The 288,358-nt window shown below is 42.4% G+C and overlaps 1 protein-coding gene across 1 annotated transcript; it reads right to left on the bottom strand.

Moving 5' to 3' along the window:
• Positions 1-111,342: 111,342 nt before the first annotated feature.
• On the bottom strand, positions 111,343-262,389 carry SLC36A4 (solute carrier family 36 member 4). Its single transcript, XM_089508259.1, has 11 exons — positions 262,345-262,389; positions 244,191-244,311; positions 243,839-243,929; positions 242,552-242,640; positions 240,416-240,511; positions 238,804-238,888; positions 223,906-224,133; positions 219,737-219,835; positions 206,990-207,159; positions 197,277-197,446; positions 111,343-112,826 (listed from the first exon to the last, which is right to left on the bottom strand). Exons 1-11 carry the CDS (start codon positions 262,370-262,372, stop codon positions 112,522-112,524), a joined length of 1,482 nt encoding a protein of 493 aa, XP_089364385.1. The 5' UTR covers positions 262,373-262,389; the 3' UTR covers positions 111,343-112,521.
• Positions 262,390-288,358: the final 25,969 nt, after the last annotated feature.

The following is a 288,358-nucleotide window of genomic DNA, read 5'->3' as shown; positions in this document are numbered from 1 at the left end:
GGCAGGCACACGCCTCCTCCTCCCCATGGGGCTTTGGCAGCCCTGAGGTGTCTTTCGGAGGACACCTCAGGCCTGGCAAAGCCCCGAGGACAGGAGCTGGGGCCGCGCTCCTGTTGCTCCTGCCTCTCACGGGCCCTTACTGCTTCTCTGAGAGGCAGCTGGGGTCCACGGAAGGGCAGGAGGAGCAGGCGCGCGCCTGTCACCCCCTCTCCCAATCCCCCCTTCTAGCTGTCTCTCAGACAGCGGGAGGTTGGGAAAGGGAGCAGAGAAAGCCCTGCCCCCAGAGGGTGGAAGCTCCGCCCCTGGCATGCAGCCCCACCCCCCAGAGGGTGGAAGCTCCACCCCCAGCACACAGTCCCGCCCCAGAGGGTGGAAGCTCCACCCCCAGCATGCGGTCCCGCCCCTGGAGGGTGGAAGCTCCACCCCCCGGCACGCGGCCCCGCCTCCGGAGGGTGGAAGCTCCCCCCCCCCCCTTTCGGCCCCCCAGTTGTCTCAGGGACAGCAACCCGGCCCCCGGCTCAAAAAGGTTGCCTACCCCTGGACTAGAACATAAACTAATGGATTCAAATTACAACACAAATGATTCCCCCTAAACATTAGAAAAAATTTCTTGACAGTAAGAGCTATTTGGCAATATAACAGACTGCCCTAGAGAATCTTGGGACTCTCCTTCTTTGGACGTCTTAAAACAGAGGTTGGATGGTCATTTCTCAGGAGTGCTTTAGTTATGTATTCCTGCGTGGCTGATGGCTCTTGCAGTTCCTTCCAATTCTATGATTCAACAATTCTATGAAATTTCCCATATAGAGAGCTGTCTGAAGAGAGTAATAAAAGCAGGAAGCTGTCATTGCTCCATCTAGCACATGTCCATCTGTCTATTAGCTGTCCAACACTCCCTCTATTAACTGTCCATCTAGTAAATGTTGAAATTCTGAGAAGAACTAGGAAAGGCTGAAAAGTGGGAGAGCTTTGGCAATGATTTTTGTTTGTGCTGAATGACAAAGGATGTTCAGAATGGGTCTCTGTGTGAGACGCATTGCAAGCACAGGAACCTGCAGCTTTCCAAAGGCAAATTGTGATTGGATTTTTTTTCTGTGTGTGAAAACCTTGTGTAAACTAATATAAAGCCATTAAATTTCTCACCCAAATGTGCAGCTGGATTGGGGTGGTTAGCATGGTAACAATTTTTATAGATGTGCCCTTCATATGGTCTTTTACCTTTGTCAGACTTCTGCAAAAAGAAGACTGCTTCTCTAATAGCTTCTTAATCCTAGATCTCAGCATGCAAAGGGATCTTGTAGCACCTTTGAGACTAACTGTGTGAAATAAACAGTATGTAGAGAGATCTTGTAGCATCTTTGAGACTAACTGAAAGAAAGAAATTGGCAGCATGACCTTTTATACACTTCAGTCTACTTCCTCAGATGCATTTGGACATGCTTCAACTTATTTCACAGTTAGTCTCAAATATTCCAGACTAATATGGCTATGCCTCCTAATCATCAATATGAATTTTAATAGACTATATGCACATAAAAATGAGCAGCAGCAAATGAAGCATAATAACAACAGTTTTGTTAGGGCAATCAAAGAGATAGTTAAAGCCATCTAGCTACATTCCAGATGGCTTCCTCCAGGTGTTAATTTAAATATATGATAATGCATGCCTCCTGAGTTTGGCATGGGCATCTGGCAGTCTCCAGACCTGGGATACTTGTTCACCTGTGTTCTACAAGTAGAACTATACCATGTAAGGAGAGAACAATGTTGTACCCACTTGCCTTAAAGCCACTAAAGATGAGGAATTTGTCAGGAAATAAGAAAAAGAAGTCACAGTTCTAATGTAGTACCTCAGACATCCTTTGACTGCAGAGAGATTCAAAGACGGGTGATTTTAAAAAAGAAAGAAGGAAAAAAGAAAATAATTTCTTTGCTTAGCAAAAAGCAGTTTTGTTTTGCTAGTTTCACTTTCTCACATAACAAACATTGTATACCTTACATTTAATTTTACATTTAGCCACTCGGATAACCTTTAGGGTTGAAGGGCGGGGTATAAATACCATAAATAATAAATAAATAATAAATAACTCTGAACCTCTTAAATAAAATCACCTGCTAGAGGAAAAATCCACTTATTCCATGGAAGTGATAGTTTGTCTACACTAAGGCCCTAAGCAGATGAGCATGATTGTATGGTCCAAGCCCTTCCTATCCTGTCCTCAGGTCCTGACCTGGATCAGTCCCCAGGCTGATGCAATGATGGCCAGGTGTTTACACATCCACCCAACACCATACCATGGACACATTACCACTGTGTACACTGTACCTGCCTCCGCCATTGCATCTGCTGAGAAGACTCCTGTGATGGCCCATAAGGGCAGAAACAGGCTGCCTGGCTACTCCAACATCACTCCCATCTGATGTCACAGGGGTCTTCTCAGCAGAAACGGTGGAAACAAGTATAGGGCACGTAGGGCCATCTGGTCTGCTGGCTGTTGCTATGGAGTTGGTATTTTTAAACTGTGTTGAGGCGCCTTTGGGCTGGGATTGGGCTGGATCCACCAGATCTGGATCTAGTCTGCCTGATCCCAGCCCAAGGCTAATATCCTGCATCATCTGGATAAGATGCCATGAGGCCCAGGAGAGCACATTCCTTTTAACCCATGCATACAGGCCCTAATAGTTCCCACTAGAGCATTTCTCCCAGAAAGGGGCAATGTAGGTAAACTTTAGTATGGTAGCAGCCATCAGAACAGATTTCCCCACCACCAGATGTGATTTAAATGAACCGAAAAGAAAACTGGAGAGGAGAATAATCAAGTCAGAGGGAACAGAATTCACTATTAAATTCAGTAAAGCCCTAGTTCAAACTCACAATGCCAAAAATGTCCAGGCATAATTTTTAGAGTTGACTTCAGGAGATGAAGCATAGATTTTGGACTGAGGCTTTCAACTTGCTCCCCATGACAACAAAAACTGTGTGTTTGTCTTCTGCCTGACATCCTTTTTACTGAAAAGGCCAGGGGTTCAACCCAAGATCTTGTGCAAGCCAGGTATGAGGGTGTAATGATTGGGCCACCAGTCATTTGAGGACTCCTCTCAAACCACAAAGGGTTAAACTGGGGGGAGGTACATGCTGAGAGCTTAAATCACATGCTAATGAGAAGTTACATCATAGCTGACCTAAGGTCCAACTGGCCAATCAGTAGAGCAGGACCGGGAATTTCAAGAACCTTCCACCGGAGGTCTTTAAAGGGCCTCTGAGACCATGCGGTCTTTTGTCTTCGTCTTTCTCTTTCTTGTTTTGGGAGCCTGGCTGTTGAGCTTGTGGCAAAAGGCAGGCGGTTGGAGCTAGGCAATGAGGGCCAGCTCCTTGCATCCAAAAACCCATCAAGGGCTGCAAATCCCATCTCTGTGTGAGTAGCTTAGGAAATGTGTTAGCTAGTGCATCCAGGCTTTTGTTATGTTTATTTTTTGGCTTGCCTGAAATGAACATCTTGTAACTATGCATTCTGTGCCTGCAAGGCAAGGAGGCCATGCATGAATGATACCTTGCTGCTCTATTCTGTCTAGTTAGAATAAATACCTTTCTTTAAAGTATCTGCTGTCTCTGTACTCCTATACATGTGCCTTAGCTCGGTTACTGCTTGCTCAGGTTAGCAAGGGAAGGAATTTAAGTCCTTAGCAAGTCCCAGTGTGTGCTAAGGGGAGTTCATTGGAGATTCACTGGGTGGTGGCAGCTTGACTAGAGGGTCTCAGGGGGTCTCATTCAGCTCAGCAGGGAGTGGGAACAGAGACCCAGGAGACTCTAGGGAAAATTTAAGGGATCCACTGGGGCTAAGGGCCAAGGTGGCTGTTTGGCTGCTTGGACTCCAGGGATCATCACAGAGGGGCAACTATCTGCTATGGAACAATTGCCTCTTACCTTACAGACTCAATGTTCCAAAGTCAAAAGGACAAGAAATATGCTTAGTGTTTCCTCCATCAATGATTTCTTACTTGAAAATATAATCTTCAACTGAATATTGTATAAAAGTTAACATTTGGGGTGGTCTTCAAAGGCATGATTACTGAGCTTGTTGGGAGGTAATGAAATGCTTTGTGCCTTACTGGTCAGTTTTAATTGCTCTGGAGACTGAACTAGTTATTTATGCATAAATTTCAAAATGGTTTGTGCAGAAAGATTTGAGTTACTAAATAAAGGCATTAAAACATGCTTTCTTATAGGCAGTTTTGGTAGAGGAAATAACATGTTCACAGCTGGATGGCACTCCACTCGAATTTCAAGACATGGTGGAACGGTGGCAGAATTTCCAAGGTTTGAAAATGTTGTACTTTCCAGAGCTTGTACAGCTCCTGGAATCACCAAATGACATGGCCGGGGATTTTTTATGTGAAACTTTTGCTGCAACTGAAGCACAATTCTCACTTTAACACGAAGAGTGTATTTCATATAGTGCAAGTCTTTCACAGCAGTTCTTGTACCTAGTGTCCTCTCCTTGCCTAACTCCACACACTGGTTATAGTTCTTCCTCCGCTCTTCTTGTTCCTCTTTCAAACTCCACTTCCCTGTTTTTGCTGGTTTTACTTCTGTGGCCTAGACAAATTGTCACAAAGAAAATAACTACTTTGTGGATGGGTGGCCATGTTAGTCTGTTGTTATTGTAAAAAAAAAAAAAAAACAAATAGCCTCAGCCTCTGGTCCCATGAAAGACTAACCAGCTTTATTTCACATAAGCTTTCATGGACTGCAGTCCACTTCTTCATCAGATGCATGGAGCAAAGCCTCAGTTGGCAGATCTTTGAACACATAAGAATGGGGAAATGCAAGGGAATTTAAATGTGAAAGGTACATGCCAGTGATGATTTTACTGCAATCATTTAACAGTTAATGGATACTTTCCAACTGTCCTAATTTGGTAGGAACAGTCCAAATTAATCCTCTGTCATTCCACTTTTTCAGCTGCTTAGCAGATGTCTCAGGTTCAATTTCTACCACTTTCCCCCTTTGTCTTCAGCTTATTCAATTGGTGCAAACTGAGTTCAAAGTGCCAAAGTAGTTTGCACTCAGTTAATTCAGCAGGGAAGGAGCAGAATCTTGACCTTTCCTTTAGACTCGGGCAAAAGCAAATTGTTACAAACTCTCCTGGTTTGTGTGTTCTTCCTTGCTAATAATTTTTGCCACTCTGACCATACTCTGATATTGCTTGGCCATGTGTATCCTAGTTTATATCTGTGAAATGTTGGTGAGTATGTTAATGAAAGGTGAGGAGACTCTAGCACAGATTCACTGATTAATTCATATATTGTGATGGATCATGGATCACAAGCAGTGAAAATTGCCTATGTAGTAGTCACAAACTAAGCAAAAGCTGGGTGATAGTTCTGGCAAATCTGCATAGATAAAGGCTAAATCTCTCTTAAAAGGTAAATCCTAGAATTTCATAGCATTGAGCCATAGCAGTTAAAGTGGTGTCAAACTGCATTATTTCTGCAGTACAGATGAGGCCAAGTCTTAATTCAGAAGGCAGTAGTATAGATCAGAATTATAAGACATGTCCCCTTGAATAAATCCTTCCATGTCAACCTTCATATTCATGAGAACAGAAATTACAGCTCTGTTCTGGACAGAGCCAGGCTGAAAATGTGGAAATCCAAAATTTGCTCAAAGATGTTGGGAAAATGTATATGCAAAGCCTCTCACCCCTGTTCAGTTTTGTGTTCTATGGGGGAAATGATGATCCTCTGGGTAGATGGTTCTTGGTAGTCATCATTCTCCCACTCCTGCCACCTAAAATGCCACCTTGGATTTTAGCATCTTGCAAAAGGAGCATTGGAGGTGAGGAAGGAACATTTTTCTGGGAAAGGTCCACTCAAAACACAAGAGTACAAAATGCTTCATGTGTTACTCTGCAAGCAAATTGTGATGGCCATTACTTTGATAGAGATGAACCTCTTTGTCTGCATCTGATAGGTATCTGTTCCCACCAGTTGCGGAGATAGACAAGTTGGATGGTGCTGTGCTGCCTTCAGGTCTCATTTGTGAACCTCTTAGTCATTTGGATAGATGGCCATTGTGTGACTAGAAATGCTGGGCTAGGTATGCCTTGTTCTTGTCCATTAACTTTTATGTTCATTTCCAATTTTCTTCATTGACATTTGTATTTTTCAGGTGTAAAATTGGAGGACTGGGAGGTATGCAACTAGCTCAAGGTCAGCCATGGTGTGTGTATATATTTATTTATGTGTGTGTGTGTGTGTGTGTGTGAGAGAGAGAGAGAGAGAGAGAGAGAGAGAGAGTACATGTGACAATATTGAGATCAACAGAGATTCAGACAGAGAGGAAAAATGCTTAATAATGTGGTGGAATCTCCTCTTTTTTTTAGGTTTTTAAACAGAGACTGAATGACTGTCTGTCAGGAGTGTTTTGATTGTGTCTTCCTGAATGACAGAGGGTTGGACTGGATGCCTTTGGAGTCTCTTTCAGCTCTAGGTTTCTATGAAACTATTGGAGGTTTAATTTGAATTCCTTGCCAAAGGAATATGGGTACTTTATAGTACCCATAATGTGGAAACCCAAAGATGGTAATATTTAGGAAATCTGCTAATTTCTTCCAACTATTCTAAAGGTTAATCTGTAAACCACAAATCAGGCTTGTTTGGATTTTGACAAGATCTAAATATGCAATTGTACTTATTTGTACTCATGCACAGAATTCCCTAGTCTCTTTCCCTCTCTCCTTGTCATTCCAATATGCCCTCCATTCCCCTCCAATCAAACTACTGTTCCCTTTTTAGAATTTTTTTTAATAAAAAACACCCTCAGTCACAACGTTTCAAGACATCATTACCTAAACTTGCCCATTAAAGGAATTAGAGCTCATTTTGAATGCCATAAACGCTAGTTTAGGCTTAAACACAGCCAAGGATCCTCCATCTCTAATCCCAATATGGTGGAATCCCTATTGGCAATCCATACTACAGAGGATAAAAGCTTAGTGACTGTGTTTAGTGCAGGCTCCAAAAGAAGAGAATGCTGGGAGGAGTCAAAACACTTGACAGTTTAGTTCAACAAGTTGTCGGCTGCTGCAGAGGAGAGAAAACAACATTGCTTCTGATGCATACACAATATGTACTTCATTGCTGCTTCTCTGGGAGGGCTCTAGAACCTGAAAGAGAATATAAATCCACTGTACTGGATGCTACCATTAGATGGTTGACATGTGTGCTTAAACTCAGATCAGCACATGGGTGGTTGGTACAGCCAATGAAGATTTTAACACCAGCGCTTACCATGGGGTAAGTGCTGGTAAAACGGTAGGGAAGCGCACGTGTGTGAAAGCCTGACGTGCTTCTGAAACATTAGGGAATCATCCCCTTGCCTCTAGAGTCCTCGAATCATTCATGGAGCAGCAATTTCCTAGGAATGCAAAGTTTCTGTTTAAAAGGAAATTGCTGTTCCACAAATGATTCAAGGATACTAGAGGCGAGGGGATGATTCCGTGACATTTCAGAAGTGTGTCAGGTTTTCACACACATGTGCTTCCCTGACATTTTACAAGCATTTTACCAGCACTTACCCCACAATAAGTGCTGGTGTGAAAATCTTCAATGTCAGTGGGACAGTGATTCCATCCCAGATTTTAATCCAAAATTTGAAGGAGCTAATCCAAAGTTCTGAACTTTGTCTCCCAAATTGCATCATGGGAGAACAGTGGGATATAAATTGAAAAAATAAATTGAATAATTGAACGAATGAATGAATGAGTTCATCACCTTGGATGGCTCCTTGAGATTAAAACCTGGACTAGATTTACCAATCCATTGGAACCATCAGCTGCCACTGGATTTGCTGGAATCATTTTCACTGAAGTGGTCAAAGTGTGGCCCATAAAATGCATGGGGCCCCAAGAATATTTATGTGGCTCCCATATATCAGGTCATTCTCACTTCCCTCATATTAGGACAGAAAGAAATTGAGACATCTGTGTGTGTTTTGGGGGGGAAAAACCTTGAGATTCTGCATGAAAAAGAAATAGTGTAAGTTTACACACATGGAGGTATGCATCAGTTGTGCTATGCTGTCTCATGAAAGAATTGCAGCATTGTATAACCAAATTCACATGTAGCTTTGAAGGACAGTGTACAACCATATGCAGCCATGCTATCAGTCGACCTTTCTTATCTACAGATTCTTCTTTATCCATGGAGTCAAGCATCCATAGTTTGAAGTATATATATATATATATATATATATATATATATAAAAATTTCAAATAACAAATCTTGATTTTGCCATTTTATATATGAGACCCAATTTTACTACACCATTGTATTTAATGTGACCTGGGCATCCATGGATTTGGGTATTCAGAAGGGATCCTGGAACCAAACCCCAGAAGATACCAAGGGCACACTGTAAAATGATGCACAATGTGCAGTAATGTGCAATGGCACTTCAACCCAACAGACACATTATGCATCAGGCAAAAACACACAACCACACGTGTCAGGGAATGTACGCATACATAAGGATAAACAAACAATTGATTTTTATGGGAAAAACTAAAATGCAAAGATTATTCATCTAGGCCCAGGACTTTGACTACTTAAAGGTCAGGATGTGAATCCTTCTATATTTGGACACGTTAGTGCTCAATTTGGGTACTTTCTCTTCTCTCTTCTTCATTATTTCCACCTATATGGCAGGCAGGTTCACCATGATGCAAATATGGGAGGATTTTGTTTCAACTGATCTTTGAAGAATTTCCCAGCATTTGAAATTTTCTTCACATTCAGTATGGCAAGATCTTGACAGCTTTTTCTTTGAAAAAGCAAAATGCAGGAATAAATGAAACTAAAGCCCGGTACATACAGCCCCAAAAGGGCAGGCTGGAGGCAGCCGGTTTTCCTGCAGAGAGACATCACAGCTGCCAAACTGCGTGGCATCCCTCCACCCCAGAAAGAACCTGGAAATACCGGGTTCTTTTTGGGACACCATGCGCATGTCACGAGTGCGCCATTGGCGCACTCATTATGTAAGCAATGTGCAGCGACATCTATATGCTGCATGTCACTTACATCACAATGGAAGCCCCCTATAGATGGGACGGGAAACAGTCATTATGCCGCTGCCGGGATGTCCTAGGATTAGGGACCGTTCCGTTGGTGCGCGGTCCCTAACTGTAGAATCGCTGCCTGGACACCGCTTCTTGGCAGTATATACTGGGCCTGAGCTTCCATCCCTAGTTGTAGAGTTCTTAAATATTTACGCTAGACAATTAGACCATTTTGACTCCATTTTGACTTTCATGAATTCATCCTACAAAATCCTGGGATCTGTAGTTTTGTGAGGAACTCTGCATGTTCTGCTCGAGAGGTCTAGCCCTCACCCCTGCAGTTCAACAGAAAATTCCAAGTATTTCACTCAATGGGTTCACTGTTGTAGCAAAGTAGAGGTACCTGGAGGGAGAGTTGGGGGAGGAGAGAGCGATCAGGTGGAGGAAATAAGGAGGAAGAGCCCAGAGGAGGGGCTGGAAGAGGGGGAGGAGGAGCCAAGGAAGAGGATAAGAGGAGAGGCGCGTCGCGGAGGGAGGGAACAGACGCGGAAGAGGAGGACGGGGCGAGGCGGTCGAGTTGGGAAGGGAAAGAGTGACCCATAGCCTTCAGAGGTCCGGACGGCCCGTGTCCCTCCAAAACAAACTTACACCAAGGCCACCGGGGCCCCACGAGGCTTTACAGTTGCGGGACCCCCGCGAAGAGGGCGACTTCCCCTTTCTGGACGAGGAGGTCTGGAAGAAGCAGGAGTCAGGAGGCTTAGCGAGTGAGTGGTGGGACAGCAAGGGGGGTTACTGGGAGCAGGGACCTCCACCACCAGAGAAGGAAAAGGCCGAAAGGGAACCCCTTGAAAAGCACGCGGGTGGCTGAGTCGCCGGGTGTGGGAGGCCGCGCGAAGAGGTCGAGGAGCAACCTCTGTAAAGAGACCAAGAGAGACTGGGACACTGTTACTTTAGGGCTGGGTGTTTTGGATTGTTGCACGGAGTTGGTGTTATAAGTTACCATTAAAGGTCACAGTTCTTGCAAAGCTTGGAGTAGAAAGTTTGTTGCACACGTGTCACCTCGAACTACATTCCCCAGCATGCAGCTGGCCGCACCGACCCCGCCCACAACTGTACAATGATGACAGGCACACTCTTGGTCTTGGTTGCTATTCTTGGAGATGGGCTTCTGGAGCAGATAAATGTTTGGTTAAACCTTGCAAGCCAATTTATTAAGTGCTTTTTTTAAACAACATTCACTGTAATTTCTTTTTTTCACTAGAAGAAAAAGCCCACATGCTGTAAAATGCAAAGCAAAGAAGGCTGAATCATACTAGTTTCAAATTAATTCCCTCCCAACCAATAAAGAGGACTTTCTGGGATCAGCTCACTCTTATCAGTATAGGCAAGCTCTCTCTGTGACTAATCCCAATTTAGCCTTATATAAGAGGTCTCTCTAATCCTTCTGCCTGCTGCAGTGGCAGAGACTCAAAACTACAGACTGCGTTTCAGAAAGGGTCATGACCCCTTCCTCAGTTTAGTGAGCCATTGATCATCCAGGAAACAGTTATCAGTAAATCTCTGGGAACAATGCATCATTTTTCTCAAGACAGCATGCTGTCCATCCCATCAGAAGGAGAAAATAAAGTTACAGCCATTAAAAACCATGAATGGTATTTGCAACTACTGTTCCAGGAAACAACATCATGACTAATGATCTTTCCAAATGCCTGTCAGCATTCAGAGCTTAATTGGACAGCTACAGATATCTCTGAAGACATTGATTACATCTCAAACTCAATCTCTCTCTGACTGCTCAGGGTAAATAGAGATAAAAACGGATCGAATCCGATGGAAATAAATGGGGTTGGGGAACATTTATCACTCTCTAGCCAAGGGGAGGAGAATCTTTGGTTCACAAGCTAATCCAGAATGCCAGAAAGGGTCAGGATTTGATCCAGAAAGGTTCTGGAGGATACCAGTCCCTGATTTGGGAGATTTCCCCTACCCACCCAGCTTTCATCCCCAATGGGCATTTTATCAGCTATTTGTTTAACCTGTATGTGGCCCCCAGGGTAAAATAAAATAAAATAAGCAATTTTTTCTATTGTTTTTCTTCAAAATTACTCCAATTACTCTAGGAAACCTTGCGAGGCATTTCGTCTTTGGAATGGGTCATGGCCAATTTATGCCCAAGAGAGACAATAAGAAGTGATTTCTGCTCACATACTATTATTAAAAAGGCCTCTCTTGGTCCTAAAATGTGCTGGTATGACCCCAAAACAAGGAGAGAATACCCCCATGTCCCCTAGATGGCATTTGGGGGCAATTTCCTTTTTGCCAGAGCAGGTGCATTGGGGGGGGTGCATCTCTCTAAGGTCTACTGGAGGGCTAATGCCTACCACAGTTGCCCACCCATGCTCTAAGAGTATATCCATACTACAAATTACAGCAGTTTGATACCATTGTAACTGTCATGCCTCCATGTCTCCTGTGGTTGAGAGCTTGCTGACTAGTTTATATTTTTATATTGAGAAGTATTACATTATTATGATGGTATAGTGAAGACACAAGTAGCTGTTGGTGACTTTTGTGTCAGTAGGATGATGAATCTACTTCAGGTTTTGGCCAGACTTTAAAGGAGCAATCCAAGGTGCTGAACCTATTTTGGGGATAAGACACAACATCTTGGTTAGCAACTTTAAAGTTCAGGTTAAAACCCAGAATAGATTCACCACCTCATTGCCATGGAATCAACCAATCTCCTCTGGTATATACATTCTTTTTTAAAGTCTGGCTCAGGACATACCTTCTACTAATGTGAAAGATGGGGAGGGGTGTGGGTGCAAGCTCCATTTCTCAGCATCTAGGCAATCAACAGGTGTGGCCTTTTTCAGAAACCTGCTAGCATACCTTAAGATGAGTGGGAGAAAAAACCACAAGACCTGTAAAAGGTGACCTACAATTCCCTTAAAATTCAGAAATCACAGCGAATGTGGTCCTTTGTGTCAAGCCATGCCCCCAAATACTCCCTTAGTCTTGTTCTGCCAAATTAACCCAGTTTAACACCCAATAAATGAGACTGATAGAGGATGAGAAACTTTAGTTTCTTTAGCTTGATTTTTGCTGCTAACTTGTGATAACAAGTTGTAGTTGTAGACTCTAGTCCAAGCTACTACATGTACAGTTGGCAATATGGCTACACCCCCCTGGTACTAAAGTTCCCTTAATCATCTTGAACAGCACCTGGTAGTTTCAATGGCACAACATCTTTCCAAAACTTTGGTCCTCCAGATGTTTTGGAACTTCAGCTCCCAGAATTCCTGATTTCTAGCCCAGTTAGCTAGGGCTTCTAGAAGTTGAAGTCCAAAACATCTGGAGAATCAAATTTTGGGAAACACTGCTAGCTGCTCTCCCCTGCTGCAGATATCTGAGTAATAAACATGAATACAGTGTTCTCAGTCCATGACAATCAATGTAAGTATGACAGCAGGAAAGGGGTAAATCAAAGTAGGAACCTTCTATATACCACTCTGCATTTTCTGGCTTTCAAGGCACATGAATCAATGTGATGGCCATCACCATGGATAGTTTTTCAGTGCAAATTAGAACACTTCATGGAGAATGTATCCAACTATACTTAATGGTCAGACTTATATTGGCTAAATTTTGAACCTGGTAATGTTAATTTTTAGACTAGAACTCACAGAATCCCTCAGCCAACATGACCTTTTGATTTTCAGTGTCTAGGGTCATCAATTAGAATTGAAATTATAACTATTGTATTTGTGCATATTGTATTGTATTTGTGTAAACCACTTTGGATGTAGTGGCTAAGATCCTCTTCTAGTATAATGTAAATCTACATTCATATAGTTGCACATTAGTAGTGCTATGCCACTTTTATGCTGAATTGCAACACTGTGCAACTGATGGTGTATCTGTCAGCCTGCCTGCCTATTATCCTACTGTGCAATAAGGCATGAACAGGGATATCTTGAAGGCACAGATGAATTATTATGCACCGCTCCAGAATGCACAACTGTATTCTTGGAAACCTCTCAGTTAGCCTCAACTATATTGAGATCTATTGAAACCTCAATTCTTGAATAGTGAGTCAGCATGTAAAAACTCACTGGGTAACCCTGACCAAATCACACTGTCTCAGCCTCAGAGGATAGCAATGGCAAACCCCATCTGAAAAAACTTGCCTAGAAAACCCTATGATAGGTTCACCTTAGGGTTGCCATAAGTCAAACGTGACTTGGAGTCACATATCAACAAGAAAAAATGTAGATATATCCAAATGATTCAAGTGATATACTCTAGCTGAGATGTGTGGAGTGCCACTTTGTGAAACATAAACAGAATAAATGAACTGCTGCATAACAGCATAAACATACAACCACATGTGCAAGGGAATTTACACAGGCATATAACACTAATAGGATTGGGGAAAATATGATATGCTCTGTCTGTGTCTCAAGAGGACAAAAAAATGTAAAGTACTGCACTTAGGGCAAAAAAGTGCCCTAAGTGCAGTACCTATAGGTTAGGGGACACCTGGCTTAATGAGACTACATATGAAAGGGGTCTCGGAGTCCTAGTAGATCACAAGTTGAACATGAGTCAACAGTGTGATGCGACAGCTAAAATGGCCAATGTGATTCTAGACTACGTCAATAGAAGTATAGTGTCTAGATCAAGGGAAGTAATAGTGCCACTCTATTCTCCCTTGGTCAGACCCCACCTAGAATACTGTGTCCAGTTCTGAGCACCACAATTCAAAAAGGATATTGAGAAGCTGAAGTGTGTTCAGAAGAGGGCCACCAAAATGGTGAAGGGTCTAGAATGCACGCCTTAAGAGGAGAGACTTAGGGAGTTAGATATGTTTAGCCTGTAGAAGAGAAGGCTAAGAGGTGATATGATAGCCTTGTTTAAATATTTGAAGGGATGTCATATTAAGGATGGAGCAAACTAGTTTTCTGCTGCTCCAGAGTATAGGACCTGGAACAATGGATGCAAGTTACAGGAAAAGAGATTCCACCTTAACTTTAGGAAGAACCTCCTGACAGTAAGGGCTGTTTGACAGAGTGGTACTCTCCTTCTTTGGAGGTCTTTAAGTAGAGGATGGATGGCTATCTGTTGGGGATGCTTTGGTTGAGAGTTCCTGCATGGCAGGGGGTTGGACTGGATGATCCTTGTGGTCTCTTCCAACTCTATGATTCTATGTGTGAGTCAATATTGTGTAGTGGTTTCAGTGTTGGACTAAGACACTGGGAAATCAGGGGTTGAATCCGTACTTGGCCATAGAAACCCACTTGGGCAAGTTACACTCTCACATCTAAAGAAGGCAAAGCCACACACCTTTTAAGCAAATCTTGCCAATAACCCCCTCCCCCCGGTAGAGTCATCTTAGGGTCACTATATATTGGAAATAACTTGAAGGCACACAACAACATAAAAATACTTCCTGTACTTCACCAATGACCTCAAGCCAGTGTGTGTGTGTATCTCTCCCTTCCCTCTCTCTCCTCCCACCCAGGATTTTCATTCACAACAGTTGTGGGCTATATAGACAGGTGAGAGAGTGATGGGCTCCAGGGCACACACAGAATTTCATGGCTTAGTGGATGAGTGGAAGCTGATGGCTCCCATGCCAGGAAATCCTCTCCAGAATTTGGTGTCAAGTGGATTAAGAAGATATCCAAAAATCTGAATTCATTTTGGGGATAGGGTTCATTAATTTATGATTCCATCTAAATATTAGGAAAAACTTCCTGATGGTAAGAACTGTTGACAGTGGAAAATACACTGGCCAGGAGTGTGTGGTGGAGCCTCCTTTGGAGGTTTTTAAACAGAGACTGGATGGCCATCTGTTGGGAGTGTTTTCATTGTATATTCCTTCATAGTAAGTGTTGAACTGGATGGCCTTTGGGGTTTCTTCCAGGTCTGATTCTATGAATTTGGCTAGCTCCTTTCAAGTTCAGACTATACTACCAATTCACTACTCTACTGACCTCACCACGTGGATATCCATTGACAGTGACCACTGCACCAACACGTCAGCCCCCCTTCTGTACACCTATCACAACAGCGAGAGACATTTTAATATTCTTCACTGTCTCCCAGACACCTGGGAAATACCTGTTCTGATGCAACTAATACAGCCAATTAGAATTGATTGCTGAATGTTGTTGCTGGCACATCCTCTGGTGCTTTATTTATCGAAGCATAATGGAGACAGATTAGCTTTGCAGGGCTACAAGTCCCTGGGATTCCTAATTATACCACAAATTGATTTTTTAAATTTAATTTTTATTTATTTTTGCAGGAGTCGTGCTAATTCAGTCCATTTTTGCTCTGTCTCGCACAGATGCCCAGGCTGCCGGAAGTCTAATTTTTACCAGGCTTCCCACACAAAATGCTTCATTATCTCCACAGCATCTTGGGAGGTGGGATTCCCAGTGCAGAGCTCGCAATTCTGTAGCAATGAAGCAAATTAGTGCAAGTCAAGCCTTCAGATGGCAAAGACTTTTTTTTCTTAGTAGGCTTTAGAGATGAGAAAGTTTTTAAGAAGGGGATTTTGAAGAGGTTACTGCGCTGTTTTAAATACACCCCTTTTAAAACTGTTTCAAAATTGTTTTTAATAGTTTATTGCTATTTTAATGCTGAATGTCAGTGTCTTCAAACCATGTGGTTGCTGTTTGGTGCCTTAAAGGCATTTCTGACTTATGGCAGTGTGGGGTACTGGCTATGGTACAAACACACCCTTTCCTCATCCAACTCATTGTCACCTTAACATTTGCAACAAAGCATGAGGCAGCAGCGAGGGATACATCACTAGCCAGCTTTTCAAGCATGAGATGTTCTTCCTCCACGGTTTAATGAAATCACTCCACAAAAAAACTATAAGCATAGCTAAACAATAGCAGTTACAGTTACAGCATGAAAGGAGTGACATTATTCCATGCTGAGTTGTAATTATGGTATAATGTCATTATATAATACTCATCATCATCATCAGATCCCTTCCAGTTGGCTCTGACCTATGGCAATCTTCTTGTAGGATTTTCATGGCAAAATTTCTTCAGATCAGGTTTGCTGTTGCTTTCCTCTGATGGTGAGATAATGATACTTGCACAAGATCATCCAGTGGGTTTCCTTGGCTGGGTGGAGATTCATTCATACTCTGGTGTCCTAAATTCCTAATCCAACACAAAAAAATAAATGCCACGCTGGTTCGTTTGATACCTTTTGTAGGCCAACCCAAATGTGTGTGTGAGAGAGAGAGAGATTACACTAGCTTTTAAAGCTCATTGGCTTCTTTATAAGGCAAAGATGATACAGAGTTCATGCAGGGAAAACTAATGACATTTTTGTAGTCATAGGCAACCCTCCAAGACTCTCACATACCTTAAGACCCACTCAAGAACAAAACCAGAAGTAATGTAACATCACTTCCAGTTGTATCAGGCACACTGGTGCGGTCTTGCAGGGATGAAAGAGGAGTCAATACAACCCCTACCTTCTCTGCAGTTCTCCACCCCTGATTTAATAATAACATGTACAGTAGTTTATACAGTCAAGAGCTAACAAACAATGGCTGGCAGTCAGTGGCACATGCAAGTATACGTTAATGCTACACCTGCATGTGTCTGTTTTTTGTCACTACAGAGAGTGGCATTCCCTTCATCCCTCTCCACCAATCAAAGCCCCTCCAAGTTATCATAGTGCTGCTAAACCACCCCATTTCTGCTTGAGGATCACAGAAGCATTTGGCTATGTCCCCATAGCAAGACCTTAAATGATGACAGCCACCAAGATCTGCAGAGGGCCCTGGAAGAGCTCAGCAGAGAATGTAATCACTTTGTATTTGACAATGTAGAAACAGTTGGCGGCTTCTGCAATCCCCCTGCTCTCTTCCAGGAACAAATGGCTGTGGTAGAGGAATTCAACAGCTCTATGGTAGGTCAGAGCTGGTGGTAAATGGCTCAGCATAATAGTTCTGCATGCAGAGCTACTCCACTGAGCCTTGCAGGACTGGGCTTGATGTGCTTTGTCAATTTAACCTGTTAAAAGGGATAGATGGATCCATCTACTTTCACTCTGTATCCCTGTTGCATGCATTTACTCAGATGTTCATGCTCAGATGTTTCTGCATCAATCTGTGGATGTTTTTAATTTTCACTAAAGTTCTAAATGAAATATATATTTAAATGCATATTTGAAAATGAGGTTTTGTACTGTTTCTGTTGGAAGTAGTAGGGAGCAACTCAGATTGCACAACATACCCATACACAACAGATACACAATATACACAATGTATGTGGAAACGTACACAACATATGTGGAAAGAAGGAAGAAAGGAGAATTGGGGAGGAGGGACAGAATGAGTTATCTCCTTGGCTTTTCTAGATGTCCTCTTTCTGATTTGACCCATGGTACCTTTCTTTCATTTCCAAACAGAGAACCTTAGGGTTGCCAATATCCCTACCTCATTCTTCTTCACATCTCAGCCAGAGATGACTGCTGGCTTTGTTACTTCAGGGCTAAGGATCTGGTTTTTACAAACACTGCTTATTGCTTTACAGGAACTATGCATGGTACAGAATCTATTTTGAAAATCAGATTCAGTTCCTGTGATAACTCCCACAAACCATCTTGGCTCTGTTCTGGAGAAGCTCGGAGCAAGCATGGCTCCAGCTTAGATAGAACTAGGATTCCTCTCATCTTTTTTTTCTCTCAGTGAATTTCTTATAATAAATAATATCTTCCTTGTTTTCTTAAATGAAAAGTCACAGTATGATTGCTTTCCAGTATAAAGTGTGCTCCTCCACACATCCTGATATTTCAGAGTGCTGAATTGCTTAACAGGGCTGAGAGCATATTCTTCTAACATTTTTTTAGCCAGGAACTCTGCCAGAACTACAATTAAGCAAGTTACTTTCCCGAAGAGTGAAGCCATCCATAACTGCACAGTAGTGGAATTATGATCTGTCTTTCATTCTTCTTAAAATTACATTTCCAACATCTGAACGGAGGGTTTAGGGAGTGCAAATACTGATGGATAACTAAGTTCTAATCCACATGGGAGGTCTGGTCTGGATCATATCAGTATATATTGGAATTTACAAAAATCAAATTCCTGAAAATTCACTTGTGAACTGCAATGTGTGATACTGAGCTCCTTAGAGGGAGACCAGGGTAATAAATATGATAATAACAGTTCTGCTTAACTTGGTGCCTCCAGTTGGCAGTTAATATTAAGAACAATATAGTACATTATTAGAGCATTTCCATGGCTAAATTAGAGTTTAATTACCGTAAAGAAAAACAATGAAATAAGGGTATAAGCTCATGATTCAAAATGGCACTTTTAGGCAATTTACATTTAATTTAATTGTCACTTTTATCACAGTTGGTAGGTGCACTTATGCAATTCCAAGAGAACTATGTATGATGTGAGAAACCAGGCATTAATAGAGAAAAAGTTAACTCTGGGATAAACACTGAAAGTGAAAGACTGGTTAATAATATAGTTTGTGTGGGTTTTTTGGACTATGTTGCTATGTTCTAGAAGAATTTATTCCCAATGTTTCACCTGCATCCTTCAGAGAATGGTGGCATGGAAGTGTGTGGGGTATATATACAGTGCACCAGCAGCATCCCATTAAAATGAATGGGGCACGTGCCTATGGTGCATGCACACAAACCCCATTCACTTGAATGGGGCTTGAGCACAGGCGAAATTCACCTTATGCGGGGGGGTCCGAAACGGACCCCCACATAAGGTGAGGTTCCACTGTACTGTGTGACCCTTGGTTGAGAGGAAGTGATTTACATGTTAATCTGTGTGTTGATCTGTTGGTGATTGTCTATTTAATCAGTGATCCATTGTCTGCTGGGAAACCCCCTGATCCTGAGCAATATTCATTTGCATGTGCTGAGCCTTGATTTTGGTGTTTTTCAGGACTGGTAGCCAAACTATGTTTACTTTCAGGGTTTCTTCTTTCCTGTTGAAATTGTCCAGGAGTTTGTGGATTTCAATGGCTACCCTGTGCATTCTGACCTAATTGTTGCTGGCATGGTCCAGAATTTCAATGTTTTCAAATAGCATTTTATGCCCAGGTTGGTTTATAACATGTTCTGCTACTGCTGATTTTTCTGGCCAGCCCAGACTGCAATGTCTCTCGTGTTCCTTGATTCGCATTTGAACATTGTGTTTGGTGGTCCCTATGTAAACATGTGTACAGCTGCACGGTATGCGGTAAACTTCTGAGGCCGTGAGAGGGTCTCTCCTGTCCTTCGCTGAGTGCAGCATTTGCTAGATTTTCTGGGTCGGTCTGTAAATCATTTGGTGGTTGTGTTTCCCTATTTCCCATCAGTTTCCCTATTCTGTCTGTGACTCCTTCGATGTATGGTAAAAATACCTTCCATTTAGGTCTCAAAGGAGTCCCAACATGGTGGGATCAAGACAGAAGATTTAATTGCAGAATTGCTTCTCACATTAACCTTTACCATTGACTCTGCTGACAAGAACTGGTGGGAGTTGTAGTGAAACAACATCTGGCTGACTAGAACAATGGGTTCTGAGAACAACCAGAGGGAGGCAGTGCTGAACTGAGTCTAAAATGGTGCCCAGGACTTCAAGTGAATCATAACTCTTGTTAAATGAGTTGGGAACACTATCAGATTCAATGCATCTGCAAGTGAATGTTTACTGAGAAAGTCATATTTGACAATCATATTTTGCTTCGAAAGAGTATCGATTCCTAAAAATAAGATTTGTGAAAGTAAGTAGAAAGGGAATGACAAGAGTTTCCAGCTTTTCCATTCTGGCTGGGGGATCTTCAAACTCACAAGGACAGCAATGCAGTTGGAAAATACAATAGAGGTTGAAAGGAAGACCAGAATCTTCAAGAAGATATAAACATGGTTAATGGACAGCATCAAGCAAGCTTAACAGAGGAAGAAAGCTTCTTTCAGAAAATGGAAGATAAACAGATCACATGAACAAAAAGAAAACAAACACTGACAAAAAAACCGCATGCAAACAACTAGATAGTCAACATATATTGAACAGCATATTGTTAAAAGCAGTAGATTTTGTAATATGTAGAACAAATTCAACTATAGGTTGACCTCGTATATAAGTCAAGGGCAAGTTTGGGGCCAAGATTATGGATTTTGATATGACCCAAGGATAAGTCAAGGGTAAAACTAAGGGGCATGTAGAAAAGGATCTAAAGGATAAAGCTAAGAAAAACAATGCCAAAAAAACTCAAAAATTCCACCAGGTATAACTGTTTGTGCTCATACGAAAAGCTGGATGGATGAGAGAATAGAGGGGATCATTGCTTCCAGGACAGATTATGCTCTTGCCTTTCACCTGGGGGCAGTGCAGTACTTACACTGACTCATGGATAAGTCAACCCAGGTTTTAGGAGTCCGTTTTTTTACTAAAATGGGTACACTTATGCATGAGCATATACACTACTTGTATTTTATGCCTTTTCCCGGTAAAGAAGGTATAACTGCAGAACATTACAGTTGTAACTTTCCAATTTCCATTTTCCAGTTCCAATTTCCATGGGATGATGAATCTAATCTATTTTTTAGTATGAACTTTAAAGGATTTGTGCAAGGCACTTAAAACTCTGTTCTGACAATAGATTTAGCAGTCTGGATAATTTCGTGGACCCTGGTTTGCACTTTCATGTAGAAAGATTTCTGGCAAGAAATAGATTGTATCTCACAGTAAATGGAAAGAATATATTAGCCAAGAGTCTCACAAATCTGATTAAGAGGGCTTTAAACTGAGCTACACAGGAGAGACAGACAGTATTCTAGAAAGACAGGGAGCACCAGTGATGAGGACAATCATCTCCATGATACCAGAGGAATTGGGCGCAAGAGCTCAACAATGGTCAGAAAAGAAAGTACAAAGAATCAGCTGGAGAGAATAACCCATGGTCTCAGATGTCTCTACACTAATGGAAAATCATGGGAAATAAACAAGATGAACTTGAAGTCCTGAAGTCTTTTTTCTGTGCAAAGCAACTAAGTGTGAGTTTTACACAGACTAAGCCCCATGAATAGGCTTCAAAATCTGTATCACTTTTGAAGACTTTCTTTCAGTAGGAAGAAAATTCCTAAAATTATTCATTGATCCATTTCTGAAGAAACACAGGGCTTCTCTACACTAGCTTGGAGTATTCTCACCACATAGCTGCCCTAAATTCCCCCTACTACCTCAATACTCCATAGTGATCCTGGGCAGCTGTCGACATATATGACTTGTTGTGTCACCTGGTGCCACCACTGCTGGTGCAAGTTTTCTTGTAAAATCTAGAGCAAAGGATGAGTTGTTTTAAACAGTTTTAAGAGGGGGACATGGAGTAGAACTGGTCTTATGTCATGAAGACAGTCTATAGTCAAATCAGGGATTTGGCCCTGCATCATGAAGTCAGGTTGCCAGGAGAAAGGGGGGGGGGGTTGTTTCATTTGGCCTATGTAGACATACCCATAGTGAAGAATTGCATCCCTATTTAAAAATAACTGTACAAATTCTTGTGCAAGAAGATATGATTTAGGACAAAGCAGCTGACAGAGAAAGTCCTAAGCTCTTTCTAAATTCTTTCTCCACTCCAAAGAGCCTTCTTCCTAGAATGTATTTTCATGAAGAATATTGCACAAGTTTGAAGCCTAAATGTTGGTGCATTTAAAACTTACAATGGAAAGTAAACCGCTTCATTTGAGCAATGAGGTCAGCCTCAATATTACCCTACCATGTGTCTGTCCATACTTAATCAACCAACAACACCGAGGGCAGAAACAAGAACCCAGATTAATATGGAGTGTAGAAATGCTAAACTGTTTTGCTAAGGAAAGAGAGCTAACACTGGCAGGAATTTCCACACAAAACTGCCTAAAATGTTTTTGTGTAATTATCCTAATGCACCCAATTATGCACACATAATTTACATTTTATGGACTTTTATTGCATTCCCCTAATCTTGTTCCATAACATTACACCATGGATATTTGGATACAGGAATATCACTGAACACCATGTGGAAGAAAACATGAATTTCTTTAGTTCATAGCAAACAATATGCAGATTTTAAATGTGACCTTCTTAAAAAAAAGTATTGGTCGAAGCTGGAGACTTGAAGGACTACAATCGATGTCAAGAAAAAAATTGTAAGAAACATTTGAGATCCTTCTAGCCTGCATAAATCATGATGGAGATCCTGCTAGTGTCATGTGAACAAAAGTGGTTGCACATTCTTCACTGTTGTCCAGAAGATATATTAAGCTCATGGTTGCATAAGCACAGTTCCACAATTGTAACCATTTCACATTGGTTTAAATCATGTTGTTAGTTCCAACTAGGGTAGAGTCCTTGAATCAATATTTACTCACTTTTGATTTACCTTTCAAAACAGACTGAGTAGATCTTACACTAGTTTGGATTAATTAAGAGGATTCCGGGCACAGAATTGTGCATTCTTGAATGGTATACAACTATCCATCAATGCTTTCAATGTGCCAGGGTTTTTTCTTCCCTCTGAGATAGAAGAGGCAGACACTGTACCTTCTCCATTGCACAATGCATTAATAAACAGGTATATTGGCTGAATATAATTGGTTGCATAATGTTGGTATTCAGACAAAGGGGGATGTAGAGCAACCACCATGTAGCTGCATGAATGTAGATTTATTCTGCACAAGCACTGCACAAGCACTGCACAAGCACTGAAAATTAAGTATATTTATATAAATAGCAATATTTGCATAATATATTTTTCCTTTTCATAGAAAAAGGACAAAGAGATCACAAATTTCTTTAAAACTTCAGATTCCAGAATTCTTGGAACTATCTCCTTGTAGATGCTTTGTACTAACAGCTGTCATCTTGTAACAGGTGTCTGTAGCATTTTCCTTTTGAGGTAAGACACAGCCCCTCACTTCACAGTTTACACAACAATCCAATTTTCTTCCTGGGTTAACAAACATTAATGATGTCCCCCAGTGGCCTATATTTAAATTAACACCTGGAGCAAGCCATCTGGAAAGCAGCCTAGATGCTTTTAATTATCACACTAATGCCCTAACAAGACTGTTGTAAGTATATTTCATTTGGTGCTGTTCATTTTTATGTGTATTAAAGTGCATCTTTCCAATTAAGCAACCATAAGGCATGCGTTCTTCCATTGCAGAAAGCTTTGAAAGTTAAAACTCCATGGCCAGAAAGATCTATTACATAATTTTATATATACTCAGCTACATAACAGAAGCTCTAAGAAGTCCTGTTGGTGAATTCCAAAGATGTGTAACGGGGCACTGGCAAGAGTGTTCCAATGCTCATCAGTACTCCATTGCTGGTGTCCCACTCAAGAACAGATTGAAGATTTAAAGTCCAATTTCCTGGTCTTTGAAAATCTCCCAATTGCCACATGGCCAGAAGGAAAAGGAGCCATCCTGCATAATACCCTCCCCATACCATCTTAACTAAGGACAGAAACAAGAAAATGTAGGCATCTTACTAACATCTCCAATTTTTCTCCTGTTTGGTTTGTAACATCTTGCCTGATGAAGAAGCCAGTGGAGCTTCGAAAGCTTGCAACAAGTATATTTCGGTTGGACAATAAAGGTATCACTGTTGGTGGATTTTTGTTTGAATTTACTAAACGGCTAACACAGCTACCCCTATGTGTTTCCTAATTGCTACCATGTTAAACTTCTAGATGCATCTTTGAGTGAGAAATATGATTTAGACAAGGTTTTCCTGAGAGAGAGAGAGAGAGAGAGAGAGAGAGAGAGAGAGAGAGAGAGAGAGAGAACTCCACATTTGCTGGATACAGGAGCACAGTAGAAAATCCACAAATAAAAAAACTTCATGGTCACCATCAGCTGGAACTTGACCATAGAATCACACCAGAAAACCTAAAATGCCTAGAGAAGTGTTTTCTTAGGAATCTCTAGGTCCTCCAGCATGACTCTATGGCCAACATCCAGCAGAGTCAAACTGGAAGATTCAAACATTCCTGCAGAGAACACATCATCACATTTGTGAATAATCAAATCCTCAAAAGTCAAATCCGCAAATGTGGAGGGCCAGCTGTATATCTCCAATGACCCATTTGCTTGTGGAAAGCTGAAGGCTCCTGAGCTTGCAGTGTAATTCACACAGAGGCCCACAATGCACTGCTTTTACCATTAACTGCAGACATAATTCAGTGCGGAAGCTTTCTCATCTTTCAGTCTTTCACAGTTCTCCTCATAATTTGCACAAAGCTAACTTCATAGTTCCCTTGCCCTCAGGCTTACAATCTAAAAAGACATGACACAAAAGGAGACGGGAAAGGCAGTTGGGAAAGGGACCAAGTCCATGGGAGAGGGGACAGGAGCACAATCGTGCCCACTTATATCCTATGACTATCCGCATTTTGGAAGTGCTTCAGAGGAGCTCATCACATGTGCATCAACTATGGAAAAGCAACAGGATTGGGAGGCACTGATGGGTTTTGATCATCAATGAGAAGAAGCACTTCAACAATGGATGGACTACAGATCATATACTGACAGTAGTGTCCCTAGGATTAGTGTCACTCAGTATGTGTAGGGCCAGTGGTAGGAGTGGACTTCTATGACCTCCAATGTGCCATTTGGGGTCCAGCGTGGCTACTGGCCAAGTGAGAAAGAGACGTGACACCCTTTCTCACTTGCTCAGCAACCATGTCCAGTCCCACCCCACTGGATGTAACTCTCCCTCTAAGGTTTCACCCAGTGCAATCTGTGCCCCCCCCCACTAATGCCACTGCCTACTGGACAAACACAACATCATGTGATGAGGTACAACCACAGACATTACTATACTGCTCTAATTTCACTTTTCCAGCCTTGTGTGATAAAGTCCTATCTGATATGCATGAGGAAGAGAGAGGGGGGAATTATTTATAGTCTGTTTGTTTCTGTTCTCAACTCAGTTATTAAATCAACATTTTAAATCATCCATTACAAGTCACTTAGGCCTGTTACAAACGGGCAGGAAAGTACGCGCAGAGCGTGTACTAGGGTTAGAAAGGGGCGGTGCTTCCGCACCCCCCAACTCTAGTGTGCACTCCGTGCGCACAAAATGGCAGCGCTGTTCCACACGGCTGCCGCCATGAGGATGTCACGACCGCGCTGCCTCTATATGTGGCAGCGCGGATGTGACGTCCTCGCTCCACGCTAGGGCGCTTAGTGCGCCCTTAGCACGGAGCAGGAAGGAGCTCCGTTTCGGAGCTCCTTCCTGGTTTGGTCCGCTGGGCGCAGCCTTCAGACGGCTGCGCCCAGCGGACCAAAGGAGAAAGGGGCCAAGCGGCCCCTTTCTCCTCCTCCCCGCCGCCACGGGGTGTCCTTGGGGCTTGAAGCCCCAAGGACACCCCTTTCCAGGCTGCGGGGAAGGGGCCTTTTGCTGCTTCCCCACAGCCTGGAAAGCGGCAGATTGGGGCTTCAGTGGCTGCCACTCTGGACGCTGAGGCCCCGATACCCCGGGGAAAGGGGCAGGTGCAACTCACCCCAAACAGGCGGTCTGTAACCCGCCTTACTCTTTTTAAAAAGTTGTTCAAAGCTGTTGTCCTCATTTCCTTATCTTCAACAAAAAGTGCTGTTGGGGGGAGACAGACAATTGTGAAGGAAGCTTCGAATTGCATCTTCCAGATTAAGTGGCTGAGTAACCCATACTGCAGAGACAGATAACACTTAATTGTTTCGACTTTTCATCATTATAACTTTACTTAATTAAGTAATTAGAATCTGTGTTTCATGTAACAAGGAGTGATTAAAACATAATTCCCCCAGGGCTATTTTAAGCAGTCTTAAACCAGAAAGGCTGGGAGGACCAAGAGCTCTTCCACTTCAGCACTCACACCCTCCTTTGTTTCCTTATGACTTTCATATCTGTCTCTAAGGAGGAACACAATATGCTGTAAGCAAGGGATGGAAATAACTTATTTAGCAGTAACAAGTGATTTGCTGTTTGTCCCTATTGCTAATTACTAAAACAAAGGTAGGGAAAGGTGTGTCCCTACGTGTTTTCTGTTGTTGTTATTTATTCAGAATTCAGGATCACATTTACAGATGTTGTATATACTCGACTATAAGACGACCTCATATATAAGTCGAAGACAAGTTTTAGGGCCAAATTATGGATTTTGCTATGACCCTTGGATAAGTCAAGGGTAAAACATAGGGGCATATAGCAAAGGATCTAAAGTATGAAGCAAAGCAAAATAGTGTCAAAGAACTTACAAAATTCCAGCAGACATAATTCTTTGTGCTGGATGAATGAGAGGGTAGAGGGGGCCAGTGCTGCCAGGACAGATTATACTCTTGCATTTCACCAGTGGATGTTCCTTCTTTTAAATAAGGGTTAAGATACAGTACTTCCATTGACCCGTGGATAAGTCGACCAAGGTTTTGGGGATCAGTTTTTTTACCTAAATTTCTAGCCTTATACATGACTATATACAGTACATAACCTGGAGTTATGTATCCATAACTGTTTTGTATTCCTGATTTCTACATTGTCACAACCAAGGTTGCTATTCCATTAAATATGAATTTTTAGTGATCACAGACATCATCTGGAGAAGAGCAACACTTGAGCCAAGATAGATTTGCTGATGGGTTTATCAAACATCAAGAACCTTGACAAAGGCTGTCAGCTGAACTGTCAAGGTCTTCTCCCACTGAACAATGCCTGGGAATAAAGTGCTACTCTGTTTCCCTCCCTCCTTCCCGCCTTCCCTTCCCTTTTTCTTAATGCAAGAAGTTGGCTCAAGTATCTTTCTCTCAGAAGGCCTTTGAAATGGCATATGCTTGTTACATAAAATACTGTTTGTATAATACATCATATTGTAGGAGGATATCCTGTACAATAACCTATTGCCATCATTTGGGGCAAATTTTTAAAATAGCAAAGGATATGGTCACTGGTGGTAAGGGCCATGGTCAATGCTTCCTTCTTAAAAATAGCTCTACCATTTAGGTTTTTCTCCAGCTGGTGGCTTCCCTGTCAGTGAGGCAGCAAATCTGTCTGGATTTTAGACTGAACTTTAAACAAACTATCAAACATGGTGAACTTTACCCCCAAACTAGGCTCTGTGCCTTGGATAGCTTAAGATTTTGACTAAAACCTGGAGCAGATTCACTGTCCCACTCATATGGAATCACCATTGTGGTTTCTCCCCCCAAATCTTCCATGAACTGCCAAGGTCTGTTTTCATCTCCACCTAGACCCACTTAGATACTATTAAAAACTCACTCTGGACTTGCTTTAGGCTTCACTTCAAGCCCTACCTAGGCATCAGAATTTTTTATTTCAAAAACTGGGGGCTATAATCAGTGTTTGAATGCTTTGTTGATTAAAGAGATCTATCATGGTCCGTGCACTGGTTTGAATGTTAGACTGAGGCTTCAAGTCATCAATGAGCCATGAAACTCATTGGGTGAACTTAGGGATCAGACACACTTTCTCAGTGTAATGCAGTTAGGGTTGCCATAACTGTCAACCTCCAAGCCGGGACAAATGTAGGACAAAATGTACCCCCCCCCAAAATGTAGGGCATATTTTTTAAATGTAGGACATGCGAAAAAATTTGATAGTTTTTAAAAAGTGTTAATATAAATGCATGTTTTTTAGGCATGATCAAAATGGAGGACATTTTGGCATTATTCCTAGACAGATGGCAGAAATGTACTTCCCTTCTTCTGTTAGCCTGAAAAGCATAAAAAATACACTTTGGATTGGAAAGTCACACTCTCTTGGACTCAGAGCGCACTGTCTCTGAGACCGAGAGAGTGCGCCTTTCCAATCCAAACTGTGTTTCTATGCTTTTCAGACTTCTGTTAGCCTGAAAAGCATAAAAAATACACTTTAGACTGGAAAGGCTGGAAACAGCGCCCGGAAAGAGCCCTTTCTGGGGCCCAGGAAGGCCAAAACGGCTCCCCCCGGCCCAGAATCATACCCTTGGTCCTCCGCTGCTGCCACCACTGCCTTGCCAGCCCACGTGGGGACTAAAGAGGGGAGGAGTAGCTCCTCCTCCTCTTGAGGCTGGCTGGCCAATGGGGGCCAGCAGCAGGGGCGGGCTGTTTAGCCATTGGCCAGCCAGCCTCGGGAGGAGGGAGGAACTCCTCCTGCTTAGCCCTGCGTGCGGCCGTGAAAGAGCGTGCAGGGCAAGCAGAAGCGCCAGCAGGCAGCGCATGCACACAACAGCCACACAGCAGCCGCTTGCAAGGGCCGCTGAATGGCCAGCGTGGCGCATGCGTGCAAGGGATGCAGGAGCAGCCACACGCAAGGGCCGTTGGAGCGGCCGTGTGCCAGGACCGCTGAGCGACCAGCGCAGCACATGCGTGCAACAGGAGCAGCAGCGGGGTGCAACGGCTGCAAGAGCAGCTGCTGGTAGGGCTGCTGGAGCGGCCGTGCACAGCGGCTGCTCCCATGAGCAGCCGCCGCAGTGGCAGCCTATGACCCGGGGCAAATTAAAAAATGGGGCGGGACCTCCCAGACCCGTTATAAAGCATGAATGTCCCACCCCCAGGCGGGACATGGCAAACCTAAATGTATTTCACAGGCCTACTGTTAGGAAAACATGGAGAGAAAAAGAGCAATGTATATTGTCTTGAGCTCACTGGATAAAAGGTTGATATACATTTCTCATTGTCCTTCTATGGTGGGAAACAACTGAGTTATAGTATGAGAAACATTTTTGATGAAAAGGTAGACTACACATTAAACTAATAATTAATAAAAGAGGGGGATGATTTAGGCCAAGTATATTTAGTAACTAGTAACACAGCTAGCATCTTAGTTCCTCAATATGAAACAGGCAAACAGACCACCAAGCAATGGCTAACATGATAATTATCACTGTCCCTTATTATCTGGTGTAGCAATTTCTAGCTTTCAGCCTAAAGGCTGCAAACAACATTGTATTTCTGCAAAACAACATATCTTTATTGACTTTTCTTCCATGCAGAGTCCAATCATCATTGTTCCTGTCAGCATACAAACTCCAGCCCACCCCTTAAAAAAAAAAACAATCAAATAGACACTTTTAAATTGAAAGTGGCCCCAACAGAATTTTGTTTAGATATACACAGTTCTGCTGGCAGGAAAAAATCTCGATAAATTCTTAATCCATCATAAATGTCCAGCCTTTTATATTTTGCTTAACTGCCTTCAAGTTGACTTCGACTCATGGCCATCCTGTGGATGAGACACCACCAAGACCCCCTGTTCTCAACTGCTCTACCTTGAGGGTGTTCCCACTTGCCTATAAAGCGGATCATAAAGCAAATTAAGAGGTGTCGTTCCCACTGATGCCCGAATTAGTTCCTCAATGCCCCAGAATCGTTTCCACTGCGATTCGATTCAAAATTGAATTATATTGTATAATTCAAATTAGACACCTATAAACCGGTTTAAAAAAATAGTAGGTTATAATGAGGGTTATTTTTGATAGCGGGGTACGATTCGCTGTATCCGAATGGGAATGACAAGGATGTCTGATGTGAGAACCTGGAGATGGGAGGAGCAGCGCTCAAGGGGCTGGCCTGGGGGTGTCACCCTCTTTGTTCTCTTTCTGCATCGCCAGCACCATTTTCTTCCATTCGCATAACCTTTACCTCCCCTCTGCTCCTCATTCATAGACCGATGTGTGAGGAGAGCCATTGAACACAATTTTTAACTATTCTTTTTTCTTTTTTTCACCTCTGCCTGAGCACCTGAGCAGCAGATGGGCTTTGCAGGACATCCCTGCTTGATCGCCCCCCAGACAGCCCAGGGAGCAGTGGGGGAGGCAAAGGGATTTTTGGGAAAGGAGGCTCCTTCCAGAGGAACTATGGAATGGGCTTTGCAGGACATCCCTGCTTGATCGCCCCCCAGACAGCAATGGGGGAGACAAAGTGATTTTGGGGAATGGAGAGCCTGGATGCCCAGGGATCTGAGGGGGGGATCGAGCCTTATCTTCTCTCTTCCCCAAAGATTCTCTCCCCAATAAAGCCTGCTGCCTTCTCCTCCTTGATCCGATTTGCCAAGCCTCCTTGTAGTCTGGGGAGACACAACAGAAGAGCCTTGGATGCAGCCAATTTTCATTGGTTGCCCTAAAAATAAATAAAAACCTAGACTTGTGACGTCTGAAGCCTACATGCTTGATTGACAGCTTGTGAACACAAATGGGAATGGGGAGCAAGTTAATCCGCTTTAAAATAAAGCGATTTAAAATAAATGGGAATGAAAACAGGGTCTAAATGAATCGAGGTAATTTGCCCCTTTTGGTAATGGAAACGATGGAAAAAAATTGAATTATTCCCGGAACATAATTCAAATCAGAATCACGCCAATATAATCCGTTTTATCTGCCAAGTGGGAACACGCCCATAGTTCCTTCAGACTCCTAGCTGTAGCCTCCTTGATTGAGTCTATCCATTTGGTATGCAGTCTACCTCTTTTTCTCCTACCCTCTACCTTTCCAAACATTGCTGTAATTTCCAGTGAGTCATACCTTCTAGTGATATGGCCAAAGTATGATAGCCTCAATTTTATCATCCTGGCTTCTAAGAAGAACTCAGGCTTGATCTACTCCAGTACTCATTCAATTTGTCTTCCTGGCCCTCCACAATATACTCTTCTCCAAAACCACATTTCAAATGAATTTATTTTCTTTCTTCAGCTTTCTTCACTCTCACATCTGTACATAGTGATGGGGAATCCTATGGTCTGGGTGATCTCTAGTGTTCAGTGGTATATTTTTGTTTTTTATGATCTTGTCTAGTTCTTTCAAATCTGTCCTTCCCAGTTCTAGCCTTCTGTTTTTTTGACTGCAATCTTCATTCTGACTGATGAGTGATCCAAGGTATGAACAATCTTTAACTATTTCAATTTCACTGTTTTCTAGATTGAATTTATGTAAATGCTCTCTGGTCATTATTTTCATTTTCTTGATGTTCAACATTAAGCCTGCTTTCACACTTTCTTCTTTGACTTTCTTTAGTAACTGTTATGTAGTGAGCCTCATAAAAATGAAAGAAAATTATATAAAGAGGGCAAGAAGCCAGCATGGTGCAGTGGTTTTGACTGCTGGATTAGCCTTCCAGCAGACCAGTAGATCTTCCTCTCAGCTTCAGAAGGAAGGCAGTGGCAAACCCCTTCTGAACAAATCCTGCCAAGAAAACCCTGTGATAGGTTTGATTTAAGGTCACCAGAAGTCTGGAATGATTTGAAGGCACACAACAATAAGAAGGAAGCATTGTGTATATTAGATTGCTAGCATTTAGCTGAAATAGCCAATTTCTGTCTGAAAAAAACAAAGCAGTGCCCAATAAAGAACTGACCTTTTATGTACAAGTTCCCCAGGTTTAAGGACAAAATTCATTCTTTCTATACAGCTGCTAGGTACCTTTGTAATCCCTGTTTGTGCTCAAGACTCTCTGCATGCACTGCAGGCAGTTAATTAACTATATCCTATATAAATCTTGCAGTTGCACCTGCTAGCTGCTTTTAAGACCAAGGATAAATTAACCTTTCATTTGCTGATTTTTCCTTGAGTAGAATCATAGAGTTGGAAGAGAGCACAAGGGCCATCCAGTCCAAGCCCCTGCCATGTAGGAAATCTAAATCAAAGCATCCCCGACAGATGCCATCCAGCCTCTGTTTAAAGACCTCTAAAGAAAGAGACTCCACTACACTCCAAGGGAGTTTGTTCCACTGTCGAACAGCCCTTACTGTCAGGAGGTTTCTCCTAATGTTGAGGTGGAATCTCTTTTCCTGTAACTTGCATCCATTGCTCTGGGTCCTAGTCTCTGAAGCAGCAGAAAAGAAGTTATCTCCCTCCTCAATATGACATCCCTTCAAATATTTAAACAGGGCTATTATATTACCTCTTCACCTTCTCTACTCCAGGCTAAACATTCCTAGATCCCTAAGTCTTTCCTCATAGGGCATAGTTTCCAGACCCTTCATCATTTTAGTCGCCCTCCTTTGGACACGCTCCAATTTCTCAGGCAGGTTACAGACCGACCATTTGGGGCGGGCTGTACCCGCCCCTTTCCCCGGTGTATTGGGGCCTCAGCTGCCAGAACGGCAGCCGATGAGGCCCCGATCCGCCACTTTTCAGGCTGCGGGGAAGAGGCAAAAGGCCGCTTCCCTGTAGCCTGGAAAGGGGTGTCCTTGGGGCTTCAAGCCCCAAGGACACCCCGCAGCGGCGGGGAGGAGGAGAAAGGGGCTGCTTGGCCCCTTTCTCCCTTGCTTTGCTGGGCGCAGCCGTCTGAAGGCTGCGCCCAGCGACGCAAAGCGGCGCTGCAAACCAGGAAGGAGCTCCGAAACGGAGCTCCTTCCTGGTCCGCGCAAAGGGCGCACTAAGCGCCCTGGCGTGGACTGACGCTGTCACATCCACGACGCCCCGTATAGAGGCAGCACGGTCGTGATGTCGTCATGGTGGCCCCCATGTGGAAGGGGAGCCGCCATTTTGTACGGACTCAGTCCGTACTAGGGTTAGGGGCGTGCGGAAGCACCACACCTTCCTAATCCTAGTACAGACTGACTCCGCACTTTCATGGCGGTTTATAACCCGCCTCAGTGTCCTTTTTAAAATGTAGTGCCCAGAACTGGACACAAAAATCCAGGTGGGGCCTGACCAAAACAGAATAGAGTAGCACTATTACTTTTCTTGATCTAGTCACTATACTTCTATTGATGCAGCCTAAAATCACATTGGCTTTGTTAGCTGCTGCATCACACTGTTAACTCGTGTTCAATTTGTGGTCTACTTGGACTCCTAGATCCCTGTCACACGTAGTCTCATTCAGCCACGTGTCACACATTCCTCTGTCCTAAGTGCAGTATCTTGCATTTCTCTGTGTCGAAATTCATTTTGTTAGCTTTGGCCCAGCTTTCTAGTCTGTTCAGGTCATTTTGAATGTTGATCCTGTCCTCTGGGATATTTGCTACTCCTCCTAATTTGGTGTCATCTGCAAATTTGATAAGTATGCCCCCAATTCTGTCATCCAAGTCATTGATAAAGATGTTGAACAGCACTGGACGCAGGACAGAACCCTGTGGGACTACGGTTGCCATATCCTGCTTTTTGGCGGGACAATCCTGGTTTTGGGGCCCTGGGATTGTCCCGCCCTGGTTTTTGCAAGATGTCCCAGGCGGTGGGCCCCCCACTCAAGCTCCCACCTACCTCCGTCACAGCGCCAGCAGCTCCTCCTCCTCTAGGCTTGGCCATAGGACTGCAGCCTCTCCAACTGCCCACAAGGGGCAGTGGCCCAGAGGAGGAGGAGCTGAGCTGTGGGGGAAGGTTGGGGCCACCTGCACTGCCATTTTCTGCACTTTTGCCATGACGGCAGGAGGCCTAGCCAGCTGGCTAGGCCCCCGGAAAAGGCTGCTGCCGCAGCAACAACCTTCTCCAGTGGTTCCAAAGCTGTGAAGGGCCTGGTCGGCCGGCTAAGCCCCCAGACAAGGCCGCTACCACGGCAACAGCCTTCTCCGGTGGTTCCAAAGCCGTGAGGGGCCTGTCTGGCAGGCTAGGCCTCCAGAGAAGGCCATTGTCATGGCCAGCCAAGAGGAGGACAAGGATGAGGAGGAGGCCGTGGCTCCTCAGGTGCAAGAGGAACTTGAGGCCATGCCAAGTCCCAGTTCTGCCCTGCCAGACCCCAGCCCTGTTCTTTCAGCCCCAGTGGTTGAGGCTCAGCCAGACCCTAGCTCTGTGGGGTCCCCTCCAGATGCTCAGCAGCCTAGTGTTGCCCCAGGGAAAGAACAAAGCATGGAGGTTCCTTCCTTTAGGCAGAGAAGAGCTGAGAGTTCTTGCTTACGCAGATCTAAGAGACTTGCAGAGAGGCAATCTGCAGATCAGGAACACCTGCACAAGGGAGTGCATCTGATTTAAGCAGCTGGAGAACTCCGACCCTTGGCCAGAGTTTATTGCAGATCCATCATATTGGTTGCTGTCAGCACTGGCTCCTTGAACTCCATGCTTCTTGAATCTTTGTCTGCCCCTGAACCTATGACCTTGGAACAGATTTGACTACTCCAAACTTTCTGGCTTCCCTGACCTTGGACTGAACTGGCTTCCGTGACTTCTGGTATCCTGACCCTGGCTTTGGTTTGTGGCTTACTCTTCTCGGATTGGAGGAAGGTCTGTAAACTGTCTGTTGGCTGCCTAGTCTGTTTCCTTCGCTGTGCCATCCTTATCAGCGTGTGTCCATGTGTGTGTTGGTAGCATTCCTGGACAGCCACTACTGTGGTCACAGCCTTCGGCAGCTTCCATCCTTCTATAGATCACTAAAATGAGTATCCAGAGTGATGGAGGCAATTAGCTTACACATCGCAAACTGCTTAGGGAGTGGTTAGTTCACTGATAAGTGGTATAGAAATGTATTTGTTATTGCTATGTCCAGGGGAGGGTAAAAGAAAACATACCCTGTGAGAAGCTGCTTAGGGAGCTGAATATGTTTAGCCTGGAAAAGAGAAAGGAGCTTATCAGATCACAGTGTGGTGGAGTCTCCTTCTTTGAAGGTCTTTGAACAGAGGCTGGATGGCCATCTGTCGGGGATACTTTGATTGTGACTTCCTGCATGGCAGTGGATTGGACTGGATGGCCCTTTTGTCTCTTCCAGCTCTATGATTCTAAGCTTAATATAAAATCTTAAATCATAGGTGGAGTGGAAGCCATTACTGCGGTTACTGTGGTCACTGTTGCAGATGCTCTATCATTTGAGGAGTCTCTTCCTGCCCCTTTTCTACATCCCCCTTTTCAAGGTAAGCAACTGGGACAGTAGTAGGGACCTGTTCTTCATCCAGTGTCTTGGACTAGTCTGGAATGGTCCAGTCAGGAAATTAGTGGGATAAAGCTGCCCCTTTCGTCAACAAGTTGTGGCCATGACTTGCTCATCCACATTTCTCTCGTGACACTCCACCACAATGCCTTTCACTAAAGATGATTTGGTGACTCATTCACATGAGAGGATTTCTTGAAGGAGATTTAGAATCCAATGTCTAGTCCAGGCTTGATGCTTCAAGAATTAGTCAGAGGGTTAAAATTCAATGTGGACATTACAATAAAACATATTACAGCTGAATTTAACATTATTTTTCCCATAAATGGCATTTTGAATGTCCTTGAGTTTGAACATGTACGCGTGAATCAAGATTGCAAGTTACTGAAAGGCGAAAAGACATTGAAATAAAATCATTTTTAGGGAACAATTTTACAGCTACATAACCTTAATTCATTCTTGTTACGTCTGTCAAGGAGACTACACCAATTAAGCACAGTCTGTGAATCATGCCATAAGGATTTACTTAAATCAAATTATACCACACAAAGGTAGGCATTTGTAAACCATATGTGTCCTAAATTCACCCATCTGAGATACATAGATCATCATTTGTCTTCTACGATAATGGTAACATCATTGAATCTAACATTTATTATTTCTCTCAGATCAACACAGAGAAAGGGGAGGGGGGTCTTTTTGTAAATTAACCGTTTAAATCACTGGCAATTACAGCCTTTCCTTCAACCAGCAGATGAGAATGGAGTAGGAACAGGAGACGTAAGGAAAAGGGGAAGGAAAGGGGGAAATGACAGTGGACCTCTGCATGCACTCATAACGGAGAGCACCCAATAGAAAATAATTCTTAGGAAAATGGTTCTCCATCCTGGTCTGTAGACCTTGCAATACGTTGCTGAGAATAAATCTCTACTTATTCCCCATTAAACTCTGTTTATTTCTGAAAATAAATCTTCCTTTTAATGTCAAAGACAAAGAAGGAGTGGAAAGGCAATGGGTTCTCAAGGAAGTAAAATGCATTGAGTCCATGACTGAATCTTATTGGTGTGTTATGCATGGCCAAGTTCTCCTAAAGAAGCACTTGGGTATTTTTGGCTAATGGACTACAGAGAACATGTGTATTCAGTTGAAGCTTGAAGATGTGCAAGCATTGTGTGTATGTGTGTAATGTAAGGCAACAGATCCTGTCTGAGTTTGGAAGTTGAGCAGGATCAGCCCTGGTTAGTACTTGGATGGGAGATGATGATGATGATGATGATGATGATGATAAAATTTATTTATATCCCACCTCTCTACAAAATGCAATTGAGGCGGCTTACAAGATTAAAATATACAGTCCAAACCCTCAACCCCCCCCCCTTAAAATATAATTAAACCATGTAGAATTTAAAACATAAACCATACTTAAAAACAATACAATAACTATGGTGAAGTCAGAGGCCAACAGTTAGATTTTCCTTCTGATAGCCGGAGAACTATTCAGGAAAGGCCTGCCGGAGGAGATCCGTCTTTATAGCTCTTATAAAGCTGTTTAGAGTGGTAATAGGACAGATCTCATCTGGCAGGCCATTCCACAATCTGGGCTCAGTAGCTGAGAAGGTCTTCTGGGAGGTCATAGATAGCCTTGTTTTGAAAGGCTGTAACAAATTTTTCCCTAAGGATCTAAGTGTGCAGGGAGGATTATATGGAAGGAGGCAGTCCCGAAGATAGGTTGGACCCAAGCCATTTAGGGCTTTAAAGGTGATAACCAACACTTTGTACTGGGCCCAGAAGCTGATGGGCAGCCAGTGAAGTTATCTTAAGATCGGTGTTATATGGTCTCTTCTGGATGTACCAGAGACCAATCTGGCTGCCATGTTTTGAACTAATTGAAGTTTCCGAACCAAGCACGAGGGTAGCCCCATGTAGAGTGCATTACAGAAATCAAGGTGTGAGGTTACCAGTGCATGTACTACGGTCTCAAGTTCCTTGACTTCCAGGAAAGGGCACAGCTGGCGTATCAGCCGGAGCTGAGAACAGGCACTCCTGACCGTCACATTCACCTGATTTGTCATGTGAAGTGACGAATCTAGGAGCACCCCCAGACTGCAAACACAGTCCTTTGAGGAGAGTGTGACCCCTTCTAGGACTGGAGATTGTGAAGATTATCACACCGGGGTTAAAACGTTCCCCGGTGCGTTCTAACGTGCACACGCGGGGGCGCTCACAGAGCGTGATGGAAACCCAATGGGGCCCAGAACGCTAGTTTACTGCACACAGGAATGCCGCTGCCGCCGCCAAGCATTCCCATCACATTCCCATCGCATTCCCATCGCATTCCCATCGAGTTCCAGGGGACGCCATTTCTGGGAACTGTTTCAAAGCATCCCCAGAAATCGCATCCCCTGGAACTCAATGGGAACGCGATGGAAACGCTCGGCAGTGGCGGCATTCCTGTGTGCAGTAAACTAGCGTTCTGGGCCCCGTCGGGTTCCCATCACGCTCCGTGCGTGCCCCCGCGCATGCACATTAGAATGCACCGGGGAACATTTTAACCCCGGTGCAATAATCTTCTTTATCCCTATTCCTGGGTGTGGAGCCAATACCGTAAGTACCTCTGTTTTGTCTGGATTCAGCTTCAATTTGTTTTCCCTCATCCAATCCATTACTGCCTTAAGACAATCATTGAGAGGTGAGACGCCATCTGAAGTCAAAACTGAAGACCGAGATGTGGAGAAATATATCTGGGTGTCATCAGAGTACTGATAACACCCCACCCCATGCCTCTGGATAATATCTCCTAGCGGCTTCATGTAAATGTTGAAAAGCATCGGGGACAGAATGGCACCTTGTGGGATGCCACAATTAAGCTCCTTCCTTGCCAAGCAACTGTCCCCAAGCACCACCCTCTGGAATCTGCCCAAGAGGAATGAACAGAACCACTGAAGCGCAGTGCCTCCTATTCCTAACCTTCTCAGGCGATTCAAGAGTTTGTCATGATCTATAGTGTCAAATGCTGCTGAGAGGTCCAGAAGCACCAACAGGGTCACACTACCCCTGTCGATGCCCAGACGTAGGTCATCAGCCAGAGCAACCATGGCAGTCTCAACTCCAAATCCCATCCTAAAGCCAGTTTGAAATGGATCTAGATAATCGGTTTCATCCAAGACAGCTTGGAGTTGAAGAGCAACCGCTCTCCTGATCACATTGCTCAGAAATGGCAGTAAAGAGACTGGCCTGTAATTCTTCATATCCAGGGGATCAAGGGAGAGTTTTTTCAGGAGCAGTCTAACTGCCACTTCCTTCAAACAAGATGAAATATGACCCTCCCTAAAGGACGCATTGATGATGTCCCTTAAGAACACCTTCAAGGCATCTCCCCCCTAGACGGCCAGCCACAAAGGGCAAGGGTCAAGAGGGCAAGTTGTTTTCCTCACTCTACCAAGAAGCTTGTCCATGTCATCAGTACTTACAGATTGAAATTGATCCAGTATAACCATATCAGCGGAGTTGCTCGACACCTCATCAGTTTATTCTGTTGTAACTCCAGCGTCCAAGTCAGCTCTTATCTGAGAGGTTTTATCTGCAAAGTAGTTGTTAAATGCATCACAGAATGCCGTTGTTGGGTTAAGTAAAAGGTTCTGCACAGGTGGAACCTGTGTCAGTTCCGTCACCACCTTAAACAGCTCTGCTGGACAGGACTCTGCAGACGCAATACATACAGAGGAGAAGGCTCTCTGTGCTGCACGTATTGCCTCTCTTTAGGAACGAAGGAAATTCCTACGACGAGTCCTATCAGATAAGAGTCGAGTTTTTCACCAGACGCGCTCTAGTCGTTTTCCAACCCGCTTTATCTTTCTAAGTTCTTCTGTATACCATGGTCGGCAGTTTGAAGCGGGCTGGCAAGGACGCTTGGGAGCGATCGTGTAAGACCGTTGTTCCAGGTATTAACCGAAACTTCAACAGAATCACCGTCATTACCAACCAATGACCCCTCCAAGGCTTTCTGGAATCCAATTGGTTCCATTAGCCTTTGAGGGCAGACCATTCTAATGGGTCCTCCACCCCCAACGGGATGGACAGTGGCTCTGAGTTCAGCCTTGATCAGGAAATGATCTATCCATGACAATGGGGAGGTTTTCGTTTCCTCCACCCACGGATATTCCTGTTCCGTACTAAAGACTGCATTGAGTATATGACCCGCACAATGAATAGGCCCGCTGATCAATTGGGATAGGCCCATGTTTGTCATGGATTCCATGAACTCCCGTGCCGCACCTGTGAGATTTAATAGACTGGTCTCAAGTGGAATGTTGAAGTCACCCAGAATCAAAAGTCGGGGTGACTCCAGCAGCAACTCTGAGACCAGCTGTGTCAACTTGGTTAGGGAATCTGTTAGACAACGGGGTGGACAGTATACCAACAGAATCCCCAAACTATCTTTGATCTTCAGGCTCAGGTACATACACTCAAAGTGGACCATTTTCTGGACAGGTATCCAGGTCAAGGTAAGGTTGATTTTGTGAAACAGAGCCACTCCAATCCCTCTCCTATTTCCCCTTACCTGCTCAGTGACCAAGTACCCGGCTGGAAGGGCCTGCGCCCAAGTTATTGCACTGTCCTCTCCCAACCAGGTCTCAGTAAAGCAAGCCAGGTCGACCTCTTCTTCTAAGAGAAGGTCGTAGATAATATGAGTCTTATTTTTGACCAACCTGGCATTACAAAGGAGCAAGGCAAGGTTTTGTGGCATGGCTGGTAGGCTCTCCAATCCATTTTGGGAAACAGAGTGAACTGAAGGCGGGATAGCTTTCAAGTATCTATCCCGCCTTCCGTTGTAACAAACTTTCACTCTGTTACCACCATACCTTCCTTTCCCCTGCACAACTTCAATCCTTGCTCCCAGCTCATGTCCAGCCATAAATGCTCGTCCCTTAATGAAAGAAGCATCCAGATCTCACACAAGGGTTCTTAGACTATCGCCACAGTACAGTTTGAGCCCCAGGCCATGCCCCCTCACTCAGCTGCTGCCTGAGCCCTGTTTAAATCTTTGAAAATATGTCATATTGAGGATGGAGCAAGCTTGTTTTCTGCAGCTCTAGAGAACAGGAGCAATGGATTCAAATTATAGGAAAAGAGATTTCACTTCAACATTAGCAAGAACTTCCTGACAGTGAGAGCCATTCAACAGTGGAGCACACAGTGAAGCTCATCACACACATTTGTCCCTGTTATGGGAATGGGAAGGGGCCACTCGGGGCCACACACAACCAAGAAAAAATGGATTTTATTGCACAGCAAATCATCTTCAAAATGGCCCCATTCCATCCCCTGGCACCAAGCTGTCCCCATTCAGTGCTGAGGCACATCAAATTTTCAGGTCAGAAGACTTCTGGCCAAGCAAAATGACGCACCTCAGCACTGAATGAGGACGGCTTGGTGCCAGGGGATGGAATGAGGCCATTTTTGAGGATGATTTGCTGGCGATAAAATCTGTTTTTTCTCGAGCGTCCCTTTCCCATTCCCATAACAAGGAAAGTAATGTGTGCGATAAGCTTCTTCCTCAGGAGGTGGTGGAGCCTCCTTCTTTGGAGGTCTTTGTTTGAGATGGCCACCTGTTGGGAGTGCTTTGACTGTGTCTTCCTGTATGGCAAGAGGTTGGACTGGATGGCCATTGTGGTCTCTTCCAACTCTGTGATACTATGATTCTGTGACAATGAAGCCATAATATTAACCAACGTGAAGGCCACATCAACATAATAATTGATTCAATGGGTTTGGATAAATTGGATATTGATAATATTCAGGCCAATGTTTGTTAACGAGAATACCCTGAATGAAGCCAAACTCCTGACTCAGGATACTCAGAATGTGAGCTTCACAGCTTCATCTTGTGCATTTATTTTCATTTTTCAAATGGCCTTTCTGATCCAAGTCCAAAACCAAATAGGCTTGTAACAGGGCAATTTGAGGCAATCTCTATTAATGCTGTTAAAATGGGAGAAAGGCTGATGGCTCCCCCCTCCTTGGGCAATACGCCATTTCCATGTGGAGCTCTTTCTCAAACTGAAATCATTATTTCAAGCCATCCTTCCAAGAAAATACAACTGGAAAGATCTTTTGCTGGTGGAAGTGAAATTCAGGATAATTTAATTAATGACAGCCTGATGCAAAAGAGCCTATTTGAAAGAATCGCAAAAGGGGGAGGTGATTAATAAGTATGGAGCATAACAAGAATTTCATGACTGAGCTGAGTCAAAGAGTATTAATATATTGTGTCAGACTGAAATGATTCATTTAGGTAACTTTTCAAAACTGAATAAAGTATGGACTAAGATTAATGTCAGCTGACAGTCCCTCAGCAAGACCAGAGGCTAGCCCAAATCAGTTTTTGTATGCATGTGGGCACTTAGATGATCGGAAATCATGCAGTTCAGCTGCATGTCATAGAGGGAGTACAGAGGAAACTTAATCCATCATCATCCCACATGGTTTGCTGAGAAGCAGATTAATGCAGTTGGCACTTACAGGCCCATGCAGCCCTGGCTGCTGTTGGAGGCTTGGGAATTATATGCAGCTAGGGCCAGCCTTATCATTAAAGTACAACATACAGGGGAAACCCCAGCACTCATCCCTCTGACAGACAGAAAAACTATAACCTCCAGAATGGATAGAGGAATATCCTTATAGTTTGTAAAGTATACCTAAAAACCTGATTGTACAATAATCAAGCCTGTTTATAGAAACTTCAGTAACCAGTTGTTGGGGTCACAAAAAAGACATGCAGTACACAATATGGTATGCAGTTGCAAACATCGGACAATTGATTCCACAATCATTGAATGTACTTACACATAAGAGTCCAGATGTGATATACAAAAAGATCAGAAGACAATAAAACATATATGATATATGCAGATCAGACAAAATGATCACCTGATGTCCGTTCCTGGGATCTCGAACTGAATGTTTCAATCTGATTGGTCTTCTTCAGCTTATTTTCTTTGTTTAATGTTGTGATCATCTTTCTTTTTCACTCACAGGGACTGCATTGATAAATAACCGACATCTAGAAGGTTCAGAACTCCTCCAGAGTAAGCATACTTTCCCATACTTCTAAGTTACTGCACTGATTCAGTGACAGGTATGCTTGGAAAATATACTTATTTCTCCTAATTCTCTTTACCACCATAGAAAAATATTACAGTCACTGGGCAGTAATCTTGCATGTAAGCATTTGAGGTTTCTATAGACAGTTTTGATTATTATAAAGTCACATTTTTGGTATACTTTACAAACAACTTATATAATTGGCCCTTCGTATGCAGGGTTTCTTTATCCATGGGGTCAACCATCTACAGCTTGAATGTATATGTGTGTGTGTGTGTATTCACACACACACACACATATATTACAAAAGGCAAACCTTGATTTTGCTATTTTATATAAGGGATACCATTTTACTATGGCATTGTACTGAATGGAACTTGAACATCCATGGATTTTGGTATCCACGGGAGATTCACATTCTGGAGGTTATAGTATTTTGCCAGATTTATCATTAGGCTAAATGAGGCAGGTATTGTAGGCAGGAAATCCTGGAAGTGGAAAGCAAGATGTTGAAGGAGACAGCACTGCACAGCCCATAAGAACCAGCTCCTTCAAATACAATCAATGATAGCTAGTAGCTTCCCTGTCAAAAGGATGGGGGTGTCTGTGTTTAAGAGAGAGAGGCCCGGTCTGTGTTTTAGTATGGAGTTTAAAGGAGATATTCAAGAAGCTAAGCCCAGTACCCCAGATAGTGTCAGCAGATTGGACAGCTTTTTAAAACTCTGCACTAAAACCTTGCATGGATTCATTGATCTTATGACTTGATAGTCATCAGACACCAATGGATGCAGAAGAGAGGTGCTACTCTGTGGGTCAACGTCAATCCACCACCCATTTGCTGCTGGTCCATGGCAGGTTTACAGTAAAGAAATAAACAGGTAGAGTCAATAGGAACAATCTGTCAGTTTCTGGCATAATGAAGAACAGTCAATCCCCCACATCGGATGGGTTAAGAAACACTGCAGTAGACCCAAAACCAGTGTGGGAGGAAGATTCAACTGTTGATCCAGTTATTTTGTATGTGTAATTTTATTCTTCTCCTCAGGCCCCCAAATGTCTTGGGATAGCCCTGCCTCCAGATGAGTTGAACATTTTCAGAAGACTATTTTGGTTTGAATTTGGCAGGGAGGATTTCACTAAGAGGAGTTCCCAAGAGAAACATTACTGGCCAAGTAAATGGGGATTCTGGAAATTGTAGCTCAAATAAAATTAACTTTTCTGAGCTTTGGTCTGGATCTATTTCCAGTCTCATCCTGCACAGTTCCTCTTTTGTGTTTTAGACTCAAGAATGAGATCCATTTTAACTTAATTTTGCCATGGAGTCCATCAAAGTGCAGGAAGCATATTTAATAAGAAATGTGATCGTGCCAATAAAAGAGCTGGTTAACAATTATGATTTAAAGCAGCCGCTCCCAAACTAGTGCCCCTCAGGTGATTCCAACTATGCCTTCTATTATCCCAGACAGTGATGGTTAAGAATGATGGGAGATGTAGTCCAATACATCTAGTTGGAAAACACTGATTTAGAGAATTTAGAATCACAGAGGTTTGGAAGTACTGAAGGTCCTGAATTTTATTTATAAGCCAAGACATGATAAATAATACATTTCTAAAGGCAAAAAATCAAAATCGAAAGATCATCAGCATGGTGTTTTAATGGCTACTCTGGCAACACAAAAATGTCCCACTTATAAGGCTTCAACTATGAAAACATTTATTTGGATATAGTTCACACTGTAATCAGTGAAACTTACAACTGAGCTAAAATGTATAGGATCTAACCATAAGGATTCTAGCAGTAGTTTGAGGTTTACCATGGGCAGTGTGCAGTGCCAGAAGACAGAAAGAGTGATCACGTTAACACATGCGCCATATAAATTCCAAATAAATGTTTAAAAATCACAACTGAGATCAGGAGATGTAGCTATAACAACAGAGCTCCATCACTGTAGCTGTGTTGCACAATATGACCCACCAAATCCTACCTGAAAAACCAGGCAGCACCACCAACAGTAGGGATTTCTGAGGTGTTGAGGAGCAGAGCAGTGAGCGAAGAAGTATCCATTCATCTTGGCGATGAGGGGCACCGGCGGAGAACCTTGTGAGGTGATGTTTCAACTGCTTGTTGGAATGTATATCTGCTGGGGAAGAGTAGATTCTCCTTCACTCACCATCCCACTCACTGGTGCCTCAGAAATGTTTATGTTGGTGATGCTGCCTGGCTTCTAAGGTAGTCTTTTGTGGGAGGTGGGAAACACTCTCAGTCATTGCACTTCAGCTATTACCATAAACATGAACTCATAATGTTATGATGCCATAAGCCTGGCTTACAACATCATAAATACTGAACAGGAGGCCATTCCATATTTCATGTGCATGTGCAGATTAGTGTGCTGAATGCTAAAAACAGCACTATAAAACTAAATTACTGCCTAAATCCTCTTGTATGCCTGACCAAAATAAACCACCTGGATTTACCTATATGGTGACTCACCATTCAACCATTTTTTTCTAGTTGGGACTGCAACCATTATTAGTTCATTTATTTTTAATGCATAAAAATAACCTCGATGCCCGCTTGCTCTCTTCCTCATTCCCCCTTTATCCTGCCCCCCCCCCCCCGGCCTATGCCCAACCGAGCATGTCTTTCTTTTTTATGGTTTGTATTATTGTATTATAAGCATGACGTAGGATAGTTTTAAGTGGGTTATTCAGGCTATGTGGCCATTTTCTAGAAGAGTTTATTCTCTGAAGATGCCAGCCACAGATGCAGGCAAAACGTCAGGAATAAACTCTTCTAGAACAGGGCCACATAGCCCAAAAAACCCACAAAAAATATGGATGCCAGCTGTGAAAGCCTTCCACTTCACATGATGTAGGATCTTAGTCAATAATCTTAGTCAAAATTTGTGAGATTTTATTTCATTTGTTTATTTTGCCTAACATTTGTATGCTGCCTTTCAGTATAAACTTCGGCCCTCCAAATGTTTTGGACTTCAACTCCCAGAATTCTTTATTGGCTGGGGCTTCTGGGAACTGAAGACCAAAACATCTGGAGGACCTAAGTCTGGGGACCACTGGCTTAGAGAATAAAAAATTAAAAATCATTAGAAAATTCAGCAAAACTATTTTGTACCAAATCTCTTTTGCTCACACACTTTCTCATTCTCTCAGTCTCAGTCTCTCTGTCTCCAGATTCTATGCCTTTTCCCTGATTTTCTTAACCATTAGCACTAAGTCACCACATTGCACACACTTGTAAGTGCAACCCTGTTACCTCATGTTATTAAATTAAATATACTCTGATCTTACTCATCACAGATGGAGACAGAAATGCCATCCATAATGAGTTTATGATCATCATTGTGTCATTACCACCCGGACACACTCTCTTTTCTTTGTAGGCCTTGCTTATCTGCATCCATTAAGTCTGCTTAAGCATCTATCAAAACTAATTAATAAGCTTCCACAATGACTGCATATAGGAAAGCAAATGGATGGATTAATTTCATTGCATTATACTCCCTCCCCCCCCCCCAACCTCACACTATGAATGTGGTATCTCACTTTACTCAATAAAGGCAAAGAAGTTTGCAATGTTTGCCCACATAGACTTCTTGTGACATATAGGTCACTGTTATCAGAGGAATGTGAGGCTGAAAAGAACCACTTGCTCTGAAAACATTTGATATTATCACATCTACATAATCAGTTTTGTGTGGTGAACATTTCTCTGCATCACTTGCAAACCATAAGTCAGCATTATAGTTGCAGTTAATTGTTATAGGACAACTTGATGGTATCAAAAAAGCATTCAAAAATGATGATGGAGGAGGAGAGGGGAGAGGGATGGAAAGAAAGAGGGAGAGAAAGTTGATCTTTGTGAATTATAATTGACATCACCTGGACTATTCAGACTAACAGATTGATTGGAACTCTGTCTGTCTGTATTGCATGCTGTAAAAATAAGAGCTACTCCTCAGAACCTTCTTAGTGACCTATGGAGGTGCAAATTGCACCATGCATGTGGATTAATTTTTTCTCAACATATGCAACAGTTATATCCAACTGATGGAAGTGCAAATGGAATTGCACATGTAGTAGTAGTAGTAGTAACAACAATAACAATAACAACATTTATTCCTAACATCCTTTTCAGCAAAGGGCAGAACATTAGACATATAAAATCAGACATAAATATATGAACAATAAAACACAACACTATAAAATGCTAAAATATTAAAATACTAAAATAATATACTCGTATACTAAAAGCACGTGGGAATCTTATGCATGCAACAGCACTTGTGAATGCACAGTGCCTCTATGAACTGCCTTTGCACATTGTTCAGCTATACAAGTATATTAGCGGAATGTGCTTTACTGTGTTAAACTGTGAGTACAAGGCCAAATGATCGTCTGGTGGTCTACCTCAAAGATCTGGTTATCTGCAAGACTTTCAATTTGGAAAATGTATTTATTCCACACTGAAGAGAAAACCATAAACTGTAACAATATTTTAATAGCTGACCGTAGAAATGTCCATTCTGTGCACCAGTCAAGTCATCAATACCTTAACATCTAACTTTAGTTAAATTACTAACTGTATCACACTTATCAGAAACTTACTAGTTCATTATATGCTGTTGCCTCATCAGCCTTGCACTTAATGATTACACTCACAATTTTGGCACAGCAGGACCTACAGGATCAAATCGTAATACATGTTTCATTAGTGATCCAGGATATTCTGCCATCAGGTTTGTTATTTGCCCTATGAACAAGAGGCCTCCAAGAATCCCGGTCATCAGTAGCCCTGCTCAGGTCTTGCAAACTCAGGGCAGCCATGGCTTCCCTGAGTGAATAAATCCACCTGTAACGTGAACTCCCTCTTTAACTACTTACTGCCTTCCACTTTACCGGCATTATTGTCTTTTCCAGTGAGTCATGTCATCTCATGATATGCCCAATGTACAGTTTATTCATTTTGGCTTCTACTGAGAATTCAGGTGTGATTTGCTCTGGCACCCACTTATTTGTCTTTTTGGCAATCTGTCATATCCATAAAACTCTTCTTCAGCACCACATTTGAAATGAGTTGGTTTTCTTCCTGTCATCTTTCTTCACGGTCCAGTTTCCACAAGCAAACAAAGAAATCAAACTCACTACACAAAGTGGAAGTTTTCTATAGTTTCAATGGAATGTAGAATTCCAGTAACAATTTGAATTCTGGATTTTTTCCCCACACTATTTTTAAGAGTGATATTCATTCAGCACAAAGGAAGACATCTTGTTAGAGCTACATAGCCAGTTTCTAGTTATTATTTATATATGGTTATCAGTATACATGTGTGTTTGTGTGTGTGTCTTCAATATACATAGTGTTTTACAAAATATGAAAGGACTGGTCCCTGGCCCAAGGAACTTGCAGTCATATGGAGGTAAAGCTGAGGATAAAACTGTCAATTTATGAGGTTAGAAGCCATTCTGAACATGTTCCAAACTCTTACAAACACCAAGTGTGACTTGTAATGATGTCATTATTTGCACATAGTGACTATTTCAAACAGATGCTTTCACTGATGAGTTAAACAGTCCAGATGGATGACGCCATTGTAGACAGATATGCATTCATATCTGGGGTGATGAAATTCACACATGCTAATTGTGCTTGCTCCAAAACAAATATATGCATTGGCCTTCTTTAATAAACCAGCCTATTTTTGGAAGCCAAATCATACAGTTTCGTGGCTATACAAAGTTCCATTCAGAAAGCACAATTAAGGACCTTCTGTTAAAAGACTTCAGAACAATTATTTGAATGTACAGAAAAGTAACAGTTTCAGTTCCAGTCAATTTTGTTGACATGGAAACAGATGTATCATTGTGGACCATCTGGTGCATGTTCTTGGCACAACTTCAGTAGACAATGCGCTTCTTGGTCAGTAGACAATTCTGTAATGCAGGAACACCAGCTTGAAGCCAATCCGTTGCCATGGAAAACTCTGGGACTTTTGCACCAGGGAGTCATCATCACACTTTGAAGAGGACCATAGGCAGCTGCCACAGAGACAAAGGAAATTTGCATCAAGGCATGGTTCAAATTGTCAAACTGGCTTAAAGAGATGGTGGCTAAGCTCAGAGACAAACGTCAGGAGCTCATAAAAGGAGAGGAAAACTTTACAATCCCCTGGATTCTTCTCTGGTTTTGACTACAATCTGAGGCTCAAATCCTACATTTCAAGTACAGTGTAAGAGTTCTGTATGTGGAACCATGTTAAGGCTTCTCTATCACAAGGATTCACCATTGCTTTGTGATATTCCATTGATGGCGGAAAGCAGGGGAGATTGGATATCCCCATAGCCAGACACAGGGTGTCTACATTGTAGAAATGGTGCAGTATAATAACACTTGTGCTGTAGCTCCAACCTATGAAATCCTGAGTTTTCTAGTTTTACAAGGTGTTTAGCCTTTTCTTCACAAAACTACAAATCCCAAGATTCTGTAGGATGGAGACGTGGCAGTTAGTGTTGTCACGCTGAATGGTTTCTATAGTGTAGATACACCTACAGACTGAGGATATTTTCTACAGAGATCCATTGGGGGCCTCCAGAGGCCTCAGCAGATGATGCCATAGGTGTGTGTCTGGCTGTATAACCATGGCCAGACACTTCACCAATTCCCTCCCCTCACCACAGCACCATGGTGAGTCCTGGAGAAAGTAAAAGAATACCAACCTCCATAACTTAAAAAATGTGCATAGAGAAGAATTAAGGGGACTTGCACTTGCATATGTCACTAAGCCAGCAAAACACAGCAACCAGATTTTGGCTAATGGTCACATTTGACAAATGGTGGGACATAAGGTGCTACTAATTTGCTCTTACTGAAAATCTGGGAAAATTAAGACTGATCAAAGGATCTTCTTGCATTCCTGGAAAGAATTCAAGGTGATATTTATTACTTACAAAACCCTATACAGATTGGGTCTACCGGTCTTTTCAGGTAAAAGACAATGGCTGAGATCCTCTATCAAACATGTAGCCATGAGGTTGTAGCTACACTTTAGCTACCCTCATCTGACCCCTGAAACTCACCTTAAAAGCCAATCAGCCATCTGTAGTGATGGAGGTCCGTGCTGCTGGTGAGGAGGACTAGCTCCCTCCCTCCAGCAAGTGATGTTGTGATGAAGAATTGCAAGTTCCTGACTGGAGGGGTCTGGTCATGCCATCCTGCAGCATCTCACTTGGTAACAATGTGACCTCCATTGCTCCAGATGGCTGACTGGCTTTTAAGAGGCTTCCAGGATTATTTGCGGTCATGGCAGTAGTGCCACAGTCAAAAATGAAAATACAAAACAGTTAGAATGTCTTAAGTCTAACCTACAACGTCATAACTGACTAACAGTTTGCTTATAGCCTGTAATATAAGCCAGCTCAAGTTTTGGAAGCTTTAGAGTCAAGATTTCTCTTGGTCCCAACACAATCACAGGCACATTTGGTGAGGACACAGGAGAGGGCTTCTTTAGTGGCTGCTCCCAGGCTGCGAAACCCCCATATGAAGTTAGTTTGGCTTCTTCTTTAGTCTCCTTCCACAAGCAGCTTTTTTCTATTAACTGGTCGATAGACCAGTATGCTTTTAAACTATTTTAAACTAATGTTATTTTAATCTGATTGTCATGCCCAGCCTGGAAGATGGCTTGGAGGACTCAGAGGATGAGCTAGAGCCTCTGGGATCTGAACCTATAACGGAGGAGCCAGAGCCCCAGGGGCTTGAACCTGTAATGGAGGAGCCAGAGGCTGGCCCTAGTTCTGCTGGAGCAGAGTCTGTGGCCCCTCCAGAGGTTCAGCAGTCAAGTTTGCCTGGTGCCGAGGCTGTGGACATGGAGGAGGATCTGGGCAGTGTGCCTACCTTCAATGAGCGTCGAGCAGAAAGAGAGGGCCTTCGAAGATCTCGGAGGCTTTATCAGAAGCGTCTTCGCAATCAGGCACAGCTGAAGGCCAGCTCCTTGCCTTTATAAACACCTGGAGCATGTGTGGTTCTTTGCCAGTGGATATCTGACTCTTTTAGAGGAAAGACTCTGTCTCTGGCTCCTTGGCTTCTTGTCTTGAATACCCGGAAACCTTGACCTTGGACTGCTTCATCGACCTGCCTATCTGTTGCCCTGAACCTCGGACTGTCTGACAATTCTCTTGGTAATCCCTTTTGGTAAAGCTACTGCATCTCTCTAGGACTGACTTTGCTGTGCTGGGAGAGGGTTGTTTGTTTGGGAACTAGCTGCCTTATCAGCCTTTGGCTGCTTTCCCGGACAGAATATCCACTGGCCTTGTAATTAGGCTGATAGCAGCATCATGGCAAGCGAACAAGCTCTGGCCGAGATGATGCAGATGAATTTGCAGCTTTCTGCTCAGGTGCAGCAATTGACTGAGACTGTAGCGGCTATGCAGAATCAAGGGAACCCTTCTGCTCCTGAACGCCGACGGAAATGTTTTGCTTCCCTTCCTGATAAATTCCAGGGAGACGCTACGATGCTGGACAGTTTTCTTGCTAATTGCAAGTTACATTTTAAGCTCCGGAGGGAAGATTTTCCTGATGATTCCCATAAGGTGGCTTTTATAATTAGTTTGCTTTCTGGGCCTGCCAGCAAATGGGCTACCCCTTACCTGAACCAGGACAGCCCCCTCCTCAATAGTCTGCAAGACTTTATTGCAGAAATGCAAGCCACCTGGGGGAATCCTATAAAGGCTGAGTCTGCAGAACGTCAGATCCAGGCTCTTCGCCAAGGGACAGGAACTGTAGCTGAGTACTCCACCAACTTCCGCTTGCTTGCTCAGGACTTGACATGGAATGATAGTGCTTTGCAGGCTCAGTTTCGGGCAGGGCTCTCTGAAGCTGTGCTGGATGAATTGGCACGCTCTGAGCCTCCTGATTCTCTGAGCTTGTTGATTGCACAAGCTACCCGATTGGACTGCCGCCTCTCTGCTCGTAGACAAGCTCGTCAGAATGCCCTTCCACCTCTGCCGCGTCCTGCTCGACCAGCTCCTGCAGCATTACCTGTGGCTGTTCCCTCTCAGCCAACTGAGGAACCTATGCAGCTGGGAGGAGCACGACCACGGCTCACCGCTACAGAGAAGGAGCGCAGGAGGAGGGAGGGTCTTTGCCTATACTGCGGCCTCCATGGACATTTTGCTCGGGAATGCCCTGCTAAGGGACGCCGACCCACCCCGCAGGGAAACGGATCCTCCCAGGTGTAGAGAGGGTTCACCACCTGGGATTGTCCCTCGAACCCACTTCATCCACATCAGCTTCCAGGAAGGACCCTTTGCTAGTGGCCGCCAACCTGAGGCTCCCCTCCATGGAGCTCCTTCCTGTGGGAGCCATGATCGACTCCGGAGCTTCCAGCTGTTTTATGGATCTGAGCTTTGCTCAACGTCATCACATCCCACTGGAGGCTCTGGCTGAGCCCAGGCCGGTGGAGACTATTGATGGACGGCTCCTCCGGTCTGGTCCTGTGACGCACCAGACCCCCGTGCTCCACCTCGAGATCCAGGGCCATGTGGAGCAGATCCGGTTCTTGCTGGCCGCAGTCCCGCACTTCCCTTTGGTTTTGGGCATGTCGTGGCTCTCGCAGCACGACCCACACATATCCTGGACTCGGAGGGAACGTCTTTTTGGCTCAGAATATTGTCAGGAGCACTGCTGGCCAGATCGGATCCCGGCTGCAGTGGCTGCGGAGGCTCAGGAGTGTTCGGTGGTGTTGCCAGAGAAATACCGGGACTTTGCCGATGTTTTTGATAAGAAGGAGGCAGACCGGCTCCCTCCACACCGCCCTTATGACTGTGCCATCGACCTGGTGCCGGGGGCCCCTATTCCAGCGGGGCGACTCTACTCTCTCTCGGAGCCTGAGCTGGCAGCTCTGAGGGACTTTCTGGAGAAGAATCTGCAGAGAGGGTTCATCCGCCCCTCCAAGTCCCCTGCTGGGGCCCCTGTACTGTTCGTGCGCAAGAAGTGTGGGGAGTTGCGCCTCTGCAACGATTACCGGGCCCTCAACAAGATCACCATCCGGAACCGGTACCCCCTGCCTTTGATCCCAGAGCTGCTAGAGCGGTTGCGCCACGCCAAGGTGTTTACCAAGCTGGACCTCCGTGGGGCGTACAATTTGGTACGGATCCGGGCAGGGGACGAGTGGAAGACAGCCTTTCAGACCCGGTATGGGCATTACGAGTACACCGTGATGCCCTTTGGACTATGTAATGCTCCGGCTGTTTTTCAACATTTTGTGAACGATGTCTTCCGGGACTATTTGGACCATTTTGTTATAATTTACTTGGATGACTTTTTGATTTACTCTCCAAGCCAGGCCGCCCATGATGCCCACGTCCGTGCTGTTCTCCAGAGGCTCCGGGAGCACAGGCTTTACGCAAAGTTGGAGAAGTGTGCCTTTGACCTCCACGAGGTGGACTTCCTGGGTTACCGTGTCTCTGCTCAAGGTGTGGCCATGGACACATCCAAGGTGGAGTCGGTGCTATCTTGGCAACCTCCTCGCAACAGGAAGGATGTTCAGAGGTTCCTAGGGTTTGCAAACTTCTATCGGAAGTTCATCAAGGACTACGCCACCCTAGTGAGCCCTATCTCTCGACTGTTGCGAGGGAAGACCCGGTTCAAGTGGACAGCTGCTGCACAGAAGTCCTTCGAGGTCCTGAAGGTGAAGTTTACGTCAGCCCCGATCCTGCAACACCCTGACCCGCGCACACCCTTTGTCCTGGAAGCAGATGCCTCTGATGTTGCCATAGGGGCTGTATTGCTTCAGCCAACGGGGCCCAAGGCGCACCTGTTGCCCTGCGCCTTTTACTCCCGACAGCTCACCACCCCAGAGCTTAATTACACCATCTGGGAGAAGGAGCTGTTGGCAATCAAGGCGGCCTTTGAGACCTGGCGGCATTTGCTGGAGGGAGCGGCTCACCCAGTCCGGGTGCACACGGATCACCGGAACTTGGAGCACCTACAGACAGTGAGGAAGCTCTCCCAGAGGCAGCAGCGATGGTCATCGTTCTTTGCCCGCTTCAACTTCCAGCTTCAATATGTGCCTCGAGCCCAGAACCGACAGGCCGACGCTCTCTCCCGGAAGCCAGAGTATGATACAGACCCAGAGGGGGAGATTCTGTCCACGATTCTGCGTCCAGAGAACTTCGCCGCTGCTCTGAGGGAGGCTACACTGCTGGACCAGATCCGGAAACTCCAGGGCCAGGACCCATTTGTGGCACAGCATTCGGCAGAGGGGGACACCTCTCCCTTCGTGATGCGGGATGGCTTGCTTTACCACCGGGATCGCCTTTATGTGCCAGCAGGTCCTTGTAGAGAGACGGTCTTGCAGCTTTGTCATGACTCGAAATCGGCTGGGCATTTTGGCTTTTGTAAAACCCTGCACCTCCTCACCCGGGAGTTTTGGTGGCCTCGAGTCCGGGCAGAGGTGGCTCAGTACGTGGCCACTTGCCCAGTGTGTCACCGGGCTAAAGACCATAGGGGACGACCTGCAGGTTTGTTGCTGCCTTTGCCAACACCAGCAGGGCCTTGGAAGTTAGTATCTATGGACTTTATCACGGACCTGCCCCCCTCTGCTGGTTGCACTACCATTTGGGTGGTGGTGGACCTTTTTTCCAAGATGGCCCACTTCGTACCCTGCGTTGGCCTCCCCACGGCGAAAGAGACGGCCCGGATGTTCATCCAGCATGTCTTCCGGCTTCATGGCCTTCCCGAGGGTGTGATTTCAGACCGCGGTACCCAGTTCACCGCCCGCTTCTGGACCAGCTTGCTCCGCCTCCTGGACATCGCGCCTCACCTGTCCTCGGCACATCACCCTGAGTCAGATGGTCAGACGGAGAGGACCAACGGGACCCTGGAGCAGTATCTCCGCTGCTATGCCAGCTACCGGCAGGACAACTGGGTCGACTTGCTCCCGCTGGCCGAGTTCGCCTACAACAACTCGGTCCATGCCTCGACCCAGCAGACCCCCTTCTTTGCCACTGGGGGCTTCCATCCTCGAGGATTCCCTGCTGTGGCTCCTGTCTCAACGGTCCCAGCGGCAGATCAGTGGCTCCAGGAACTCCGAGCGGCACAGTCCCTGTTGAAAGAACAGCTTGATGTAGCCAAGGAGGCGTATAAACGGGGAGCGGATCGGCGACGTCAAGAAGGTCCACCGTTGCAGGTGGGGGATTCAGTCTGGCTGTCCACAAGACACCTTCCTCTGCAGCGGTCGTGTCGCAAGTTGGATGCCCGGTTCGTGGGGCCATATAAAATTGTGGCCCACATTAATCCTGTGGCTTTTCGGCTCCAGCTTCCCCGGACATGGCGGATCCACCCAGTCTTCCACCGCTCCTTGCTGCTCCCTGCCTCAGGGGTTCGGCCGGATGCGGGTTCAACTCCTCCGCCTGATCCAGTCCTGGTGAATGGGGAAGAGGAATTTGAGGTGGCTGAGATTTTGGACTCCCGTCGACATCGGGGTCGCCTCCAGTATCTAATTGACTGGGTTGGCTATGGGCCAGAGGAGCGCTCCTGGGAGGATGCCTCAGATGTTCATGCCCCTCGTCTGGTTCAGGCCTTCCATCGTCGCTTCCCTGACCGGCCTCGTCCTCCTCAGGGTGAGAGGGAGATTGATGAGAGGGGGAGTAATGTCATGCCCAGCCTGGAAGATGGCTTGGAGGACTCAGAGGATGAGCTAGAGCCTCTGGGATCTGAACCTATAACGGAGGAGCCAGAGCCCCAGGGGCTTGAACCTGTAATGGAGGAGCCAGAGGCTGGCCCTAGTTCTGCTGGAGCAGAGTCTGTGGCCCCTCCAGAGGTTCAGCAGTCAAGTTTGCCTGGTGCCGAGGCTGTGGACATGGAGGAGGATCTGGGCAGTGTGCCTACCTTCAATGAGCGTCGAGCAGAAAGAGAGGGCCTTCGAAGATCTCGGAGGCTTTATCAGAAGCGTCTTCGCAATCAGGCACAGCTGAAGGCCAGCTCCTTGCCTTTATAAACACCTGGAGCATGTGTGGTTCTTTGCCAGTGGATATCTGACTCTTTTAGAGGAAAGACTCTGTCTCTGGCTCCTTGGCTTCTTGTCTTGAATACCCGGAAACCTTGACCTTGGACTGCTTCATCGACCTGCCTATCTGTTGCCCTGAACCTCGGACTGTCTGACAATTCTCTTGGTAATCCCTTTTGGTAAAGCTACTGCATCTCTCTAGGACTGACTTTGCTGTGCTGGGAGAGGGTTGTTTGTTTGGGAACTAGCTGCCTTATCAGCCTTTGGCTGCTTTCCCGGACACTGATAGTTTATTTCATTGCTTTTCCCATTGCAATTTATTTTAGTTGTATCCTGTTTTAATTTGTATGGGAAGCCACCATGAGTGGATGAGATGGGTAAACAAAGATATATCATATCATATTTATTTGTATCCCGCTCTTTTCTCAGAACTGGGACTCAGAGCAGCAAGACAATCCCTGGACTCATGCCTATGACTAATCATTAGCCATTTGGGTCAAGGAACAGGGATGCACTTAGGTGTCATCCAGCTACAATTGTGCCAGTGGGGCAAGAGTATTGTGCAATGGGGTACTGGACACCTCTTGGCACAACATCCAACAAAGTACCAGGGGTTACACCAACATAGATCATCAAGACGTGTTTGGTCAGGAAGGTATGAAACCATTACAGAGATTTAATTCTTCTCTAGGGCTGTATCGTACTGCAAAAAGTAATGCATTTTGACACTTTAAGAGGAGAGCACTGGTTTGGAGGGGAGCTCTTAGATATTAGCTCTCGGCAGGACCTTATAGGCTGAAGGTTTTGAAAATAGACCGTTCACCAAAGTGGTTGCAAGTAAAAATGAGGCAGAAGGAGAAGCTGGTTTTGCAGCAAAAACAATTATTTCTTTATTAAAAAGACAGGAAAAGACAGCTGCCCAAACTAGCAGAACTGTCTACACTCAATGCAAGCTGTTTCTCAAAATAAATGTGGAAGGGATGAATTAGAGATTGGGACATCAGGTCAAAGAGAGAGGTGCAGGTCAAAGAGACAGGACAATCCTCTCTCTCTCTCTCTCTTTTTAAGGTCTTTCTAACTTGAGGGGTGGACTCCTAAGAGTGAAAGGAACACCTTTGGAGCAAACATGTACCACCTCAACATGTGCTTGCAAAAAGGCAAAAAAGGCAGAGGGGAACCTGCCCTTCAGGTCCCAATCATGGCTCCTAAGTGGTCTGAGCAAATAGAGACAGTGGGCTTCATACGCCAATCAATATAGATATTTACCTCACAATAGGGGTGAATGCCAGTCTGAGACAGTTTGTCAGGGTCTCCATTCAGTGGAGGTGGATAAGACAGTTAAGCACTGATAGCTCTCAACCAATGCAACCATTTCCCTGTCAGCAAAGGTGGCAGGTGGAATGAGGGACTTTTGCAGTCTGCAATTTAAAATGAGGCTTAGATTTTCCAAGCTGAACAAAGAGTCCAGGCTGGCATCAGCAACCCTAGTTTGTCCTTTATGAATTCTTTAGACTCTGACAACAGACAGATTTCCTGTCTTAGGCTTTGAAATCTAATATTCATATTTATTGAGCATGTCTTGTTACACTACTTTAATTGCTATGGCTCAATGCTATGAGATTTGTGGTTTTGTGAGATATTTAGCCTTCTCTGTCAGACAGCACTGGGGCCAAAACAAACTACAAATCCCAAGATTCCATAGACTGGAGCCATAACAATTAAACCACCGTCAAACTGCTTTAATTCTGCAGTGTGGCAGCAGAGTAGAACAAAGCAACAAGTAATTTTAGCAATTAACCTCTTCTTGACAGAGAGCCTTCAAAACTATTCACAGTATGAGACTTATACCATGCAAAATTTGCACTTGGTGCCCAGTTTAGAAGGATGAGTTTGCAAATTATTGTTTTTTCGCTTATTCTTTTGTGAGCCATATGGATCCTGATCCAGGAGAAAAGCATGTAAATAAAGGAAATAACTAAATAGATAGATTCATATTAAAAATTATTGCTATTTTCATCAATAGAAAAAGAACAATGTTTTTTTCCTAATGATCTCAAGCAGGAAAATTGACTTGTTTCCAACACCTGTGCACTAGGATAAACTAATATAATATTGTTATAGATTTTTAAGCTTTAGAGGATTGTTTTAGTGTTCTGCTTTTACTTACTTGGGTGGTGATTTTATGAGAGCTCATAATGAAGTTAGAAACAATTGTTGTTTTTCTGTGCTTTTATTATTGAGCTGAGAAGAATGAAAAGCCACCAGGGCTGAGAAACGGGACAATGCCTTTAGAAATAAAGAGTATTTCCCAAGTGATGATTTTGCTGCACATATATCAAAGAAAGTTCTGGTTGCTGTTGCTGAATGGCCCCTGCAATCATGTGGGAACAATGTTCTCCTTGACTCTGATTAAATATATTCAAAACCAACTTTTTCTTAATACAGGGAATTGAGTAACATAGAGTGACTTAGCTCAAAACTTGGGAATATTTGTTATTGTAACATGTGCCAGCAATCTATTCCACTGTCAAACAGTTCTTACGGTAAAGAATTTCTTCCTAATGTTTAGGCAGAATCTTTTCTTGTAATTTGAATTCATTGGTTCATGTTCTAATCTATGGGAACGGGCTGCACAGTTCCCTGTTGCCCACAGTTCATTGTTCCAAATGAGCTGTATGCCCTGAACACATTAAAAATCTGTTTGCATCTAGCGATGGGGAAAGAATGTTGTTTCAGTTCATTTGATAACAATTTACCAAAAGTATTTCCCCCCCTGAAAAAGTGGAAAGTATTTGACTTTTAAAAAACACAAATTCATGACAAATACCAGGGATGATCATTTCATTTACTAAACCCCAGGCCTTGAGTGCTGTACCTTACAAAATCTGGATTTGAAGCCCAGGATATTCAATCACAGAGCCAGCAGGGCATAGTAGTTTGAGTACTGGATTATGAGTCTGGCAATCAGGGTTTGATTCCCCACTCAGCCATGAAACCCACTGGGTGACCTTGGGCAAATCACACTCTCTCAGCCTCAGCAGAAGGCAATGGCAAGCCTCCTCTGAACAAATCTTGCCAAGAAAACCCCATGTAAGTTTACCCTAAGATCACGATAAGTTGGAAACAACTTGAAGACATATACACACAACAACAACAACAACAACATTCGATCGTATTACTGTTGAATTATTTGTGTAACCATGTTAACACTGAAACTGATTGGAGGAGAAAACAAAAGGGGCAGATTTAGCACATCACTATCTGCAGTTATGCCTGGCTGCAGAGGTGTCATAAGGCTGGCATCACCCACTGTGGTAACTCATGGTGCCATCCACCTCATTGACCTCCTCTGTTACCACACCATACAGAATCCTTAGTGATTTGTTTTTGTACTAATGTTACTCATAAATTGTAATTCCCGTATGAAGTCGAAGGCTTTCATGGCTGGCATCATAGTTTTTGTGGGTTTTCAGGCTATGTGGCCATGTTCCAGAAAAGTTTCTTCCTGACGTTTCGCCAGCATCTGTGGCTGGCATCTTCAGAGAATGTTTGCCTGGAAAGGACTTGGCTATATATATTGTGTGACCTGGAAAGGCAGGAGTGATTTGCATGTATATTCTATATTGAGGACTGCCATTAGCAATAAACGTCAGGAAGAAACTCTGCTAGAACATGGCCACATAGCCTGAAAAACCCACAAAAAGCTATGTAATCCCCGTATATCACTAGATGTAATCGTAATAATTGTGACATAAACAACTAGCAAAATTAAAATTATACCTTTAAATTGCAATATCATATGCACAGCCTAAACATATTTGCATGTACATAGTTTCATGTGGTTAAAGTGAAAATTTGGTAAGATATGATGTTTTTAAAGAAAATTATAAAAGCATAAAAATATTATCATGCATCACCCGGTTATGGCTGAATGAAAGATACAGTGCTATATATCTGTTTAAATAAGAGCAAGTGCTTCTAGCATAACATGGAATTTAGCACATGCAGACCTGTGTCCTCTTTTACACAGATGTGTCCTCTTTTTCTTCCTCTTGGATAAATCATAAGCGGATGCTCTATGGTTGTCTCAATAACACACTGTGCCTGAGATCCTTTATTGTGTTTTGTTACAGTTTTGTGCTTTCAAGACATTTATGGGAACCCTGAGGCAAACCTCTAACAGGGTTTTTTTTGACAAGATTTGTTGAGACATGGTTTGTCATTGCCTTCCTCAGAAAACGAGAATATGTGACTTGACCTAAGTCATCCAGTGAGGTTCCATGGCTAGGCGTAGATTTGAAACCTGATCTCTCAGAGTCCTAGTTCAACACTGAAATCTCTACACCTGACTGGCTCTCTCACATTGTGTTAGGTAGGGCAAAGACTAGGGTTCTGGGACACCAGATTTTAAATCCCACTCAGTCACGGAAACCTAGTGGGTGACTTCGGTCAAGTCATGAACTGAATATGCCCATTGTGCAATGGCCAAATATGTGAAACCACATGGGCAAGGGAACTTACACATATGTATGATGCCAACAGGATTCTGGTCATCCTCTCTCTTCTGAGGGATGCATTTTTATCATTTGTGGGCATTTTGTAGATAGACAGCCTACTCAGCATGTTACAGATGACCCACCAGACAGTGGTTACCAAATTTTAATTGGGGACAATTGTCCATCATTATTAGTGAGCTCCATGAGAGACCCCCAAAAGCAAAACACAGTTTGAAAACACTGTATTTATGATGAGCTTTGACAAGTTGTCAAATTTTGCTAAAATCCAGCCTGAAGTATCTATTGTTTGGGACACTGAAAACACACCTTGAAAATAAGAGCAAATAGTTATCAGATACACACCGGATGGCTGAATCACAATAGGAATCCTTTCATTAGTTTGACACAAACAAGGAGGTAAGTCAGAAAGTAAGGGAGGGGAACATCAATTTTGGAAAGACTCCTGTCTGTTATCTCTCTCCAACACTGATGTGCTTGCATGGTCTCTCAGAGCTCAAAACTAAAAAGCCATTGTCACACAATGAAGCAGCAGCAACTAGACACCTCAAGAAGGGAATAATGTGAGGCCAGTTAGGGCTGTTGAAGGATTTGTCAGCTAAAACAGCATTCAGTGCACCAATATTTGCTTGATCTCTGTAATTCTCAAAAGACCTTGTCATGTTTTTCAAGTATATGTGAGGGAGAAAGAACGGTGCTAGGAAAAACAAACACATTGAGCCCTGACAATTAAGAAACAGAAACATTAAGAAAAAAACATAATGTTAAAATGGAATATGGAAAACATAATGTCTACAGATGGAAGATTTTTTAAAAAAAATGGCCTATATGTTATATCACCAAAGTCTCCTGTCCTAAATACACACACACACACACTAGCCAGCAGCCATACTGAGCAAAGGAGGTCTGTTCTGTTGGTGATCAGAGTGCAAGAGGAGAATGTTTCCAGTTCCTTCCTGCCAGTGAGTGAGGCTGCAATAGTCAGAAGCAGGATATCTGTTTCAATTCCTCCTCAAAACTTCACTTGCTGGTAAGAGAGGTCTGGAAACTTCATTCTTCTGTGCTCTGAAAGCCAGCAGAACAGACACCCATTGTTCTTTGGGGCTGCTGGCTAAGTTATGTTGACAGGGGCATATATAATCATAGCAATAGTGTCACAAGTACGCATATGTTTATTGTTGTTAACTGCTTTAAGTCAGCTCCAATTCATGATGACACTGAATGAAACATCTACAAACCCTCCTATCCTCCACTGCTCTGCTTAGATCCTGCACATTCAGACCTGTTATCACCCTAACTGAGTCTAGCTATCTAGTGCGTAGCCTTCCTCTCTTTCTCCTGCCCTCTACCTTTCCTAGCATTGTTGTCTTTTATAATGAGTTATGCCTCCTCATGATGTGGCCAAAGTACAACAGACTCAATTTGATCATCTTGACTTCCAGGGAGATTCAGGCTTGACCTGTTCAATAACCCATTTGTTTGTGTTTTTAGCTGTCCAATACTCTCATCCAGCACCACATCTCAAATGAGTTTATTGTCTTCTTATTCACTTTCTTCATGGGCCAGCTCTTCCATTCATACATGGTGATGGGGAATACAATGGCTTGGACATTTCTAAATTTGGTTTTTAATTGTATATATTTACTGTTTGGGATCTGATGTGGTTCTTTATCAAAAAGGTAAAGGTTCTGAAAACCATGCCCTATGAGGAGACACTTAGGGAGTTGGGTATGTTTAGCTTGGGGAAGAGAAGGTTAAGAGGTGACATGATAGCAATGTTTAAATATTTGAAGTGATTTCATATTGAGGATGGAGCAAGCAAGCTTCTTTTCTGCAAATCCAAGGAAAAGGACTCAGAGCAAGGGGTTCAAACTACAGGAAAATAGATTCCCCCTCAACATTAGGAAGATCTTCCTGACCATAATTGCTGTTCAACAGTGGAACATGTTTCCTCTGAAAGAGAAATCCTCTTTGGGGGGTTTTAAACAGAAGTTGGATGGTCATCTAGTGGGAGTGCGTACATTCTGTTTTTCTGCATGGCAGGGGGTTGGGCTGGATAGTTGTTGTAAACTCTAGCAGCTCTATGATTCTATTATTGTATTGGTCAATGTGTAATGGCCATATTCAGTCGAAGGTCACAAAAGTGGAGTTACCCATGTGGTGTCAGTGTGCACTGTTGTACATTGTGTTTTCACAGTGCTCATTATTGCCCATTGTGAATTGATTATGTGGTTATGCACTGCACACTGTGCATCAATGCACAATCTACATTTGGTTGTGCAATGTTGCAATTCCTGTAATGAAGTATTCTAGTGTAACCAATGCACAGCTCCATGGGCTACATTCCAACAATGTATAAATCATAATAACCTCAGTGTTTCCTCAAAAGTAACAATGTGGAGACAGGTTGCCTTTGTTTTTTATTTTGGTAGAAACCAAGATGGTTTTCAGCAAATACAGGTGGTTGTAGATGATTTTGTTTGTTTGTTATGCTGTGTAAGAAAATAAAAATGAGCCTCAGAAGACTCCTTCAATCTTATTCAGGGGCTAGGAATAAAATGAACATAATGTCCATGGTTATTCTAATCTAAACAGTCTGGAGTCTCACTGGAGATCAAGAAAGCTCTTAGTTGTCAAGAAGATAGAGGCAGGCTGTTTACCCCAGGGTAGTCATCCTTATATATTAAGAAAAATTAACCTAGGAGCTTAGCTGAGTTCTAAACATACAATCATATTATCCTTGGCTTTTTCTGCACAGTCATTGCACAGGAGACCACACTAGAACAAATAGAAACTTAGCAACTAATTCATTGCTTTTAAATTAATGTTATGTACTTACAGAACATTAGGATGGTCTATCTGGCATTCTAGATCCTCAGCCTCACACTCTTCTTTTGGAGCAAGGGCCAGCTTTTTATGCTACTCCTGGATGCTCTCCAGTCCTATTTAATTAAGAAAAGTTTTGACACAATAATAAGTTTGGGAAAGAATTTGAGAAATCAGTTTACAAGAAGAACCCCGTGGAGCTTGAATTAATATATTATGAATGTGACATCTTATTTTTTTAAAAGAAAAAGAAAACTTCATTTTATTGTTATCCACAACGGATGCTGCAAGCAGATGGCAATTAGAATCTGTGTTGCATCAATGTAAGTATCGTACTGTTGGACAGAAATAAGAAACTAAGTTTTATTGTCAATAAAAAGGATCCAGTAGAACAAAATCTACAAAGGAAAACATGCACCAATGCAAACAGCTATGTCATGACAGGAGATGTCTGTTTTAGGAGAGGGATGGGGAACTGATTGGGAGATGGAGAAAATTTGTACCCCTCTTCCTCCTCCCAGTCTAAACCATCATAGAATCATAGAGTTGGAAGAGACCGCACGGGCCATTCAGTCCACATTCAAGGATGTGGCAGATCCCCTATCCAGGCAGCCCTGGGCTCCTGTCACTCATTTTGCCCCCTTTCCTCTCAATATACCTGAGCCTTCAGATGATCCCTATACAGATCAGTGGATGTGTTGTTCAGTGGGTTCACAATGGTAAGGCATTCTATCAAAACTTAGCAGGAACAGCCACACCCAGTTGTAAAAAAGAATAAATGAAGAGAAGTTAATTAGTAGACAATCAGATCACACATTCTCCTTTGAACTATTTAATCCTTCACAGCTTTCCCAAATACTATTCAGCTCTACCTGCTGGCTGATGACCCAATCTCTGACTGCTGCCATACGGTAGAATTAATACATTTTGACACTGCTTTAGCTGCCATGGCTCAATGCTGCAGAATCCTGGGACAGTGCTGTTGTCAAAAGTTAACCTAGCTGGGCTCCTGACCAAGAGCTGAGAATGGAGTAGGGGTCCCACTCACAAGAGCACCTGGACCTATTTCTCCTCTCCTTCCTGACAGCCTGATGGCCCTTCACTCTGGCCTGCACAACAGTGGCTGTGCAAAGAAGGAGCAGCAAACTTTTTTATAGAGAGAGATTTATTTATTATTTAAATATTTATTTACACCTTGTGTCGTGTGCCTTCAGGTCATTTCTAATTTTCCCTGGCAAGATTTGTTCCGAGGAGGGTTGCCTATGCCTTTCTCTGAAGTTGAGAGTGTGTGACCCAGCCAAGGTCACCCAGTGCATTTTCATGGCTGAGTAAAGATTCTAGCCCTAGTTTCTGGTGTCACAATCCAGTGCTCAAACCACTGTACATGCTGTCTCCCACCCTAAATATTTACACCTCATCATATCTCCAAAGATCTCAGGGATTTTAACTCTTTTAACCTTTATTTGTGCAATGAGGAATGTACAGTGGCTGTTTCTGTACTCTTGGGGAAGAGGATGTTACATTGAAGACACTGACAAATAGTTTCATCCAAGAATGTGAAACTGCATGGCTGGAAATCTGGTGAGGAGACCCATTGAATCATAGAATCATAGAGCTGGAAGAGACCGCAAGGGCCATCCAGTCCAACCCCCTACCATGCAGGAAATCCAGATCAAAGCATCCCCGACAGATGGCCATCCAGCCTCCGTTTGAAGACCTCCAAGGAGGGAGACTCCACTACACTCCGAGGAAGTGTGTTCCACTGTCGAACAGCCCTTACTGTCAGGAAGTTCCTCCTAATGTGGAGGTAGAATCAATTAACATGTAGCTACCTCCAACTGATCTGATGGCTCTAGTCTAGCTGAGACTAACTATATAATTTATCCCATGGAAAATGGTTACATTTAAGGAGGTAGATGCACACAATCATGAACTGAATATGTCCATTGGACAGTGGCCTTACAACCATATGTGTAAGGTAACTTAAGTGTATGTGTGGCAACAACAAGATTCTAGTCTTCACCTAACCATGGAAAGACAACAGAGAAGGCTAGTAGGCTCATTTCACTTGGAAGAAATCTTATAGCATCTTTGAGACAAACAGAAAGAGGGAAGTTGGTAGCATGAGCTTTTGCATCTACAGAAGTAGGCTCAAGTCTGTGAAAGCTCATGCTACCAACTTCTCTCTTTCAGTTAGTCTCAAAGGTGCTGCAAGATCCATTTGCATACTGATTTTCCAGACTAACATGGCATGAATTCTCCCTTGGAAGGGAGTTCTAGAGCCTGGGTGCCACCACCAAGTAGGCCTTCTCTTATGGTTTACCAAACATGCCTGTAAGGGCAGTGGGATGGAGAGAAAGGCCAGAGCCAAGACAATCTCTTCCTTCAGTTATTCTGGAATCTAAGCTGTGTAAAGCTTTATAGTTCAAAACTAGCATTTTGAATTGTGGCCAGAAGCAGGTTAAGTTGATAACAATAGGAAACCAGATGCAAAGAATATTGTGTAAACCAATCAATTTTTATGTTTGGCTCTTAAAACGGTCCCCTCCCAATAAGAGATGCAAGTCTCTGAGGGAATGTCAAATTCCTGCTGATGTAGCTGAATGAAACCCAACTTTGTCGGCCCCAACAGAAGGCACTTTATCAGACACACAAATTATGAATAGCTTAATTATGTTCCTCTTTAAGCTTAGGGTGATGGGGCATTGACTGCATTTCAAAAGGATTCAAAAGGAACACTGAACTGCAGGGGGAAAGCAGTCCTTTCTCTTAACAACAGTCTTTCACAAAAATTGCAAAAAAAAAAAAAAAATCATATGTGCCAAGCACAGCCATAATTTTCAGATAGAGCATGCAGCTGTGATCTTTGCTCTCAAAGGAGTATGTTCCCACTGTGGTCTACTTTAAACCCATTGTTCCTTTCTAGTTAAAACGTTGCATTTTAACTTTTCTCCCCTTTTATCATGCAGATCTGGGAGTTAATATTTAAAATGGAACCATCACTACCTTGAGAAGAGAAACATGGATCTTTGTACTAAGGGAACTAAGGACCTACTGGAGTTTATTAGACAAGGGAAATTGGAAGTATAATCCAATGGCAATCTGAACGCAATCATAGGGTTTAACGTTATTGCATGAGAGGTGATCACATGCAATTTCAGGCAATGGCAAGCTATTTTTGGGCAATGGGAAGTTAGTTCTAATGCAATTCGAATTCACGTAAATTCGCTGAACTAGCGAATTCACATGAATGCGTTCTGACCCAACTTTCTTTTCATTCGAAGTTAAGAGAAATCCTTCCCGTGTGATAAACTCCACTGTCATGGATGTTGATGTGATAAGTCTGGAATTTAAGGTAGGAATAGCCAGGTGGAGATCCAGGTGTCCAACCTGGCTCCTTTTGCTAGACCTCAGCCCTAGGGCTATTTATCAAAGGGGTGGAGGACTTATGTATATCAGAACGTAGTTCCATTTGTGCAGTTCCATGTGCATCCCCCACCTGGAAACCAACACAGGGGACACTACTGCTATTTGTTGGTAGGAAAGGAGAGGAAGGTGGAAGCAATTCAGACCCTAAAATAGTAGCTGAATTTAGCTTGGGTGGGAGAGAAACAAGGGTCATTCCCAGATGGAGAACACCTACCTTTCTCTTCTCAGAGGAACCCAAAGCATCTGTAACTTCATAGTCAGAATTACCTCCCACCCACTTCCCAAGAGTAAGAGCTCCTGGAGCTCCCTGGAGATCAGGTTTTGGGACAGAGCTCAAGAGCAAGAGAATAGACCCCTCTGTCCCACCCAAAAGAAGGCGCAAATAAAGGCATCCCCCCCCAACCAATAAGAATTCTCCCTCCAACTTGGAAATGTTCCTTCAGTCCCCAAACTTCTGGACACTGAAGAATCATTTCAAGGAGGAAGGGGCAGAATTGTATCGGGAAGGTTTAAAATCAGTTTCTAAAATGTTACATAAGTCTAGATGTGACAGCTGAGGGGGAGAGGAAGAAAAAGGAACACAAGAGAGAGAAAAGTGAGGGAAACCTAGCTTATTTCATAGAGCGATAAAGTGGGAAGGTCCATCCTTCTGCTGAGTGCAGGATCTCCAGCTAGAGCATCTCCAGCAGGTAGATGTCCAGCCTCTTTCTGAAGACATCCAGAGAAGGAGACCCCACCACTTCTTTAGGCAATCGGGTCCATTGCTGCAGTATGTTCTTCCTCATTAATAACCATTAATGAGCATTTACACTGCAGAATTAAAGCAGCTTGACACTGCTTTAACTGCCATGATTCAATGCTATGGAATTCTGGGAATTTTATGAGTTATTTGGCTTTCTTTGTCAGAAAGCTCTGGCACCACAATAAGCTATAAATCCCAGGCTTCCATGGGATAGAACCATAACAGTTAAAAGGTGTCAAACTACATAGGAGGAAGAGAGGAAGACTGCACTCTAGCTGGACAGACAGATATGGAAGTCATGGCCATGAGCCTGCAAGACTTGAGCTGGGCTGCTGAGGAAAGCATACCTTGGAGGTCTCCTATTCATGGGGATCGCCATGGATCAAAGTCAACTCAAAGTCAGCTAACAACAACTTTGGATAACTCCTTTCGGACAAACTTCAGAACAGATTGATCACCCCCTTGACATGGGAGCTGCAACTGCAACAAATGACTCATTGCTCAAAGTCCTACAAAAATGTGGAGCCAGTCCTGCCTGTAGAATCAGTCTTGGATGATGTCAGGTACCTGGACAACTAATTACTGTCATTTTTATATCAACTAAGTGGAAGATCTAATGTCATTGACACTTGGGCTTGATTAATTTACCAACCCTGTGTAGAGCTTCAGAGCACTTCTTGTTTACCCAGAGACAGATGTAAATGAGTCACCCACAGATTCAGTCATCCTTGTGAAGGTCTTAGCAAGGAAGACAGTCCATTGCCAAGGACAAATGCTAGGGCTAGGAGAGAGAGAATTACTAGCTGAACTCACATCCCTAATTCCATATTTTGAAATCCATAATGAAGGACTGCACCCAACATGAGTAAAAAGTGTCTGAATCTGACCTTTTGTGAGTCATGTCTACCTGTAATTCTATCAACAGCATCTTGCGCTCAAGACCTCCTCTTTATTACAAGGTTCCATGGGAAAGGTCAGAGCCATATCGCCAATTTACTTTCAAGAAAAGCTACCCCAGCCACCTGGAAAATTGAATACTGCTAATCCAGTTAAGAAAGACGAAACAGTGAGACTGGGCTGTTTTTAAAGTGAGCATGAGTGAGATAAAGAGGTTTCAGCTCTGAAGGCCTTACTTATAAAATGTGGTTGTAGACAGGAGCATGAGGTCTGAACCAAAAAAGAGAATATTTTGAATTGGTGAAGAACAGAGATTACCCTCCTATTTACCCCCAACAAGGACAGTGCATATTTGAATGCTTCAATGAAATGGGCAAAAACACTTGTACCTGCTACTTTCCATGTCAGTGGAGTAGGTAATCCATTCTAGGTTTTAGCACCTGCAGTGGGCCCTCAGTATCCACTGCAGTTTGGTTCCACAACCCTCTATGGATACCAAAATCCATGGATGCTCAGGTCCCATTAAAAACAGTGGCATAGTAAAATATTGTCTATTTTTAAAATGACAAAATCAAGGTTTGCTTTTTTGATTATTTTTCTTGTACTTGGTAAATATTTTCCTACCGAGGCTGGTTGAATCCATGGCTGCAGAATCTGTGAACAGGGAGGGTTGACAGTACAGTGTAACTCTCATATCCTCAGGGTGATCTGAAACCGTGTGGACAATAGGGAACCCTATTATGTTCAATGAGAAGAAGAACTTCCAGCCCAAGCGTACCATAGAATCAAACTGGAAGGACCTAGAAATGCCTCCAGGCATTTCCTGCCTGGAACTTCACTATGGTAACACAGTATTGTGGTAATCACAACTGTTAAAGAGAATAAATTAATTTAAACTAAATGTCTTGAGACATTTCAAGGTCCTCCACTGCAATTCTATGGCATATCTAGACCAGATGTTGACCATAAAATCACACACTTAGAAATGCCTATAGAGAACATATTTTTTCAGATATGAATAAATGAGACTGTGGATACCAAATCTGTGAATATGAAGGTTGTACTGAAAGTTTAAACAAAGAACTGTCCACTGAGGGACCACCTAGTACTGTCCTCTGACAGGCACCCAAGCAGAGGACTGTCCTTTGCAAAGGAGAAGGTTATATACAATGGCATGATAAAACAGTCTGCCTTATCTAAAATGGAATAATGGCTTTTTGGAATTGGTGTTTAAATATTTTCAAGCAATGGGTGGTTGAATCTGTGGGTGCAGAATTGATGCATACAGAGGGCTGACAGTAGAATCATAGAATCATAGAGTTGGAAGATGCCACAAGGCCATCCAGTCTGACCCCATTCTGCCATGCAGGAAGACACAATCAAAGCACCCCAACAGATGGCCATCCAGCCTGTTTAAAAACCTTCAAATAAAGAGACTCCACCACTCTCTGATGTAGTGTGTTCCACTGTCGAACAACTCTTACTGTCAGGAAGTTCTTCCTACTGTTGAGATGGAATCTCTTTTCCTGTAGCTTGCATCCATTGTTCCATGTTCTAGTCTCTGGAGCAGCAGAAAACAAGCTTGCTCCACCCTCAATATGACATCCCTTCAAATATTTAAACAGGACTATCATATCACCTCTTAACCTTCTCTTCTCCAGGCTAAACATAGCCATCTCCCAAAGTCACTCAACATAGGGCATGGTTTCCAGACCCTTCACCAATTTGGATGCCCTTCTCTGGAGATGCTCCAGCTTTTCAACGTCCTTTTTTATTTGTGGTGCCCAGAACTGGACACAGTATTCCAGGTGGGGCCTGACCAAAGCAGAATAAAGTGGTATTATTATTTCCCTTGATCTAGACACTATAGACACTCTAGAATACTATACTTCTATTGATGCAGCCTAGAATCGCAATGGCTTTTTTAGCTACCGCATCACATTGTTGACTCATGAACAATTTGTGGTCTACTAGAACTCCTAGATCCTTTTCACACGTAATCTCGTTAAGCCAGGAGTCCCCCATCCTATATCTGTACATTTCATTTTTTTTTCTGCCTAATTAAAGTACCTTACATTTCTCCCTGTTGAAATTCATTTGGTCAGTTTTAGCCCAGCTTTCTAATCTATTCAGGTCACTTGGAATTTTGAACCTCTCCTCTGTGGTATTAACTACTCTTCCTAATTTGGTGTCTTCTGCAAATTTGATAAGTATGCCCTCTATTCTTTCATCTAAGTAATTAATAAAGATGTTGAATAGCACTGGGCCCAGGACACAAACCTGTGGGACCCCACTGGTCACTTCTCTCCAGGATGAAAAGAAGCCATTGTTGAGCAGCTTTTGGGTTCAACCGGTCAACCAGTTACAAATCCATGTAACAGTTACTTTGTCTAGCCCACATTTTACAAGCTTGTTTGCAAGAATATCATGGGGAACCTTGTCAAAGGCCTTACTGAAACCAAGGTATGTTATATCCACAGCATTCCCTTCATCATCAAAAAAAGAAATCAGATTAATCTGGCATGACTTGTTTTTGCAAAACCAAAGTTGACTTTTTGCAATTATGGTATTCCCTTCTAAATGTTCACAGACTCTCTGTTTAATGATCTGAACTAGAATCTTTACTGGTACAGATGTCAGACTAACTAGATGACAACTGTTGGGATCCTGTCCCCCCCCCCCTTTTTTTTTTTTTTTTTAAGATGGGGACGTTTGCCCTCCTCCAGTCTCCTGGGACTTCTCCTGTTCTCCGAGTGTTCTCAAAGATCATTGCCAGTGGCTCTGAGATTTATGTCTGCCAGTTCTTTTAATACCAAAGGTACTGTATTTTAAATGAGCTACCCAAGGAGCTGAACTCTGTCTCCCAAGATAGGTTCAGTACCTTGGATATCTCCTTTAAAATTCCCTGCTCCTTTTATGTTTCCTGCCCTATTGACATGGGAGCCACAAGTCATCACTGTGCAGAAACAACACTGCCCAAATCCCAGGATTCTGTTGGATGGAGTCATGACAGTTAAACTGGTATCAAACTGCATTATTACTACAGTGTAGATGCAGCATATGTTTTGAATTCATTTCATAGAATATATTTTCCTGTTTTCTGTTTGATACTAACTAGTGAGTCTTTGGTTACTATTTGACTTTGAATCCTCCTTACTCAGCTTCTCTGAGTCTCCAGTGTGACTCTATTAGGTGGGACCTTCGCTCTCTTCTCTGACTCTGATTTTGGACTATCTTTGATTAGTCTGCTGCTGTGGGTATCTTCATTCGCATTGACTCTGGTCTATCATACCTTGGTATGATGGCTTGCCTGCTTAGAAGCAGGACAGTCAGCTCTTTCCTACTGCATTTCTGTTGCAATAAAATCTGGCAAAATAATTTGGATGGTTTGATCTGCAATACAGATCAGAACCACTGCGACGAGCATCTTTCATTACATCTTCCAAACTCTCATCCCTCTGCGCTCTCATCCCTCAACTACAAAGTTGCATGTAACCTTTCATAGGGCAGGTACTGCCAGTTCTCAAAGAAGTCCCCTTCTTCTTATCAATAGAGGGGGAAATGCATTGCCTGGTTTTGGCTTTTTGGTCCCAGCTGCCTCATGGCCTCTGCCTGCATCAGCCCACCATCCACCACCATCTTACACAACAGTTTTATCGTGTGAAGAAAGATGCAGCTCTCCATTGTCATGGTTTTTCCCCCTTTAAAAATACTTTGAATATCTGTGCCTGATGAAGATGCCTGTAAGTTTTTTTTAAGGTTTTGGATAATGTATTTTGTGTCTTTATGTTGATCTCATAAAGGTATCATTGCAAAGTGATTTTTAAGACTTTGTTATATTTTGCTGCGTATCCAACATGGTTACCCATAGATATGTATTCCTCACCTTTGATAGAGAACAGGGGAATGTGAAGAAGGTTGAGTAACAGCTCCAACACAATCATGATTTTTGAACCGTAGATCCCATCATTCCTGACTAGGCTTGCTGAGGATGACAGGAGCCAAATTCCAAAATCTTTGGAGACTGAGGAAGGCTAATCTAGACAGGATCAGAGCTTCCTTTTGGGTTATTCCGTGTAGGAGAAAGGCTAAGGAAGACCTGGTGTAAGTTTTTTATATTTACTTTTGAAAGCTGGAAAACCCATGCAATTTCTGGTATGATTTCCCTGTTAGGAGAGCAACAAAAAGGCAGAAACAGTAGCACAGTATTGTGGAAATCACCACTTTTTAAATGAAAGAAGTGAATTTAAAATAAATTGGACATCACTATTTTTTATTTTACTTTTTTTTGATGAGGAGCAAATTACTTCCAAATATTTGCTACAGTTATATGACCACAAAATTGCAATACTGGCCTGAAAACATTGCAAATGTTCAATGCTCCTAAATGAATGTAAGAACTGATATGGCCTGGGACCAAACTGATTTGCTATGAAGGGGAGAGATTACACAAAACTATTGAACCATATTGGATGAAAAGGCAAAACTCTTATTATACAAAACAAAGGACACATTTTCTGATGAAGGAATGGGAACAAAACTTCTAAAATCTATTTTTAATACCTATTCCTTAATTATGCCATTAGCATATTCACACATTGGTGAGTCAGAGTAACTTATCCATTATTTTTCCTTTCATATAATAGCTAAAATTATCACTTGATCAACAGAATGTGCTGGACTACAATCAGTGGTAATAATCTAGGATGTCATCATACATTCTTGGTTTTTAATTATTGGTTATTTGTGTCTTCTTGAAATATTTGCTATCAGCTGACAAACACAACAGTCCCACTCCGCCTTTACCTCATGACTCTTGTTCATCCATGCCTGCAAAAGAAGGAAGAGAGGGAGGTAAGTGGATATAAACTGAACTAGTACCTCTGAAACAAAAGAGGAGGATCAAAGAATAAAGCACAAAGAGAAGAAAATAGACTTAAACGCCAGTCTTATGTATAGTGAATATGCTTTATAGATACAGTGCACCCCATATTAGTCAATAGCAGTGATGTGTGCATAGATGCATCAGCATGTCCACATGCATGCGCCGGCATTGAATAATATGAGGTGTGGTGATTTGTAGATGGTCAAATCTACCAGTCACCATCCCTCCAGTATGAAGGGCCTAATGTACTATAAATATCTCAGATAGGTACAATAAAATATGTGAAATAAATGCTATATTTGTTTTCTTTTTTAACAGTTGTATTGTTTAATCTCTTTTGATTTGGTTTTTATTTGGGGGTTTTATGATGGGGGAGGGTCGGGCTATGCTATTCCTTTTTAATCATGATTGTAATTTTAACTGTTTGATGTTTTAATACCTATTGTAATCCGCCTTGATTCCCTATCGGGAAAAGGCGGAGTAGAAATAATAATAATAATAATAATAATTATTATTATTATTATTATTGGAAGAGAAGAAAATGGGAGCTAAAAAAGGGCAGTTATGAAAGGTCTGGAAGATTTGACAAACAGTGAGAGGAATAAACTGGCAATTCATTCTCTTAAAATAATCTTAGACTAATTCTAAATGAGACAATATGGCTACAAAGATGGCCGTAAGAGTAGGGAGCAAAGAAAAAAGGTCTGTGGTCTTCACTCCTCAAGGGGAGAGACATGACAAGCAAAGTTTGCTTTCTTTCCAGGAGAGGGGCCTTGAGATGCCTTGCCACTGCCCAGTGTCAACCCCTCGGATGGTGTCACTTGGAGCAGTCAAGACACCCCACACCCCATAGTGTGAAAGGGCTTCTGGGTTCGGTCTTTGGGCAATTCTAGCAATGGGTCACTACTGTGAAAATCTGATGACTTCTTTCCTATGGAATGTAGTTGACGTGCAAATTATTTATTCCCTGTTATCAGCTTAAACCTGTATCAGTGCATTGTGTGTTACATGTTGTTAAGTCTTGATTTTTAACTTTTGAAAACTATATAAAGATTTCAGGTGGGGGGACAGAAAAGTGGTTCCGTGAAATGTGGGATGTTCAGGCCCAGCTATCCTTCCAGATTGGACAGATTGGAGAAAGAAGTGTGTTTTGATAAATTAAGCCTCTAGTGATATGGCTGTAATGCTGCCAAGAGAGGATTAGCTCCAGAGTGTGACTACATTCTTTAATTATAACACCCAAAACCGCGCATTTCAGGTACCAGGAGTGGGTGAGGGCTTCTGGGAGCAAGTTAGTTGGCACCCCCAATATTGTCTCCTGCTCATCAGTATTCCATCATCTGGCACAAAAGACACTGAGAAGGCAGGAGAGAAAAGGAAGAAACACTGCCTGTTTCACATGCTCATGTTCTCTTAGCAACTCTGGGCAGGCAATTGCTATGGCTCGCATTCTGTAGAAATATTTTTAATTTTTAAGCTGAGAATTACAGAGCATGGTGTAACTCCTCACTAGCCCTTCCACTTGGTAAGTGGAAACATGGAACAGCCAATACTTTCTTTTGCTTGATCTGAATTTTCCTTTTCTAAAACCTCTTGGGACACAAGGAGCAGAGGGACAGGATTAATCATTCTCAGCCTTGAGGTATAGAAGGGTAACCCCAGCTGTTGACTCTGTTCTGTATCATTAACAGCACTGAAAAGTCAGTCAGTCAGGATGCCCATGCCTAATAAGAGCTTGGAAAAAAGGTATGCATTTGGATTCCAGCCAGCTTCTCCAATGATCATGCTGACTGGAGAAATCTGGTAGTCTAAAAAGGCAACATGTTCCAGGTTCTATTTCCAGCACAGAGTGAGAAACATACCCTCCCTTCTCCTCTTCCTAGTGTAGGCTTAGGAATAATCCAGCCCTCTAAACGTTCATACAATCATAGAATCATAGAGTTGGGAGAGACCACAAGGGACATCAAGTCCCACCTATACAGAAAGACACAATCAAAGCATTCTTGACAGATGGCCATCCAGCATCTGTTTAAAAACCTCCACAGAAGGAGGCCCCACCACATTCCAAGGCAGCGTGTTCCACTGTTGAACAGCTCTTACTGTCAGGAAGGTCTTCCTAGTGTTTAGAGAAAATCTCTATTCTTGTAGTTTGAGTCTATTGCTCTGGGTCCTGTTCTCTGGAGCTGCAGAAAACAAACTTGCTCCATCCTCAGTATGACATCCTTTGAGATACTTAAACTTGGTTATCATGTCATCTCTTAACCTTCTCTTCCCCAGGCTAAACATACCTAGTTCCTAAGCCTCTTGTCATAGGGCATGGTTTCCAGAACTTTCACTTTCATAGAATCATGGAATCATAGAGTTGGAAGAGACCTCAAGGACTATCAAGTACAAATCCCTGCCATGCAGGTAGACACAATCAAAACACCCCTGGCAAAAGGCCATCCAGCCTCTATTTAAAAAAAAACTCCAAACCTCCAGCATCTTTCTTGAATGTTGTTGGACACCCAACAGCCTTGGCCAGCATGCTGTAGACTGTTGGGTCCAATGCAATCCAACAGCATTGCAGGGCATATGATTCCCAACCCTGTGATAGAACATAAATCTATCTGCTGAATACCAACACAGCAGCTGACTGTATATCTGCCTATGTGCCTGCTTATTGTCCCACTGGGCAACAGGGAATACACAGTACTAGTACATCCTGCATAACCGGTGTTATATTTGGGGGTCTCCACATTTTCACAGTGTGTTCTGAAGAGATCACAATGACCTTTGGAATGCCAGGTGGATTCAAAAGGAATGCAGACCTGAAGACATGTGCATGGCCCAGGTTATGATGCAATCAGGTCTTTGTTACATTGCAAGAGGTCATCGATCACCCCCAGAGGCTAGTTATCAAACAGAAATATCAGCCCTAAATCTAGTCCTTCATGTGCACAGAGAAATTTTTCCACTCTCTGTGTCTCCCTCAGACCTTGTCAAAATGCAACATTTAAAGGAGCTATCTATGGTACTGAACTCTGTCCCCAAATCCCATCTGTTTTTTGGTCTTTAGCTGTGAAATTGAACCTATTATCTCTTTCATGGGTGATGTAAATAGTAGCTGAGATCCTGATGGTCCCCTGAGCTAGTGGTTTTCCTTTTCCAGGATCATGCAGCAAAGGCGCATAAATCTTCTAATTCCAAACAGCCTCTTTCTCCAAAGCTTTGCTTCCTTCATAATCATTGTGACCATGGGTTTTTCCCTTCTGCCACCACTTTCTATTCTGGTGAGAAATATCTCTCCTGGGATATTTTAGAATCATAGAATCATAGAGTTGGAAGGCCACCTGGGATCAAAAAAATTAAACCTGCAAAAATTGCCCTCAAATACTCCTCAACACACTCCAGAATGGATGAGGACAATTTACCCTTTTTGCCCAGGGCCATTTTTAACTTTTTAAAAAGGAAGTGAACAGAAAGTGTCTAAAATGGCCCCCAGACATGGCGAGAATGACCCTCACAGTCCCTAGGGAGTGTTTGGGGCAAAAAGTTGATTTTTGGTGAAAGGCATGACCCTTCAAGCTCCCCTGGGGGGTCTACCATGATCTCCCCTTACCTCACACAGCCTTATAGAGACCCTGATAGTAGCAAGTATTAACTGCACAGAGAGCCAGTGTGGTGTAATGATTTGAGTGTTGGACTACAACTCTGGAGACCAGGGTTTGATTCGAATCTCAGCCATGAAACCCACTGGGTGATCTTGGGCAAGTCACATGCTCTTAGCCTTCTCTGAACAAATCTTGCCAAGAAAACCCCATGACAGGTTCACCTTAGTATTGCTATAAGACAGGGGTGCCCAACTTGGAAGGAGGTAGGGGCTGAAATTAAGGTTGGCTAGGTTGTTTGGGCTGCCAATAGGTTTAGGACACTGAAATGTAGGACATTTAGGTGAAATGTAGGACATTCAAGCAAAATGGTGAACATGACCAAATAAAAGCTGGAAGCATATAAATGTAAATCCATACTTCTTAGCCATGCTCAAAATGGAGGACATTGTGGAATTCCTCCTCCTGGACAGGAAGGCCGAGATGGGGGACATGTTTGGGAAAAGGAGGGAAAGTCTGGTCACCCTACCAACGGGCAGGCATCAAGTCCCTTTGCCAGGTGGGCAGCCTTGTGAGGGCGAGGATCCCGAATCCCAGGCCACCCGCCAAAAGCACGGTGGCCTCCTGCTCCTGCCCCCACTCACCCAAACCAAGGGCCCAAGGCCCACTCCTAGGCCACCTACCAAAAGCTCAGTGGCCTCCTCCTCCACTCCCATCCACACGCTGAAGACCCTGGGCCCCTTACCTTAATGGGACAAGCCCCTGCCCTCTCTCGCTCTTTTGCTCTCTCTCTCCCTGCTCTCTCTCTGCCCTCCCGGCTCTACTCTGCCGCTTGCCCTGCAAAAAGCTGCTCCCTCTGGGCCTTCCTGGCCTAAAGGGTGAGAGGAGCTGTAAGCCTGCCTCCAGCAAAAGCTCTCCTGGGGAGGAGAAGCAAAGTCTGGGGGAAGAGTCCATTGCTCCCATCCTCCAAAGCCCCATGCAATGGGGGAGGACTCTGGGAGCTGAGACATCCTCCTTCTCCTGACAATTTAGCCTCCAGAAATCCTTTGGCAGGCCGCATGCGGCCCCTGGGCCACATGTTGGGCATCCCTGAAATAAGACAAAAAAGACATGAAGGCAAACAACAACAACAACAAAGTTGTATTGTATATATCTTCTGATTGCACCTCTCTAAAGAAGATATAAAATGCCCTTTTAAATAGTCTGACCCTTTATATATCTAGTCCATCTAATGTTCTCTAAATTGGCTAAGATGTTACACTGAGAAGGTGTAACATGATGCTCCACCCATGATGTTCTGTGTCCTTTTCCACTCCACTCCAGCTGCCAAATCTTAGGGTGCTGCTCACTAGTAAGGAGGGGAGGCCATTCAGATAAGGAAAAAGCATCTGGCTCAGATAGAAGAAGGGCAAAAATGAGAGTGTTCTCACAGATGAAATTGGAGGTGAAAATGGCTTTCTTTGCCTCCTTCCTACTTTCACGATACAAAAACCTGGTCATCAGATACAATTCATCAGTGGCTGACAAAATGAAATGTCAGAGTTCAAATCCCCACTTGGCCATGGAAATCTGCTGGGCAACCTTGGGCAAATCTCAGCCTCAGAAGAAGACAAAGGAAAACTCATCTGAACAAATCTTGCCAAGAAAACCCCATGATAGGCTCACCTTAAGGTCAACATAAATCGGAAATGTCTTGAAGGCACACAACCACAACCACAGCAACAATAAGAAAAGAGGGAAAGGAGATTATTTTCTCTGTATCTCTCTCAAAGTCCTTGGGCCCAGTGTCATCCATTGAACCTGAATAGCAAGATATTTGAGACAGATACAAGGAAGTACTCAGTGGCTAATTAAAACCTTGGCATTCACTGCCACAAGATGTAGCGATAGGTACCAGTTTGGAGGGCTTTAAAAGAGGATTAGATAAATTCAAGGAGATTAGGAGTGTCAGTGATTTTAATCAGAATGGCAATGCATCACCTCTACCATCAAAGCAATATGCCTCTTGATATCTGTGGCTGGGGAAATATGAGATCAAGATTGCACTTACACACATGAGCTGCTGGTGTCCTTTCCTTTGGCAACTAATTGGCCAGTGTAAAAGGAATGCTGGACTAGAGGTGCATCTACACTATAGAAATAACACAGTTTGACATCACTTTAAGAAGTGCTGTGGCTCCATTCTATGGAATCCTGGGATTTGTCATTTTACAAGGTCTTTAGCCTTCTCTGCCAAAGAGTGCTGGTGCCTCACAAAACTACGACTCCTAGGATTTTGTAGGATGGAGCTGTGGCACTTAAAGTGTTGTCAAACTGCATTATTTCTACAGTACAGATTTACCCTAGGGTTGGTCCAGCATGATTATTCTTGTGTATCAGTCTTCAAACATCTTAACACACAGGACTGGGACATGAGACAAGAGCCACATATGAGGAACTATGAGAGCAGCCAGTAACACAGGCCACCAAAACTGAGAGCCATAAAAACCTTTTTAAAAATGCATGCTGGTTTTATAGAAATTTGGCATTCTAAATCCAAAATGACCTCACATCTGCTCCCATCATGTACAGTTTTTTCTTTTTTCACAACTTGCCTTTGTTTTTATTTTGTAATAAGGTAATGATCCTGCAAAGAGTAGGAAAGAGGTCAAAGTCTGCTAACAGACTTTCAAAACCCTTTAATTTGCTGATATGAAACACAAAAAACCCATTCAAAAGCACTTAATCAGCATTGGTGTCTGCACTTAAAGCTGAGTAACAACTGAATTGATAAGATTGATAAAAAACATTGAATTTGTGAAAGAACTGTGTGTGGTATGACATTTGTACTGCGTTTTTTGAATTCATCACCCAAAAATACATTGAAAACAACTACAATTATTGAAAAAAGTTTTTTTTTCCATCACAGGGCTGTGTAATTAGAACCAAAGAACAAGTCCAGAACCAAATCGTAATAATGAGAACCAAAGAGCCAATTGGCATAAAGGACAAAGCAGTTGGATTTGGACCCTGTGCCCTTAGCTCAACTTACAATTGGACTGTTATTCTGGAAACTCTTTCCAGGTGGGAATTTGGCCTCTGGACTGAAAAAGATTGTTCCTGTTCTGAGATCAGACAGGATTATCCAAGTTCAGAATTGCCCTGCAGGTTGCATGTGGCCCACAAGCCACACTTTAATATAAATGGCTCATAGTCACAGGACATTTATAACTAGGTCTGTTATGGAGCTGAAAGGGACCTGATAGCCAGAAAGTCACTTGGGATGCTGAATTCTTCACACAGCATCACAGAGACAATGTTCTCCATCCCCTCATTCTGATACCATAAGAGAAGGAGGAGGCCTCACCCTCATTCAGCAATGGCTCAAAAGCCCCAGTCCTTTACATGAACATTGTTCCTGGCTGTGTGATCACTGCAAAGGATGTATTTTTTTTAAACTCGTGATAACAGGAGAACAAGTGGTAGCCAGTGGATTCTGTGTTTGGGCCTTTCACTCAGGGTTTTAGACAGGCCTTTAAAGCATCCGTCTAAGGTCCTAGACCTATGAGTGGCTCCTGGAAACTAGATATCTCATTTTAAGATAAGAGTAAAACCAAGAGTGGCTTCAGTATCTGGCTGACATGGAATCTACCAGGCAAAACAGCAGAAAGGAGCCACACTTTGGTATCATTAAGGAGACCATGTACAGCCTCCAGAATGCATTCACCTGGGAACTTTCTTTGATGGTTGCTTTCTCTGTGTCTGCATCTATCTTTCTGCATTTGTGTCTGTAACTCAATAAAAATCTGAGTCCTGTGCAAGGAGAAAGGTAAGATATAAATTTCATACATACATACATACATACATACATACATACATTGTTATTGTTGTGTGCCTTCAAGTTGATGTATGATAACCCTAAGGTGAACCTATCACAGGGTTTTCTGGGGCAGAAAGCATGTGACTCACCCAATGTCACCCAGTGGGTTTCCATGGCTGAGTGGGGAACTGAACCCTGATTTCCAGGGTTGTACTCCAACACCCAAATCACTATGCCATGATGGTTCTCATACATACATACATTGTTGTTGTTGTGTGTCTTCAAGTCATTTCCAACTTATGGCAACCCTAAGGCAAACCTATCACAGGGTTTTCTTGGCATGATTTTTCAGAGCAGGTTTTCCATTGCCATCCTCTGGTTGAGAGAGTGAGATTTGCCCAAGGTCAGCCAGTGGGTTTTCATGCTCAAGCCAAGTTTTGAATACTGGTCTCCATAGTCATAATTCAACACCGAAACCACTGCACCATGCTAGCTCTCATACATACATACAAGTCTTATTACACCACTGGCTAATGATAGTCTGACCTATGTGCTCATCTCTTGGTGAAGCTCAGAGTGGAACTACAACAGAGTAATATATACCATTTAATGCTTTATTTACCATTATTCAATGCTTACCAATGAGACTGCTGAATGTCAGGGCCCACAAGGCACAACATGTCTCAACATCAATCAGGACTCTGTTGTTCTAAAGAAATTTAGAAAAATCTGAGTTGGAATGCCAGTGGTATTCCTACCGGGGAATTTGTTATGGAGGTCAAACAGTTCACCTATGTACTCCCCATGGCAAAAAATCATCTCAGAATCTATGAATGTAGTCGCAAGGAGTGACGTGTATTATTTATGTAAGTATGTTTCAAACACTGTGTTCAGTGGCATTATTTTCCACTACTGTGATCTCGGCTCTGCAGGAGGCAACTCTGTGCATTCTTTAGACTGCTACAGAGTTTGCAAGATGACTTTGCTTAGCTTTCCAAATCATGTTGTCAGCTCCATCTTTCTGCACTTCCTCTGAAGTAATAGCAACAATAATTCACAAATGTACAACATATAAATATTGCCCCCAATTCTGTTGGTGAGTCTCAACCAAAGTAGACCCACTGAATCAACTGTTGTATAGTGAGTAACATGTAGTAAAGTCAAATGACTCAATGGTTCTGAATACAACAAGCAATCCTTTTAGACCAGCATTTAAGATTAAGGTCCATCTACTACCAAGAGTGATACTTTTTCCAGGAGATGGGTGAGATTTTTTTTCCCAGATTGGTTTCAATCAAAAAGTATCAAAATCTAAAAAGACTGGGAGAAGTGAATCTAACATTGTTGATCCATCCCAAAGGAATAAGTGGGAATTTCAGTTCAGTTCAGTTTAGTTTTTTTTTTAATTTGAAAAACTGGAAAATTCAATGTAGAAAAAAAAACCCTAATACATTTACCCATCCCTTTCCATCATTCTACCATCAGAAAAACAATGGCTCTACAAAACAGAAGACTTTGGTAAGCTCTTAATTAAACCGACTTGTGGTTTGGAGAAAAGCTTTATTTTTAGATAATTTTTAGATCTTACTCAATATGGATGTTACAGAATGGTGTCCAATTCTAATTCCCAAAGGCAAAAGTTCCCAACAGGATTCTGGCCTTCATTTTAGAAAGTGATCTGGAGAACTTATTGTGGAGTAGAAAAAATATTTGATTGTTAGGTTATCAGTGAAGCTGGTAAATTTATATCTGGTGGCTATCATCATGCTGTGATAACAGTGAGGTATGGACACTTCCATATCACAGAAATCTCACACTCCACTGCCTCTAAATCTATAAATCTATACTGGGATACCTATGGATCAGAAATAAAGCCTGGAATCCTTTTGACATTATGGTTGTTGTTATTGTTGCTGTTATGTACCTTCAGGTCATTTTCAATTTAGGATAACACTAAAGCAAACCTATCATGAGGTTTTCTTGGCAAGAGTTGTTCAGAGCAGGTTTACCATTGCTTTCTCCTGAGGCTGAGAGCATGTGACTTGCTGCTTTTTGGGGTGTGGGGAGACCTGGCCCAGCCAAGCCTCCATAAATATTTTTAATGTTGAGACAATACCCCTCTGCATCTGCAGATGAGGTCTTCCACCTTTCATACCAAATGATCCCAATTTTATTGTTTTATGGAGTCAAACATTTCATAATAATTACTAGGAAGGAGAATGCAGGGACATAGCCAGGATTTTAGGAAGGGGGGGGTCCAGACTAAGTGCCACCATTATAATGGGGCTTGGGTGCGGTGGTGCAGCAGCACGCACCATTCATTTTTCTAATGGAAGGGTGGTCCGGACCCCAAGACCCCCCCCCCTTGGCTACGTCCCTGGAGAATGTTTTCCACTTTTTACTTTTTCCTCTCTGTGTGTGTGTGTGTGTGTGTGTGTGTGTGTGTGTGTGTGTGCCATCAGATTGTAATAACCTTGAAGGTCTCAGATTTCAGGACATGTGGCTGTTTAATTGGCCAGCTGTATGAATCATATCTGGGGAGCCTTTTCCCTGTAACCTTCAACATGGAACTTCTAAAAAGATTTGCCAGTCTACTGTCAAGTGAAAACAGACATATTACAGCTTTTCAGATTGTCTCAAGTGGCCTTATTCAAGCATCTGTTTAAAAATCTGCAGTATAGCTCTGTTAATAAGATTGCTCTCTTTCAGGCTGCAACAGGCTCATTCCAGTCACCTATTCTTCAGTTGGAGAAGGGACTCCCAAATTCTATCAGCTGCCATCACCCACTAATTCATCCCATGACTCAGTGACATAGTGGGAATTCACAGAGGGATTTACTTGTCCCTTTTCCCACCTCTTATTCCACAGAGACGTTCCCTTCCCTTCCTGTGGGAAATGAGACTGTTATATACACACACACTGAATAAAGGCACATGATGAGAGGAAAAGGGAAGATCTTTAAAGGAATTATTTTATTCTAAGTAAGCAATCTTAGATTAGCAGAAGAATATCTTATGTCTGTGAGCTACCTTGGGTCCCTTTCTGGGAGAAAAGCAACACAGAAATAAAATAAAATAAAATAAAATAAAATAAAATAAAATAAAATAAAATAAAATAAATGAAGGCACATTCCTTCAGGTGTTACCTAGGAGCAGTTACAAGTTATGAAAACAGTCTAAGGTCTTGTCTGCAGGCCCAAAAGCCCATTTTCTCCATGTTCTGGCAGCATTCTGTTCAGATGGTGCATGGCCCAAACCCTTGGTTTATTTTATTTATTTATAGTATTTATGCCCTGCTCTTCAGCCAAAAGGCTATCAGAGCGGCTTACATTGTTTTAAATTAGACATTCCCTTGCCCTCAGGCTTACAATCTAAAAAGACAAGACACAAAAGGAGAAGGGAATGGAAGTGGGGAAGGGGAAAAGTCCAGCAAACCTTCTCTCCCTCTGAGGCCTGGACCAGGGCAGATGGACTGGAGGCAGGGTCCTTCTTCTTTTGTTTTGGTGTGAATAGTTCAAATGACATCCAGCATGTTCAACATCAGAATGCTATAACATGCTTAACATGCATTTTTTAAAACCTACCTCTTACTCTGGATCTTGCCGGAAAGTCCAGAGCCCTCCATTGTAGCACTGGAGCAGCTGTCTGCATAGGCATCCTGTTGAGCCACCTGGAGCATCCACTGTCGTAACCAGTTGCTCACTTTGAGGTCCAAATGAGGTGACCAGCCATATACTCATTGATGGGCGCCTCATTCTGGCCTCATGGTGGCCAATACACTAGGTGGATCATTGGGATGTCTATGAAGTCAGCAACCCCAGTATGAGGATGTAGGACCAGGTAACAGGAAGAAGTCAGGGCAGCTCTGGGATCAAGATACTCCAGGCTGCCCCCAGAGTATTCTGGCCAGTATAGACAAGAACTGATTGTATTCAGCCAAGATTAAAAAGAAAACATAAACTCTCATTTGACTCACAAAATATTCCTATTCTACTCATGATTCAGATAGTGTTCTGGCTCTTTGGATGTTCAAGAAAGCTGGGAGTCTGGATCTCTTTGTCTAGCCTACATTCAAGCTTTCCTAGGGATGGTGAGGCAGGAGTCATCTCCTCCACCTCTCTATTAGTCCTAAAAGCTTCTCTTATGTTTTGTTGTCACCCTGTTTTGTAACCTTTTATCTTAGAAGCATCCAAAAGGTCACCTTTACTGTACAGTTGTCTCTGGGGATCCCTGTTAATCCTTCATGGTTGTTGTTGTTGTTGTTGTTCTGTGCCTTCAAGTCATTTCCAATTTATGGCAACCCTAAAGTGAACCTATCATGGGGCTTTCTTGGCAAGTTGCTTCAGAGGAGAATGGTAATGTCTATCTTCTGAGGCAGAGCGAGTGTGACTTGCCCACTATCATCCATTTCCTTGGTTGAGCAGGACAGTTCAATAGTCATAGTCTAATGCTCAAGCCACTACACCATGCTGACTTTCTGCTCCTTCATGATCCTGAGCCTAACAAATGTAACCTGACCTATCATAGGATTAACCTTTTGTTTAGATGGAGGAGAGAAAGAGAGAGCATGCCCCTCAGCTGTGCTTCCCAGATACTAGGGGAGCCCATTATCATACAAGTATATATACATATCTGCTATCTATCATTAGAATTGGTTAAATGAACAGTGTCACACAGAAGACACCAAGCTATCAAAGTTCCCTGATGGATCATTCTGTATCCCTTCTGGGAATGCCAACTTCCCTTAATTCAGTTAGCTCAGGGATGACATTGTATTCTGCCAAAAGTTGAGCAACAAATTGATTGGGCTGTCAAGTCCTGTAAAATAATTGAGATGGTTTCAAAGGGCTTCTCATCACACTCTGCTGGATTTTTTTTTTTAAAAAATGGGAAAATGCTGTTAGGCTTTTTATAGCACTCATGATTGTCAGGGAACAGTTGCAATGTAGATACTACCTCCATGAGTCACCCATCAAATCATAATCTCTGGATTAGATTGCTAATGCCTCCACAATCTGGAATTCTTGCTAATGCTTTGAAGAAAAATGGTAGGCAATGATACTAAGAAGTAAGATCATAAGTAAAGGAACTTCAGGGACACAGATCCACAGAGTGGGCAGATTAGCAGTTCAATTATGTTGGCCATATCATGAGAAGACATGACTCACTGGAAAAGATAATAATGCTTAGTAAAGTTGAAGGCAGTAGAAAAAGAGGACAACCAGAGCTGCATCTGTACTGCAGAAATAACACAGTTTGACACAGCTTTAACTGCCATGGCTTTCTCCTATTGAATCCTGTGATTTGCAGTTTGTTGTGGCCCCAGAGCGCTCTAACAATGAAGGCTAAATATCTCACAAAACTACAAATCCCAGAATTCCATAGCATGGAGCCATGGCAGTTAAAATGGTGTCAAACCATTTTTTAAAATTATTTTTATTGAGTTTTTGCAATAAAACATACAGAGTCTGTGCAGATGTGGCCCATATTACAGGTGGATAGACCTTATCAAGGAAGCCAGAGCCCTGAATCTGCAAGACCTGAGCAGGACAGTTGATGGCAAGGACACTTGGAAGCCTCTCATTCATAGGGTTGCCATAAAACAAAGCTGACTTGACAGCACATAAGAACATCATCTTTTGTTGCACAGCTTATTGTGCACAACTAATAGTACTAGTAATGGGAAAACTCCATTCAGTTTGACTTGGAATTGGCTTGAACTCAGAGAGATTGTCTGAAAAATTTTTCAAAGACTGCTTGTTCACATAATAATAATAATAATAATAATAATAATAATAATAAATTTTATTTATATACCGCTTTTCCAAAAAGATCAAAGCAGTTTACATAGAGTTTAAAACCAATTACAAAAACATCATAAAATAGATAAAACCAAGAGCACTAAATACAATATACAATCTAAAAACAATCAATCAATCAATAGGGTAAGGTAGAGAGTCAATGGGATCAGAGTACACGACTTCATTTTCCAGGGGGGAAGGCTTGACAGAAGAGGAAGGTTTTAAGCCTCTTTTTAAATGTTTCCAGGGGGTTATAAGACGGAGCTCGTCGGGGAGACTATTCCAGATTTGTGGGGCCGCTACTGAGAAGGCCATCTGGGAAGTAATAACATATTTAGAAGGTGGAATTTCCAGCAAGTTCTTCCCGGTTGTTCTGAGTGTGCGGGGCGGATTATATGGGGAGATGCGGTCCCTCAAGTAACTCGGGCCCAAGCCATGTAGAGCTTTATAGGTAATAACCAACACCTTATATTGCGCTCGGAAGCGAATAGGCAGCCAGTGCAGATCTTTCAGAATAGGTGTTATATGGTCAAACCTGGACATACCAGTAACCAATCTGGCCACCATATTTTGTACTAACTGAAGCTTCCGGGCTTGGTACAAGGGTTGCCCCATGTAGGGTGCATTACAGAAATCCAAGCGAGAGGTTACCAGAGCATGCACCACCGTTTCAAGGTCCCTTTGGCCCAGATAGGGTCGCAGTTGGCGTATCAACCGAAGTTGATAGCAAGCCAATTATAGGCCAATGTCCCTAAATAATTTCAGTTACTTCCAAATAAGGCAGCCAGATTCTTAGCTGGGACTTGTCAAAATGATCATTATCAAGTCATTATGTATACATTTGTTTCTTATCACTCTCCCATCTTAACAAATATTAAAAGTTTGGTCCAAGTCAGGGCCTTCTCCACTGTTGTAGCCCACTTTTGGAATGCTAGCTTGGGTCCCACTTTGGGAGAAAGGCAGCATATAAATGAAGTAAATAATAGGCAGACAGACAGACAGACAGACAGATGCCCTCCCATTTGGAGGTCCTGTTTGTGCCAATGCACGTTTGATTCTGACATCAGCTTAAAACAGGGTTTTATTAAAGGGCTCAGGGTCTCACAATCTTGCCCAAATATGTACAAGCCTATAGCTGTTGTTTTTAACTGCTCTAATTGGTTTTAATTGTTAAATCATTTAATGTGCTCTTAGATTGTTCAAATTATATTTTACTGTTACAATTTTAAATTGTTCTAAATGGTTTTGAATTGATATGATCTCTATACCACTCTAAGATTTTATTTAAAAATGCAGGATATAAATAGTTAAATAAATAAAATCAGTAAATAAGTCAGAGCTGGTTAAACATTCAAGAATTATAAACCTACTAGGATGGAGCAAGCTTGTTTTCTCCTGCTCCAGAGATTAGAACATGGGACAATGAATGCAAACTATAGGAAAAGAGATTTCACTTCAACATTAGGAGGAACTTCTTGACAGTAAGAGCTCTTTGACAGTGGAGCACACTCCCTCAGACCTTCTTTGGAGGTCTTTAAACAGAGGCTGGATGGCAATCTGTCAGGGATGCTTTGATGATGAGCTCCTGCATGGCAGGGGTTGGATTGGATCACCCTTGTGGTCTCTTCCAACTCTATGATTCTATGATTTTACTAAACCCACCAACTCTCCTGATTTGTCAGCAACAGTCCCAACTAATCCTCTGCTCTCCCACTTTTCAGATGCTTATTTAATGTCCCAGTTTCTCTTTATTTCTCCCACTTAATCCATTTTGTTGTTGTTGTTGTTGTATGCCTTCACATCTTTCCAACCTATGGTGACCCTAAGGTAAAACTATCAAGAGGCTTTTTTTGGAAAGTTTCTTCAGAGGGAATTTGCCATTGCCATCCTTTAAGGCTTAGAGAAGATGGGTTTCTATGGCCAAGCAGGGATTTAAACCCTGGTCTCCAGAGTCATAGTTCAACACTCAAACTACTACAGCACACTGGCTCTCTAATGCCTTCTACCCCAGCTTATTTTTATTGGTACAAACTGAATGCAAGTGCAAAGTAGTTTGCACTCAGTTAACTCAGCCGAGTGAAGAATCACACAATCATAGAGAAGTGGAGGGTTCAACATTTTGCTCTTCCAGTAGGCCCAAGCAAAAGCAAACTCTGCAGTCTCTTCTAGCTTGTGAGTTCTTCCTCATTAACAGTTTTTGCCATCTTGACCATACTCTAATATTCCTTGGTCACTCATGTCCTGGTTTTCATCTGTGTAGTATTGAATGGTATTACCTATTGGCTGAGATCCTAAGGGCCCAAACCCCTGGTTTGGTGTGAACAGTTCAGATGACGTCCAGCATGTTCAACATCAGAATGTTATAACATGCTTAACATGCATTTTTAAAACCTATCTCTTACTATGGATCTTGCCTGAAAATCCAGAGCCCTCCATCGTAGAACTGGAGCAGCTGTCTGCATCGGCATCCTGTTGAGCAACCTGGAGCATTCACTGCTCTAACCAGTCATTCACTGAAGTCCAAATGAGATGACCAGCCATATGATCATTGCTGGGTGCCTCATTCTGCCCTCAAGAGGTAAGCAACCCTCAATGGTGGGTCAAGGTTGAGTAGCATTATCCTCCACCTGACGAGTTAAGCTTTTGTTGTGCTAAACAATCATTGTTGTGTTGCACAACTGAATATACACCTGGATATGCAACCAAATGAACATCTGAATGAACAATAGTACAGTACTGCACACTCAATTTGACTTTTGTAACTTTGAACTGAATGCAGATGTTGAGCATCAAACAAAAATGTCCAATCACTTCCATAGGGGGACTTATGCATAACTCAGACATCTACACTCAAAGAACCAGTATAGTAGTTAACTCTTGAGTTTAACTAAATGATTAAGTAAATGATTCTAAGGTTCCAATTCTCTCTCCACAAGCAAAACCACTGAGTGGCGTCAAGCAAGTCATGCTCTCTCAGTCTCAAAGGAAGGCCATAGCAAACCTCCTCTGAATGATTCTTGTCAAGAAAACCTCATGATAGGTTTGTCCATAGGTTGGAAAAAACCTGAAAGCACACACCACCACCACCACCACCAACAACAACAACAACAAGACACCTACATGATTCTGCCCAGTGCTTTGACTTAGAAATAAACTAGACAAGACTTTTGGCACACAGCAGTAACCAATTTTTATGTCTCCCACAGTCAATGAACAGGTGGGGCTTTTTGAAGTGTAACTATTTCTGTCATCTCAAGTAAAATTCAACTTACAGTGAGCTCAAGTGGGCTCTAGCTTTTCATGTTTCAAGACAACCTGATTTTTAAATGATGTGCATTTCAAAGCTGGTTGCTGTTTGAAAAATGTGTGCAAAGAAAGAACATTGAACACATCTCTGGACCAAGGCAAGCCTTTTTCACAAGCTGGAACAGCTTTCTGGATTTCATCCAATGGTGGAAACACTGAGTTGGATGCTAAAATAACTTCATCCCTCCTGCATCTATGTGTAATTCTCTAAAACCAGAATATGGAAAAAATTACTTTCTGGACTAAAAGTCCCAGAATACCTCAGCCAACATGGCTGGTAGATATACTGTCTGGGAAATTCTGGGGATTTTTTCAAGCCCTGTGAAATCTCTCCAGAGACCAAGGGGCCTTTCAAAACAAGGAGTACACAGGTTGCATGTGACCTCTAAACCCCACATTGGCCACTGAATTGGCCACCAAAGCCCAACACACTTGCTCATTCTTACTGTAAGGTGTAGTGGGTCTGCCGGTAACAGGGGGATCGGAAGCCCTCCTTCTTGAAACACCCATAGATTAACTTATTTTAGGACTCAAGTCATCACTTGTATTCTCAAACAAGTCTTGCTCTACTTCTGACAAAGCCCAAGTTGCCTCAAGTCATTTCGGATCACACAATGAGAAATTTAGGACAACAGAACTGTCAGTCAATGCCGAACCTATTAATGGTAACGGGAGCACAAGAGAAGCAAGTTCAGCATTTAGCAAGCACGACTTTCAGGTGATGCCAAAATTATTCCTAAGACAAACGTGGGTCAGGGAACTATGTAGGAGGGTGAATTATAATGGGAGGATGGCAGGTGGGCAGGATAGAAAATGAGGATAGGTTTTTGAGAATATAATGCACTGCCAGAAGAATTATTCCATTTTGTTATGTATGTTCTTCATCATTAACTCCTGCTGGTATAAAAGGAAATTTTTCTAGTAAATGTGAATGAGGACGAAACCATCCCACATGAATATTAGTCCAAAGTTTGGACAAGTTTCTTTTTTGGACCACTGTTCTCATAGAAAGTCAAGCACATAGACTTTGGAAAAGGTACCTTTGTTACATCAATATTTTTGAATATTTTTGTCATTTTATTTCCGTCTCCTATCATTTTTAACACTTTTGCCTGATGAAGAAGCAAATAGAGCTTTGAAAGCTTGCAACATGTATTTTGTGCATTTCGGTTTTTCCAATAAAGATATCACTGTTTTGTGGATTTTGGATGATGCTGTACTTTATTACATCAGTTATTGTAACAGCAGTACCTCAGAGAGCCCTCTTCCATTTTCCTGCTTTTCCCCCTAAATCTTAAGCTGAATCTACATGAAGACTGTATCCCAGCTCCACTGCGTAGTATCCATGCCTCAGTTAGACCATTTTATGGGCACATAACTGTTTTAATCCAAACTAAAATCTGTTTGAAAAGCCACATGGACAATCATTACACAGCTACAATGATGCAATGGGGTTTTTCTACTATATGTGCATGATCACTGTATCAGTTTATGTCTGGTCACATCACAGCAGTTGTGGGTTATAGGGGGTTTCTTATTCCCACAATGAATGAGAATATTCACACATTTATTTAATCAAATAGCCATTTTTTCCTTTCATTCTGCTTGTCCACTTTTGCATCTATAAAGTGAAACTGGTAGAGAAGGAGGAGGTGAAATGTCGACTCGCGAATCTGTGCATACAAACATCAAATCCCTCCTCCCAAAAGGCAACACTGTCTTTTCCGGATGCCGATACAAACAAAGTAGCTCCCCTTCCATGGCCTAAGACCAGAGTGGGTGGATAACTGTATGAATGCCAAAGAGGCCATTCTCTGTGCCAGAGGATAAATGGACATAAATTAGACATTATTTTGTGGAAATACACAAAAACCTGTTGCAGAACACTTTAGTCTTCCAGAGCATTTCATCTCTGATCTCAGGACAGTGGTCCTTGAACTAAAAACTACAAAGAGAAGACTGGGAAGAGAAATAGCAGAATTTGAATGTGTCCACAAACTCCAATCCATCAACAGTGAGTTGAACAGAGACAATGGCCTCCTGGTGTAGTACACATGCTATCATACTGGTGAACACCTCAGCCTCACAAGGACACTCTTGGCTAGTTCATCACTTCTCCTTTCTGGTTCCCAACCTACACACACCACACTCCAAAATTCCCTCCACCATTCATCCACCCACCCTGGCCTTAGGTAACATTTTTCCTCCTCCTTAATGACCATCATTAAAACAACTTGTCACCTCATCACCATACCCATAAGTTTTGCATTAATATGGTTATTCATTCAGTCTGCTTATAAAGGTCCTTCCTCAGTACCAGTTCACTCCAGGCATCTGAGGATTTAGACCAATGTGAAGTTGAAGGCTTTCATGGCCGGCATCCATAGTTTTTTGTTGGTTTTTCAGGCTATGTATCCATGTTCCCAGCAGACAATGGATCTCTAATTAAACAGACACAAATCATCTTTGCATATCCTCCCACCCTGAGGTCTTGCCATTCAGTAACAGAACAATACACAGTAACATGGAAATTACTCCTCCCAACCCAGGGTCACACAGTATATATATACCCCACTCACTTCCATACCAGTATTCTCTGAAGCCACAGATGCTGGCGAAACGTCAGGAATAAGCTCTTCTAGAACATGGCCATGTAACCCGAAAAATCCACAAAAAACTACGAAGTAGACCAAGTTTATGAAAGCTTATGCTACAACATCTTTCGCTCAGTTAGTCTCAAAGGTGCTATTAGATCCTTTGCATTTGTATGTGGATATTTTGATATTTTTATCTTGTATTTTGTAACTGTATTTTGTATTCCATTGATATGGTCAGCTGACTAAACAATAAACTTGTTGTTGTTGTTGCATACAAATAAAGTGAGTAAAACCTTTCCCAAAAAAACCCTAGCCAAGCTCCTACATCATAGTTTACATTTTGTAGCTTTACAAAGATGTAACTATATTGCACAAATGCAACAAAAACCTATTAATAAATTGCAAACATGCACATCTGGGCACTAGCAAGACTATTCCAATTACCCCAGGTGTATTTCTGATGTGCATCAGGCAGACCAGATACATACTGAGCATTTCTGATGTACATTGGGTACTCCTGATGTGCTCTGGCATTTCCTAGCTGGTGTGCATCAAAGGATGCCTCAATGAGCAATGATGCCTGTGTGTTGCAACTACATGGCAGCCCTAGGTGAATATGGATGTTGTGAAACTACTCAGTTCAATGTAGCACACATGTAAGGCCATATATGGAGAGATAAGTCCCAAGCAGAATGCCAGCTTCTAATTGTAAACAATTTACAATTGCAGTGACATTGATTGTACCTTGTTATTTATTGTTCAGTTTTGTACTTGTATTTTTTTCCCTTGTTTATTTAAAAAGAAATGCAAGTACGCAAGTGAGCGATAAATAACAAAGTACAATCAATGTCACTGCAAGAACACCATATCACAAAACATATATATATATATATATATATATATATATATATATATACACACACACACACATATATATATATAAAACAAGTATCATCTGAAATTTCCATTTACTCTATTCAGATGCATTGTTCAAAATGTTTCCATCGGTTGCAGGAGCTCACTTCTACATTCACCTATGATATTTAATACAGCAAATAAAAGGAAAGCAAATTTCTGTGAAACTGTCCATTGTCCCCATTCGGGTTTTTTAAAAATTATATTAGTTTTTTCCAGTACAGCAAGATCCCAGACCATAGTATATCATTTGTTATTATTTAGAATATCAGCAGTTTTCCAACTTTTAATTTCCAAGGTGATTGTGAGCCTTTAAGGCGTCCTGATAAAGTTTGCTTTTGCTGCAGTATTGCTGCTGCTGTTGTTGTTTTCCTTCAAGTCATTTCTGACTTATGGCAACTCCTATCATGGGTTTTTCTTGGCAAGGTTTGTTCCCAGGAGGTTTGCCATTGCCATTCTCTGAGGCCGACAGAGTGCAGCTTGTCCAAAGTCATCCAGTGGGTTTACGTAGCCAAGCCGGGATTTGAGCCCTGGTCTCTAGAGTCATAGTTAAGTGTTGAATGTTAGACTATGACTCTGGAGACCAGGATTTGAATCCCAGCTTGGCCATGTAAACCCACTGAGTGACTTTGTGCTTCAGTATTGCTATACTTCTGGAAATGATTACAAAGTAAAAGTCATATATGCTTGCAGAATGAAAGAGTCTCAGACAGAAGAGGTTACAGCCACAAATCCTGGCTCAAGTATGATTTCCTCCCCATCACATCTGGATCTCCACAACTTTCTTTGTTCTCCAAGCATATTGGGCATTCCATAAAACCAGGCATTTTAGGAAAGTCAACAATTTCTACTTCATGCAGTCAGCATAAGAATAAGTATGTGTTTTTCACTTACTGTTTTTCCCTTTCATCAAAGCCACTGGATCATTTTTCCCTGAAAGAAAAGGCTTTCATTTCAGCAACCTTCAGCAAAGCATTAAAGTCTTTGGTTCCTCTTCTCTCACATAAGTACAGTACATCCTTCTTGAAGCTTTTGGGTGGAATGAGCCAAGACTGTGAAAGTGAAGTCTGATTGCATGGTAAAGCAATCTAGAAAAAACACTGCTTTCTGCTCAAGAAATAGTGTGCATTTCTTCATTTGGGTTTCTATAGTCATTGGGAGTTTGTAACCAAATGTGTTTTGGAAGCAAAAAAAGACTGCAATGGTAGTTTCCATGTCCATGGTCCAGTGAAAGCACTAAAACTTATAGTCCAACCTTGAAAGTAGCTATGGAAAGTGCTTCAGGGCTTCAGGGTGTCTATTTAATTAATGATCCATTGTCTGCTAGGGAACCCCTTACCCTAGATGGTTTTCATTTGCATTTTCTGGGTCTTGGCTTTGGTGCTTTTCAGGACTGATAGCCAAACATAGGTGCGTTCCGGACGGGCCCTACTGGATGCCGTCATTACGTGCAAGGGGCAGCGCTTCCTGATGCGCCTTGCCCCTCGCACGTAATGAGGCCGTCAAAATGGCGGCGCCCTATACAAAATGGCGGCGCCCTAGTGTCCGCACATCTCGTCGCCCTTGTGAAATCACAAGGGCGCCATTGGCGCCTTGCGACATCACAACGGCGCCACAAGAAGAACCCGCTTTTTGCGGGTTCTTCTTGCTGTGCTGGGGAACTGCGCGGTTTGTCCACTGCGGTTCCCTCGTGCAGCAAACACGGGCACTGGCAGACTTTCCTTTTGGGCAGTCTGTAAAGCACCATAGTTTTTGGTGGTCACTATGTAGACTTGTTCACAGCTAAACAGTAAGCGGTAAACTCCTGTGTCTGCAAGAGAGTCTCTTCTGTCCTTCACTGAGCAAAGTATTTTCTGGATTTTCTTGGTAATGTTGTAGAGCATTGGGAGGTTGTATTTCCCTATTCTGTCTGTGGCTCCTTTGATGTATGGTAAAATATCTTCCCTTTAGGTGGTTGTTCTCTTAATTCTTATGGGTTTTTCTGTCTGGCAGCCCAATTAAATAGACACCCTGTGGCCTTGCCATTCAGCAATGAACCAACACACAGATTAACATGTAAATTACTTCACCCCCAACAAAGGGTCACACAGTATCTATACCCAACTCACCTCCATGCCAGCATTCTTTGAAGATGCCAGCCACAGATGCTAGTGAAACGGCAGGAATAAACTCTTCCAGAACATGGCCACATAGTCCCCAAACTCCACAAATACAATGAATTTATTGTCACTACATTGGACTTTTGAAAGCAGTATTGGTCTCAGAAAACTGCTGCCTTCAGTTTCAGCCAGAGATTTTGTTTGTTTGTTTGTTTGTTTGTTGTTGTTGTTGTTGTTGTTGTGTGCCTTCAAGTCATTTCCATCTTATGGTGAACCAATCACAGGTTTTTCTTGGAAAGAATTGTTCAGAGGAGGATTGCCATTGCCATCCTCTGAGGCTGAGAGTGTGTGACTTGACCCAAGGTCACCCAGTGTGTTTCATGGTTAAGGTGGTAATTGAACCCTGGTCTCCAGAGTCATTGTTAAACATTCAAACCATTACACCTCACTGGTTCTCAGCTAGAGATAGAAGAAAAGATTCATCATTGCCTATATAGGCCTCATTCCCACTACTTTTTAAATCAGATTGTGAATCAGTTTGAACCTGTTCAAACGGCCCTGGTTCCCACTTAATCTGAATTACTGAAGTGATTCCAGGATGGGGGCCATGTGCTAGACCTATTTAGCCTGTGTCTTTTTGACGCTGATTTTTTCCACTTCTTTTTCAATACATCGAATCTGCGCAAGTGTGAACCACATGCAGTTTGGAATCGATTCAAATTTCTCCTTCAGTCGGCTGGAACTAAATCATTTTGAATCGATTCATTTATGAATGGGAACCACAAGTGGATTATTTTGGAGAGAAAAATGCGAGCGAGGCAATTGTAGTGGGGAAAAATGCAATTGGAGCAAATGTAGTGGGAACCACACTCCACTGTCGAATCAATCCATCGATTCGGATTGCACACCGATTTATCTGTGAGAATGGGGCCATAGATTCTTATAGGGATCTATATAGGGTTTTGAACCTTGGATTATGACTCTGGAGGTCAGGATTCAATTCCTAGCTCAGCTATAAAACCCACTGGGTGACTTTGGGTGAGTCACACTCTCGCAGCCTCACAGGATGGGAATGACACCTGCCCCCAAAGAAACTTACCAATACAATACAATATCTCACCGAAGTGTTATAAGAGTCAAGTGCAAAGGAGGGGAAACAAGAAAATATGGAGTTACAGTCCAAAAACATATAGAGAAATCCATTATTCCCTCCCCTGTCCAAATTGTTCAGATCATAACACTTAGGCAGTTACTACATGTGACTTTTAAACTGCGATTATAGTAATAAAATAGCACTTTCAGTAAAACTTATGACACAACGTCACCTCCAGCCTGTAGCTGCCAGGTCTGCCAAGTGTGGCTAAGGCATCCTTTTTCATTGATGGGGTCAATAACTCCCAATCGCACAGCAGTATCAGGACCCCTCAGGTGCAAATACTGCTGCCATGGAAGTTGCAAGATGGACAGTCACACAGTGTCACAGACTTTTCCTCTCCCTGGTTCCACCTCCCCTTTGCTATTTCCAAGCAGCCTGATTCACTTTTTAAGAATTTCTTTTTCTGTTTTTTTAACTTAAAAACTTAAATCTTATACCAGAAATGCAGAACTGCATTTTAAAAAGTAAACAGTAACATGAAAAGCATGATGGATACAGCATAGGGCAGGGAGGCAGGATTTAGGGGGAATGTGAAGAAGAGTGTGTTAGTGGCAGCAGCTCCTATCACGCATTTGCAAGGACATGCGATAATGGTTGCTCAGAAATGAATATGTTTGCATTTTTATTGATTTGCATGATTACAGCAATAATGAGGCTCATATGATAAAGTTCTTAGTCCATAAAGTCCTATTCTGGCTTTACACTTCTCATTCTTAGAGATATTAGAACAATATGTCCCCTGCTCTTCTTCTTTTAAATATTTTAAGACTTACAATGCAAGTGCATTTGTGAAGTGGCACTTTTGCTTATAACATCATAACTCTAAAAAGAAAATTCAGAGAGGGAAATTTGCCATAGAACGACCTCAGAAAACCAGCAAACTGCCCTCAAGTCAGCTTCTACTCATTGTGACCCTATAAATGAGGGGGCTCCACATCGTTACCCAAAAGGTGGGGGGACTTGGGGTCCCCACCAACAGTGACAGTGTCTCTTTGATAGTTATTATTAGCTCAACAGGAGGCCTGTGAGAGGTTGGATAACTTTAAGAGATCTTTTACAACTATGTATACCAGTACTAATTGCAAAGAGATTCCAGTGTCAATGAATAAAAGTGTTTTATTTAGAAATGTGTAAAGATGTGTGCAGAAAGAAAGGTATGAAAAGTTGGATAGTGAGAAATTGGGAGTTAGGTGGGGTGATAGTCCTGAAGAGGGAATTCCAAGGAAGACAGAAAGTGGCTCAGAGTCTGATGGAGATACAGTGAGTGAGTGAGATCCCCTGTTCACATATGAGGTAAAGCTGGAGATGATATTTATATCTGATTTCATAGCCTTGTGGAAAACTTGGCACTATCCTGCAGTATAACAAAGACCTGATGGTCTTCCCAGGGAATCAACAATAGGATTCCAGAATGACTGATGGCTTTAACTTTGGAGTAACAAACCATTTATTGGATTTGACACAACTCCTGAATGGCTGGATAGGAAAGATGAATAGGCCAGGTTGAGAAGGAGATATGGTCTTTAACTGCTTTGTGATGGGATTTACTCAGTCTCTATAGTGAGAGGATATACAGAAAGTCTGGGAATGGTTGGAGTGATCAGAAAACACAATTAACCATTATTTTGGTATTACCTAGATCCTCCATATATCTTCAGGTCAATGTGCCTTTCCCCTGTGTCCCTTCCTAGTGTCCAAATATCATTGAGATCTCTTAAAACAGTGATTCCCAAAATTTGGCCTCTAAGTGTTTTAGACTTCAACTCCCAAAAGCCCCAGCCAGCTTGACCAACAGTCAGGAATTATGGGAGCTAAAGTCCAAAACATCTGGAGGACTAAAGTTTGGGAACCACTAACTTAAAACATGCCTGACTCTAGATATCAAAATAGGAAACCTATACTCCAGGGAGAGGAGTGTAGGGTATGCTAACAAGGTCAGCCTGTCATCAACAGTCCTGCTCAGGCCTTGCAAACTCAGGGCTGTGGCTTCCTTGGTTGAGCCCATCCGCCTGCAGTGTGGTCTTCTTCTTTTCAGTAAAACCATATCCTTATTTAAATAAACCTTGAATAAGCCTTACTGCTGATCCAAGAACTCTTTAGAAATAGTTTCACAAAAGAACAGAATGACGAAGTATGAGAGTGACAACAACTAGTAAAACCCGGCAAAGCCCAAGGGGCAATACCATAAGAACTAGTGCTTCTTAAAACCAATTTGGAAGAGCCCTTACTCTGAATACAGCTCTGTGCATTTTCAAGTCTTCACCAGTGTAAATGTGTGGAAGAGTTTCATCTCTTATTAAGCAGCAGGCTTTCAGACAAAGTTTGGATTTACTTTTTGCATTTACCTGGACCGGGAAAAAAAATAGCAAAATGAAATATCTCTTCCAACACAGTGAAAGACGCAGGTTAAGTGTGCTGATGCCATCTTTTGTGGACATAGTTGACGATCAGACTTCACCTTGAATTCTGTGTCCAATTCTGGGCACTGTAATTCAAAAAGGATAAGGACAAGCTGAAATGGGCCCAGAGAAGGGGTGACCAAAACTGTGAAAGATCTGGAAACTATTCCCTATGAGGTGACATGATAGTAGATTAAGATAGTAGATTAAGAAGTGACATGATAGTAGTGTTTAAATATTTGAAAGGATGTCATACTGAGGATGGAGCAAGCTTGTTTTCTCCTGCTCCAGAGACTAGGACATGGAGCAATGGATTCAAACTAAATGAAAAGAGATTCCACCTAAACATTAAGAAGAATTGCCTGCTGGTGAGAGCTGTTTGACAGTGGAATATACTGCCTGGGAACGCAGTGGAATCTCCTTCTTTGGAGGGTTTTAAGCAGAGGCTGAATGGCCACCTGTCAGGAGTGCTTTCATTGCATCCCTGCATGGAAGGGGGTAGGACTGGATGACCCTTGTGGTCTCTTCCAACTCTATGATTCTATGATTTTAAATGCAGCCATCTCTGAAAATGCATTCCCAGCCTTGTGCTCTTAGAATGACCTGCCAAAGAATGCATAGGCATTGCCATCTCAGATCTAGATCAATTTTGACCCAGTGGTAGTATTGTACAGCTTTTCCACATTATCAGCTCTGTTTGGAGTAGCTTATATTCAGCCCTAGCTCTTGCTGTCCTGAGATGGGTATAGTCAGAGCCTGGGGCTTTTGGATCTGTGATGTAGATATTTTTCCCCTCCTCTGGAGTGGAATTTTATGAGCTTTACCTGCCAGCTGTTCTCATTAAGCCAACCCTCCTTGGCCAAATTCCTCTTTGGGTGGTTTTACAAATGTTACTTTTCATTAAGCAGAAAAATTGTGGTTAACTACAACTGTGACACCACAGAATAATAGTATTTCTTTTAATGAGAGTGATTAATCACTCCCTCCTCACCTTTTCTAGCCTTGTGCCTTTATCCGAATCAGAAAACACTCACTTCTTCCAGAATGCTAATTAGGACATTGGGGCTTTAGAGAAAATAAACCTACTGGATTCAACTCCTGAAGGGTCAAGACCCCCTTTCTCTCCTGCAACCCTACCAGCTATGCCTGTGTGCGATTGGGAACTGTATTGTGCTCTTAACGGCCAATGGTCTGAAAGTTATTGTCAGTCCTTAACCAGAGTAGCATACCCTCCAACTATCCTGATTTGCAAGGACAATCCCAATTAGTCATATGTTGTCACACTTTTCCAGCTGCTTTCAAAATGTCCCAGTTTCTCTCTCCTGTCACGTCCCCCCTTTGTCTCACTGTACTTCAGTAGGTAAGTTCAAAATGCAAAAGTAATTTGCATTCAGTTGACTCAGCAGGAGGAGAGGGATTTTCCCCCCCTTCCCAATAGGTTTAGCAAAAGCAAACTGAATCTCACCACTCTAATTTAACTCTTAATGATCAGTGAAAATGCACTTATGACCTTTTGATGTAGTTGTGCTCTCTGAAGGCATCAAAAAACAATTTCTTGTTATCTTCTATGTAGCTTTCCTCCAGACATTTAAAGAGTAAACTTGCTCAGGTTTTTTCTCCATGAACTATAAAATATTCTCAGTTCCAAGTCATGTTACTCTGTTTTAGTATAAAAGGTATCTAGTAGTACCTTTGAGACTAATTTTTTTTCACATAAGCTTTTACAGACTACAAATTACTCCATCAGCTGCATATCTACCTGTCCAAGTTGTTGTTGTGTGCTTTCAAGTCATTTATGACTTATGGTTACCCTAACATGAACTCATCATAGGGTTTACTTGGCAGGTTTCTTCAAAGGGGGTTTGCCATTGTCTTCTGCTGAGGCTGAGAGTGTATGACTTTTAGAGTTATAGTCCAACACTCAGAACTCTGCACACTCTGTCTCTCTTGACACACAGGTAAGTTACCTTATGCATGAAGTTATACTTTTCTGGTCATTGCATGACATCCATATTCATAGTTACACAAGTATAACCATTGCACATTAAGTTGTCTCCTGCTTTTCTCTCAGACTGGAACTAAAGGTGACTTGCAAAAGCAAATGACTGCAATAAAATCAGATAGAGTGAAAAACATACAAAAGCTAAGATTAAAATGTTATTAAACTAAAAACAGAATTGAAGCCGTTTAAAATATTATTTTAAAACAGATATTAAAAACAATACAGTGTGCGCACACAAAAAGTCTGTCTCTTGTTAATAATCAAATCCCAAAGGACTGCTGAAAGAGAAAGGTCTTAACCTACTGCCAAAAAGACAGCAAAGAGGAGGCCAACCTAAATCCTCTAGGGAAGGAGTTCCCCTACTTTCCCACCAAATGTATTTGTCATGGTGAATAGACAGAAGTGCTTCTTTTGAACATCTTAATGTTCAAGCAGGCTCATATGGGAAACCTGGCCTTGAGCCATAAGTATATGATGAACTGGACTGAGTCCATGATAGGTTATGCTAGAAATTTCTATTTCCTTATTGGTCTCAAAGATGCTACTGGATGCCTTTAAAAGAGCTACTGTATCAACAGTACTAGATGAATTTGCCGGGCAGACTAACTCCTTTAAAGTTCCAGCTAAACCCTGGAGTAAATCCATTGCTCCACTGACATGGAAATCATTAGCCAGCACTGAACAAAAGTGTGTAGATTGTTGATTTTCCCTTGCCACTGCCAGACTGTTTTTTCTATTCCACTGAGAGTTGCAGTTTTCAATATTGTAGTGATGACCACATGATGCAATATAATTTTCTGTCATTAACTTTCTTCCAATTAGAAATAGCTGAATAATTTATCAGAGATATAGTTTGTATTACTGACCAACTCAGCTTTTCTCTGCCCAATCCACTCTTTTAATTCAAAATATCTTCAGCTGGGGAGAAGATTGAAATTGCAGAATGTTGTAAAGTGGAATTTCCAGCTCGGCTAAGATAAACAGGATTAGGATGTTGTAATAGCCCTCCTAATAAATTAACTTTATCAGCTTCTTTTTGCACTCAATCACATTATGTGACATTCACCAATCTAAAAGATTTCATTTTAAACTTTCTGATTAATGCAGCTTAGATTAAATATTTCAGACCGTAGGGAGACCAACAAAAATGTGTTTGGTAACCAAGATTGCAGCTTTGCATGCCAGCATGGATTCTTTTAAGAAGCTTCTAGACAATAGAGGACTGCGGAGACGAAGAGAAGACCTGCTTTGGAATGGATTCAGGAAAATACTGTGTAAACATGCAGAAAATATTTCATGGCTTACGCAGTTTCAGATTGTACCTTCAGGAGCTGAAAAGACATCAGCAGGAAGATATGGAAATGCTGAGCCTAGGTACCTATGAAGCAGGATTAAGAGTCTCTTTTTTATTTATTAGGAAGCATTATTGAAACTGTTTGGGCAGAAATGGGTTTATATAAATAAAACATGGCTTGCTCATAGATAAAGCTAGGCAGAAACTTTTCCATATTTTTTCGAAAACTGACAGGAGGACAAGAGAGTTTTAGTAATGAGTTTAAGGTGTAGGGGGTATAAAAGTCAAGCTTAAAGTGAATATATTTGTTGTTATTGTTGCTGTGTGCCTTCAAGTCATTTCTGACTTACTACGACTCTAAAGCTGCAGAACATCATGGGATTTTCTTGGGAAGATTTGTTCAGAAAAGGTTTGCCATTGCCTTCCCCTGAGGCTCAGACCATGAGCGGAAAGGATACCAGGGATTGCCAGGAGTTTGAAAATTGTGTCTCTGGAGTTTATCACACGTGAGGAATTTCTCTTAATTTCGAATGAAAAGAAAGTGGGGCCAGAACGCATTCATGTAAAGTCGCTAGTTTAGCGAAATTATGTGAAAGCTCATTGCATTCGAACTGGCTCCCCATTGCCCAAAAATAGCATGCCATTGCCTGAATGTGCGTGTGGCAGTCTATCATGCAATAACGTGAAACCCCTTGATTGCACTCGGACTGACTTCCCATTGCCTGAATTTACATGTGGCGGTCTATCACTCAATAACGTTAAACCCCATGATTGCATTCAGATTGCCATTGGATTATACTTCCAATTTCCCTTGTCTGATAAACTCCTCTGGCTGCAGCTGGACTGCAGAAATAACCTGGTTTGACATCACTTTAATTGCCATGGCTCAATGCTGTGGACTTCTGGGGTTTGTAGTTTGTTTTTTGCACCAGAGCTCCACATCTTAGCTTCCATGACATGATCTTACAGAATCCTGGGGTTTGTAGTTTGGTGAGGTAGTTATAATTCAGGAAATGTTGAACTGCTGTACTACAGACTTCTAGCCTTCTAACTACAATTGACTTCTAATTAGCTAACAGTGGTTTCTAATTCATCAAACTACCAAACCCAGGATACTCTAGGATGGAGCCATGTCCGTTAAAATGGTATCAAACTGCTATAACTGTGAACTGTGGGTATACTCGTTGAGTCCAGAAAAGTCCCTTTTCTATGCTCTGCATTTGGCAGAGTTTAAAGTTTGGGTACCGTATAACTAAATACTGCAGTTAATCAAAAATGGAAGAAAAGATTTTCGATCTCTTCCTTGTAGCTGTGACAAAAAGAAAAAAGGGAGTGCGTGAGTCTAAAGTTTGTCACCTGTGTCTTAAGTTGCCAGTTAACCTTGCTCTCCATAGTAATTGTCCTTTATGAAAACCTAGGAGCTTTCAGGGTAACTTAGGCTAGGATGAAAACAAAAGGAAAGCAAGCCTGCAACAAGCCCATGGAATGCCTCTTTCTGAAAAATCAGGTGTTGAAAAGGAATTGATTCCTTTTTTCCACACAACACAAGAGTTTGCTTTGCCTACAATAAGAACTTCTACCTTAGAAGAAATAAAAAAGACTGGGAAGACTCTAAGAATAACATTAAACCCTTCTTTCCCTGAAAGGAGTCAAAACTGTGTTTGCATGTTTTCAAGCTCCAAAAGTGATGATTAACCTGAGGCTGTCATTCTTTGGTCACATCATGAGAAAACATGACATGGTGGAAAAGACAATGGCTGCATCCACACTGCAGAAATAATTTAGCTCGACACCACTTTAACTGCCATGTGTTAGGAAGGATCAAATTAGGGGAATTTACGAGAGGTGTGTCCTAACAACGCACGCAGCGGAATCAGGTCCCTATGTGTATAGTCCAACCCCAAGAGAGAAAGAGACTCAAAATGTCAATGAGTTGCAATAAAAATATGAAACATTTATTAAAGTCACACAACAAAGGGGATCACACACACACACACACACACACACACACACACACACACATTCAATGCTAAAGCAAGGCAGGGGTGAGTTCAGGAGTAAAGAAGAAAAGATAGAGGCACCATTGGGATATTTACCTTAGGAGTCTTCTCCAAAGTGACGGATGTGCGGGATGGTGAATGGTGAGACACGGCCAAGGGAACGGGGAAAGAAAGCGGCAGCCATGATGGCTAGGAGCTGAGTTCCAGCGGGAAAGCTAACCAGAGGCCCGAAAGACAGTGAGCTTGGCTTCGCTCAAGTGATTTCAGCAGAGCCCAAGGCTCAGGGATCGCAAGCTTGGAGCAGGCTGCTCGACAAGCAAGGTATCAGGTTTGGAACTCAAAGCTCAACAAGGCCAGCTTGGAATCACACTCAGAACTTCTGCTCTACAAGCCCACTGGAGGGTTGGAAGTGGGGTCCTTTTATACCCCTAAACATAACCTCAGGCTATGGCAGCCTGGCGAACAAAGGCTTGAGGACTTTATCTTTGTCTAAGCTGAAACTTACACAATGGATACACAAAGAGGAGGTCTGGCACTTTTCAGGGGGAGACAAATATCTCGATGGTGGAGCAGTTAACTTAATCACTGGCTCTCAAAAGGAGGAAGCTCTGCTATTGTCTTCCTGCTTTGGGCAGCCTGCGAAACTAGTATGGCAACTCCCAAAACTGCTTGCTGAAAGGTTCAAACTCTACCTTTTTCCTTTGACCAAGCCTAGCAAGACAGCTGGCTACGTGGTCAGCTCGCTCTTAGGGTAATGGCGGCTAGCGATGGGGTCAGTCAGGGGAAATAGATTTAGATTGCATGGCACCCAAAATTTATATAAAACCAAACTTGGTAACACATGGCTCAGTGCTATGGAATTCTGGGAATTGAAGTTTGTTGTGGCACCAGAGCTTTGCTCTGAAGCTTTGCTCTGATGCCACAACAAACTACAAATTCTTTGCTGCAGCACCACATTGCTGGTTTATGTTCAGCTTATGATCAACAATAATTTCAATAATTCCTTTTGACATGTAGTTCTGAGCTGTTTTTTGTAGATAAAAGTAGAATTTTGCATTCATCTCTGTTGAATGACATTTTATTCATTACCACCCAGTTTTCTAGCAATCAAGGTCCTTTTGAATTCTGTTCCTATCTTCCAATGTGTTCACTATCTCTCACAGTGTTGTATTCTCCACAAATCTGATGTGGATTCTCTACACTCATCATCTAAATCATTGATAAAAATATTGAAGACCATTGGCCCCAGGTCAGAACCCAGGAGCACTTCACTTGAAATCTCCTTCCATTTGGAGGCACTGATGACAACTCTTTGGGCATGGTTTTTCAACCAATTTTGGATCCATCTGATGGTGTTTCCATCTCTTCCATGAAGCCTTCTCTAGTACATGGAAGGCTAAATTGTTCTCCATACCCCTTATCATCCTCATTGCCCTTCCCTGAGGCTAGTACAATTATTGTTGATTACTACAGCACGCCCGCGCTATAGCGGGCGTGCCATACGTGGTCTTGAGCGTACGCGCTCAAGCCGTGGGGAGCGCGCAGGGTGGAAGGGGCAGAACGTCCCATTCAATTGAATGGGGGCACGCGCCCATGGCGCCCCACCACACTGCCGTGCATGAGCCCCATTGTTTCCAATGGGGCTTGAGCATAGGCGGAATTCGCCTTACGCAGCGGGATCCGGAACAGATCCCCCGCGTAAGGAGAGGGCCGACTGTACAAGTCCCAGCATCCCTAGCCAACAATCGCTCATGAAAATGATTGCTGGGAGCTGCAATCCAACAACATCTGGAGAGTCCACAATTCCTGCCGCTGTTCCAATGGTTCATCATAGAGGGAAATATTGTTTTTGTACTCTCCATGTAGCCTTGGCCTAAAAGTAAATCAGGGCGGAAAGCATGTCACTGGACTGCAACTCCCAACAGGCCTAGCCAGAATAGCTAATAGTGAAAATTTCTGGGATTTGTCATCTAACAACATTTGGAGAGCTGCCTGATTCCCAGTTTTGCTGGAGACCTGTAACCCCAATATAAGCTGTCTTCTTTGACCCAGAAATCTCATCTCACATTACTTACATATTCGTGACCCAAGTTCTGTTGACCATTTCCCAAGAATTCTGATTGCAATTTGTTTTGAAAATGAAGTGCCTGCCTCTGGTGCACCTTGGTTTAAAGGGGAAATCACACTGAAGGGTGAGGAATCTGCTGCTGCAGCAAATTCAGGTGGTGGAAGAGATAGACAAGGGCTTAAAATCTGGATGAGAGAGTCCAACTGCAGCTCGCAGGTTGCCCATCTCTGGGTTTAAACTTCACCCATTCTGAGTAGTTTAAAGACTATCTTTCCTCATTGCTTGCCCACATCTTTTCTCCTGCTGCTGTCAACCTCTTCCACCACTTGTTCAAAGATTAATAGGAAAGGGCTGCATCTCTCTGTGTGGGGAAAATTACAAATTTTGTGATCAGAAAAAAAAAGAAGGAAACGGAACATGCAGCTGTGAGATGTTAGATAACACTATCTTAGGAAATACTGGGAGATTTTCTTTCGGGATCTGCTTTGAGAAAGTTAAAGGACTATTATGGCTGCTGCCACACTGCAGAATTAATACAGTTTGACACAGCTTTAACTGTTAAGGCTCCATGCTATGGAATCCTGAGATTTGTCTTCTGTTTTGGCACCAGAGCTCTCTGACAGAGGAGAATTATCTCACAAAACTACAAATCCCAGAATTCCATGGCATGGAGCCATGGCAGTTAGTGTCAAACCGCATTATCTCTGCAGTGTGGATGCAGCCTACATCACTTACTTTGACCTACGGTTTACCTGAACCAAGTATTACCTGAACAATGTAAGTCGCCAGTGATTTTCCTTGAAAATTAAACCAGGGCTGTGCTCACTGGGAATTTCTCATCTATCAATCTTATTTACATACTGATCATCTAAAAGAAGCTTGCCTATTTTAAACCTTCTTGTTATATATGAATTCTTTGTCAGATTAAAAAAAAAACACGTTTGGATGGATGGGGAGGAAAAGGAGATAAGGATGCCACTTGGAGATCAAAAGTATGTTGCTGGAAGAATAGAAAGCTAAGCAACAATGCAGTGTATTCCAGTGGCATGTTTTTTCTGCTGCACACTCAGTGTCACTTCTGCAAAACAGCAAATAATGGAGTACAGATGCAGGGTAGCCAGCCAACACAAATCTCTGTGGATTTTTTCCGCTCATCTGTATGTGATTCCCAGAGTAGGCCAACTTTTAACTTTAATTTATGTTAATTCAGTTATTATGGAAGACACTGTAGTTGTTGCTTAGACTCAATTCAGCAATATTTACCATATGCGTAATCACAACAGGTGATTATGGACAAATTGCAGGAAAGGAGATTCTGAGTAAACACTAAAAAGAACATCCTGATGGCAAAAGTGGTCCAATTACTTTAGAAGAATGTGATTTTCCCTTTGTTGGAGCTTTGTACAGGATGGCCACTTCTTAGAGATACTTCAGCTGTGGATTCCTGAACTAGTTGAAGGGACAACATAGTCATTATAGTGTTGTGTGTGCCTTCAAGTTCAGATTTACAGTGACCTGAACATATCATAGGTTTTTCTTGGCAAGACTCATTTCAGAGGAGTTTTCTCTTGTGAGGATGAGTGTGACTTATCCAGGATAACCCAGTAAGTTTCCATGGCAGAGCAAGAATCTGAAACCTGGTTTCCAGCATCCTAGTCCAACACTCAACTGCGATGTTATGCCAGCGTACGCTTCAATATTTCACAGAAGAAAACTGGGGCACTTGTGACCAAGCAAGTATGGTTGTATGGTTAAATATGGTTAAGATGGTACAAGTTATTAATGAAGAACTGAAAAACCAGGAAAGGCTGCAGAAGTTTGCTTTTGCCTGAGTCTACAAGGAAGAGAAAGACTTCACACCTCTTCTTCTTCCCTTTATTATTCTTATTATTAAATCATTCTGAGACCATAAAATATAAGTTGCTGCATTATGGCAGTTGTCCTAAGCCAGTGAAAAGCCACCCAAAGTTATACATTGAAGAATATTGTGAAGAAAACAAGAGATTGAGAGTTTTACAAAGTTTATTGCGATAAAGACCATACAGGGTACAGATCTCATGTAATGGACCCACAAGGCCTCTTCCCTTCTTTTTTAATGCAGCCATTGAATAAGCTACATTAAAAGTGCCCAAAATATAACCTACTTAAATACATTTGCATACTGCATATAAACATAATTCCATTCTATTCTATGCTTTTGAAAAATAAGAACACCCACCAGTATAGTTTATCTTACTTACAAACGATCATTTCTGTTGCCCCTTTAAATACATATCATTGTTTTCATCTCTGAGTCATACATTAGTTCCAGCTGTCATCATCTAAGCATATCATCTCATTTATACACATTTTTAAAACCACCGGCATCATTAGTTTAGTTTTTAAGTTAACAGTCTTTGGCAAGCATTCCCTGGAACTCTGTTTCACATGTGCCAACTGCTCAAAGTTTATTTTACATGTTAGCCTAGACATGCTAGCCTTCTGAAGAACTTTCCTCTTTGTGTTTTTAGATCTACTGAATACCAAGCATAGAATACCAGAATACTATCAAGAATATTAAAGTAGTGCCACTGACATACAGGCATTGCACCTGTGCATGACTGCTTTGAATCAGCCATCAAGAAGTAATAAGATCCTACACAGTAGGAAAACATGAAATACAGTGTAGAAATTGTGCACATAAACACACTGAATACTCCAAGACACCATATTGTGTCAGGTTAAGCCCCATCTGTTAGCATTTTTAATGTTCCAAAGAGAAATTTTTAAAAGTGCTATATATGCAGGTGAAGCACAAGAAAAAAGGTTAAAAGATAGCTAAGTGTTGGGATGATTAGATGAGAGATTATTCAACCTCAGTGGCATGGCATGACTGTTTGATGTCTTACCACCAAGATTTTTCAAAGTGGAAATCTTCCAAAGGATCAGAACACAAGAGTTGCCAATGACATCAATTCTGGATGTGATCGTCTGCCTCCATTTTAGAGGGGAGGGAGATGCTGGACATTCAGCTTCTCAAGGAGAATTCTTCCTCCTCCCCCCTCCTCTTTGCTTACAAAAGGCACCTGTGGGCTTAACAAGCATGACTTTGGACAGCAGAGCAAAGCCCCGGTCTTCCCATCAGTTTTGTATGGCCAAAGACTAGTGTCAGCCAAGCATCAGTCCAAGACAGATCCTTCAGTGTATTGGCACACATTCTGCACTGAGGACTCCAAGTGTGATTCACAGGACAGAGAACATATGATCCGAACAAAGTTGGCAGTAGCATATCTTCTGCACACATGGACAGAAAACTGCCAAAACTCCCCAAAGGAAGCAAAATTAAAATTGGTTTTGCCTGTACCAGGTATTTTTTGGGCAGGTAAATTATGTACAGAATATTCAGCATCACAACTAAACTAGATAGAACAGCAGCAGAATTATGCATTTGAACATTAACCTGCTACACAGTCAAGTGAAAAAGAGAAGGAGACCACATTTAAGGTTCAAAACAAGCACACAGGAGAGGAACATGGATCTTTCCCACACACATTGTTTTTACCTCCTTGTAACAAGTGCTCATTCTGAGGTATGAGAAGGGAGTGTGCCTGAAGGAAAACACTCCCTACCCCAAACTTTACATGACTGCAGCAGATCCAGTTTTAAAACATACAGATTTACTACCGTGGTTTGGTTCTTAACTAAACAGAAAGCCATGACAGTAGCATATTATTGCTATATGGAAAAGCACCTTTGAGACTAACTGAAAGAAAGAAGTTCGTAGTGTGAGCTTCCATAGACTTGAGCCTATTTCCTCAGATGTATACATGAGAAAGTATGTTCAAGTCTACAAAACCTCATGCTACCAACTTTTTTCTTTCAGTTAGGCGGGTTACAAACAGCCCTCAAGGGGCTGTTTTCCCGCCGCCGCCATTTGCTGTGTAGGGAAGCCCCAGTGGCCAGACCGCGAGGCTTCCCCGCACAGCAAAAAAGGAGCGCCGAAATGGCGCTCCGTTTCGAAACGCGGAAGTGGCACCGTGAGGGGCGGAGCGCACCCTCACGGCGTCACTTCCGCCACAACACGTCTGGACGCACAGCGTCCAAGATGTCAAAATGGCGGCACCCATGTGGATGGGCGCCGCCATTTACGACGCGCTCCGCGCGTACTGGGAGAAAAGGCCGTGAGGAAGGTAAGAACCTTCCTAACCCTAATACGGCCCTTCCTAACCCTAGTACGCGCAGAGCGCGTACTTTATGGCGGTTTGTAACCCGCCTTAGTCTCAAAGGCGCTACAAGATCTCTTTGCATACTGATTTACCAGACTAACATGGCTATGTCTTTGAATATTATTGCTGTGTTGTTGTTCCTTTCCCAATATGAATTTTAGTATCATCGTGCATAACAAGGAGTGGCCTTATTCTACTATTTACAGTCTGATCAGGAAATGGGTATGGTGGACCACAGAAGGAAACTGCAAAGCCAAAAGGGAAGGTTTCAGTTTTCATCATGCAGTTCTCATACATACTATAAAATTAGTACAGTATATTTATATACATTAGTGCCAATGTCATGGTTGCATAGACGCCTTACATAAAACAGTATGGTGCAAGCATGACTGAGGTTTTATATACAATTAAGATCTGATGTATTTACCACTTATCAGGGAGAAGTAGAATATGAACAGAAGCCATTCTGCCCCTGCAGGAAGTATGAGCAGCATAGTGATATACAGCCAGACACACATCATCCTGATTCACAGACCTCTCTCCACCTGCTCACTGTAACATATATTTCTATAAAAACTACAGATAAACTGGGCAAGGAGTCATGGATCTCAAGAAGGGGGAACAGAACCAAATGGATTTGGGTACAAACTTGCCCTTAGTGTCATAAGATAATGATAAAATTTGATAATAAAGACATACAAGCAAGGCCATATGAACTGTGTTGTTTCAGCCTTTAAATGGATAATAAAGGGGGAAATTTTCTAAATATCTAAAACTCTCACTTCATCCTTGTTTGAAGAGTACAAAAATGATGTGTGCTTAGATCTGTGTCAGTTTTGCTTGATTTTGCCCATAATCCCTGGAAACACATTCTATGCAAAACACATTGGAAAAATGTGAACTGTACAATGGCTACACTGGAATTTCTGTTGAGGTTGAATTCCTATGGATTAGATGCAGCAGAATAGCAGATAAAACTCTGAGCACACAAGGCTCCTAATCTTAACAAAATACAAAAAAATTCAAATGAATCAGACTCACATGCACAGCCTGCTAACACATAGAGCTGAATTCTACTGCATAATCCTACCTAGACCAATTGAATAAATGTGTGAATGATGAGTCAATACATAAATGCAAAACATAGTAAATGCCACTGATGTAAAGAGTCTGCTTTGATGTTCTTGTGTGCCATCAAGTTATTTCTAACTTATGGTGACCCTAAGGCAATCATGGTGGGTAGTTTTTGTTTTTGTTTTGGCAAGATCTGTTCAGAGGGGGGTTGGCATTGCCCTTCTCTGATGCTTAAAGAGTGTGACTTGCCCAGCGTCACCCAGTCAGTTTCCATGGCCAAGTGGCGATTTGAACTCTGGTCACCAGAGTCATAGTTCAATGTTCAAACCACTACACCACACAGGCTTCTCTATGTAGGATTACCAACAGGATTTAAGATTTAAAAACCAATTCATTTCCAGTCAGCTAAAAACACTGGGTTCGACCCAGACTTTGCAATACTTAGGGTAGTCTTGTTGAAATCCATGAACCTTAGGTTGCTCATGATTAAATTAGATCTTACTTATTTCAGTGAATTAGATCTAAGTTTGGATTTAACCCATGAAATCTTCCAATCCATTGCATCAACAAAATACCAAAATGCTGTTTCCTTGAAAATTGGATGAAAAAACTGTAACTTGTTTGTTATTTCCATTTAAAGTGAAACTCTGCAGAAATATCTCCATTGTAATAAATAGCTCTAAAGTACAAATATAGAATTGCTCTGTAAAGTTATGAATAAATAGAAAAATTTGTGCAGATCTGTAGTGCTGCAATTAATTGAGATGGAGGAAAATTCGTTTAAAAAGCAGATGTGACCATTAATGAATATGGCTTTGTTTTTACTAAAATGAACGAAAGCAAAAATGGTAAAATCTCATCACAGCAGAGGTTATTTTTGTAGTTTTGTGTCATGTAAAGACACCACTGTGATAAAGAGTTACATCCTAAGACATACTCCTTTTCAGACATTAGAAGAACTTGCAGGCACATTCAATTTCACTCATTGCCTCCTGGTATGAAGGCTGTTAATTCTGTTACACTTCATGTTAGAGTCATCTGCCTTCAAGGGAAAAGAAAATGTTGGGAGAGAGGATAGCTAAATGTATGGGAATTTGAGCCACATAACCCACTGGAAGCTCCTAAGTACCATGACTATAAAAAGTGCATTTGTATTTTTTGTCATACTAACCTCTGTGCGGTTAACAATACCAACAGAAGCGACACAAAAGATTAAGAAATCTGATAGGAAAGACCATCATAATCGGTGCTGGCCATATATGGTACTGAATAGTGTTTTGCTGTCTGGTCCCATCTGCAAAAACACACACTAAAGGTTATTATGACCTTTAGTGTGTTCTTCATTGGAGAATATGGTGAGAAGATCAGGAGGGGAAGCAGATAAAAGAGAGGGTGAAGCAGATATTGAGGGAGGAGGTAGAAGTCCGGTGATGAGGTTATGGAAAGGGAAAGAAGGGAAGGATCATCCTTAGGATGGGAAGGCTGGACTGCTGCTCTACGAGTAAGAGGCATCCTCGGAGTTCCAGGTCTGGTTGGGAGAGTATTAGAGAACTCTGCAGACTGGGAGGTGGTGCAGTCCGGTAGTTGTCAGTGAGGGAGAGGTGGGATACTCAGGGCCTTTGTTGGCATCAAGGCTGGGGACCAACTCACGTAGAGAAGGCTAAGTGGGAGGTGTCAGAGAAAACAGGGGTTGGACTGGATGAGCCTTGAGGTCTCTTTCAACTCTATGATTCTAAGATAAAAGAAAATAAAGGAATTGAGAGAATTTTATCTTGGACACTGGGCTGGAGTAGGTTTAGGTTCTCAGGAATCCATTGAACTAACTGTCATCTCCAGCCTTCACATTTGAAATCAGTCATCTTTGGTTCTCAAATATATCCAAATATATTATATAACAAACTTGGGAGAGTCTTTGTCATCCAAATATTAATTGGCACCCACGGTCAACCGCGTAGTATTGAAACATCCAGATGTGTTTGAAGCATTGACAGAAGCTATGGAAGAAGGACAAATAATCTCTTCAACAGTCACGTAAGTGCCAGTTAAGAAACCAATCACTCCAAGGAGGGCTATAGATATGTCTTTCAGTGTTAGCCAGACACTTGGTTTCTCCTTGTAGAAAGTGAAGATTTCAACTAATGGTGGCAAGATCAAAGCCAGAGTGCTGCTGCTTACAGCTCCAACGAATGAAATAACTATATCCAGACGCGGGATCAAAACTGCTATAGCACCTGGAACGAGAGAAGAAGAGGATTATTATTATTATTATTATTATTATTATTATATTTGTACCCTGCTTTCACCCCAAAATTGGGACACAAAGCAGCTTATAGTCTAAAAACACAGTACAAACATAGAGAAGGCTTGTTGTTGTTGTTTTAAAAATGTGGTTATCTACTTGAAGGGAAGTAAACAAAATGGAATGAATCACACCACTAAGAGTTGGATATATATGCTAACCTGAGAAATCACAGTTAATTCATTTCATCTCAATTCATTCTCTTCATGACTTCTACCATGAAATTCCAGTTCACACTGTCAAATGTTTTTTCAGCATCTAAAAATATTAGTGCTGATTTTTCCCCTGAATTTTTTCCCACAGTATTGTATTAGAGTAATCATCGTTCTTATATTCTGCTTCATTTGTCATTGTGGTAAAAAGCCGCATTGATCTTCTTGTATTACATACAAGGAGGAGAAAAATCTGGAGTGGTTTCTACTGGGTATTTTAATACAAGGTATCATATTAGTATATTATTCTTTGGGGTGGACTGCAATTAATTCCTTTTGGTGTAGTGGTTTGAGCGTTGGACTACAACTCTGGAGACCAGGGTTCAAATCCCCATTCGAGCATAAAAATCCACCAGGTGACCTTGGGCAAGTCTCCCCATCTCAGAGGATGGCAATGGCAAAACTCCTCTGAAGAAATGTGCCAAGAAAATAGATAAGGCACCTAATGATCATACCCTTTGATAGGTTTGTTTTAAGGATTCCATAAGTAAAAAAGTGACTTAGGCACACCACCACCACCACAACAATCTTGCTCAAACAGTGCTGTGCTTGGAAAATTAGAGTCTGGATGGCCATTTGTCAGGAGTGTTTTGAGTCTGTATTCCTGCATGGCAAGGGGTTGGACTGCATGACCCTTGGGGTCTCTTCCAACTCTATGATTCTAAGTGAAAGGTTTTCCTCAATAAAATCCCCATTTCTTTTTTCTTGGGTGCTCCCCTCCATCTTTCCCTTCTGCAGATAAGATGGGTGTAGAAAAGAGCCAACCTGTTAGATATCTGATCATTAAAACTAAAGATAAAAAGGTAAAGGTATGAATGTCTAGTTGTAACCAACTATAGGGGTTGATGCTGATCTCCATTACTAAGCCAAAGAGACAGTGTTGTCCGACGACTACTCTGGTGGTCATGTGGCCAGTATGACTGCACCAAACACTGTTATTTTCCCACTGAAGTGGTATCTACTTGCATCTGCATGCTCTCAAACTGCTATGTTGGCAGAAGCTAGGACTAGTGACAGGAGCTCACCCCATCATGCAGCACTCAGGCCTCAAACTGTCGATCTTTCGATCCTCGAAATTGGCATCTTAACCACATAGACTTAAAGTCTATGAAAGCTCATGCTGCCAACTTCTTTCTCTCCGTTAGGGGTGAAACAGACAGGTGGAAGGGGTAGCTTGAAGCTGCCCCTTCCAAAGATGGATTGGGTCAATGGTGAACACCGCTGCTGCTCCTGTCTGCCTTGAAGCCAGCTGAAAAAGGAATGGCTGAGTCTCAAAGGTGCTACTAGATCTCTCTGCATATTTTGGAGGAAGACAACTTTAAAGGACAAAAAGAGCCCTTTGAAGGAGCTAGTAATAAAATATGTTCCCCTAAGGTCAACAGTGACAATCTGTGTCTGGATCCAAACATGCTCTAAATGGCACATGGATAGACAATAATGGAACAAATTAAAACTAATTCAATTAGGACTGTTTGTGACATGGAATTGGTTAACTAATTTCCAGTGCTTAACATTATCAAATTAATTTTCAGACCTAAGGTTCCAAGCTCTGAATCAGACGTAAGGAATTTTTGGGGAGGGGGGATCAAAAAGGGTTTCAGTCTAACAAGCAAAATTCCTCAGTGGTGTTCTGTACATACAAGGACAGTGACAAACCTTCTGATGAAATAAAGAATGTTGGAAAAGCAAACACTAAACAAAATACTAGCAATTTTGTGCAGGAAAGTGTTTAATCTTCTCTATTTATGAAGGCCATCTCTCTTTCCAGAACCCTACCACTTGAGATTCCTAGATTCATTTGCCATATGGGGAGGGGAGAGATTACTCTCACACTTGTTCAACCTGGACTTGTGACAGGTGGATGGATGATGGGGAGAATATTTGGATGTTTGGAGACTGTTACTTTTAATTTTCAGACATGCTAGCCCCAGTCCCAGATATTAATCACAAGCCAGAGAATGATTAGAGTCTGCAAAGAAAGCTATAAAGAGAAAGTGGTAAACATGCTAATATATTGCCTTTTAAAAAGCATTCCACCTTACCCTTTGCATTCAGTGAGAGATTTATACACTAGCAGTAGGGTAAAGGTGGAAGTAGAAGGAAACCAATCTAGAATCCCACCAATAATGTCTGATCTAATGCACACCATATATCCCAAACCCACAAAATTTAAATCCTATCAATATCATCCTCATGTCTGGGCATCCAGTTTGAGAAGTAATTGTTGATAAACATAGCCCACAATTCCCTGTTCTCACCAAAAAGAGGGGGGACCCTACACTCCAATATTTTTTACTCTTATTCTGCAGATGGCAGGAAGATTATACAATTAACCCAGTAGGAGAACAGCAGTTATGAAGTTAACTCATCCTGTTTTAATTGGACATGACAACATAAAAATCATTGTTTCATTTCAATCTCACTCTTCCTGCAAACAGCATAGGATACTGTGTAGGAATCCCTCCAACATTTTCTCTCATAACAACCATCTGAGGTAGCAACTGATCCAAGTCACTTAGTAATCTTCATAGCCAAGTAGGTATTTGAAGCCCAGGTCCTCCTAGCTCCAGTCAAACACTGGTCTAAATCCAATTGGTAATCCCAATTAGTGTAGATCCACTTACTCAGTTTCTGGACAGTAAGCCAAGATGGCTTAAACATCCTAGACCTAAAGGCACCAGATCCTATGTGGTCTTGGAAGTTAAGCAGTGTCAGCCCTGGCTAATACTTGGATGGGAGACTGCCAATGAATACCAGGTGCTGGAGGCTGTATTTCAGAGGAAAGAACTGGCCAACCCCCTCCCAATCTTTGACTAAGAAAAAGTTATGAAATTCAACTGTCATCATATGCCCACAGCCGACTTGTAAGCACATGCACACAAACACATTAAAGCCAAGGCATGGACATCTTATTGATTAAATCAATTTACTCTCACTAGTAATAGCAACTGGATTCAGGCCATTATATGCTATGCAGCACTAGTTCTCATTTTATGTAAACTTTCTAACTAAAATAGTTTCTTTATAGCCAGTTTAGATGCCTAAACAGTGGATGTCATATTTTGGGCATATCATGAAAAGACATAACTCACATAGAAAAGACAATCATGTTTGGTAAGATAGGAGGCAGTAAGAAAAGAGGAAGGTTGTACTACACTTGATAAAAAAAAAAAGTGACAGCCTGAGCTTGCAGGATCTGAGCAGGGCAGCTTGTGACTGGAGATCTTGGAGGTCTCTCTCTTATAGAGTCACCATACGTCAAAGTTGCCTAACCACCAATAGCCAAATAAGTACACTAGTTTGTACTAGGTGTATATTCCACACCACCATCACAGCTTATGATATGTATTACAGATCAGGACATACAGAAGACAAAATAATTTTAAATACTCCTATGCAGGAGTACAGAAATGTGTAAGTGTCCCTTTCTCTAAATGCAAACTTTTTAAAGCCTCAGGTTCTTTCCATCCTGAATATGAACAGATGTGAGCATGCCTCAAAAAGAAAGAAAGAAAGAAAGAAAGAAAGAAAGAAAGAAAGAAAGTCTCTCCCATTTGCACCAGACAAATTCAGTAAATACAACCACATGAAAAGGATTATAATGTACCTATCTGCCCTACAGATGTTAAAATGAGGAGCTTCTCAGGAAAAACAACAACAGATGGCAACCTTAATTCAGCACTTCAGATAAGTTTGAATACACAAAGGAAAAAAATAATCCAAACTTTTTGGAGTTAAACAATCAAAGCTCTGGGCTGGGCATGTCTATCAGTCTCAGGAAGTCTCCATGGAAGAATGATAGAAGAATGACTGCTAGACCAAAATAAAGATTTTTTAGGAGAAGGAAGTCAGCTGAAGAATCCTAGGCTTTATCCACAGTGCAGAAATGATCCAGTTTGACATCAATTTAACTGCAATGGCTCACTGCTATGGAATTCTGGGAACTGTAGTTTTGTGAGGCATTTAGCCTTCTCTGTCAGAGAGCTCTGGTGTCACAACAAACTATAAAACCCAGGATTCCACAGCATTTAGCCATAGCAGTTAATGTGGTATCAAACTGCATTATTTCTTCAGTGCAGATGCAGCCCTAGACATCATCAAAGATTGTGGTACGCATCTTCATGGTAACCATATACCGTACAGACACCCAGGGTCTGGTGCAGGAATTCAATACAGTAGGAAATGGAACTTTCAACTGCATAGGTGGCAATGAAACAACAATCATAGAAAGTATTAATATTTTTTTAGTATAGCAGAAGATAGGTAACATCAGATATACCTAATGTATTAATACTTTTAAAAATGAAATGTATTTTTGTTTTAAAATAGATGGTCTGTCCAAGACACACATAAGTAAGCCAGGTTGAAAGGTATAGTAGTAGGATAGTGAAGAGTGCACCGTAAAGGGAGACCATCAATATGTATGGATCTTATAACACCTTTGAGACTGACTGAAAGAAAGAAGTTGGTAGCATGAGCTTTCATAGACTTCAGACTACTTCCTCAGAAGAATGTGATGTAGCCCTAAGTCTACAAAAACTCATTCTACCAACTTCTTTCCTTCAGTTAGTCTCAACAGTGCTACAAGATCCCTTTGCATACTGATTTTCCATACTAACATGGCTGTCTTTGAATTCAACCAATATATGTGGGTTGTCTATAAGATTTTACGGGCAGGATCCAATAAGAACACTTCATCACAGCCCCCAAAGTATCTTATACATAAAACTGAAAACTAGTCAATTAATGCAGATAGTTCTAGGAGTATAAATCTTTTTTTTAAATGCCCAAACCATACCAAATACCACCCAAGAACAGAAAGAACACCATGAAATGGAGAGAATCTACAGGAAGAATTCTAAAAGTATTCAAGGAGAACATGTTTGGAACTCCCTTCAGATTTGTCCATTCAACATGGGGCAATCAGGTATGGAGCTGGCATGCATGAGGATGTTAAGGATAGGATTGGACCTCACACACCACAACCTTCCCATAAGTACAATTTAATATCATCTGATGAGGCTTGATAAGACTCCTATTACAAGTGGCACCACAGAAACAAGTGAGTTGCCCACCCTATATATGAACTTTATGCATAGACTGTCAGACACTGATGGGGACAAACTAGTTCCTCACTGTCCCAGTATCAATCTCTAGGTACAATCTGATCCTACACACCTATCAATGACCTTGCAATCGCCACCTTCAGACTAGGGTTGTAAGCCCTTGAGTGTTCTGTCCCTGCATGCCAGGACAAAGAGCTTTCAGTTTTCTTCCTACTGTGGGAGAAAATTAATATTACTGTGCAGTTTTTGGTGACTATTCATAAACCCACAAGTGTTTGAGAAAATTATCCTGTACAAAAATACATGAGTTTTTGTGTGAAAATGAACCTCATCCCATATGCAGTTGCCCACCCTTGGCACATACACAAAAATTGTAGACATGAGTGATATCCTCCATCATCGCTAATCTTCTCACTGTAGAGTTTCTCATGGATGTAAGGAAGAGTTCTATAACCTGTTCTGTACTCTGCCACCATCACCATCATCAAAATCTCCTCCTCCTTCTCTTCTTGTTTTAAATTATAATTTTCTCTGTATACACTGAGCATATTTTGTGCTATTGTTGTTTCTTGCTGCATGTCTTCAAGTCATTTCTGACGTATGGGAATCCTAAAGTGAACCAATCCTGGCTTTTCTGTGGCTGAGAGTGCATGTCTCACCCAAGATCATCCAGTGGGCTTCCATGGCCAAGCAAGAATCAAAGCCTGATCTCCAGAGTCGTAGTCCAACACTCAAACCACTGCACCACACTGGTTCTCTACACTTTGTGGCCATAATATCAGTGGCTGGAGGACTACAAAATGGACCATATCTTAAATTCCCTTCCACAACTACTGGATCTAGAGCTGTTGCCTGGTCAAGACGATCCAAGGCCCTTAGGTTTAGGGGCCAGACATTAAGAGATGGCCCCTTTTGATGTCTCAGGAGGCAAGTGCTGATGATGTTGACAATGGTGATCTTACAAGAGGGAACTAATAGTGGTGTTACTAAGTGGTGTTACATGAAGCATTAAGCACAATTCCTGTACAAATAAAGAACATTCTCTCATTTTAAAAAAAAATGTATGTATACACACACACTTTACATGGCAGCATTCTCACCCTGAGATTCCTTCTCCCCACCCTTAGGACTGGGGAATTGGAATCAGACCCTGAGACTCAACACCTGGTCCTCAGACCAAGAAGCTCTCCTGGAAACATATCCCTCTACTACTCTACATGTGAGAGAGTTTGTGATTGTGGATTGCTGGAGACTTGGGTTGTGAGCACACAATTAATTCAGTGTCATCTGCAAGGTAATCCTGTTTTGCTGTTTTGTTTCCCTTTCCAAATAAACATATTTTTTTCCAATCAATACATTTCAGAAAGAACTCATTTTAACATCTGTAGGGCAGATAAGTACATTATAATGGTATCCATGAATTCGCGAGCCGCACCGGGTGGAACATAGCTGGCCGTGAGAGAGATGCTGAAGTCGCCCAGGACAAGTAGCCTGGGCGTCTCCAGCATCAGTTCAGCGACCAGCTGTGTCAGCTCGTTAAGGGAGTCCGTTAGCGCACGGGTGGCCGATACACCAACAGAATCCCTAGACTGTCCCTCGCCTTTAGGGTCAGGTAAATACACTCGATGTAGGACGTCTGTCGGATGTGGTTCCTGGTGAGGGACACGGTGTTCCTATGTATCAAGGCCACACACACACCCCACCCACCTAACCTGGGCTGGTCCTTCACCGAGAACCCGGCAGGCAGGGCCTGAGCCCACACAGCGTCCCCTTCAGGCCCAAGCCAGGTCTCGGTAATGCAAGCCAGATCGCAACTTCGGTCCTCCAACAGGTCGTGGAGGATGTGGGTCTTGTTGTTAATCGATCTGGCATTGCACAGGAGCAGCGAAAGGGTTTGTGGCACGGTTGGAGTGACCCTCAGGTCCCTTGGGTTGGGAGAGGGACAGGAAGGGGAGATAGATATGAAGCATCGATCTCGCCTTCCCCTGGAACGCAAGTCCCTTCTCCCACCGCCATACCTCCCCCTGCCCCACACAACCTCAATAGGAGCTCCGCTCAAAATGATGTTATCCCCTTCCTCCCCAGCCCATGCATCCCCTGCGTCCATGCCCTCCCCCCCCCCCTTTTCCGGGCGCAATATAAGGTGTTGGTGATGACCTATAAAGCCCTAAATGGCCTGGGCCCAGGATACCTGAAGGACCGCCTCTCCCCATACATTCCGCCCCGCACCCTCAGAACATCTGGGCAGCAATTACTTAGGGTTCCCAGGGCGAGATTCGTCTCCACTTCTAGGAGAACTTTTTCCATCGCCGCCCCGGCCCTTTGGAACACGCTGCCCATAGAGCTCCGCTCAGCTACCTCCCTGGCCCAATTTAGACGGGACTTGAAGACCTACCTGTTTAGGATAGCATTCCCTGAATAAGGTCCCATATGCCCCCCCTGCCGCACTGGCAATGGGTTTGGCTAACCTGGGGCTTTTTGTTTTTTGCTTTTATGGTTTAAGTAATTCTTGTATGATTTTAATGTCTACTGTTTATGTATTTTAATTGTTGTAAACCGCCCTGATCTGATGGAAGGGCGGTATATAAATAAAAATTTTATTATTATTATTATTATTATTATTATTATTATTAACTTGACCTTGGTAAATAATTTCCCCATTTTCATAAACATCGTGAATTTCACAAACATCAATTTAACATAACTAATGAATAATCTTCCTTAATTGTAGTTGCTTGTCTAGAATCAAAGGTCTATGATAGCTAGGAATTTGTGGTTAAGGATTCCACCCACCACATCCATTTAACTAGTATTGTAATAAATGGGCAGCTATCTCTGTTGTTTGAGCCTTTTATTCATTGCTTGCATTTGTGCCATTCAGCACAAGCATATTTCAACTTCAGATTTTTAAAATCCTTCAATGTCATGCCATAAAATGGCCTATGTTTTAAAATCATAATAGTCAAATCTCATAACCTTGAGGTAGCTCATCCTATGTTGGTCTTTCTATTAACAGTTTTTTGCTGTAATGGAAAGAATGTTCTACATGGCTAGATTAGAGCATCCAAAAACATTTGTGTGACCTAGTGCTTTTTGTCCCAGCATCCTAGGACTGTAAGAGACCTCCCTTCTTCCACCATCTTGGGGGGGAGAGAGGCAGGCTGGCTCCAACTGCCTGCCTGAAGAAGAAAAGCCCTCCCTTGTATTGTTTTTAAATGGTATGGGTGGGTGTTTGCATTGTTGGGCTATGTATTGGTTTTGATGGTGTTTTTGTAAACCGCTGTGATCTGCAAGGAATAGCGGTCTAGAAATGAAATTTCATTCATTCATTCATTGTTTGACCATGGAAACCTACTTGGTGACTTTATGCAAGCCACATTCTCTCAGCCTCAAAGGAAGGTAATGGTAAACCTCAATTGAACAACTGTTCTCCAGAAAAACCTCATAAGGGGTTCATGTAAGGGTTGCTCTAAGTCACAAACGACTTGAAAGCGGCTCTGGTCAAGATAGCCAACTGTTAGTAGCACAATTTGCATTCTGCTTGTAGCTTTTCAGGATTATTATTATCTTCCAACTCTATGATTCTAAATATGGAAGGATTCCACAAAGGCAAAAATGCAGTCTTTCAGATAACCCCCATGCTCAGCAGTCAGGTGGGGATTTGTATGGCAGAGATGTGCATCCTGGAAACTACAACATGATTCACTCCACAGCTGAAAATCTCAAGCATTCATTAAGGTTGGCTAAACAGAAATTTGTCCAAACAAAGATTTAACAACATTATTGAAGGAGCTTGGATGGTCCATACTGAACAGGGATGGAAACACACACAAACACACCTCAGTTGGTGATTTATTGTGCTCAAGTGAGTATAAACAATTTTCAGCTTAAGTATTCAAAGTGTAGTCTCAGTTGAGAAAGTATTTGAAAGTGAAACCAAGTGAAATTAGGAGCTAAGAGAGACTGATAGCATAAATTGAAGATCAAACTAAGTGGCAATTTGGACTGGAAATAAGAAATAGAATTGGTGTCTCCATGGTTTTAAACCATTAAAGGGGCTACATTGAAGCCATGTTTTAGAAACGGGAAAATAAATATTGCCTCTGATGCCAGAATTTAAACAGAGAATGATTTACACAAAATCATAAATGTGGTTGCCAGAAAAATGTCCAGAGCTGGTCTAGACAAAACTGATTCTGTACTCATTAAAATTCAAGCCTTAATATCTGAGATGTCTAACCAGATTTTAGAGTTTCATAATTGTGCAGCAGAAAGTAATAGGAATTTAAAGAAGAAACTTGTTATGAAATTACATAACAAGTAAACCATTTTACCTTTATTATGGCCAACCTAAAATTATGCAACATGTGCAGGTTTTTGATTGCTCCAGAACTCTTCATCTGGTTCTGGGGGAGGGGGAAGCATGGCACCCCAAAACTTTGTTGTTTTAGCCACTACATCTGGACTTAAATTCAGACCTAAGTAGGGATGGAAGGACTACGTGCCACTCTTTTTTATCCTGGCCAAAAAAATTGATTTTGGGAAACCCAACTGGGAAAAATAACACAGTGGACAGAATTCTGTGCAGCTTTCACCCAGTAATCACACTTCTTCCTTTTTGCCCCCAAAACACTAATTCTTCCACCACAGGCCACACAAGTGACAACACATCACTTCAGGGTCAAGGCTATCTGAAGGCCCATATCCTCCCATGTGATCCTGATCAAACTCTAAGATCTTCAAAGGAGGCATTTTCTCTCTATCCCATCACCTTCACAAGAACATTTGGTGAGAATGCAGAGGAGGGTCTTCTCTGTGGTTCCTCCCAGACCTTGGAACACCTTCCCTAGAAAGGTTAATATGCTTCCTTCTTTTCTGTCTTTCCAGCAGCAAGTGAAAGATTTTCTATTCCAGCAAGCCTTTAGTAATTGGTCATTAACAAAAGAAAGCTTTTTAATGGCGCTGTACTGTTTTTAATCTTTGTTTTAAAGTAATACAGCTGGCCCTCCTATCTGCATACATGGATTCTGCATCGACAGATTCGACTATCCATGGCTTGGAAAGTATTTTTTTTAAAATCCAAAAAGGAAACCTTGATTTTGCCAAATTTATATAAGGGACACCGTTTTACTGTACCACTCTATGTAATGGGACCTGAACTTCCACAGTTTTTGGTGTGCACAGGGGTCCAGGACCTCAACCCCAGTGGATACCAAGGGCTCACTGTATTTTAAATGATTTTAATTTTGCTGTGAGTGTAATACTCTTTTAATCTCAACTTTTGTATGTTCATGACTATGTCTGTTTTTATTGTTATTTTCTGTCTTTTGTAAGCCATCTTGAGTCCCAGTCTGTGAAAAAGGCAGATTATAATTATTATTATTATTAGCTTTATTTATAAAGCGCCGTAAATCTACACGGCGCTGTACAAAACCAAGTAAAATCAAGAATATAAAAACCTGCCTATGGCGTACAATCTAAGAGTTAAAGCAACAAATTAAAAACATCATATAAAACAAGTTAAAGCAGCAATATCCACTATTAAGTCAAGCATCTGAACAACCAGGACACAATCACAGACTTCCTGGGAACGCTTCCCTAAACAATATGGTCTTTAACTCGGCTTTGAAGCTGGTTAGAGACGTGTTGAGTCGTGCTTGTAAGGGGAGGAGGTTCCAGGAGTGAATAAATAAATAAAGAGATGGATCAAATTGTCCCTATTTCCATTTTGAACTTTTTCTTAGGTTTGGGAGATTGTGGGGGAATACTTGGGGAACAAAAAAATCTCAAATTGTCATGTTTTGGGGATCTCTGGTGGTGCAGAGTCGGTAAGTGTTTTTTACTAAATTTTCACCAGGTATTTTAAAAATATAGTGGCTCCATGGGCTATAAATTGTGGTCCCAGGGGCATAATGTGACCTACAGGACAGTACCCTTCACTGACTCTAGACAGATAGGCAGAACAGAGGCTGCACAATGATTCTTACCTCCAAAGAAAATCATAAGGAACTTGCAAGTTAGCTGTTGCTGAACCAGCATTATTAAAGGTCATTTTAAAAAAAAGGAAGCACTTAATTAGGTAGAAAAGTAATGATAGAAACTAGATTGATATAATTAATTACAGAAGGGACTTCCTGATTCCAGTGGGATTACAAAATAAGGTTAGAGAGGATTGTCCTCTGCCACAACTCAGCTAATTAGAACAGATGCACCTGATTTGCCATTTAAAAATTCAAAGACCACACTTTACTGAGATTGAATCAACACTTGACAAAGAGGAGTCCATTCACTTTAGGGTGATCTGAACAGGGAAAAACAAAACCTCAACTCCTCTTTCCTCCTCCACTAGACAAAGAGCCTGATTCAGAAACTAACCTCTTTTGAGAAGAGCCATGGGTGTTTCTCCTGGGCAGAGTTTGGAGAAATTACAGTACCCTTTTTGTAATAAGACTCATAGAACCCCCTATGAGGCTCCTACTCCTCATCCCACCATTTGTAAAGTTCTGTCTAAATCGCCACTGCCACCATATGCGAAGACTTCCACCAATGTCACTGTCATCCCCAAGAGTGGAGATCCCCACCACTGACACCCAGTGGGTTCACTAAGAGGGGTGCGCTGGTGCAGCCCACACCCCAGAAGAGGAGTGACATCCAATTGGGCTGTCCTCCCGCCGAGGAAAGGGGTGAGCACGCCTGGCCCTACTTCTTAATGGTGGCAGTGGACAAATGAATAAGTCCAAGGAGGCCACTGCTGCCATGAGACCAAGCACGCCCAGCCCCACTTCCCCACAGCAATGGCGGTTTCCCCACAAGGGTGCTGTCACTGCAAGATGGAAGACGGTCAAGTGCCCCTGGCACCACTTCCCCGTGGCAACAGCAGTTCCCTCAAGAGATGCAGGCCCAGCTCCATCAGGCCTGGCCTGGACTACGAAGAAGAGCCCTCCCTCCAGTCCATCTGCCTTGGTCCAGGCCTCAGAGGGAGAGAAAAACTGCTGAACCTGATCGCCTTCCCTTCTCCTTTTGTGTCATGTCTTTTTAGATTGTAAGCCTGAAGGCAGGGAACCATCTTATTAAAAAGTTTGTATGTACAGCGCTGTGTAAATTTACAGCGCTATATAAATAAAGCTTAATAATAATAATAATAATAATAATAAGTCACTGCCACCATGACAAAGGAGAAGGCTGAGTGCACCTGGCCCAACTTCTCAGTGGTGACATCGCCATTGCGGCAACCAAGGAGAGGACCAAGTCTGCCCGGATCTGCTTCCCCACAGTGGTGGCAGTCTCCTCGTGAGGAGTCCACTGCCACTGTGAATTATTATTATTATGTTTATGTTTATTTATATCCCGCCTTCCTCCCAGTACAGAGACTCAAGGCGGCTTATAAATCTAAAACAGTCCCAGTTAAAACACTATAAAACATGCAAAATACATGTTTAAAAAACAATTAAAAATTAAACCAATTAAAAAACATTACATTATTAAAATTTAAAGTTTAAAACTCTTTAAAACAAAAACAGAACAGCATCACGGTCATGCAAAAGCCTGGTGGCATAGAAATATCTTTACCTGCCACCGTAAGATCAGCAGGAATGGATTGAAGGAGAAAGGGTGAGCACGGCCTTTTAGCCATGTCCCCGATGACATGGGGGGGATGGATGACACGGAGTGGGAAAAGCCACAGCTGACAGCCATGTAAGAATCTTTTCCTGTCCCACAGCTGTGCCTACCACTGTAGGAATCTACTAAATGCTCTCAAGTTTCCTGTGCAATTTTTATTACACAGGAATCTTGGACCCACTGGACATCAACTCTCTTTATCCTCTGTCATCACCACAGACATTATGTCTGAACCTAATTATTTTATCTTCTCTCTGTCTCTCTAGCTGTCTGTCTGTCTGTCTGTCTATCTATCTATCTATCTATCTATCTATCTATCTATCTATCTCCTTCCCAGGATATATAAAAGCAATACTTTATTAACAGAAGTTCAACATAACAAAACAGATCAATAATTTAAATACACCTAAAACAAATATTTCACTTTCACTCACACTCTTCTCTACAAACTAACTCTTAAACATCACTCATTAGTTCCTAAACCTGACTTGACACAACCCTAACCCATATTCACCCCACACACTACAGATCCATCTGTACCAACCAATCTCTTTAACTGTTCAATGTGCAAAAGGATCTTGTAGCACCTTTGAGATTACCTGAACGAAAGAAGTCGCATAAGCTTGTGCAGACTTTGTCTACTTCTTCAGCACCAGTTCACTCCATGCATCTGAGGAAGTAGACCAAGTCTATAAAAAGCTAATGAAAACTTTCTTTGGTTGGCCTACCATTCTCATGGCTTTTGCTCAGGTAGCCTCAAAGGTACCACAGGATCCCTATGCATACTGATATTCCAGACGAACAAGGCTATGTCTCTGAACTTAATAGCCCTGACCATGATCCTTAATCAAATCATAGAATCATATAATTATAGAGCTGGAAGAGACCTAAAGGGCCATATAGGTCCAACCCCCCGCTGCAGGAATACACCATCAAAGCACCCCTGGCAGATGGCCATCCAACCTAATAATAATAATAAAATTTATTTATATCCCGCCTCTCTACAAAATGCAATCGAGGCGGCTTACAAGATTAAAATATATAGTCCAAACCCTCAACCCACCCCCCAAAGAAGGAGACTCCACCACTCTCCAAGGGAGTGTGTTCTACTGTTGAACAGTTCTTACCATCAGGAAGTTCTTCCTCAGGTTGAAGTGGAATCTATTCCCTTTAAACATTGCACCAATCACCTTTTAATCTCAGCATTTCATTCACTCACCAATCCTGCCAGTTCCTTACACATTACCCCTATTGTTCAATACTTACAAAACCAAATTACCTTAATACGTAAAATAACATTTTACAAAAAGTCCATATCACGCGCGCGCCCACTCCAATTACTGATATTCCAAAGTATCTTTGGAAGGAGCCAGGGTTATGCTGAGAGGTAGCTGAAAGATCACCACTGAATTTCTTATACAAACACATACCTGAACTTGGTTATGTGCTTTCCACATCCCAAGTCAAACACCATTTTGGTGCTTCAATGTATTATAACAGATAGAAAATATATAATTTAAAAGCAAATCCATACCAGAAGAATAATAACCGCAGGCAATACTTGTTTTTACATACTCTTCAGATTGCAAGAAGAAAGGTTTTAAAAATGAACTAGGGACTCAATGTTACAGTAAAAGTGCGGCTCAGTTTGCTAATTGCTCCCCTGTTGTCGATATTCCCACTCTGTGCTTTATGCCCTCTGTTGCAGACATCTCTTTACTGCAGAGGAGTTCCATGTGTCTTGAAGTGCAATGAAAAAAGAAGAGAAATGTTGTCTGAAGCTCATTTGTTCCAGACATGAATAAAATATGAATAAAAGAAGAGCATAAGGAAGAAGAAATTTAACTGTTTAAGTTTTAATTAGTCATCTAGGTAAAAGAGTTGAAGGTTTCAGATCATACCATCCCCAACTTGGTTAGAAACTGGCCAATTTTCATAATAGGATGTAACTTCTGGTTGCGACTTCTGAATATGTCAGACTTGGCTAAGTTTAGGATAATAATAATAATAATAATATGTTTTATTTATAGACCGCTATTCCGCGATGATCATAGCGGTGTACAGTAAAATCGTAAAAAAACAAAAACAAAATAGAGTTAAAGGAGGGAGAAGTCTCATCCTTCAGGCAGTCCAAGATGTTGCTGGTCTGCCTGATGGCTCCCTCTGAGGCCGAGATGACAGTTGAGGAGGGAGGGGCCTCTTCCTTCAGACAGTCCCTGATGTTGCTGGGTCTGCCTGATGGCTCCCTCTGAGGCCGAGATGACAGTTGAGGAGGGAGGGGCCTCTTCCTTCAGGCAGTCCCTGATGTTGCTGGGTCTGCCTGATGGCTCCCTCTGAGGCCGAGATGACAGTTGAGGAGGGAGGGGCCTCTTCCTTCAGACAGTCCCTGATGTTGCTGGGTCTGCCTGATGGCTCCCTCTGAGGCCGAGATGACAGTTGAGGAGGGAGGGGCCTCTTCCTTCAGGCAGTCCAAGATGTTGCCTGAAGGATGATTGGGGAAAGTCTTTTTACTTTCAATGATCAGAAGCCTCCTGAAGAAGCAATTGAGATTGTGGATTGCCTTGTTGATTTATTAGCATTATCTTCCCCAAAAAATTACTGGTGACATGGTATGACTATTATTTCATGGGTGAGATTCCACAATATAACCTTTTTGTTTAATCTCTTTTTAAGGGGGGATACTTTGTATATATGATTGTGTTATTTTAATATTGTAAGCCGCTTTGATTGTTTTAACAAAAAGCAAAATATAAATAAAAGTTTTTAATTATTTTTTTAAAAAGAAAGAAACAGATGGTCAATTGCAGCAACCCATTAAAACCAGTGGAAAATTTTATTGGGGTTTGGAAAACTTTCTTTCTGTGGTTGGTCTACCACTCTCATGTTTTGTTAAAAGTAGTACTTGGGAAAGTCTTTAAAAACACTACTGGGAAAATTGATCTTTTTTATTCACCTATAGACACTTTTTCACATTTGTTAGACTCCGTGCTTCTTATTTGAACACCATGCTCTTCACAACTGTGGTTCAAGCTTAATGTATCATACTTAATGATATCAGCAGTGCCTGCTTGCAATGATATTACCAGAGCCACCCACATAACATCACCAAGGATCCCCAGATCTCTGGTTTTGACTCTGAAATCTCAGGGGCTATGACCTGGTGAGCCTAGCCTCATGAATGAGATCTAATGGGTATAGAAAACCTAGGTTGAGATCCAAGGGTCTCAGAAAACCTTGACTGGTGGCCAAAAGAATTCAGGACCTAAGCCTACCTAAAACAACCACGACAGGATATCTATCCTGGTTCAGCCAAACAAGCCTAGACTTTCAGAAAAGAATGGATAATTGTTTAACTGTGCCAATGAAATCAGCATAGTTGATTGTTTACACTATATGCTATATGCACTGCAATTATTAATGAATGAAATGGTAAAATGAAATGGTAATGTTGTTTCTATTGTTGTAATCCCGCCTCGATCTGCAGGGAGAGGCGGAAAATATAAATAAAAATTACTATTATTATTATTAAAAAAATATAGCCTCCGGGTGATCCAACTACATTGTTAGACAGGATACTGCCACCACCACTTCAGGCTTTCAGTGTGCCACAGATGACAGGCACAGGTAACTTTGGGCTAGAAGCTTTGATATATTTGCAAAGCTAATTTGCTTCTGTTCTCTTGAGAAGCAGAAGAGAAGAAAATGAAGAAAGGAGTTTGAGGGACACGCTATGCAAGATAAACTGCTTTGCTTTTATATTCAAGCAAAAAACAAAATAAATAGAAAGTATCTAGGACAGCAGTGATCCTCTCTTAGGGTTGCTACTCCCAGAGAAAGACAACCTCTTTCATCATTATCACTGAGCAACACACAGCATCACAGGAGGAACAGAAATATTCCTAGAAGCACCCCTAAGACTTGTCCTTCTCCACTGTATATGACTGCATTGTTTCACATTACCAACACAAGGTCAACCAAAGATGGATTAAATTTGCACTCTTTATCTTTCTGTTAGGCAGAGGTAATTGCTAAAGATATCAAAGAGCCAAAAAAACAATTTTTCAAACCGAACAACTGACTGAAGTAGATATACTGCTCTCCCTACACACCATCAAAATGTTATTTTTTGTTTTTAGGTCATTTACATCTCAGTGCCTTCCTGACATGTAGGTACACAGTGGGCAAAAGATTTTCGGAACAGACATACCAAGACTGGCATAGGATTTGGCAGATGAAGGGGAATATCTTTTAACACTTTTAAGTCCTAAATAACCTAAAGGTGAGAACCAGAGCTGTGAAGTGATTTGACCAGGATTTAAATCGCTGCTCAGCTATGGAGACCAGGATTCAATTTCCTACTCAGCCACAGAAACTTACTGGGTGTCCTTGGACAAGTTACATTCTCTTAGTCTCAATGAAAAACAAAGGCAACCCCCTCTTAACAAACCTGGACAAGAAAACCCCCAATAGATTCACCTTAGGGTCATCATAAATTGGAAAGAACTTGAAAGGCACACAACAATGACAACAACAACCCTAAAGGCACCAGATCGCATCTGATCATGGAAGCTAAGCAGGATCAGCCCTGGTTAGCACTTGGATGAGAGACTGACAATGAACACCAGGTACCGTATGCTATATTTCAGAGGAAGGAACTGGCAAATCTATCTCTGAATTGTCCTTACCTAAGAAAAGCCTGTGAAATTCTTGGGGCACCATAATAATGATAATAATAATATTATAATAATATAGTTTATTTATACCTCTTGCCTCTCCCACAGATCGAGGCGGGCTTACAACCTTAAAAGACACTTAGTACAATTTACAATCAATACAACAATAAAATACTAACATTGAATTTACCAAGAATTTCTATTAGTTCTCTAAAAATTACAATTTCTCCATTAGCCAACAATCAGAGTCAAGGAAGAGCAGTCGTCATAGCCCTTTTATATGGAATTCAGTGGATAAGCCCGCCGGAAGAGATCCGTTTTGAGTGGCTTCTTAAAGGCCTCTAAGGTAGTAATGAGATGGATCTCTTCCAGTAAGTCATTCCATAATCTTGGGGCCGCAGCTGTGAATGCCTTATGTGAAGTTGTTATTAACCTGGTATTATAATATTCTAGTAAGAACTTCCCAGATGTTCTGAGAGTGCAGGGCGGATTATGTAGGGAGAAGCACTCCCGCAAGGAACTTGGGCCCGAGCCATGTAGGGCTTTAAAGGTAATAACCAACACCTTGTATTGCACCCAGAAGCTAATTGGCAGCCAGTGAAGAGATTTCAGCCATCAAGTGACATGAAGGTTCATGAATGTGGTCTGACAGCAGATTGAACTCAGCAGTTTATTTAATGACAGAATGCCATGTGGACTCTGGCTTGGAAGTCAAGGGTTCCACTCTGAACAAACAATTTCTGCATTTGGCCAAAACATGCGGCAATCAAGCAACAAAAGGCTATAAATAATACAAATTCAATACAAGCATTCTTCCCAAAATATGTACACCTCACTTGTCTATTGTACCTTATTCTAGTGCTCTAGCTCTTAGCATATCAGGAGAACATGTCAACCCTATTTAGACCTTGTGTTTATTTTCTGAGTTTTCTTCTTCACAGATAAACAAATAATGGCATAAAAATAATTGTTCAGTTGTTGCTGTTTTTGTTGTTGTGTGCTTTCAAGTTGTTCCTGGTTTATGGTGAGTCTAAGGATCACAGGATTTTCTTAGCAAGATTTCTTAAGAGGGCATTCCACCTTTGCTTTCCTCTGCAGCTGAAAAACTTGCCCAAGGTCACCCAGTGGATTTCCATGGCCAAGTCAAAATTCAAACCCTGATCTCCAGAGTCATAGTCAAACAATCAAACTACTACACTACACTGGCTAAGAATGATATATACCATGCACACTTGAATTACGGATTTTTATATGACCTGTCGATAAGTCGAAGGTAAAACTTAGAGGCATATAACAAAAGATCTAAAGAATGAAGCAAAGGAAAGCAATGCCAAAGAACTTATAGAATTCCAGCAGGCCTAGCAGTGCTTGCACTAAAGGCTGGATGGATGAGAAAATAGAAGAGGGATCAGTGCTTCCAGGACAGATTATACTCTTGCCTTTCAATAGGGAATGGTTCCATTTTAATACAGTCATACCTTCACATCTGTTCCAAACCCCCCACTCTGTGGATGCAAAACAAAAAATGCAGTACCTCAAGTCCCGTTGCCCCAATGACGGTGCGGCCATGTGCATGTGCTACCATTGGAGACAACAGGTCTTGCCATTCATACATGGGCAAGCTTGTGGATAACAAGGCCACACTGTAGGAGTTAAAGTACAGTACAGTGCGGCTTCCATCTGAGGATGGCAAGCCTTCATCGTCCCCAGTGACAACATGTGCAAGCAGCCATGCTAGCAGGCACATGCACGTCACTCTGCCATTAGGGAGAATGGGATTTGAGATCCCACACTTTTTGATATCTGGGAGGGGAGTACAGAATGGATTCCCCACTGATACCAAGGTCCGAAAGTTAATCCATGGTTAACCCGTGATTAAGGTGACTCAGGATTTGGGGGGCAATTTTTAAATTAAAATTTCTAATTTTATATACATGAATAATCTGTAGTCTGGGAAGTTGATCTCAAATGGTGGGGAAGGCATATGTAGAACTTCCTCAAAACATTTTTTCCCATGAGTCAGGGAACAAGATGGCATTCTATGCACATCACCAAAGCTTTCTGGTGTCTGAAGGTCACTGGAATGGCAGATGAACCATACTTCAGCACTGACATATGGTATATGGCTCTCTACCACACCTGAAACCAGCTTAGGAATCCCAGGACAGGCTGTATCCCACATGGAGGGAAGCCAGGGATGAATAGCTGCAGCCCAACATCTGCCACCTATGGCTGGCACCCCATGAGGCTGGCACCACATGCTGTGGAATGATAGGGCTGGTCCTGGAAGGGAGGGAAGAGTAAAGAAAAAAAGAAAAAAATGGGGCTCTGTACAGATGCAGTTCTTTACATTGCAAGAGAAAGGCATTGCACATTCTTTGAAACCATTGTACTATCACTGAAAATAGGTTTGGGAGCTAAATTAAACCCTATCTTCAGAAAACCATGCAACATCTGAGACTAATCCAAAGTGCCAAAGTCATACCACAGGCAGAAAGATGCAGGTGTTAAATGCAGATATCTATTTAAAAAAATCCCCATCCAAAATTGAAACTATGCTTTATTTTAAGATTATAGCATTTTTGTTAAATGTCCTTCAAAGAGAGTAAATTAATTCAATGCACTCCACTTTAAATATTAACTACTACACTTTTATTCTGTAAGTAATGTACATGTGGGGGCAGAAAAGACTGCAGAAGGAGAAAAAGCCCACCTCCATCAGGATTTATAATTATGATCATTTATCCCTTAGGTTGCTTAACATTATTATTTTGTAACAAAAAAACTTTACATCTCTTTCTATTAAGGGTAATTAAAAAGGAGAAAATGACAAGAGATTTAAATAAAATAAAAGTGTTTTCTCTACAGCGCTCTCTTGCAAGCAATGTAATGGATAATTTATTTTCTTTAATGACCACCTTAGGTGTAAAGCATATTTAGTAAGAGATTTATAAATTTAAAAAACCCAAACAGACAAATTATGCAATATCAAGGCTTGTTCTCTGGGATGCGCCTACAAAACTTTCCCATTTTCCCATTAAAAGTTTTTAACCTTCAAACTCTCCTCACTGTCAGTCTGTGGCTGCTATTAAATGGAGGGCCATAAAGCTATGCTACCAAATTGTCTCTTGGGGCATTCAATTGAGAAAATGGCACAACTTGAGCAGTGGCAAAGGAAAGCACTTACCGTATATACTCAACGCTAAGTTGAAAAATTTATGCCCCAAAATGGACTCCAAAATCGTGGGTCAACTTATATACATGGCAGTAAGTTAATACTGCTTATAAAGTTCCTAGAAGAAATGCCAACCCTTCCTTTATAGCCAGGGATCTTTAAACAGCTCCCCATTTGAGTCCCTTCATGCTCTCCTCTCTCTGTGTGTGAGTGATAGCCCTTCCTTCTTAGCCAGAGCTAACAAACAGCTGCTGAGACAAGAGAGAGAGAGAGAGAGAGAGAGTATGCCCAAGCTTGTACCCAGTTTTGCAAGCCATGAGCCTGGGAAATGCTGGTGGTGAAGAGAAGCAAAGCAAAGCAAAACGAAGCAAAGTGAAGAAAAGAAAAGAGAGAGAGAGGTTTCTACCCTGTTTTGCAAGCCATGAGCTTTGGAAATGCTGATGGTAAAGGGAGGGGGAGAGAGAAATTAGGACATTTAACAAAAACGCTATGATCTTGATTTTCTTGCCCTTATCTTGTTTCTTCATAGCTGCCCTTTCACGTCTTACTCTTTTTCTGATTTCTGATAATCTCCATTTTGATTCCAGGCCCCACCTGGAATACTGTGTCCAGTTGTGGACACCACAATTCAAAAAGGACATTGAGAAACTGGAGCGTGGAGGGTGACTAAAATGGTGAAGGGTCTGGAAACCATGCCCTATGAGGAATGATTTAGGGAGCTGGGGATGTTTATCATGGAGAAGAGAAGGTTAAGAGGTGATATGATAGCCCTGTTTAAATATTTGAAGGGATGTCATACTGAAGAGGGAGCCAGCTTGTTTTCTGCTGCTCCAGAGAACAGGACCTGGAACAATGGATGCAAGCTACAGGAAAAGATATTCCACCTCAACATTAGGAGGAACCTCCTGACAGTAAGGGCTGTTCGACAGTGGAACAAGCTCCCTCGGAGAGTGGTGTTTCCCTCTTTGGAGGTCTTTAAACAAAGGCTGGATGGCCACCTGCCAGGGATGCTTTGAATGAGAGTTCCTGCATGACAGAATGGGGTTGGACTGGGTGGCCCTTATGGTCTCTTCCAACTCTACGATTCTATGACTGATGACTGTGCCAAAGCCCAGAAAATGGTTAAAAAGTGATTCATTATCCACTTTAAAATTGTGTAAACCCTCTGTGATAATTATTTTTGCTTTTTTGCTATTCAGCTGCAACTCTGCTTTTACACTTTCCTCTTTAACTTTCATAAAAAGTTGTTCCAAGGTGTTTTTTATTTTTCCTAGTAATATGATGTCTCCTGCATATCTTAAGCTGTTGATATTCCTCCATCCAGTTTACAACCCTCATATTTCTGAGTCTAAACTTGCTTTCTGTATGATATGTTCTGATAAGTTCGATAGATGTTGGGAGGGGAAATGCAGACTTGTCTGACTCTCTTCCCAACTGGAGACCATTTTGTTTCTCCATATTCAGTCCCAACTATGGCTTCCTGTTCAGGTTACACATCAGGATAATCAAATGCTCTGTTTCTGCCAATTTTTACTTTTGTTCTCACCTGTTCTTTCCTATCTGAAAAGGTTTCATCCATCTTCCAATGAGGTTTTTCTTCTTTTCAGCTACAGACAATGTCTTTTTGCATTCTTCCCTGATAATGTCCCTGGCTTCAGTCCACTGTTCTTCTTTCTTCCCTGTCAATTAGGCTTAGTAGTGCAAATCTGTTCTTTACATGGTCTTTAAATTCTACAGGGATGTTCCTTAGATTGTATTTTGGCACTATTTTGCATCTTTAAAAAATCCATGTCAAAGTGGGAATTGTTAAAGTTACCATTATTGCAACATTATCTCTTTTAGAACCTTCCTAATTTCATTCTCTATTCAAATCCTCCTGCGCACTTTTAGAATGGCTGAAAAAACTTACTTCGTTCTGGTTTTTAGAACTGCTGAAAAAGCATACCGTTTCACTTCAGCTGAGATCTATCTTTAAACTTTCATTTCCGAGCAGCAGTTTAAGCCCTAAGGAACGCCTCTGTACTGTGAAGTAAACGTGCATCTGGCTTTTATTGGCCAGAATTTCTGCTGCGCAGCCCATAAGGTAAGCCCAAATTTATCTCTCCAAGTCTGAGTTTAGTCATCCACACACTGCTCAATTACAACAATCTGATTCCGCTTTATCATGGCTCCTTCATATGATATCCAGGGATTTGTATTTTGCTGAGCTACTTTGAATCCTCTGCTAAAGAGTTCTATTGCTGTTGTATGGGGGAGAGCACTAGAGCTCTCTAACAGAAAATACTGAGTGCCTCAATGAATTACAAATCCTTGAATTCCTTATCAGACTGTGATAATCATGTAGTGTGACTGCACCATTAGCTGGAATATCTGAGTTATTCTGCACTGTCCCATCTCTCTCAGAGCACGTTACAACACCTATATGATCATGCAAGACTTGATCTCACCTCTGGGATTTAGCTACAGAACTGTCATTTTTGAGGGAATTACTTCTCTTAAGTGAGTCTTGCTTTGCTTGAACTGCTTTATAGATTTAGTGATTACCAATATGAATTAAGCAGTAATTTGCAACTAAGTACTAAGTAATAAAATGAATGTACAGTGTATATCTTCTTTCTTGTGTGGGTGCTTAACTCATACTGATACTTACCTCCACTTCACCTGACACTTTGTCACTAGTTCTGGGATAGCTTTTCACTGAAGCACCACCACCTTTTCTATAGACTTAACCAGTCTTAAGTTCTATAACAGGGCTTTTCGTATGTTCATCCCAATGTTGTTGGACTGCAATTTCCAACTCAGCTTTGCATTATCTGTGCTGACCATGTGTGCATTTCAGTTCAACAGCATCTAGAATGCCAAATGATTTCCACCTCAAGTTAGAAGGAAAGAATGACAAGGTGGTCAGAGAGAGCCATAATGATTCCCTGTTTATTTGACAACTGCCTTGCTCCTGCCCATCTGGCTAGACGACCAATGTTTTTGCTCCTCAGGTCCAAAACACACTGCAAAAATAATCCAGTTTGAGACCACTTTAACTGTTCTGGCTCAATGCTATGGATTTTTGGGACCTGTAGTTTTGTAAGACATTTAGCCTTCTCTGTCAGAGAGCTCTGTGTGCCATAATAAACTACAAATCTCAGCTGGAGAAGGCGGGGTTCTTAGGCAGTCTATCAACAGACAATGGCCAAACCAAGACTTATATCTTGTATAAGACTGCTCTTTCATGTACTCCTGTCCTGAATTTCAAAGAGCTTATTTTCATGTAGCCAACTATTTACAGTTGGGAGTATGACCATTCAAGGAAACTGCCAACGAAAGGAAAAAGCTTCCAAGAAAAGATGTAAGCATGTTATTGATGTACTACTACTAGTCTCTAAATATAAAGTTCATTTCTGATAAGGCATCAGGCCAAAGGGAGAGACAGAGCACAGAACCTCCTTTGTGTATAACTAACAAATGTCTATAATTAATAATAAAAAGTAAGCCTTGAAAAGTATTTCTAACATCTACAGTGAGTCTTTAAAAACCTTTAAACTTTAAATCCCTTCTTTAAAGTGAATTTTTAAAGGGAAAAAATATCCTACACATCAGAAGACCCCAAAGAGGCAGGTTTTCAGATAAAAATCTTTAATTAAAGTTTAATTTAAATCTAGTATTATATATTTACTTTCCTGAATAATTAATCAATGAGCAGACAACTAAAGGTAATAGGATTTTTGCCGTTTTCGCTGATATAAGCCACTCTTCTACTTAGAAATTCAATGTCAACATAAAAGGACATGTTAAAAGGAGACAATTACATCAATCTTTGGCTTTGGTATGGCTGTTTATATACTGGGGAAGTATTGGCTAGAAGGTCTCAAGAGTGGCCAAAGATTATTAGCTCTGGAAATCCTGCTGTTACAAAAAAGATAACAATAGGGAATTGAGGTGACTCACCAAGCTAAGAATTTATCATCCATGCACTTTGGCTTGATAATGCTCCCGATTTTGCCTAGCAAGCAGCAAAAAAAGCAGGAGGTTTATGAAATTCCTAAGGAATCACATTCACAGCTGGAAAGTAATGTTCACCTGGGTGGGTCACAAAGCTGTGGAGGCCTACAATAATTGGACCAGATGTCCCAGGAAGTCTATCCAAAGGCACTCTACTGCCTGAGGTGGAGCAGGAAGCTATGCCCCCTCCTCAAAGTCAACAATGTTGTTTGTACTCAGATGAATCCATGTGTACCCACCTCTCCCTGCTCCAGGTGTCACAAGCTGAGCCCACACTTTTACTCTCTCTGTTTGTCTCTGCCACATTCAATTACTACTGCTGTATTATCATTGAACCTTAATTCTCTCAGGATCATGTATAGTTCAAGGATAATGCAGTGTGCCCTTGCCATTTACTAGGGTTTGATTTCAGGACCACAAGCACCCCTGTGGACATAAAAATCCATGGATACTCCAGCCCCTTTATATACAATGGTGTAATTAAATGATGTCCCTTGTAGAAAAAGGCAAAATCAAGATTTGCTTTTTATGTTTTCAAGCCATGGATGGCTGAATTCTTGGATGCAGAATCTGTGGATATGGAGTGCTTATTGTTATTATTGTTATTATTATTAAAAGGCGGCAGAGGAAAAGGAAAAGAAAGTGAGAAGGGGGGAGAGAGAGAGAGAGAGAGAGAGATACTACAACACATACAAAAATTTGGACTACAGTTCTAACACCAATAGGGGGTGGAGGATGCTTCATTGGAACTTAGCATGTACCATGCTAACAGTCAGTAAGCATCGCCTTCACAGGACTGCACATCACATCATTGTTTCTTAATTTACCTTCCAACAGGCTTTAAACAAACTACTAACAGATTGAATCCAAACTCTTATATTTTAGACTGGTACTGATTTATGAGCCACTGGCTGACGGTTCCTGGTGGGATCCCTGTCAAAAGAAAGAAATAATTGTAACCAGTGGGCACAAATGTGGTGCTAGTCCCTGGCACACTGGTGGAGGGGGGAACAAATGCTTGTCCCCCACTTCAGATATTCCAAGAAATATTCCTTTAAAACAGGAACCAATCAGTCTGCCAGCCAGTTAAACCTACAGTGAGGAATGATGGAAGTAGACTGAAGATTAGAAGGAAGCTCTTGAAAGTAAGAGTGGTTCAGCAATGGAACCAATTGCTTAGAGGGGTGGTGGGGTCTCCTTCTCTGGACATCTTCAAAAAGAGGCTGGACAACCACCTGATGGGGATGTTCTAGTTGGGGATCCTGCCCTGAGGCCCCTTCCAACCATTATACCTTTTTGGCTCTCATATTCAGATAACCTATTGCACATTTTCAGTACAAAGAATTTATTCACAGGGTTGTTGTTTTTTAACACATGGCAGCATTATTTGTGTACCCGTGTTAATAAGATCTGCGTCCAAATTCCTGTTCTTACTTGTACCTCATTTGGGAAGTACATCATCAGAAATCTTTCACATTCACTACTAAAGTGATGAACATGTTTTGAAGTTTCTGCTCTCTGGACTAGAAAGTTTTGCATAGTCTTGAATTTCAACAGAGAACAAATCCTGAAATCCATCTAACAATTTACACTAGAACAGAGATCTAGGACATCAATTTTCAGATTACAGCATGGCAATTCCCTTTGAATAGGTTGCTATCACCTATATTTTTAATTAGAGACTGTGCAAGCGCAGGCAGTGCACAGATCTCTGTCCTTGTCTAATCTTGTAATGCTTTGCAAAATAAAATAAAAAATCTAGTCAAAGTGGAGTTTGCATTTCACCCATATGTTTTTACATGTGGGCCAAAAGGAAAACTCAACAAAATTCTATGCATAAATTTGTACTGTGCTGACCAGGCTGTGAAACTGCAGGGTATGAAGCTAAGCCACACAAGATTCAACACAAATTGAGCTGGCAAAACAAGGTTCTCAGTAGCCAGTCTAGATAGTAAAGCTACCTTCCTCAGTTATGTGGTCTCCAGATGTATTTGGCTACAACCCCAATTCTTAGCCAGCAAAACCAGACATCATGCTATATGAATTGTGTTGGTTGCCATTAAGGTTGAAATGGCAACTTCAGTTCCATAGCTTCTATTGTATCTATCCCACTGAATTTGAGACCTTGTTCACCACGCTACCACTGACAACCATTCATATCCAAGACATATGACAATGACACCAACAGGACTGTAGCCTATTTTAAACCCAATTCATTATTACTTAAGTGAAATAGTTTGAATCTGACATGGATTCACATTTTATAGATTATTTAACAAACTTCTCTTATCTTAAAAACTCACAAGTTTTTTCTCAAAGCCTTAGAGGCATTTAATAAAATTAGGATTTATTCTCATTGCAGTGTCATACATTTATTTGCTGTTGTAAATTATCACTTAATCTCAACTCTTGAATGTGAGCAGAATGGAAATGTATTATTATAAGAAAAACAATTCTAGAGTGTGTTTTATTACCTTCTATGATAGAGGCAGAGGCACTTTCAATTCCCCTTTGACAAACTACTAAATATTTAATTTTTCTAAATATTTAAATATTAAAATACACAGGTTGCCAATATTACTCATAAACAGCAAGACCCCAAACTAAACATTGGTACATCAAAAGCCACAGATCTTTGAAAGGTGAGCAAGTTGTACAGCTATTTACCAGACATTGTTAACATAATCTTCAACCAGAGTGGGGAACTTCAGCCTCAGGGCCAAATCTAGCCCTTCCCCATTACAACATTATTTGGTGGTTTTCATAACCTCCAGATGACAACTGAAACACACATGGCCAAGTAACATCAGCGTGTGACAAAAATGATCAAAAAGAAGAACACACTATCTAGGAATGGCTGCAGTCTCAGTCTACTGGAAAGGACAGGATTTCATTCTCTTCTCCTTTCCACCATGCTGAGTTGAGTTCAAACTAAGGGGTGATACACACGGGCCACGAAACACCGACACCGCTCCTCTTTGCTGCACCACATTGCTACAGCAACCAAACACAGTGGCAACACTGCGCAGCAAAAAGCCGCCTAGAGCAGCTCCTTTTTGCAGCGCGATATGGGCTGCGTCACAGCCCTTATGACGCCAATTCCGCCCAGACGCGTGTGAGCGCACTAGCGCACTTACATCATGAGGCTGCACCCCATGTGGACAAGGTTGCAGCGTTGTGATGTAATGGTGCCGATATTAGGGCTTGGAACATACTGTATCATAGCGAGCCCTAATTTTGGCATTAGGGTGTCACCAAGTGCCCATGTGTACTGCCCCCAGTTTTGCATTTTGAAGTCATCTTGCAACAACTGAAAAAGTTTGAGGAGAAAGGGACAAAGTGGATGAAGGAAAAAGAAAGTGGGACATTTTAAAAGCAACTCAAAAAGTGGGAGGGCAAAAGATTAATTGGCACTGTCCCTGCCAAACCAGGACACAATTGGAAAGTATGGGTTTCCCAGTTGTAGTACAGATTTTTCTCCAATCTAAAATGCTGGCATGCCTCTCCTAAGGCTTAATTACTAGAAGTATAAGCTCAAAGTGAAAATAAAACTCCATTTTTGTGTCACTCTTTTGCCCTTGGCCCTGCCATCACTGAATGAAGGCCCCAGTAGAAAAAAGACTACACTTTTTTCCTACACATATGAAAGAGGAATATTCAATCATACATTTCCTAATCACCGGCAAAAGGAGCACAGTGCAAGAAAATTTTTTATCATGTCATCTCCTGTTTGGGTAGGCTGGACCATTAATGCAGAAGAAAGTTTATGTAACTTCCTTGCCTTGCTTGAAATTCTTTGTGGCAGTTCAGCTGAGGTTTCGAATGCAAGCGTAGCATAGAGCAAAATTCAAGACAAGGTTTAATTTCTTTCTGCAGAAATATGCAATTAAAAGAAGCAGCAAGGAGGGGAGTATGCTTGAGGGGGAGTTGCAGAGGCAGCAATATAAGGCTTCCCGACAGCTTGTCAAAGAGTCCACAATTCCACAATCAACTCCTCTGGCTCTATAGGAAGGTTTAAGTTTTTCCTCTACTCAACATTATTCTTAAAAAGTAACTCCCTCACCTCAGATGGAATTCTCTCTGAGACATCTTGGCCACATGTAGATGTCGCAGTAAACCAAGGGATGGCAAACTTTCTTCAGCCCAAAGGTTGACTTCAGTTTTGTGGTTCTCGGCAGCCGCATTTCAGTGACAGATGGGCCCAAAGGTAAAAGGGGGCGGGGAGCCAGGATTAGTTCAGCTTAAAATTACATTTAGCTTAATGCTCGTACAGTGAGCCCTTGATATCCACTGGAGTTGGGTCCCAGGACCCCTATGGATAACAAAATCCATGGATGTTTAAGTCCCATTAAATACAGTAGCATATTAAAATGTGTTCCTTATGTAAAATGGCAAAATCAAGCTTTGCTTTTTGCAAGTTTTACACACACACACACACACAGACACACAGAAAATGCTTATGTGAACTGATAAGCGGCATAGATATGTACTTGCTATTGCTAGTTTCAAGCAGTGGATGGTTGGATAAAGAAGCCATGGATAAGGAGGGCCAATTGTACTGTCAGTAATTGTGTCCTAGGAGAAGCATAGCTGCATTTTAGAACAGGAGGAAAACTACAAAATCTTGTAAATTACCAGATAAAGATTTTACAAGGAGGGGGCATTGCCCTCTGGGGAGTCCAAGATAAGTAGATTGGGACTCTGGGCAGACTTGATTCACTCCCCAAGTCTGAGTTTCTTTGCCCATTCAATACACCAGATTTATCATTGTGGTAATAGTATGTTTCAGGCTGACGTTCCCATTTTCCTCCTACAGTGTACCCACAAGAATACTGGAAAGCTTTGCTCCCATCCCCCCCCCCCCCTGAACCACAGTTTAGCATTTCAATCTGACCTCTAAAGTATGCTTAATTTTATTTAAGGTTTGTTGAAATAAGCCAACTTTGTTAATGCCTGAGGGCAGGGAACCGTCCAATTAAAAAGACTGTATGTACAGTGCTGTGTAAATTTACAGCGCTTTATAAATAAAGGTTAATAATAATAATAATGAAGTTGATGTTAATGAAGTTGATACATTCCCAGGCATTACTTCTTTAACAGAGAATTTGTACTAGAAGCAGAAATAACATGGAAAGAACAGGGATGGATTCCTACATCACAAGAAAGGAGAGCAGTTCAGTATGTTTCAGCAAATTCAAAACTAACAATACGTGCATGTGAAATGAAGCAATCAGATAAGCTTTGCACATAAACAAAATCATTTGGAATCTTCTCATGATCACATGAAGGCTTCTTCCAAAGCAAATTCAGGGGTTGCTTTTTCTTTCATCAGCCATTACTTTTCTTAATACTTCCATTTCAATGGACAAACATACAAATTTACCGTATGCTTTTGTAATATGCCGGGAGTAACCGGTGAAGCAGACTTATCGACTCTCTCCTTTGTGGAGGAAGCTTCTGTTTAACCTGCCTGTTGTAAGCAGGCACAAACATAGCTATATAGAAGGATCAGCTAGAACAGAATTCTTTCCCAGCTCAAAATTTATTGCACTGTTTATAGCAGACATGCTGCTGCAACCTGATTTTGAAAGCCTCTTCTTCTCCAGCCCTCCTTCATCATCCTCCAAATGCCAATGCTGCTAAAAAATCCTTCCAGCTAGATGGAAGAGGAGGACAAAAGCGGGAATGGACTGGTATAAAATGTTTTGTAAAAAGGAGCTTTGCTGTGAAGAGGCTTTGTTAACAGATGTATGCCCATACTTTGGATCTGGTTTATTTCAGGGAGGTTGTCTGGGGTGTAGTGGTTACAGATTGTTCAGATGGGATATGGGAAATGGATGATTCAGTCCCTAATGAGCCATGAATCTCACTGGGTGACTTGAACCAGTCTTGACCTACCTCATAGGGTTGTGATGAAGATAAAAATAGAGAGAAGGAAATCCACATACCCTGGTCTTGAATTCATTGGAGGAAAGGTGGGATATAAATGTACTCAATAAGACAGCATGGCATAATGGTTTGAGAGTTTGACTACAACTCTGGAGATCAGGGTTTGATTCCCAGCTCAGCCAGCTGGGTGACCTTGTGCAAGTCATTCTCTCAGCCTCAGGATAAGGCAATAGCAAATCTCCTCTGAACAAATCTTTCCAAGAAAACTCCATGAGTTTAGGGTCACCATAGGTTAAAAAGGACTTGAAGGCACACAAAAACCACAACAACAAGAAGAAGACAAATAAAACAAGTGTGGCTACAGCTTCTAAGGTTCAAATGAAAAGCTGCAATTCCCAGTAGTTTTTTCAGTAGCTTTGTGGCTCCTCCACTCAGTTATCAGAGGAAGAAAGACCATGTACAAGACTATGGCTCAGTTTGGATTGTTTCCATCATGATAAGCCATAGGTTATTGTTACATCTAAATGCAGCCTTTAAGAGAGGAGAACATCCCTTGTTCCAATCTATTTGCACAGTGTATGAAAGTTTGATGTTGCATACATGCCAAAGAAGACAAAAGGAGCAGTACATCAATTTGAGAACGTAAGCATGACCCTGTTCCCTTCCTCTCCTCTGTCACAGGAAGCTCTAAAGAACTGAATAAAAGACATGAAAAGAATGAAACAAAGGCAAGAGGAATACCACTCCTCTCTAATACAGAAGAAAGTCTGAGCTGATTGCCTCTCAAAAGACTGCCTTGTTGGGAATTGCCTATTATGCCACTACATTCAAAAGTAGAAAATTTAGAAGCATTTGTTTTTCTCTCTCTCTTCCTTCTCCCATATTCTTAAGGAGTTTTAGCTAGGCAACAAGAGGATTTTCTTCAGAGAACTGTATCCAGACAACTCAACTGAAACTAAACATTTAATCAAATGGGAGCTGATTGTTGATTTAGAATTTCAACTAACGTCAGCTAACAAAAGCAAGGCTGTCAGAGCCATTTGTGTGGTACTGCAAAACTGCAAATAAGAACCAAACCAATGGGACCTGCAAGAAAATGTTGTTGTATGGTTTGCTCCCAGGGATGTAAAACTTCATGTTCCTTAACCTCACAGACAAGAATGAGAAATTTCTGCAGCATTCCCTCTGCTGGATGAAAACACTCCCAAAATCTCCATTCATATTTTGGGAAGAATTTGTACAAGCAGAAATACACTTTTTCTGTGCAAATAACCCACACTTAATAAGCAGTAATTCATGTGTTGTTTTTTTCTGCACAGAAAACATATTTTCTATGCAGAAGACATGTTTTTGTGCAGAAATGTATGGGGAGTTACATTTAAAAAAACTGTGCACAGAAGTATACTTAGGCCTGTAACAGACTGCCAATATAAAGCTGCTTCGAGTCTCTTTGGAGGTATGCTGTTTAAAAGATGCATGGGTCCTAAAGTCTGGAGGTCGCGCCAAAGCCACTCTCCATTCCTAAGCACTGGAGTGCAGCTTTGGTGCGGCTTCCGAACTCTTAGGACCCATGCATTATTTAAATAGCATACTTCCAAAGAGACTTGAAGCAGCTTTATTTTGGCAGTCTGTAACAGACCTTAGAGTATTTTTTTCTGTGCAGAAAACACATTTCTGTAAAACACACACACATACAATTCTGTACAGCCAAAGGCTTGCTGAGGTGTGCTGATTCTCTCTGTAGACTCACACAGCTGCCTGTATTCTTCCTGACAGCGTTTCCCAATTGCCAGGAAAATGAATAGCTAACCAATATTTCTTCCATCCCTATCTACTACTGCTCCACAGGCATTAGCAGCCCCCAAAGTATCTTCATTCGTCATTCTGCTCCTCCTCCCTGGCAGTTTGTTGTTGTTGTGTGCCTTCAAGCCATTTCTGATTTATGGCAACTCTAAGGGGAACCTATCATGGGGTTTTCTTAGCCAGAATTGTTCAGAGGTTTGCTATTGCCCCTACCTGAGGCTGAGAACATATGACTTGCCACCAATTCAGCCAATGGGTTTCATGGCTGAGCTGGGAATCGAACCCTGGTCTCCAGGATCAAACACTCTAACCACTATACCATGCTACTCAGACACTACTTCATGGCCGCTGACCATGCATACTCATTTTGCCTCCATCTCCCATCCTCTTGTGCATGCATGGTGCTGCCTTAGCCTCATATGGATCAACGCTCAGACAATGAGTTTGTGATGAATGTACGGGAAGAAAGTGGGTTATTCTTCTGACAAACCCTTCACAGGTTTTTCATTTAAAGAGAAAAGGAGGTAACTTATGGCCTCTGTCTGATAGTGCTTCACAAATTCCCACAACATTACACCTGAAGGAACAAAGCACTCTTGACATACTTTCAAGAGGATCAGAAGTGGCAAGGAGAAGATTTTCTTAATGTTCTCAGTGCTAGTTCAAGACTCAGAGCTGCTGGAAAACTGGCAGCAACATGTAAGGTTTGCTGGTCTACACTCAACGTTGGACAAGCAGGACAGTCTCCATACAAGAATGGACATGTGCTTGACATTGGAAATACCTATATAGCATTTTACAGCCTCTTTAGTTGGAATACAAAATAAGGCTTTGCCATCCCCTGCTGTCCAAACAAAAGTGCTGAACCTGAATTTCGGATGCATATCCTGTCGGCTGAATGTAGTGAAGGCTTTTCATACTGAATTTTGTCGGGTGTGTATTTCCTCTGAGGTGTGCTGACGGATTTTTTTTTCCCCCGAGGGGAGGTGTTTATATGCTGATAGGAGAAATATGATTTCTTCAGTTTGCAGTAACTGATGGGCTGTTGACAGAAGGCTGTGTCTGGATGGAATATTTCTTTTGCTTACAAACAGAAAACTTTGGTTGGATTCTTCTTTTAGGCTGACCATGTTGTAGTTAGCGCTCTCTCTCTCTCTCTCTCTCTCTCTCTCTCTCTGTGTGTGTGTGTGTTCTCATTTTGTCCTCCTCCCCCCTTTTTGTTTTGCTTCGGAGACCAAACTGTAAAATGTCCAAATCATATCAATCTGCCAGTTTGCGAATAACCTCATAACACAGCCTCACTTATGACTGAATTGAGACATTATCCCAGCTCTCAGAAACATAGTCCAAAAACAAAGAAAGGGACTACAACCCATCCTCCCTTTCCAGAAGCTTAATTGATGCTACTGGGCATCTCTATATTTGGAACCCATTCCATATACTTAACTAAAGTATAGAGGACCAGCCTCAAATGCTCAACAAGCCATAATCAGCATGTTAAAGGAGTTTCTGGTTGTGCCTGGACCTTTTATTTTATTTTATTTTCCTATTTCTTTTTTAGTACTACATTTTGATGCAACAGCTGTGAGGGGGCAGACCACATAAAACTGTGAATAAATATAATTTTAAATAGAAGCTGTTTCAAGTGTTGGCAAAGCATATCTGCTGTAAAGTTTGCTTTTGGCGAAACAAATGTACTACACAAGTAGAATGGCTCATTACAATACAGCCAAAGCTACATTATCTCTCACAAACTAGAAGGCCTTCTAAGGAGCAATGCAGAGAGATAATAGCTCTGAACACATATTTTGCATGCAGAAGGATCCAGGTTCTACCCCAGGTATTGTGAGTTAAATGTTCAGGCAGCAGAAGATAGGAAAGACACCTGCTTAAGATCCCAGAGATCTTTGTAGGACAGACAATACTAAACTTACCATCATCAGGAAACGTTTTATATCAATGTAAAGATCTGAGATTCAATCACTATTATACGTTCCTTTTATGTGGTTTACTAAACAGTAACTTACACCCAGTTTGGATTGATTTCAACCCAGGGTATTGGTACAAGAGAGGAAAACTGAGGGCATTTGCACACACACCCATCAGAACTCTGCTCCTCAAAATAAATATTTCTTAAGTCCCAAATTTCTAGCATTTACAAGAGTGAGAGACTTTTAAAATCATTCACAGCTAGAACTCTTCCTATATTTGCTATATTTGCATTCTCTTGGTCACTCTGCTTGCCCCTTTTCTTTGAAAGCCTAAATTGCATTTCTAAATGTTACTGTAATACTAAAAAATTGGGGAATGAAGGAAAATTTCATTGGGAGGGGCAGAATTCCTATTGGAAGGCAAATGCTCTCACTTAGCCCCCTCTATAGCTACACCCCATTTAATAATAAATAAAATAAAATCAGCATTACAACAAGAACAAATTATCTAAAATTACATCAATTAATGAACAAGACAAATTCATAAAATTAATACAGTCCATACCTATATAAAATTAGTGGAAGATAGATTATTACCGAGGTTCCATTATGGTGGATCAAATGGATAAGCCTGCCAGAAGAGATCCGCCTTAAATGCTTTCTTAAAAGCATCTAGGGTGTTGATGCGATGGATCTCCTCCTGCAGGTTGTTCCAAAGTCTGGGGGCAGCAACAGTAAATGTCCTGTCATAGGTCGATTTCAGTCTGATTTTTGGGTACTCTAGTAATATCTTTCCAGATGTTCTGAGTGTGCGGGGCGGATTGTGTAGGGAGAGGCGTTCCTTCAAGTAACTTGGGCCTGAGCCATGTAGAGCTTTAAAGGTAATAACCAACACTTTGTATTGGGCCCAGAAGCTGATCAGTAGCCAGTGTAAAGATTTTAATATCAGTGTGATATATTCTGATCTAGATGTTTTAGTGATCAATCTGGCTGCAGCATTTTGAATCAACTGAAGCTTCCAGGTATGGTACTGAGGTAGCCCCATGTAGAGCGCATTACAGAAATCTAAACGAGAAGTTAATAGCACATGTACCACTGTTTCAAGGTCCTCCTGGGCCAGGTAGGGACGCAGCTGGCGTATCAATTGAAGTTGGTGCCAAGCACTCCTGGATATCGCCTCCACCTGAGATGACAACTGTAAAAACGAATCCAGAAGCACACCTAAACTGCGAACCTCGTCCTTCAGGGGAAGCGTGACCCCATCCAGGACTGGATGGCAGATCTCCTTCCCTGGGTGAGGGGTACCTATCACTAGTACCTCCATTTTCTCTGGATTCAACTTGAGTTTGTTTTCCCTCATCCAGCCCATTACTGACCCAAGGCAGGCATTCAGAGGCAAAATGCCATCCTTGGTCACTGCTTCAGTCGGAGACATGGAGAGATAGATTTGGGTGTCATCATCAGCGTACTGATAACACCAAGCCACATGTCTCCAGATGACCTCGCCCAGCGGCTTTGTGTAAATGTTGAAAAGCATGGGGGACAGGATGGTGCCTTGAGGGACGCCGGATGTCAGTTGTCTCTTACGAGAGCAACTGTCCCCCAGCATCACCATCTGGAACCTGCCCGAGAGGTAGGAACGGAACCACTGAAGTACAGTGCCTCCAATAGTGGCTTTCCACTAGCCTAGCTATCTCAATCCTAGGCTCACAGATATTGTTGGAACCCATCCTTCACAGCCAGCATTCTGAGACTGTGGGAGCCAGAATCCAAGAACACCTGAAATCTAAAGTAGAGAATACATGCACTAGTTAAAACACTCATGCAAACTGGAACACCTGGTTTTGCTGAGCCTCTCTAACCTATGCTGACCAACCCAGCCCTCAGTACCTCCTGAGAAGCTGCTTGGGAAGAATAACAGAATAGTAAGACTTTTATGCAGTTTCTCCCTTGTATGTGAACATCTTGTTCTAGGGATTTATTCTGCAAAGAAACACATGTGGTTTTTCTACACACAAAAAATGTTTCCAGCACAAAATAATCCCCAAGAATACTTGGATGTTTGACTACGAAGTGCATACTACACAGAATGAATTAATTTCTCCCCACAGTTGGGAGAATGTTACAAAACTTTTTCAACCTTGTATGCAAGAATAAAACATCCTTGGATTTTCCTCTGAACAAATCTTGCCAAGAAAACCCGATGATACATTCGCCTTAGGCTTGCTATAAGTTGGAAGTGACTATGCACACAAGAAGAAGTGTATGCAGAAGTATTTTGTACTCCCACAAAGGTACCACTGGATAAATTCACAGTATTGTCGAGTACACTCCAAAGACCCTCATCTAAGAAAGCATAGGGAGTGGGAAGCAACATTTGATTATGGCATGTAGGTGCTCATCCCTCATTCTCAGGACAGTGATGAAATAAATGACCTGGACCATTTCACACCCCACATTTATAGTACTGTACTATGATATCACTTTAACTGCCATGGTTCCATTCAGTGGAAACCTGAGATCTGCAGTTTAAGGGAAAGTATTTAGAATTGTCAGTGCCTCCTCTAATTATATATCCAAGGATTCCATTAGATATTTTTAGATATCTAAAAATATTAGATATTTTTCTTCTCAGATCCACTGATACACTGAAACCAATTCTATTTAACACCCAGATTGATTTTTGAGGAGTACTCCAAAGCTCCAAATGTGCCGAAGCTCTGGACTGTAATGCCATCAAGGATTTTCCCTGAAGTCTCAGTCTGTATTTCATCATCTGTGCCAAATAATAAATTAGCTTGGAAAGTTGCTGTATGGTGAGGTGGCTACATCCCTCTTCTTCAAATCGTCAGCTGACAAAATTAAAATTTCAGCTGAAGAGCAATTATACACTTCGTGCCCTGGCAGAAGAGTCAGCCAAACCATGACTGGTAAGGCACAAACAACAGTTTTAATGTACATACAATGAAGATTCAGCTTCCGGACAGTAATATTAAAGCATTCATGCATGATGATGTACTGCAATGTTTCACTCATTCTCTCTCACACAGACAGAGGGAGGGAGGAGGCAGACAGAGAGAGATTAGTTCGAAAAGACCCATTTATTTTCAACCTGAGTTTGGAAAATACACATTTGTTTTCAAACTCATGTACATCAGGATTTAATTCTATATGATCAAGAAAACTCTGGCAAGCAGAAAGAAAGAAGCTGAAAGCAGAAAAGAGCCAAAGGCAAAATACAAAACTTCTTGGTACAAGAAATTTATTAACAGTAGTAAAATATCCAGTTTAGATGGCTTTCTAAAGCAATAGGGAACTTCATTTGTGTATGTGTCTGTATTTAAATATACAACATGAGTTATAAAGCTCTTAGGGACTCTTATGGGGGACAAAAGGAATATTTATATAAATATTAGCTACAGAAACGAAATGTGCCATCCACATTCAGAAGCAGTAAAATACACTGCATAGGTGCCAAGAGCAGACAGCTGGAAACGGCCACCACTGTCTTTTATTGCCACATGCTGGCACCTTGTTGACTGTTAATGACAATAAAATGCTGAATATGAGAACCATTTCATCTGATCCTACCTACCTACCTGATATATATATATTCTGCCCATAATCCTGGGTTCTCTACATGGGGCTACCCTCGTACCAAGTTCGGAAACTTTAATTGGTACAATATAGTAGCCAGGCTGGTCAAGGGAACATCCAGAACTGTCCATATTACACCGGTACTAAAATCTCTCCACTGGCTGCCTATCAGTTTCCGGGCAAGGTACCAAGTGTTGTTTTTAACCTTTAAAGCTCTACATGGCTTGGGTCCTGACTACTTGCGGGAGCACCTACTTCCATACAATCCTCCCCACACAATTCAGACCTCTGGGAAGAATCTGCTACAACCTAAGAAGACCAGGCTCTGAAACGACCTGCCAGACGAGATCCACCATGTTACCTCCTTGAAAGCCTTTAAAAAGGCTATTAAGACGGATCTCTTCCAGCAGGCCTTTCCAGACGAGGTTACATCCATTAGACTTGCCTCCCCCTCTATTGATACCAATATCAAAATTGATTGATACCATCTCCCCCGTCCCCCCTCTCCTCTAGAGGAAGAATCATTTCTAGCACTAATATGTCTGAAATTTTAGTGTATTCATATTGGACAGTTTTAATTTTTTTATGTTTAATCTTTTTTTAGGAGTTGATCACTGTTTTTATGATTGGAGGAGGGGTTGGGTTTGGGGTTTTTTTTAATTGTAATTTTTAATTGTTTGATGTTTTATTTATACTGTTGGAATCCACTTTGATTCCTTTGTGAAAAAGCGCAATACAAATAATAATTATTATTATTATTATTATTATTATTATTATAAAATAAATGCAATTTAGTTCGATTTTAGGCTGCATCAATAGATGTATAGTCTCTAGATCAAGGGAAGTAATAGTGGAACTCTATTCTGTTTTGGTCAGGCCCCACCTGGAATACTGTGGCCAGTTCTGGGCACCAGAATTCAAAAAGGATGTTGAGAAACTGGAGCATGTCCAAAGGAGGGTGACTAAAATGGTGAAGGGTCTTGAAAACAATCCCTACGAGGAACGACTAAGGGAGCTGGGGATGTTTAGTCTGGAGAAAAGAAAGTTAAGAGGTGATATGATAGCCCTGTTTAAATATTTGAAGGGATGTCATATTGAGGAGAGAGTAAGCTTGTTTTCTGTTGTTCCAGAGAACAGGACCCAGAACAATGGATGCAAGCTACAGGAAAAGAGATTCCACCTCAACATTAGGAGGAACTTCCTAACAGTAAGGGCTGTTAGACAGTGGAACAAACTCCTTCGGAGAGCAGTGGAGTCTCCCTCCTTGGAGGTCTGTAAACAGAGGCTTGATGGCCACCTATTGGTGATATTTGATTGAGAGTTCCTGTATGGCAGGGGGGTTGAACTGGATGGCCATTGTGGTCTCTTCCAACTCTAGGATTCTATTCTAGTCAACATTGTTGTTTGTTGTTGTGCGCCTTCAAGTTGTTTCCCACTTATGGAAACTACTGGGTGGACTGATCGTAGGGTTTCTTGGCTAATGTTGTTCAGCGGTTTGTCTTTATCTTCCCCTGAGACTGAGAGCATATGGCTTGCTGAAGATCACCCAGCATAAAACAGTTTTTAAAAAAATAAAAACTGAACAGATTAAAAGCATATTAGTCAATTTGATGTTTAAACAGTGATTCCCAAAGTGAGTAGCACTGCCCCCCTGGGGGCGCTGAAAAGATCCATGGGAACAATGATGTAAAGGGGGTCTGTGAGGGAAAGAGGGGCAGCACGGCAGGCTTCAGCCAAAGTATTGGTGTGCAAGAAAGACAGGTGGAATCAGCAGCTTTTAGTACCATGGTGGAGATGAAGGTTGCATGAAACTTCTCTTTTCAAGGCCCCTTAAAGCCACTGTGCAGCCTTGGTGTTTACAAAGGCCAGCACAGGTGAGAGGCTTCTCAGTCATTGCTCCCAGGGTGATCAGGTGCAAAGGGAGCAGTGACCAAGACTGGTTGTTTTGCATTTGCAGTAGAACAGTAGACCTAATGTCAAGAATAGGAATGGGGTATGTGTGCTAGAAATGCCACCTAAGAGAAAAGGGGTGGTATACAAAAAACATTTGAGGGTCACTGAGTTAAAACATGGCAGTTTAAATGCAATTAAAATAATTTAAACTGAAGACCAGGTGCCTGAGCAGACTTGGATAATAATAATAATAATAAATAAATAATAATAAAAGTTTTATTTTTATACCGCCCTTCTTCAAATCAGGGCGGTGCACAACAAGATTATACAGTACAGTATACACCAAACAGTTAAAATATACAAAAACTATATCGCAGTAAAAAGCCTAGAGATATTAAAAACATTACAAAACTCATGCCAGTCTATTGTGCTGGCAGAGGAAGGGGGGGAGGTGAATAAACAATCTGGGGGGGATATTCAGGGGTAGGCCTGCTCAAATAAATAGGTTTTCAACCCCTTCTTGAATTGGGGTAGGGAGGTGGCTGTGCGGAGCTCTATGGGCAGCGAGTTCCAGAGGCTGGGGGCCGAGATCGTAAAGGCCCTCCTAGAGGTAGAAGCTAGCCTGGCCGCCGGAACTCTTAAAAGTTGCTGCTCAGATGATCTGAGAGTGCGGGGCGGATTATATGGGGAGAGGCGGTCCATCAGATACCCTGGGCCCAAGCCATTTAGGGCTTTATAGGTAACGACCAACACCTTGTATTGCGCCCGGAAGCAAATAGGCAGCCAGTGCAACTCTTTAAGCACTGGTGTTATGTGACTGGCCCTAGATGTATTAGTGACCAGTCGGGCTGCCATATTCTGCACTAATTGCAGCTTCCGGGTATGGTACAAGGGTTGCCCCATGTAGAGCGCATTGCAGAAATCCAACCGAGAGGTTACCAGAGCGTGTACAACAGTTTCAAGGTCCCCCTGGCCCAGGTAGGGACGCAGCTGGCGTATTCGCCGAAGCTGATAACAGGTGCTCCTGACTGTCACGTCCACTTGAGATGTAAGGTGGAGCGACGAGTCAAGGAGCACCCCCAAGCTGCGTACAGAGTCCTTCACGGGGAGCGTGACCCCGTTCAGGACAGGTGGAATTACCGCCCTCCCTGGACCAGGAGAACCTATCACAAGTACTTCCGTTTTCTCTGGATTCAGACTGAGTCTGTTTTCCCTCATCCAGCCCATTACCAACTCCAGACAGGCCACGAGAGGAGAGATGCCATCCCCGGTCACTGCATCAGTCGGAGGCATAGAGAGGATAAACGCAATTAACTCCCAAATACTTTTGTAAAAGCCATGTTTATACTTGGTGCTGGAATGACTCTACTGTGGGTGCCAATCAGTCTCTAGGTCCACAACTGGGGTGCCAAGAGAAGAACCACTTTCATGTCCTCCCCTTCATCCTATATTACAATTGATACAGGGAGTTGTCATCAATGTTACTATTTTAGAAAGCACCTTAATAATACAGCACTGAGCCTAAGTTTAAATCACAGGCCTTGCCCTCAAGATTACAATCTAGGTCAGTGGTACTCAGACTTTTTACCCTTGGGATCCCCATGCCTGCTTTACATCTACATGTGGTGTCGCGCTCCCCCACTTGACATAGCATATGAATAAAAATATTTTGTTTATTTAGTATGCATATTTCTCCATTCATGTCTATTCATATTTTAACATTTTAGAGTATAAGGAAATCACATAGTTCAAATTGGAAACGTTTTTTGTGGGATTTTCAGGCTATGTGGCCATATTCTAGACGAGTTTGTTACTGATTTTTTGCCAGTATCTGTGGGTGGCATCTTTGTTCTCTGAAGATGCCAGCCACAGATGCTGGCGAAACGTCAGAAACAAACTCTTCTATAACATGGCCACATAACCCAAAAAACCCACAAAAAACTATGGATGCTGGCCTTGAAAGCCTTTGACTTCACAAATTTGAAAAGCTTAATTTAAGTAAATTCAATATTTGTCTCCATGGATGTGTACGTTTTACACATAAAAAGGTTTGGGAAGAGGAGGAGGCAGCGGAGGATCCGGGTCTTCAAACCTCACACCATCCCTTGGATGAGAATTTTCTGGAGTAAGTCTGAATAAAAAATTTCACTGAATTTCAGAAGCTATGATTTTATTTGAGCAAGACTTCTACAAAACATACACGACACAACAAATGTTGTTACCCTTTAAAGATGCCTGTATACACTTTGTTGGTTTAACCTTTAAAACAAAATATCAAGAGATTGAAAGGGAAAAGATGTAGTGGGACATCACAAGGATGTGACATTATTTAGCGTAATATATGGTGAGTTTTTATCAGGTGAGCAATTATGTGGTGGGAAGGGCATAAAGGGAAAGATACATTTATCTTTGATACTCAATTTCCTCCTTAAGTAATCTTATTGGTGTATTTTCCTCCATTTATTTTCAATGGCTTCTTCTTTCTTAAAATGGACTTCGACACAAAGTGACCATCTCCCCCCACCATATTATTTTGTCTTTTGAAAAGGTAAATCGTTCATCCATGGGGAAGGGAAAAGAAAACAAATGAGGAAAGGCGAGAAGGTAAAATGTATGGATATTTGAAATAATTTTTTGAATTTTAAAAGGTCCAAATTTAGCAACAGATCAGGATGAAGAACAACAGTATGAAAGGATTTCAGCCAAGTTCCTGCACTGCATCTGTATGGCATAAATTTGCACACACATAATTAAGTGGTGGGTGTCAATGCACCAATATTGTGCTATCAACTGTGTATCTGCCAAAGTTCCATTATTGTTCCATTGTGCAGTGGTGAATGCAGAGTGGTTATTTCCACAGTGCCAATTAATACACTGGTATACTGAAGGCATTGACAAATACTTGTGTACCACCCAAGTAAATAGTTACACTGGCAATACACACACAACCATGAGCTGAATACATTGTTCTGTGCTGGAAATGGCTGCAATTCCAGGCTTTCCGAAGACTTCATTAGAGACCAAAACTTGGCATACACAATTGCTATAAGATAAGCATTATTAATGGGAAATGATGTAGCAGAAGGTGCACAGCAGAGGAAACATCACCACACTTTAGACGACGCGTTCCAGCATCTCCGTGTAGAACTGGGCCCCTAAGCAAATAATTTTACCCAGACTATCACAAAACACCAATACCCTGTGGCTGGATGATGGGGTCTCTGGGCTGGATAGCACCCCACTCCCAGGTGAGACTGAAGTAGATGGACTCCCAAGGCTATAAAGTGCAGAAGTGGAAAAAAGAAACTGAAATGCAAAGGCCTAAGCCATCTCCTATCCCAACAGCTATGGGAACTGCACAAACTTCAAGAAAGTTTATTCCACCAGCCTATTCCAAGCTGCCAGTTTATCCTCAGCTTTGAGCTGTCAGGTTAAAGTGAAACTATCTAGCAAGCCCTATTAAATAGAAAACAAACCTTTCAATACCATTGGGCAGCTCTTAACGTTTGGTCATGATCCTGCTAAAAACTCTAGAACCTTCTAGCCTGCTAGCAATCATACTCATTACATAAATCTGTGCATAGATGTAATATCCATTGTGCAATGGTAGAGAAAGTATAACTACTAGGAAAGGGAACTTGTACATGTGTATGACACCAACAGGATTGTTACCATAGCCTCAATACCAGTTTGATTCTTGAAGGTTCTTCCCTCAGTCACTTAATTACTAATTTTTATCATCTGTTTAATACCTATTAATGTAATCCTTCTGTCTCAAATCTGAGAGGTGAAATAATTAACTTGTAGAGGAGGAAATGAGAAGTAAAAAGTGGAAAGCAGAAGCAGTTTCAGCAAATTCATTTTTTTAAAAAAAGGAAAAATAAATAAATCATCCAGAAGGAAATGAGGAGAAAGCATTAGAAATCTTACCTTCAGAAGAAGAAGATTCAGTGAAGAATTGGAAAGCAAAAGGTTGCCTGCACAATAATGGTTGTTGTTGTGTGTCTTCAACTTGCTTATGACTTATGATGACCTTAAGGCAATACTATCATGGGGATTTCTTGGCAAGATTTGTTCAGACGGGGCTTGCCTTTGCTTTCCTCTAAGGGTTAGAGAGTATGATTTGCCCAAGTTCATGCTGTGGTTTTCCATGACCAAGCAGGGATTTGAACTCTGATCTCCAGAGTCATAGTCCAACATTCAAACTACTACACCACACTGTCTTTCACAATAATAGGATTAGAGATCAAAATAACCAATATAACTACGAAGCTGAATACACAAAGTTAAAAAGACAGGAATCAGAGACAGTAACGTGAGGAATACCAGGAAACTGTAGGGAAAAGAGAGAATGAACAGATAGGAGGAAAAAAGAAACAACAGCGTTGTCCCCTTGTACAGCAACCTCGAGGCAGTGAGAATTCCAGGAGGATTGTTTATGATTTCTTCCTCTGATTAAGGTAACTGGAAAATTACTGGTGTTTTGTAACATCTAGTTTATTGACAAATATAAAGGTTGAGCAGAGTTGGAGGCTAGCTATTTAACACCCTAATAAGACTTTCTGAATAAGATTTCTAAAGGGGCTGCCACCCTATGGATGCTTCCTGAGCTTTATTGAGCATCTGAAGCCAGATCCCACCTGGAAACTCCTAGATGCTAACATTGTATATTGTACATACAAACTCCATTATGATCAAACGCCTGGTTAAATTAAAAGGTTGTACCTGTCAGTGTTAGGAGGGCAGACAATAAGCCTAGAATCCCATAGGAAGGAATTCCAGCCACCAAAAAGGCCCTCTTACACAGCCTCACCAGACAAGCCACCTCTGGTAGGGGTATAAGAAAGGAATTTAACACTTGAGTGGGTTTGTACATGGAGATAAAGAGAGGTGAAAGATATGGCATGATGATCTAACAAGCAATTCTTAGGGTACATCCCTCTAACTATATATGTATTAGATGTTGGAACGTACAGCAGGCTAGCCTATGGTCACAGTGTGTCCAAAGAAGGGCAATCAAAATGATGACTGGTCTGGAAACTTTTCCTATGAGGAGCAGCTTATGGAGCTGGGTATGTTTAGCCTGGGGAACAGAAGGGTAAGAGGTGCCTTGATAGTAATGTTTAAATATTTAAAAGGATATCATACTGAGGATGCAGCAAGCTTGTTTTCTGCTGCTCCAGAGACTAGGACACAGAACAATGGATTCAAATTACAGGAAAAGAGATTCCACCTACATATTAGGAAGAACTTCCTGATGGTAAGAGCTGTTTGACAGTGGAATATGCTGCCTCAGAGTGTGGTGGAGTTTCCATCTCTGGAGGTTTTTAAGCAGAGGCTGGATGGCCATCTTTTCAGGGGTGCTTTGACTATGTATTCCAGTATGGCAGAGGGTTGAACTGGATGGCCCTTGTGGTCTTTTCCAGCTCTGTCATTCTATGACCTCCATTCATGTGGGTTTCTACAGGTTCTGAAACCCCAGATGCATTATGTTCTGGATCATGAGGGAGCCAAGTGCACAGACGTCTCTACTGGAAGGCTTTCCTATTGGAAGAGTTCACTGTGCAGCATTTACTGAGCCGGGCCAGTGGTACAACCATGCTACCCTTTCAATTGTGTGTAACACGGTAAGATTCAAATTTAGTATTAAAAGTTAAGATTGGGCCTAGAGAACAGGAGGCTGTCACACAGGACTTAAAGTGACTGTGGAAAGGTTCACAGAGCATTGGATTTTCTTTCTGGTTGAAGGCACAGATGGAAGAAAAACAACTTAGCCCTTACTCTAAAGTTTACATTGCACACAATATTTGTTTTCCTCCCAATGAAGCACCAGATTATTTTTAAAATCCAGACTTTAAAAGTTTTTTCCAGACACATCTTTGGTGTGTCTTGCAGTCCAATTTAGATTCAGGGTCTCCTCCTGGGAACAAGGCATAAAATAATCCAATTGGAAGAGATGTAGCACGCATACACATATGCACAAATGCTGTGCACAGGGACAAAGAAGCAAACAAAAGATTCAGGGCTGCCTCTGATCATGCTCTGGGATCATCATGCACATTAATGTTAAATAACACCCCCCAGGGGAGGGGAAGGGGAGGTTCCCTGGGTTGAATTCACCTCCAAAATACAAGATGTGTGGTTCATGGTCCCAAAGTCACCCCAGATTAAAAATGAGCTCATGTAGTTCCAGTGACAAGTGAACTGGTTGAGAAATATTCCACATTCGATGAAGCTGTGATGGACAATGGTCCCTGGCCTGTGCCACTCCAAGGCACAATATAACCTCCAAACAATTTCTCTTTCCCTTCCCTTGGAACCCAAAGAAGAGAAGAAGGATCTTTAAAAAGTTTTTTTAAAATTAAGCTAACTGCCATTAAGAGGACATTTAAAAACCCGTAGCTGCAGTCTAACTGAACCGTACTGCAGGTCTCTCTGGTAAGACATATAATGCCCTGCACAGAGTTGCCCTCTTTAAAAATATTACTTGTGTTAAATTTGCACCTTAACGTGTTCTCATAGAACTATGAAGTGTGTCCCTAACACAACTCCACAAGCTACGAGAGTTAAACCATAAGCTACCCGTATTTTCAAATCAAAATATGTTATTAGAGGCCATCAAAAACATTTTAAAAGAGATGAAATGTGGCAGGCATGAATTGCCAAGAGAATAGGTACAACCTCAAGGTATCTTCAAGCTTTTGCCTAATGCATTATCTTCTCTAAACAGCTTCTCTACAGGCCAGTTCGTTCTCCTGCAAGGCTAAAATAAATAGACAAAACAGAATTCAAATCCAAATTAAGTCCTAGGATAAGCCGCCAAAGCAATGTGCCAGCAACCTGTAATATTTCCCAAAGACACAAGCATTATTCTCACATATGCTCCTGTTGCATGAAATGTTAAAGTGAGCATATCATTAAGTTAAGCTAGCTAACTTTTTCATAATGGCTTGCACTACAAAAGAAGGAGGATGCATTCATAACAAGACAAATCAAAGAGAAATGCCAAGGCAAGTGTGGAAGCACCCAGAATTTTTTTTAACTTTTTTCCCCTCTAAATAATGGGCCCTCAACTTTTGTACGAGTTTGAATGCAAGTTTGAATTCCTCCCTCTTCATCCTGGAGAGAAGTGACTAGTCCTGTCCTAGGCCCAGTTCTATTCATCATCTTTATCAATGACTTGGATGAAATAACAGAGGGCATGCTTATTGAATTTACAAATTACACCATTAGGAGGGATAGCTAATACCTTAGAGGAGAGGATCACAAATCAAAATGACCTTAATAGATCAGAAAGATGGGCCAAAACCAACAAAATGAATTTCAACTGGAAGAAATGTAAGGTACTGCACTTAGGCAGTAAAAAATGAAATGCACAAATATAGGATGGGGACACCTGGCTTGACAATAATACATGTAAAAGGAATCTTGAAGTCCTAGTAGACCACAAGTTGAACATGAGTCAACAGTGTTGTGATGAAGCAGCTAAAAAAGCTGCACCAATGGAAGTACAGTGTCCAGACTGAGAGAACTAATAGTGCCACTCCATTCTGCTGTGGTCAGACCTCACTTAGAATACTGCCTTGTTCTGGACACCAAAATTCAAAAAGTATGTTGAGAAGCTGAAGCATATCCAGAGTAGGCTGATCAAAATGGTAAAAGGTCTAGAAACCATGCCCTATGAAGAGCAATTCATAGAATCAGAGTTGGAAGAGACCACAAGGGCCATCCAGTTCAACCCCTGCCATGCAGGCACTCACAATCAAAGCATCCCCGACAGATGGCCATCCAGCCTCTGCTTAAAGACCTCCAAAAGAGATTCCACCACAATCTGAGGGAGTGTGTTCCACTGTCAAACAACTCTCATTGTCAGGAAGTTCCTCTTAATGTTGAGGTGGAATCTCCTTTCCTGTAGCTTGCATCCATTGTTCCATGTTCTAGTCTCTGGAGCAGCAGAAAACAAACTTGCCCCATCTTCAATGTGACAGCCCTTCAAATACTTAAACAGGGCTATCATATCACCCCTTAACCGGCTCTTTTCCAGGCTAAACATACCCAGCTCCCTAAATCTTTCTTCATAAGGCATGGTTTCCACCATTTTGGTTGCCATCCTCTGGGATGTTTATCAACATCTCCAGTTTATCAACATATTTTTAAAATTGTGGTGCCCAGAACTGGAGACCATATTCCAGGTGAGGCCTGACCAAGGCAGAATAGAGTGGCACTATTACTTCCCTTTATCTAGACACTATACTTCTATTGATACAGCCTAAAATTGCATTGACCTTGTTAGCTGCCGCATGGCACTGTTGACTCATGTTCAACTTGTGGTCTACTAGATCCCTTTCACATGTAGTCTCGCTCAGCCAGTGTCACCCATCCTATATGTGTGCATTTCATTTTTCCGCCCTAAGTGCAATGCCTTACATTTCTCCATGTTGAAATTCATTTTGTTAGTTTTGGCCCAGCTTTCTAATCTATTCAGATTATTTTGAATTTTGATCCTGTCCTCTGGGGTATTAGCTACTCCTCCTAATTAGGTGTCATCTGTACATTTGATAAGCATGCCCTCTATAATTTCATCCAAGTCAATTGATAAAGATGTTGAATAGCATTGGGCCCAGGTCAGAACCCCGTGGGAGCCCACCGGTCACTTCTCTCCAGGATGAAAAAGAGCCATTGATGAGCACCCTTTGGGTTCAGCTGGTCAACAAATTACTAATCCATTTAAATCCATTTTCATTGTCCAACATTTTACTAGCTTGTTTGCAAGAATGTCATGGGGGACTTTGTCAAAGGCCTAATTGAAATCAAGATATGCTATGTCTACAGTTTTCCCTTCATCTACCAAGCCGGTAATTTTATCAAAAAAAGAGATCAGATCAGTCTGACATGACTTTTTCTCTGAAACCCATGTTGACATGTATACATCTCCCTATATGCATATCCCAAATTGTATTTTTATTTTAGTATTTTTTTATCTTTTTGTCGTGAGAACTGCATCACAAAATTCTGGACAGTATGAAGGTTAAGTGCATTCCAGTTTGTAATCTGATTCAACCAATATAAACTGTCTTAAGTATTTATCAAAATGCAAACTGAACAAAATTCTCTCATCCCTAGTTCAATGGTTGTGGGTGGATTTCATAGTAGCAAGGTTCAGCTCACATATTAGCAATGAGGGGGGGGAAAGTGTCATTTCAATGACTCATAATGTGGGAATTAGAACTAATTCTCTAAGCCTCAAGAGGGTTTAGGCAATTATATACCTCCTGAGAATTTTCTGACAAGAAAGTAGGTATTTTGAGTCGAAAGCCACCAACTATATGCTTAACTTGCTCAACCAATATATATCAATTCCCAAATGAATGGCCACTACCTGATGTACTCACCAAACCATTAAAGTCTAAAGCCTTCCCAGCACACACAAACAGAGATAAACTCTGCTTTGACATATGCTTTCAGGGAAGATTTAGAGTAGAGCAGCATTTAAAATCTGGAAAATCAAATCAAGTCAAAGTTGGTTTCTTCCTTACATTTTCTTTTCATAATATATGGAAAGCAGAAGAGAGAATTAATTCTGTATTCTTGAAATATACATGGATTACGAGGAAGATTAGCACACCAAATCACACAAGACAGGCGCAGAAGTAGAACATTTTGGTTCCAGCACAGTACAAAGATTACTACTCCTCACAACCTCCTTCAAGTAGCAGCCACAATGACCTCCAAAAGGTCATACCTTCTCACTGCCCTAATTTTGAAAGGACAGTCTCTATTAATCCTGTGTGCAAATATATTTGCATTTCTTGATGCTTCTGTTTATACAGAATCAATAATGTCCAAGTAACTGTTTTATTTACACTGGAATAGAATGCTAACCCCCCAGCTTCAAATCATTTTTCAAACATGCTAACTTTAGATAATAACCAATCTATAGCATAACCTGGAAGCCAAATCAAATTAGAAGGTAAAGGGAAGATAAAGTCTCCAAAAGCAAGTAGAGATTAAAATAATAAAAATCAGATGAAAACTGTCCAAACCTCGCAGGTGCTGTACTAATCCAGCCAACTCAAATTTCCAAGGTATCTGAGCTGGCCAGTGATATTACATATGCATGTGATCTCCAAGATAAAGCATTCGGATACAAATTGAGACATGCTTGCCAGCAAGGGGATTATCTGAAACTCATTGAAAAGTTCTGAGTAAGTGCATGTTAGATCCCCAGGGGCTATTCTGACATTGCCCTTTAGCAAGTAGAAAATTCACATGCCTTGGATGCACACTGCCACTGAATCTGATGTGTGCTTTAACTATTTATTGCTCTTGGAGCTCAGAGCAAACCACAGAAAACAGAACACAAAATTAATTATAAATAACAGCATACTAAACCCTGCCCTCTAATCGTGTTGGGACTATAACCCTCATCATCCCCCCCCCCCCCCAATTATTGGTAGTTCTTTTTTTCTCTCTTACTGAATCTCAACAAGGGTTGCCAGATCTCACCGCCTGGCCTTGAGCCCCCATTTTCATGAATCATCTCTAGGTAGGAGATGAGGGTGCAAAATCTACAGTTCTGGGGAACTCAGTTCCAGGCAAGTAGAAAGGTCTGTATACAAATCTGTGCCTCAGTCAGAAAATTAACTGGATTAACTGGTCTATTGCTGCAATTTACAAAGGCTCAGGTGTGTGTGTGTGCGTGTGCGTGTGTGTCTATGTATTTATTTCGTTATAGCTTCTTCCTTTCTTTCTAGTCCTTCTGGCACCAGGACTCACCTTCCACTCTGTTCTGCATCCATCTTTCTGGATAGAAGAAAGTCAACTAGACTAAATGTTTCTTATTCCTTCTCCCAAAGTAAATGGGGGGAAAAAATCTCCTCATTTCATCTTGATCTGGGAAGAGCTCCTTCAGCTAAGATTTCTGTCTTAATTTCCAAACAGGAAAGAGTGTGTGTGTGTGTGTGTGTGTGTGTGTGTGTGAGAATGACATGCTGTAAGCAACTGTGGTTGGTACTTAATGTACAGTGCTTAGTGACATTACCAAGGGTTGCCCTCTTTGGTTTTTGCCCTGAAATCCCAGGCCCTCAAGACAATCCTGAGTGCCTAAGCAGGCAAACTTAACCTCAGTTCATTCCAGACCGAAAACTGAAATGCTATTTTCATGGACTACAGTTTCCAGGATCTCCCAGACAACATGGCCACTGAGGGGTCTAGACATTGTAATTTTTCCAGCTGCAGCCCTAGCCAGGTTTAGCATAATTTCTTTAGATTGAATTTAAAGCAAATATAGCAATTAAGACACACTTGCCCCCCAAATCCCTGACGTTTAGCTAGCACTACTTAGTAGAATTTTAATATCTTCTATTCCCTATTTCCCTAAGCAGCATCAACTGTTGGTTGTGCTCTTAACTAATAAAAAATAAATAAATACAAGAGCGGCACTAATAAAATTTGTGATAAAAATTCTGCTAAGCCAAAAGCAAGACTGAATAGATTTTGCAGCTTAATTATTCTACACAATGCATGTTGGTTCCAAGGGATATAAACTAGTTTAGATTCCTTTTTCCTCAGGTGACAGCTGTTGAATAAAATTTCTTCATATTGGTCCATCAATTTCCTCTAATATAAATTTAATTAAGTCCAGAAATTTGATGGAGAAAGCTATTTTTCTCCTCTCTATCTACTTCATAGCATACAATGTGTACATCATTTAAAATACCCACGCCTTGAAGTTGCAGGAATGAAAGTATTTTGAATAATGTTTGCTTTAAAAGGAAGAAGAATCCAGGCTTCTCTTGGAGGCGGGAAAGAAGAAAGACAGGTATGTACACACCCACACACACATATACATATATTGCATACAGACCCTACCATTATCATCCCATCTTTCTAATCTGTGGACAAGCCAGGTTGCAAATATAACAGAAACAACAGTTTAAAAAATAGGAAATAGAAGTTGGAAAATAACAGAGGCATTTGAAAACAATGGAAAGTATAAGTTGGAGAATAATGGAACTTTCACATAGAACTTGGAAAGGTGACTTTTTTGGACAACCGCTCCCAAAATCTTCCAGACCATAGGGTCACTCTTTTCAAGCTTTGTTGCTGTTAACCACCCTTGAATTGATCTCGATTCATGGCGACCCAGTGGCTGAGACATCTCCAAGAGAGATTAGAGAATAAACCCTGATGTACAATGTCCAGATGTGAAGAAGTGACAAAGGTAACTATGGCGGGATACAAACCGCCATATAGTACGTATAGGATACGTACTAGGGTTAGGAAGGGACGGTGCTTCCGCACCCCCCTAACCCTAGTACGTATCCTATACGTACAAGATGGCGGCGCCCCTTCTACATGGGCGCCGCCATCTTTACGTACTGGACGCATAGCGTCCAGACGTGTCGCGGCGCCTATGATGTCGCCAGTCCGCGCCAGGCGCCTCGCAACGTCATAGAGGCGCCACAAAAAGAAGCTCCGAAATGGAGCTTCTTTTTTGCTCTGCGCAGGAGCCGCGCGGTTTGGCTGCTGCGGCTCCCGCACGGAGCAAATGGCGCCGGCGGGGAAGCGCCGCAAAGCGGCGGTTTGTATCCCGCCTACAGGTCACTTGCAGTCCTTGCAGTCTGATAACCAGGGAATTGGTTACAGCTGGGTCAGGACATGTGATGTATCCTGCAAGGTCATCATGTGCCAGAAAGCACTGTGAAGCGTTGAAAATTAACGTAAATATGCTTGGCCATCTTGCTTGGCAGACACGAATTAAGGTGACGCAGCAGGAAGACTTGATGACTGCATGGCAAAAATCTTTATAAACCCCAAGCATCATTGTACAATGTGGGTTGTTGGTTGGTCGTTCAGTGGTGGTTGTGTAGCTTTGGAGATTTCTATTCTGTACATATTGCAACTGAAAGATTAAAGTGCCTCTTGAGAGAGAAGCTGGAGTCAGAGTCTGTTTTATCAGCATCAGAGGGAAGGAGGAGATTCCTGAACAGCCAGACAAGGTCGCCTGGTGATTACCTCCCAAGTGCTTCCGAAAGAAGACTGCGCACTCACATAGCAATACTATTCTCCACTACTTTTCCCAGTTTCTGCAGTTATACCCATGACCTAATTAATTGAGTCCATCCATCTAATATTTGGTCTTTCTCCCTTCCTAGTTCCATCCACTTTTCCCAACATTATTGTCTTTTCTAATGAGTCATGTCTTGTCATGATGTGACCAAAGTATGACAGCCTCAGTTTAGTCATCTTTGCCTCCAGGGAAAGGTGAGGCTTTATCTGCTCTAGGACCCACCTACTTACTCTTTTTGCGGTCCGTGGTATCCTTAGCACTCTTCTTTAGCACCACATCTCAAATGAATTTATTTTCTTTTTGTGCATTTTCTTCAAGCAGGCCTACCCCTGACTATTTTGCCCCAGAATGCTCTCCCCTTCCCCCACCCCCACCTGTCAGCATTGTCAAGCTGGCACGAATTTTATTGTTTTTATTGTACTGTACTGTTTTTAAATTATGTTTGTATTATTATATTGTTGTATGCCTTTTGTTGTACACCGCCCTGATTCTAAGAAGGGCGGTATATAAATAAATTTTATTATTATTATTATTATTAATCATCCAGCTATCACATCCATACATGGTAACAGAGAATACAACTGCTTGTACGATTCTGACTTTCGTGCTTAGTATAGTCCCAAAAAGCCCTACCACTCTGGAAGGATAGTCTGTGCCAGTAGCTGAGTATAGTCACCCACACTTTGGCCTCCATTTTCATAAAGCCTGACTCGAGTCTCAGAATTGCATTAGAGACCCACTTTGGAACTTAGAATGCTGATCTTAGAAATCTGGATTGGACAAGTTGGGGTGGGGTCCCAGCTGGGATCCATAAAGCAGTTGTGCAACCAATTTGGCACTGAATAGTTTGAGTGCCACCAGAATATAACAGCCTCCTCTTATCATAAAAAATTTGAGGACGGCTGTTTAGCTCCTCTGTGCGTTACTGGCTGCATAGTCCCCATGCGCTTTCCTACTTCCAGTAGTGTAAAAGATTCCCCCCAGATATCTGAAGCAGGAGACCTGTTCATTCTTGTGAAGACCTATAATCCAGTTTCAGATTCTTGGGCCTTTTAGAAAATGCCACAATTTTAGTTTTTTGGTAATTAAGTTCTAGCTGATCCTCTTTGCAATACTGTGTATAGACCAATAGGTGTTTTTGAAATTACTGCTGCATCATCTGCATAATAGAGAGCCAAGCTATGCCCTCCCTCTCGTTTCAGAGGATGGAAATTGCTGTTGTCAAGATGACCCACCATATCATTTATGTAAAGGTTGAACAAGAGTGGCGATAGAATGCAACCCTACTTGACGCCCTTCTAAGTGGTAATAGTGTTGGTGAGATGATGCTGTGGATTGCATGTTACTTTGAGTGAGGTCTATTCATGCAGCACATGAATTAGGTATAGTCGACACCGGTCAATCAAGGAAACCTCCAGTTTTCCCCATAGTTTGGTTCGAGACACAGAATCAAAAGCTGCTTTATAAAGGCAACATAGAGCGAGACTGTGTTGCAGGTGGTACACTTTTCAATGAAGTGTTGGAATACAAAGCACTGGTCTATGGTGGATTGGCCTTCCCTGAAGCCAGCTTGTTCCTCTGCAAATATGTTTTCTTCTTCCAAACAGTCCATGAGTTTCCACTGTAAGTGTCTTGCATAGAGCTTGCTGATCGTATTGAGGAGATTGATTGGTCTGTAGTTGCCAGGATCATTCTTCTTTCCTTTTTTAAATACGGAGATGATAATAGCAAGCCCCAGTCATTAGGTGCTCAACTATAGTTATCAATACAGGGAAGAGAGGTGCCAGAATAGGAGTCCAGATTCCAAATTATTTTTAATGGTTTCAGGAGGTATGAAGTCTTCCCCTGGAGCCTTTCCCATTCTCAGTTGGTCTACAAGTTTCTTGATCTCTGACTCAGTCACCAGAGCCCACCTTGGGAGATTCTCTGTGTTTTGGCTTGCAGATCCATTTTCAACATAAGTGTCCTTATAGAATGCTTGGGGGGATGTGACAATCCATTGTAGTTGATTTGGGAACTTGATGTAATATGGCAAAATAAAGCTGAGTTGTTGGTTTTGGCTGCCTGCATAAATTATGCCCAATTATTTTTCATGGCTTCTTATTTCTTGTGTCTCAGCAGTTTTTTGTAGTCTCTTTTCTGCTGGAGCAGTTTTGTTGGAGCTTCTAGCATAAAATTGGACACATAGCCCTGGTAAGTGGTAAAGAGAGCTGTTTTAGTATCGACACATTCCTTGTTAAACCACATCTTTGAGTGATGGTGTTGTTGTTGTTGGCTCCAGTGTGCACTATTATGTAGCCAATAGTGCTCATTCTGGACCTAGAGAGATAAGTGAATTCAGCTGGACAGTCACTTTTCAGAGCACCATTTAGGATACATACAAAGCTTTAGTCTGAAGACTGATTGAGCCAAACATAGGCTTGCAAAATTTGATTTTTTATTTATTTATTTTTTTGGTCTTTTGAGCATCAGAGGGGGTGGGTTCCATCATCTTCAAATTAAGACAGAAGTTTTAGCTAGAGTCTGTTCCCATTTCAAGGTGAAAACAGGGGCGGGGTGGATTTCTTCTCACTTACTTGAGGAGATGGGATAAGTCAAATTTATGCAAATCTTACCTGACTGCTTCATTTCAAATGGGCATAATGATAATTTTGAATAAAAAGTTTGCTGAAACCTATTGAACTGATGAATTTTTCTGAACTATAGGAACCTTTCCCTATTCTTTCCATGTTATTTCTTGCCTCCAGGCAGGGGAAAAGGGCAGTGTGCAGATCTCCTATTCAGCTAGTAAAGTAGCAGCTTGCTACAATTTGAAAAGCTCAATTGATTTGTTGCTTCAACTTACAAGGATTTGCATTAATTGGATTAATTAATTTGTTGCTGCAATTTACAAAGACTGGAGGGGGGAGTTCAGTTAGTAAAACAGCAGCTTGCTATAGTTTGTAATGGTCAAATGAGTTATTGCTTCAGTTTGGCGAATTCTTGCATTAATTGGATTAATTGATCTGTTGTTGCAGTTTACAAAAAACTGGGGGGGGGGGTATGTGTTTACTTACTTAGCTTTCTCCTTCTCTCCCAGTATTGTGTATGCCAGGTCTGTTTTTGTCCTGGACTGCAGCCAGCACACACAAACAACGCCGATAAGAATGGCTTAGCAAGGCAACTAGCAAATCAACTGGAAGTAGTCCACAAACCTTGCAAGGAGTGAGCATTAGAGAGCAAGCTGAAAGCCAAAGCCGTAGTCAGGGAAAACAGAGGTCAGAGTAGTCAGTCCAGTCCAGGGTCAGGGCAGTCAAAAGGTAGCAAGGGTCCAGTCCGTTCCAAGGTCAAGAGTCAAGGCAACAAGGAGTCAGGATACACGGAGCCAGTGCTGACAGCAATCACACCAAAGGATCATGCAATAAACTATGGTCAATGTCTGGCAGATGTCGACCACAGAGTTGAAATGGAGGACCTAGAGATTCCTAGAGAGGTGTTCTCTCAGGTAAAAATACAGTGTTTTTGTTATTTGCGGTTTTTTCACATTCACCGGGGTCCTGTGCCTCTAATTCCAGCGAATGTGAAGGGAAAAGTGTATATTTGAGTGAAAGAAAGAAAGAGCATGACTGAGTGCACACTGGTATATGTGAGTGTGGCTGTGTGTGAGACAGCATATATAAAATGTCCTGAGTATTGAATTTATTTAAATAAATCTTCTAATTTGAATGATGTTAAAATATGAATATGTAGGAATGTACGAATGAAAATATGCACACCAAACAAACAAAATAATTTTGTTCATTTTATACACTGAGCAGAGGGTGAGAGACATGGCATCCGCAGGGGATCACAAAGGTAAAAAGTTTGAGAACCAGTGGTTTAATGCTATGGAATTCTGGGATTTGTAGTGTTGCAAAATATTTTGCCTTCTCTGCCAGAGAGCTCTGGTGTTACAACAAACTACAAATCCCAGGGCTCCACAGGATGACACCATGACAGTTACAAGTGGTGTCAAACTGCATTAATTCTGCAGTATGGCAGCAGAAAGAAAGAGATAAAAGGTTGGTGAAATGCAGACAAAGACTGAGCTTTGGCAAATTAAAGATTTTGTTGAAGATTTGTCTTCATTAATCAGTCATCTCTGAAACTGGGTATCTGTGGCTAATTTATTTATCTGGCTATTTTGATTCTTTTTAGCGACGCAACAGAGAAAGAGAATACAAAAGATGACAAGGAGCAGCAGGCTTCATGAGATAATTGCTCATTCGCACTCCCTTCAGCTCATAAAAAGAGATAAGTAATCTACAAGTGCAAATTTAATCAACCGATTAATCAGTTAGGGCAGTGAGCTAATCATTTATGTAGTCTTCCCATTTAGATTTTTTTTAAATTTCCTGCTGTGCTTGAGAAGCTTACGGGGGGGGGGGGACCCTCACCCACACCCACACCCACACAAGTATCAAAAGTAATTCAGTCAATTCAAAATGCTTTGCTAAAGTTGCTTTACTGAAGTTTTCTGGGAAGTAAATTACAACCTCACTGTAATATGGTTAAGAGCTTAATTGCAACTCCTGATGCAGAACTGTAAAACTTAAAGCAGAGAATATTCCTATGAGCACATGCAGAGTAGAGCAAATCTGATAGGAAGTTCCTCAGCCCGGCTTGCCCTCTACCACCGCATTAAATGCTCCCAACTAGGTCACGTACACCTAGAGCTTGGAAAAAATACCTTTTGGACTCCAGCTCCCAGAATTCTCCATTTGCTATGTTCACTGGGCTTGTGGGAGTTGTAGTCTACCAAAATAATTTTTCTGAACTGTGCTCCCAACTCAATCTGCATATCCATCAACTGTCCCAGTTTGGCAGCACGAGTCCCAATTAATCTCTTGTTGTCCCACTTTTTCAGTTGCTTTTAAAAATGTTCCAGTTTCTCTCTTCTCTTTCCATTTCCTCCCTTTGTCCTCAGCCAACTTCAGTTGCTGCAAACTGAGTTCAAAGTGCAAAAGTAGTTTGCACTCAATTCAACAAGAGGAGAGGAGGAGGTGGAATCTGGCCCCTTCTCAGTAGACTCAGGCAACAGCACTTATATAGATTTTATTCTTACATGGATATTATCACTACGGAATAAAAATTTTAGTGTTCAAGTCTGTTCTTTCTCCAATCTCAAGAAAACTCCAACAGATGCTACTCTTAAACTATGTACCAGGGCACATACTGGGCTGCAACATTTCCTTTATTCAACAGTCACACAGTTATTTTCGATACAGCCAGAAAATCTCAGCAAGTAGGTATGTAGAAATCTGTTATTGTGTCTCGCTTATATTTGAAGACAATGAATTTTGCAGTTGATCATCCCACCAAAGTATCTTATCTAAAATGACATCATTATAAAAGGGAGTTCATTCATAAACTAAAGAACTAAAAATATGGAGGGGGGGAGAGATTATCCTAAACACAGCCACATTTTATTCCTTCAGAGGTCTTAACCAATCTGATTCTTCCATTATCCTTTTTAACACTTAAAAAACAGGAGTAAGTACTGTATATACTCAACTATAGATCAACCTCATGTATAAGTTGAGGGCATCTTTTTGGGGCCAAAATTAAGAATTTTGCTATGACCCGAAGATAAGTCGAGGGTAAAATTTAGGGGCATATAGCAAAGATCTAAAGGATGAAGCAAAGCAAAATAATGTCAAAAAAACCTGTAAAATTCCATCAGACATAACTCTTTGTGCTACTCTTAAGACTGGATGGATGAGAGAGTAGAGGGGGTCAGTGCTTCACATATTATTTAAAATAACACTCTTGCCTTTCACCAGGAGATGGTTCCTTCTTTTAAATAAGAGTTAAGATACAGTACTTACATTGACCTGTGGATAAGTCGAGTCAGGTTTTTTGGGTCAATGTTTTGACCTAAATTTCTAGATGTATACATGAGTATATACAATACATGGCAGCTCAGTCATTCAAGGTACTTAGGGATGACATAACCAAGGTGACATATTTCTTTGGCAATGTGTTCCTTGGAAATAAGCAAGAGATAAGGGCTCATTCTAAACAATCTGCAAAATGAATCTGAACAGCTTTTCATAAAATGACTTACTATTTCAGATAATGTGTGGCTGTTTCGCATTTGTGCGTAAGAGCCAACGTGGCATAGAGTTGGACTACACCTCTGGAGTTCAATTCCCAGTTGTGCCATGAAACTCACTGGGTGACCTTGGGCAAGTCACATGCTTTTAGCCTCAGGAAAAGGTTGTGGAAACCTCCTCTGAACAAATCTTGCCAAGAACACCCCATGATAAGGTGGTCATCATAAGTCAGAAAGGCACACAACAACAAACAAGCAAATGAATACACTTACAAGAAGAACACACTTTTTAAAATTATCTCTTAGTTCATACTAGTGTCTTATTATTTTGTTATATTATTATGATATCCTCAGTGTTGTGATCTGATTGCCCATGACATCAGGGTTATGGCCACAGTGTGATACTATGTGTGTTGAACAGCTCCTGAAGTCATTGAGCCTATGCAAGATCAGAGAGGTGGGAAGTCTGCTCCAGGACGCTAAGCTAGTTCTCCAAGTCTCTTTTGTGTTGCATATCACTGATGTTCATCTTCTGAGAGGCACAGACAATTTGTGTCATGGACAAGAATGTCAATATTTTTTAGAAAAGGATACATAAATGACAGAATGTCATGACAGAGCAATAATATCTTAAGTCAGATAACTAGTACAGGGCACTGGTACAGGGGCATTGCCATATGAATCCTAATTTATATAAGCAACAGAATGGGATGGAAGATAATTGATGGGGGAGCCAGTGTAAATTGTTTGTTGTTGTGTGCCTTCAAGTAACTTGACTCCATGAATCTATCATGGCATTTTCTTGGCAAGATTTGTTCAGAGGTTTGCCATTGCCTTCCCCTGAGTGTGTGAGTTGCCCAAGGTCACCCAGCGGGTTTCATGGCAAAGCTAAGAATCCAACTCTGGTCCTCAGGGTTATTGCCCAACACTCAAACCACTACACCACACTGTCTCTATGGTATGAGTTGTACATTTCTCAATCTTCCTTCACCTTCAATAGCCCTGCAAATATATAATTAGCACAGGAGACAAAAGGCTAGAGCAGTGGTTCCCAACCTGTGGGTCAGGATCCCTTTGGGGGTCGAATGACCCTTTCATGGGGGTCGCCAAAGACCATTGGAAAACACCTATTGCATTACAGTTATGAAGTAGCAACAAGAATAATTTCATGGGTTTGGGTCACCACAACATGAGGAACTGTATTAAAGGGTCGCAGCATCAGGAAGGTTAGGAACCACTGGGCTAGAGCCTCCCCTACTGACATTCCAGCTTTCTGTTTGAAGGAAATGATACCCACATCCACATTATAAAGCAATCCATTCTGCTAATTCTGAAATGAAGTCAGGTAAATACTGCATTGGAAGGAATGTGGGGAGCTGACTGTGGATTTTTTTTTTTTCTTTAAATGAAGATTTCTTTTTAGAAGGCAATGAAGTCTTTGCCAAATACTCTACAAGTTCATTATTTGTTTTTGAAAACTTACAGGCCAAGCAGAACAACATAATACATGACCAAGATTAAATAAAAAGACAATGGAAGCAATACACAGAAGAACTATATAAAAGAGAAGAAAGGATGAATGTGATATGGGAAGAAGAAGCATATGAAAAAGAACCCTAAAGTATGGAAAGTAAAAGTGGCACTCTAAACAATTGGGAAGAATAAGTTAGCAGGAACAGATGACATACCAATGGAACTCCTGCCTTCTACACAGTTCTAACTAAAATTTGTCAACAAATATGGAAAACAAAGCAATGGCCTCCAAAGTGGAAACGATCAATATACATCCCCATCCACAAAAAGAGGAGACACAAAAGAGTGCAGCAACTACAGAACCATTGCATTAATTTCCTATGCAAGCAAAATCAAGCTTAAACTTCTGCAGCAGAGACTCCATATATAAAGTGAGAAATTACAGAGGTGCAAGCTAAGTTCATGAAAGGAAAAACCACAGATAAGCTACAGGAATTCAAGATTTCCCATACACTGTCTCAATCATGGATCAGAACAGGGACTGCAGTCAAGAAATCAGAAGAAGTCTAGGGTTGAGAGCGGCAGCTATGAAGTTACCTAAACAAGGTGCAAAGACATTAAACTGAATACCAAAGTTAGGATCGTCCAAGCTATTGTATTCCACATCACCATGTGCCGATGTGAGAGCTGGAGAGTGAAGAAAGCAGATAGAAAGAAAATCAACTCATTTGAGATATTCTGGAAAAGAGTGCTGAGCATACCATGGATGGCCAAAACAAGAAGCAAGTGGGTCCTAGAACAGATCAAGCCTGACCTATCCCTGGAAGCCAAGATGACTGAAGTGAGGTTGTAATATTTCGGCCACGAAAGAGATGACACTAGAAAAGACAAAAATACTACGAAAGGTGGAGGGCAATAGAAAGAGAGGAAGGTCACATACCAGATGGATAGACTCAATCGAGGTGGGCAAGACCCTGAGCCTATAGGACCTAGGCAGAACAGTTAAGAATATTATTATTATTATTATTATTATTATTATTATTATTATTATTAACCTTTATTTATGAAGTGCTGTAAATTTACACAGCGCTGTACATGCAATCTTTTTAGTTAGATGGATCCCTGCCCTCAGGCTTACAATCTAAAAAGACATGACACAGAAGGAGAAGGGAGTGGTGGAGGGAAATGGTAAGAGGTCTAGCAAGTTCCTCTCTACCTCTGAGGCCTGGACCAAGGCAGATGGACTGGAGGGAGGGCTTGGCTTCTTAATGGATGGTTAATCATTTCCCAGGGAAAATACATACTCTCAAGTAGGATAATGCATATACAGTACATAGCAATACAGGAAATGGTTTGATAAACAGGCACCAAAAGAACATCAAATAGTAAGCGACAATTATGCAATGCCTGGGAAGGCTTCTCTGAACAGGATGGTTTTCAACTCCGTTTTGAAGCTGGTTAAAGAAGTGATGGCTCTTGCTTGTGGGGGAAGAAGGTTCCAGGAGTGAGGGGCAGCAAGTGAAAAGGGGCGAATCCGGAATGGGGCAGAGGAAATCCTGGGCTGAGACAGCAGACCTTGACTACCAGAACGGAGGGCCCTGGTGGGAAGGTGAGGAGAAAGAAGGTCTGATAAGTAAGGAGGGGCCAGTCCATGGAGGGCTTTAAATGTCGACAGCAGGAGCTTATACTGAATGCAGAAAGGGAGGGGGAGCCAGTGAAGGGATGCCAACACAGGAGAGATGTGGTCAGAGCGGTGGGTAGAAGTGATAATGCGTGTAGCTGAATGCTGAACAGAGATTAAAGGACGGAGGTGAGAAAGAGGAAGCCCAGCCAGGAGGACGTTACAGTAATCAAGTCATGAGATCACTAGGGCATGGACCAGGATCTAGACAGTAGAGGCGGAGAGATATGGTCGGATTTTAGCAATATTGTAAAAAAAGAATCTACAAGCCTTGGCTGTGGTCAGGATCTGAGGGATACACGACAGAGAAGAGTCAAAGATAAAACCAAGACTGCGGGCTTGCTGGACTGGTTGAATAGAAATGTTGTCCACAGAGACAGAAAAGTAGAGTTGAAGGTTGGGCTTAGGAGGAAAGACAAGAAGCTCTGTCTTGGACATGTTGAGCTTCAAACGCCGATGGTGCATCCACTGCGAGACAGCTGTGAGGCAAGACGAAACTTGCTGTTCAAGCCTTGGAGAAAGGTCAGGGGCGGAAAGATACAGCTGGGTGTCATCGGCATACAGATGGTAGGAAAAGCCAAAAGAGCTAAGGAGTTTTCCTAAGGACAGTGTGTAGAGAGAAAACAGAAGGGGACCCAGGACAGAGCCCTGAGGAACTCCAACAGATAAGGGAACAGGAGAAGAAGTCTGACCGCCAGCAACCACTGCAAAAGATCTGCCAGAGAAGTAAGATCTAAACCAGTCGAGAACAGAGTCTGAGAACCCAAGGTCAGAAAGTATATTAACTAGAAGAGAGTGATCAACGGTGTCAAAGGCTGCAGACAGATCAAGAAGGATGAGAACAGAGTAAAGGCCATTAGCCTTGGCCTGTAAAAGGTCATTCGAAATCTTAGTGAGAGCTGTCTCAATAGAATGCCCTAGGCGGAAACCAGACTGAAAGGGATTGAGGATGGAGTTGGCTTCAAGAAACTCAAGACAGCGAGAATAAACAACCCGTTCCAAAACCTTAGAAAGAAAAGGAAGAAGAGAAATCGGACGATAGCTAGACAAAGAGGAGGGGTCGAGAGAAGGTTTTTTCAGAATTGGGGAAATGAGAGCATGTTTGAAGTCCAATGGGAAGGAGCCTGTAGAGAGAGCGAGATTGAAGATATGGAGAAGTGAGGGCAGAAAGGAGGGAGCTATAGAGATTAGAAGACGAGTAGGAATTGGATCAAGATAACAGGTTGCAGGTTTGCAAGAGTTCAGAAGTGTAGAGAGTTCATCCAAAGAGGCAGGAGGAAACACAGAAAATTTGTTAGGCGAGGGCGATGGAAGATTAAGAGCAGAAGAAGAATCGGGGGGGGGGGGACTATCTCAGAGCAAATAGTGGAAATCTTAGGAGGTCTTGGAATAGGAGGTCTTGGAGGTGTCACATTCACAGGGTCACCATGAGTTGAAGTCAACTCAAGTACAGTTAACAACAACAACACAAGCAAAATATTCACTGAAAACATTAGTGGTATTGCCTCTCCTCCCAGCTATTTCTTCTCAAGGCCATTTCTTTGTTCAACACAGTGGCATCGCTAGGGTTGGTGTCACCTGGTGCAGTAACTCATGGTGTCACCCCCTTATTGATCTTCTTCCATACCACCAAAATCCTTAGTAATGTTTTTTGTACTAATGTTACTCAAAAATCGTAATTCAAGTATATCACTGAATATAATGGTAACAGTTGGACATCAACAACAAGCAAAATTAAAAGTATGCCTTTAAATCATAATATCATATGCATAGCCTGAAGGTATTTACAGGCATATCATTTCATGTAATTAAAATGAACATTTGGAAAGATGTGATTTATTTTAAAGAAAAATTTAAAAGAATTAAAAAAAAATCAAATTTTTAATTTAAAAAAAAATTCCTTAAAATACCTGGGGCCTCTCCTTTCTCCTCCCACTGAGTGTCACCCCACTTACACCATCTCTTCAGCACATTTCTGCCTCAAGGCAGATGTTTGAGGAGCAGTGGTGTCTCACACACACCCACACCCACACACACCTTAAGCTGTTACCTTGTGTGGTCTGTATCGTGCAGTTCCTAGTGATGTCCCTGGTTTACAATGTTCACGAGGCCTACTTGAAATAAAACTACATACAAGATGTTGTCCTTACCCCAGTTGCATCTCCAGAAGCTGACCAGTCTGGCATTTGAATCAACACTAGTGATAAGAAGTGTTCTTTACACTTGAAGATGGTAGCTAGCTTAGGTGATACAGGACAAGTTGTGATCTGTATATAATGTTAGTCTCTCAACACATCACTTCTGTTTTCTCCCCCTTCAGACACCCCCCCACACACACCCCAGGTAGGCATCTGCTGACAAACATAGTGAACTCATTTGTCTTTGTTTCCCGACATCACCATTTAATTCTACTGTCTGGTGTGACTGACAGTTTTACTTATCCACTATGCTATCTGTCATGTGGTTCAGGCAGACATTAGACTAAACTACAATACAGTTGGCCCTCCACATTTGCAGCTTTAACTTTTGAGGATTTGATTATACATAGATTTGACTAATGCGTTATCTCTAGTAATCTCTAGGTCCTCCAGAACGACATTATGGTCAATGTCCACCAGAACTCATGCTGGAGGAACTACAGATTTCTAGAGAGAACACTTAGGCATTTGGAGGTCCTCCAGCACAATTCTATGGTCAACATCCAGATGTTGGCCACAGACTTGTTCTGGAGGGCCTAGAGATTTCTAGAGAGGTGTTCTCTCAGATAAAAATAGTGAGTTTTTTTTAGTTGTGGGGGTCTTTCACAGGGTCTTGCACCCCTAACCCCAGCGAATGTGGAAGGCCTGTATAAAAAAACAGGGACGTAAAATAACATACAAAGGATGGATGTGTTCACACAATAAAGAAAAACTGGTGGAAACAGAGGACGTTTTTGAGATGAAGTCATTTCAACACAACAGTACTTTGAATTTCTCACAGAAATGTTTCTTGAAGAGATCCTAAACATGTGCATAAACATATGAATCTTAGGCTCAACTGAAAAACCATTCCAGATATTCTATAGGCACATATATAAGTCAAAATGTCCCATCACATGCAGCTTTAACATGTCAGGCAACCATATCTAAGGGCAGAGCACACTGGGATTTTAACAATGAACATATACAGCCCATATGAAATAGGTAAGATACCTGCCCCACTCATCCCATTCCTAACAAACATGCCTGCTTCATGTTTAAAACCAGATGTAAATACATAATTGCAACACTGAATCTGTGAAATTCAGTAGTTTTATGCAGTATTTCTCAGAACACCACAAAGTTGCCTCAGAACTTTTACTAACATGTCTAGGAGCCAAAAAGGTCCATCCTAGTGAGAAAAACAAACACCTTAAACCCAGCACTCCCAGGAAATATTAAGTGGAAGGATGACGAAAGTACAGTGGAAATTAGACTTGAGAACTTTTGTGAATGACTCACTGAAATGAAGAGGCTTTTAAAGAAAAAGGTATTCTTAATCTATCTGCATCTCTCCTTTCTGACAGGAAAAACATGTTAATATATTTAGGATGCTGCTATCTTTTCTTTCTTACATGATGCTAACTAAAGGCAGTGCACAGAGTTTCCAGATACAGCTCAGAGCTGCATTTGCTTTCCTTTAACATAGCAATTACGTCATGAGTTTTCAGACCGTCCCCTTGACCAGATATGTAAAGAATATTCATGTTTTCTTACTGTTGTAGGTGACTTGAAGATGTTTGGCATCTAGGGATTTGAGGGCAAAATTTCAATTTCTTAAAAAAAATGCATTTGGTGCATATGTAATTTTGTGTACATATGTTACATTTACCAGAAATACAATTTTTTACACACGATGCAATGTTTTTGAACAAACTAAATATGCACAAAGAGTCTCAAAGTATTTAAAAAATCATACAAAAAACTTACACTAAAATGCTTGCAATCCAGCAGGAAGAAAACATTTGAAACTTTTCATTCTCATCTGCAAGAATGAAATAAGCAATGATTTGCACTCTTGCTCTTAATTTGTTTACCCCTTGAATGGTTTGTTGCTGGAGAATTCCTGGATCTTCATGGGTTAAGTCCTGGATAAGTGTGATGTGTCTGAAAATCTTTGGCACAATTGCATGACTTTGCCAGGAGTATGCCTTTTTCTTCCCCAATTTCCCCTGTCTCTCCCCCACCCCATTTGATAATCTCCCTTTACACTCCAATCAAAGGAGAGGGAAATAGGGTGCTAGCCATTTCTAAATGGTTCCCCAACTCAATAGTGGAGAAGCTGGTGAGTAGACTTGCAAATTCAACTACCCTAGTGCAGACAGAACATTGCTAGTCTCTTAAGAGATTGGAAATAGGATATAATGGTATAAACATAGTACATAAAATACAAGGGCGAGAAACCACAGTGAGTCCAGGACTCTGGGAACAACAGAGTCCTGTCTGGGACTGACAAAAATGCCAACAATGAAACATGCAAGGCAAGACATGACAAGGAATCCACTTCTGCTTTTGAGAAATATAGGGGATAATGTTAAATGGGGCGAGGGGGACACATCCTATTTAAAAGATGAACTGCTCTTGTTGGATGCTTCTAAGAGATGGCAGATCACCCACTCTTTTCCTTTGTTTTTGCCAGAAAAGACTGGTGTGGGGAATCTGAAGGGGGCCAAGGACCACATAAACACATTGAGGACTATTTAAACAGCCTTGATGAACATCTTGGGGATTATTTCAACAACCTTGACTCACTCTGTAAAAGAGCACAACTGCTCCATCCATTTATATTTCACAGACATTCATTTCTGGATTAATTTTATCCAGAACTCAGTTTCTCTCTATCACAAGCCAGTCAACTATTGCAGAGAGACAGCTGCATTTGCACTTGTACTTGTAAAAGGCTGCACTTGGAGGCTTATCTGTCTGAATGGATGCACATGGAACTGTGCTGCATATACTTGGCAGGCAAAATTCAAATTGGTACAAATTCCATTATGCCTTGACCACTTACCTTTGGGCCCATTTCCTGCTGGTCTGTGGCCTACAAGGTCCATCCCAAATTGGAATCTGGGCCACAAGACAAGAAAGTTTCCCCACTTCTGTTATGAAGCCAAATGATACGTTGCATAACTCTTTATGGCACATCTACTCAAGGATGTTGGGTAACCTTCATCTATGGGTTGACATCATCCCACTGCAGAAAACCAACAACCCTGACTTTTGTCATAAGACAACCAAGTCTGAAATTAAAAGTCTCAGCAGCTGGTTAGTGGCTACGTGAATCAGACCAACAGAATAAAAGATTGTTTGGAGCTACAACACGATATGAAATGTACTAAATTTCATAACATTACTATCTTCAAAAGATGTCTGCCTGAAGATTCAGTTTATTCAATATTTCAGATTCATGAATGAATGAAACCTGCCAAGCATCTTTCTGAGAACAGCTCTTCTGCAGCTATAATTAAAAAGAATACTTAGCCCAAATCCTGCAGAAAAATGTTCCCCCTCTTAGCACAAGTATTAGTTCTGCACAAAAGCCTATTACGCAGTTTAACTAGTAAGATTGAAGAGCAAAACCTCTTTCACTCTCTCTTGCTTTTCTTCCCATGGAAAATGTGAACCAAGCAAAAATGCAAAAGCAATGGTCAAGATGGCAAAAATTATAGACGAGGAAGAAGAGGACACAAGTTTGGAGAGGCTGAAGCAGTTTGCTTTTGCCTGAGTCTACTGGGAAGGGCAAGGTTCTGCACTCTCTATTCATCTCCCTCCTACTGAGTTGAGCACAAATTATATTTCTATGTTAAACTCAATTTCCAATTGAAATAAGTCAAGAATAAATAGAGAAAATGGTTGAAGGAGAGAGAGAAACTGAGACATTTTGAAAGCAGCAAAAAGTGGAATGGCAGAGGATTAAATGGGACTGTCCGCTAAATCAGGACAGTTGAATTGTATGAAGTTCCTGCAGTTCCCTGGCTTATTATGAAAGGAAACCAACCACACCAGTTCTGTTGAGGGGGATACTGGGAGAAGAGAGAAAGGAAGTTGATAAGACTCTGCATTTATTGAAGGTTTCATCCCCAGAGTTAAAGGCTACCCTCAGCCTTTACTTTCTGCCCAAGGAGTTTATCACACGGAGGAAATACCATGCAGAAACTGGATTTAAAAGCTGGGGAAAAAACGCAAAAGTGGGCTGATTTTCACACATGTCGTTGTTAAACTGGCGTTAACCTGAACAGAAAGTAGACAAATCCATACCTTTTTACTTTTGGGATTTTCTGAAAGTAAAAAGGAGCAGCTTTTGTCTACTTTCCGTCTACTTTCTGTTTAGGTTAACATCACTTTTAACGACGATGTTGTATAAAAATGTTTCTGGTTTAAACTCCCATTTCTGTATGTGATTTCCTCCTAAGATGTGTTCATTTCCTGCTTGAAAGAAACCTTCCCGGCACATTAAGAATCTTCCTGTTCTTTATTGTGCTGTATATGAAGGCCAAGAACTAACATAGCAAAAAGGCTGGAACAAAGTAAATCTTGACTCTGCTTTAAGAGAGAGGAAGGCAGAACATTGATCATTGTCTGCTTGAAAAATGATGCACTGTTATGTGATACTAATTTAGGTAGTATAACCTTCAGCTCCGGACCCAAATTGGAACCTGACCCTTTAACCATGATCAGCAGCTCTGCCATTGTTACGAAAAGCCAGCTGCCTTTCAGGAATGACTGAAATTGGGCATTGGTTTTTCTTCCTTTTTCCCTTCCTCATTTAGGATCCTTTCCAGCCAGATCTCACTGAAGCACTTCCTCAGATGTCAGTCAAACCACTACAGAGATAAAGGCTTCAGTGTCTGAATACAGAAATCAAAGCACACTGAGCTGCATCCAAAAAGCAAATGTACCAAGCTCCACAGCAGCCAAAATAAAGTATACTATAGGAGCACCAGTCAACCATCACAGTCAGAGAATTTTCAGATATCTTCAGATACTGGAGAAAGGGGGGGGGGGGCGGGATCACATCTTATGGCACCCTCTAGTGTGTTACTAGTGCAAAGTACATGCAGTGTGCACTTCCTATCCTTTTCATTAACAGAAGCATTAATTACCATGTTTAATAAGGAATTTCTCCTACCAAATGCGTTGGACATTAGCACAGCATATACATGTATAGCAACATGCCTAGCAAGCACCTCAGGAGCATCATGGGATCATGACAAAACTTGGGACAAAACCATGCTCTCCCAGGAGTGCCCTATGCACATACCTTACCATCACAAAAAAGTTTGGTCCAGATCTTGTTACTGTCACTGCTTTTGACTACAAAGTTCTGGGGAACGTAGTTCAAAAAATTACTTCTTTCAAGCTCTGATTTCATCCATTAGTGACACAAATCAGGCAAATCATGAATATACAGACTTCATGTTCAGCTATATGTCCCTAGCAATGGGTATGAAAATTCAGCTGGCTTATTCCAACCATGGTTCTATTCAGTCCCAAACTATCTACTCTAAGATCATCAATTCAAGGTCTTCAGCATACAGATCACACTGCATTTTATGCAACTTCAATTTTAAACATCATGTAGTTTTTACTTTAGGTTTAGAGAATTACTATTATAAAATGAATGAAACAATTGCAATTACAGTTCCATTCAGTATTTATAATTTATAATGAATTACAGTTCCATTCAGTATTTATAAAAGTGTGGGATTTCAGGTACAGTACATGGATTATGCTACAGCTGCCCTTGATCTGTCTTCATCCTTTCTGACAAAAGAACAATGCATGGGAAGGCTCTTACGTCATGCCTGAACTTAGGTTATAGCATTGTTGGTTTGGAGAGGCTCTTTATATCTTCTGGTTCATCTACCAGCATGTGGATCAAGTGAAGATCTCCCATCTCATGACCAGTCTAATCAAATGCTACCTACAAAACTAACTTGACAGGTATGGGCATGACATAATTGAGTTACACTGTACAGTAAACAAAGTAGTTTTAAGTCAATAGTATGGTGGAGGATACCCAATGAAACCTTCTGTCAGAGGGTGGAGGAGGGGGAACAGTCGGGTTGGGGTCCCGCCCTGAAAGAAGACGCTCTGGAGGACCCGGAGGGAGCCTTGAACCAGGAGGAGGCACCGGTCGGCGAGGAAACAGCTGCGCCGAGGGCAGGAGCGGAGGGAGGGGCAGAGACCCAGGATAGAAAAGGGGAGGTAGCAAGGGCAGAGGGGGAGGAGGAAGGAGGAGCGTCGGGACTGTTGTGGCGGCCGGAGGACACAGGATACGAGGGAGGAATAGAGGCGAGGGTGAGTGAGGCTTTAGCGGCTGAAATCAACCGGCTGCACTTTCGAGGCCCGAGGTTTGGACCGGGAAGGCGGTCTGAGGGACGTCTCCCGCCGGAAAGATGGTGGCCTCCCCATCCTACTGGAAATGACCCGGAGCCCTATCAGGCCCGACCAGTGTTACATCCAGGTCCCCGGTTGGTGTGGGATATCCGAGGGAGGTGTTGGCCTGTAGGGAGGAAAACCACTGCTAGCCCTCGCCCAGAGCACAAAGCCACCGGTGAAGACGTCGAGCCCGAGGAGCTCCAGACCACGTGCGCTTACCCCGGACTCTGAGTTTGTTTGGAGGACTTTCAGTTTCGAGTTAGCAAGGCTTGGTGAAAAGAACCGGCCAGCGGTTTGCTGTTTCTTTGTTGTTATATTATTAAAGTTACTTGCAGCAGTAACTGTGTGTGCTGTTAACTTATGGAGCCCATGGGACCGCCTCCTCCTCCTCCAGAAGGGACCAGGGGCCCGGCGACAGTGGTGGAGAATGCGGGGCAGGGCCCTTTGGGGCCCCAACCGCCGGGACCCCCAGAAGGATGGATGGGATGGTTTGTGGAACAGCAACAGTTACTACTGAGACAGGCCTCAGCCCACCAACTGCAAATCATGGAGCAGATGTATTCGGCCCAACAGACTGCTCAAGCTCAGTTTTTTGGTCAACTGGCCAATGTGATTCGGGCATCCCCAAGGGGAACCTCAGGAACGGAGGCTCAAGAAGCCAGTGGGCCTTTTGGGACACCTCTGCGATTGGCCAAGATGGGGCCGCATGACGATCCAGAAGCTTTCCTTAATGTATTTGAAAGGATAGCCACCGCGGCTCGATGGCCTCCCGACCAGTGGGCCCTGATTTTAGCTCCCTATTTATCGGGGCCAGCGCAGGAGGTCCTGGACACGTTGTCGCTAGAGGAAGCCTGCGATTATGAGAAGTTAAAGGCAGCGATCCTCAATACCCTAAATATTTCGGAGGACACGTATCGGAAGCGCCTGCGGGAGTTGAAATGGAAAGCGGGCTTGCATCCCCGTACCTTGGGCCAACGGGTACGGGCCAATGGGCTAAGGTGGCTCAAGCCCGCCGTCCGGAGCGCTGCTGAGATTGTAGAGGTCATTATGGTGGAGCAATATATTAATGCCATCCCGACGCCTGCTCGCAGCTGGGTGAGATGTCACCTACCCAAGACGCTGGACGAGGCCGTAGCCCTCATGGAGGCATTTGTGGGGGCTGAAGAAGTGGAGACGCCTTGGCGGCGTGGAACGGAGGGGTCTACTGTCAAACCTTCGCGAGGTCCAGACTTCCAGAGTTCGGTTGGTGGGAAGAAGGAGGATAAGGGAAGCGGGGCTCCGCCGGGGAAAGAAGGAAGCAGCGACCGGAAAAGCGGCGGGAATGTCCGGAAAGGACCACCGGGCATGCCAGTGAAAGAAGGAGGACGCAAGCCTCTTACCTGCTTCACCTGCGGCATGGAAGGGCATCTCCGGAAAGACTGCCCCGTGATGGACTGCTCTTGGGCCGAAGCCTGGGAGGCCACACAGGTAGGTCATAACCCACAGGGGGCAAAGATAGTTTGGGCCCAAGTAGAGGGACAATGGATTGAAGCTTTGGTGGACTCAGGGTGTGGGCGTTCCTTGATTAGAGAGGGCAACTATCAAGGGACCCCGGAGATTATTTGGGTACAGTGTATCCACGGGGACGTGAAGCCATACCGAACGGGGTGGGTAACAGTAACTATTGCAGGAGTGACTCGCAAGATACAGGTGGGAATAGTACCCTCACTCACGAGACCCATGCTGGTGGGGCGCGATTGGCCTGAGTGGCGCCAACTTATGCAATGTGATGAAGGGTTGGATGTGGAGGAAAGGGATCTTCCCATGGTGGCCCTGGAAAGAGTAGCTAAGCCTCAGCTAGTCTTGTGGCAACAGAATGATCAAACCCTCCGCGAGGCTTTAAGGCAGGCCAGAGAGCCCAGAGGAGATCATTCCGCGGGGCCACGATTTGAAATGCAGGACGGGGTGTGTTATCGGATTCCTCCCACGCAAGAGGGCACCGAACGGGAACCGCAACTCTTGGTCCCTACGCCACTCCGGATAGGGGTGCTTAGGCTAGCCCATGAGATCCCAGTCGCAGGACACTTGGGTACTGACAAAACAGTGCAACGACTCTTGCAGCGGTTTTATTGGCCCGGTATATGGAAGGAGACTAGAGAGTTTTGTGAGTCGTGCCCTCAATGCCAGAAAGTGCAACGCAAGGGAGCACCAGGGGGTCCTTTAATACCCATGCCTATTGTAGGAGAACCCTTTGAGCGAGTCGGCATAGACATTGTAGGCCCTCTAGAACGGTCAGCGGCAGGACACCGCTTCATATTAGTGTTAATTGATTATGCCACCCGCTACCCGGAAGCGGTGCCGCTTAGATCTATGCATGCGCCCAGGGTCGCTCAGGAACTGCTGACCATTTTTTCTCGGGTAGGGTTCCCAAAGGCGATCCTTACGGATCAAGGGACATGCTTTATGAGTAGGGTCGTGCAACAACTTTGGAAGTTAGCAGGGGTACAACCTCTTAAGACGTCAGTATATCACCCACAATGCAATGGTGCTGTAGAGAGATTTAATGCCACTTTAAAGGGAATGCTACGAAAATTTGTGCAAAAGCAGCCTAGACAGTGGCATCAGTTGTTAGGACCCCTATTGTTTGCTTATCGAGAGGTTCCGCAGTCTGCCCTGGGGTTTTCACCATTCGAATTACTGTTTGGAAGGCGCCCCAGGGGAATTTTAGACTTAATAAAGGAACAGTGGGAAACAGGACCCGACCCCGGGCCTACAGAATTACAACAGGTACTACAAATGAGGCAGCACTTGCGAGAAATAGCACAGATAGCACAAGACAATTGGGCAGAAGCACAGAGGAAACAAAAGGAACGTTATGATCAAAGAGTTTGCCCTAGGGAATTTAAAGTGGGACAGAGAGTGTTGGTGTTATTACCTTCGTCGGAATCCAAGCTGTTTGCTCAATGGCAAGGTCCCTTCGAAGTAATCCGGCGGGTAAACGAGGTAGACTATGAGGTGGCCTTGCAGGGGAAAAGGAGGCAAAGGCAAATTTTCCATGTAAACCTATTAAAGGGGTGGAAGGACAGAGAAGCGCTTTGGGGCCAAGTGCGGAAGGAAGAGGAAGAAGAGGTGTTAGCTTCCTTAGCCCCATCTGAGGCGGGCCTGGATCAACTAGTTATAGGGGAGGACCTGTCAGAGACACAGCGGGATCAAGTAAAAACACTCATTGGGCAGTTTACAGACGTGTTTTCGTCCACTCCGGGGTCCACTAATGTGGTACAACATCGGATCATTACCGAACCGGGAAAGGTAGTACGAGTCCCGGCTCGACCCTGGCCCTGGAGAATGCAAGAGGTTATTAACCGGGAAGTAGATCGGATGCTAGAATTGGGGGTAATAGTAGAGTCAACCAGTCCTTGGCGAAGCCCACCGGTGTTAGTTCCCAAACCAGACGGGTCAGTCCGCTTTTGCATTGACTTTCGAAGGCTGAACTCGGTGGCTAGATTCGACGCCTATCCCATGCCCGGGGCGGCGCATTTAATAGAGAAGTTGGGAAGAGCTAAATTTCTTTCGTCCCTGGACCTTACCAAAGGATACTGGCAAATAGCCCTGTCCCCTGAAGACTGTGAGAAAACTGCCTTCTCCACCCCGAAGGGACTATATCACTTTGTGAAGATGCCTTTTGGGCTGCATGGGGCTGCCGCCACTTTCCAACGGCTAATGGATCGGGTATTAGTGCCTGTCCAGGATTGCACAGCCGCCTACATAGATGACATTGTCATCTATAGCAATTCCTGGGACGAGCACTTAAGACACCTAAAGAGGGTCTTGGAGGAACTTCGCAAGGCAGGTCTAACGGCTAACCCAGCTAAGTGTGTAGTAGCCCGACAGGAGGTCAAATATCTAGGGTATAAGGTGGGGCGAGGTAAGATCTTCCCGCTGGAGGACAAGGTGTCTCGTCTGTCCAAGTGGCCACGCCCACGTACCAAAAGGCAGGTCAGACAATTTCTGGGCCTAGCGAGCTACTATCGAAAGTTCATCCCCGATTTTGCCAACTTAGCCACCCCGCTGACAAACTTGACCAAAAACCGACAGCCGAGGGTGGTGCGATGGGGCTTACTTGAGCAACGAGCTTTTCAAACGATTAAAGACAAATTATTGACATACCCGGTGTTGCGGGCCCCGGATTTTTCAAAACAATTCGTGCTACATACAGACGCCTCCGAGGCAGGGTTAGGGGCTGTGTTGTCCCAAGAGTGGGAAGACGGTGAGCATCCTATATTCTACCTTAGTAGGAAATTAAAGCCAGCAGAATGTAAATATTCGGTCATAGAAAGAGAAGCTTTAGCAGTAAAATGGGCCATAGTGGCTTTACGATATTATTTGTGGGGAGCCCCCTTTAAATTAGTCACAGATCATGCACCTCTCCAGTGGTTGGCAGCTATGAAGGATGATAACCCTAGGCTCACCCGATGGTACCTAGCCCTACAGCCGTACGCCTTTTCGGTACACCATCGCGCAGGCCGTCATCATGCTAACGCCAATTTCTTTTCTCGGCAGGGCCCGTGGCTGGTGGAAGCGGGACCAACCCTCTCGGCCCGGGGGCTATGTCAGAGGGTGGAGGAGGGGGAACAGTCGGGTTGGGGTCCCGCCCTGAAAGAAGACGCTCTGGAGGACCCGGAGGGAGCCTTGAACCAGGAGGAGGCACCGGTCGGCGAGGAAACAGCTGCGCCGAGGGCAGGAGCGGAGGGAGGGGCAGAGACCCAGGATAGAAAAGGGGAGGTAGCAAGGGCAGAGGGGGAGGAGGAAGGAGGAGCGTCGGGACTGTTGTGGCGGCCGGAGGACACAGGATACGAGGGAGGAATAGAGGCGAGGGTGAGTGAGGCTTTAGCGGCTGAAATCAACCGGCTGCACTTTCGAGGCCCGAGGTTTGGACCGGGAAGGCGGTCTGAGGGACGTCTCCCGCCGGAAATATGGTGGCCTCCCCATCCTACTGGAAATGACCCGGAGCCCTATCAGGCCCGACCAGTGTTACATCCAGGTCCCCGGTTGGTGTGGGATATCCGAGGGAGGTGTTGGCCTGTAGGGAGGAAAGCCACTGCTAGCCCTCGCCCAGAGCACAAAGCCACCGGTGAAGATGTCGAGCCCGAGGAGCTCCAGACCACGTGCGCTTACCCCGGACTCTGAGTTTGTTTGGAGGACTTTCAGTTTCGAGTTAGCAAGGCTTGGTGAAAAGAACCGGCCAGCGGTTTGCTGTTTCTTTGTTGTTATATTATTAAAGTTACTTGCAGCAGTAACTGTGTGTGCTGTTAACTTATGGAGCCCATGGGACCGCCTCCTCCTCCTCCAGAAGGGACCAGGGGCCCGGCGACACCTTCCTTCCAAAGGGTTTATTACAGCTTGCCATAGAAGCCATGATTTAAGCTCGCTGAAGATGACATCATAAGAAAAGTACTGTTATACCACCACGTTATACTACTATATAACCCTGAAAATGTTAACTTTTGTTTGATTTCTGAAGCTAAACAGAATCAGGATACGAGAGCGAAAGAATGAAAAGAGTATTCTACTAAAGATCTCCAAGCAGGCTAAGAAAGAACTGAAACTCTGGAAAGCTATTGTTGCCAGTGGAAAGATGACAATATTTAGTACCACACTAACACTGTAACCACAAGAATTTACCAGTAAGTAATTTTACTACTGCTGCCAAAAGCTGGCAGGAACTATGGTGGCTTTTGATGGTGTAGGAAGATACCAGAATGACCTCTTGCACCACAGAGCTCAGTTAGTGAGCAGAGCAAAATGTCTTTGCCTTCTGGAAAGGAAGAAAGACGATGAAGCTTTTTTATGTTTTCCCTGCTGATGTTGCTTTCTGGTGGTTCAGTTTCTTGGCTGTAATTACTAGAAGCAGTGAGGACTGTAAAAATAGCCCGGGCAGGCTGTGTGTTTCCAATTCCTCTTGTCCATATTTTGCTCCAGCAGCTGGACAACTATCCTCTGGAAAGTTTTTGCCTTCTCCCCAACTTTTTTTTTTTAATGCACAAACTTTAGATTTTCTTCAGAGTTAAGAGATTTTCTAAAGCCTTTCTCCTCTCTTCTGAGTCACCACTACTGGGGAAGGATGTGCGCATGAAATCTCCACTTCTTCACATTAAAAAGGAAGTCACAGCATTGATATTGCAAAGCTACTGAGACCTGTTCGATAGCAACACTTATTCAATTGATCAGCAATTTAAAGCACATTTCCAACCCTGTACATTAAAGTCAACTCAATTTAAGAAGTAACCTTTTGCAAGTACAACCTAAATCTCTAAAGCCCAACTGGAAACCAAATTTAATTTGTTCGATATTTAAAAACCATTTAAAACCTTGAACTATTGTTTTGATTTCTCTCCTCTTCCTCCAATAACCTCCAGCTGAGACTAATTGATAATTGAGGATGCTACCTGCGTCAAACATCTATGTCACTTTCAAAGATGTGATTGCATCTTGTCAGTCGAAAGAAAGCAAACACATTCAGCCCTTCCCAAAACACAGCCAAGTCTATTGCCTCTTAAATTCCTCAGTCTGGCCTAGCACCCAAAGTTCAGTCAAAAACTTCCAATTCACCATTCCCAAAAAGAGTGGAGTTAACTACCATACTCTGGGAATTACTTTTTCTGGTTTGATTTTAACTGGTCTAGTTGGAGAAAATGTATCACCTAATTCTCTCTCTTCTTTGGAGTCTACTAAACAGCTATCAAAGGTCTAAGTAGATTTGTAAGGCTGTCACCTCTTTTCTACATCGTCATCAAAAAATAAGGCCAGAAATATTTGGTTTTGTTTTTCCATGCTGTACAATAGCAGCCTGATATAAATTTTCCAAATGACATTACTAAAGGAGATAGTCATGGGTAGTGTATGCCTTGATTGACAGCAGTATACTTCTTCTATTTGGAATGGCTGTCCTCTTCCACTGAGCATGCAGATTCAGCAGGGACATACATGGAGCAGAGAAATAAACATTGGCTTACCTGGTGAGATGTTTGTTTTAAGCGATGGAGACGAAGGCATCCTTGATGTATGGGGTTAGACCCTGTGGCTCGCTCTAGGTCAGGCAGGAAGTAGACAAACTTTAGAGGCGTGTCCACAGGATAGGACTAACCCCCAAAGCAAGTTTCAGTTAATGTAACAGCCTAGAGAAGGAAAGTTTTTAAGAACTCTCAAACAACTAAGAACCAAATTTTAGGGCATCTGAAAAAGACCCAGTAACCAAAAAACTGTAAACGTCCAATGTGACGAGAAAAAACACTAATGGTTGACCTCAAAAACTGGGTGTCAGGAGATCAAGACCAATCAGAGGGAGGGGAGGATGCCTTCGTCTCCATCGCTTAAAACAAACATCTCACCAGGTAAGCCAATGTTTATTTTTCCAGCGATGGAGAGAAGGCATCCTTGATGTATGGGATATGGCATAGCTCCCCAAAAATAAGGGTGGGTAGAAGGAGATTGAGTTAATGAGGTACTACAGCCTGTAGTACCCTTCTTCCAAAAGCCGCCTCAGATGACTGGAAGGAGTCCAGGCGGTAATGTCGGACAAAGGTAGATGTCGAGGACCATGTAGCTGCCCTGTAGATCTCTTCTAGAGAGGCATTAGTGGAGAGTGACGCCGAGGTTGAAGCACTACGTGTAGAATGAGCGAAAACAGTTCCAGGAAGAGGCTTTGTAGAATCTGTATAACACATGGATATGCAGGACCTGATCCATCGAGAAAGTGTAGAAACGGACACCTTTTTTCCCATGGAATTTTTGTGGAACAAGATAAAAAGGCTGTCAGTCAAACGGAACCTTTTAGTTCTATTAATATAAGTGCGGAGAGCCCTCCGAACATCCAGTGTATGCCAGGTCTTTTCCAAGTCTTTTTTGGGTTGAGGGCAAAAAGAAGGTAGGATGATATCTTGGGACCTGTGGAATGTAGAGTTTATCTTGGTTATAAACGTTGGATCTAGTCTTAGCAACACAGAGTCTTCTCTGAACACGCAGAGCTCTTTGCGTATGGACAGGGTGCCAAGTTCTGAGACTCTCTTGGCCGAGGTGATGGCTGTGAGGAATAGAACCTTCCAGGTAAGGAATTTTAAGTCTATGTCTTTTAGTGGTTCAAACGGAGCTTTGGTAAGAGCCGAAAGTACCTTGTGTAGGTCCCAGTTAGGTTATTTGTGTAGTGTGGGAGGTCGGATGAGAGTGGCTGCTCGAAGAAACCTTCTGACATAGTAGTTGTTGGACAGTTTGTTAGCGTGTTTTTGAGGAAAAGCAGACGTGATGACAGAGACCTGTCTTTTGAGAGTGTTGGGCTTAAGACCTTTATCAAGTCCTTCTTGGAGGTAAGAAAGTAGAGAGCTCACAGATGCCTTGAGTGGGTTAAGTTTGTTTAGCTTACACCAACGGGCAAATGATCTGAAAGAATATTCGTATATTCGTCTGGTGGAAGGTCGTCTAGCATTGATGATGGTGTCTATCACCCTAGACGTGAGCCCTTGTTTTATCATATTTTGGCGTTCAACCTCCAAGCGTGAAGGTTGAGCCAGGCTGGATCTGGATGGTGAAACTGACCCTGGGATAGAAGGTCTGGGCGAAGCGGGAGCTTGAGAGACTCTTGAGCCATTGTCAGGATCTCTGAGAACCATGGTCTTCTTGGCCAGTATGGGGCTATTAGAATTATTGTCGCTCTTTCTTTTCTTGCCTTTTTTAGGCACTTGTTGATCATGGACGTTGGAGGGAAGGCATATAGAATCCCGTCTGGCCATGGGGCATGTAGAGCGTCCATTTGTTCCGCTCCTTGAGTTAGGAACCGAGAGAAGAAGCGTGGCAGTTGATTGTTTATGGGCAATGCGAAGAGATCAACCAGGGGCGTTCCGAGCTTGTGTGTCACCATGTGAAAGACTTGGGGATGTAGCTGCCACTCTGACTGGTCTATGTCCTGTCTGCTGAGCCAGTCGGCTCTCGTATTTAGAGTCCCCTTGATGTGTTCTGATCTTATCGAGAGGAGATTTGTTTGTGACCACTTGAAAAGAAGCTCTGTCTCGCTCATTAGAGACTTTGATCTTGTGCCTCCTTGTCGATTTATGTGGGCTTTTGTTGACATGTTGTCTGTCCGAATCAACACTGGTTGTCCTTTGACCAGGGATGAGAATTGTAGAAGAGCCAGGCGCACCGCTCTGAGTTCTAGGAGATTTATGTTGTGGCTTTGTTCTTGGACGGACCATCTTCCCTGTGTATAGGAGTTGTTGAGTGTGGCTCCCCAGCCCCGCAGACTGGCATCTGTCGTCAGTTGTAGTTCTTGAGGAGGCCAGAGTGGCCGACCTGTTTTGAGATTGGGAGAAGTCCACCAAAGGAGGGAGTGTCTGACTCTGTGAGGAAGTATCAGTCGTTTGTTGACCTTTGAGGATATGTGTTTTTGGTGAGGAAGGAGAAACCACTGAAGAGGCCTTGAGTGAAATTGGGCCCAGGGTGTGCAGTCTATCGTTGATATCATTAAGCCTTGTAATCTCGCCAGGAGTAAAAGGTTTGTCGAGTGAGAGCGGGACACGAGGTTGATGGTCTGACGAAGTTTGTTTATTCTTTCTGGTGAGAGGTATACCTTGCCGTGTAGGGTATCGGTGATTGCCCCGAGGTGGAGAATATGTTGGCAAGGCTCTAGGTGGCTCTTCCCACGATTGACCAGAAAACCATGTCTTGTCAATGAGGATAGGACCAGATGGACATCATGACGGCCTTGTTGGAGTGATGGTGAGCGAATTAAGATGTCGTCCAAATAAGGATGGACGTGGATTCCCTGTAGTCTCCAATGGGCCACCAGCGATATCATGATCTTTGTAAAAACCCGAGGAGCTGATGAGAGGCCAAATGGAAGGGCCTTGTATTGGTAATGGTTGTGGTGGTAGGAGAATCTCAGAAATCGGCGGTGGAGAGGGTGAACAGGAACATGAAGGTAGGCTTGAGTTAAATCTAGAGAACAAAGAAAGTCGTGAGGTCTGATGGCCTCTAGGATGGTCTTTAGAGTTTCCATACGGAAACGACGTTTTCTGACAAATTTGTTGACCCATTTTAGGTCCAGTACAGCCCTCCATGACCCGTCCTTTTTTGGCACAATGAACAAAATAGAGTAGCAACCTTTGTATATTTCTGAAGATGGAACTAAGTGGTCGTGAGGAAGGTTGTAAAAGTCTATCAGATAACCGTGTCTCAGTGTGGTGAGAACCCATTTGTCTGCAGTTGAGGCTTCCCAAATGTGGGCGAAGTGTAGACGTCTGCCGCCCACTAGGTGTGGCGGCCAGTCATTCTCTGGGGGAATTACGGTTTTGTTTGGACATAGATGGCCCCTGTTGTTGGTTGGAAGAGTTGTTAGGCCTTCCGAATCCTCGGGAGTGGTATTGTTGTCGGCCATATGGCTTTCGGTCAGACCACTGATTTTTGTTGGACCTAGGGTCTCTGGAACGAAAGGAAGATTGATTGTTTTTGTATGAGCGAAAGGAACCCTGTCCCTGGCGAAAGGATCGCTTTTAATCTCTTTTGGGTAGTGAAGGTAAGGCTTTTTTCTTGTCCTTGGTTTCTATGAGGACGGGTTCGAGTGCGTCTCCAAATAGTTTTTGTCCACTGAAGGGGGCCATGGTGAGGTTTTGTTTGGACTTGGCATCAACCGTCCAATTTTTTTTTTTTTTTTTTTTTTTTTTTTTTTTTAGCCAAATCTGTCTCCTTACTGGGACAGATGCTGCTTGAGCCCTGGCACTTAGTTGCATGATGTCAAGAGAAGCATCAGAAGAAAAAGCCAACACCTTGAGAAGTTTATTGATGCCCTGGCGTAATTTAATGTTGCCCTTAGGTACCTCTTGGATAAGGTCTCTAGCCCAAGAAAAGTGGCCCTGGAGAGAATGGAGACTGTAGATGCAGCCCTGATGGCTGTGGAGGAGGCATCAAATGATTTTCTTAAGGCCGAATCGGCTCTTTTGTCTTCGTGGTTTTTTAGGGCATCGTCTCCATCTTTGCAGTAGACCGCGGACGTGGTCAAAGCTGCAACGGGAGCATCAACCAAGGGGACTTGGAGCTTTGACATGACTGATTGGGGAAGGTTATAAAATTTTTTGAATGACTGAGGATTTGGTCTGGCTATGGCTGGCCTAGACCACTCTTCCCTAATAACCTTCATAAAATCTGAAGTAAAGGGGACCTCGATAGAAGGGGGCCCAGGTTGTGGGAAGGAATCGCCCTTTCCCTGGGGAAGGTCTGTGTCTTGAGTTTGAGGGATGGTGGCATTTATAGGCAACTCAAGAGTTTTTATTGCTTTTTTCAACAGGATTTGAAAGTCCTCTTGGGGGAAAAGTCTGCTGGAGGAGGGTGTGGGATCTTCTCCATCATCATCATCATCAACAGATAATTCGTCAAGGGTGAGTAAGCCCTCTTCACTGTGAGATAATTTGTTTGAAAGGTCCTCTGCATCATCCTCATCATCAGAAGAATGCAGAATAATGGAGGCTTTGGGCTTTTTTGACTTGTGCTGTTGGCCAGTAGGTGGCGCTGGTCGCTTAGTTTTTGTCTTAGCAGCAGCTGCAGAGGAGCCCGGGAGACTTTTCCCGCCCTTTTTGGGAGGCTTGAGGGCAGTTTTTCTGGGGGTGAATTTTCCCCTTTCAGAGGGAGGGATGGAATCCAGGGAGGAGCGGGCAACTGGAGAGGAGGAAGAGGAAGACCTTGTCCTGGTTGGGGCTCTCTGGGCAGAGGCAGGGATGCACTGGGCTGGAGCTGGCTGAGAGGTAGGGAGGGAAGGCTGTCTCCTGTGGTCTGAAATGGTGGCAGTCATCCCCAGAGAGAGGGGAAGGGCTGCAGGATAGGGCTGTTGGCCAGATAAAGCTGCAGCTTGGAAGGAGATGAGGGAAGCAATTATGGAGGAGAGCTCCGGTGGCAATGCTTGCAGCTGGGGGGCCAGTTGGGTGGGGGTAGTACTCACACCCTGTTCTGAGTCCTCCAATGTGGCCTGGGTCCGGTCCTTTTGCTGGAGGGTGCAGTGGGGCCCCTGTAGGTTCGGAGACAAGGGTTCTCCCTCCTCCGACCTGGCCCTGGCAGTCCTAGCAGCAGGCTCCTTGTCTTCATAGGGGCTGAGAGAGTGACTGGGTTGCTCTCTAGCCAAGTTCAGGGAATCACAGGACATGCCTGGGCTGTCCTCCTGATCCCCAGCCCCTGACATCGTTGTTGGTCCCCTGGCAGTCCAAAGAGACAGGAGAGGGGACAGATAGGAGGCAGAGGCAAAAGGAACAGGAGAGAAATAAAGTTGTTGTTTTTGTTGTTGAAAGAAATAGAGGAGGAAAAGCAGCAGAGCTGATCTGAAAGCGTCTGACCAGAGCAGAGGCAGAAACGAAACTTGCTTTGGGGGTTAGTCCTATCCTGTGGACACGCCTCTAAAGTTTGTCTACTTCCTGCCTGACCTAGAGCGAGCCACAGGGTCTAACCCCATACATCAAGGATGCCTTCTCTCCATCGCTGGAAAAGAAAAGAGGTGACACCTGCCCAACCAGCCAGATTAGCTAAATCAAATTTAGTGATCAAAAGCAGAACCACAGAGTTGGAAGAGACCACAAGAGCCATCCAGTTGAACCTCCTGCCATGCAGGAATACACAGTCAAAACATTCCTGACAGATGACCATCCAGTCTATTTGAAAATCTCCAAAGGAGGAGATTCCACCACTCTCCAAGACAGTCTATTCCACTGTTGAACAGCAATTACTGTCAGGAAGTTCTTCAGTGGGGTGACCAGTATCACAGCCAGACTGCCCTCATACCCAACTGGATGTTATGTTTAAGAAAGAATGTCCTTGGTAGTTTCTGATTCCTTTTTTTAAAGGTGTATTGACATTATAAGTTACTCATTGCAAATCTCACTTCATTGTCTGCTTAAAAATGATGCACTGAGAATAAATGTTAATACACAACTTACATCCAAGAGACTCATTTAAACTTGCACATCTACGCTATCCCTCCTCATGGATTCTTCATGTGAAGGGACAGAGTGCACTGAAAGGGCATGCATGGTAGGAGTCGTCCCTAACATTACATAGTTCCTCCCAATCTCACTTATGGTACCCAAACATTATTGAGGACAAGTTCGTAAGCATGCAAATGCGAGTAGATAAATGGGTACCACTCCAGTGGGAAGGTAAACAGTGTTCTGTGCAATCATGCTGGTCAGATGATCACAGAGTAGTCTCTGACAATGCTTGCTCTTCGGCTTAATAATGGGGATAAGCACCACCCTTTATGGTTGGACATGACTTAACAACCTTGTGAGTGGGGAATATCTTTACCTTTTAAGGAAGGTAAGACTTCTTATATGGAACTCTACATGCAGAGGTTTTCATGGAACCTGGAACCTTGCTGATCAGAATTCTATGGTCCATAAAGGTCTCAGTATAAAGGGGTCTCAGATGTCCATGTTTGTATGAATGGGATGAGTTGAGAGGATGCACACATACCCTGTACACAGACAGAGCCCATTCTCTTAATTTTGGCTAAAATACAAGATACATTTAACACTAGCTAATAGGAAGACAAAGAAACTTTGTCTGCAGTAGAATGCTGCATTGCAGGTGACAAATTTCCCAATGCCATGCAAAAAGTCAAAAATATTTCACTGTTAAATCATGTGAAATATCTATATTTCTTAACTAGCCTATGTCCACAGAATTAAATTAAAATTCACTTATTTTACAAAGTTTTAAAGTGTCATAAAATGCATCCTAAGATTCATCTAAACTATATACACCACCTTGAACCTCCTTTCTCTGCTTTGTTAAGGGAATGTCAAAAGCTAAACTTCTGTACTTACAAGTTGAGCAGACCAAGAATACCCTCAGCACGAGCTCATAGATCAGTTTCAGCTTCTGCTGCACTCTAGCGACAACACACGGAATGATAATCTCAGCTGGAACATAGAACTGAATTGAATAGGTCACAAAAATCCCAAAGGAATAGAGAATCTTGACCACTTGGTACAGCCTGCAAAAAAACATATAGACAAGATACACATTGGTCAAAACATTATATGCACAGCTTTATTTTAAAATTGTGTTGAGCCTATTATTAGAAAATAATTATTAAAAATAGTATTTAAAATGACATACAAAGTTAAACCCCAGTTAAACAATCAGAGAAGCTTAAAACCAGGTTAAAACATATTTCATTAAAACACACACATATACATACCATTAGCACAACCATTAGCAATATCCAGTGCACTGTGTAAAATGGGCTTTATATAATCATTCATCAAATACCTGTTAGAATAGAAATGTCTTTCCTTGTCTGCAAAAAGCAAGTAGGGAAGGTGCCAGTCCGCAGCCTGAGGATGTGGATAGGATCCTTGGAGAAGTGAGAGCCACCACATGCGTACTGGACCCTTGACCTTCCTGGCTCTTGAAATCAGCTTGAGGGGGACTGGGCGAGTGGGTAAAGGGAGTGGTGAATGCTTCACTGCAGCAAGGCAAATTTCCATCCTGCCTAAAGGAAGCTATATTGAAGCCATTACTGAAAATGACCTCCCTGGATCCCGCCATTCTTGACAACTATTGGCCAGTCTCTAATATTCCATTCTCGGGCAAGGTTCTGGAATAAGTGGTGACCTCCCAGCCCCAGGGATTTCTAGATGAAACAGATTATCTAGATCCATTTCAGTCTGGCTTCACGTCTGGCTATGGCAGAGACGGCTTTGGTCGCCTTGGTAGATGACCTTTGCTAGACAGGGGGAGTGTGTCCTTGTTGGTCATTTTAGATCTCTCACTACTTTTCGATACCATCGACCATGGTATCCTTCTGAGCCTCCTCTCTGGGATGAGGCTTGGGGGCACTGTTATGCAGTGGTTCCAGTCTTTCTTGGAGGGCAGACCCAGATGGTGGTGTTGGGGGACTCCTGTTCGATTCCTTGGCCGCTGGCCTGCAGGGTCCCGCAGGGTACTGTTTTGTCCCCCATGTTGTTTAACATGTACATGAAACCACTAGGAGAGGTCATCCAGAGTTTTGGGGTGTGGTGTCATCAGTATGCAGATGACACCCAACTCCATCTCTCCTTTCCATCTGATTCCAAGGAAGCTGTCTCTGTGCTGAACCAGTGTCTGCTGTCAGTAATGGACTGGATGAGGACAAACAAATTGAAGCTTAATCCAGACAAGACAGAGGTGTTCCTGGTCAGTCGTAAGGCAGATCAGGGAATTGGGGCTATGCCTGAGCTGGATGGGGTTACACTCCCCCTGAAATCTCAGGCTCGCAGCTTGGGTGTGCTCCTGGACTCCACTCTGAGCCTGGATGCCCAGGTGTCAGCAGTGGCCAGAAGTGCATCTGCACAATTAAAACTTTTCCGCCAGCTGCGCCCGTTCCTTGAGACGTCAGATCTGGCTACAGTAACACATGCTTTGGTTACATCCCATTTGGACTACTGTAACGTGCTCTACATGGGACTACCTTTGGAAACTGTTCAGAAACTTCAGCGAGTCCAAAATGCTGCAGCTAGAATGCTGACCACAGCCAGTTACAGAGAGCATATAAAACAGTATTGAAACAGCTTCACTGGCTACTGGTTCGTTTCCGAGCACATTTCAAAATGCTGGTCATGACCTATAAAGCCCTACATGGCTTAGGTCCAGACTATTTGAGAGACCGTATCGCCCCATACATACCACCTAGATCCCTAAGATCCTCAGGAGAAGGCTTTCTCTCGGTCCCACAAGCATCCCTGGTTCACCTGGTGAGGACACGAGAGAGCCTTCTCAGTGGCTGCTCCCACCCTGTGGAACTCCCTCCCATGGGAGACTAGGCTGGCCCCCTCACTGCTGGCCTTTCGCAGGCAGGCAAAGACATTTTTGTTTAAACAGGCCTTTTGAGATCTGGCAGGCTTGGTTTTATTGGGGGATGAGAGGGATGGTCTTGGATTGTTAATTTTAACTTTGTATATTTTAAATTTTATATCTGTAATTTTTATATTTTTATGATTTTAATTGTTATGTTTTATGTATGTTAGCTGCCTTGGGTCCCACTTTGGGAGAAAGGTGGGATAAAAATAAAATAAAATAAATATACTTCTAACTGGGAAGGGAGTTCCAGAGCCTGGGAGGCAACCATTGTGCATGCCCTCTCCCATGTTCTCACCAGATGTACCTATGAGGAAGGTGGGACACAGAGCAGGACCTCCTTGGAAGATCTCAAAATAAGGGGGGGATGTTATTCTCAGGAAAGGCAAAGATCTTTCTTCTGTTTTTAGAGCAATGTTTACACTGGGTATCAACATGAACAAATGTATTGCACTCATTATGCAACCCTAAATTGACCTTCATCCTAATCTGCAGTATTTTGATTCCTGATGTTTTCCAGGAGAGCCAGGTTACCCAGGGATTTAATACAGTGAAGAAGGTCACAAGCCATCTATTCTTTTTGCTCAAGGTCTAACAATGCCATTTCAAAATTTAAAAGGATTGAACACCCCAGTGTGTCTGAGAGGCTAATAAGGCTTGGACCTCCAAGGGCTTAGAAGGTTCTTCAGGCATGCTCAGCATGTATAAAAATCAATGGCCACAATTTATCCAGAGAGTACATCCAGTAGCATATTCTGAACCAGATAATCAACTGGCTAGATGTAAAGTATAAAAAGGTGCAATAGAACCTCGATTTACATAAATTACATACCATCTCGGAAGAATACAGGCTGACCCCTGTATTTGCAGGGGATACATTCCAAGATAGCAAGAACTGCAGATAATGATGAATGCTATATTTTTGCTGGAGGTTGACCATAGATTTGCACTGGAGGACCTCCAGGTGCCTAGGGAGACCTTTATCCCTAGATGCAGGTAAATGAAACTGCAGTTTTCCAACCCACAAATACAGGGGTCAGATTTTATGTTGCATCTAAGTACCAGTCAACTACATAAGTTTTCAGCTACATGATACTGAGCTTTCTTTTTTTAAAAAAAAAGAAAGAAAGAAAACTGAGAGAAGTTTCTAGACCGCATTACTGTGAATTTTATGGACAGTGCTGGCTGAAACCTGAAATCAGAAACCAGCCAATGGGCCAGAACAGGTGGCCCTTTGAAGCCACCATCTGGGCAGCTTGGGAGCATGGTGTTTATATGCTGTATGCTCCCACACTGCCCTGAAGCGGCCCAGAAGTCGGGCGTCCACATAGATGTGGGTGGCTTCAAGGTGCTCCAGTGACATGGCGTTTATATGCCGCATGCTGCTAGAGTGGCTTGAAGCCTCCATGGGACCACGGATTGGCGGGAAAAGCCACCTTTTCTCTGGACGAAAAAGGAGAGGATCTTTGCCACTCATTTTTTGGCCAGCTTCAAGGCGGATTGGGGCCATGGCTTCAAGACAAAACCCATCTGTTTGATCTTGATAAGTTTTCCAAGTACTCAAAAGATGGGGCTGCTAGAAGAATAATACAATATGCATTAAAAAGTGAAGAGTTGCTGAAGTTTAGAATACAAGAATATTAGGATACATTTCTATGACTTAGGTATATATATATATATATATATATATAAAAACTTAATTTGGACTACACTGATGCAGAATTTAAAGTAATGAAGGCATAGGATCTATGGAATTCTGGCTACTATTTATTGCCAAAACTAAGTTATACTAACTTGGGATAATCAGAAAAAATCTTTTTCAGTATTTTCTATTACAATTGTCCACATATGCTGGAAGGCTTTGGCCAGGTATGTACCAGAGCTTTAAAAATATGTTTTTACTACAATTCCCAGAATCCTGCATATTGGGAAACTTTGGAAGTTGTAATAATGAAAAAAACTCTTCAAAGGGCTGATTTGTATCATTATTGCCAAACACCATTACTATCTTGCCTACAGAGCCAGAAAGAGAAAGGAACTCAGACCATCACAGTATCTCACCTGGGACAACATGACTTTCATAGGTAACAAGTAGATCTAAACAGATGGTTATCATAGAAAAATCAAAAGTTCGAAACAGATGATATGGCCAGTGACTATTCTTAAGGTATCTCACACATACAACAGAGGTTGCCATTATAAAACTAGATGCAGGATTCCTTGAAACAGAAGAAAGCTCATTAAAAGTCTTAACCTGAAAAAGGAATTACTTCATAAACTTCAAAGCTTAAGGTACAGGTTGACTTCAAAGCAAAAACCTATCCATTGTAATGGAGTTAGCAAGTTTCTAGCAGTGCAAAGCATTAAAAATGTCCCATATTAAGAAACTATTTTTAGAAATATTAATTTTACTGTTGTTAATTTATTAGCTATTTCCAAGCAAGTTAAAATCTCTCTTTACAATCTTTTTTTCTAAAAGAAAAAGAGAAAAAGAAGAAAAGTCATTTGTGTCTTTAAAGAACTAGAAGCATTCTTTGTTAATCTCTTCATTCCAGCTTGATTTGGTTATACTATCAATGTGGGGCGAGGGGTGGGGGATATATTGAAAACAGTGCTGTACCTAAGAAAAAAGAGATGGAGAAAGAGAAATATAATTACAGGCAGATCCTTTCTTGGCAAACACTGGTGCATTGTAAAGAAGTTAGAAAAATTCATTAAGTGTAGCAAAATAGACTTAATTCTGTCCTGAATTATCAGTGTTGCTGAGGAAATGCCGTGCTAAGCTCAGCAAAATACACCGTGAACTGTTTCATCTTCCTGAAACTAAGATTTCAGCAAGTTTCAGATAGGCTTCAATCCCAGCCCGAACCCTATCAGCCTGAAAAACTGGCCCTCTTCAGTATTAGTGCAGGGCTGGAGGATAAAATAGGTTTAAAAACAAAAACAAAAACAAGGTTTTGGGTTTAAACCAGGGTTTGTTTGTTTGTTGTGGTGATGTGTTGTGGCATAAACCAGTTTTTTTGCATTAATGTGTAGATCTCCACCAATAAAAGACTAATTCAGAAAATAAGGTAGGAAAATACAATTCAGATGTTATGACCACTAGCTTAAATAATAATTGGTCTTTTAAAAGTGCTCATTTAAAGCAAATGGTTTTGGTTGAATCTATGTTAATTGAAGGATTTGTGTCTGAATGGCATTTCTTGCACTATAAAATACAGTTATTAAAAAGAAGCAACTGACATTGGATACTGGTTTAACAATGAACAATTGTCAATAAACCATTAAAGTTAAAATGTTCAAACAGTCATTCCTGTTCCAGTAAGAGGGCTGAAAATAGTAATAATATCCAGACTTTCATATATATATATATATATATATATATATATATATATATATAAAACTAGCTGTACCCGGTCATGCGTTGATGTGGCTCAGTCTGGTTAAATGGAAAAGAAAGAAAAGAGAAAGCACATATTTCTGAAATATTTAATTTCACAATGCTTGTGGGTATACACTTTTTATTGTTCCATTGTCTGTGTAGATATAGAGATTGTGTGGTTTCCCGACTCTAGAACACGCAACATATAATTGTCCATGTGAGAAGCAATCCGTGTCGAGATCTAAACCGCATAATTCTAAAGATTGGCCCTGAGCTTTGTTGATGGTGATTGCAAACGCCAATCAAATATTTAGTATAGCATGTATTGTTGTTACGTCCAAGAGAAGGAGCTGTTTTTCACAAAAACTATATTTTTACCTGTCACAGGTGTGACATCTATATAATAGTAGGTATACAGTATGTATATAAAAACATGTGTGTATTCGAATGGAACGTGTCAAAATTTCAAAGCAATCGGTGAAGAACCTTCAGAGATTTAGGATTTTGAACAAACAAACATTTATATTTTTATTTATATAGATAACCGATTTTTTAAAAAACAGCAGTGTTGTGGTTTAAGTAATTTGGTTTAAACCAAGGTTCAAACCATGGTTAAACCAGCATGTCGACATTTGGAGGACAATACCATTCTCAGAACTGTGGAACTATGAGAGCTAGAACCCCAAAAAGTAACTTTTCAAAGCTCTGCCTCCACACTTTCTCTCAGTAATGAATATGCTACTGCAGCACATGATTTTCCTCTTCTTAAAGTGTTATAAACAATCCTAAGCGCCCTTTCCCACTGTGAAATTATAACAGTATGATTCCACTTAAGCTGCCATGACAAAATCCAATGGGATTCTAGGATCTGCAGACCGCTAGTACACAATGTGCATTACAGTGCATTATAACACCATGATTCTCCTTTAACTGCCATGGCAACATCCACTGGAATCTTGGAGTTTGTAGTTTGGTGAGGCACTAGAGCAGTTATTCCCAAGCTATTTCTCTGTATATTATGGACTTCTATTCCCAGAATTCCTGGCTGTTGGCCAAACTGGTTGGGGCTTCTCGGAGCTGAAGTCCAAATCACGTGGAGGACCTGTTGAAATTGTCCAGATGTTTGTGGATTTCAATGGCTTCCATGGTCCAGAATTTCAGTGTTTTCAAACAGTATTTTATGCCCAGAATGGTTTGTAACATCTTCTGCTACTGCTGATTTTTCTGGCTGACCCAGTCTGCAGTGTCTCTCGTGTTCCCAAACGCAGTGTGCAAACAAAAATCAAGGAACACGAATCAGCAGTAGCAGAACATGTTACAAACCATCCTGGGCATAAAATACTGTTTGAAAACACTGAAATTCTGGACCATGCCAACAACTACCATGTCAGGATGCACAGGGAAGCCATTGAAATCCACAAACACCTGGACAACTGGAAACCCTTAAAGTAAGCAAGGTTTGGCTACCAGTCCTGAAAAATAGCAAGATGAAGACTCAACAAATGCAAATGAGAAATCTCCCAAGGTCAGGGGTTTCCCAGCAGACAATGAGCACTAATCAAGCAGACATTAATCCTCTTTTGCATATCCTCCCACCCTGAGGCCTGCCATTAGCAACAGAACAATCCACATGCAAATCACTCTTGCCTTCCCAGGTCACACAGTATATATATACTCAACTCCTTTCTAGGCAAGCATTCTCTGAAGATGCCAGCCACAGATGCTGATGAAACGTCAGGAAGAAACTCTTGTAGAATGTGGCCACATAGCCCAAAAAACCCACAAAAAACTAGACATAAGTGCTGCATACGCACTAAAAGAGCAGAATAGAAACTTTTCAGTAAGCAAACAAGAATGGAGTTAGCATGTGACCAATTCAAAAATGAAACCACATATCTGCAAAGGCATTAGTTTATTAGAACAATGCAGGGCATTTGGTTTACAAATATATATACAAGTGTGTGTGTGTGTATATATATATATGTGTGTGTGTGTGTGTGTGTATACACACACATACATTTCTTTATGTACAAATTTGTATCACTCTATATATTTGTATGTTATGCAAGGCTAAAATGAAATGGAAAAAAAGAACAATGCAGGGCAGCTTCAAGTTTCTGGTAGTTATCATGTCTCCCCCACTAGCAGAAGAGCAGGGTGTTCACAGTTCAACCACCTTCTTCACAACCCTGTTTCTGCTGCCCATTCATTTTCTTCTTCCTCTTGGCCCAGTACTCACCACCTCCCAGAGAAGAAAAGTAAAAGCTGTTCTCTCTGTTCACTTCTCCAAGAGTGTTCACATGGAGAAAGCAGAGGAGAAGGCTGCAACAGCAGGCAGGAAAAGAAACAGGGTTGGATGTGCCAAAAATTAGCAGTGGATCCCAAACTGGGAAATTTCCCTTGGGAGATGTTGATTTTCCCCACCCCTGAAACAACCTCATACTCCATATGTCAACTGACCCTAGCATATATTGCTTTGGAAAGAGAATGAAACTATTTTATATAAGACAACTTAGTGTACATTAGCCACAATAGCAAAAAAACAAATTTCCACCATCCTGAAGTTACAGAGCTCAGGATTGCTCTAGATAGTTATGACCCAGCAAAACCTGCTTGCAGATAGAAAGTTGAATTTTTGCAGAAACATAACTGCTGTGGCAGCATAAGAAACATGCAGTACAGCCTTCTACCTATTTACTCAGAAGCAAGTCCCACTGTGCTCAGCAGTACTTACTTACTAGCAGGTGCATCTCAGCCTAAGGCTACAATCTTGCACACATCATGCAGAGGCTTAGATTCCACCCACGTCATTAGAATTTAAGCAGCCCAAATTATATCTTGAACTTTACTAGACAGACTACATCACCCATGGGACAACAGCACAAGACTGGGGAAGGAAGGACACTGCAAAACATTTCAGTTTTGGCATGTAGTAGACAGCCTGTACTGGATTCACAGCCAGAAATATCAAATTCAATTATTTTCGTCTAGTTTCATGTACTGTTCTTCCCCAGCTGGTTTGTGGGATGATGGTGAGGGGTATTTCAATCTGGTAGCATTCATACCACCATTTTCCTTCAGTCATAGAATCCAAAACACTATATATATGATGTTACCAAATGTTCACTCATCCAGGCACAGACCAAACTCAGATCTGCTTAGTCTCATCAAGACATCATGAATCCTTACAATAGTTAGCATTCAGCATTTATATTTCTATACTGCTTCATAGTGAACTTAGCACTCTCTAAGCCAAGGGTAGGTAACCTGCGGCCCGCGGGCTGGATGCGGCCCGGCGAGGCCTTGGGACCGGCCCCAGCCCAGTCCTGCCGCCGATTGCCACCGGGGCCTTTGGGGGGCAATTGTCTATAGAGGCCTCAGAAACATGCATTTATATTAACATTTTTTTAAAAATCAGAAATTTTTTTCGTGTGTCCTCCATTTTTTTAAAAAAAAGTGTCTTCCATTTGAAAATTTTGTCCTACATTTGTCCTGGTTTATTTATATATTTAATTTTTTAAAAAATTATTTAATTATTTATTTTTTGGCTTCGCCCCCCCAGTTGTCTGAGGGACAGCAACCCGGCCCCCGGCTCAAAAAGATTGCCTACCCCTGCTCTAAGCGGTTTACAATCTGCAAGCTAATTGCCCCCAACCAGCTGGGTACTCATTTTACCAACCTATGAAAGGATGGAAGGATGAGTCAATCTGGAGCCCTCTGGGATTGAACTCACAACGCTGTGGCTGAAGTACTGGCACTTAATTTCTTCACCACCAGAGCTCCTATTCTACAATATGCCACTGAAATGGCAGCAAAGCTATAGCAACTCACTTTACATTGTTGACAAAAGAGCATTTACTTTTTTCCTTTTGTTTTTCCTAAAGAATTAATTCAGAACTGCTCTATATAGCCGTATTTAATCATTACTCATATGTGTACTGATACTTTAACACCCAAGGATTTTTCAGGGTTCCAACACAAACAATAAAAATTCTCCATCTTTCATGTATAAGGGGGCAACAGAAGTGCTGGCACAGTCCCCTTGCTCACTGGTCAATACATGAGTAATCACTGAACAGGATTTGTGATTCAGCATCCAGCCAGCCACTCAGCAGGTTTTTCCCTCTAGACAGTAAAGAGCTACTTCTGCCATTATACACTTGTACAACTTAATAGTGTCTAGTGGTTGAAAAATCAGTTTTGATTGCCTGCCTTTTTTCCTACTGCTATGCATAAATTTTATAATGCACTGTTTGTGTGTACAGCTTATTAGAAACCACCATGGACACTGACATTAAAAATTGTGATTCCACTTACCACCGATCTTGCGGCAGGTTCAGAGTGATGCTGCCTTTGATTTCATCCCCAAAGCGCATATACCCCAGAGTGGCCAAGGAGATGTACAAGGTCATCACAATTCCCATACCAATGTTGAGGGCCAATGGGAAACGTTCAGTATCTTTCATCCTATTCTGGAGTGGAAGTACCTAGCAGAGGGAGAGAGAAATAGAGAGAAGCATGTGCCTAAAAGATAAGCAGAATGAATTTGGACATTTTTTGGTTTAAAACTTCTTCCAGCAAAATGTTTAGAGTAATGTATGCATTAATTCCTAAATGTCCCAAAAAGATATTACTCTGAATAATAACCAGGAGCATCACTGTTGCAGAGCTGGAAGAAACTTTGTTACCAATCTAGTCCAACTCCCTCTTCACTCATGCAGGAAATCTAAAGGTACAGCAGGGATAGAATCATGAGATCCTCTAGATCAGTGGTTCCCAACCTGTCTAATGCCACGACTCTTTAATACAGTTTCTCCTGTTGTGGTAACCCCCACCATAAAATTATTTTCGTTCCTACTTCATAACTTTAATTTTGCTACTGTTATGAATCGTATTTTCATTGAACATAAGTAAAGCATAGTGATTAATCACAAAAAAAAACCCCTCAGAGGATGGCAAAGGCAAAGCTCCTCTGAAGAAACTTGTCCTGAAAGCCCCAGGATAGGTATGCCTTGAGTCTTGGGCATGAAGCCACACTCTCCCAGCCTCAAAGGATGGCAATGGCCAGCCTCCTCTGAAGAAACCTGACCAGAAAGCCCCAGGATAGGTTTGCCTTGAGCCTTGGACAAGGAGCCACACTCTCCCAGCCTCAGAGGATGGCAATGTCCAGCCCCCTCTGATGTAACCTGTCCAGAAAACTCCAGGATAGGTTTGCCTTGAGCCTTGGACAAGGAGCCACACTCTCTCAGCCTCAGAGGATGGCAATGGCCAGCCCCCTCTGAAGAAACATGTCCAAAAAGCCCCAAGATAGGTATGCCTTGAGCCTTGGGCATGAAGCCACACTCTCTCAGCCTCATAGGTTGGCAATGGCCAGCCCCCTCTGAAGAAACCTGTCCAGAAAACTCCAGGATAGGTTTGCCTTGAGCCTTGGACAAGGACCCACACTCTCTCAGCCTCAGAGATTGGCAATGGCCAGCCTCCTCTGAAGAAACCTGACCAGAAAGCCCCAGGATAGGTTTGCCTTGAGCCTTGGGCATGAAGCCACACTCTCTCAGCTGCAGAGGTTGGCAATGTCCAGCCCCCTCTGAAGAAACCTGTCCAGAAAGCCCCAGGATAGGTTTGCCTTGAGCCTTGGACAAGGAGCCACACTCTCTCAGCCTCAGAGGATGGCAATGGCCAGCCCCCTCTGAAGAAACCTGTCCAGAAAGCCCCAGGATAGGTTTGCCTTGAGCCTTGGACAAGGAGCCACACTCTCTCAGCCTCAGAGGATGGCAATGGCCAGCCCCCTCTGAAGAAACCTGACCAGAAAGCCGCAGGATAGGTTTGCCTTGAGCCTTGGGCATGAAGCCACACTCTCTCAGCCTCAGAGGATGGCAATGGCCAGCCCCCTCTGAAGAAACCTGTCCAGAAAGCCCCAGGATAGGTTTGCCTTGAGCCTTGGACAAGGAGCCACACTCTCTCAGCCTCAGAGGATGGCAATGGCAAGCCCCCTCTGAAGAAACCTGTCCAGAAAGCCCCAGGATAGGTATGCCTTGATTCTTGGGCATGAAGCCACACTCTCTCAGCCTCAGAGGATGACAATGGCCAGCCCACTCTGAAGAAACCTGTCCAGAAACCCCCATCATAGAAGGGCAGAGGGGTAGTGGTTCAAAGTGAAACTGAAACTCTTTGGCTGTGCTGTCCAGTGTTGCCAACAAGCCTCGAAGATAATTCCCTGAAATGTTTGTCCAAAACACACTGAATCCCCCCACATCACACGGAATATTCAGTCACAATTCCCGGAAAATTCCCATAATGTTAAAATGGCGGATGTTTTGCAAATAAACGTAAACATAATTGAATAAAAATAACTGTAACTTATTTCAACTCTCAAAATCACCATTGAGCCAAACAAAGAATCTTTCAGTCCTTTTAAGATATTTATTTTGACATAAAGGGGGTTCAGGAAGCTTTGTGCCAAATAGAAACGTGTTTGGCTGCAACCGCACTGCAGAAATAAATCCAGTTTGACACCCTTTTAATTGCCATGGCTCAGTGCTAGGGAATCCTGGGAATTCTAGTTTTTGGAGACATTTAACCTTCTCTCTCAGCAAACTCTGGTGTGACAACAAACTACAATTCCCAGGATTTCATAGCACTGGGCCATGGCAGTAAAAACGGTATGAAACTGGATTGTCTCTAGAGTCTGGAGTGAAGATGCAGCCTGAGTTGGGTCCAAGACACACTGCAGAAATAATCCAGTTTGAGACTGCTTTAACTGCCCTGGCTCAGTGCTAGGGAACCCTTGGAAGTGTAGTTTTGTGAGACATTGAGCCTTCTTTATCAAAAAGAGCTCTGGTGCCACAACAAACTACAATTCCCAGGATTCCCTAGCACTGAGCCAGGAGAGTTAAAGCGGTCACAAACTAAACTGGATTATTTCTGCAGTGTTTTGGACCTTCGTTATTAAAAATGCTCAAGGTCCAATCCATACTGCAGAAATAATCCAGTTTGAGACCACTTTAACTGCCCTGGCTCAGTGCTAGGGAACCCTGGGAATTGTAGTTTTGTGAGAAAGAGCTCTGGTGCCACAATGAACTACAATTCCCATGCATCCGAGGAAATATGCTTAAGTCTAGGAAAGCTCATGCTGCCAACTTTTTTTTCAGTGAGACTCAAAGGTGCTACAAGATCTCTCTATCATCATCCATTATTATTATTATTATTATTATTATTATTATCATCATGATTAAATCCAAATGCAGCTGAAGAAGTGGACTTAAATTGGCAACACTGATATCCTGTAGACTCATTCTCTGGGGCTGTGATCTGGAAGCGTGGAGGCAATTCCCTTGTCAAACCAGGGAATCCTGGGAATTGTAGTTTGTTGTGACATGTTGAGACACTGCTTTTACTGGCAGCCAGGGCTCCATGCATGAAATTCTGGGCTTGGTGGTTTGTTGTGCCCAGAATCCCATCATCGCAGGGAGCCTTGCAGTTAAAAGCAGTGCCAAACTGGATTATTTCTGGAGTATGGATGGCAATGGAAAAGAGAACGAAAAAGAGATCCACAAAACAAAATTCTGGGAAGACAGGGCAGGGATGCCAACTTACCAGGTGCTCTGCCCATGCTCAGAGGCATATTTAATCACTAACACACACACACTCTCAGGGACATCACATTCACATGATCACACAGCAGCCACTTTGCTTTCCCCTGAAGCCTGAGAATGCCTGGGGGGGGGGGGGGGGCAATCACTGTCCTCTCTCTGATTGGCTGAAAACTGTTAGTGTGATTCCTCCAAACGGTTGGTTGGTTGGTTTGCTCTTGCTCTGTCCTCACTCTCTCAGAGGGAGTCAATGAGAGAGAGAGAGAGAGAGAGAGAGGGTTTTTTTCCAGCCCTCTCTCTGATTGGCTGAAAACTGTTACAGTCCAAAGGGTTGGTTGCTCTGCAGCAGGCTGGAGCTGAAATGGGCCAAAGTCGCGGAAAAGGCACTGAATTAGAGCCAGGCACGAAAATCACACGAAAAGCTCTAAAAAGTCCACGTTTTCGCGTGAAAGTCGCGAAATTGGCAACACTGGTGCTGTCTCTCTTCCTTTTTGCAGAGCTCTATGTTCCTGAGAGAGGCATGAAAGGGGACTCTGTGGGAAGGTGCTAAGCAACTGAGGAGGGTCCTGGAGGTGGCTGCTGCTCTAATGGGCCTAGCTTGGGAGCCCTTTGCTTGGGAAGTGGTGCTCTGAGGGGGGTCCCTGGCGACCCCTGGGAAATTGTAATTCGACCCCCAAAGGGGTCCTGACCCCAGGTTGGGAACCACTGCTCTAGATGCTGGTGGACTGTAATTCCCAACATCCCTAGCCAATATACCCAATGGTGTAGAATACTGAGAGTTACGGCTTTGTAGGTCAGCACCAGCACCATGAAAGGAGCTCAGAAGCAGAGGCATCACCATGCCAGGTGTCACGCTGCCCCTCCAGGCTTTGCCGTCGTACACACTGCTCCTGGTTCTCCAGTCTCTGGCTTTCTCCCTAGGAGAAAGCCCAAGGCTAGGGCAGTCTGCAAGGATATGTGTGTGCCCCTCCTGCCCCTAAGGAGGTGGAATGCCCAATCGGGTGTCATCTCTTTTCTGGGTGTCACCTGGTGCAGAGGGAACACAGTCATGCTCAGAAGCAAACTGGAAGAAGGATTTACAACCTCCACCACTCAATTGACCAGTCCTCATCTGGCAACTTTAATGAGCCAGAATGAACATGGATATAATAGACAAGTGGCTGGCCTCACCTCTCCAAGCAACTTGTCCACATCATCATGTTGAACAACCTGAAAGTCATCCATCAAAATCAGACAAGTATATGCCTTGGTTATCCCACTTCAGTATGGAGTCACAACTAATCTAAACAATTTTATGATCCCCCACACTCCAAATCAGCCTTAAATGATCTAAAGCTGCTTCAGAGAGAAATCATTAACCAAAGCAAGGTGGAAAGTCCTGACAAATAGCTTTTAATTTTTAAGTAGCAGTTTGAATGACTGTTTGCATCAACCCTCAAGATCCAGGTCAGTGACATTTTGAAGATGGTAATCCAGCTCTTTAAATACAGAAGAGGAAAATGAGTTATTTAGCAGTAGGTATGACATCCCAAGTTCACATGCTGCAATACAAAATACCATGTTCTCTCTGAAAGGGTGAGATAGCCCCTTGTTCAAATAAACAGACTTTGAGATGATATGGGTTTAAAGAAAATAGACTAAAGAGAAGTTGAACTGAAGTCTCACATTTAAAGGAAATGAATCATTTTTCTCTGCTTAGCTCATCAGCTCTAGGAAACCTGTGGATGATGAAGAATAGCTAAAGAGTTCAACATTTCGCTGTTAAATAGGATGTGAGATCACCTAATTTTGTTTCAAAAGGGAAAAAAGGACCTTTTTCCCCTTAGGAGGATACCTTAATATGCACAAAATATGACCAAAGCAACCCTAGCTTTCACACAGAAATGTGTCTAATACATTACCAGATTAAATTTCACTAGTAGAGAAGTAATACACTGCAAATTTCCCATTGAAAGGTAATGTCTTCTGGAAAGATAACTCAATTTCCAGCAGGCATGCCTATAAGATTAATTAGTATTGAGCTGTAGTGGGAGTCTTTAAGAAGAATGTGCCCATATATAAAGCACACCTGCTCTTAATCCGTCTGAAACATCTAGATCAGTGGTCCCCAAACTGTGCTTTTTAAGAGATTTTGGACTTCAGCTCCCAGAAGCCTCAGCCATGAAGTCCAAAATCCCTTAAAAAGCACAGTTTGATCTAGACCAAAGATGGAGAAAGGGTGCCCCTGAGATTTTATGCAGCCTATCCCAGGCTGCTTTTGTAGCCATCAAGCTCCTAGGACCACCTTTACTCTCTCATAAAGAGGAGTTTAAGTGAGGTGCAGTCCCCCACCTTAAAACTGTTTAACATTTTAAAAAAATCTATTTGTCTAAATCAGGAGGGGACGCCCACCCAGTTCTGGATGGCATTTCTGACAGCCCATGGAGCCCTGGAAGGCCCAGGGGGCAGATAATCAGCCTCCAAACCTGATGCAATTGGCCACCACTGCTCTAAAAGTTTTTTTCTTTTTTAAAATAAGATTAAAAGCAAAGAGTCAACAATGAGACAGTTTTTTTTCTGCATGGTATATACAAGTCATTGTCACCTGCCGTATTTAATAGTAAAAAGAAACCCTGGTGGCGCAGTAGTTAAATGCTGGTACTGAAGCCACAACATTGTGAGTTCGATCCTAGGGCTCCAAGGTTGACTCAGCCTTTCATCCTTTCATAGGTCAGTAAAATGGGTACCCAGCTTGTTGGGGGCAATTGGCTTACAGACTGTAAACCACTTAGATTGCTGGGTTCACTGATAAACAGTATAGAAATGTAAATGTTATTGCTATTGATAGTCCAAGAAGAGCTCTTAATTTGTTTCAATCAACCAATCTGGCCTTGCAGATGGAGGAATGGATTTCCAACAGGAATAGCTCTGGCTGTCAATTTTTCCTGTTGAATTGTATAGGCTCTTCTTCTGATCTTAAAAACAGGTACGTTTAGGACTACAACTGCCAGAACTATTCAGCCAGCATAACCTTCACTCACTAGAGCCACTACAGTTAGTAAATTTATTGGCTGAGTGTTTCTGGGAGATATAGACTCAAAGATAACACAGATTAAGTCTCCCTTATCTGAAATGGGACCAGGAGTTGGATTTCAGATTGTTTTTGGATTTTGGAATACATGTATTTGCATAGACATACATAACAAGATATCATAGAGTTGGGACCCACACTACTTCTCTGAAGATGCCAGCCACAGATGCTGGAGAAACGTCAGGAAGAAACTCTTCTAGAACATGGCCCCACAGCCCGAAAAACCAACAAAAAACCCCACACTACATACATACATACATACATATATACATTTATTTACAGTATTTATATCCCACCCTTCAGCCCTTATACACATAGCCTGAAGGTAATGTTATACAATATTTTTAAATAATTTTGTGCATGAAACAAAGTTTTGTACACTGAACCATCCAAGAATAAAGGTGTCACTATCTCAGGCACCCATGAAAAAAGTTTTGGTTTTGGGAGTATTCTGGATTTCCACATAAGGGAGGCTCAACCTGTATTCACAAGCTCTGTTTTTGTTTCCCATATTAAGGATGTAATTCTTCACTAAGTTTCTTCTCAAAGAAAGCTACAAGTAATTTTAACAATGTTCTTTCTGCTGCAGGGAGAACCTCAAAAGCCACACCGTTTTCAAAGGCTATTTGCAATTCAGGAGTTGTTCTGTGCAAAACTGACATGTGACTTTGCAGAAAATGTTTTTTCCTGTGCTGAAAATGTTGTTTTCTATGCAAATTAGCCATGTGTGAATTTTGCACAAAATTAATCCCTAGTTACAGCATTTTCTATGTAAGAAACAGTATTTTCTGCACAGGAAATAATAATTTGCACAGGATACGTCCCAAACTGCAAATATTGTCGTCAGACCTCGATTCTTTCCATCAGGGTTCCTCAAACATTTTCCAAATAATTTTGAATATTCTTTTAATTTCTGTCCTGAGTATGAGGGGTCTGAGAGCTTCCAAGAACTTGCCTTTTTTTTCACCACTGCATTGCCCATACAGCCTTGGAATACTCTATTTCAATTCCTTGTTGCATTAAATTTAAAGTGGATATTACTTGGATCCAATGTAAGTAAACAACACTGATTAGTCAGTAAAGAACCAAGGATGTGGTACCCTTAAGAGTAACCAATTTATTCCTACATAAGCTTTCGAGAAGTCCACACTAGCTCTTCAGATGCACTGAATTCTCAGAAGAGCACATTATCATTCATTAAAAAATATGATTAACTGTCAGATTCTCTCTTCTCTTTCCCTGGTTTTCCTTCTTTTATCACATTGAATTTAAAAATTCTAACTGGTTTTAAATGCTCAGACTCGGCTGCTTGTCTTCACCCAATTGTGTTCTTTACCATGATAAACCTTCCTGAGTTTTTGTATTCTTCTGAAGCCCAATGCATCCCCAGACCAAAGTTTATATTATCATCCATTTGGGACTCATTGCATCCAGATATTCATATGATTCACTCCCACTCACCTTTTAAACATTCCTTAATTTGATGAATTATTAAATGTACAGTTAACCACATTTTTTTTTCTGTACCACTTCTTTCCTCTTCCATGTCTGCCTATTACAGTAGGCCCTTGGTATCCACTGTGATTTGGTTCCAGGACCCCCTGTGGGTGCCAAAATCTGTGGATGCTCAAGTCCCATTAAATACAACAGCATAGTAAAATGGTGTCTGTTATATAAAATGGCAAAATCAAGGTTTCCTTTTGGGAATGTATATTTGTTTTGAATATTTTCAAGCTATGAATGGTTAAATCCATGGATAACGAATCTGTGGATATGGAGGGCCAACTGTTTAAACAAGCTAGCAGGGTTTTATAAGTGCTAAACTCATATATGGCACTTTTGCCTTACAGGTCTAGCCCAAAATACTTTTCTGTTTGAAGCTGAACACTTGCCTCTATTCCATGTCCAAAAGCTACCTGGACCAGTGGTTAATCATTTCTTCGGATCTGCAATGGATCAGCCTTCTCCCACCACACCTAAAGGCAGAAGACTAACTTAGAAGGTGCAGGACAATCTTCATGGGAGACATCTTTCTCCTCTGTTACTTTGATGGCACCTCCCTGGCATCTGACATCCAAGGTAGTTGTCCCACTTTGCCTAATGGTAGGGCTAGTTCTGGTGCCTTGTCTTTTAGGCACTTTCAAAATGCAAAATAAGTAAGAGAAGACCACAATATAAAGATAGAAAAAGCAGAAATCATTATTTTCAACTCCAGATGGTACAGACTGCATATAAATCTTTTCTTCTGTTGTTTGACTCACCCCTGCCACCCACTTTGTCCTCTCATAATTGGTATGCACAGAAAATAAAGACGACTGACAGCAAGGATACATGTCGGTCAGCTCCTCCTGTCAATATCCTCCAAGTCATTAGCAACCTGCTGCCATGACATTTACCTTTACAAGGAGACAAGGTCAGCAGGCAACCTGTGCCAGTCACTCTGCGGTGATAAACCTTCCCCATCCCGTTACCCATGGCGCATGTCATAGGAAAGAAACTGTAGGAGCTAGTTTAAATCTGAAGCTACATTTAGTACTTCAGCAATCGCTGGCACTTCTCAATTTAGCAATTAAGTTGTGCCAAACAACATGGCTCAGCACAAACTAGGAAAGGGGACAGGTTTTCTTGTGGACACACGGACACAGGAGGTTGAAATGAGCAATTTGAGAAAGCACCAAATCGAAAGAGCACCAAATTAATGAGTTCGCTAAATACCCTAAATACTGGGCTCTCGTGGAAGTCATAAGGTAGCTTCTGGATGGTTCCCAGAGATGTAAGCCAGGCTGTGTATAGACTGTGCATACATTAAAAAAAGTGTTATATGCTCAAGCCATCCAAATTCTGAGCCCCAGGTAGTGCAAATTGAGCACATTTATATAGGCCTGTTACAGACTGCCAAAATAAAGCTGCTTCGGGTCTCTTTGGAGGTATGCTGTTTAAATGATGCAAGCATCCTAAGAATCTGGAAGCTGCACCAAAGCTGCACTCCAGTGCTTAGGAATGGAGTGTGGCTTTGGCGCGACCTCCGGACTCTTAGGACCCATGCATCATTTAAACAGCATACCTCCAAAGAGACCCGAAGCAGCTTTATTTTGGCAGTCTGTAACAGACCATAATTTCTTCTACTCCATCAAATTTAGCAAACATTTTCTATTATTGCTTTGTTCAGTTCATTTTGCATTTGTTTGTCATTAGAAAGGACAATGCTCTAGAAAGGGACTGAAGCCTTATTTACAACCAATGGATGCTAGATTTCAGCAAGCTTTGTTCAAACACTTGCAAATTTCTGTCCTTCATAATTGGGGAATAGCATGGTCAAAAGAAGAGCCTGGAATTATCCCCCCTCCACTTTTTTTAGTGTACCTCTTAAGAGTAGGAGAGCCAACATGGTGTACTGGTTTAAGTGTTGGACTAGAACTCCAGAAAACCAGGGATCAGCTTCAGAGGAAACCAATGGTAAATGCTCTCTGAACAAATAATGTCAAGAAAACACCATGATAGGATCACCTTAGGGTTATCAAAACATGAAAGCACCCAAAAGCAATAGCCTAGCGGCAGCCAGTGGCCAAGCTTGCCGGTTGAATGTAAAAGTTGCAGTACAAAATAAGGAACTTTTCCAAGCTCTTCTTCTAAGCATTTTATTTTCAACCATAAAGAAAATAAACTAAAAGAAAAGATAAGAATCACAGCAAACCAGATTCTGTAATCAGTATCCCATTCTATGCTTCTTTCAATGAATCACAACATATTCACAGCCCTGATGCAGTAAGATAGAAGTAAAGATAAAAACAGCATGAATAATTGGTGACAAAGCCTCTAATAGACAAAGAAAAACAGAAAGCAGAAGATTGAATAAGGTATCTCTTTTGTACTCTTAGAATAAAACCCTATACTGCCTTTATAGAAGATGAGGAGGTGGCAAAGGGAACTAATGATATTAAGATATGTCCAGTTACCAGTCATGACAACCTAACCTGGGGAAGTGAGATAGAAAGAAAAGCAGTTGCAGCTTCAGGTTAAAAATAAGTGGCTTCCCCAAACAAAGGTAACAGGACAGTTGCCTTCTATAAAGGGAATTTTTTAATTAACTCTAAAAATATAATAATTGAAATAAATATACTATGACCAAGCAAAGAAGGAGGAGAAGCCACAATGCACTCCCTTCTATCTGTTTGTCTGATGTAATTATAAAAATTCCTCATTCTATTTCCTTTGTGCTGCTTCTTTCCTGTGTAATTCCTAATTAATTCCCTATGATAGACCTTTGACAAGGAATAGAAGAATGATAAAACAGAAGGTGTTAAGCTGACCGTGGCTACATCTGCACTGCAGAAACAATTCAGTTTGACACAACTTTAACTACAATGGCGCCCTGCCATGGAATTATGGGATTTGTAGTTTCGTAGTGTACCAGAGCTTTTTGACAGAGAAGGTTAAATAGCTCATGAAACTACACATCCCAGGATGCAATACCATTTAGCCATGGCAGATAAAATGGTGTCCAACTGATGTATTTCTGCAGTGCAGACATGGCCCAAGAGGCATCCTCCCTCCTGAAAAAGCAGCAATTTTCAGCTGTATGCCTACCCATATCAACCTGCAAGATGTAGTAATTCACCAGCATTTTGAAATAGCATTGTTACTGAAGGAAAGAGAGGCTTTGTCCATTACAGTGAAGTTATAAAACCTATGTAGCTAAAAATTTACAACTGTACCTACAGTTTGACACCACTTTAGCTGTCATGGCTCCATTTTACAAAATCCTGAAATTTGTATTTTGGTTAAGTGGCTAGAGAGCTTTAGTCCCTCTCCAAAGACTATACTTCCTAAAAAAGAAATGGAAGTAGCTCACCAAAATACAACTCTTGGAATTCTGTAGCATGAGGCCATGATAGTAACATTGATGTCAAGCTGTAGAGTAAATTGCCCAGACTCACTCTAAAACTGTCAGAAGTGATAACCAATTAAAATGAAGGTATAAACACAGCCTCCATTCAAGAGGTATTACCAGTAGGTGGAAACAAGGCCACCAACATCAGCTACAGAATTCCTAGTTTTGCAAAACTCTGATAAACCAAGAAAAAAGGTAAGAAATGGTTAACTCTTCCTCTGGCTACTGTATTTTCCTCACCATTGCTTTTTCATTCACCTCCATCCAGCTTTACCTTCCCCACTGCATAGCTCTAAGATAAGGCTACCTAATCATGTGAGGAAAAAGGAGGGAGGCAGAAGGTTAAGTATACTGTACATACATTTTCTCTCCCTATATACACACTCACTTCTCATCTGCAAATGCCCTCCTGCAGCCTTTCACATCAGAGGCCCAAAGAGGTTAAAGAAACTCATGTTAGCTCTGCCACCAGAGAAAATAATTAACTTTGCTAACAAATGAATCTGTGCAATCTTTTTTTTTTACACAGTCTAAACTTTTGAATTTTTAAGAACCAAGGTCTATATTTTACGTTGTGTATGTTGTTTGCCTTCAAGATGTTGAAGTGGTGTCAATTTGCATTATTTCTACAGTACACATGCACCATCTACCTTTTGGGAAGCCACGAGCCCTTTCTTAGGCAGATAACGCTGTATTTCTCAGAAGGTATAGGGTTACATCTGTGGGGAAAATTTAGGCACTGTATAGGTAAAACTCAGCCAATTATAGCCCAAAAGAAAAAGTTTTATTGTTGCTGGAAGTAGATATCTCACTGAGTTAAGTCCCAGTATTTAGTTCCATATTGGGTAGGACTTTTATTGTTTAGTTGTTTCCCTGTCGCAGCTAAATTTACTACCTTCAATCCAGAAAACATATTCAGAGGTAGCTGTGTTGGCCATACAAGGCTACTGCTGAATATAGCAACTGTTGTTGTTTTGTCTGCCTTCAAGTCGTTTCCAACCCTAAGGTGAACATATCATGGGATTTTCTTGACAAATTTCTTCAGAGGGAGTTTGCCATTGCCTTCCTGGTCTGTTTCACCCCTAAGACTAATTGTGACAGGGGTCTGCTCCTGATTATTGCAGTTACACATGGAAGTACCCGCCTCCTTTGCCCCACGATCATCATCTGAACCAGCCTCTAGATAAGGATAGTTTCTGATAAAGCAGATTTGAGAGATAGTTTTTTGTGGTTTTTCTGGCTATGTGGCCATGTTCTAGAAGAGTTTATTTCTGACATTTCGCCAGCATCTGTGGCTGCCATCTTCAGAGAAATAAATAATAAACTAATTCTAAAGATTTGAGGTAGCATTTACAATCATAGCAACGGTGCCATGTACACAATTAGGTATTGTTTGTGAATCCAAAGTACTTACGGAGGCATAGCTGTCATCCCAGAATGCCATCCCAAAATCTTAATTCTTAAGTGACATTCATTAATGCTTAACAAAGCCTTCATTCTAAGGCAATACTTACCACTCCTATGCCTTCAAAGGCAAATATAGCTGTGCCAAAGAAGAGAGGAAACTTCTTCCAGTTGGCCACCAGAGGCAAGTTTCGCGGAATCGATAAACCCTGCCAAAAGACATCATAGCAACAAAATGTACTGTCTTCAAGCAATTTTAACAGTTTTTGCAAAGAAATGGATACAAATGCTCATCATAGTTCCTATTAACCTTCCTGTACCAGCAAAACATTTTAATCCCCCAGTTAGGGTTGTCAGAGTGAAAACTAGAGAAGACTCCTGTACCTTTAATGGTCATGCAGAAGAGAGAATTTTATTTTTTAATTAATATTTATATTCAAGTTTTCAGTAATAAGTAAAAAAAATTCTATCATACTTATTCTTGTTGCTCAGTTAACAGATACATTTTGAAGTCTGTCTTCTTCTTTTTGACTTCCAAATCTTCAGCTTTCTCTATAGTCGCTCATTTTGGCATGTTTCACCTCAGATAATTATTCGTAACCATATCATTAAACTCCATCATATATGTAAAGACATTTCTCCTTATTCTTATACAAAATTAAATAGCTTTCTTATGACCTCATTGACTCTTATTTGGGACTGTCCTTTTTGGTGATTGCATATATGTGTCTAATAGGCAAACTTGAACATTCATGTCTGTTGTTTTTAACCAATGATCTATATACATATATATACCTTTGAATAATACAATTTGTAGTTCTTCTGAGAATTATTAAATTAGTGTTTATCATTGTAGTTCTCTAATAATTCTGGTAAAAAATTTATTCCCGATATTTCCTTCCAATAATCAAAGATTGGTTACCAATTATTTTCTATTTTTTGAATTAGTTTATTATTTATTATATGTGTTAATCTATGCATTTCTCTCATTTCATGAATATTTTGCATTCAATCATCTATGAGGGGAGGCTCTTCTATCTTCCATTTTCTTGCTATAATTATTCTTGCATCTATGACTAAGGAGAAGGAAATTTAGCAGGTGTTGTTTGTTACCTGGTTGTGTGCTTAATTGCCCTTTCTGCCCAATTATTAAAGGTCTAGGAACGGTTGCAACACAACATATTGAAATGGCAGCCCTACCTAGAGACATGTTGTGTTGCAAAACCCACAGAAGGCTAGACCCATAAAGTAGGCCTTCTACAAAATTGTCACCTGCACAATTATGAACAATGAACAATGTTCCAATATTTCAACCATTTGCCACAAATAATTTTCTTCCCCACAAACATACAACAGATTTTACTGATCCACTGATTTTTGCCCCTGCCAATATAACACATTCAGACAAAAATGTCTTATGCTATTTTTTTTTTTTGGGGGGGGGGGGGGGAGAGAGAACTATGATGGAGAAAAGCAGAAGTTATAAATTTCTGCTGCCAACTCCATTTAAGGGGAAATGAAATTTCTTCCACTACAGACAAACAGGAGTACACTGAGATCAGGAAACAGCCCCACACTACAATAAGTGATAATTTATTTATTTACAATCTGATTTTATTTTCCTTTTATTCCACCTTATGTTTCCGAGCTTTGTAGAATGCATTCAAACATTCCTTCAGAGCATTTTGATACCCTGCAAAATGTTGGAATTGTCACTGTGATCAGAAAACACTCTACAACTCACACAATTCAAATTGTCAAGTTTAAAAAAAAAAAAACAATCTAGCAGATAAAGGTTAAAGACAGCTGATATAACCAAATCTGCATGGGACAGAGGGACACGAAGAGAAAACAGCATCCCTGCTAGGTTCAGTTGACCTAACATCCCATTTTCTACTATGGATACTAGGCGCTTCTGGAAGCAGTCTTTCATACAACACTACCCTCTGGTGTCACCTGGGATTTAGTTGGCAATTGTCTCTTAAATAATTGTCTCTAGTTATCACCACTGATAGACCTATCCTCCATGAAACTATCCAGTTCCCTTTTCAAGATAATCCCATGCATAGGGATCTGCACATTACACATGGCACTCAACAGGAAAATTAAAGGCATACAGTGGAGGCCCTTCATACTAGGTTTTATTTCCAGAACACACCCACCCACCCACCCACCCCCCGTGAATACCAAAATCCAAGGTTGGTCAAATCCCATTAAATACACTGGCATAGTGAAATGGTGTCAATTAAGTAAAAGGCAAAATCAGGGTTTGCTTTTTGCAATTTAGACCCCCTCACCTCCCACGCCTAAGGTGAAAAATGTGTATGCTCAAGCCCAACTGAATATAATGGGGCTCAGGCTCGCTTGCCATTCATTATTTTGCCACAAGTAAACTGAAGGCTGCATATAATGCACCTGTGTATGGTGCAGGCACATAGTATATATTTAAATATTTTTAAGCCCTGGATGGTTGAATCCGTGAATAAAGAATCTGTGAATATAGAGGACCAACTGTATATTTATTTATTTAAATATTTATATGCTACCCTCCATCTAAAGAACTCAGAGTCATGTACAATAAAATCAGATTAACCAATTTAAACAAACAAAAATTACTGTATATCATCTAATCCCGTGATGGTGAACCTATGGGTACGCATGCCAGAGATGAAACGTGACACCACTTTCCCTGGCACATGATGGCGAGAGGAGGAGGAAGAGGTGCGTGCCTGTTCCTCCTCCTTCCTGACCATCCTTGGTCTCCAGTTGCCTCTCCAGAGGCAGCTGAAGGCCAGGCACAGCATGGAGGAAGAGGACGAAGAAGTGCGCGCTCCCCCACATTCAGTTGCCTTTCTAGAAGCAACTGAAAGCTGGGGACAGAACAGGGGGAGGAGGAGAAGTGGCACATGCCTCTACCTTTTCCTTCCCGCCCTCCCCCGCCTTCAGCTGCCTTTCTGGAGAATGTGAGCACTCTTTCTCTTCTTCCCCCCTCGAGCCCCCAGGCCCCAGAAATTCTGCCCTCAGAGGGTGGAAGTCCCACCCCCAGCACCAGGTAACACTCACTGTCGGAAGACTTTTTAGTTTGGTCACTCGGCCCCTAAAAAGCTTGCCAGCACTGATCTGAACTGTCCAAACTACATTAACACTTTGTTGAGTTAAGATAATAAAGAAAATTAAAATCAGCTAAAATAGTTTAAAACAATCTAAAACTATAAAGTAACAGCGGGCTGGCAATCCATGGATTTAACTGCCCATAGATTGCCATGCCTCATATTATTCAATGGCAGCACATGCATGCAGATAATAATAATAATAATAATAATAATAATAATAATACTTATTTATTTATACCCCGCTCTTCAGCCAAGGCTATCACCACCATTGAATAATATGGGATGAAACCATTCATTTTTTGCCAACCACCGAGGCCACCACAGCCAAACTCCCATAGATGGGAAGGGTCCATCCATTTGCATGAAATCAATTAGGCCCAGAAGGATTTAATAAAAAGCCATGTTGTTTACTTGGTTCCAGTGTTGGCGCCATCAGGCCTCTAAAAGGAAGGTATTCCACAGCAAGAAAACCACGATCAAAAAGGTCCCCTCTCATGTTCTCCCAGAGTATATATAGATGTGGTGCATATATCTTAGAATGTGACCAATGTGCTTGCCCACATATATTTATTTCTAATAGGTTTGTGAGAGGTCAGTGGAGGTGGAGCAGGTAATCCTATAACCCAATTAAATTACCCTACATTTAGCAAACACTACACCGTTTTAAAAATGCACAAGGGAAAAGGTAAGTATCTTGCAGGATAAATCTCCAAAGTTATGGAGTTATACCGGTGAATCACCATGACCTTTAAACAAGATATGAGATAATTTGGACAAATCAGCTAAAGGTCATTTGGCTATTCACCAGATGTATCATGCAGAGCTCTCCCTTGTTGTTGTCACTTACCTCCACCGTGAGCATTCACTGTAACCTACCCAATGCACTAGGAAAGGTGACAGATAAGTTCAAAATTTTTCAGCTACCACTGCTATATATTCTCACAACAGCCAAGAAAAATTGCTTGGGTTGGCTGCAACTTCCATAAGTCCATAATCAACCAAGGCAATGCTGCCTGGGATTCTGGGAGGTATAGTCCAAACAATGGAACTTTTCTGATACACACATGTACAGCTAAAACCAAATGCTAAAATGGATGCCAAAACACATCTGTATAATATGACACTACTAGGGGAAAACATTAGCAAAGAACCAATCCTTTACTCACCTGAATAATATATTGATAAATAATCACAAGGCTGACAGCCATGGACAGATTTGCAAGGAAGGAGAGCACAGACAGACTCTTCAGGTCACGGATGAAGACCAAGAGGATGATAAAAGGAAGGGAGTACAACATATATAGCCGCAGATCAATGGAACTTGTCTCTGAGTGGCTAGGGGTTTCTGTAGCATTCAGAGCACCGGATTTGTGTTCTATATACCCTTCATGAATCTGCAGGAAGAATAATGTGTGTATATAAATATGCAAAAAAATAAATTAGCACAGTTTGAACAATTTAGGTTTTGCAACTAGATCCTCTTTCAGACAGAGAGAGGATTTACAAGTATGTTTGATATGCAGGTGTTGCTTGTTACCTGGTTGCCTAACAAGCAAGACTTACTGAAATTCCCTCTTCTGCACAACCATTACATTTATAGGCGCCCTCTCCAATTTTCAATCTAGCAACAATATTACTGGTCAGAGATTCTGTCAGGTAAAATCTAAAACATCTCCACGACTAAAGACAGAGAAAGACAAGTTCACAACCAAAGACAATTTCAGAATACCCATGTGAAATTCCCAAGTACATACATACATACATACATACATACATACATGCTTTTCAGTTGATTCTGCATCTGTGGCCAAGTGAAAAAACAGGAACCATACTTTTAAGAATGCTGTTAGACTACCACAGCTCCCTGCTTCAATTCTCCAATGGCTGTTTCTCCAAATGCCTGCTTCACTTGGGGGGGGGGGGGGGGCTTTCAAGTCATTTCCAACTTATGATGACCATATCGTAAAGTTTTTTTGGCAAGATTTGTTTAGTGGAGGTTCGTCATTGCCTTTGCTGAGACTGAGAGCATGTGACTTGTCCAAGGTCACCCAGCTGCTTTCATGGCTGATTTGGGAATCGAACCCTGGTCTCCAGAGTCATCGTCCAACATTCAAACCATGATGCCATGCTTGCTTTCATATATAAGTTATTAAATGTCTTATTATTATTATTATTAACCTTTATTTATAAAGCGCTGTAAATTTACACAGCGCTGTACAGTCTGTCCTCGCCTTACGCGGGGGATCCGTTCCGGATCCCTCCGCGTAAGGCGAATTCTGCCTATACTCGAGTCCCATTAGAAACAATGGGGCTCGTGCGCGGTGGCGTGGCGGCACGGGCGCGCGCGCCCATTCAATTGAATGGGACGCGCCGCCCCTTCCGCCCTGCGCACGCCCCGCGTCTTGAGAGCGTATGCTCAAGGCCGCGTATGGTGTGCCCGCATATGGCGCGGGCGCGCTGTACATACAATACTTGAATAGAGTCTTGAACAATACTCTACTTCTAGTACAGTATTCTTGTTTCTTTCGCTAGATCATATTCTTCAACAGGAAGATGCAATGAAATAACAACCTTGTCCCAAGATCCTTCAGCTTGCTACCCAGAACCCCATAGTCACTGGCATATGTTGAAGTCTACCTCTTGCATTATCCTTTGTTCTCATATCGATCAGAAGGAGGGGATAAAGGTCAATGGGCTTGATGAGTCTTGTCAGCCTCTCTGTTCCATCATGAATCTTTGCCCCTAGAACTCTTCTCTCAAGACTTCCGTCAGGGTCACATGCTAATGCTTCTGTTCCTCTCAGCAGTACATCATCTGCCAACACATGTGTCTTCTTCGTCTGAGAGCTGACAGGAGCCCTTCCATCCACAGAACCTTCCAAGGCCATCTCTGTGCTTTATGAGAACTGAAACTGTTGTCCTTGCTCCTGCGCCTCATCATCACTTATCAAGGAAGGGGCTCAGAATTGATTTTGTAGCTCAAAACACATAGCTGCTCCCTGACAGTTCTGCCTCTGCATGTCCCAGTCTTCTCCTATATCTCTATCTATCTGTCTGTCTGTCTGTCTGTCTGATTTGGCTCTAAGTTCCTTTAGAAGGCAGGGCTCTCAGTACCCATGAAACCACTCAACACAAATTCCCTTGCCCTCCCAGTGTCATGCTGTTGTGCCTTCATATCGTTTCTGACTTATGGCAACCCTAAGGCGAACCTTTCATAGGGTTTTCTTGGAAAGATTTGTTCAGATGAGGTTTGTCATTGCCTTTCCCTGAGACTGAAAAAGTGTAACTTGCACAAGGTCATCCAGTGGGTTTCATGGCTGAGCTGGGAACTGAACCTTGGTCTCCAGAGTTGCAGTTCAACCCTCAAACCACTGTGCTACACTGGCTCCCCAGTGCCATAGGTATGGGGGTGGGGGTGGAAACAAAGTACAGTAGGCACATGCTAATCTCAACTGGAAATATCAACCACAAGATGGGAGCCTATACACCCAAGGCCCACCTCCTGGCACTCACTGAGGAAAAGACATTCCATTTCCTTCTTCCTAAATGTTTTGCTCTCCCTCTCTCTCTACACACACACACACACAGTTATGGAGATAAACATAAAGGAAGACTGTATTCTCACTAAAAAGAAATAAACTTAGTTCCTGAGAGTCTCCTCTATCACACAATGATTTTGAACTAAAGTAGACCCACGAAACCAATTGCTAAGTGACCAATCAACACTTACTTACCTCTTACTGATTCTACCCTAGTTGGGACTAGCAAATGAATGAGTGCAACAGCACCAAGAAAGCCAATGTCTATTAAAACACACACACACACACACACACACGGACAGGTTGCTCACCTGTAACTGTGTTTCTTCGAGTGGTCATCTGCGAATTCACACAAATGGGTTATTCTGCGCCTGCGCAGCAAAGCTCGGAAACTTCTGGAATCTCTGGGCAGAATGCAATGTAACATTTCTGCAACTTTTTGGCGGTAACTCCACCCATCCCTATATAAGGCCCCTAGCGGTCCGCTCCTCTTCAGTTCCAAATGAGCCGCGAACAGCGCGACGGTAACGTCAGCAAGGCAATGAGCTGGACACTGAGGGGATGGATGGGCGGGTTTGTGTGAATTCGCAGATGACCACTCGAAGAAACACAGTTACAGGTGAGCAACCTGTCCTTCTTCTTCGTGGTCTCTGCGAATCACACAAATGGGTTAGACTGACAAGCTTAAGTCAAAGGAGGAGGGAGTGTCCAAGTGAAAATTCAATTGAAATTTATTAACAGACAATAAACAAGTAAACTGGAACTTGAGAACTTGTCATTTGTATTCAATGCAAACCTGAAAGCAACACTGCCCTCCCAAAGGCTGCTCTCTGCCTATCCCTGGCATCCAGCCTATAGTGCTTGATAAATGTTAATGGCTGGGACCAGGTAGCAGCCCTGCAGACATCCTCCAAAGGAATGCCCATTAGAAAGGCGGAGGATGCTGCTACCGCCCTAGTTGCATGGGCCCGAACCCGCTCAGGTACAGGTGTGCCTGCCAACTCATAGCATAAATGGATGGTACTTGTTACCCATTTAGAGAACCTCTGAGATGAAACAGGCAACCCCTTTTTGGCCTTTGAATAGCACACAAAGAGTCTATTGGATAGCCTCAAGCCCGAGGTCCTATCGAGGTAGAAAGCCAAGGCCCTCCTGACATCTAAAGAATGAATTCGGCACTCTTCGTCAGAGTTCGGGTTTGGGGCCAGGGTAGGGAGAACAATATCCTGGTTCAAATGAAATGCTGACACCACCTTAGGCAGGAAAGTGATGTCAGTCCGGAGCATCACCTTGTCTTTGTTGAAACGTAGAAAAGGCTGGTCGGCCCGTAGGGCACACAGTACACCGGCCCGACGGGCAGAGGTAATGGCTACCAAGAAGGCCGTTTTCCATGTCATCAGTCTGAGGTCCGTGGTAGCCATTGGCTCAAACGGCTTAGAAGTCAGTTTTGAGAGTACCAAGTCCAGGCTCCACGCTGGAGCAGGGGAAAGGCAAGGTGGATACAAATTGTTAAAGCCCCTAAGAAACCTCTTCACTAAGGGGTTCTTAAACAAGGAGGGTTTGTCACCAAACAAGTAATGGGAGGAAATGGCCGACAAATAGCCCTTAATGGAATTGAGGGATAGCCCAGAATCAACCAAACTCTTAAGGAAGCCCAAAACTATCGAGATAGAGACTTGGGCTGGTACAGTGCCTCTGTCCCTGAGAAAGGTCACAAATTTGTCCCACTTGTAGCCATAGGCCTTACGAGTAGAGGGCTTTTGAGCTACTGTAATAATATCCCTAATCCCTGTCGGGAGGGATGTCAAGACCAGATCCTCCATGCTACCAATGGGAGAGAGTCCATATCGGGATGGAGAATCATTCCGTTCTGGATGGAAAGAAGATCGGGCCGGTGCTCGATCCGGAGAAATGTGTTCTTGGACAGACGCAGCAGTGGGGCGAACCAAGACTGTCTCGGCCACCATGGGGTCACCAGGATAACATTGGCACGGTCTGTCATGATTTTTGACAGAACTCTGGTCAGCAATGGGAAGGGGGGAAAGGCGTAGAGCAGGTCTTGTGTCCAGCAGAGCTGGAAGGCGTCTCCTCTGGAACCCGGTCCCGTCACCCGAGAGCAAAACTCCTGGGTGTGGGAGTTGTGGGGGGAAGCGAAGAGGTCCAGCGTTGGTGAGCCCCAACGACGAAACAGACTGTCGACTACCTCCGGATGGAGTCTCCATTCGTGGCAAGTCGTCGGGGACCAGCTGAGTTGATCTGCTTGGCCGTTTTGATCTCCCGGTAGATGGATGCACTGTAGGCAGATGTTGTGGGCAATGCACCAATCCCAGACGTGGAGCGTGATCTTCAGAAGTGTCCTTGACTTTGTACCACCCTGTTTGTTGAGGTAGTACATTGTGGTAGTATTGTCCGTGAGGAGTAGAACCACCTTGTTGGAAAGGAGAGTGCAGAAAGCCTTGAGGGCCTTCTCTACCGCCAGCATTTCCAATGCATTTATGTGGAGAGTGGCCTCCATCGGAGACCATTTGTCTTTGATGGAGAGCCCTTGAGCATGGGCGCCCCAACCCAGGAGAGACGCGTCTGTTGTTAAGGTGACGTCTGGTTGCGGGGGAACGAAGGGCATGCCGACGCAGACGTTGTTGGGCTGAAGCCACCACCGGAGCGATTTCCGAACCTTCCTCGGGATGGTGAGGATCTTCCTTGGCGAATCCTGTACGGAATCGAAAACGGACAGGTACCAAGACTGGAGGGGCCTGAAACGGAGTCTGGCCCACGGGGTGACGAAGGTTGTGGAGGCCAAGTGACCCATGGCGACTTGGACTGTGTGAGCCCGGACTTTCCTTTGAGAGAGGCAGTCTCTTAGCGCGGACACCAAGGACTCGAATCTCGCTCGCGGGAGGAAGGCTTTTGCCGTCTCCGAATCCAGGGTCGTCCCGATGAAGTCCAGTCTTTTTTATGGCAAGAGGTGTGACTTTTGTAGGTTGACTTGAAGTCCTAGGGCGTTCAGAAGAGACAGCGAGAACTGTATGTCCTGGACTAGTGATGCACGGGACGGCGCAGTGAACAGCCAGTCGTCCACGTAGGGGAAGACCATTATTCCTCTTTGGCGAAGATAGGCCACCACCGGGGCCATACACTTTGTGAAGACCCTCGGTGCTGAAGACAAGCCGAACGGGAGGACTTTGTACTGGAAGACGTCAGCCCCAACGGCGAAGGCGAGGAATCGGCGGTGATTTTTCTCTGATGGAAATGTGAAAATAAGCGTCCTTTAAATCTAAAGTGGCGAACCAGGAGTCTTTCTGCAATAATGGTAGAATAGAAGCAATGGTTACCATCCTGAAGCGTCTGTAAACAATGTAAACATTCAGATGGCGCAAGTCCAGGATAGGCCTGAGACCAAAGTCCCTTTTGGGGACCATAAGATATCTAGAGAAAAAACAATATCGGGCTCTAGCAGGGTCCACGGGTTCGATGGCCCCTTTGTCTAAGAGGGAGCGCACTTCGTCGAGAAGGGTGTCCGAGGGTGAGGTGGAATTAATGGCTCCGGTTGGAGGGAGCTCTAAAGCTCAAGGGCATAACCCCGTCGGACTATTCTAAAACCCAAGAGTCTGAGGTTATAGAAGCCCAGGTGTTAAAGAAGGGCTTCAACCTATCCGTGAAATGAGCGGCGAAGTGCTCTGGGGGACTTCAGAACCTGCGCTTGCCTTTGGTGTCTTTTTTCTTATAGCCCTGTTGGTATCTGGGCTGGGACGGTTGACGGTGGTCGCCCTGAGGCAGAGGAGATTGGGATGGTCGGCCCTGAGGAGGTCTGTCTTGAGATTGATAATGGCGATCCTGCTGCTGGAATCGTTGCTGAGACTGCGGGTACCAAGGGCGCTGGCTACCATATCTCATCCTTGGCGACTTGGACGCAGAAGACATCCCATGTTTCCGTGCCACAGTCTTCATTCGGTAGCGGAAACTCAGTTTTTCATCCGTCTCCTTGTTAAACAAGCCCAAATTATCAAAGGGCATGTCTTATATCGCGGATCTCACCTGCGGGGTGAGGTCCGAGGAACGCAACCAGGCATGGCGTCTGAGGGCTACGGAACCAGACAGGATCTTAGAGGCGCAGTCGGTGGAATGTCTGGCGGAGATGATCTGTTGTCCTCCGACCAGGTGGACCTCATTCCGTAGGGCCGTCATGATTCTTTTCTTGTCATCAGGGAACTCACTGATGGTTGAGTCCATCTTCTCCATCAAGAGTTGAACATAGGCCCCCATACATGCTGCATAGTTTGCAATTTTGATGTCGAGTGCCGCCAAAGCATAGAATTTCTTTGCCAGCCCATCAATCTTTTTGCCTTCTTTGTCCATTGGAGAGGAGGCCTGGCGGGGAGTGAAAGCTGTCTGTGAGCCTTCCACAATGGCTGAATTGGGCTTTGGGTGGTTGAAAAGCCAGGAGGGTCCAGATGGTGTGACCCTATACAGGTTTTCAATCTTCCTCGAAGTGGAAGAGATAGTGGCCGAGGTGTCCCAGGACCGCTTGGCGATTTTGTCCAAGGAGGGCAGGAATGCCAACGATGGAGGGGCTGGAGTGCAGCCATGGATTCGTCTTTCCACCGGATCGAGGGCATCATCCTCTGGGTGGGATACCTCCAACTTCAGAGTGTCCGCCATTCGGATGATCCTGTCAGAAAAGGACCTAACATCATCTGATGGAGATGGAGCGTCCGGAATCCCAAAGGTGAAAGGCTGGTCATCTACCGGAAATGGCAATGGCGAGTGTGAGCGAGACGGTGACCTAGAAGCTGACCTGCTCCGCGGTCGGCTAGTTGGTGAGAGGTCTCTATCTGAAGGTGGATGTAGCGTCAACAAGTCATCCGACCTGGAGAAGACGGTCTGGTGTCTCGGAGAATGGGCCTTAGATCTCGTCGGGCCCGGAAAGCGTCTGCGCAGATGGGCAGCATCCACAGGTAGGAAATACCGTCTGGTCTGATGGTCATAGACCAAGTCTGGGTAAGTGTCCAGTAGGTCAGCATCCGGCAGGTCGCAGTCTTCGAATCCTTGGTCGAGAGCCTCATCTGCCTCTGTACCGAGGGCGTCTGTATCCCTACGCGGGGGAGAGCGCAGTCGGGGTGGGGCCTTGGAGGGGGATCGTGAGGGTGGTTTAGATCTGGGCCTGTGAGGCGAGGCCTGTGGATCGGAATCCAGGATCTCACCCTCCGATTCAGAGCTGTGATCCAGCGTAACAATTTGAAGGTCGTCATCCGGGATGGAGAGATGAGGAGCGATAACAACTCTAGGCTCCAGAGGTGGTGGAACCGAGCTCGGGACGGGCACCGGAGTTGGGGTGGCCGTGGTCCTACGGTCCGGAGGGGGTACTAACATCGTACTTGGCGGTCCCTTCCGACAAGACATCTGGACCGGAGAAGCTGATCTAGCCCGTCTGGAGGACTCATCATCCCTAGACGACCTGGAGGACTTCTGCTTGTCCCCATGTTTCCTCTTAGAGGGTCTGGTCTTGTCTCCCTTGTCCGCTTGGGGGGCAGAAGAGGCCGATTGCGAGGCCGACTCCCCGGAGGCAGAGGCCGTTGGTTGGAAGACCTTTTCATAAAGAGAGGCTTTCAATTTTTGGTCCTTGTTCTTAAGAGCCTGGGAAATCATGACCCTACAATGGGTGCAGGCACCTGGAATATGGGCCTCACCCAAGCAAAGGACGCACTTGTCGTGGCCGTCCGACATGGGGATTTTGACCCCGCATTTTGAACACCTCTTGAAAGAGGCCATGGCAGCCGAAAGGGAAGCCGTGGCCGAGAAAAAAACGCCAAATCCAAAGGGCAATTTCCGTATGGAGGTCTTTTACCGGTCCGTAGGTGTAGTCCGAAAGGTGGTAAGTCCGTTAGAATGGTCAATGAAAGGCCGAAGGTCAAGTCCAGAGATTCAGTCCAAATGCAATAGCCGGTGCTAGCGATGTTCCTCGAGCTGCTTAACGCGGCGGAATGAAGGAACTGAAGAGGAGCGGACCACTAGGGGCCTTATATAGGGATGGGTGGAGTTACCGCCAAAAAGTTGCAGAAATGTTACATTGCATTCTGCCCAGAGATTCCAGAAGTTTCTGAGCTTTGCTGCACAGGCGCAGAATAACCCATTTGTGTGATTCGCAGAGACCACGAAGAAGAAACACATTTTATTTGTATTAACAAAGGCAGTAAACATTAAATAAAATTTAGTCTGCAACCCTATAGCTACTTATCTAGAAGGAAGGTTCACTGAACTTCCATTTGAATAAACATGTATAAGACTGTACTGTTAAATATTAAGCATGAAGCTGCCTAAATTCAATGGGGCTTACTTCAGAGTAGATGTGCACAAGACCACATTGTAAAAAAAAAAATTACTTAGCCTCATTAAACAATTAAAGAAGCTTGCCCCTCTTGGTTTGTGTTCTGAATGCATCTGATTACATAAAGCTGGTGAAGGAAAGAAAAACAGTTTTACTTTTGGGGGAAAATAAAACTTCGAAAAGGGTGCCAAGTTACATTATCTTCACAATATTTGATCCGCCAGTTGCAACACAGCCAGAACTAAAAAGCCAAAATACCCTGAACAGTTAAAGACAAGACAGTCCTAAGAAGTTAACGAAAACATGAAAGAGCAACTCGCCTCCGTCTCCCTCCCCAGCATAGCGTCTGGGGCAGAGCAACAGTTTACTGCTGATTGCGATAAGATGATCTGCACAGATGACTCATCTTCTGCCTAACCTAGTCTCCTTTGCAATGTCAGACTTAATATCATCATCATCTCCAACTACTCGGTCATCAACATTTTGAAGCTACAGCAATTTCCGACAGTGCGTCACTGCAATGAGTTAGTCATGTTGGGCCAGGGCATAGTAAACATTACTCCCTCGCCCTCTCCCTCACCACCACCACCCCAAAACAAGATAGGAAGAAGCTTGGCAAAACAAAGTAAAAGTATGACATTAGGGTGTGAATCCTATTGTCAGTCCTGACTAAAACAGGCCAACTGAACCAAGTTGATTTAACTATGGCCCGAAACAGATGGTATGAATAACGTGGTCCGTGGCCGCACCGGCACAATTTGTGCTGGGGTCATGGTAAGTGCACATGCCTAGCCCCAATCCGGGCAGCCACTGAGGTTTTGAACCAGGCTGGCAAAAGCAGCTGTATTTTACCGCACCTTTTTGGCCTGGTTCTTTGGGGAAAGGGTCAGGTGCTGTTGCCTTCTGTATTTGGAGCATGCATCATCTAAATGCTACACCTTGAACACAGCTGGAAACCGCGATTTTCAGCCCATCTGTTTTGGGCCTATGTGTTGACTTGCCAGTCAACAATTGCTTCAATTAGGTCTAATGCAGCTTTTCCAGAGCCAAAAAAAGGAGCTGCATGTAGCTGTATTTAACCGCTCCTTTTTTGGCCGGTGCTGCAGCAGATTGAGGCAACAGAGTGCGGCTGCCACAGAGCCAATCCAACTTTGTCAGGGGTGGCTTGGAGCAGCCTATTTCGCCCCTAAGTGATTCTAGAGGCAGCTGCTGTTTACCTTGCTTTTAGGCAGGAACACACTGTTAGATTGGCAAGTAGAGGACCTGACTCTTCTCCACTAAAACTTTGTGTATAGTATTGTTTATTGCAGACACACTGACACTAAAATTGTTTCTCCAGCATTCTTTCAATATCTTTCCAGTGTCAATGCTGCTTAAAAAAACTAATATCTAGATAGAGAAGGAGGAGGAAAGAAGGCATACATGATTGTAAAAAGGAGTTTCTTTGTCAGAGGCTTGGTTAACTGAGGTCCAAAATACACTGCAGAAATAATCCAGTTTGAGACTGCTTTAAATGCGCTGGCTCAGTGCTAGGGAATCCTATACAGTCAGCCCACACCGTACATGGGCTTCCCTTACGCGACTTTCAGCTTATGCTGAAGCCATGGTACAAATTAATGAGCATACTGTCAAGACCATGTCACACCCTGGTCTGGAAAATGACGTGGATGTGGCCACTAGGAGGAACTGGAGCAAAGGTTACCACAGTTCAAGTGGCAGGTGCATGAGTCTGCATTTGGAGATCTGTGCAATATGAAGTCTGATGCAACATGCACAGTAGGTGAAACCAGCCAGAGATGTGCATCATGGGAATTATTCTGATGTAACAGGTACTGGGTATGAAACCAAGCCAGGTTTCATTGATTTTGTTTTAGCTTTTATTTGCTACCACTTAATCGGATATACACATTTTCCCCCTTGCACAAATGCTCTGTAAGAGACTTTTTATTTTATAATGGTTAACATATTCCAAATGAAATTTTATACGCCAACTTTCCAGCTGGGTTGCCCAAGTAAGCCAATGGTAACAACATACCCTCCAGCTGTCCCAATTTGGCAGGCTTTGAGACATGAGGGCTTTAGTCCACACTTAGCAATGAGTTACTGAGATACTTTGGACCCATCCTTCGGTCCCTAACCCTGACCTACCACATGGCACCACACAGCATACGCACGTGCCATTTATTACATTGTGCTTATGCTGAAAGCCGCAAAAGGAAAGCCCACATATGGCATCGGTTCACTGTACTGATTTTGAGAACTAGCAGCCTATGCAGACCAGCCATTAAGGCCTGCCTGGGGCAGAGTCGGTACATGGTGTCCATATGACACACGTCCCGACTCCACCCCAGGGCGGCATAACACAGCACACCCCTCCACACAGACCACAGTGTCACGGCACTCCTCTGGTGCTGTGTTTACACAACGCAATACCAAAGGATCACATTAAGCCATGGTGCCATGGCTACTGTGCCCTTTCCAGGACATGCTAAATCAGGGCTGCAGCATGCAGTTGCCACGGCCCCGATCCAGCGCAGCTTAGGGTCGGTCTGCACAGCCCCCAAGTGAGTTATTTGGCTATTTTTCCCAAAGCATTCACAAATGAATGTCACTTCTGCTCTAAAAGACACTCACTCAGAGAGACTTGCATACAAGCTCAAGTCAACAAGTGGGCTCACATCTTCTCTTTTGCAATATGGTGCTGGGAGGATGCAATCTGAAGCAAAGTACATCACTACATTGATAGGTTTAAGCCTTCCACATATCACTTCTTTTCAACTGCTACACCCTAATACTCTGCTTGTTCTTTACTATGCATCTTAGTTTCCAAAGCAACAGTAAATGTCTTGCAGCATGCCCGCTAGTGAAAATTTCTGGGTGGTAGTGAATGAATGTGTTTCTCTCATTCATTACATTGCAGTTCCAAACCCAGATTTTTTTTAATGGAACCATTATGTCATTCAGTCTTACTGCAGTACCACACAAAAGTTTGGTGAGCCATGTCCGGGAAAGCTGCCAGCAACACTGACCGTAGCTGATAACAGAGCCTTTAGTTTAGTGGAAGTAAAGCAGACCCTGCAAAGAAGCAGTCCGAGGGCAGGTCAAGAATACGAGCCGAAGTCAGGATTCCAGAGATTCCAACGTTCCGAAAGTCAAGCCGAAGTCAGGATACTGGGAAACAGCGTAGTCAAACAGTCCAGGGTCAAAACAGCCAAGAGATAACGAAGTCCGGTCCAAGGTCAAGGTAACAAAGAATCTAGGAGCTAGTGCTAGCAGCAATCACGCCGAGGGATCATGCAACAAACTCTAGCAACCAGCATTAGTCTCTCTCCCACTTAAGTAAGGGAAACTCTCCCTCGTGCCACCTGAGGCTGGTTGGCTAATTGCCTCTCGGCAATTCTCTGTGATCTGCGCCTGCAAGCACTCTCGGCTCTTCTCTCTTTGAAAGAAGGCACCTGCATGCAAGCTTCGTCCCCAGAGTCCCCACTAGGCAGTGGTACCATAGAAGGCCTCTCTTCGGCACTAGGACCTGGTTGAATCTCCTCCTCTGGGGCTGGAGGATCACAGCTGGGACCTGGCAGGGCAGGAACAGCACCTGGCGTTGCCTCAATCAGCCCTTGCTCTGGAGGAGGCTCATCCTCCTCCTCATCCTCCGAGAGCTGATCTCGGCTGGCCATGACAAGCCACCCTAAAGATTGTGAGGGTGCTCCTCTACCACTATTGAACTCATCTACCACTGTAACCAACAAACAGGCCTGAGTCAACTCATCTGAGGATTCTTCAAGAAACTGAGTTAGGCTCAAGTACTTTACATAGCAATAAAGGACCAGGATAAAGTAGGGCATCACTGATAGCCCCAGATACTGTATCTGCCTTATTTTGGACATATGAAAAAATAATGAAGAAAGTGTGGTTAGAGACAGGTTATGCTGTGAGTTGATGGTTCTCAATCTTTGATCCTTCAGGTGGTTTTGGGACTTCAGCTCCCAAGATCTCTGACCAGTGGTCATGATGGAATTCCTGGGAATTAAGGTCCAAGACATCTGGAAGACCAAAGTATGAAAACTACTGGTATAACAAGTACATTTTGTCACTGGATTGTGACATTTTGTCCTGACAGAGGCTGCCACGAGTGCGCCAATGGGGCACTCGCGCATAGCGATGATGCACGCATGGCACGGAAATGTTTAGACACTGCACCATGCTTACATCATCATATGGATGGGGCTGTGTCATGATAGCGTCTCTGGTGCACAGTAGGGCTCAGGAGCATGCAGTCACTCTGCACTCCCAAGCCCTAAAATCAGCCCCAGACTGCTGCTTTCCAGCAGCCTGTACCAGGCCTTTGTGACATAAGCAAGTACATTTTGTGACACTGGATCACAGATAAGCTTTCATTTCCAGTATCCTGGCTTTCAGATGCTTTACCCAACATGAAATAACTAGTGTTGAAATGGTAGATTTGTGATCACAGAACCACATGAGGCCTGCTGGGCAAGAGCAGAGCATATCCTAGTCCACCATCCTGTTTCTCATACTGGCTACTCAGATGCTACTTAGAAGCCCATAACTAGGGCAGAAGGACAACAGCTCTCTCCCCTTTTCCCTTAAACTGACATTCATAAGCAACAAATTCCCTTAAACTGACATTCATAAGCACTCTCTAGTCCAGAATAGACAGAATGATTTTTCTAACAAAGGTGTGGGAATCATAGGCCAAGTGCAGCTCTGTGGGTGAGATTCACTATGCTCCTTAAATCCCATATGATCTGCCAAGCCCCCTCCCCAAATCCTAACTCCATCCTCCCAATATTTTTCAGCCTCCGGAATAAAGCTAAAAATGCCATCAGGGTATGTGGTTACTCTTTAAAAGGCTATCATGTCCCCAACTCCAAAACAGCAGAAAACCAGGAACATCTCTGAGACCAAGTGAAGATCATGGCAAAATGAACCATTAAGATTCTCACCAAGGCAGAAACATGCAATACAAGGCAACTGAATAAACAAGGCTAGTGAAGATGTGAGAGATGTAGAATAGTGCTTTATAATTTGTTGCCGTGGGTAATTTACTATACAGTAGTTGACATGAATAAATTTTTTCCTCCAAAGGAACAGAACTGCAACAAAGAACTAAACTAAAGCAGCTCGGATAGCCATCACTTTGGCTCCCTCTTCAGGTCTAAATGAATACTTCATTCAGTATCCCAAATCCATAAAAAGTCAAACACTCTCACTGAAAATGAATAGGTACAACCATCAAGTTATGCCATTGATCCACCTAGGCCAGAATTCTCTACAGAAACCAGAAATATCTTTGCAGAGTCTCAGGCAGGAGTCCTTTCAAGCCCTGCTAGGAGATATATTTTAATATATGTTTTAAAACTTTATTTCCTTAAGAAGGAACTCAACGTGGCCAACATGGTTTTTGTGATTGATGTACCTATCACAGGGTTTTCTTGGCAAGATTGTTTAGAGGTGGTTTACCTTTGCCTCCCTCTGAGGCCGAGAAAATGAAACTTATAGTGTCTGACAAATTTCTACTAGCAAAGCAATCCACAAATAATGTTTTAAAATATTATTTTGCATATTCCTAGATTCCACTAGATAGCTTGGCCCAGCAAGAAGGGTTTTAAGATTGGTTCCCAGGTGATGGTTTTTGCAGGTGGGCAGCTCCACATGGCACAGGTGAATAGATTCAATCAAGGAAGTCATGGACCTGAGTTTGCAAGATCTATGCAGGGTTGTTGACAATAAGGTGAATTGCAGGTATTCCATATATGGGGTCACCATAAATTGAAGTCAACTTGATGGCAGTTAATAATAACAAAGCTCCATGTGGGAGGAGATTAAAACCATAATTACATTCCTTCAGCAATGCAAGCTCATACTAGACAGAGAATGCCAGTACAACAATGCAGTTTGCTGATTTGGAACCTACCACAAAAACTAAGTTGCTCTTCATATCCAGATTTCAGGGGCATATACAAAACCCGTTCAAACAAGTAGGAAATGTTTTCCCCCACACATATCATATGTTTCATAAGGGTTTTTTTTGTGGTTTGTCACATGAGTACAATCTTGGGAGAAAGGGTTTCAATCCCTCTGTGCCCACATGTGTTGCCCTGATCTAAAGAAATGAACTGCAAAAATACTGTGCACAGAGAATATTCATTTCCTAACAGGATATTTTTTTTAACTTACATGTTTGACATTTTCTGCCAAGAACACAATATACACGCTACAAAAGCCCAACTGGGTAATCACAAGGAAGAAGTCAACAATATACCTGTGAAGAGACAAAGGAGGAGAGAGGGGGAAAAATCATTTCAATGAGTCGATGTTTGATTTGTTGAAAGGCAGTAATTCTGAATACACATCAAATGCATTGAAGAAGCCAGATCATTCCAGTGAAGCTCTTTCGGTGAGACAAGCCATTCACTGTCTTTTTTCTAAAGCACATACACTGACTAGACAATACACCAAAAATCATTCAAGTGTGAGATGAAATCTTTAAAAGATAGACACACAAGGAGGTCCAGTTTGGCAGCACCTCCCCCCCCCCCCCAATGGAGGATGGGGCTCATTTCCCTTAAAATAAGTATTAAATGTATTTCACATTAGCTAAACATAGAAGGACATAGGAATCTAGTAGCATCTTTGAGACTAAGTGGGGAGCAGAAATGTTAAGGTAAGCTTTCATGTACTCAGTCCACAAAAGCTTATGCAAGAACTTTCTTATTCCAAGTCTCAAAGGTGCTACTAGATGCCTTTTTGTCTTTTCACACTAAAACAGACTAGCATGTCTATCTCTTGGAATATTATTTAAAATACATTAGTGCTCTTGGCCAAAGAGACCAGGTGTCTAATGCAGTCTCAGGTCCAAAACACACTGAAAAAATAATCCCGCTTGAGACCACTTTTAACTGCCCTAGCTTAGTGCTAGGGAATCCTGGGAATTATCGTTTACAGTGCCAAAGGCTAAATGTCTCACAAAACTACAGTTCCCAGAATTTCCTAGCATTGAACCATGGCAGTTAAAGTGGTCTCAAACTAGATTATTTCTGCCGTGTGTTTTGGGTGTCAGACAGATTCAGGCATGCATGACCACTTGACTGGGGCATCCTCAAGGGACGATGAATGTAGAGAGAACTTGCCTGTCACCAAAGGAATTTTTTTCTTTGAAGAACAGCATATGAGCTGCAAACAAAACTCAGCAGACAGCCTGGATTTAATGGGTCTACTCTAGGTAGGACTAGCAACAAAATTCAGGCCAATGAATTTTGTACAAAACAATAAAAACAAGAAACAAAAAGCCACCGGCCATTCATTCTTGCACAGGTGCAAAAAATCTCATGCAATTACCATTTCTTCAACTGGAATCTTCTGTCAGGACAATATTTGTGGCTAAGAATGAGAAAATTTGTGAATACACTTCCTATGTCTATCTTGAACCCACAGTACCCACCCACAAGAAATCTAGTAGAATATGTCTTTTCATCAATTACTACTACTATTCTGCCTGCACTATCTTGTAAGTGGGACAGATCAAAGATGTTCAGATTTTTGCAACTAAGGTCAATGCTGAATAAAGTTATCATTCAGAGTTTATTAACTCAAATAAATTTGCCTGTCATTTATTTTCATAGCTCTAGGCTACCCGTAGCACAGAAAACATGCAAAATTTCTCTTTTGTGAACAAAGAGCTGGCAATATTTTTTTTTAAATGCGAAGAACTCAACCACCACGTTGATACTATTTATTTTTTATTTATTTTGTATTACAGGTAACTGAGTTAATACCGAAGTAAGCTTACCTTCCCCAATATGCTCGTTTTTGCAGTGAGTCAAAAGGTCCAACTTCCATTGCATTACTAACCGTGTCACTATATCCTAAGGGTGTCTTTTTCAACCTAAAAAGTATGAGGGGAAAAATAATTACTTTTACATCTAGGATTAATGAAGAAGATGAAAGCTAGCAGAATGGATTTTGCCGTGCTTAAAAAATCCCACAAAGCAGCGTAAGCATACAAATATTTGAAATTCAGAAACTATGGAAAGTGGGCATATATGGCTCTTTTATTATATATTAACATATATTAAGAAAGTGTCTAAAGTAGATATAACACTCCTTCCACAATCAGGAAGACTACAAAAACAAAACAAAACCTAGAAATATGTTTACTTATTTATTAGATTTATACCCTGCCTTTCTTCCAAAGGAGGCATATATGGCTCTTTTCCTCTCCTCTTTAGTTCACAACAAGCCAGTTGTGTAAATCAGGCTTGCCTAAGGTCAACAAGTGAGTTTCATTGTTCATCAGGGACTAGAACCTTGGATTTGCCAAGTCTCAGTTCAATAGCCACTACATCCCGCTGACTTTTCTGAAATATAATTAAAAACTTCTATCTGGGAATGGAAAGATGGCAGGAATTTACTACATGTTTTCTTCTTTTTTAAGAAATGCCACTTCTAAGAAAGAAGTCTTTAAAACACTCAAAAGAACATAGCAAAAAGAGAATGTACTTTTCTAGATCTTCAAATAATCATCAGGGAGAGAATACAGAGAATTTTGGTTAATGGTATATACAATAAATGGAAGTTTGTTGTTGTGTGCCTTCAAGTTGTTTCTGACACATGGCAACCCTAAGGCAAATATCATGGGGGTTTCTTGACAAGATTTGTTCACAGGAGGTTTGCCAATGTCTTCCCCTGAGGCTGAGATCATGGGACTTGCCCGAGGTCACCCAGTAAGTTTCATGACTGCACAAGGAATTAAACCCTGGCCTTCAGAGTCACAGTCCAACACTCCAACCACAACACTACTGTTGTTGTTGCGTGCCTTCAAGTAGTTTCCAACTTATGGTGATTCTAATGCAAACCTATCATGGGGATTTCTTGGCAAGTTTTTTCAGAGGAGGATTGGTTTTCCCATCCTCTGAGACTGAAAAAATGTGACTTGTCCAAATGTGACTCACCCAGTGGGTTTCCATGGTTGGGCTGGGATTTGAACCCTGGTCTCGGAGTCATAGTCCAATGCCCAAACCACTACACCATGCTGGCTTATAACTACACCACTACAGACTTACAAATTCATGTTTGGGAATTCACTATGTTGAAGGATCCCTGTATTTAACATGTCACTTGGGGACTAGAAATTCCATGCAAGCAGGAGCAGCCTGGATGAGGAGAGACAAATTATTCCGTTCCAGCATCACCAGAATGCTTGGTTTCTCTGTTCACTGAAGTAGGAGGAGAAATCACTTCCTCCAAAACCAGAGGTATAGTGTCAGGGTACACAAGCCAAGGCAGAGGGAAATTTTGATTCACAGAAGCAATTATGTCACTTGCCAGCCTCACCAAGGTACACCCATGTATGCTGAGCTTCCATTCAATCCTCACAAAAGTACCTCCTTCCAGAGATGAAAAATGCTAGAATTAGGGCCCTATCATGTGACACAATTATAGCACTTTGACACCACTTTAACAGCCATGGTTGCATCTTATGGAATACTGGAGCTTGTAATTTAGCTAGCATGGAAATGTGGAGTACAACTCTCTATATATATGTGTGTGTGTGTGTTATTTGTTGTTGTGTGTCTCCAAGTCATTTTTTTTTTACTTATGGTCCCCCTAAAGCAACCTATCATAGGGGTTTCTTGGCAAGTTTGAAGGGGGTTTGTCATTGCCTTTCTCTAAGGCTGAGAGGGAATGTAACTTGCCCAAGGTCACCCAGTTGGTTTTTGTACTCAAGCAGGGACTTGAACTGTGATCTCAGAGTCACAGTCCAATACTCAAACTACTACACCATGCTGGCTCTGATATAGTATAGCTATACAAAGTATTACTTTTTGTTGTTGTTTTATTGTTATTTTCATTTGAGTAGCCTTTGTGGTCATGTTTACAAGGTTGCACTCAGGCCCTAAAAATCATGAATTCTTTTCATACTTACTTCTGAGAAAAATACTGGCTACAGCGCACCAAAATGTGCATGCAGTGAATTGATACAATTCCAATAAACACAAGACTGATTGGTCCAAGCTGGAACAAAGGGGGAAGATGGACAACATTAATAACAGGAATTTGACAAAGTGAACTTACAGTACCTATCCCATACCATCCCTGAAAGCTAAAGAGAAATTGCTACCTTAGTTTAAGGCAGGAGCAGGCAATTATAAAGGGTCTGGGTATCACAAACACCCCATTTTCCATCCCTGGGCCATACTAACACAAGGAACATTTTTCTAAAAATTCAGTTTGGTGACCTTTAAAAGGGGGATAGTGATGAAACTGTATTTAAATTGAGAATTGGTACTACTGCAGATACAACTTTCCATTTTTTTTATCCTTCCCCTTAAATATATCTATTTCTTTATATTGGGGGGTCCAGGAAGACTCAGAAATTGCCCAGGGGCCACACACAAGGCCATCAGTAGCTACATACAGTCTGTAGGATACACAGCTGCCATGTTTAAGGCTACTTTTCTCTGGCAGTCTCAAACTGGTACTGGGGACTGAATATAGTTGTGTGTGAATATCTAAACTTTCATATTATTTTATAAAATAAGTAATTATTAAAGGTTAAGTTTCTGAACTTTACAGCAGGGGTGGGCAACTGTGGAAGGCAGCAGCTGTATCAGCACCTTGGAGGGCACCTTCCCCATTACACACACATCCCAAAAATGGTAATGGTTCCATATGCCTTCTAAGCAGCATGGGAGTTATTTCCACTGTGTTTTAGCTGTGCCCCCTTCCCATACCATTTTAGGTTTGGAAGGGGCCTTTTTAACCAGGAGTGAATGGAGGTCACTTCCTGTTTTGTTTTTTTTAAATGCCTCTCCTGAAGCTATATTGGCCCTGGGGGCAAAAATTTAAGGGAAATGCTTCCATGTCCCCTAGTGAACACTGTGGTACATTTGAGGGCAAAAAATGGTTTTACAATAACACACACAGACATATAGGCCACAGGGTCACAAAAACAGTGAGGGCCACACTTTGTCAACTGCTGCATTACATTCACAGCTTGGAAAAGTTATGGTTTGGATCACAATCCCGAAAAAACAGCATTGCCTTGGGGCTATGGTCCATAAAGACAACATTTCCAAACTTTGCTTGACAGCTGTAAAAAATGTTTTAAGCAGTATGTGAACTGTGAGTTGTCAGATGTCTCCTAACATAGTATAGTAAAAGCTAAGTGGATTGTTCCCCTTCTACTAACTTGGAATGGACTATCACTTACCACAAGGCCTGCATTTTTTATTGCGAGTGGAAGCCCTAGAAGTCCAGTTCCAATGTTTCCTTTCAAGAGATGTGTGAGTGTTTGGATAAACCTAGGCATTTAGAGAAGAAAAAAAACACATAATAGCATTGGTATACTGGCATAATGGCAAAACTGCTGGAACACAAACTTCCCAGGGACAGAAGATGAGAGGACACTAAGGAACCAGCAACCCCAAGAACAGAGCTTGGAAAAGTTTCTTTTTTGGACCACAGATCCCAGAATCCTTTCCCCAACCAGTCTCAAAATTTAACTTTTCCAGGAGAAGGTTACTTTAAAATTTCTTTTTTTGAAGTGGGAATTCAATACATACGTAATGCCCTCTTGATCTTCAAGATGATATTTCTTCTCGGCTGGCAGCAATTCACTTTTATTTTCATCATCACTCTCTGAATACTGTTCTTCTTCTATTAAAGGCTTCATTACTTCCAGATCTGTTAGAAAACATATTCATGTCACTTTACATTTATTAAATAAACAGCACTAATAGCTCCCAAGATGTTCTGCCATCATCAGGTAATTTATCTTACCAGACCTCTTGTTGTCATGTCTCATCAAACATACAAACCTTAGGGATCCCCAGGATGTATAGGATGCAGTTATAGTGAAATCCTAGTGCTATAATTGTGTAGTGTCAAAGGACCCATGGAAGCAAAGAAAACCTTTGACAGGGTTCCCTATGACATTCTTGCAAACAAGCTAGTGAAATGTGGGCTAGACAAAGTAACTGTTACATGTATTTGTAACTGGTTGACCGGCCGAACCCAAAGGGTGCTCAACAATGGCACCTTTTCATCCTGGAGAGAAGTGACCAGTGGAGTCCCACAGGGCTCTGTCCTGGGGCCAGTGTTATTCAACATCTTTATCAATGACCTGGATGACAGAATTGGGAGCATGCTTATCAAATTTACAGATGACAGCAAATTAGGAGGAATAGCTAATACTCCAGAGGACATGATCAAAATTCAAAATGACCTGAATAGACTTGAAAGCTGGGCCAAAGCTAACAAAATGAAATTCAACAAGGAGAAATGTAAGGTACTGCACTTAGGGCGGAAAAATAAAATGCACAGATATAGGATGGGGGACACCTGGCTGAATGAAACTACGTGTGAAAGGGATCTAGGAGTCCAAGTAGACCACAAGTTGAACATGAGTCAACAGTGAGATGCGGCAGCTAAAAAGGCCAATGCTATTTTAGGCTGCATCAATAAAAGTATAGTGTCTAGATCAAGAGAAGTAATAGTGCCACTGTATTCTGCTTTGGTCAGGCCCCACCTGGAATATTGTGTCCAGTTCTGGGCACCACAATTCAAAAAGGACATTGAGAAACTGGAGCGTGTCCAAAGGAGGGAGACTAAAATGGTGAAGGGTCTGGAAACCATGCCCTATGAGGAACGACTTAGGGAGCTGGGGATGTTTAGCCTGGAGAAAAGAAGGTTAAGAGGTGATATGATAGCCCTGTTTAAATACTTGAAGGGATGTCATATTGAAGAGGGAGCAAGCTTGTTTTCTGCTGCTCTAGAGAACAGGACCTGGAGCAATGGATGCAAGCTCCAGGAAAAGAGATTCCACCTCAACATTAGGAGGAACTTCCTGACAGTAAGGGCTGTTTGACAGTGGAACACATGCCCTTGGAGAGTGGTGGAGTCTCCCTCCTTGGAGGTCTTTAAACAGAGGCTCGATAGCCATCTATCGGGGATGCTTTGATTGAGATTACCTGCATGGCAGGGGGTTGGACTGGATGTCCCTTGAGGTTTCTTCCAACTCTATGATTCTAATCTGGAGATTATAGCGCAGTCACGGTCTACAAAAACAACCTTGGAAGATGGCATGTGACCCTATGGATAAACTCTGACCACCTCAGTTTAAAGCTGTTGTGAGAAATGTGGGGCTTGTTGATTTGCACTTCCCATAAACTCTCACTGTTGGCGATGCTGGCTGAAACTAATAGGAGTTGCAGTCTAAGGACATCCGGAAACCCAGATATCTTTTGTCTGAGGTTGTAAAGTTAAAGCTACACCAGGTTCAGTAACCTTCCAGAGACAAGCTGTTTTGGCCTACTTCACATACTTCACAAACATAGATTGTCATTAAAGCATTTGTGGCTTACCGTAATTGTTTCCAAATGCACTAGCATATGGTTTTAAAGTGTTTTTACTTTTCAAAGCTGTTTTAACGTGTTTACTTGTTAAATTTTATAATATGTTTAAATCAACTTAAAATCTACAACAATAAAATAATTTTGACAAACTAAATATTGTTTTTATTATTTACGTATATTCTGTTTGTACACCACCCTGAGATCCCATGATACAGGGCAGGATATACCGTAAATATTTTAGCTAATAAAAGCTATGTACCAGTAGTGTGATATACAGCTAGTCTATGTGGGGAAAACAAATTTTAGTCATAGTAATTGTTTCCAATAATATTACTGCAGTTTGTAATTTATATTCTTTGTGTTTTGCAGTTACCGCAGTAATAAAATTTATGTTAAATGCACATTGTTTGTTGTTGTGTCCCTTCAAGTTGCTTCCAAGATACCCTAAGCTAAACCTATTTGGGGACTGTGGGATTTTCAGGGTCTGAGAGTGTGTGACTTGCCCAAGATCACTCAGTGGGCCAAGCAAGGAATCAAAATCTGATTTCCAGAATCATATTCTGTTGCTAAAATTACTACACCATATTGGCCCTCAAGTGTATATTATAGATAGTAATAATACAATTTTTCACCACTGAAGGAACTATTTTTGTTTCTATTTATGAGATATGAATAGTTCAGAACCACTGAATAGCCTGGCCCCATTTAGAACAGTAAAAGTGAAAACCTACACCTTGAATTCTGTATGGAAAGCAACTGGCAACTAGGATAGCTTCTATCTAAAGCCAGCATGGTGTAGTGCTTTGAATGCTGGATTACAACTCTGGAAACCAAGGCTCAATTCCCAGCTTGGGCATGAAATCCACTGGGCAACCTTGGGCATTTCACAAGTTTTCAGACTCAGGAGAAGGCAATGGTAAACCTCCCCTGAACAAATATTGCCAGGAAAAGCCTATGAGAGGTTCACTTTAGGGTTGCCATAAGTCAGAAATGACTTGAAGACACACAACAACAACAACAACAACAACAACAACAACAAATTTCTTTTGCCCAATTCTCGAAAGGTAGGCAATAGAGTAAATAAATATAATACCAATATTATATTGGTCTCCATACCTGCCTAACATCACACATAACTTCGCAGTAATATTTCAGCTCCATCGCTGAAAGCTCTCAAAATACAATCCAGTTTCAAATAGGACTGAGGATTTCCCCCATAGGTCCCTCTGAATGCCACATCCTAATTGGGTGACTATAATAGGAAACAAATGCTTTGGAATCTTTCTAGGATGGAGACCTAGGTGAAGTGTTGCTCCTATGGTTACCAGTCTTTGGTAACCATAGGGCTCAGGTGATGACTCAGGTCATGTACAGGTAATTCCTCGCTCAGGTTGGAGGGAGGAACCAGGGCAGATGGGTCAGGTGATGGAGTCCAAAGGAATTTGGGGGATCAGTGTGTTATCGGATTCAGACACTGAACTGGATCCATGCTCATGTCCCTGCTAAGCCATGAAACTGACTAGGTGACCTTGGACCAGTCTCTTTCCTTTTCCTCCTTCAGCCTAACCCATCTCACAGGCTTCTTGTGGGGGTGAAATGCTGAAGAGGAGAGCACTCTGCCTCGAACTATGTGGAAGACTGTAATCAATGTAATGATTAAATAAATTAATTTGGCCTTACATTTAACAAGGTTCTTTTTTTTAAGGCTCCAGTCTTGAAGAACACTTTAGCAATGGTACCTACACTCTCTCTGGAAGACTGAGCCTGTCCTTGCATAACCCAAAGAAAGGTAAAGTTGGCCCTTGCATCCATGGATTCTTTATCCACGAATTCAAGCATCCACAGCTTAAAAATATTCCAAAATATTCAAAAAATAATATAAAAGCAAACCTTGATTTTGCCATTATATATAAGGGCATCATTTTGCTATGTCACTGTATTTAATGGGACTTGAGAATCCAAGGATTTTGGTGTAGACTGACAAGGAGATCAAAAACATGACAAAAGTTTTGCCATGTGCCACAGGAGGCATAAAGGGGTGTTTTTACTTTTAAAAAGATGTTTAAAAAATGGGATCTTAGGGCCCTTTTTTGCTGTTCTTAACTGCCTTCACGTCGATCCCGAACCATGGCAACCCTGCTGATGAGACATCCCCAGGTCCCTCTGTTCTTTACTGCTCTGCCCAACTCTTGCAAACTCATATTTGTGGTCTCTTTAATAAAATCCATCCATCTAGCATGTGGCCTTCCTCTCTTTCTACTTCCTTCTACCTTTCTCAACATTATTGGTTTTTCCAACAATTCGTGCCTTCTCATGATGTGTCCAAAGCATGACAGTCTAAGTGTTGTCATCTTGGCTTCTAGGGAGATTTCTGGCTTGATCTGCTCCAGGACCCATTTGTTTGTCTTTTTGGCTGTCCATGGAATCCTCAGCACTCTTCTCCAACACCACATCTCAAATGAGTTTATTTTCCTTCTATCTTCTTGCTTAACTATCCAGCTTTCACATTCATACATGGCAATAGGGAATACAATGGCTCGTATGATTCTGACTTTTGTGCTGAGTTGTTTGTCTTTTCATTTTAGGATCTTTTCTAGTTCTTTCATAGCTGCTCTCCCCATTCTTAATCTTCTTCTGATTTCCTGGTTCCAGTCCCCATTCCAATCAATGTTTTATCCCAAATATGAGAATTAATTTACTATTTCTATTTCCTCATTGTCTAGTTTGAATGTGTGTAAGTTCTCTGTGGTCATTATTTTTGTTATCTTTATGTTGAACAGTAAGCCTGCCTTTGCACTTTCTTCTTTGATCTTCCTTAGTACAGTGGGCCCTCTCCTTACGGGGGATCCATTCCGGATCCCCCCACATAAGGGGAAATCTGCCTATGCTCGAGCCCCAAAGGAAATAATGGGGTGCATGCATGTGGCAGAGTGGTGCACACACACCACAGGCGCACACACCATTGTTTCCCTCCCCAAGTGGCTTCTGCATAAACCAGAAGCCACGTAAAATGCATCCACGCATGGCGCAGGCGCACTGTAGTTGTTACAGGTCTGTGAGGTTTTCTGCTAGTATTATGGTGCCATCAGCAGATCTCAGATTATTGATAATTCTTCCTCCTATTTTCACCCCTCCCTCTTCCGTGTCCAAGCCTGCTTTCCTTATAATATGTTCTGCATGTAAGTTGAATAAGTAGGGTGACAGGATGCAGTCTTGTCTGACTCCTTTGCCAATTGTGAACCATTTTGTTTCTCCGTGTTCTCTCCTGACAGTAGCCTCTTGTCCTGAGTACAGATCCCTCATCAGGACTATCAGATGTGTTGGTACTCCCATGTCTTTAAGGGCATTCCATAGCCTTTCATGATCTATGCAGTCAAAGGCTATGCTATAGTCTATAAAGTACATGCTGATTTTCTTTTGGAACTCCCTGCTGCACTCCATTAGCCTTCATATATTTGTGATGTGATTCCTATATCTTCAAAAATAAGATTCCACCCCTTACAAATAAAAAAGCAAAGCCTGTATTTCACACAAAGCATGTTATGCTACATCATGTCTGAGTTTGTCTTACTGCTGATTCTCCTAAAGTACTGCTGGTTCTCCTCAAGTACACAACTGTCCTATAGAGCAATTTCAGTTACAACCTACATGATCGATTTGTTCTCAAATTAAAAGCAACTTTGAATGTCCTGTCTGCAGAAACAGCCAACAACACATGACAAACTCCAGTCTCTTGATGTCGCTGGCCTTCATCCCATACCCTCCAATGTTTCACAGATGAAAATCAGAACATATGTGGCCAGGCAACATCAGAGTATGGTTAAGACGACAAAAGTTATTAAGGAGGAAGGACACCCAAGCTAAGAGAGGATGTAGCGCTTTGCTTTCGTCTGTGCCTACTGGGCATGATTCCATCCCTCAACTCTCCACTACTGAATTAATTGAGTGTGAACATTTGCATTTCAAACTCATTCTACAGTAACAGAAGTAAACTGAGGATAAAGGGGGAAAGTGGGAGAGGAAGAGAGGAACTGGGACATTTTAAAAGCAGTTGAAAACATGAGACAACAGAGAATTAAGAAGGACTGTCTCTGCCAAATCAGGGTAGTTGGAAAGTATATCATGTGGCAGTGCAGTATGCAAGTAACATATTAAAAGCAAAAACATTATAATTTGGGGTAAAAAAATACACAGAACACCTGTTGCGAAATAAAATAATTACAGTGGTCCCTCCACATTTGCTGGGAAAAACTGCAAATTAAAAAATGTTATTCTTTTTACCTAAGAGAACTCCTCGCTAGGAATTTCCAGGTCCTCCAGTATTTTTAATTACTTACTTGTTACATTTGTATCCCAGTTTTCTTCTAATAAGTTCAAAGGGACAAACACAGCTCTCCTCCTCTGTACTTTATTCTCACGAAAAGTCTATGTCTTAAATTGGGCTAGCACAGTGGTTCCCAAACTTTGGTGCTCTGGATGTTTTGTTCTTCAGCTCCCAGAAGCCCCAGCCAGTTTGGCCAACAATCTGGGAGCCAAAGTCAAAAATATCTGGAGGATCAAAGTTTGGGAATCACTGGGACAAAATGACTGGCAAAAGCTCAGCCAAATAATTCAGGAATAGACAGCTACCAGGGTTTAAGAGGTCAGCTTAGCATTAGGGTACCACCCCATGCCGCCCCCCCCCAAAAAAATCCAGAATAGTTACTCCAAAATGCTGTCACATTCTGCCATGTTTGGAGGGGGCAAGTAATTTTAGATCTAGGAGAAGCCTTACTTTCAATAGGAAGTGAAGTCAGCTTCTGGATCACTGCTAAACAGAGGCATCATTAAGCAGTGCAGGGAAGTGTCACCATTGCTCCCCAAACATCTGCCTTATGGCAGAAACAGGCTGTGTTCACCTGCATCCCTTTAAAACACTGAAGAGATGGTATGATTGGGGTGAGGTTCAGTGTGATGAGAAAGGAGAGGCCCCAGGTTTATTTTATTTTTTTACAATTTTTAATTTAAATAAAGTTTTAAAAGGCCCGTTACAAACGGGCACCCTAGCAGGGACTCAGTCCGTACTAGGGTTAGAAAGGGGCGTCTCTTCCAGATGCCCCTAACCCTAGTACGGACTGAGTCCATACAAAATGGCGGCGGCCGTTCCACACGGCCGCCGCCATCTTGACGTAGCGGACACACTGCGTCCGCACATCGCACCACAGAAATGACGCCACGAGTGCACACCTCGGCACTTGCAACGTCTCTTCCAGATTTTCGTGCTCCTTCTTTGCAGCGTCTGGGAACTGCGCCGTTTGGCTGCTGTGCTTCCCGGATGCTGCAACCGCCGGCGGCGGCAGACCGCCGCTTTTTGGCAGTCTGTAACCCGCCAAAGTTTCTTTAAAAATAACATCAAATCTTACCACTTTAAACACATGAAATTATGCCTTCCCAGTCAGTTTTAAACTATGAATTTAAAATTAGGTTATTTTATATTTTATGTTGGATTATTTTAATGTGTCCTGTGTGTTTTAACTTAATGTGTTTTAATGGTTTTGTGTGTTTTAATCTATGTTTACCCCTCCTCGAGCCTATGTAAGAGACAAGTAAGAAATTATTATTAATTGTTATTATTTACAATTTAGGCTCTATGCATGATATTGTAATTTAAAAAAATATTTTAAATTTTGCTTGTTGTTTATATCACAACTATTACCATTACATTAAATGATGTACACGAATTACAATTTATGAGTAACATTAGTACAAAAACATCTCTAACGATACTGTATGGTATGATAAAGGAGGAGGTCAAGGTGGAGGGTGATATCTTGAATTACCGCACCGGGTGACACCAATCCTAGTGATGCTACTGCTTCTAGGGTTGCCAAAGGGAAATCTAGAGATACCGCCTACATACCTTCAATGATTGTACAGAAGAGAGAATGTCAGCAAGTGTACCTTGTTACCTGGTTGTGTGACCAGCAATGCCTGCTGAAATTCCCTCTTCAACACAACCACTGATGGCCATAGGGGCCCTTCTCTCGTTTTCAGTCGAGCAACCCTAAGCCTCTAATTCTGAAAATCGTGACCCACGATTTGGACTAAGTCCAGAGGCTAACCATCCATCTACTAGGTCAAATCAGCTGTAGGTGGCACAGATCTGTCACTTCAATTATTGTAATGAGACATACAATTTTAAATGTTTTACATAATATATACATTTCTCCCAGGGCAACCTATATTTGCACTTATAAATTAGAGGCATCTCTTGGTCAGGATTTACTAGGTTAGTTACAAAAGCATAACTTAAAGCAGTGTTGCCCAAACTTTAGTCCTCCAGGTGTTTTGGACTCCAGCTCTCAGAAGCCCTAGCCAGTTGGGCCAACAATCAGGAATTCTCGGACCTGGAGAACAAAACATCTGGAGGATCAACGTTTGGGAAACACTGACCTAGTTACACATTCGTGAATGGTTTGTATTCACAACAAGAGAGAGTCATAGAGTTGGAAGGGGCTTCATGCGCCATCAAGTGCAACCTTCCATTCACTGTAGGACATCAAGCTACAAAAGTGGTTCCCAAACTTTGATCCTCCAGATGTTTTGGTCTTTGGCTGCAAGAATTCCTGACAGTTGTCCAAACTGGCTGGGGATTCTGGAAGCTGAAGTCCAAAAAACTTAGAGGACTAAGGTTGGGAATCACTGAGCTACAGCATTCCCAGCAGGTAACTGTCTAGCCTCTTTTTGAAGACATCCCGAGAAAGAGATCCCACCATTTCTGTAGGTCATTCGTTCCACTGTTAAATAGCTCTTACTGTCAAGATGTTCTTTCTAATGTTCAGTCAAAATCTACCATCCTGTAACTTAAAACCTGGACCTACCTTCTGGGCAGCAGAGAATAGGCCTGCCCCTTTCTCTCTGTGACAGCCCTTGAGGCATTTAAAGAGTACTATCAGTCTTATCTTCACCAAGCTGCACATCTCCAGCTCCATCAACCATTCCTCATATATTTTGTTCCCCATACCTTTTATCATCCTTGTTGCCTGAACCTGCTCCAACTTGTCTACATCCTTCCTAAAATGAGGTGCCCAGAACTGAATGCAGTAGTTTAGATGAAGCCAGAATATAACAAGATGATTGCTTTTCTGGTTTTGGTAACTATGGTTCTATTAATGCAAACTAAAACATGATTTACCTTTTTTGCTGCAACATCACACTACTGGGCCATGTGCAGCTTATGATCAACAATAATCCCAAAAGTTCTTTTCACATGTACTACTGCTAAACTGTGGTTTGAGTGTTGGATTACAACTCTGGAGACCAGGGTACATGTTCCCAGTTGGCCACAAAACTCACTGAGTAATCTTGGACAAATCACATGCTCTCCACCTCAAGGGAAGGCACTGGCAAACCTCCTCTGAAGAAATCATGCTAAGAAAACCCCATTATAAGGTCGCCTTAGGGTTGTCACAAGTCAGAAATGACTTGAAGGCACACAACAACAACAACAACAACAGCTATGCCAAGTATCCCCAAAGTGTGACTGCACCCAGCCCTTTTCAACCAAGCTAGGACACTATTACCTTATTTAGTTAACTATAATGCATTGATAGGTTAACTTCAACCTTTTAAAGGAGCAAGTTGGATAGTAATCCAGATATATGGATGGCCCTACCTCTGCCAGCCCTAGTGAGCTCCAACCATTGCTGCACTCTTTCACAACTATCATTCGACAAGAAGCAAACTCAAACCAGCAGAAGTATGTTCAACAAAAGACATCTGTTTGGGGCATTTAATTTTCTGAAAACAGCTGTGCATTTGTCATATGGAGATTTGCAGTCCTGCACCAGTGAAACATTATTCAACACCCTGCAAGAAGGAAGTGGTACCAAACCATAGGCCATTGCTTAGACTATGAGACTCAACACTTAGCATTCATACCTCGGGTCCAATGTTTTAGGGACTGCAGCACAGCATACGCATAAAGGAGTGTGCCTGTTTTTACCAAAACCAAAGGGATTAAGAACATTACTGCACCACTACCCCCTTTAAAAATGGGAATCAGAGTGACTTTGTGTCATGTCTTGCTGTCATTTTGAGAGGGACTGTGACAAAATCAAAGGTATTTGGAGATGGTGTGGGTTCTATGGGAGTTGGGAGGATGGGGTAGTATCATGTATTTTGGAGGTTTTCTGTGCAGTTTTCACACAAAAATTAAAAATCATGGACAGGGGTTGGGGGACTGGTAAGGTCTACAGGCTCTGCTTTTGCCACTTCTTAGATTGTAAGCCTGAGGGCAGGGAACCGTCTAATTAAAAGATTGTATGTACAGTGCTGTGTAAATTTACAGCGCTATATAAATAAAGCTTAATAATAATAATAATAATAATAATAATAATAATAATAACAACGTTTTGCTCTTTGGCAGAAAATCTTAGAAAATAAAGGGTGTGCATTTATTCTATCATCACTTGGTTACTAGATAGGAAGAAAAATCAGATATGAAAGATCCTGCAAATGAGACAAGCCAAATGAACTCCATCATGAAGGTGGCTCCAAACCCTACCCTAAGAGGAAAGGATACAGACATTTGTTTGTCTATATTATTGACCTAAGTGCTACAACTGGTTCAACACGTGGACCAGATTAAGAAGTAGACTCACTTGCTAAACCAGTTATTTAACAATGAAAAATTGCCATAAGCTATTTCAGAGATGCACACATTTAAAAGTAAATGAGCAGAAGGAATAGGGCAATGCTATTGGAAATATATTCTTTAACTACTGAGGTTAACAATAACTATTTACTGATAAGAAATATGAACTATACACATTATTTAAGATGCAATTATTAACAGTTAATTGACGACAGTGAAGATATTTTCTTAAATTTTATTGTCAGTTTATAGTGGTCTGTGAGCATAATAAATATTTATCTAATCATCAGCCATCCACCATAATGTGGCTCCTGCTTTTTTTAAAAAAAAATACTTATTATTATTATTATTATTAACTTTTATTTTTAAAGCGCTGTAAATTTACACAGCGCTGTACATACAATCTTTTACTTAGACGGTTCCCTGCCCTCAGGCTTACAATCTAAGAAGACACGACACAAAAGGAGAGGCCCATTCTTTCTAAATTTCAAGAATTCCTTCCTACAAGAGCTATATTTCATCTGTCTCTTCTTCAGTCAAATACCTCCCTTACCCCATTAACATTTTCCTGAAAGGTCTCATCCTCTCTCCCCATTTGAACACATCTCTATGGAAGCCAATTTGTTTATACAGTGGGCTCTTGGTATCCGCTGGGGTTTGGTTCCAAGACCCTCCTGTGCATACCAAAATCTGTGGATGCTCAAGTCCCATTAAATACAATGGAATAATAAAATGGTGCATGTAAAATGGCAAAATCAAGGTTTGCTTTTTGGAATTTATATTTGTTTAATATATTTGCAAGCAATGGTTGCTTGAATCCGTGGACAAAAAATCTGTAGATACAGAGGGCTGACTGTATTTATCTCTCGTTAACTGTGCTTCTTCCTCTGTCAAAATATTGGTGATATGGAGCCCTGGTGGCGCAGTGGTTAAATGCCTGTACTGCAGCCATTCACTCGAAACCACAAGGTTGCGAGTTCAAGACCAGCAAAAGGGCCCAAGCTCGACTCAGGCTTGCATCCTTCCGAGGTCGCTAAAATGAGTACCCAGACTGTTGGGGGCAAATTAGCTTACTTGCTAATTAGCTTACTTGATGTTCACCGCTATGATCTTTGGAATAGCGGTATATAAATAAAACAAATTATTAATTATTATATAAGTCAGAAACGAAGTCAGACAACAATGAATTACCCTTTGTGTTCTTGCTGTCTGAGGGAGTGAGCAATTTTAAGTAAACCTAGAGTTTTAGGCTTCAGTGTTTTCAGCTTAAATGGAGTTAGAGAAAGCTTAGCCATTGATTTCACCAATATTTCAGCAACAAGCCTCCCAGATCAGAAGACGGGAGACTTTTCCCCCAAGAATCACATTTTGTCAAAGATGTAAACAGCAAAAAGGCCCCTCCTTCAGAATAAAATTGTCAAGTTTGCACATTTCCGAATCTTGTACTCTCAAAATTTTGCACAGTTTTTTTGTGAGTTGATAAAGTGTAAGAGAACAAAGAATGAGCAACTCTCATCTGGCTGAGGTGGAAGACATCATGGCCACAGAGCTGGAAACCACGTCCTATGAGGAACCGCTTAGGAAACTGAGTATGTTTAGCCTGGAGAAAAGAAGTTGAAGAGGTGACATGAATGTTATATTAAAATATTTGAAAATACTGAAATGGAACAAGCTTGTCTCTTGCTGCTCCAGAGACTAGGACCCAGAGCAATTATTTCAAACTACAGGAAAAGAGATTAAACCTAAGCTTTGGGAAGAACATCCCAACAATAAAAGCTGTCCGAGATTGGAATATGCTACCTTGGAGAGTGATGGAGTCTCCTTCTTGCAAGGTTTTTAAACAGAGGTTGGATGAGAGTGTTTTGATTGTGTATTCCTGCATATTATGGGTTTAGACTGGATGATCTCTTTCAAACTCTGCAATTCTTATTTCAACTAATAGCTGTTGACTGTTCAAGAGGCATCTTTTGCCAACTTCTGAATCTCACTCTGGGAGATGAAACTCTTTACCTCCCTTGTATTCACTCTTTTCCAAAAGTATATTCCCATCAACATTCCTAGCTCCCCCAAGGAGCGGCAATTAAAAGACTCATATTCTTTCCTAACTTCTAACATGGCTGCTAGCTCAATAATCTAGAAAGAGAGAGCTTATTTTTTCAATCACTGCCAGACTCTTCTTGTGCCACATGCTAGATAAAGCCATGAAACCTACTGGGTGACCTTGGGCAAGTCACTTACTCTCAGCCTCAGAGGAAGGCGAACCCACTCTGACCAAATATTGCCAAGAAAACCCCATGATCTTACTTATTGTTTCCAATTTAAGGAGGGTCTCCATAAGTTGAAAACAACTTGAAGGTACAAGAACAACACTAGTTTCATTTATATCCCACCTTTTCCATCTTTTACTAGGACTCAAATGTATGTGCAAGCGTGCCTTCAAGTCATCTGTCAACTTACAGCAACCCCATGAATTCCATAGGGGTTTTCTTAGGCAAGGAATACTCAAGAGGTGGTTTTGTCAATTCCTTCCTCTGAAATATACTGTAGCTAACAGCACTTGGTATTCATTGAGGGGTTCCCATCCAAGTACTAACCAGGACTGACTTTGCTTAGCTTCCAAAATCAGATGAGGTCTGGTGCCCTTAATGTGTTTAGGCATAGGCTATGACTCAAGGCATCTTCCAAATAATCCCAGAAAGTCATTCCCCACCCGAGGAAGTCATTCACTTTCCAGTAAACTGGAAACACTTTCAGAAATTTCTTAGAAAAACTTCTGCTACAAAACACCCTGGATTCAGTAAAACAGACTTCTTTTGAGACATGAACTATGCAACTAAGCACTTATGTTCAGCACATGACAGTCTTTTGATCAGTCAGCTGAAGAGAAGTTATGTCAGAAGAGCTGAAATTCATCGCCTCCTATTTATTAGCTTGAGTACATGAAGAGCACCTACAGTACAACAATCAACATTGTTAAGGCTAATAAATTAAATTGCTTTAGAACTGCATGTTCCACGATGCATTCATTCATATGGCCTAGCTAAGTACGTCAAGAGTTTAAGAAATGAACTAAAATTGATTCTGGATGGGCAAGAGTCAAAGCACACCATACATTAAGAAGTATCTACCACTGCTGAATGGAATTTAATTTTAGGCGCTCTCTAGACGGGCCCTATGGGGCGCCGTCGTCACATGCGAGGGACGGCGCTTTCAGACGCCCCTCGCCCCTCGCACGTGACGAGGGCGTCAAAATGGCGGCACCCTGTACATATGGGCGCCGCCATTTTGACATGACGGACACCTAACGTCTGCACGTCTCGGCGCCCTTGTGACGCCGCAAGGGCACCATTGCATCACAACAGCTCTTTGCGCCTTCTTTTTGCTGCGCAAGGGAGCCGTGCGGTTTGTCCGCTGCGGCTCCCTCGCACAGCAAACTAGGGCGACGGGAGACCGCCCTTTTGGGCAGACTGTATCCCGCCTTAGTATACTCATCGGTACCAGTTATGCTTAATATATTTAATCTAATTATGCCATCACATATCTCCTTTCGATGACACTTTAAGTCAGGAATACATAGTTTTATGTTACATCCAAATCTGAGATTAGGTTTAAATGAGCACTAAACAAACCAAGATTTGTAAACCAAGTACAAACCTGGTTTAAAGCTAACATGATCCTGGCTTGTTGGAGATAAGCCTGGCCATAAGCCTAAATTAAGGTGCACAGCTACTTCCTCATGCTTTGTCTGGTCATCCACATGAGGAAACAAAGGAAGACCTAATGGTCTACTTGCAAACCCCATCTGCATATTCACATTCTAGTGCACTGAGCCAGGAATCATTGTTCAAAATGATGGTCAAATGTGTTCAATGGGTTTGTCTGGTAACACTCCAATTTATAAGCCACCTTTTTGCCAATACACTCAAACAGTTTACAATTTAAGGTAATGTCATACTTGATCATATGGCATAAGAGACTTAATACAAAAGAAAAAAAATGAGGGCAAAGATTAGGGATCAAGAAGAGGCATAGGGATACAGATATCTCTCAGTTCCAGTGAAGTTTTGTTCAAGGTTTGGTGCCTCTTATGAAGTTTGAATAGAACACAGTTCTGCATTGTTTGTATATGTGCCTTCAATCCGCCTGTCTTCTTATGGCCCCATGAATTTCATAGAGTTTTCTTAGGCAAGGAATACTTGGTCCTGTCAAATTTCTGGGATTTTCTTCTGTTCTGTGTAAACATCTAAACATCATGGAATGTCACTGAGCAACCAACCACACAGACTGAGAAATCTATGTAACATAGATTGAGAAACTAGAGCATGTCCTAAAGAGGGCAACTAAAATGGTGAAGGGTCTGGAAACCATGTCCTATGAGGAACGACTCAGGAAGCTGCGGATGTTTAGCCTGGAGAAGAGAAGGTTAAGAGGTGATATGATAGCCCTGTTTAAATATCTGAAGGGATGTCATATTCAGGAGTGAGCAAGCTTGTTTTCTGCTGCTCTAGAGAACAGGACCAGGAACAATGGATGCCAGCTAAATGAAAAGAGATTTCACCTCAACATTAGGAGGAACATCCTGACAGTAAGGACTGTTTGACAGTGGAACTGTCCAATGGAGACTGGTGGAGTCTCCTTCCTTAGAGGTCTTTAAACAGAGGCTGGATGGCCATCTGTCAGGGATTTTTTTATTTTAGGTATTTATATCCCGCCCTTCAGCCCCAATGGCTATCAGGGCAGCTTACATTTATTATTATTTTTAACCAGACAGTTCCCTGCCCGCAGGCTTACAATCTAAAAGACACGACACAAAAGGAGAAGGGAATGGTGAAGGGGGAGGGGATCAGGTCCAGCATTCTTCTCTCCCTCTGAGGCCTGGACCAAGGCAGAAGGACTGCAGGGAGGGCTCTGCTTCTTCCAGGCAGGCCTGGTGGAGCTCGCCTGCCTCTCCCCCCCAAGATGGTGGCTGAAGGGAGGGCTGGTCCTCTTTGAGGAAAGCAGTTGGAGCTCACCTGCAAAGGTGATGCTTTGATTGTGATTTCCTGCATGGCAGGGGTGGACTGGCTAGCTCTTGTGGTCTCTTCCAACTCTATGATTCTATGATTCTAGACCCAAAATGCACAGGTGTGTTGTGCAGGCAGATGCTATACACATAAACTACAACCACATGTCACTGTGCAACTTTACAGACAGACACATCTTGAAAAATTGCTCCATACATGCACAGACCTGAACATATTCTTGACGTTTACTGTCCCAGCTGTTTATGTGGCTAAGTTAAGATTACCCAATGTTTGCTTCCTTCATTCTAGTCATTGTCAGTCCTGTGTAGAATTCCAGTACCATCCCCCTCCATCCACTACTAAATGACCAGGTAAAAGAACCCCCAGCATTATTAGCATCTCAACTGTATGAATGTTTCATGGCAAATAAATCCTATATCACTGTCATCATCTTATTTACAGTATTTATAACCTGCCTTTTTCCAAGTCTGGGACACAAGGCAGCTTACAAAGGTAAAAACAGATAACAGCTTTAAAATTATATCATATGAAAATTAAAAATATAATTTACTGTATATTCACCCCTATATTTTAACTTCCACATTAAAAAGGTTGAGGGCAGCTATGATAATAGTGGCTATAGTATGGTATGCAGCACCTTCTTGCCTCAAGCTACTGGAAAGTCACAGAATTTCAGAGTATCTTAAGTTAAAACACCTCAGTTAGGAGATGGATTAATTCAAAGTGAAGAAAGGGTACATAAAACTGGTGTGGCAACCACTCAAATGAAAACATTTTCACATTGCAATCAATGCACAATATACAGCACTGTTCAAGGGAGCTTAGAAAAGTCGCTGTTTAGACTCCCAACCTCTCTAGAGTCTTCCAGTCCACATAGTCAAAATCCCCCATGACCCTAATTCTAGGGGATTCTGGGAGGCTGAGGTTCAAAATCATAACTTTCCCTACCTCTATATGCAAAAGGCTCTTGTAGCAAGTTTGAGACTAACTGTGGGAAAGATGCTGTAACATAAGCTTTCGTAGACTTGGGGGCTAAACACACCGGCGTTTAACGCCAACCTTGGGACAAAGTGGGGTGTGGTGTCCTCACGCTACATGCCATGATGCTGCCCTGATGCCAGTGTCACAATGCACGTCCAACCAGATGGCAGGCAGTGTAACGCCCCTTCTTCAGCAGTGTTTAGATGTGCTGCGCTGAAGAATTGGCAAAAAGCTGTCACCACCGCAACAAGGGTGTTTTTTTGCTGTTTTCAGAAAGAGCGGCATTTTGCCGGCCCTTTTTTGGCCAGCAAAGCACGCATCGGGCCTGCAGGGTGCAGTTGCCACAGGCCCAATCCGGCGCTGAAAGGGGCAGCGCAGAGCCACTTCTTTGAGGTGGTCTGTTTTGCCCCTTGGTCTACTTCCTTAGATGCAGTTAGTCTCAAAAATGCTACAAAATCCTTTTGCATACAGATAACCCAGACTAACACGGCTATGTCTTTGAATTTTGCTAGCTCTGTTCTTGCACAGTGGAAATGTCCATATGGAAGAGTGCCAGTAAGTTACACATCACTTTAGATGGCCTAATTTCTGTACCTCAGTGCCCCATTTCCTCCACTGCTTGATCTGAATCTATCCATCAAACTGCCAAATTGCTAAAATGCCACTTTTTCAAAAGGACCAAAACTGGGGGGAGGGTTGGGATAAACAAATAAACAAACTTCAGTCAGACACCAAAATTAAAATTCCAGCTACAACTTTACTAGACAGTGGATCAAGTGGAAACTTCCATGCATTTTAAGCGGAGGAATTCTATGCACACAAGAACTGTTTTATTTATTATGGTATTTATACCCCTCCCTTCAGCCCTAAAGGCCAACAGAGCGGCTTGCAATTATTATTTTTAATTAGACGGTTCCCTGCCCTCAGGGTTACTAACGGACAACCATTTCAGGGTGGATATATATGGTTTGGTTTGGCTCTTGGGCAAAGGAGGACAGGAGCATCCCAGCGCCAAAGGGTCATTTAGGGGAATAAATTCAAGAAGCCTGGGCAAGAGATAACCTTAAAAGAACTGTTCACAAAGGGCAGCCTTTAAAACCTGGGTGCATCCACACTCCAGCAATAATGCAGTTTGACACTACTTTAACTGCAATGGCTACCTCTTACATTTGTATGTACTTTTTAAAATTGTAAGCCGCCTCAGTTGTCTTTTGACAAGAGAAGCAGGATAAAAAAAAATAAAGATTTTATTAGTAGTAGTAGTAGTAGTAGTATTAAAACTGCAAATATCACAGGATTCCAAAAGCTGGGAGCTACAGCACTTAAAAGTGGTGTCAAGGGGGCATCATCATCATCATTATTATTGCTACAGTGCAGATGCAACCAGGAAAAAAAAAAGGTTGGCTTGGTATTGCTAATCCTTTTGAAGGGAGCTGGGAAGGCATTGAAGGTTCAACCTGCCAAGCCAGAAAGCACCATTCAAAGCTGCCTTTCAAAAACACCCCTCTTTGGGAAATGGTTTCTCCCGCTTCCTTGGATGCGATGAGGGCGATGGAACGAACCATTCCATGCCTGCGGGGGGGAAATAGAAAGACATAGAAAGACCCAATCAAGTCAACAATAGCACCATGGCTCACTAGTCATCCCCCCCGCCCTCCATGTCCTTCCCTGTCCCCATCCATCCTGGCGTTCCTCCCCGCATCCCCATTCAAAAGTGTAATACCTAGCTCCTCTCTTCCCGGCGGCTCCATCTCTGTGTCTCTATGGTTCCTATCCTTCCGCCAATGTGGAGCAAATACGTCGCGACGGACGCACTGCGCATGCGCGAGCTGACAAACCGAACCTTCCCGCCCCTTTTCAACTTTTCTCTCCCTCGTCGTCGTTGTACCATAGAGAAGCCTCCCAGGGGCTAGACCGGCCTTGCGTACCATAGAGAAGCCTACCACCGAGGGCTAGACAGGACGCGGAAGTTGTTTCTGTTGCTATGGGGAATAATAATAATAATAATAATAATGCAGCTAACAGATAATAATAAGATATATTATTATTTTATTATTAATTATCTTATTAATAAGATAATAATAATAATAATGCAGCTAACAGAACAAGGCTGCTAACAAAAGACCCAAAACACATTGCAGAAATAATCCAGTTTGAGACCTGGCTCAGTTGCTAGGGAACCCTGGGAACTGTAGTTTGTTTTGGCACTGACACTGAGAAGGCTCCATAGCTCACAAAACTACAGTTCCCAGGATTCCCTAGCACTGAGCCAGGGCAGTTAAAGCGGTCTCAAAGTGGATGGTTTCTGCAGTGTGTTTTGGACTCAGGAGGGATTGAATTTCTTGGCTATGTCGAAGTATGGAGCCTCTCTTTAGAAATGATGTTTTCCCTTCCGACAGTAAAAGGAAAAAAGAGGCCTCACACACCGGTTTAATGGCCACCACTCTTCTCCTGTGGCATCCTGGGATTTTTAGCTCAGCAAGGCATTTGGCCTTATTTGCCAGAGCATGTCTCGCCGAACTACAAATCACAACTAGCTTCCTTTAGTTAGTCTCAAAGGTGCTACAAGATCTCTTTGCATACAAATCCCAGGATTCCACAGGAGAAGAGTCATGGCTGTTAAAGTGGTGTCAAGCTGTTTTATTTCTGTCACAAAGGGGTAAATTCCTGAGAGATTTTGTACTGTAAACTCCTCTTCTGTTGCTGCTCAAGAGACCTATCCTCTATTACCGTTATTATTATTATTATTATTATTATTATTTTCCTATACCCTGCCTTTCTCCCAACACAGGGAGCATCTAACTCTTAACAGCAATTTTTTTTTAAAATACAGTATAAAAACAATGCAAAATTGAAAAATATAAAATTTACAAAACAATTAAGCAGTTTCAAACGTTAAAACAATTATGAATTAAATTCAAAATACAACATGTTGTGTGCCTTCAAGTCATTTCCAACTTACAGCAACCCTAGGACAAACCTATTGATAGCCCAAAGGCAGAAAGTAAGCCTGAAACAAAGATTCAGAGAAGCAAGCAGAAGCCTTGAGGTCTGATTCTTTGAGGTAGCAACTGATATTCCTTTGCTAGGGTCCAGTCAGACAGGCCAAAATAAAGCTGCTTTGGGTCACTTTGGAATTATGCTGTTAAAATTACACATATATCTTAAAAGGCCAGAAGCTGCACCAAAGCTGCACTCCAGACCTTAGGACTGAACACAGCTTTGGCGTGGCTTTTGGACTCATAGGACTTATGCATCATTTAAATGGCATACATCCAAAATCCAAATCAAAGCATTCCCAACAGATGGCCATGTAGCCTCTGCTTAAAGACCTCCAAGGAAGGAGACTCCACTACACTCCGAGGAAGTGTGTTCCACTGTCGAACAGCCCTTACTGTCTGGAAGTTCTTCCTAATGTTGAGGTGGAATCTCTTTTCCTGTAGCTTGCATCCATTGTTCCAGGTCCTGTTCTCTGGAGCAGCAGAAAACAAGCTTGCCTTGAAGGAAATAAGATACCCGTTTGCTACAGTCCCAGTATATAGTCTTATCAAGTATTTTCTGTAGGTACTGAGCCCTTACTGTGGCACATAGTTGATAATTAAATAGGAAATACTAAATATCCTCTGTTTCAAATGCTGCACAAACACATATTCTCCCAATGTATGGCACTTGGTAGAATTGTCCATATTTGACCATGGAAGAATTATAGGAAAAAATCAAACCTGAACTCTCCCTGGAAGCCAAGATGACTAAATTGAGACCAAATGCATCTGAGGAAGTAGACTTAAGTCTACGAAAGCTCATGCTGCCGACTTCTTTCTTTCAGTTAGTCTCAAAGATCTCTCTACATACTAAATTGAGACTGTTGTACTTTGGACATACCACGAGAAAACATGACTCACTAGAAAAGACAATAATGCTTGGTGAATTGGGAGGCAGCAGGAAAAGTGAAAAACTGTATTACACATGGATGGATTCAATCGAGCAAGTCATGGCCGTGCATCTGCAAGACCTGAGAAGGGCTGTTGATAACAAGACAACTTAGGTCCAAAACACATTACAAAATTATCCAGTTTGAGAATGTTTTAACTGCTCAGTGCTAGGGAATCCTGGGAATTGTAGTTTATTGTGGCACCAGAGCTCTCTGACAGAGAAGGATAAATGTCTCACAAAATTACAGTCCCGCTCATGGACACTGCATGGACATTAACTCCTGATTGGTTGCTCACACTTTGCTTACTACGTCACATATCTTTTTTTGCTTAAGCATGGCAAAACTCAATTCATCTATTGTCTATTCACCCCTCAGAAACATGTTATGTGTTGTAGCTGCACTCCCTAAGGGCTCTACAGACCGCCCCTTTTTGCGCCGGATCAGGGCTGTGGCGAATGCACACCACAGCCCCAATCCAGCCTTTCCAGAGCGTGAAAAAGAGCCAAAAAAGTGGCATAGCTGTGTTGCTGTGGCTTGGCGGTGCTCCTTCAGTGCTGTGTTGTATGGACGCAGCACTGGAGGAGTGCCATGACACCATGCACCGTGTGGAAAGCTGCACAGCATCATGGCATCCTGGGGGTGGAGTCATGGCGTGCATCATCTGGATGCGATGCCCCCGCCTCCGCCCCTAGGCTGGTCTTACTGGCCAGTCTGAAGAGGGCCAAAGGACCCAAACAGACAGGCCAAAGTAAAGCTGCTTTGTCACTTTGGAATGGACCCATTTATTTATCTTTTTAACAGTCCACAGTATCTGTAGAACTCTTTAGCACCACATTTCAAAAGAGTTAGTTTTGTTCCTATCCACTTTCTTCACTGTCCAGTTTTTACAATCATACGGGGAATACAATGATGATGTGGACCATCCTAATTTTAGTATTCAATTATATATCTTTACACTTTAGGATCTTATCTAGTTCCTTAATAGCTGCCTTTCCAAGTCCTAGTGTGTAGCAGAATTAAAGTAGTTTTACACCACTTTAACTGCCATGAGTCTATCCTCTTTCTTTTTGACTGCAGATAGGGTGTTTTTCCATTCCTCCCTTACAACGACCCTGACTTCAGTCCAAAATTTTTCTGGTTACTGGTCAATTAGGCGTAATAGTACAAATTTATGTTTATATTACCTTTCAATTCTATGAGGATGTTCTTCAGGTTTCATTTTGGCATGATGGTTGGTTTAGAGTTCAATACAATACAATACAATTATATTTATTCGACCAAAGTACCTAAAAAATATACAAGTATTAACTAGTAGAAACAAACCTACAAACTTACTAGTATATTTAAGTAAAACCAGCTAAAATACAAATGTACATATAGACAGGCAACCAGGGACCTATCTTCTAGCATCTTATTTTCAACATTTAATATTAGATCTGGCCCTGGGTAATTTGTCTGTGCGTAGTAATGACAGCTGCACAGAAGTGAGTCATGATCTCAGTTATTTGGGAGTCTATATCTTCAAGCAGTAATGTCAAGTAATAATCAGCTGGTCTTCCTGGGAATTTCTGTAAAATTGGGTAGATTAAAGAGGAGCGCACACATTGATAGAATGGGCAATACAATATGATGCACACAAGTGATTCAGCTGAAATACCAGAACAAAAACACGTCCAATTTTCTTAAGGGAGCTTCTTATATTTTCCTTCCAAGACAGCAGAAGGGAGGACGTTAAAGTGGGCTGTGGTGAAGGTTGCCCTAAGTTTGGATATTGTTAGCTTAGTCAAATAGGCAGGCCTAGCAAAAATTACTTCCCAACCTCCTAAGATTGCGATATTGCTAATTTTACCGCTATGGCTTTGTAATTCTATATCTCAGATACGCTGTCTAAAGGCTAATTTAGCCCTTTCCTAGCCCATTTGTAATAGGGATTAGTGTTTTTCTTTTGCTTTACTATAATTTTTGATATTTTTGATATTATTAATTTGATATTAGGTCTGTGCAACAATCTGTTCCTGGTCTTGTTTTTGCAGAGAGAAACAATCTTCTCCATCTTCTGCTTCCAGTTATGTAGTCTATTTGATTTCTATGTTAACCATCAGGTGATGTCCATATATACAGTCGCCATGTATACAGTCCTATTTATCCAGGAGAGAAGTGATTAGCAGGATGGCACAGGGTTCTGTCCTGAGCCCAGTGCTAGTCAACATCTTTACCAATGACTTGGACGAAAGAATAGAGGGAGTGCTTATCAAATTTACAGATGACACCAAATTAGGAAGAATAGCTAATACCCCAGAAGACAGGATCAGAATTCAAAATTACTTTAACAGATTAGAAAGCTAACCAGAACTAACAAAAGGAATGTCAACAGGGAGAAATGTAGGATACTACAGTTGGGCAGTAAAAATGAAATGCACAGATATAGGATGGGTGACAACGGGCTTGACAGCAATATGTGCAGAGGGATCTAAGAGTCTTAGTGGACCAGCTAAGAAAGTCAATACAATTCTAGGCTTCATAAATAGGAGTATACTGGCTACATTGGCAGGTGTAATAGTGCCACTCTATTCTGCTTTGGTCAGGCCTCAACTGGAATACTGTGTCCAGTTCTGGGCACCACAATCCAAAAAGGCTGTTGAGAAGCTGGAGCATGTCCAGAGGAGGGTGACCAAAATGTGAAAGGCCTGGAAACCATGAGGGACAGCTTACGGAGCTGGGTGTGTTGAGCTTGGAGAAGAGAAGATTAAGGGGCGACATGATAGCCATGTTTATATATTTAAATGAGCAAACATGTTTTCTGCTGCTCCAGAAACTAGGACACAGAGCAATGGATTTCAACTGCAGGAAAAGAGATCCCACCTAAACATTAGGAATTCTTCCTGACAGTAAGAGCTGTTTGATGGTGGAATATGTTGTCGCCTTGGAGTGTAGTGGAGTCTCCTTTGGATGGATGGCCATCTATCAGGAGTGCTTTGATGGTGTCTTTCTGCATGGCAGAGGGTTGGACTGGATGGCCCTTGAGGTCTCTTCTAATTCTATGATTCTCTTTGGTTACCTGAAAAATGTGCTTGCAACAAACTGTTTGCTTCACAAAAATTACTCTCCTGCTTCTCAAGACCTTTCGCTATTTGAAGCAAAGAGCAGGATTGCATCCTGCCTCTGAAACTGGCATTACTACCCCAATTCGAATTCAAGACCACTGCCAAGAGATCTTAATTCAGCAGCTACACCTCTCCTGACTTCCACAGGGTAATTTGGGGGCAGGTTAGAGCATAAGAAAAAACACAATTATCTTCCCCAAAAGTGGTGAATGATCAGCGGTTGCTACAACTGGCCTCTCCAATTGATCCATCATCTGCCACCTGAGGCAGCTTCTGTACACTACCTAATTATAGGGTTGGATGCTTTAAGTCACAGTGGTCCAAAACACACTGCAAAAACAATCAAGTTTGAGACCACTTACTGCCCTGGCTCAGTACCAGGTAATCCTGGGAACTGTAGTTTATTGTGGCACCAGAGCTCTCTGACAGAGAAGGCTAAATGTCTCATAAAACTACAGTTCATAGAGTTTCCTAGCATCAAGCCAGGGCAATTAAAGTAGTCTCGAACTGGATTATTTCAGCAGTGTGTTATGTACAGCAAGGCATGGTGTATTTCCCTCAATACTTGGCAGTGCTCATAAAAGGTGCAATACTGAGCATAGTGATTAACTGGCACCCTCCTCTGGTTTTAATAATTTCACACCACTTGTTGTGCAACCAATCCAAAAACTCAAAGGGCACTATTACCAAAGGCAGAACAGGGTGCCACTTGTTGTACTGTTGGCTGTACAACATGTTTTCTGATGGTTACTGAGCCTCAGCACATAAAGTCAAAGCACTCACACTTTTGGATTCAAAAAGTCCACTAATTACATCATCTGTCACAACTTCAAGTTGGCCCCTGGACTTAGCAGCAATTCTTTCAAGTAACTGGAGTTTGGTGATTTTCTCACCAACAATAAATTGTCATTAAATGGCCCAGTTGCAATACAATGTTAGGGGAGCTTGGTTTTGAATGGGGAATTGAGAACCATTGGCTTTACAAAAGACCTGTTCCTGATGGAAGTTAAAACTTCTAAAGCTGGTTTTCTGATTGAAATCAAGAAAATCTGTTGCATTTTTGGACTCTCCTTGGGACATGGTTATGTTATGATAAGCACCTCCACTTTAGACTATACCACTATACCACTGGCTGAAACTCACAGTCCAAAAATATGGCGTGATTATTTGTCCCTTTTTGTAATCTAAAAGCCCCAAACAATTTTGTTCTTTCATCTAGAGAAGATTCTTCAACTCTTGGTCAAGTGGTTGTGTTGTTTCCATTTCCTCTTCTTAAGAACTTCTCTACCAGCTAATTAGCTCATCTGAAACATTAGTTTTACAGCTGAAAATTCCCCCATTATGTATTTTATTCTAGCCTAATGATTCACAAACTTTGGTCCTCCAGGTGTTTTGGATTTCGACTCCCAGAAGCCCTAGCCAGTTTGGCCAACAGTCAGCAATTCTGGGAGCTGAAGTCCCAAACATCTGGAGGACCAGGGACGTAGCCAGGATTTTAGGAAGGGGGGGTCCAGACTAAGTGCCACCATTATATTGGGGCTTGGGTGCGTCGGCGCAGCAGCACGCACCATTCATTTTTCTAACGGAAGGGGGGTCCGGACCCTAAGAACCCCCCCCTTGGCTACGTCCCTGGGAGGACCAAAATTTGGGAATCACTGTTATGCAAGTGATTCACTAGCTGCAATTAAAAAGCTAAAACAAAGCCTATTGAATCCTGACAGACTAATAAACCAGTTCACCCCACAGATTCGATTTTGACTGGTTGGCAGAGTTTGTGCTTGAGTGTCAATTACATAAATCAGTGACATTAGTAGGGTTGGTGTCACCTGGTACGAGTGCTCAGAAAGGATTATGGGGGCAGTGGCCTGTCCTACCCTTCCTTCTCCCCTCCTGTCCTGCTGTCTCACTCGCCTGCCCCCCCTCCCCTGGCTACCTGCCATTTAGACAGACCCAGAAAGCAACCTACCCTATCTCACCCTCCTGCTGCCTCCACATACTCATTAACCTGCCTGTCCACCTGCACCCACCCAGCTACCCACTCAGGTCTGCCAGGGTATGGCCAGGTGCCTGGTAAAGTGAGGCAGTAGAGTGAAGCCGTGTGCACTGCTTCTGTTTCTCTGCTACCTTGGCATCCTCCTCGGTGGAGAGAGCCATGACTGAAAAAAAACGCTAGGAAGGACACATGCTTGTCCCACTTTTGGCACTGCCTTGGCTCCATTGTCCAAGAGAGCCATAGCAACACAGAAAAAAAAAAGGTGGGTGCCCACACACACACACACACATGCCCGCAGTGGTAGGAGGGCCTGACTGGATGCTGTTCTTCCTCTGGGGTCTCACCCAGTGCGATCCAAACTCCCTGCACTCTCCTAGTGACACCACTGCATAAAGGCATATGTGGCAATTCACATAAGCAAAACTTTTAATGCAACAAAAGAGGTGCTGACATCTGTTGTCTTCCTTATGGAATATTTAGTAGCTTTCGTCACTTTATCCATTACTACCATGCACCAGCTCCTCTTCTCTCACTCTCTCTTTTAAAGTGAATACTCTTATCTTCCTAAAAAGCTTTGCAAAAAAAATGATGGGGATAATCCAAATATCTGGGTGGATTTTGCTACTGCCCTGCGTTTTCCAGAACTGTAAATAGTAATTATGGTATGTCTAATACTTAAAATTAGACTCAACTTTGGAGTATTTATTTTAAAAATGGAGAGAAAAGATGATTCACTTTTCTTTATTACTGGTATTATATAGAGATAGCACCTGCTCACAGGTTTTGCATCTTATGCTGTCATTAAAACCTGGCTTTACCTTTCAGCGAAGAGCAAAAAAGTAGAGGAATCTCACAGAATTTTTGACTCACCTCCCAAAATATAACACAGCAGACATGTATTGTAATATATCTTGATAAATATTCCCATTATATTACCTGAGACCATCAAAATGGGCTTTGAGTACCACAAGACCATTTTTATAGCACCACGTTTCAAATGCCTCTTTTTTTCTTGTCAACTTTCTTCATTGCCCCATTTTCACATCTATACATTGAAATTGGAAATACTATGTCATGGATGTTCCTTACTTTGGTATTTGATGGTAAATGGTTTCTTGGAAAAGGTTATAGGGTTTTCATGGGAAACAGGATTGCCAGCCGACAAGAAAATAACACAACAGCAGCACCCTAGTCTGATCTTGTGCCTTTCGTAGCAGGTTAAAGTGGTAATGGTACTACTCTGTTCTGCTTTGGTCAAACCTCAACTGGAATATTGTGTCCAGTTCTGGGCACCACAATACAAAAAGGATGTTGACAGGCTGGAGTGTGTCCAGAGGAGGGCGACTAAAATGGTGAAAGGTCTGGAAACCATGCCTTATGAGGAGGGACCTAGGAAGCTGTGTATATTTAGCCTAGGGAAGAAAAGGTTTAGAGGTGATATGATTACCATGTTTAAATATTTGAAAGGATGCCATACTGATGATGGAGCAAGCTTGTGTTCTGCTGCTTGAGAGACTAGGATAGGGAACAAAGCTACAGGAAAAGAGATTCTACCTAAACTTTAGGAAGAACTTCCTGATGGTAGGAGCTATTCAACAGTTGAACACACTGTCTCAGAGAATAGTGGAGTCTCCTTTGCGGGGGGGGGGGGGGGGGTTTAAACAAAGACTGGATGGCCATCTGTCAGGAATGCTTTGATTGTGTCTTCCTGAATGGCAGGGGGTTGGCCTGGATGGCCCTTGTGGTCTCTTCCGACTTATGATTCTAGATTCATGTGCAGAAATCAGATTAAGGTTTTCCAAAAGCACAGTGATGGACCTTTATCACCTGCTAAGTATCTGCATGCTGGAAGCATGGTTTTGAAGTGGTTCTGCTGCCACTGAAATAATATGTTCTCTGGAATTCAAGTCCTTGGAGAGAACAACAGAGTCCTGTGACACCTTAAAAACTAACAATTAAATTATTATAGCATAAACCTTTGGCAGTGGAGGCTGGTGGCTTCAGTGTCAATAGCACACTTACTCTGCTCCAGGTGTTAGTTCAAACTTTAAAGGTGCTATCCAAAGAATTGAAACCTAGCTCCAAAACAAGCTTTGCAACTTAGCTAGTTCATTTAACATTTTGACTGAAACCAGGAGCAGATTCACTGTTCCACAAACATAGGAGCCATTAGCTGAAATTGGCTTTGGAGATTATATCATACTTTATTTGAGTAATTTTCATCACAACCAGAAATACGTAAGCATTATATTTAACTGTCTAAAAGTTAAATTCTAAAACTGAAAAGAGATGATTTTCTACTACTGGAAAATGGAAATTTCTCTTTGATGGTTACATGCCCTCCAGCCACTAGAATCTATTCCCACAATCAGGTATTCCATCTGTAGGGTTGCCATAAATCAGGACCTCCGAACCGGGACAAATGTAGGACAACATTTTCAAATGTAGGACATTTTTTTTAAAGCAGGGAAGGTAAGTAGGGAACTAGGGGAGGGAGGGAGGAGGCAAGGCGAGGGACTTTAGTCCCCAATCCGATGTCCCATGCTTCTTCACCGAGACTCTACTGTACACAGAAAGTGCACTTTGGGGGGGGGGAACCTTTGAAAATGGACACCCACCTCCTCCTCCTCCTGTTTCCCCCTCCCCCTTCTCCTCGCCATGCACTAAGAAAGGGCACTTTTCCCTCCCCCTGGCTGGCCCAGAGTCTCACTCTTCCTCCTCCTCCAAGGGTCTACCTCCTCCTTGAGGCTGGCCAATGGCAGAGTGGGGCTGGAGTGGAAACAGCTCCCCTCCAGCTGCTGTGCCATTGGCCAGCCAGCCTCAAGGGGACGAGTGTTCCCTTTAGGCACGATGGCTGCCTACCGGGCCCAAACCCAGGATTTAGAGTGAACCGGACCGTGACCGTGCCAAACTGCAAAAACCGTTACAAGCACGGGCACAGCAGGGTTATGGCATCCCTATCCATCTGGCTTCTATTTTTACCAAATCCATCACCTGAAATAACTTTCACGCTTTGCTAATATAAGAATTGTCCTCTTCCTCTTTACCTTTGTACCTACCGAAGAATCTGTGTCTTGCTCAAGGTCTGAGCAAAAGCTGGATAATAGTTAAAAGCTCTGCTGCCAAGGACTACAACCCATCCTGTGTCATCTTGTCCCCACAATCCTAAGTGTAACCAGGCCTAACTAGTAAAACTTAATGAAGGTTCCTATATTCACCTGCAATTGAGATAATTAGCTAAGTACAAACTTTGTTGTTTTAATTGGGTCTTTATATGGGGTGAAGCTGTAGCGGTTTGAGTGGTGGAAAACAACTTGGGAGATCAGTTCAATTCCTTGCTTGGCCATGAAAACTCACTGGGTGACCTTGGACAAGTCACACAATCTCAGCTCCAGAAAACCCCATGATTTAGTCTTAGGGTTGCCATAAGTCATAAATGACATGAAGGCACGCAACAAGTTGGGTGGAGTGTATTTTTATCCTTATTGAAATAGTTTCAAATTATTTTATACGTTTTAATTACTGGTGTCTCCATGTGGTAGCTTGTTTTACTGTGTTTATCCTTTATTTTATCATCAGGCTTTTAGCTCTATCTTGTTTTAACCTTGTTGCAATCTCCGTGACTTACATTTCATAACAAATGGATGTCTGGATGGATGTGTTACCTAAATTGAAAGGGGTCCCAAGAGGGTACCCACAAACTGTATTCAATGGGGAAATTAACACAACAGATAATAGTGAGAGGGCTTCAGTAACATAAAGCTGGGGTCTTAAGCCTTTGTATACCAGTTCTGAACCCAAAGCACTCCAAAATCAAGTTCCAAATTAATTTAGTTCCTTTTTTAAAGGGGCATCTTCAGAGAATGCTTGCCTGGAAAGAACATGCCACAAACCATCCTGGGCATAAAATACTGTTTGAAAACACTGAAATTCTGGACCATACCAACCACTACCATGTCAGGATGCGCAGGGAAATCATTGAAATCTACAAACATCTGGACAATTTCAACAGAAAAGAGGAAACCCTTAAAATAAATAAAGTTTGGCTACCAGTCCTGAAAAATAGCAAGATAAAGACTCAACAAATGCAAATGAGAAATCTCCCAGCAGACAATGAGCACTATCAAGCAGACACTAATCCTCTTGTGCAGACCCTCACACCCTGAGGACTGCCATTAGCAACCAACAATACACATGCAAATCACTCTTGCCTTTCCAGGTCACACAATATATATACCCAAGTCCTTTCCAGGCAAGCATTCTCTGAAGATACCAGCCACAGATGCTGGTGAAATGTCAGGAAGAAACTCTTCTAGAACATGGCCACATAGCCCGAAAAACCCACAAAAAAACTGTGCCCTGAAGCCTCTCACCATAATCTTCATGTGGTCATTGACGAGGTCAGGGTCCACATAGGAACAATGAAGAGCCAAAAGCTGGGCATGCGAGTCTCTGTAAGCAACAATTTCTTTGCCTCCAACCAACAACATGTGTTTCCTGTTCTCAGAAACCATGTCAGGATCAAAAGCCAGTCCAGTCCTAGTTGCAGCAGAATTGGACATGACCACCAGCTGGATCAACTTAGGTATCTGCTGACATTGGGCCTTAAGAGCGCCAGATTCTCTAGACAAAAAACATTTCATGTTATCTTTGTCCCTTAGTTGGCCCTGGCACTTAGAAGATGGCTGTTGATCAGGATGAGACAGTCGAGGTGACTCAGTGACTATTCATAGAATCATTGAATCACAGAGTTAGAAGAAACCACAAGGGCCATCCAGTCCAACTGCAGCTCTTACTGCATCATGGCAGAAGATATCTGCTCAGACGCAGAAACAGTATATGCTTGTTGATAGCTTTCACTGCCAGCATCCATAGTTTTGTTTTGGTGGATTTTTTTGGGCTATGTGGCCGTATTGTAGAAGAGTTTATTCATGATGTTTCAAAAGTAAACAAAGTCTGGCTACCAGTCCTGAAAAACACCTAAATCAAGACTCAGCACATGCAAATGAAAACCACCCAGGGTCAGGGTTTTTTCCAGGCAGACAATGGATCATTAATTAAACAGACACAAATCCTCTTTCCATATCCTCCCACCCTGAGGCCTTGCCATTCAACAACAGACCAACACAGAGATTAACATGTAAATCACTTCCTCTCTACCAAGCGTTACACAGTATATATATATACCTTACTCACTTCCATGCCAGCAGTCTCTGAAGATGCCAACTACAGCTGCTGGAAAAACATCAGGAATAAACTCTTCAAGAACATGGACACATAGCCCCCCCAAAAAACCCATAAAAAAAACTACAGTGCATGCTTTCCCTAGGCACATCAGCAAGCATATGCCTAGTCTTTGGTCCCATATATCACAGAACACAACACCAACAAGAAAAGAAAGCTGCAGGAAGGAAAGAAAAGGGGAGATCCATATCAGCCCAGTTACTTAAATCTGGATCCAGCTCATTTATTGCACTTCCACTTCCCAATGACTAGCATAGTGTGACTCATACAGTATAAGTCAACATGCTATGCTTTTAGCCAGAATCATTAAGAAATTTCAGTCATGGGCCCAGCTGAAGAATGTTAATATAGGTTTCAGAAGCTGGCGTGGAATGCAGGTAAAATCAGTTATGTTGAGAAAGAACATTGAATGTCACTGTCATTAAGCTCTACCGCCTGCTTCCCTGTTACATGCAATTACTCCCAAATTGTTCATGCCTAACTTGTAATTGGAAGAAAATTGGCATCATTCAGCTTAAAAAACAGAGCTAATTTGAGAAAATTGGCCAGCCCATTCCTGAGTCACTGCTTTTAACCTTGTGGGATGGAGCGAGGGTTCAAGCGGCACATGTGAATATTTCCACAAGGAGATCCTCAGTATAAAACTAGAGGTGGGGAATCATCTTCTGAATTAGAGCTGCATCTCATCCATTCAAAACAAAGAGATAGCTGTGTTTGCATCATAAAACAACATCACAAATGCAGGCTCCATTTTAGGATAATACCTTTATATACCTTCCAACTGCTCCGATTTGGTAAAGACACCTCTGTTGTCACACTTTTTCAGTGCTTTTCAAATGTCCCATTTTTTTTCTCTTCCACTTTCCCCTTTTGTCCTCATCTTTTATCAGTTGCTGCAAACTGAGTCCAAAGTAGCTTGCACTCAGTAAATTAAGCAGAGGGAAAGGAGCGGAGGGAGGAATCATTACCTTCCCAGTAGGCTAAGGCAAAAGCAAACTACTGCAGCATCTCTTCTCTTGTGTATTCTTCCTCATTAATAACTTTTGGCCTGTCTTGACTTGTTCACATGTTGCTTGCTTACATATGCTCCAATTTTTATCTGTGAAATGTTGGAGGGTATGCCTTATAGGGCCAACTCTCCCCCCAAAAAGAATAGAAGAAAGCCCAAATTGTGTGCAAGTCTTACTTTCATCTCAAATTTCTTCCCAATTCCTTCTTATAATTCCCATTCCTGGACCTTTCTTTCATTCTACTTTCCCATCCCTCTAATTCTCACTACATAACCATCTTCCATATGGGCAATATCCATCCTACTTCTTTGCCTTCTCCTCCTTCCTCCTCTATTCCTTATCTCACTAACTTTCATCTTTACTTAATTAAAACATTCTTTAAAACACACACACACACATTCTTCCACACTTCCTTCCTATCAATATTGGTTCAATTTATGTTCAATTATGACTTTCTTTTAAAATCTCTAATTGTTGATACCCAATCTTCATTTTATTCAAGTTTTCTTTCCACAAGAACATTCCCCCTTACAGCCTACAATTATCTTTATTAAATAGTATATATAGAGGGCTGTATAAATGGGCAGCATGGAGCCACCCCTTTACTGGCCAAATGCTGAGGATACCATGGATGGCCAATAACACAAACAGATGGGTCCTTGAACAGATCAAGCCTGAACTCTCCCTGGAAGCCAAGAGGATAAAACTGAAGCTGTTGTACTTTGGCTACATCATGAGACGGCATGAGTCACTTGAAAAGATATTAATGCTATGAAAGGTTGAAAGTTGTAGAAAAGAGGAAGCCACTTGTTAGATGGATAGATTCTATTAGGGAAGTTACAGGTATGAATTTACAGGAGCCAATCAAAGCAATAGAGGATGGGAGGGTGGGGAGCTTGGAGATATCTTATCCGCAGGGTTGACATGACTAGGGGTCAACTCGAAGCCAGTTAGTAACAACAATATCCACACTACTGAGTTATAGCAGTTTTATCCCACTTTGACTGCCATGACTCCACCCTAGGGAATCTTGGGATTCATAGTTCGGCCAGGCATTTGCAATCTTCTGCTAGAGGGTTCTAATACAGTGCACTGATAGGTGGGGTGTTTGAAATTCTCAGTTTTCAAACTAAAAATCTCTGGATTCCTTAGGATGTATTTATGGCAATGTAAGTGGGCTCCAGCTGCTATAACTAGCACAGACACACTGAGTTATGACTACTTGGTATATTGTTATTAATTTTTTTTAAAAAACCTACAAACATAATACACTGTCTCTAATAAACCCTTCTTATTTGTTCATCATGGCCACTTCTCCCATATGATCAGCATGTAGGCGTTCTAGGAAGACTAGAGCCAAGAAGCTAAAAGCACAGTCATTATAAAAGGAACACCCTATACAGATTTTAGAAAGAAATTAATCCCGCGGGGTTCCTGGTGGCAACGGATCCTTGGGAAGATTGTGAGGAATTTGAGTTGAGATTGGCACAGGTAGTGTTTAGCAGAGTACTGCTCACCATGGAAAAATTGTCACTCCACCTTTTTTGTGACTGAAAAAGAAGGGTGAATTACCTCTGCTGGAAGCTTCTATGAATAGTGACTCACCTTTTAAATAGGTGGTGGGGTGTGTGTGCACTGTTTGACATTAAAAAGAACATTTTTTTTCAAAACAGCAGTGAACTTCTAACTTCCAGTTTTGATTTTTGGATATTTTTGATAGTCTACATAGCTCCAGAGGATGCTATGACAGAAAACTGGCGCCAGATCTACCATAGTTGCCTACTTCTGCTTCAAAACATCCATCATCCAATTATCTAGGTCCATGTTGTTGTTGTTGTGTCGCTTCAAGTTGTTTACGACTTATTGCGACCATCATGGTGAAATTGATCACAGGGTTTTTTGGCAAGTTTCTTCAGAGCGGGTTCACCATTGCCATGCTCTGGGGCTGAGAGAGGTTGCCCAAAGTCACCCAGTGGGTTTCCATGATCAAGCTGGGATTCAAACCCTGGTCTTCACAGTCCTAGTCCAACATTCAAACCACTACACCACACTGATTCTCAGTCAGGCTCCATACCCTCTAATTCATTGATATGGACTCAAATTCCTCACAATCTTCCCAAGGATCCGTCGCCACCAGGAACCCCGCGGGATTAATTTCAGTCAGGCTCCATACCCTCTAATAATTCATTGATATGGCCAAGCAGCAATAGTGAGAATGAAGGGGGGGGGGGGGTAAGTGGGAGGAAGAGTGAGAAACTGGGAAATTTTAAAAGCACCTCAAAAACTGGACAACAGAGGATTACTCAGGATTGTCCTTGTTTGAGGGCATGCAGGGTCAGGTTGAGCTGGTACCACTCTGAGCTTCAGAAGATAAGGAATCCAATGGTTGTGGCAGAACAACTGAGGAAGGAGTGGAGCTCCTCTTGCACAAGACTTCTGTATCCAAAGTTTTCTCATCCAGCATCAGGACCCAGTGATCCATACCCTCCAACATTTCACAGATGACAACCACCGACACACATGGCCAAGCAACATCAGAGTGTGGTCAAGATGACAAACATTATTAATGAGGAAGAACAGACAAGCTTGGAGAGGTTTCAGCAGTTTGCTTCTGTCTTAGGAGCTTATCACTTGGGCAAATTTTACCTCTTCTGGCTTCAGTTCTGGATCTGGGATGCCCCCAGATGTTATCATAGCCAAATCACCACCGATCTAGGCATGATGCCACCACCTGGATGCATCCCAAGTTGAAGCCTTACTCAGCCCTCACTTTTTCAAAGTCGGGGAGCTTCCAACTTCAAAAAATGGCTGGCTGAGAGAGGCTTCGACCTGGGATGTATCCAGGCAGCAGCATTGTGGCGAGATCAGTGCCGATTTAGTTATGATAACATCCAAGGGCATCCCAGATCCAGAAGTGAAGCCAGAAGAGGTAAACTGGTTCATTTGCCCAAGTGATACGCTCCTAGATTTAGACTAGATTACCCACAACTTTGCCCTGTATCCACCTTCCAGATACAATCACTACAATAAATATTCCTGATCCCACCCTGTAATTCTCTAACAATCCCTTCATAGCTAAAATTTCTCTCTTCATTTCCAAAAAAGTAGGTCTCAGGTTTTGATCCAGAAACCTCAGAGTTTAGGATGATCCTGAATGGAAAGCCTAGATGTGGCAGTTCCAAAATGGTGGAAGATATGTTTGAGATGGACATGCATCACAGAACTCATCCTTGGATCAATTCACAATTGAGAGATGAAAGGAGAGAAGAGGCTTCTCCCTGAACAACTGTAAGTCTCTTGGCCTAAATTTATTCATTTTTACTTCCCTCGGCATCAAGAAGTTTGTTCTTTTGTTTTACGTTCTTTGAACTTCATAGTCCTTGATAGTTTTTTTTAAGCCTCCTACACCATACATGAATGTCAGCAATCAGGTTAGCTTGCTTACGTACAATTCTTAAAAGTCAGTTATATAAGTGCTCTGTGTGTGTGTGTGTGTGTGTGTGTGTATAAGAAGAGGGGAGACTTTTTTACTCTCCCCCCACAGCTGTATTTAAATCCCATAGCCCCTTTTGATCAATAATGTTTAACATGTCCTCCAGAGCAGCATAAAACATAGCACTTAAAAATCTGACAGCATCCACCCTGCAGAAAGTGGTGCTGCGAAGGTAACCATTTAATGCCGTAGGAAAGTGTGCTGTTATTTCTACCATTCGTAAAATACTTTTCAACCTCTTTTTTTTAAAAAAAATACTTATGCTGTTCAGTGTTTAAATGATAACAGAGGCTTTTTTTGTTTAGAGAGGGAAAATTACAAATGGATTCAGTGGGAGAGCATCTCTTTAAAAGAAAAGAAAAGAAAAGAAAAGAAACAGCAACAACATGAGAAATCTCCATTTATATGCCTACCTGGGACTCCATTATTCTTATGAATCTCCTCCATTTTTTTTTTAAAAAGCTGTCCATCTGCTTAATTCTAGATGAAGCCAGAATTAAAAGCAACAGTAATCAGGACCAGCATTAACACCTGGCATCTGTGAGTACCTGCCAATGTCCTCAGGTGTACTGGCAGTGCCCACTGCTGATATCTGTCATAACTGCTCCCAAATTTTAATTCTGACCTGGCATTCCAACCAATACAAGTAATTTCCCACTGCTATTGTATTCCCAGTCACCATGTACAGACGTGAGAATTGGACAGTGAAGAAGCAGACAGAAAGAAACCGAGCTCATTCAAAATGTGTTGCTGGAAAAGAGTACTTAGGATACTGTGGATGGCCAAAAAGACAAACAAATGAGTCCTTGAACAGATCATACCAGAGCAATCTTTGGAAGCCAATGATCAAGTTGAGGCTATCATACTTTGGCCACATAATGAGAAGACTTGGATCACTAGAAATAACAATAATGTTAGGAAAGACAGAAGAAGGAGGGGAAGAGTACAGACCAGATGGATAGACTCGACCAGGAAGGTTATGAGCATGGGCTTGCAGGACCTGACTAAAGCAATGAAATAAAGAGATACTTAGAGATGTTTCATCCACAGGGTCACCATGAGTCATAATCAACTCGAGAGCGGGTAACATCAACAACAATGCTCACTGCAGTTCTCTAAGGAGTGAGAAGTTCCAGAATCAGGCATCCAGAGTGCAGAGTGTTTATCCAGGTTTGGCTCCCTCTTGGGCATGGGAGGCCACTTGGACTTTGGTAATACGAGGCTGTCTTCCATATCCACAGAGTCTTATCCATTGATTCATGCATTCACAGCTTGAAAATATTTATTTATTTATTTATTTATTTATTTATTTATTTATTTATTTATTTATTTATTTATATTCCATCTTTCTCCCAAAATGGGATTCAAGGTGGCTTACAACAACCTGAAAATACAAAAATAAAATTTCAGTCTTGAATAATATTCAAAAATATATAAATTCTAAAAAGCACACTTTGATTTTGCCCTCTTATGTAAGGGACACCATTTTATTATACATTGTATTTAATGGGACCTGAACATCTACTGATTTTGATCGCCACACAGGGGTCCTGGAACCAAATCCCAGCGGATACCAAAGGCTCACTATATTTCAATAGATAGGTAGATATTCATACATGAACAATAGCAAGTGTCATCCTGTAGTTCACAAGCAGCAAAATGCTCCTTATAAAGAATATGACCAGTATTCTGTATCAACTATTTTAGTATACAGGTATACCTCATTGAATGAAGGAGATGTGTTCTTGGCATTATTTCTTTAACAGGAAGTTTGGTACCAGAGACAGAAATAATAAGAAAAGAATCAGAAGGGGTTCCTATACAACAAAAAAGAAGAGCAATGCATTTCAGCATTTTAAAAAAAATTCTAACATGTGAAATTAAACAACCAGGCCAGGCAAGCCTTCCATATGTAAAGAAAAATATGTTGAACTTTCTAGAGAGCACTTGAAATCTTCTTCCAAAAACCATCCAGGAATGACTTTTTCTTTCACAAGCATCCTGTTTTCTCTCTTTTGCTATTCATATACTCAGTAAGGTATTCTGGAGGCAGTTGTGTGTTTATGTTGCCTCTTGTAGCAGGTCCACAACTCTACAGTAGGATTAGCTAAACTCAGGGATTGTTTGCATTGTCTTCATTGTTTACGGCAGACATGCTACTGCAACTTGGAACTGAAAGTCTTGTGTTTGTCCAGCCTTCTTCCACCAGCTTTCCAGTTTTGATGCTACTGAAAAAGTTCCAACTGGACAGAGGATGAGGAAGAGAAGAATGGTTGGATAGGCACCTCCCTGGATCTTTTCAGAAAGAACCTTAAGACCTTTTTCTTTCACCAAGCTTTCCCCCCATGAGATGTGATATTATGCCCTCTCCCCCTATTGTGTAACGATTTTCGCAATGTTTTTGGATCAATTCAACCAAGCTGGCTGTGTAATAGCTTTTAATGTGATATTTTTTACATTGTTTTTATCAATATGTATGTATTTTTATGTTGAAATTTTAATCTGTATGCCGCTTTGATCATCGCGGAAAAGCGGGATAAAAATAAATCTATTATTATTATTATTATTATAAAAAGACTTTGCAAAAATGAGTTTCTTTGGCAGTATACAGACCGCCCCTTTGGGGCGGCCTGCACCCAGCCCTTTCCCCAATGGATCTGGGCCTCAGCTGCCACAGCGGCAGCTCTGAGGCCCCGATCCGCCGCTTTTCCAGGCTGTGGGGAAGCGGCAAAAGGCCGCTTCCCCGTGGCCTGGAATGGGGTGTCCTTGGGGCTTCATGACCCAAGGACACCCCGACAGTGGCGGGGAACAAGAGAAAGGGGCCAGTCGGCCTCTTTCTCCTTTGTGTCACTGGCGCAGCCATGTAAAGGCTGCACCAGCGACACAAACAAAGGAAGGTGCTCCGTTTCAGAGCTCCTTGTGGCACCCATCAGCGGCGCCAAGACATCACATCCGCACCGCCCCATTTGGAGGCGGCGAGGCCGTGATGTCGTAATGGCGGCGCCCATCTAGAAAGGGCGCCGCCATTACAACGTACTAGGGTTGCGGGGCGTCTGGAAAGGATGCCCCAAGGCAACCCTAGTATGTGTGCAGGCCGGGGCAAAGTGCCGGTCTGTACAGCGCCTCAGTTAACAAAGATTGGCCTGTACTTAACTAAGTATCTCCTCCTGGCTTGCCCTCTCCAAACTTGAAAAAAACTTCATTAACTAGTGTTCCACTCACTGGCAGAATGGACCTTGTTCTTCCCATGAGGGTGAAGCCCATCAAAGTAAGTTGAGGCATCTACTAACAGTTCTGTATTCACCATTGCTACTTAGTCGCAATCGTGACACAGTTTCTATATATACATAACTAAGTAGTTGATACAAAACATTGCCCTGTACTTGGTGCACCCTTTCCCATTTTTCACAGATGAAAACTGGGACACATGTGGCCAAGCAACATCAGAGTATGGTTAAGGTCGCATAAGGTATTAATGAGGAAGAACACAACAGCTAGGAGATGTTGCAGCAGTTGCTTTTGCTTGAGTCTACTGGGAAGGGCAAGATTTTGCTCCCCACTCTCCTCTTCCCGCTAACGAAAAAATGAGTTTGATGAGTTAACTCAGTTTGAAGCAACTGAAGTAAGCTGAGAGCAAAGGGATAAGGTCAGAGGAGAGAGAGAAATTGGGACATTTTAAAAGCCGATGAAAAAGTGTGGCCCTTATCATACGAGGGGTTTTGCCAGAGTCACTCCTGGTCCAACCATGCAAATTCACATTAAAACGTGATGTATTATCACACATGATTGCTTTCTATGGGGGTCGTTCTGAGGCGGATCTACAGTCAATCCGAAGTGACTCCTCACTTTGTGAATTCAGTAACAAGCGAATTCACAAAAATTGTTTCCAAGCTCAATTCGATTTCAATCTAAATTGGTCTGGTGTGGAATGCAACTTTGCCTCCGTCCTGGTACACTCCCCCAAAAACCTCCAAGGTCCCACGTTTCCCATGAGGCGGCGCTGCAATTTTGCACCATTTGCTTCTGGTACTCCATCTGCTTCCATTGCTGCCATGGAGGAAATGCCACTAGGGAAAGGGCAGAGAGCCGACGTTTCCCATGAGGCGGCGCTGCAATTTTGCACCATTTGCTTCTGGTACCCTATCTGCTTCCATTGCTGCCAAGGGGGAAATGCTACTGGGGAATGAATGTATTTACATTTTAATGTGGACAGAGCTGAGGATTGGCGGTGGGTGCTGGCTTAAATGCAAAATGGACTCCAGAGCCCATAGAAAAGGTCGCTAGTTAGGATGAAAAAACAGACTCCAAAGCCAACAGAAACGACTGCTGGTTAGAATGAAAAAACAGACTCCAAAACCCATAGAAATGGCTGCTGGTTAGGATGAAAAAACAGACACCAAAGCCCATAGAAACGACTGCTGGTTAGGATGAAAAAACGGACTCCAAAGCCCATAGAAATGGCTGCTGGTTAGGATGAAAAAACAGACTCCAAAGCCCATAGAAAGAGTTCTGGATGTTTCAGGGAGGACTGTAGGACTGTCAAAGAGGACACGTGCTGGGAGGGTTTGGGGGGCTGGCAAGGATGGCACATTCAGAAGATGGGAAGAGGAAATGTGAAGCTGTCATTCACATGAGGCTAGCATTCACGTGAAACTGGAACCAGGAAGTGGCCCCCTTCTTCACCCCAGAAGTGCAAAGGTTCATGATGCTATCAGACCCCCACTGAGCATGTGCAAGGGTGCCGATTCAAATCACTGAATCCACATGGTATGTACCAGTGTGGTAATTCGATGTGCACTGGCTCCGCTTTGACTCAGGAATCACCACAATTTCGTTCTTCACGTGTGATAATTCATCACATGAATTGCCTTGGATTCGAATTGACTTTACTTCTCCTTCACTTCGGATTGGCTCTGGATTTGAGTTCCAGTCTCATGTGTGATAAGGGCCTGGGATGACAAAAGATTAATCAGGACTATAGTTTTTTGTGGGCTTTTCAGGCTATGTGCCCATGTTCTAGAAGAGTTTATTCCTGACATTTCACCAGCATCTGTGGCTGGCATCTTCAAAGAATGCATTCTCTGAAGATGCCAGCCACAGATGTTGGCGCAACATCAGGAAAAAACTCTTTTAGAACATGGCCACATAAGCCCACAAAAAAACTATGGATGCCGGCCATGAAAGCCTTCGACTTCCCATTAATCAGGACTGTCCCTGCCAAATTGGGACAATTGGAGAATATGCATGGTGATGGTGATGTTGTGTGAGTGTTTTTTACAAACATATTAAAAATCAGTTCAGAGCAGACTTTTCCATCTAACTTTTTAGCCGCAATATCTCCAATCCCAATGTGTCACACCACAGGATAGACACGATGGGCATACATCAGAGAGTGGGGTAGGAGGTGATGTAATTGCATTCCATTTTCACCAATATCCATTAGAAAGACTGATAATTGTCTAGGTGAATTTATTCTTGTATAATGTGCTATCCACATTTCTTCAAGTTAAAATGTATTCCACCTACACTAGCTGTTTCACCATTGGGAATGGACATAATCTTTGGAAGGATCAAGCTGACAAGAAATTAAAGTTCTGGCCTTTGAAATTTTAATTAATACTGAGGCAACAGAATTTCTGTGCTTTTCTTATTCTGAACTGACTGAGTCATAAGATGCATCACTAAGGACCAAAGAAGCTGTTTGGTCATAAACTTAGACTGGGCCTCTAGGATATAAACATAAATTGTTTTAACCATACCGAACCAATCCAGAGATTTAGGTCTAATCTGCACTGCAGAAATAACACACTGTGCATTATTTAACTACCATGGTTCACTGCTATGTAACTCTGGGATTTTTAGTTTTGTAAGATATATAGCCTTCTATGTCAACACTCTGGAACCACAACAAACTACAGATCCAGAAATGACCAAGCACAAGTGACTGATGTTGGTCTATTGGATTAGTAGTAAAACCTGGAACCCTCCAAATGTTTTGCAAAGTCACTCCTATCAATCCAAATTACATTGTTCAAAACTAAGGAATTTGGGGACTTAGAGGTTATTCAGACAATGAAAATAATCCCAGTAGAATGTGGGTTGAAACTTTGTTGTTCACATGCATATCAAATGCATCCAATTAAGTTGGGGGGGGGAGCTGACAAAAAGCCCACTGAACCCAGGATAATTCATCTCAGGGTTTTTTCTGAGCATTTCTAAAAAAAATTTCATTGTTGGCTGTGTGAATAAACAATGCAAATAGACTTAGGGTAAATGGGGGTAAATCTCTGCATGCCTTGAAACACAGGCAAGAGTTTAAGGTCCAGTAAATTCTTCACTTACCTGGAAGACAATTTCATGGTCCAAAAGGTGGAAGGGGCAACAAGAGGATCCACTATTTTAGATCTGATCCTAACCAACAGGGAAGACCTAGTTAATGGGGTGCAAGTTGTGGGATCATTAGGTGGGAGTGATCATGCACTCCTGGAGTTTGTTATACAGTGGAAAGGAGAAGCCAGGCATAGTCAGACCTGCATTATAGATTTTAGAAACTGATTTCGGTAAACTTAGGGAAATACTGAGTGTGATCCCATGGTCAGGAATACTAAAAGAGAAAGGAGTTCAAAATAGATGGGAGCAATGGGGGGTGCAGTGGTGCAGTCTGCACCAGGTGACACCTCAGAAGGGGGTGACACCTAGTTGAGCCCTCCCCCCAGCACTCCCCCCACACGTGCTCTCATCCCCTATTCCATCAAAATGGGCACTCCCACCTTCCCACACCCCCATGCCACCCCTACACATGCTCGCACCCTCCTGCTCCTCCCTGCGTGGAACATTAAATGGAACATATATAAGAAATGGAAAATGGGAGAAATCACCAAGGAAGAATTCAAACAAATAGCAAGCAGATGTAGGGGTAAAGTCAGAAAAGCAAAAGCACAGAATGAGCTCAGGCTTGCTAGAGATGTTAAGAACAATAAAAAGGGCTTTTTTGGATATGTCCGCAGAAAAAGAAAGAAGAGGGAAATGGTAGGGCCTCTGCATGGAGAAGTTGGCAAAATGCTAATGAGACAGAAAAAAGACAGAACTACTCAACACCTTCTTTGCCTCAGTCTTCTTACAAAATGAAAAGGGTGCTCAACCTGAGGAAAATGAAGCACAGGACACAATAGGGGAAATACAGCACACAATAAGTAAAGAGGTAGTAGAGGAATATCTGGTAAATCTAAATGAATTTCAGTCTCCAGGACCAGATGAACTGCATCCAAGGGTATTATAGGTTATTACCTATAAAGCCCTACATGGCTTGGGCCCGAGTTACTTGAGGGGCCGCATCTCCCCATATAATCCGCCCCGCACACTCAGAACAACCGGGAAGAACTTGCTAGAAATTCATCATCTAAATATGCTACTACATCCCAGAGGGCCTTCTCAGTAGCAGCCCCACAAATCTGGAACAGTCTTCTCGAGGAACTCCGCCTGATCACCCCCCTAGAAACATTCAAAAAGAGGCTAAAAACCTTCCTCTTCTGTCAAGCCTTCCCCTCTGGAAAATGAACTAGTGTACTTTGATCCCATCAACTTTCTGCCTCACCCTTTCGAATGATTGTTTTAGATTTGTATATTGTATATTGTGTTATTGGTTTTATCTATTTTATGATGTGTTTGTAACTGGTTTAAAATTTTGTGTACACCGCTTTGATCTTCTGGAAAAGCAGTATAAAAATAAAAATTATTATTATTATTATTATTATTATTATTATTATTATTATTATTAAAAGAGCTGGCAAATGTAATCTCAGAGCCATTGGCAACAATCTTTGAGAACTCCTGGAGAACAGGAGAAGTCCCATCTGACTGGAGGAGGGCAAATGTTGTCCCCATCTTCAAAAAGAGAAAAAAAGAGGATTCCAACAATTATCTTCCAGTTAGTCTGGCATCAATACCAGGAAAGATTCTAGAGCAGATCATTAAAGAGAGAGTCTGTGAATATGTCGATTCGTCTGACATGACTTGTTTTTGAGAAATACATGTTGCCTTTTTGTGATGATGGTTATCCTTTCTAAATGTCTACAGACTCTCAGTTTAATGAGTTGCTCTAGAATCTTTCCTAGTACTGATAATCAGGCTAACCGGGTAGTAATTGTTTGGGTCCTCTTTTTTACCCTTTTTGATGATGGGGACAACATTTACCCTCCTCCATTATGCTGGGATCTCTCAGTCCGGGACTTCTCAGTCTGCTGGGATATTTTGATCCTAACAATATTTTTCTTGGAACTAATTTCAAATGCGTTGAGAGCAGTGGTATGAGTGTTGAATTAGATACAGGGAGACCAAGATTGGAATCCTCGCTCAGGCATGGAAATCTACCTTGGGCAAGTCATACTCTCTCAGCCTCAGAGGAAGGCAAGAGAAAATCTCCTCTGATAAATCTTGCTTAGAAAACCCTATGATACAGCTGCTGCCACACTACAGAATGAATGCAGTTTGATGCTGCTTTAACTGTCATGGTTCAATCCTATGGAATCCTAGGATTTATAATTTGTTGTGGCAACAGAGCCCTCTGTTTAGCCCTCTGCTAAAAATCTCACCAAAAAACTCCCATATTCCACCATTTCCATAGCACTGAGCCATGGCAGTTAAAGTGTTGTCATACTGCATTAATTCTGTAGTGCAAATGCATCCTCATTCACACAGGACCACCACAAGTCAAAACTGACTTGATGGCAAATAACAACAGTTGTCAGTAAATCTTTTAAAGTTTAGATTAAAAGTGGCATGGATCCACTGCCTCTGTGACATGAAAACTATCGGCTGCCACAGCTCAGACAGCTAGAAATGGGAAGACTACCTTATTTGTAACTCATTATTTGTAAGTTCTGCTCTTTCCCAAATTGAAAGAGCTCCTGTTCCACCATGATAAATCTGGAAGGAAATATTTGCCACCACTGCTCTATAT

The sequence above is a fragment of the Sceloporus occidentalis genome, unplaced genomic scaffold, assembly GCF_023333645.1.
Source record: "Sceloporus occidentalis isolate IW3139 unplaced genomic scaffold, rSceOcc1.0.p SCAF_2, whole genome shotgun sequence".
NCBI lineage: Eukaryota > Metazoa > Chordata > Lepidosauria > Squamata > Phrynosomatidae > Sceloporus > Sceloporus occidentalis.
The sequence above is the reverse complement of the archived record's forward strand: the minus strand, read 5'-3'. Positions and strand labels throughout refer to the sequence as shown.

Excerpts from the sequence above, each read along its gene's own strand:
- SLC36A4 (XM_089508259.1), bottom strand. The coding sequence starts at position 262,372 with ATGGAGCCGCCGGGAAGAGAGGAGCTAG. Across the intron at positions 244,312-262,344 it reads GCCGGGAAGAGAGGAGCTAG|ATCTGGAAGTAATGAAGCCT; the intron begins GTATTACACTTT and ends GTTTTCTAACAG. Across the intron at positions 238,889-240,415 it reads AAACGAGCATATTGGGGAAG|GTATATTGTTGACTTCTTCC; the intron begins GTAAGCTTACTT and ends GTCTCTTCACAG.